The sequence below is a fragment of the Anser anser genome, assembly GCF_964211835.1.
Source record: "Anser anser genome assembly, chromosome: 3".
NCBI lineage: Eukaryota > Metazoa > Chordata > Aves > Anseriformes > Anatidae > Anser > Anser anser.
This window is the reverse complement of record NC_139722.1, coordinates 65,047,863-65,286,773: the sequence shown is the minus strand read 5'-3', so window position 1 is coordinate 65,286,773 and position 238,911 is coordinate 65,047,863. Positions and strand designations below refer to the sequence as shown.

Sequence of the window (238,911 nt, the reverse complement as noted above, 5' to 3'; positions counted from 1 at the left end):
ATGCGTCTGATTATTTTTGGTGACCGTGTATTTTATTAAAAAATAAAATGCTCTTTATTTTGGTCATTAACATTCAGGTTTCATCTCTGAAGCAGGACCGAAGGCTTGTTGTGACTGTGGCTGCTGACTTTTGTTTTACGCAAAGAAAAAAGTGTCACCTATAGAAAATTCTTCTATCCCATAGCTGAGCCATTAAGGCTGTCACATGCAGATAATAGGAGAGCTAGTCTGAATTTAGTCTCTGCCTCATTCATGCATACCCATGACTTTTTAGCCTTGTTATTTGTATTACTCTCCCAGCAAAGTACAGAACTTGTGTTGCTCATATCTTGGGTAAGAATTTTAACCCCTAAGTTATTAACTAAAAAAGAGGGAGAAAAGATGCAGGGAAAAACAGGGGATTCTTTTTGCATCTCTGTGAATACAATCCTCCCCACCTCCCAAAAGCACCCTTCAGTCAAAGGGATCCAAGCATTTCAACAGATATTTGCAAATAATTTCAAGACTATTAAAAATGCATTTTCCCTGAATCCATTATTCCTTTCTTACTTGTTTAATTCTACGTAGACACAGCTATCTGATTTTCTCCTTGGATGGGCATGTGTGACTTTCCTAAGCATGTGAAAGATGGTTATCAGAGAAAACATCCTTTGAAAAATATCTCTACAGAGAGCTCGTTTGTGTCTTAGTATATCAGAGCCAAGAGTAGTGCAGAATGGCCAGAGATTTCAGGAGGTCTCCAGCACTTACAGCCGTAGCCCAATTTTCACAGGAGCTAAGTCTGTAAACCAGTCAGGTTAGTGTAAATATATAACAGAAATATAGGGATCTGATGTGATCCATCTTTTGAGTTCCACTTACTCTGAGACAGTTCTTCCAGATTCAATTCCTCACAGGGAAAGTTGCCACTATAAGGTATTTATTCAGGAAGAAGAATTACATCTTCCCATGTCCATTTGTCTTTGCTATAGTCAAAATGGAAAATTAAATTTTTTGAAAGGCTTTTAGTCGGAGAGCTGATTCTTTCTTCTTTTCGCCAGCACTTGCATCTTGCAGAACTACTAATATAAGAATATTAGAAATTAAAACTGAAGTTCATGAGGAAGATTTCAAAGTGATATCACTGGAACCAAACCAAATATTGGGATGAATATTGTTATTGAAAATTAGACAATTATTGCTTGCCAGGAGACCATTATTCACCAGCAGTACCAGAATATTCCCAAAGTTTATGGCTAAAGCTTGATAGGCAGGGCTTAAACAAAAAGTTCAATAAGAAATGAAAAAACATCGTAATGCCACAGAGCTGCCTTTTCCTACCTACGTTTAATGTTTGTTGTAGTTGTTTGTCTAATGCAAAACACGTACTGCCTTGGTTGAAGATATAGCTCACGTTAGTCACTAGCATAAAGCCACGTAAGTAAGGATCTGGGTTCCCATTAATAATAATGTCCTGCTTTCGTTAAGAGGAGTCCCCAGATATGAGTCCCCAGATATGGCCGTGGCACTGATACTTGATGCTGTCTCTTCCCTTGGTATCAAGAACCTCCTTGCCAGAGAAAGAGTTTCCCTCCTCATGAAAACAGCTGGCCTGCCTGGAAAGTACACCGCGGTGGGGCTCTTCACAGCACCAGCCCCAAAATCTCTCCCTGTTAGATAAGCCAGAAGGTCCCTGCCCCATCTTTATCTCACCTGATGGTTGCTTCTTAGAGAGGCTGAACTTCATCTTGGGTACCATGAAGTCCTCCTGCAGAAGAGATTTCCTCTTTCACTGGCCCTGGCGAGGTCTGCACCAGCTCCGGCCCTGGGAGCTGCGTGTGCCGGAGCGTGACCGACGGGCTGGCTCTACAGAGGCACGAACGGATTCGACCGTAGTGAAACAATAGCAGGAAAGGTCAGATGCAAGTGTATTCAGTTTAATCAACAACAACTATTTCCTCAAAGGACTGTTGGAAAAAAAAAAGATTCGCTTTTATTCAATCTGCTCATTTTGTGGGAGAAAGCTACTTCTCTTATCCTCAAATTAAATTTATTTATCCAAGCGTGAGGGAGGAAAAGTGAGACTGAGTGATGCCCTGAGATTTAAAATTCAGTATATTTTGCTTCTGGCTCCATTAGGTCCTTTCTTTCTTGAATTTCAAAGACTTTTAAGCAACTGAGTCATGCTACGTAGGAAAATTACACAAAGCAATCTGACTTTCAAAAGAATGATTATTATGGCTGAACCTTGGAAAAATCAGTAAGAGGCCAGCATAAAGCACTGGGCACATCTTAATGTCAGTCTTGCATCACTGAGCGATGTTCAGCTGTGATAGTGTACTTTTCTCAGTATGTTTTCATATTGCACTCAGGAAAGCAAAGTTATTTCAGGATGAACAACAGCAACAACTACTCCTGTCCTTTACACAACACATCCCGTGTATATTTACTGTAACTAATCTGACTCGTGTATTTAATTCATGGCTTCTTAATTCAAAGGAAAATCACAACAGCCTTAAAAAACTTGCGCTGAGTACCAAGAAAAGGTTGGTACCAGAAAAATGAGGACAATTGGAAAATGAAAGCACCGCAGTCTGTCTCTTCTTTCCCGTGCCAGCCCATGAGTGTTGCTACTTAATGTATCCTAGCGGGTTCCTGATCTCCTGGGGCTTTGGGTGTTTGCTCTGGCTCCTTGCCTGTGACCCCATCCATGGAGCAAGACATCAGACTGAGACCGGGGGCCAGTTATACCAGGTGCTGATTCTGCCACATTCTTCCCCAGTGCCTTGAGGAAAGTCCAGGGCAGTGACAGAAATCTCCCCGCTCTGGGAACTGAGCAGCATATCCCAGCAGCATACCTTTGCTCCTGTAGCAGCCTAGCTGTACTGCCCTAGGAAGAGCACTGAGAAGGGATTATATATATATCTGTAGATACATGCCTTCCCCTTTTATGAGATGCGAACGCTGACAATGACAGATTGCTTGCTTTTGACGTCTGACTCCTGATAGATAGAATTGAGCCCTTGATTCCACTTGCCATTCTATATACAAAACCCATCAAAGCTTGTGTGGTGGAAATGCACCAAAAGGAAAGAAATTGCAACCACTCTATATGAAAGTCACAGAAAGAACCAGGGGGGTCTGCTCCTCCTCGTTTTCTTGCCTGCCAGCACACAGTGAAGTCATAATCTTTTAGCTGCAGCTTCCCATCTGTAGAAAAGGACTATATTCCTCCTCTTCCAGAAGGCCTGGGAGAATAAAAAATGAATCTTTTTAGAAACAGCCACACACTACAGCAACAGTAGCCACAATAAAGAGACAGCCTCCACTGGTGAAACCTTCAGGGGAGCCAGGAGCTGACTTCCAGCTGAATCCTACACTTTAGCATGCATTACGTATACGTATGTGTATATACGTATATGTATCACTACTTGGCACATGTAGCACTACTGAGAAATAGCAGGCTTTTGAAATATTCAAGTCAGTCGGAATGATACTCATATCTGTGTCCTTAAAAAGATAAAAATAGATGTTTAGGTTACATAGTTAATAAAAACGACCTTTCTTTTTAAAATCTTCCCCAGCATGTCTTCGACTTTATTCCCTTTAGTCCCTTTAGAAGGGACTTTAGTCCCTTCTAAATATCTGTCGCCTCTCTGCGTTGCAGCCTGGATCTCCGCCTGTCCCAGCAGAGCAGCCCATGAACGCTCAGTTGGCTCTAGCAGTGCTCTGACTCAGTGGCAGCAGGGACAACCTGGTAGGCTTGTCATCTGGAACATCCACTCAGCATCCCAACTCCTACTTTTTCAAATAATGTATGTTTGGCCTTCATCGCTGTTTTCTTTAACCTAAGCCCAGTAAAATCTGAAGGGAAAAAATATTTTTCGTGGTGATCGAGGATTATCTGACTGATAAAGTTTTGATATGTTAGAAAACATCTTGTAGCCCCTAAAGAGAAAAGAAAAAAATATCCATCACAGAACCTATAAAAATACTCTAAATATTCTTTCATAAATTGTTTATCTGTTTTGCATGTTATGAAAGTCAATTTGTCAGAGTTATAAATAACAGCACAGTAAAAGTCAGATTAATGTATAGCAATACCAAATGTATTCCATCAAGCAGTACAGCCATTCATGTAGATAGCTTTAGTCGGTATATTACTAAACTGATTGGATACTCAGCATACTTATAATGGATTTAATTTAGTAATAATAAAGTATTGCTTATGCTAACTGTGCTATCCAGATTAATAGGTTTTAAATGGTTAGTGCAATTTTATTGTCTCTCCCTGAGTAATGAACTATGTCTATATATGCACTGTACATTGAAAGATGGAGACCAATAATTCAAATAGTATCATTACAGTGGTATCAGTATGGGACAGCTGAGAGGTCTTTTTCTTATGTGTTAAAGGGACAAGTTGAAGTTTATGGGGGGAAAAATGCTCTCAGTGTTTAATGCGTGCAACAGAAACTGTAAATAGCTGACAGAACACTAGGAAATTGGTAGTGTCTGAATGCCTCACCACTACTCACTCAAACCATCTGTCACATACTTCTTCAGGAAAAAAAAATCAGAAATGTTTGTTCTGAAAATGCAAATTATTGTTTTTTATTTATTCCCAGTCACGTAGCTGGGTCTGTTTCTTACACCACGTCTGCATGGAGATATGGTGCTTATTTAACTGCTTCAGAAAAACATTGTGAAGGCTTGGAAATTTGCAGTCCCCATCCAAGATAAGCTTGAAATCTCTGTTTAGCATTGCTAAAGGAAAAGAGGAGTGGATGAGGACACACAGAGCGCAGTTTAACAAGTGCCTAAAGGTCATGTCCTGCCCCTGTTGCTGGATATGTTGCTGGATATGTTGCTGGCATGTTAATGGCACTGGAAAAAAATAATGTTTTGCCCTCTTTTCTCCTGCTTACATTCTCCAGACCCCATTGCCATTGCTGGCACCAGCTGCATGAGTGAGCGCAGCTTGCGCAAGTACTAATGCCAGCAGAGGAGAGGTGGTGGAACAACAGGGCGAGGGGCAGCGGGATGAGGAACACCACCTCTCAGTGGCACCATGGACTTGCACCACCCCAAGCAGCTTGTGAGACTGCTGCAGAGCCCCAGCTCAGCAAGTTGCTCAAATATATGCCTAGCTGGAGTCGCACATAACATTGGTATGAAAGCAATGAATCATATGCTTTAACTTAAAATACATTATTAAGAGCTTCCTGAATTGAGATGACTTCCTTCTCAGTACTTCTCTTCCCATCCAGCATAATTTTATTTTTTCACTCCCTGCCAACATGTGCTTCATTTCCCTCCTTGGATATTGGCAGCTATCCCTTTACTTTCCGGCTGCCCACCGTTCCATTCTCTCGGACAAGCTCTGTCTGGCCATGCAGAGCAGGGCCAGGGCACGGTGCTAGCCCTCTGCTTGCAGTCACGTCTGTGTTCAGCAGTTCCCAAGTTTGCTGGTGTGGTTTGGGCTTGTGGCAAGCAGCCATCCACCAGGCACACCAGGGCACAGCCTGGGGAAGAGCATAGGCTCAGGGCTGTCCCTGTGCATGGTGCTGCTCTAGTTTGGGGAAAGCATTCAAGATGTAAGGGATTAAAGTTGTACGTCCCCCAGGGACAAAGAATGGGCCCTCGCCTGTTTTGCTGAGTAGTACAGCTACGGCTTTGTTGTCTTCTCTGTTGTATGAGTCTAGTTCAAAAATAATAACCAAATAAGAAAGTTCAAATGCCTTTAAGTGAGTTTGGATTCAGACTTCCATAGCAGCCTGCTCTGGGATCAGGACCTATGTTATGGAAGGAAGGCCTATTTCTGCACCACTTCCAGCTCCTGCTCTGTCTCTTGTGGCCTTGAGGAGGCAGATTGGGGAAATAAAAAGCTTTTAAGTCCTGCGCTGTAGGGGAGCTAGGCAGTGCCAGACAGTGCAATTAGAGGTCCCAAGCTGTAGACAAGTTTAGGTCACAGCTACCCGATTTGTGGGCTGAACTATTTCAGTATCAGAAGGTTTTGTCCTTGATTGCACTGACAGCACTTCACTGAAGCCAGACTTGAAACCTCGTTTTCTCAGGACTTAGGTCTTTGTTACAGTTGGTCCACAGAAATTCTTCTTCAGTTGTGGTAGCTTGAACGATGCAGCGTATGCAGGCAACAACTTGCTCTACTCAACTAAATGGGTAATGCCTATAGGGCTTCTGAGGCCTTGTTGGGATGATACTGGAGGACTAGCACTGAAGAGGACTCGCAAATCTGGCAGCCTGGTTTACCATTAAAACAGCCACCTATTTTGATCTCTGTGTTATCTTCTCTGATACAGTATTCTACTTTTACTTCCTTTAATCAGTCTGAATTTGTATATGACCTGAAGGAATCAGTGATTTTTTTTTTCTCCCCACAATGCCTTCACCTTCTTGCTATATCTGTTTTATCTGTCTGCTGGAATATATATATATACTTTTTAACCAAAATCCAAGTTAATTTACACTTCAGGAACATCTTTTGTCTACAGTCATAAACTCTTTAGCCATCTATTTATTTATTTATTTATTTTTCTGTCAGACCAAAGATGAAATTTTGATATTTTGGAAGAAAAGCATTTCACCTAAACTGTTTAACAGACCTTTATACCTACCTAGGGCAGAGAATATAAGACAAAAAGGTGGCCTTTAAGTTATTACATGTGCGTGAATGAGGCTTCTATGCCCACTGCTCACAGCACACAGGGATAGCTGCTGCTAGTTTCTCTGTAGTATTAAACATTTATGGAATGTTGAGAAATAAGTGTAATTACAGTTCAAACAAAGACATCACAGAACTTTTAATTTGCTCTTTTAGTAATCTCTACATTCCAGGGACCTTGAGACAGGAACATTTGTGGTGATGCTGTTGGGCCAGGAGCAAATTTCTGTTTCTATGTGTTGGTATCCACCAACTGACTTTCCCCAGCTGACTTTCCCCCTCTGTTCCATAACAAAATATTGTTATTACACGGGCAATGACAATTTTTAGCTTTAGGGTAAAAATATCTTTTTTTTTTCTTTTTTTTTTTTTCTGTCATTGTCCTTATTGACCCAAAAGACAATGTGTCTCCTTTTTTTCTTTTCCCACCTCCAGCAATTCTTTGCAATTATACTGAGACCACAATTATAATGGTAACTCATCAACATCGAATGCAACCTTTTTGAATTTAGCAGTGACGACCCACATGAAAAAGTCGGTGATTCTCAAATAGTAGGAAAACCATGTACATGCACACTAGCAGTCTCTGAAGAAGGGAAACTGTTTCATTAAGTGTACTGATTTAGGCTAAATTGTACTTCTAGAGGTGTGTAAGAAATGTTCCCATCTATGAGAAAGGATAGAGGGCACAGGACTGTGAAGTCTAGAACACTTAAGCATTTGTTTAAACTTAAGCCCAGGAGAGCATCACCAAACTCACTGGGTTTGTTCCTGCACTTAGCAATAAGAGTACCTTTACTCAGCGGCTTAACTTCAGACTTTACTGTACTATACCAACTGCACAATTTTACCCAGCTCCCATTGATGTAAGAATCGTTATGCAGTCTTTAGGGGGTCATAAGTGAGATTAAATATTCTATTACAGAAATGTTGTTTCCATTACAGTTTACAACAATTTTAACATTTAAAGACTATCATTAAAATATGTAGCCTTATAACATACTTTATTCGTATATGTAGCAGATTGCTACTTACTGGCAACTGGTCATGTATTTTTTTCAGAAACATGTTTCCTGAATATGACTAATGACTCATATCCCTTCCATATCTCTTTATTAATGATGAGTTCTATATGGATTCTAAAATGCAAAACACATGCTGACCATCTAATTGGAGTGATACAGTCTGAGAAAATATTAGAAGTTCAAAATATACAAATTTAATACAAAGTTTCCTGTTTTGGTACTTTACATTGAATACTTGCGGCATTTAGAAATAGAATTTATGTTGATCTTTTCAGTACTAGGATTGGTTAAATCATGACAAATCAATATCTTGCTGGAGATCTTTTGATACGTTTGTGTTTTTAAAGCAGAAAATATAAAATGTGCTTTGCAATTTCTCTTTCACCATGTAGAAAAATGGTTCAAGGATGAACCAACATTTTTTTTTGAATGCTTCTGCATATAAGCTTTGAAACTGAAAATTATGAAAAAGCCGAAAAGTATGTTTACAGAAAGAGATGCTAATGGTGACTGAAAAAAAAAAATAATCCAGAAATAGGTAGGAAGAAAAGGGCTGCCACTATTGCAACCAGATGGAAGCTCTGTGTAATTTATTGTCCACAAAGTGTGGCCAGTTACAGTGCTGAGGGAAGGAATTCCCACTTTTTGTCTCCTATATCTTTTCTTTGTTACAGCCTCTTCTGCCAGACCGCGAGGGGACTGGGTACGGACCCCCTGAGCATCCATGTGTGCACGGGTGTTGTTCTAACCACTGATAACAGGCTACCTCACGGCTAACAGGGCTCACCTCTTTGTGAAGATGTTCATACTTGGGCAGCCCAGGGATTTCTTCTGCCCCAGGTTCACATTTTCATGGTGTGCGGTGCGAAGAAGTGGCTCTTTTCACTTGTTCTAAATCTGCGACCTGGTACTTCTCTTGGAGGGAAGCAGGACACCCTGATATCTTTTAGGTTTTGAGAGTGTCAGTGAGTATTCAGTTCCAGCTCACGCTCTCCTTGTGACTAATGTAATAGGTCATTGTAATGTAATGTAAAAGGATGTCCACCCGCTGTAATCCACAAAAACCTCCCTGTGCCTGAGAGCCACGCCTCGGGAGCTGATGACAGTGCTGGAGAGCTAGAGGTGGGCTTAGGTGCGACATACCTGCTGCACCGCATCCAGCATCTCCTTTCCAGGCTGAACACATTTTGTCTGGTTTGTTTAGTCCCATTTGGAAGCTGCTCAAGGTTGTCCTTGTCAACCTGCTCTAACTCCATCCCAGCCTTTTCTTGTAGAAAAGGACCAGAACTGCACTCGGTATGCACCATCCTGGATTTATACAGAGCTGCAGCTTTTTTATCCCTCTCTTTTCTGACTCCTAATAACTGTCTTCTTGGCCACCGCTGAACACCATGCTGATGCCCTTGCAGAGCTGCACAGAGTGGCTTCTAGACCTTTTTTTTGATCGCTGATAGTAGAGATGCCATGAATCATATGGCATACTTAGAGTTGGATTTCTCCCTTGGTTTGTGGTTGCTGACAATGAATTTTATTTCCCTTGTATCTCCCACATATGTGAAACCTTGAACAGCGCAGTTTCAGGCACTACAGAGGTTTTAATGTACCTCATGAAACGTCAGTTAAAACTGCACGTGACAAAGCCAGTAGAAACACTTCAAACTGTTATAATACACATTTCAGACCGAGAATACATTAAGATACTTACTTTAAAACATTTTATTTCATTTTTTACTTTCCAATGGAAACAGAACAAGATTTCTCAGGAATAAATATGCCCAATAGAGAAGTGTGATAAGCTTCAGAGACACATATTATCTGTTAGTTTCAGTGAATCAGAATTTTAGTTTTTTTGAGCATCTACTGTAATATACGTGAGAAGAATTTAAATCAGACTCTGATATGAAAGGCTCTCATAACCAGTTTTTCAGTTGCCTGTCCCAAAGATTTTAATAAAAGCCATTGTCTTGTTAAAACATTTATTTATTATTTCAACATGGATTTCTAGTTGAAACAACGCTGGCCAGTGTTTCAACTTTGTTGATATTTCAGTTATACTCCAAAAGTGATGCATTCCCCTGTAGGAAGAACTTCATAATATGAGACGTGGATAACCGAAGGACACCGTCTAGGTGTGTCAGACAAGTTATGGCAACGACTCTCTGAAGCTTCTTTTGAGCTTGTTCAACCGAATTATTAACTCAAGAGAGTGCGCTATCAAAGGGAACTACTGTCTGACAATGAAGGAAGTTGTTCGCTCATTTGTTAAAAAAAACACAACACCTTGCTGCTATATAAACAGCAAATACCATGATATCAGTGTAACCAACACATCCATTGGTTGTACAGATTACCCCTAAAATCTAAGCTTTCTTGAAGTTATAGCCTCGATTCTTGATATTCATCCCACTTTTGGCAAAAGTGGCAGTGTAGGGGTAACACAGTTGCTTTCAGACAGAGGATTTATTTTGATCTCAAATTACACTGCTTACGCATGGATTAGATGGAACTAGCCTGGATCGCATTTCCTCACGTTCACCTTCATGACCTTCCAATTGCTGAGTTTTCTAACTTTCATAAGCCTAACTCCTAAGAACTAATTCCTAATTAAAAACCGTGCTGTGAAGACCTGGAAAGTTGAGGAAAGAAACTAAAGCAAGTCCAAGGCATATAGAAAGTGGCCGAGGTCCTTCAGTAGGTGGCACACTTCCCTCTGAATCAGTTGTGAGCAAAGGTTACTGCAGGGTGCTCGGGGCCGGCCTCTGGGAAGCCTCCTGAGATGCAAAACCAAGAGGGCTACCAGTGTGGTTGGGAAGGCTCCCAGGGCAGGTGCTGGAAGAGTAAAGGAGATGGGTTAATGCAGCCAAATTCTAGGCGGCTCCAATTTAATGTAATTTTTCTTACTCAAAGTGTCCTCTGCCACTTTGAGGAGGCAAGACGTTCTCCCTTTCCCCCGTTTTCAAGCTGTCACTGCACACCACCAGGGTGGTGTGCCCCCCTCTCTCTCCCCAGCCCATATGGGAAATTCTCTATACACGAAAGCACCTGAGCTTTCTTTGAACTGGAAGATGACAGAAAACTGAGAGTCACCTACCTGAGAAGAATGCTGAACGAAAGGCTATCAGGTCTAATGGGAATACAAATAGGTAAGCTTTTTAGAAAATAAAGTCACTTAATTATTCAGGCTATATATAACTCAAAAGTTGCTAAATCATGCTGTGCCTTTGGCAGGCTCTTACTTCAGCTGTTCCTAGAAAAAGTGGGGCAGCAGGAAGGGTGGGGTGTACACACGACTGAGAGCAATACACCAAATAAGTAGGAGCTATTACATCTCCTTTAAAGAGAAATAACTGGTAATAAAGTGCAAAGATGGCCTGCTTGTTAGCAAGGCAAAATATTTTCCCCAAACGCCTAAAAGTAAGGGTCTTTCAAAACCTTGCCTGGGTTGTGATAGTAACAAAAATGGTCAAAGGGAATCTCGCTGCAGCACTCACAGGGCTCATTTATCTCGTATTAGAAGCGCACGATGGGTCACTTGGCTGAGTTTCTGGTCAGCATTGTATATTTTCTTATTCAGCTTGCTAAGTGGCTCTGAAATATGGAAGTGGGTAAAGATAATCAAATTTTATTTAAAAATCCTTTCCCAGAATTCACGGGCTTTAAAAAATATTCCTGCAAAGGGGCATCATTTCAGAAAATTTTGTCTTTTTCATTTTTCCCCCTCTTTCAAGGTCAAGTGACGACGCGTTATCATCATCAAGCTGTTGATAATCACACACAGCATGCTAGTTCTGCATCTGGAAATACTTTATGTGGAGAAAACCACTTTTTTGGGGGGTCGTGGGGGATGGAGGGAGGTAAGGGTGAGCTCAATATAGCAGAAAAGTGTTTTACCTTCAGGAAATAGATGTATTTGCTCATTACCAGGCAAATAATGCTCTCCTTCCTTTTGGCCCGCATCCAGAGTTATTTGCACAGTGACTTATTCAAGCGAACCACCTCGGCTTTGGGCTCCCTCCCACCATTTGGTGCTGCGGAAGCTTGAAGCTGCTGCGGATAAAGAAATGCTTCACTGGGACGTCTTTGTGCTCTGTGGAGGAGTCACGGGCACACTCCCCTATGAGGAAAGGCCGCTTCTTGTTTACGCAGGAGGGCAGACCAACGAGGTGCAGCAGCCCTGCACCATGTAACGCCTGTGGAGGTGTCGGGAGGGCGGCCCGGCAGCCTCCTTTCCTCTTTTCTCACAGGGCAAGGCGGCACTTGAGCAACATGAAAGCGGTGTGTGCAAGTGGGAAGGCGGAACGCTGTGGCTGGAAATACGCTTTATGGTATTGAATGACTGATATGTGAAACTCATAGCTGCTGGTTATCTCTGAGGGCAGGAACTCGAGAGGGTCAGGAGAGGGTAAATATCTCTGGAAACAAAAGTCCCCTCAGTTATCGGAAGTAATGCTGCTGTACAAGCTGATTTTTCATGCGCTCGGCATCCAAAGCAAAGCAGGAGACAGACACAACCCTTTGAGGGCTCTCTCCCAGCCTCCTGATCCAGCCAGTTCTTGCTTTTTGTCTCCCCTCAGCTCTTGGGGAGTCCCCATGGGGGGCTGCTGGCAGAGCCCCTGCATGGCTCTGGGGCATCCCAGCCCCAGCTCGGGGCCCTTCTCTCCCCCACAGGGGACGAGGATCAGACCCTGCGAGCAGCCCTTCCCCACGGGCTCCTGAGGGACAGGATCGATCCCGTGGTGGGAAGGCAGCGTCTCCTCTGGCGGGGCTGCATCCGTGACAGCTTTGTGAAGAAACGGTGAAGAGCCTTGCGGGTACGGGCTTGGGGAGCAGAGTAATTTTTCCCAAGGAAAGGCAGGATGAATCCCTGCGAAATTGTCAGCTATTTTAGGAACGGCAATTTAGCGTTTCGACTCAACTGTATCATTACAGGAAAAGTTATGTAACATATTCCCCATTACCCGGCTGGGGAGCAGCACGGCTCACCCAACCTATGCATTCTGTATGTCCTGAGCAAAAAAACAACAAAGACACAGGTTTTTAGAACAATTTATGGTGTTTAATAAACTGTGAGCATCGCTGCTGAAGTATAATGGATCTGTGTTGTCACCGGCAGCGGCCGTGACGGCCGAGGCGACACTCGCGCGGGTCGTCACACGCCGTTATTAACGCCGCCGTGCCACAGGAGGCAGCGCCCGCCGCCGTGCCCCGTCAGGGTGAGAGGCGCGGCCCGGCCCCGCCCCGCCCCGCCGCGGGGGATTCCCCTCACGGCCGCTCTGCCCCCGGCTGCGGCGGGAGCGCGGCCCCGGCCCGACCCGGCCCGGCCCCGCCCCTCCCCGCACGACGTCGCGGCCGCTCATTGGCTGCGGGCGGCCCCGTGGGCGCGAGCCCCGGCGGCCGTTAACCGGCCCCGGGGGTCCGCGCGCGTGTGTGTGTGTGCGGGGGGGGGGGGCGGCCGTTAAAATAACGGCCCTGTAACGGCTGAGGGGGTGTGAGGGGGGCAGGCGGGGGAGGCGAGCGGCGCCCCTGAGGGCCGCGGGGAGGATGCCCGCTGCCCAGCGGGACCCGCACGGCCGCGCGGGGCCGGCTCCCCGGGGAGTTCCCTGCGCGGGGAGGGGCCGGGGGGAGCGGAGATGTCCCCCGGCGGGGCGAGGCCGAGGCCCTGCCCCCTCCCCTTCGCCCCGCCTCTCCCCGCCGCACCTCTCCGCTGCGCTCCGCGCCCCGCTCCCTCGCACAGCCGCGCGGGCAGCGCCCATCACCCCGCGGCCGGGCGCGCCCCGCTCGCTCCGTCCCTCCCCTCCCTCCCTCCCTCACACGCCGCCGCCGCCGCGCTGGGGGACCCGGTGACGTCACGGGCGGCGCGCTCCCGGCGCTGGCTCGGCGCTCGCCGCCCCGTAACTTGTGCCGTGGGAAGCGGCGCCAGGAACAGCCCGGCCGGGCTGCGAGCTGCGAGCCCTGCCTCGCCTCCCTCCCCTCCTCTCCCCTCCTCTCCTTCCCGACCGCGGCCGCCGGCCTCCGCCTCGCCCCCGTCAGTGCCGCGGTGATGCTGGTGCGTTCCCGGCGGAGGGGCAGCGATGAGCTACCTTAAGATAAATACGCGAGACAGACGCCCCTTGGCCGCTGGAATATCTCTGCCTGGCCTTATATAAAGAAACGCCGCCGGCCGCCGAGCTCCGGGCAAACGGAGCGCCCGGCGGGAGCACCAGCACCGCCGCCAGCAGCAGCAGCGGCGGCAGCGGCAGCAGCAGCGGCAGCAAGGGCACCGGGAGGGCTCCGCTCCCTCCTCCTCCGCCGCCGCTTCCCAGGTGAGCGGCTGACAGCCGCCCCGCGGGGCCGGGGGGGCACCGGGGCTGCGGGGAGGGGGCGCTTGACAGGCGGCGGGGGGGGGGGGGGGGGGGGAGGGCGCCGGCCCGGCGGTGCCCCGGGGCAGCGCGGCCGGCGGGGCTGGCCCCGGCGCCGGAGGGGCCCGTGGGTGCCGGGGCCGGGCCTGTGCGGGTGACACGGCGCCGGGGAACGCGGGGAATACCCAGCCTGCGAGCGCACGCAGCCGGGGAGCGGGCTGCCTTGCGCAACCCCCTGCCGCGGCGGGGAGGGGGGAGGGGGGTGCGCGGGGGCGCCCCGGGCGCGCTCTGCCCGCGGCCTCGGGGGGGTGAGGGGGGGGGGGGGGCGCCCGGGGCCACCCGGCGCGGCGGCGGCGGCGGCCGGAACGCCCCCGCGGGGCGGGCAGGGGAGGGGGGCGCTGCGGGGGGACGCCCGCTGCCGGCCGCGAGTGTGCGTGTGAGCGGGCATATGTGAGCGTGAGCGGGTGTGTGTGTGTGTGCGTGTGTGTGTGAGCGGGTGCGCGGCGCGGCGGCCGTTCCCTGAAGTGGGTGGGCCGCGGGCCCGTTCCGGGAATGTTCCATGACGTGTGAGCGCCGCGGGAAGGGGGTTCGCGAGGGGCTCGGCCGCCGGCGGCGGCGGTGGTGGCGGTGGTGGTGGCAGCGGCGCGGGGTCTGCCGGGGGCACGGCCCCTTATGTAAGGCGCGCGGCCCGCCGCCGTTATGTAAGCGGCAGCCCCGGGAGGCAGCGCCGGGCCGGGCCGCGCCGAGCCGAGCCGAGCCGGGGCGGGCGGCGAGGGGAGGGGAGGGCAGAGGAGGGGAGGGGCGGGGCGGGGAAGCCCGGCCGGGGCTGGCGGGCAGGCGCCGCCCGCTCCTGCGCCGGGGGAGCCCGCAGCGGACGGGGGGCGGGCGGCGGCGTCCCGGCCTCGGGGCTGCCCCCGGCGGGGTCCCGGCGCCTCCCCTCGCCTTGTCGCCGCGGGCAGGCGGCCGGGGCGAGCCCCGGGGCCGCGATAAAAGCGCTCCGGGAGGAATTCCCGGAAAAAGGGCTCGCCGGTTTTCGCGTTACTTGGCAGCGCCGGTCAAGCGCTGCCTCGAGGTGTTTTGTTTTCTTAATATGGTAATTGCAGGAATTAAACTTCTCCTCAGACGTTAAAGATCTTTTATTCCAATAACTCTGAAGTACCCTCTTACGTTAAGCTCACAGAAATGTTCCTGAATTTCGGTAGAAACGTTCAGCTCGCTAATTTTCCCTTCTCTCATCCTGCGAGGAAGTAAACTTCGGTATAAAACCCGACTCCTATTTTTTTTTTTGTACGCTATTAAATACGGAAACACATGCCTGCTTAGCCGAGGGTGTCGCTTTCATTTCTTTATTAATCTCCCACTTGCGCTGCGTCTTGCCCGGGGATTGCTCGGCGGGGAGCAGGAGCGGTGCGGGCGGCAGAGCCCGAGCCCGGGCGGGCCGTGCTGCTGCAGCTCCCGGCGCAAGGGGGCTCCGGTCATCGCCCGAGCGCGGGGACGCCGGCTAATTACGGTAATTACTGCGCCCAGGGAGCCGCCGCACCGACGAGGAACAAGCGCGGTGGGCCCGGCTTTTAAATTCTCTTGTTGCAGGTTACCGCTGGCTGCCGGAGGAGGTTGATCCTCGGGCCGTGAGGACACGGTGCGGAATCCTCGGTGTTTTGATAGTGAAGATGATAGGCAGGCGTGCTCCGAAACTGCAGCTGGTTTTAAAGATAGGAGGCTCTCTGCCTGGTCGGCTTGCAGCGTGCGGATGTGCTTGGTTAGGTGCACGGTAACCAGGAGATTATATTTATTTACAGCTAGATGTTAAATCTTTCCTTATCCTTCCAGGCAGCAGATACTTCTGAAAGTTTAGATATGGACTACCCGAAACTTTCTACATGATTCTTTTTTGCCTTTCTCGTTTTACAGAAGGAAAAAAAAAAAAAGGCAGCATTGCAGATTAGGCTGGGAGGCTTTTTCCACTGAAGTTTTTCAAAGTTACTACCATCTTCGGTAAATAAATTTAAGGCTCCTGTGGTTTTCAGCGGTGCAAAGGACAGCCGTGGTGTGGTACAAAGCCAGGGTGTCGTTGCTTTTGTTGATGGAACAACCCAAATTCTTCAGGTTTTATAGGATGCAACATTGCTGGTATTTTCCAGTGGCTACTGGGCAAAGCAGGTATACACCGCGGCTGTGGTGGTGTGCCACAGCATCGCTGCTGTGCTAAGAACAAAAGTGAGCAGCACTTGTCCCGAGGCACAAACGCAGAGGACTTTTAATTGTGTATCCAAGTCCGGTGGTGTGGCAACAGCGCAGAACGCCTCTTTGGAGAGACAGATTTTTAGATTCTCAAGTGACTAGATTGCCTCATATGTGAGATCTGTTTACAAACCTTCTTGTTACTATGAAGACAAAACAGAGAGCCATATGCATTCATGTGGTCCTTGCTGAATAATGGTACATGTGTCTGCTTGAGTGTTTGGCAGTATATCATGTTTAGTTTATGTGGTGGCACCCTGCAAGGCCATTCTTTTCTGGCTTTTAACTGTTTCTCATACCCTTGGCTGGGCTCAGTTATGCGAATAAACTTAGGACGCTAGTCCGCATGTTTGTGACCAAGCTGAAAGTTTTTAAAGCGTGAAATTTATTGTTGAGCGTTTTGCCAAACTTTCTGGTTTATTCGTTTGTCGAGGTGCTTCTTTTCAAAAGAATTAAAGGGAATTGGATTTAAACAAAAATGAAAGTAATGAGTACTGTTTTGCACATCTCTCTTCTCATTGCTTTCAAGTCATCAGCAGGGGCAGTTACTGCTTTTGACGTTTAACCATGCCGGGTGAGGTAACGGGAATGCAGGAGCTGTGTGTCCGGCAGAAGCGCTCGGCTTGGCTAAATACTGCGATACTTACCCATCCAGAGAGAAATGCTTGCTATTTAAGAGTGTTACTGTAGGTGGGAAGATCAGTTATGTGGCTTGTAGCGTGTTATGAAATGAGGCAAGCTATCTTTCAAATTTCAGTATGGTGTGGTTTTGTAACACGCTGTGGTTGGCTGTATTGATAGCTCTGCAGGTGAAGCTCAGCGAACGCCACTGCCACGGCATCCGCGCTTGGTTCCGCCCGTAGAGATTCCAGGTGAAACCCTCAGAGCTCAGCACCAGCTTTCTCCAGCTGTCCTGGCTCCTGGTGCAAGTCAGGTCCAACAAAAGCTGGTTCTTATGTCAGTGGCCTTCACAGGGTGAGGAGGGGAGAATCTTTCATCCGCCTTACCTCGATCATGGGGAAGAGATACTCGAACCTGAGAGTGCTGGGTTATAAGCCATTGGTCCTTCCCGCAGGAGGACCGCAAAATCATGAGCGGGTCTGGTGGGTTCAAGTCTTCAGCAAGAGTTAATTGCTAATGCTCTTGGGATCTCCACAGAAGTGTTGTATGCAGCCTCTGCATACCTTTGCTACTTGAAAAGTTTGATAAGTTATGAGGAAACTGCTTTAAAAATCTTTGGAGAGGCAGGTTATTTTTTCTTAACAGATTTCTGAAGCTGCGTCTCTGAAGTGGTGTTATGGATTAAAATAACTATTTTTAAATTTACTTGGGTTTCTAGTGAAATGTAACGTTTTTTATTATTATTTTTTAAGTAGAAGGAACTGTCTAGCAGTTCCTGAAGAAGTAAAGAAACTGCAAAGGGAGACGTACGCTAGACAGAAAATAGAGAATAGCATATTTCACTGGTGTGTTTCAATCAGTAAGTTTGGATGCTGCATTCAATTAAAGTAGCACGGAATTATCACATAAGAGTGACAAGTTTCAAGCTGTCTGTGACATTTTATTAGGAAATAGCAGCTTTCTACAGCTTTGTTGCTCTTTGTAGAGCTTACATGGTTTTTATAAGACTTTGCAACAACTGTTATATTATGGCAGGAAATATTAAAAAGCAATTCATTGAGGCTGTATTTTTCTTTCTCAAGTGAAATTAGGACTTTTAAAAGTGCTTGTCTGACAGCCTGAGAGCAAAAATCCATTGCAAGTCGAAGTATTAGAAGTTTTTCCATCATAACCAACTGGCGAGCTGCTACTCGGACCTTAAGAAATCATCGGTGAATTGAAAGGATACGTTAATCTGTGGAAGCAATCAATCTTTGCATTTTTTTAAACTGAAATTGGCAAATGAGAGGCACCGCATACTTCTGGTCTTAGAATAATGAACTTTTGTTCATAAATTAAACAGTTGACTTGAACTAATGACTCATTTGTAGTGGGTTGCCCTCAGTAAGATTCGTCCCCAGGAATTTCTCTCACAGCGTTGTGGACGTGGAAAAGGGGTGAGAGGGTATGGGTTGGAGAAGCAATCTGATGCGCTGTTTCCAAATCCCTGATGTGAAATAATCAGAGGACACACAAGTATCTTTGCCTGTCAAATTAAAAGTCTCTTAGCCTTTTTTTTATTATTTTGTGATGGATTTCTCACCATCATTCCTACTGTCTAAATGTAAGAGTTTCCTCTTGCTGTGGGGAAGCTTTGTGGATTCTGGGTGCCTATTTTCATTTGTCTTTCAGGCACGTTTTGTACATCTGCAAAACGGTTGCTCTCCGCTCTCTGTATGCCAGCAGAGTGTGGACCACGACTGTTTATGCTCACGGCATTGCTCGTATTTCTGCATTTGCTCCTCCTGCCCTGGGCATGCCTCTTTTACTGTTTCTTGAAATTGGATGTTGCCTCTTACTTTGTCAGTGAAGATCTTTGTATGAGTAAGCAAAAACCTATCTGTGTTTTTTTTCCTCTGCTTTCCCTAGATGGGGATCTCAGGGCTCGTGCTCCAGAAAACGCACCACTTACATGATACTATTCTTCAAGTTCTACAGCGTACCAATGTGGATGTAATTATCTGATACAAATTCCCCCAGCATGTGGTTATGTTGGCATGACTAGTTTGGATAGTGATTATATCCATTTTTTCTGAGTGTGTTTATGCACGTTCTGCCTCTGTCAGAGTAGGCTAGGACTCAATGGGAAAATTCTTTCTAAAACTGATGTAGAAACTGTAAATAAGGTAGTAAAGTAGTTGGTAATGTGTTTGTGGTCACTTCGTGCACACGTGGGTTTGTTTTGTTGCACCTCAGTTTGTGTAGCAAAAAAAAAAGTTCTATTGGCTTATTTTATTTCACTTTTACTTGCAATTGACCGTGCTGTCCTAATACACCTACCAAGTCTGAAGAATGCCACTCTAATATGAAAGAAATTTCAACTTGTAGGAAAAAGATTATAGAGAATATCTGTATGTAATTTTAATTCATTGCAATTTAGTAAGTTGTAATAAGCTGCTGCAACTCTGGCTGAAATCTCTGATTTGTGTAAGCTGCCAAAGGGTAAAAAAGGATTTACAGTTTTCTTTTCAAGTCACGCTCTAATCCCTGTTGTGTTATCCAAGAGGATCTGCAGGTTTGATTGATACAGAAAGTTTATTTTTTAAATGGCGGTATATCGTAAATTCCATTCAGAGGAAAACAGTTTAGATAATTTGCATGAGTAGTTCAATTTAGCAGAAAAGTAAAAACTAGAGGAGCTAAAGGGAATTGAAATTACAGAGCCAGGTGACGTTTTAAAACTAGTGAATAAAGTCAAAAGACCCTTCCCAAGCCCTGGTGGTGCTCCTGGAACGTCGCCGCGCTGGGCTCGCTGCTGGGCTGCCAAGGCTCGAGTGCCCGCTCCTTATCCTGTGATTTGTGCGTCAGCAGTAGTACTGGACCTGTGCTAATAAGCAGTGTAAAAAGCTGAAAGAAATATTCAATTACATGTCGTAGGATGTGATATCACCTCAGAGAATGTAGTAGAGCAGAATGTTTAATTTTGGTGAAGTAAGATTATTTGATGAGCGGTTTTCCCATAAAGCAGTATCCGTGCTTAGGCAGAAAGGAGCTTTATGTTTAAAACAAGCTAACAGGACCAGATTGGGATTATTAGCATTAGTTTTATTAGGCAGTGAGGTTTTCTTGTGTATTGTTTTTTTCTGCTCCATAAGAGAAATGGCTCATTCTCTTTTTTTTTATGTATTCTGTGTTTGTGGTTTGCATTAAAACAAAACACGTGTAGCGTGTCAAGAAAGAATAGTATGAAGTAATTACTGGGGTTACCCGTCCTTGACAACAAGGCATGACACTGTTTAGTTTAGAGCAAAAAGTATTTAGTTTAGAGCAAAAAACTATTTAGTTTAGACCAAAGTCAGTATTCAACAGAGACTGAGCTGCTGGCACGTGCTAACAGTGTTCATAGTTCAGTGCATGGCGCTGGAGCGCAGTCTGTTCAGAAGGGTCCTCCAGGTGTGTGCAGTTTTGTATTCCTTGTCTTTCAGAGACAGCTCAAATAGTTAATTACCTGGAAAACGTATCATTATTTGCTCTAACTGCTGTCAGCTTATGTGGCGTTTGAGAGCGATTTTCTTTCTTTCCTTCCATACAAGCATCGGTGGTGGTAAAGAAATGCTCTAGGGAGTGGTGCCGGCCCCTCTGTAGCTGCCGTCTGCATGCTGACAGCGCTACCTGCATCCGCTGTGACACCTCCGAGCGCTGCTTCCCCGGGGAATCAGAATTTCTAAAACTGTTCTGCTGACGTTGTAGAAGAGAGAGCCCACTTCGCCATCTTCTGTAACAACAGAGAGAGACTGGTTTTTGACTTTTTCCTAGTTAAAATCAGCTATGTTTGGGAAGACAGTTTTGGAAGCTCTTTATGAAGTAGTGTTTCTTCCTACGTTTGTCGAGACAAAATAGTTATTTAGTGAGGAAGTTATATATCATTGGCTAGACATTCGTAGATTCTTAAAATCAAATCCCAATCCTCTTGAAAAGTTTGTACGCTGCGGTAAAGGTGGGATGTAACTATGAGCTTTCAGACCCTAGTGTCAGATGTTGGGATGCTGTGTGATGTGATAGTCTATGTGATCGCCAGGAGAGGCCATAAAACTAGGCTCTTAGAGAAAAGTGACTTTGCCTTAACGTCTCTGCAAAACTATGTGAATATAATTGCTTTCAAAATTCTGAGTGAAATTATGTCAAACAGAACTTGAAGCCCATTCCATTATTTTTTGCTTGGTCCTACAGTAATAGCAAAATTCTTCCAGAAGTGAGTGACTAAACTCTCTGTCTCCTTAAAGCTTAAATAAGGGGTAGGCTACGTGTATTTAATTGGGAAGTACAGCTGAATTTTGGTATGAGTTTGCTAAGATGTTGCTAATTCACTGAAAAAAATTGTGATGAGTGTAAGGACAGGAGTCATTTACAATACACTTGATGTTAGCGGAATAAAAACTCACAGGAAGGTTTTTGTTTCAGAGTTTGCGTGGTGCCAAATACGGTGTTGCTGCCTCTCCAGCAGTTTGGTATGGTGGCAATGAAGTTGGGACGGAGAGGGAGTACAGTTTGTCAGATAAGTTATCTGTCATGTTTGATCCATATTAGTTCCATATTGTTCATGTCATTTTTATTTTTTTAGATCTCTGATTTACTTAATTACTAATTAAAAAAAATACACAAATCTGTACTCATCTTTGACCTAATTTATCAGAGTGGGTAATGTTAATTATTGGTAGAAAACTTCAGAGTCAGCCATGCATTAGTAAAACTACTACATAGTGTGGTGTAATTAATCGCGCGTGTTTGAGACGGCTACATATTTGTGAAGGAGTGAGGCTGTGAGTTGGAACTGGTACTGACTGGTATGCACGTTCCCTTAGCACCTTTCTTTGGTTTGGTTTGTTGTTGCCAGGACGTTTGTCCGCAAATGTCAGGAGACAAAGGGAGGATATAGAACTTTGATTTTTCTCTGCCTTTTTTTAATCTGCTCACTAATAGCTGAAAACTGTTACTGTATAGCTGTTCAGTGATGCCATTAAATCAATTAGTGATCTAATCCACACTCTGAATTCCACACTCTGTGTGGTGCTGTTATGAACGCGTTTTGTAGAGAGGTAAGAAAGTAATAGGCAAGGAAATGAGCATGTATTAGATCCTCCAAAACCTCTCTTTTGGAGCAAGGACAGGGTATGTTTATACAGCACCATGGTAATGCGTGTTTTGCTTTTGGGTTGTACAGATTTCAATTTCCAGAGCTGATAAGCCCAAACCTTCCTTGATGGCAAGTTAACCCAGACATATTCACTTGCAGAAGACATGTATAAAGAAAAGAACTTCTCCTTTTGTTTTGGTCTGTCCCCTCTATGTGATACTTTATGGTGGTCTTTCTGGGGTCTTTTCTTGTTCTTCTGTAGCACTGGTGCCGTAGCCTTCTGCAGGTACACCCTGGTTTTCCTTCCCTTGCTCCCCAGATCACCCTCTGCATGGCAGGAAAGAGAAGGATGTGTGGGACAATGCAGTTCCTTTATGCATGCCTCTCTGAAGCTTCAGTGCAGCATATTTTCCACAAAAGGAGTGACTATGAGAGAAACCTTCTAAATTACTTCTTCTCTCTCACACAGCCATAGTAATTAAAGAAAAAAAAAAAAGAGGAGGTTACTAAATAGACCTTTTTGGATGTACGTTGAATGAGGCCTAGAGGGGAAGTTTAATAAGATGGGGAAGGAGGTTTGGATGTGGCTGGCAATGGATTATAATTGTCTACAAGAAGTTATTTGTATCAGATCAAGTCTCCCTCTAATGTTAAGTCCTCAATCTAAAGAATATTAGTAGTGTGGCTTTTAAAACCCCTGTCAAATTGTGGGGTGTTCAGTCTTGACAAGTAACTAAGATCCAATAGAAGTCACTGAATTCAGTGGTAGCATTTCTATTTCCATTGTTTGACTTCTCCACAAATAATTTACCTTCAGAATACATTGAAGTACACCTTCTTATCTTGCTCAGTGCTTGCAGGTATTCTTTACATTTGCTTCTGTGCTGTGTTGATTTAGTTTAGTTGCAGTATCATTTGATCCTGCTCAATAGTTCAACACGCTTAACTAGCAAGCAAGGGAATAAATTTAACCAATTTTGGGCAGACTCCTTCTCTGTCAAGTGGGTTGTCTGGCAAGCCAGGAGTGTAATAAATAGATTTTGTGGCTATTTACAGACTTGTGCACTAGAAAACAGACAGCCATGCTTCCCAGCCTCATTGCGTAATTCAAGTGGTGTCACATCCAGATGATGGGATTATACCTGTGTTTCTCTCAGCCAAAAAAAGAAAAGAGCATTTTTTTGCTCCTGAATTAGTGTTTTCAGATAAGTTTTCTAGTGTGATCTGTTTATTTTTGAGAGCTTTGCTACGTTGCACAAAGAAATATTTAAGTGTGCATGTACAAGTGCATGTGTATACACCTACATCGCCTTATGTGATCATAGCTTTTGCCTCCAGTCATGTTCTGTCTCCTCTGCAGTACGGAATACCAGGCAGGAGAAACTTCATGAGAGCCTCTGGTTGCAGGTCTGCCTTATTTGTCACCGAGAGGAAGATTTGACCTGCTGCTAACATAGATTCAACTTGTGCTATTTTTTAAATTTAAAAGAAAATACTTAAGCAAGCTTAGTTTTGTTATTTATGTGTGAATATTAGCAGTCGTTGCACAAATCTGCATATAGATGCCTATCCACAGCCACATTTTGTTAAACAAGTAAACAGTCGTATTCATTCTCCGTACCCTACTGTGCACTCCCTGCGGGGCGGCGGGCTCTGCAGCCTGCCCAGGTGACCTTTCTGAAGTGTTGTTCAGCGTTGGCGGTGCCACCAGGGTCAATATTCACCCGGTAACTGGGCACGGCTCTTCTTACTGCCTGTGACTGATCAACCAAGAACGTGTCTTGTGAGCCCCTGAAGATACTTGCCTTCTAAGTTGAGGCACTTTGAATTCCTTTTATATCCTTTTGTTTCTGAGGGCCATAGCCATTTTACTCAGTTTAGTCAGGAGGTTAAAGGATTATTTCTGAGGCCCCGTCATTGGTGGTTCATGGCAGTCAACTCGTGCATGGTGCCCATTAACCCTCACACCGCTGGCAAGATCATTCAGCTCCATGGCTGAACTAGCGGTGCCAGGTCTTTATGGCTGGAGCAGTGGGACTAGAAAGTCAATTTGTGAACAGACTGCCTGTGTAAATGGATTATGTGAATGAAAATACCATTGAAAAACATTTGATAATGCCAACTCCCGTCATCTTGCTGCTTGACCTTCGTTTTCTCTATCAGGTGCAAAAACGTCTTACCCTCATCCCCAAGTTTTCTGACCAGTGCCTCACAGCTGAGGTGGCACCAAACTGTGCTCAGCACATCTTTTTTTCCTTGTCAACTGCACCATCTCTGTGAATAAAATAAAAACGACATCCTTTTGCATCAAATCCTGACTCCGACAAAAGTGCAGAATGGCAAGTTTTTATTAATTTGCGTGGGACCAGGATTTAACCATCAGTTATAGGTAGGAGTTTTATCGCTGAAATAGCACTCCTCGTGGCTGTCTGGGTGTGTCAGTGGAAACCTTCACGATACGAGGTTTATTCTTCAGAGGATATAGGAACACTAGATGAGAATATTGGAAAAACTGTCTACATGGAAACAGCCTCTGGATACTTGAGGCAGAGAAGATAAAAAACAAAAGGCACTCTCAACAGAAATGATTGTTACGTTGCCAGATGGTATAAGGTAATTTGGAAAGAAAGAGTAAAGATATATTACCTACCCCAAGGTGCTTCCATTGTGATTTGAATATAAAATGTGTAAAGTCTTAGGTACAAGTGTTGGAACTGACAGTGGCTTAGAGCTGTTGTTTCAGCTTTATTTTATTTATTTTTTAACTCGTCTGACAAAGAAACTCACTGGGTTCCTGAAGGCACCATAGCTCCAACAGTTAGTGAGCTTGGATACTGGACTGTACTTTACCTATTCTCTATGCTTGTTTCACCAATTACATCTGATAACCTGGTTCTGGAACTGCTTGTGAAGAAGATGTGAGAAACTTGTGTTTCGTTTCAGTTTGTGTGCGCTGTCATTTTGGTATTTTTTTTTTTAATGAGGTCTCATACCTTCTAGTTTGGCATTATTGCCAAGTTGTTTTTGTTTTGCCTCTTGTACTGTCCAGCGTTAAATAAAGGCATAAGAAATCATTGTTTACAACAGGATTGCAAGGTTCTAGTATGTTGTTGCATTGTAGTGTAATCTATGTGTACTGTGTAGTTTGTGCTTCACCTGAAACCCAGTGGCACCAGCTGTGTTTGTTTATCACTGATCACTGGGTTTCTCTTTGCACTTTCACATTTTTAAATCTAATTTTAAAGGAATCTTGTACGTGTTGGTTGATTAGAGGGAGGTGGACTGTTTTCTTTTTTTTATGTGCTACAAAGAAAATAATAAATGGGGGGAAAAAACCTAGATCAACCAAGGTTTATGACATGATTTTAAAATGTGTTACCTTGGGCAAAAGGGGCCAGTTATTGGAGTAGTTCTTGAGTAACCTAATTGTTTGATAAGGATCCTTGCCTGTTTAAGTTGTTGTTGGTTGTTGGAAACATTCCATTTCTAAATTTGTGCCTTACTGCATACCCTGAGGTATGTGCACAACCCACTGTAATTGCACAGTTTATTATTTTATTAATGAGAGCTATGATAATGTGTTGGCTCTTGAGTTCTCTCCAGTCCAGGTTTGGTCTCCTAATTGCCCAGGGTTCTGCGATTCCATCGTTTGTTCCGGGCATGGTGATGGGGAGCGAAGGCATGGTTTGAGGAAATCCAACCTTGCCCTGCAGCCTGTAGTTGGTGTGCTGCTGCAGCCAATGGCTGGAAAGGCAGGGGATGTTTTTAGCACACCCCTGATGAATAATAATAGGAGGCAGAAGTAAATTCTTACTACCTAATCCCAAGTACCTGAGACTTTGCCAGCTGGAAGGAAAGGGACGCACACCTTAATTGGCCCTCCTAACCATAACAGAGCACCCCTTTCTGCTGCTTTGATCTAGGTCTCTCCTGACTGCTGCTTTGCCCGAGTGGCTGGAAGACTCATACATGGTTTGCTGTAAGGCACACCACGGCATGCAAGCACCTGGCGTGCAATAGCAGCTCTTATTTTTAACGAGCCTTAGGGGCAGCAGGCGTATGAGGGTGCCTGCTCCCATGTTCCATAAACTACGTCTCTGTCAAGGCACCAGACTTGGTAGTAAAAGAGCAGGAAGCAGCATCAGCAGAGGTGTGGTCTGCAGAGGAGTTGGGGAAATCCAGCGTGCTATGCCGTAGCTCTGGAGACAAACCCAACCTTCCTGTGGAAGAGAGGCAGCGAAGCCCCACCACCTGAAGCACCGAGCGCCCGCTGCTTGGTGCCACCAGCCCTGGGCTCTGGGGACATGGGTGCAGCTGGGTGCCCTCAGCCCGCGGGATGGGACGACGACTTCCCAGCGAGAGCTGTGCATGCTGCCTCCGTACCGCGCCGGGTGGGATGGTTTTCCACAGCTTCTCAAACTGCTCATTGCAGCGTTTGGCTCCTCTACAAGGGCTTTTCATAGCTGTAGCCCCTGTGGCTTGCTGCAGCATGGTTTTCTTGCGGAACAGATGGTGTATTGCGTAGAAAGTTACTGTATTTTTGTATCACTCATTTTTATTTTTTAATTTCACTGTCTCCCCCTCCCTCCCCCCTCCTTTATTTTCAAGGGGGTCTTATAGCGTAATTGCAGAATTTGGAATCGCTGTCTGATTTATATTTGTTATATTGATTTTTACGTCTGTGTGTGTGCGCAGTATTTTGCAGAGCAGCGCCTGCTTTCTGAAGTGTTAACGCATTTCTATCAATTTGAAATTAGCTCAAAATACTTTAAGGGAAAATAACCCATGAAAGAAGATCTTTGAAAGCAAAAGTAAATGTCTTAACCAAGCATTGTACTTACCGGAGTACAGTTTCAATTTTAAGTCAGAAGATGGACTTTCTGTATCTAATCTTTGTGTTGTTGTTGTTTTTTTAATTGATATCATCTGGTCAATTTGAGGGGAAAATGCTATTCCCATAAGAAAAATATTTATTCTAAATATTATTGTTGCCTAGGATCTTGTTGAATTCATGAGATACAGCAGCAGTCAAGTTGATTTAATATTTTTAACATTTTTATAGTGTTTTCTCATTGTTTCCATGAAAGCAATTTCAATAAATATTTTTGCAATTGCTTTTGGTTTCTTGAAATTAGGTTACCTATTGTTGAAAACTGCATGTTCTCAAACATGGGTTTCAGATCTGCTTTGTCATGATTAGGCATTTGAAATAAAATATAAATATTTGAGTAAGCCCCAAAATGAGCGCTTGCCTTTTCCCCCTGAGCTCCCAGGACATAATTTGTTCTGCCCAGTAAATCTCCGTAAGCTGATACTTGAAAAAGATAGTTCCAGTCGTAGGGGTTTAGTTCCATTCAGCAAAATCACTTTCATATATTCAGTTGTATGCATGTGTGAATGCATATATGTATGTATACACGAGTGTATGTATCTGCACGTGTGTGCACACAACACACACACATTTACCCACTTACATGTCTATGGACACTCACACACACCTTAAATGTATGGGACCGTCCCATTTGTAAGGCAAGGGTCGTGTTTTCATCCTGTACCCAAGCCTTACTATACGCTCACTGCAGTATTTTTCCCTTTGCAACGCGTTGTTTTTCCAGTAGCTTCTGAACGTGAGGCCATGCATCCTCCTGTGTGGAAAGCTGCTGAGGTATGTGGGAGGAGACACCAGGGAAGACTTGAGCAATTCCTGGTGGGCCCCGCTTTACTCCTGGCTGGGTCATGTCCTTCCTCGGGGGGGGAGTCCCTCATGGTGCCTGCCACATTTAGGCCGGGTAGCAAGCACGGTGAAAAAGAAGCCCCCCGCTTCCGTTCTCTGCCACGCATGTTTTGAAGGTAAATGGTTCCCTGCTATCAGGTGTTGGACAGTTGGACCCTGTCATCTTTACTTGCCTTGTTTTCCTCATAAAAGCATCACAGGACATTGGAGTAATCTATTTATAGGATTACTTGAGAGAATTCCCTTAATGATGAGACAGTTCAACAAAAAATCTCAAGATAATGGCTTTTCCATTTGCACCTCTCAAACATTCTTTCAAATGGAAGTGAAAGAATTATAAAACCCTTGTAAGTAGTTTAAATTCCCTAGTGATACAATATAGTGGCTTTGTTCTAAGCATTACACAGATGGGTTGTAAAGGGTAAAAGTAAAATTGAGTTTGTGGGAATCTGTAAAGGTGTTAAATACTTTGTAGGTGGCCAACTCTAAGAGTCTTTTCCATACGTATTTGCACTTGCCACAACCAGTTTCTATTTTGGAGTGGAAAAGCAAATGTTTTCATCAGTGTGCTAAGGGCACTTAGCAGTGACACCAGTTCACGCTTTGCATCTGTCCAGTTGCTTCAAGCTTCGGAGTTCAAATGAACAACAATAGATACAGCTCTCTTAAAACAGTATGGTCATATTTGGATACAAATATACAAATTTGGATAGAGTGTATTGCAAAGATCAGATAGCATTTTCTCCTGGCAAACCATGGTAAAGATGGTTTAATACCATTCCTCAACTAATGGAGCAGTAAGATGTAATTACTTGAAGATCAGCTTTCAGGATGGGGATGAGTATCTCAAAGCGCTGCTCTTCCTTACTGTATTCTCTGTTCTTCAGCAGACAGTGTATGGCAGTAGATGCTCATATACGTATGAAAAGTACCTATTGCAATAGTGTGTGTCTGTGCCGGATGGCTGCGCAGCCTAGTGGCCCGCTGCTGTTGTGCCATGTGTGATCGTCTCGGTGCAGTCAAAAGTACCAATTGTGTGTGCATTTCTTTCATTCTCAGATATGGGGCTAAAAATACTTGATCAAGCTTATTGTGAGTGAGTATAGTACTCTACGAGCAGATATCGGAAAATCTAATGACCCTCTTATGTGCTTTTTAGGATGCTGTGCATAGTGGAAACATTCTCACAGTACTTGGAAGGTTTTGTCCCCTTTTCCCTCCTTTCAAGGGAACATGGCTTTGCACACCCGTTAATCTCTTGCCCAGGACTGGGTATGATATGGGCCAGGTTCAGATCTAGCACCCACAATTTATGGGCCAAATTCTGATCTCTTTACTTTGATTGAACTACTCCAGATTATCTTTGCTAAAGTTAATGCTTTTTTTGTTTGTTTGATGCAAAATTAAAATCAGCTCTGTTCCCTCAGATTGTGTATTATGTACTCCAAATGATCGCCAATACCAAAGATTCATTTCTCTGCATTCTTCTGTATTGAAAAGAGTCCTGATGATTAGTGCCACATTGACGACTTTCAGGATTAAGTCTTCAAGTTAACGTCAGAACAAGAAGCAGTAGAGGTTTATTCATGCCATCTGGGCAATGAATCTTCAAGATAAGTGGTCTTTGAACGACTTAACTCTGAAAAAAAAGGGTAGAAAATAAACCAGCTCATATCCTTGTAGAAGGATGTGTTTTTAAAAGCATTTCCAAAATGTTTAGTTAAAAAGTTTAATTGCAAAATTGTTGCTTTTGACCTTCTTTTAGTAAAATGAGCAGTTTGGGTAAGCCAATGGCATTGCATATGTCCAACAAAAGATGTGATTTATTATAACTCAGATACAGACGTGTGGTTCCCTGGTTTCAGCTCTAATGCTCTGTATTACCAGGGCTGAAAGGTTGGCTTCAGTTCCTGGTGTGACCACAGGGTGGTTATTGCAGAAAGACAGAAAAAAAAAATCCTTTTCAGCTAGTGATGGTAGCGTGAGGTGAAGGTTGGGACAAGCGCTTTCCAAACTCCTCTTAACTGTTATCATCACAATACTTTGAGTTAAGGGCTACTGTGTAAATATCGGCTTATATCAACCAGAGCATTGCTGCTTAGTCTGCCTCAGGGTCTAGAGGGAAAGTCTGGTGTCCTAGCCCCCAGCGGATGTTGCTGGGACGTGCTCATTGGGGAATAACTGTTTTTATCGCTGTGTTTGGACATGTTGTTCAGAGACTGATGCAAATGGCTCTAGAGCATGTGCCACGAGTGAGAGCGTACTGCTGGTGTGTCCATCGCCCTGCCGAAGGGAGGACCAGCGGTAACCACAGCGCTTCCCCCAGGTGGTTTTCGAGTGGCTGTCCAGTGGACATCCTGTGACCTCCCACGTGCCCTCGTTTGGGTCATTAGTGATGCTTTCCATCAACAAGTCTTTCCAGTGTTTGGCTTTAGGGCAGTAACTGTAAGTCGGACTGTGAGCCAGGCTCTCCCTACACTTGCTCGATAAGGGTACTAATGATTTACTTAGGGTCAGATGGTCAGCCTGCGAGAGAAGCAGTTCCCGTATGCTCAGCAACCACATGCCACAGCACAACCCCTGCGCCTCCACCTCTTTCCTTACGTTGGGCCCTTACTTGCTTCAGAAAGGCAGGAGGGAAATCGAAAAGAAGCATCTGTGTTCACTTTGCTGGGTTGTCAGCCATCTCCAGCAAGTGAATCCTGTAGTTTTACACTCCAGTTTTGCCCCAAATGCATACACAAAACATGTTTTACTCCACAGGATCCCAAAATATGTAAGGCTTCATCTCCAGATGCTTGCAGGAGTATGGGCTGTAGCGAGAGCTGAGTGCATCCCTATATTGTAGTAATATTCCTTACACAAGCTGAACAAGGAAAACCAGAGCAGCACGGCTCCTGAGCAAATATTGTTTCTAGTCACATACGATACTTTGCAGCTGAGCCTGGTAACACGCTGCTCAACTGTTTTGCTATGCAAGTGCAGAGAACGCTGTTAGCAATAAAGCCGCTGCTGGTTTCTCCCCCAAAACCTCCCTCCTCGCCGTGCGCTGGAAATGACTGAACTTTGGCCCTCAATCTGCTGACACCCTGAGGGAGTGTAAATGTAATGACGTCTTTGCTTGTTTCAGCTGCACAACAGGAAACGCTCATGGCCTCCCCGTCTTCCTGCTCTGAGAAAGCGCTGCCTTCTCTCCCTCCCTTCCCCTGCGGCGCAGCGGGCTGAGACCTACTTTCAGGTCCGCTCTCTGCAGCGAGCCGTGCTCGAGGTGCCCTGGCTGCTGCTGCCGCTGCTCCCCCTCGCCGGGGCCGCCAGCCGGCTCGCTGTCAGCGCGCCTTCGCCCCGATGCGAGGCGTGGGGTAGCTGGTTGGTTTATTTTTTTTTTTCCCCCGGAGAAGGGGCTGAGAAGAGAATCCAGTCACGTTGCAATGGCTTGCTTCACAGGGCACGTCACTGGATGCACCTCAGCTGAAAAGACCGGGATGGTCAGGTGATAATTTGCCGTGGGGAGACTACATCACTTGCATAATATAGAGGACACGCTGTCAGGTGGGCACGCAGGGATCCTGGAATACAGCCCAAATAGTGCTGAGTAATGCTGGGCACGAGGGGCCTGAAGAGATTTCTTTGCCGTGGTGGAGCGCGGAGGCTTGCTTCTTGCACAGCAGCGACAGGAAGCCTGTTTAACCCTCTCCAGCTGCAGCTTTCATACTTTGTAACCAAACCAGGGGTATGAGTAAGAACGGTTGTTGAGAAACACCAGCATTTTGCAGCTAGCTGAGGGCAGAGGATTTTGTCCCATCAAAGCCAGCCAAAACATTAAAGCGTTGCGGAGCTCTTGCAAGGGAAATTAATTGGTTCAATATTCAACTGTTATTCTCTAATGACTGGGGTGCATGGTGTGTGTGTGTCTGTTTCTGTGTATGTGTGTCACTCTTTTAAAAATAAGGTGCATACGCACCGGTGAGTTTGCATATTGTGGTGGGAGAACAGGCGCTGAATAGTCTAGAATACAGTGTCCTGAATTTGCAAGATTGAATTAACTTTGAATGTAGCTGATTCTGATGCAGTTGCTTATTTATTTGCTTAATGCTGCAGAGGCATTTTATTTGAGGAGCAGCGTTCATCTGGGCTCTGTAATAAGCAAGTGCTGAATTTACCTCATTAATCTATTGCACTACCTAGCAAAATAACTGTTGTTTTTAACAAGCTGGAGTTATGTAACATGAATCATGCAAGGCAAGATGCTTGCAGGCAGGGAAAATCAAGATGTGCAAAGAAATAATGGCATTCAGCCTTTTGCAGAATAGGATATGACTGGGTTTTGAAATTAAGTACTGTGTGTTGGTACTCTCAGCCGTACCGGCAAGTTCCAGCTATTCATTATGAGAGCATGTCTTGAAACAAAGTTTTGAGATGGGAATGTTTAACAGGCAGGAGAGTGAATTTGCTCAGCCATGTGCAGTCCTTGGAGGGTTTTGTATCCGTGCCTGCCAAATTCCGCCCCCCTCCCCGTTGTTTTTCCTCTGGAAAAGCACTGTAGAATTATACATGTGAAAAGCCTCTTAAATGGGACCGATTTCATGTGTGAAAGAAAATAACTTGATGAGCTGTGATTGCTCCCATAAATTGTTACATAAATCTCCTTTCTTCTTTTAAATATGCCCCTGTAGGGTCATTAGGTATGTATACACTACAGTAGTCCTCTGTCTCAAGAGATTTTACAGCTAGTTTATGGAAAAGGAGAAGCAAGTGGTTATGTGAATGCATTAGAATCAAAGAAATTGATTTTAAGTCATGTCTTTGACAATTTTGCCATGATAATTTTCTCTGCTGATACTCAGTTTTCATCTTCAAAGCCATACTGAGATGTTAAGCCTGGGATAACCTTTTGCTTTGGTGGCCTGGATACAAATATTGAATAATAATAACAATAGGAAATAAAGGAATGAGAGTAATAGCTCTTGAGGAAGGGAATGGGAATGATGACAGTTTGGGAAAGGAATGATTTAGTGCTCTTGAATTCCTTTTCAAACCGTCCTGCTCCCTCTCATGTTGACCAAGTAATTCTGTATTTTTCTTTCCTTTCCATCTGTCGATGAAATAGCTGTAAACTGTGGGGTAGGGCCATAAACTGCTGTATTTTGAGATTTTACTGTTCTTAGTAACAAATATGCAAAAATAAGTGCTGATAATTATGGTCTTTATTCATATGCTGTGTGCTTATGTATACTATGGTTGATTATGCATTAATACAGACAGCAGCTGAGATGTAATAAGGAGAAGTAGCTACATCTACAAGCTGCTTTTATAACTAGCACCGTTATAACTATTGCCATTGCTGGTAGCCTGAACCTGGAGAACAGGAAACGAACAAGTATGGATGAAAACATGTATTTTCTCACACAGAAGGCCACTCAGGTCATGGCCAAGCATGTCGAAAAGGCATTTTAAGGAAGCGGACCGTGTTGCTCTCAGTATGTCCTTATTTTCCAAACAAATGCAGGATTTCTCTTGGACTGTCAGTGTAACATCCTTCAGAAGGCACTTGCTGTGAAAACTTGAAAGAAAATTCAGCCTTCAGAAGAATTTTAATTTATCGTACTGAATTGACTTAGTTTTGTATAGTCATGCATTACCGTTACAGTGGGAGAAGCACAGAGCCAAGTGTAGAAGTAGTGCCTCGTAAGGGCATCAGCATCTGACGGGTGGAGAATGACCCTGTCCTGAATTTGCGTGATTATAAACGAATGCGGAGTTCACCAAATGTTCTTCAGTTGTTTTGGCTCCAATACTCTTTCCTTTTGACTCCGTGATATTTTTTGATTGACTAATAGTGGTGTCCTTTCTGCAACTGTGTGATTTTCTTAACGCAGATGAATATTATGTAGGGGCATCAAATGAAATTGTTGGCATTCTTTTGCACGTTGTCAGTACTAGGAAGGTCACGATTTTATGAGGTGGTTAATTAGGAGGGTTTAAGTGTCCTTTGCGTAAATTTCCCCTGCCCTTTTGGATGAGAAGTAAAGGCTGCTCTCCGGCTGCGGTGGGAGGTGTGGGCAGCGGAAAGGAGGCTGCCCTTGATTTCTGGTGGATTTTCTGTTGAGATCAGTGCAACCTGAGTGAGCAAAGCAGGGCAAGTAGGTGGCTGATGGATGAACGAAAATGCCGTGAGTGACGCTGCTGCCTATGAGGGTGGTGGTGGTGGCGTGTGTGTGTGCACGCACAGAGAGCGGCTCGCTGAGGAACAAACTCTCGCATCCTGCGGTCCTTGAAGAGATTGTCAGAGGTTAATAGCCCAGGTCACAACGCTCTGCAGAGAGAGAGATGTCTTGCCCTGTGAGTTGTTGTGTGCAATTGTCTCATTTTCCTTGCCTCTCTTAAAAGCCAGTCTTATCTCATCGGTTCAAACTCTCAAGTATCCCCAGATTAGCAAGTTGTTCCCATATTGCAGCAGAACTTGAAATAATTACCGACTCAGTTTCACTATTTTTGTGAGTTTAGAAGAAAAAAAAAAAGTGAAAAGTAATTTACACTAATTACTCAGTACTTGAGATGCTCAGCATGAAAGCGGCTATGTGCAAAATAAGATTAAATATGTATAGGAGAAAAATACATTGTGGAATTTTTTTCATATTTAATGCTCTATTTGTATGTCATTACCAGTCCATCTGCAAGAAGAATTCTCTTAGCAGATTGAAGAATTTCTTTTCTGAAAAAAATATTGTTGTACAGTTAGGCTGTCAAATTAAAAATGAAGTTTTAGTCTGAGCAGATTAAGATAGGAGAGATGTAATAAAATGCCATTATTGCAGGCTTACTTTCACTTACCTCTGTGTACTTTATAGGCCTTGGTATGATCTGAGGGGCCAAACAGTGGACGTGCTTTTTCCAGTTGTGTTGCTGAGTCACAAACATTTTGCCTCCCCGAAACTCGTGCACTTGTTAAATCAGTGTCTGGGTACTAGTGAAGGTTGTATAACATCACCTGAGCAGTACATGGGGTGGGCTCCTTGTCGCAGCAATGGGTTTTGGTACGGGTGTCACTGGAGAGCGTTTGTCTGGTTCCTGTAGCTGTTCTTGCTGCAGCCCTGCAGCTTGCCCCGTGCGAAGGTGCACCTGCAGTGGGACAGACAGGTCACAACTTACGATGCTTCTGCTGCTTTGGGGAATGAGGGGCAAACCCTTTTGTGCAGTCACAGACAAGACTGGCCTCAGGGGTGGGACAGAGGCACCATCAGTCTTACCAAAGTGCTGAACTGCTATTGCCAAAGTACACATTTCTTTGGAAGCACCAGTGCAACACACTTCTGTATGTCAGAGAGCTTGTGTCACCACCCAGAGATGCGCATGTTCTCTCTCTTTACCTCAGCTGACCCCGGCTTTGAACTTTCCAAACTTTGGAGATGTTTGTAGCTAGACTTTGCTTTGTGAATGGAATTTGTTTTTCTAAGTGCAGCATGAAAGGCTGGGTTTCTCTGCATGCAGCATGCTTGCTTGAGCAGTTGCTCTCCCCAGTGCAGCACTTGTAGACTAAAATCCTTTCTGTTGTGGTTGTGCCAATTCAATTCATTCTGCAGCAAGTCGGTTTTGCTAGCGTAGTGCAGCAAGGTACCTGGCTGCAGTAGTGAGGAAGGGAATTTTTCATTTCCGCTGATGTGTAATTCTTTTAGATTTGAAATGGCAGTGACAATTTTTTATGATCATTTTGAAAGGATTTTCTGAAAACTAGAATAACACTCCCTGCTTAGACGCATGTTTTGTTTCACCCGTAAAACTACTTTTAATTCTTGTGTTTGCACTTGAAATCCGAATGCTCTGCATTGACACTAGAAGTGGCAGTGTCACAAGCATAGAATATGCCTTTTAGTTTATTGTGGCAAATTTTACTATTTGTCATGTGTGATCGCAGAAGCTCAACAGTGTACTGCTCATGTGACACACTTACTGTAATGCTCTACCTAAGGAAATACGGTCTAGTGAGTAGCTGGTGAGGAGGGACTTAATACCCACAGGTTCAATGCCTGGTTCTGCTACACAGCTTACGAGTTTGGGGTAAGATCCACACCACCTTACAATGTTTTCCTGTGAATTAAATCCACAAGTATGAGTTACGCACAAAAACACCTTTGTGGTGCAATATTCTCTTTATGTCAGTTCCACTTCTTTACCTTACAGGGTTGTCATGTAGGCAGACGCTGCATCCTGCTATTGACCCATGGAAAGCCAGTAGTTTTGTGCTGAAACTGATTGTAGGATTTGAACCTTTTTTTTTTTTTTTTTTTGCCATTTTTAAGTGACCATTCTCTGAGCTATATACAATATACATAATCGCATGATTTACCATAAGCAGACCGCTATTAAAGACCATACAAGTCATCACAGAAGTGGGGCTATGCGCTGCTTCGGAGTCCAGTTCTGTCTCCTTTTCTTGGCTGAAAATGGCTGGGCTAAGGTAGGGTACGTTTTTCTCCCAAACAAACTGGTAAAATTTGAGGTGGGAATTTGTAATGTAAGACATTGTATTGTGGTGAGTGAACAGCAGCTTTGAAGAGTGGAGGGCAAAGATGTTTCTGCTGTTCAAAGGATGAACGTGGGCAGTGCAGAATGTGCCAGTTTCACCCTGGCTTTTTTCCATTTTGTGAAATACACATTTTGAAGTATGTAGGCAATTCAGAGGGTAGCTGACCTGAGCAAAGTGTGGTGTAAGGTAGCTGTTGGGAACCCCAGAAAATGCATCCTGAAGGAGGGAGCCCCCGGGGACTCTCCCAGGCCTCTCCTGAAGACTGTGCCGCATCTGCGTAGGTGTGCCTCATGGGCAACCCGAAAGCCATGCTGATCCACCCCAGATGATGGCATGGTCGTGGGCAACCATTGAAACGCAGGGGGCTGGACCAGGAGACCTCAGAGGTCCCTTCCAGCCTCGGCCACCCTGTGATCCTGTGCCTTGACCTGTCCCCTCTGTGCCGGGGGGCGGCGTAGTTACTGCAGCTTCTGTCCTGACATAGGATGTTGCAACCGAGCTCTATAAATACCAGTATGAGCGTCAGAGATGGCTGTGGTGAGGAGTGCTTAAAAGCTCACCTCTCTAAGTTCATCCGCCAGCAGCACACACTTCTCGCCGACAGGCGTTCCCGAGAAGCCGTGAATCGCCGCCGGTGCGCGCTCAGGCCTCGCAGCCTGGCCCTGTCCTGCCCCAGCCGCTGCGAGTGGGTGATGCCCGGGGCCCTGCAGGCAGCAGGGAGGGCTGTGCTGATCTGAGAAATTTAAGTAATTAAACTTGGGCTCTTGGTACTGCTTGCCTTGCTTTCCTCTCTTTTGCTGGTCTGGTGTATTCAGGAAAATGTCCTGCCCGATGGCAGTCCTTTCTGCTTATCGTGTCGCCTGCCTGGCAGCAGCTTGTGTTGCCGGGATGCCTCCTGCGTGCAGCTACACCCTTCTTTCTTTGCGAGTTTGCTGAGCACGCTGCTTAGCAGGTGAAGAAAATCCTGTGACAGGTGGAAAGCACTGCATACAGACCCAGAGAAAAGAGAAGCCCGTGTTGGGCCAAATATCTGCCAGATACATCTCGTGCTTGCTTAGCGAAACCCCTCAGTGAAACTTGAATTCCAGGCAGACTCCTAAGTTGTAGTGAAATCCCTGGGTCCTACACATGCTCTCGAAGTTAAGTATATGCTTATGCACTTCGTGAATAGAAATGGCTTATTGAACTCGAGCCAGGGTGGGGAATTTTGGGACTCCTGCTGTTCTGCTTACAGTATTTTGCAGCAGAGTTTAAGGCTGTAGAATGACACCAACTGGAGCCACGGAACAATCTGCTCCCGTTCCCGCGAATTCCAAATTATTTTCCTTCTCACATGCAAAGTTGTACCAAGAGCTGCATTTAAAAACCCATCTGTTGTCCATGTTATATCAATAGGAAGAAAAATTTTAGACTTCTAAAATATTCTGGTTACTCGCTCCATACTGCTGTCATCTGTCTTTCAACCACGAGCCATTTCTTATAGTTGCACTGACTTCTAGCCACCCAAAATTTTTCCTCCCGCCAACAGGTGAAACTCCTAGTTGCCTAAAGAGCACAAGTGGAAACAGGATGCTAGAAACAGGTTGTGGAAAGATTTGACTGCTTTTGAAATAAGACGTTTTGATAGCATAAAATAGGTAAATTGATGTAATAGCATTGCGGGTTTGTTTTCTTCATATAAAGTGTGAAAATAGTAATAAATCACTTTAAAAGTTGTTTCTTCATATTTTTCATTACACTGATAATATTTTTGAAGTCTTGTCAATGTCTATAAATATATTAATACAAATTGACACACAAATATATAATGCATAAAAGTAGAACAATTTTATATTGCTTATTAATTTTTACAGCAAAGTTAAGTTTATGATTCCAGTGCTGCTGATTATAATTAACCTGCGGCTGACCCCAGCTTTCTGTGTTGCAGTGGCAGTAACACACACTTCACGCATTTCATGACAGATACCCTGCTTTTGCACAGGGCAGCAGTTGAATTCCTCTATCTAATTTTAATTTGTTGTTACATCTGTAACAGCGAGTTGTTGTAGAACTAGAGAGGTGATACTGTATCATTTCAGATTGCAGGGCTTTCTTTGCAACTGTAATGAGTACTCAGGTATTTCTGTATATATGTATGTATTTGTTACAGCTTTGTGGCTTTTCTCCCGCCATTTGTGAAGCAGTAACTTCTCTCTGAGGGCTTTATGGTTTTTCAAATGCTGCACTGCATTCTGCATGGGAGATGTTCACGAGATGAGAGCTCTACAGCCTTTTCCTGTACTGACTGTGAAGAGGATATGGATCACAAGCTGTCCATCTCATGACAGGCTTATGTTCACGAGAAGTTCAGTGTCAGTGCCCGTATTACTTGTCAGTTCCCTGCCAAGATTTGTGCTTGATAATAGAGCAGCCCTTATGTTAGCCTGTGACCAGACGTGTCTGGTTCTTCCCCAGTATGAAGAACACAAAACACGTGTGGTTAAGTACCTGCTAACCAGCTGATTTTGCCTGGATTGGTATTTCCATTACCTAAAACCTAGACTCTTATCCCAGTCTCTCTTTGCTAGTTTAGTATTTCCGAAGACTAACTTGAGCGATTTCTCTCAAAGCCATCATCCTCTTGAGAACTGAAGCTCCCTGGTGCGGGAGCATTTGGCAGGAGCTGGTCCTCATCAGGTCAGCTTATGGCCCAGGACGATCCCCATCAATGTCGGTTTGCAGGTGCCCAGTCTTACTGAGGTCTCTTTCAGGGGTAGGGTGGTGGAGGTGAATCACACAGAAGAAAGTCGATGTGGAAGGTTTCTGGCCACTGAGAAAGATTTTGAGGACAAGATTTGGGCCAGGGATGATCCCACAGAGTGAATGGCAGATTTCAGACATCAGCTAGTGAATGGCCACCTCCTGAATTTAAATGGTTGGGTCAAAGGGCAGCGCGGTTTCCCCCTGTTTATCAGGACATTAAAGAGAAGTATCCATTTTTAGACAAGCATTTGGTAAGACCTCTGTTGTGATGCTGCTGGGATACGGGTGGAAGGTATAGGAATAAAACACTGGTGGAAATAGCAGATGAAAAAGATGTGGCGGACCTCTAAGGGCAAGATATAATTAACGCAGTCATGGTCCAGTAGCATATTGTCTAAAATGTTTACCCGATGCTTTCAAAGAAGCCTGGAGGTGTGATGGACCTTTCTGCCACTGAATTTCAGTCCTGAATATCTGTGGCTAGAGAGCTGTAAAGCAGTCAGCGTTTTCACAGTTCTTTCTGGGTGAAATGCATTTGTATAAAATAAGCTGTATGTGTTGTTTATTGACTTGTCCCTTGAATGTAAAGGCTTTAAACTTTAGAAGCATGCATGGGTTACTGTCATTAAAAGTGTGATAAGCACTGGGTATAGGCTGTTTGTAGGAAACAAACTGACGTCTGCAGTAGCAGATTTTTGTGGCCGTGCTGCAATAATGTCAGATTCAGGGGATATTTTTGGGCAGTGCCCCACTTGCAGGGACCCGGGGGGAGGTGGGGGCCTGGGCGCTGACCTGCTGTGGTTATGAAGGGGCTGCGTGCGGGGTGGGGAAGCTGGACTTCAGAAACGGCCCCGGCAGGGGCATAGCACAGTCGGTGCCTTTAAGCTTCTTGGCTTAGTGGCATTGACATCCAAATTCAGGTCAAAGATGAAAGAACAGTGGGACAGAAGGTCAGCAGGGCATAGCTGTGCGGCAGTGGTACGTGTTTCATATTTGTCAGCCTTCCCACTCCCCTGATTTTCTGCTCTTTCAGTTCTGCAGCCACCAGATGCTCTAGAAAACACCTCAGATTTTTCAGTATGCAGCAGAAATCATGAACCCTGGTTTCCTATAAGTATCTGTCTTTTGATGCAGTTTCCAACTGTGTTTGCGCTGCTGTAGAGAAGGAGGTGAAGGTCTGGTCCTTGACGTGAAAGCCAGCTTGTACCAGTGCTGCTGCGGCCAGAAACAAGGCTATAAAAGAGATTCGAGAGGGAAGACACAATTAGTTCCTTTGAGAATAGTTTCTGGATGGGAAGTTCTGTGAAAATGGTAAGATGTTGGAATTGTGAGATATAAGTGATTTATTATTATGATTACAATTTTTCCCGTGGTATTGTGTAAAGGCTTCTGTGGACAAGTAGGCTTCCCTGACTTCGCGTCTTCAGGCACACCCAATTTACAACCTAAGTATCTGATAAGGATGAAGAGGGGACAGAAAGGTTATCACGGGAATCACAGACAGACGGCTGGTGACATGCCCTCCGATGTCAGGTCTGACACCCGGGGACGCTGGGAGCTCCAGCGCTGTCAGTCGGTAGCGCTCCAGCACCGCGTGGTGCTCAGCAGCATGCAGGTCAGCCTTGTGACGCGGGGTGAGCCTCGGGCCCCGTGTTAAACCTTCAAACCTTCAGCAGACCTTTTTCCAGTGAAGCTTTTGACATATTTAAAGTTTATTACACGTACCTTTGTGTTGCGATTGAGACCCAAATTTGTTTTAATCTGAAGTTTAAAGGTCCCTTCTGACATAAAGCACATCGATTGTTGGAAGATTTATGGAATAATGTCAGATACTGCTGTTGTAAAAAGTGTTGTTGTCTTGCAAAAGTGAATTTCTTGTTTCTTTGTCTGGTGACATATTCAGAGCACTTGGAAGGAAGTTTTGGAGTAGGGAGATTTCTGCCCTGGGGAGGTAGTATCCTGTGCTTTACTTAGGTCATGTCAGGCCATTGTTTTCCTTTTCTTATCGTAAAGATCTTGTGTCTTTATTCGTGCTCAGCTGTGGACTTGCGTTTCCTGGAAGAGAGTGAAATAATTAAGAATTAATACTACAAAATCATATGTTCTGTGCCTGTAGCTAGGTTTGTTTAGTTGAAGGCAGTTGTTTAGTTATGTATAGTAATGGTGGTGTATATAAGTAGCAGGTAATACCTTGTATCTGTGGTTCTCAGTATAGCTGAAAAGCAACATGGTAATTCTCTTTAAATACAAGAAAACATAAAATGAGAGATTCAAGGTCACCCATCCAATGGCTAGTAAAACAAGGGTCTCTGACCCCTGCCAGTCTTCATCCCTAACTGTTAGCTGCTGTTCTCAGTGGCTTTGCCTCTGCTGGCAGATGTCGCAGAGACAGGGTATATGAAAGGGCACATTTAATTTGTTGGTCCAGATGTGGCTGAGGAGACAACAGCTGGGTACACAGGGGGTTTTATCAGTGTAAGAAGCCACTAAAGCAGAGTGATTCATGTGGTGCTGAAGAAGGACATGTGGTGTGTGATGCTTGCTCCTAAAAACCTGCAAATGGCTACTCAAGGTCACGCAGCCTGAATGCGGGTCTGGTGAGAGGGGCTGGGGGAGGAGGAAGGGCACTCCCAGCCTGAACTGGGAGCTTATATTGCTGTACAGTTGCAGCATGTGATGGAGCAGCAACTCCCTAATGATCGCTGCTAACGGGATGGCCAAAGTTTCTCTGTCTTGCCTGGTGAGTTTGGCTTGGTCCTGGTATCAGAGCTGAGGCATCAACCTGAGTGATGTGAGCAGTAGCTGCCATAGTCACAGCCTGGGACATGTGGGCCTGCTTTGCAAGTCTGCTGGATTTCCATCAGGGTTTCTAGCTCTGACAGTGAGACACTTTCCACCAGAACTCAGTTTGTCATTAAATAGAAGGAGGCACGCAAAGGGGATGCTGGTTCAGTTTCACAGGCATGCGGCTTCTGGAATTTGTTATTCCAGTTTTTCCAAGTCTTCCTCAGGGAAACACCTGATTTGGATTCCCTGTGGGTTTTACCCTTGATCCTTGAGTTGTCGCTCTCTACCCCCACATTACAGCCACAGCTTCTGCCAGCTTCATTCTCCCTGCCACCTTTGCTCCGTGGTGGCTCCCAGCAGATGCACTGTGTGGAGGAACAGCAGGGCGTCCCCGGGAGCCCAGCGGGGTGCCCCAGCTGACTCAGTACCACAACCGTGGGTGCGCAGCAGTCATCAGACCTGAGCTGTCCGACTGAGGCCCAGCATACTTGCACACAAGCAGAAATAAATTGTACCTGCTGTAGCATGCTTATGCCACAGGACAGGTCTGACTGACTGGGAGAACCCGGAGCAAACCTCCTGGCAGAGGTTATGCTGAGGCTGTTTCTTCACGTAAGTGGCGATATCAGAAAGAGATTAAGCTGCACAGCCATAAGAATAAACGCATAGAATCTAAAACTCGCAGTCCTGGCTCATCTGTCACACAGCATCCTTTTGCAGTGCGAGACGAAGTGTCCAGCTCCAGCTGTAAGCCGCCCTCGGCAGACACGCCGTTACCTTCTAAGTGCACGTCTGTAATCTCATCCTGAAAAATATGATTTTACCTTCCACTTACCCTTCTGGAGACAGCTTGTCAGAACAACATGGTACCGCAAACTTATCCTGCTTAATGTCAGCTAATTAAATTCATTTTTGAATATAGTACTAAACCAATTTAATTCTGTCTTTCAGAGCCTGCAGAGACAGTTGTGACTCTCAGATGGGTTTCTGTCTCTGATTAGTGATCAGATCTCTTTGTGCCGTTTCAGACTGACTCTGTCTTTCTTCTGAGTGTCTCTCACCTGTACTTGTGATGCTGGGGGACTGGCTGTTTCTTCCCCTGCTTTCATAGCCCCAACATGCACTGTCACATTTGACAGCATGCTCCGTTTAATGACTTTTGTTCTCTGATCTGAAAGTTCTCTTACTGTTGCTGGAAGAGAAATAGAAATTACTGTGAAATGCTCTCGATGCTAGATGTTGATTTAGGAGGTTGTTTTTCAGAAGTGTTGCTCTTCGGAGGGATGGCTATTTGAGTGACCTTCTCACTCCGCACTAGTGTACCAGCCTCCGGATGATCGTCTGCATCGCAGTCCAAGTGCGACAGCCTCCAGTAATGGTTACTGCCTGTCACTCTCAATATATTTTGTGATCACTAACATTCATGAAAATGAGGGGCAGAATTTAAAAAAAGAATTAGTCAAAAAAAAAGAGAAAGGTCAAAGCAAGTCGTGGTGGGAAAGAGAACAATACACTTATTTAATTAAGTAGTGCTGATGGAGTATATCTTGCCAGAGACAGTCTGGTAGATATTTTTTGATTTTAAATGCCCTCTGTGCAGGTTATCAAAGAAAGTCCAAGAAAAAAAAATGCTGCTTCTCTGGGGATTTTCATGCATTATTTTTCTGGCACATCCATCACTCCCATTGAGCAGCTTTGTGCTGGGGAGCATGTCTGATCTGTTTCGAACCGCCCAGTGCTGCCTGACGGAGGATACATGTAGATTGCAGCGGAGCTTTCTGGTGCAGTTCATCCTGTGTTCGTAGCTGTATTTGCTTTCTCTCCTCGCTTCCTCTCCTACACATTGATGCGGTTTGTTTGTGTTAGGACATTACAGGCACAGAACTGAATTGCTATTACCAGCCACATAATTCCCTGTTACTGAGAAACTCCTGCTCTTGTTCATTCCAGGATGTAACCAAGGAGTGTTTGGAAACACGGTTTGGGAAGCAGCTCGCGTTGCTGCTTCGCTGTGCTTGTTCTGCACAGAGAGGAGGTCTTTGGTGCGCGTGGATGTCAGTTTGGCATGTTTTACAGGCAGCTAATTCATCCATGTTTTATGTTGCCCAGTAAAGTACACAAGTGCTATTGTGTGTAATATAGCTTCGGATCTCAGAGAGAACTAAACGGGCTTTCTCACCTTAACTAACATAACGCTTAACTTCTGACACAGGCAGATGCCAGGAAAGTAGGACTCAGGACTGTAATTCCCTTCTTAATTCCTCAAATTTCTTGTGAGGAAAGGAGAGGAAAGTTTTGTTTTTCAGGCAAGTTAATGTGTTTTCAGATCATTAGTTACATTTTCCCTTTCATTTTAAAATATATTTTTCTGAAAGGTTATTCACAAATGTATTTTTTTTGTAATTAGTAGCTATAGTTTTTTTTAAGGATTCATAATAAAATGTATGTATTGGAGGAATTTTTGAGGCTTATTGCTTAGACCTGACTTTAAAAAACGATTTGTTGCCTGTACCTAGCCAATCTAACCATGTGGGTTTAAATACTTTGACCATTTTATAAGTCCTCGTTTGTTTTTCCAGCCAGCAACCAGTATTTGTTGAAGGTGGAGAAAGAATTGCTAAAATCTTGCTAAGCCCTAGAGCACAGCAGTGCTTTATAGGTGTGCTCTAAACACCTGTGTCTGTAAGATCTCTTCAGCTCTGTTGGTGTGAATGTACTGTGTGCATTAGTGTGGACATTTATGGTGCAAACGATTACATATTTTCTTCTTCAGTGCTGTAAGAAAAGTTCTTTGGGGCAAAAGAGTAACTTAGCTGTAGTTCATTATGTTTAAATACAGTTTTAAGATTGTTTTAAGACAAATAGACTCGGTTTTGAGAAGTAATTGTGCCTGATGTTTGCATTTCCTTAGAAGTATCCTAATGAAAATGAAGGTCTTAATTGTTGGCACTGGAGATTACTACCGTCTAACTATAGTAAATACACAGCTTGGACAAGAACGGTGTGTATTTTCTTACAGTTCTCTCTTTATGTAGAGACTATATTGATTTGTATCTTCAGTTCCCAATCTTTCCCCCCCCCCCAGATTAACTGCCGGCTCCCCAGTGTATTCCTGTCTTCACTAGCTATTTCCATAATTGCCAGAGCCGTCTACTATAAAATTTATGTTTTCAGATTTCACAAAGGCGTCCAGTTGTCTTCTTCACCTAGAAGGACTTCGCTTTAAAGAGGCTCTTCTAGGACTTGCAATTTCTGTCAAAGAGTATTTTCAGAACTTTGGTATTTCTTTCTCACCAAAGGAAAGACATTAGGAAGTCTCTGCCAGAAAAATATTTGTGAAAGATCTTGAAAGTTGTCAGATTCACGAATAGTTTGGGCTCCTCTTAGCAGCTGCTCCCTAGCATCTCCTGCTCCACCAGAAGTGGTTTGTTTTGAGGAATTTTGGCATTCTCATGTACGGTCCCTGAGATCCCTCCATCTCAACTGTGAGCAGAGAGGAAATAGGCATTGAATACAGTACGTGCCCTGTGGCCTTGAAAATCTTGACCATGGCCTTCCTTGCAAAGAAGAGGGTTAAGAATCCATTGAGGAATCTGAGCAAAAGGGTCAAAAGAGAGTTAAATAGAGAACTCCAAACTCAGTCCATAGATGACATTGACCGGCAGGAAGACAATGATGGCTTTTGACTGCTACCAGCCTGAACTGGTTTTCAACTAATTCGTTAGAGATGAAAGACTGCATTTCATTTGGTGCCTTGTGTTGTGATATATTTGTGTTCAAGATGTAGAAGATGTAGCTACTTTGTGGTGATTCTTTTCTACTCCTGTGGTGATCTCGGACTTTTGTTTCAGACTATTCATTTTCCAAGGGTACATTAACAGACAGCAACAACAAAACCAACAAAGTTTAAATGACTTATTCACCTGAAAAGTTCAAGCAATTTTTTGAAAAGGTAAATGAGGTAATGCGAGTTAAATGATTAGGCACAGTCATTAAGGAAAGATTGATTAAATGACTCCAAATAAATCTGCAAGCAGAAAAAGAATGAGTTGCATATCTTGCTGTGTTTTCCTGTTGAAAACAGCTGGCCATTTTTAGCAGCATCATTTTGTGGCAAAGATGCTACAAATGATTTCTCTGGGAGGGAAAGTTCTTTTTAAGTCTGCAATGGATGAGAAAGAATTGCTTGCATAGGTGAAACAGAGCTAATAGGGAAGCAAAATTTAAGCAGGTCAATAGAAGGGATCTGTCTAACACTCTGAAAAATGTCTGTTTTAGGGAAACTTCTTTATAGTATCAAGTCTGGATGTGAAGAGTTAGAATTTTTAAGGAATGTTTACCCCTAAGTGTATTTGGTAGTGCTTTCTTGTTCTTTTATATCTGTGTCTACCTAGGAATACAGATACCTGCTACTATTTTGGCATTTCTGGAAATGAGGGACTGGTGAGCCCTCTGTGTGTGCTTTTTGGCAAAATTCCCCAGGCAGATGAGTAGCTTTCACAAGCTCATGCTCTGAAGGCCATGTCTGTAAGGTGGGGAGTGCGGTCAGTTTTGCTGTGAGCGTTCTGTCCACACCAAAAGCGTTCGCCGGCGGTCGGCGTCATTCACTTGGTGTTCCCATCCATCCCCGCCAGGGTGAATTTACCTCACCCTCCGTGCCTCAGCCAGCGTTTGCACTTATTTGCCAGCAGTCCCCAGCTGAATTCACAGATATTCACAACGTTCCTGGTATCTTGCAATTGGGCAGTGTAGGCTTGGAGCTGGGGGAGCCAGCTGCCTGCCGGGCTGTCCCTGGACAAAGGGAGTCCTGCAGAAAGCCCAGGGCAGGGGCATGGTGGGGGGCTGCATCTGTAGCTTGCCCCAGGCACCCCAACAGTCTCTGCTCCACCAGTGGGCTCCTTACTCCTGCGTCCCGTGTTAGGCATCAGCACCTCACCTCCATCTTTGGCATTATGTATGGGTATGTTTCAACATGTGCCCTTGGCTCTCGGCTTATTCTGTTTGCCAACCCGTATTTATACTGTTCCTGAGTGGGCAAGCACTAGATATTACATACTAGCATTGTGCCAGGGGAAGTGTGCCCTTTGTGAGTATCTTTTTCTTGTTTCGGAGCATGGATGTGCTCTTCCTAGCTTAAGCTTGTTACTAAAGACCAAATGCAGAGACACTGACTTGCTTAGTTGGCAGAAAATGCAGAAGTATTTGGTGCTGGAGTGCTGTGTGACGTTGTGGCTGGCCGATGAAGCATAATAAACACAAGAGCCAAGCCACTTTGGAGGTATGAAGAGTCAAAGAAGCATTAGAGTAATTTAAAAAATGTAAACTGTGGGTAAAATCTGAAAACCTCATTTCTTTAAAATTCTTTGTTATTTACCAGACTTCCCTCCTGAAAACCTCCTACCCTAGGATGAGAAGCAGCTTGCAAAGCAGGAGGAAGATTGGTTTCTTTTGGGGGAGGTTTTATCTCTTCTGTGACTTCTGACCGCTGTGGGCGTGTCTGTACGTCTGTGTGTGTCTGGGTATATTTTTGGGTATCCTGTAAGTCATTTTATCCACATTTTCAAAATAAAAGAGAACCCAATTAATCTGCCTTTGATGTCAAAGCTGTGTTTTATAGCTTTATTCACATCCTCATGCATTGCAGAATAAGTCAATGAAATTTATGTGCAAGAGTTTCTTAACTCTTGTTTCAAACACTTACTTATGGGGATATACAGCCCAGGTGAGCTTTCGTTTATTTAGTGCTGTAGACTTTTAAGGTTGCCTGAGCCTATGTTTGTTTCCATCAGTTGTGATTTTGCCATTAGTTTTAGTAGGAAAAAGCTTTTTCAGCTCTTGGAAAATGTGTTTGTTTTCTGCCATGTATCTTTCCACTGGAGACAATGCTGCTAGTATAAACTGATTTTCTGTATCTCCATATATGAAAATATTTAACAACAGATTAATTATCAAGTGATTTTAGATGGTCAAATAATCATAAATAATATGATTGTAGTCATCAATAGGAAAGCAATGCTCTCTTAAGATCCCTTGATCTTCAGTGGTGCATCTTCTAAACTGGTGATGTTCAACTTTAAAAAAAAAAAAAAAAAAAAAAAAAAGAGCCACACTTATAATGCAGCGGTGAAAGGAATTACCTTTTTGTCAAGTCCCTGGCAGACGGGAAATCTTCATCTGTCCACCAAACAGTTACAGCTTATGTATTATCAATGGAAACTAGTTTTTGCTGCCTTGAGATCATGCCTGAAATCTGGCCTGGAGCAGTGGCCAAACAGTTTATGTGAACTTTTAGTTCACCAGTGAACTTTTCATCAGTGAACTTCTGCTTGTCATTGTGAACAGCACAGTGATTTCTGTGAGCCTGGGAAGAGCCCAGATACTGTTAATTTAGAGGGGAAATACGTGAAAATGCACAGATGTGTTAGTAAAGCTTGATGTAAACCTGTGATTACGGTGAACACTATATCTGGACTTGTTATGTTTTCAGGTGGGACCCTCTCCTGATATGTGATCTGCAGCAAGCAACCCTGAATCATACGATGACAATGTTATCACTGCCACATCTCTGGGAACCAGTTATTCATAAGTATACGGTATGTGAACTTCTGCATCTTACATTAACCACCACTTGTTGGAGCAGCACAGTAACAATAACACAAAGGTGCTAAAAGTCAATGAAGTAAATGTTAAGCCACATGTATAATCAATTATACTGAGCTGTTCCAACAGATGTTTATCTGCTAGGCCTGGTCCATATGCAGAACAGTGAACTGTTTTACCTATGAGTATGATCTTGAAAATGTATTCATTTACAGCTGTTGGTAGAAACCTTCTACCGATGTTTTCTTTGGGTGAAGTTATCCTGGTATAACGATGACATGTAGATATGCAGCCTACTACTCTCTTCCTCAAGGAGGAAGCGGTGGTGGCATTGGCGTTGAAGGGTTTTGTACCTTAACTGTATCAATGCATTTAAAGCAGTACTATTTTTGTGTTAGGAAAGGTCCTTAATTGCTTTTCTCCTTCATTCCATTTTCAGTTTCTGGCCAATCTAAATTCGATTAATTTCACACACCAGTGAATCCTTAAAGAAGTGCAAATTAACTCCATTTTACCAAATTCAGCCAGATGATGGCAGATATTCCCTTGATGTTTAGCTTTACATCACCCACTGCCTTTGAATAAGATTTTGATAGGAATTAAATCTGTATATTGAATCTTTTTTCCTCACCCTGTAAAAGGAAGTGGAGACTGAGCCACATGTTGTGAAAGGAGGCTATTTAATTTACGGTCTACAAGGCCAAAAATTTCAAGTCACTAATATCTGGCATGTTTTTATTTCCTACTGTTCTGACTCAGGTACTGTAAACCACGAGCAAACTGTTTTTATGAGAATGGGTATGTCATTGTTTTATGTACTGGAGCAGTTTATAGCACACCACGTAGCCGTTAGCATGGAGCATCTTCATCTGATTTATAGCTGCAATGCAACTCCCACTGAAGCTGATAGAAAAACGTTTCTTCACACTGATGAGAGTTGAATTGCACTGCACATAGCATCTGAGACTTTTGTTTAAGTAGTGTTCTCTGTGGGGGATTATTTTTTTTTACTGATTAGCCACTTTTTAAAGATTAAGTATTAAAGATACAGCATAAAACAAAATTACAAGGAAATGGATTGACGAAATAACATAGGAGAGGACTCAGTGAAAATCCATGTGTAGCTTCAAAAGTTATAAAATAATGAGGAGAGATGACTGTTTGCCCCAAAAGTATGCATCTGGATTAAACGCACTGTATTTCTGTGTATAGTTTTGAAGATGTTTGTCAGAAATGTGGCTGATTTACTGCTACGTCAGTGGTGTGAGACATGGAAAGCAATACAAAATCTCACAGGGATTGGGGAAAGGAAGCTCACACTTCATTAAACAATTTAGTTTGTTTTGGGAGAGCCGTTTGCAGCTGAGGTAACGTAGGTCCTGAATGGTGAAGAGGTGACCAAACGTGGCGGGGCTCTGGTTCTTCTATACGAGAAGCTCCTGGAGATGACGTCTCCCACTGATGTGAAAGAGCGTGGATCCCGTTGAAAGGGCTTCTCGTTTGTCTTTGTGGCCACCCTTGGTAATCTCTGAAGGAAAGTTAGTTGGAAGAAAATGAGTTTTGCATTCTGTAGGGGCAGAGGTCTGGAAAGGACCCAGTAGGCCAGCTAGGCTAGCTTCCTGCTGTCACAGGAATCCTTTCAAAGGAAGGATGGATGTGTTTTGATTGACATTTCCCTTTTCTTAGGTGGAAAGTGGCTTGTCACTGGGAGAGAAGATCTCTCAGAGAGCCAAGGGCTGGCTGGTGGGGAGAGATGGCTGCCAGGGTGGAGATTGCTTGCAGGTGTCTGTGTTTGCTGGGAAGAAAGAGGAAGCAGACACCTCGCAGCTCTGCTTTTGAGCTGTAGAACAAGGGTGCCGTGTCTCGCACCTTGGGAGAACTTCTGATAGGAGGTATTAACCTTCACAGGTTTGCCATCTTCCCAGATCAGAATGAAATTATGAAATTTCTTTTGACTGTTGAATGTAGGAGTCAGAAGGAAGTGAAGGCTTTCTTGGTTGCTTTTCCTTTTGGGTGTTATTTTGGTTTTCCTCTTTGGCCAGTTCTGATACAGCATTGCAAACATTTCAGGAAACTAATCTGCAGGAGCAAAGCTCATAAAAGATAGACCTTCCGAAGGACTGCACTCTGCTTATTGCAGAAAGGCTTCCGAGACAGGCACAGTGTAAAAGATTGCAGACTTCCACAGGAAATTAAATTGGATGTAATATAGCAAAAGAGTGAGAAAATGGAAAGGGCATATGTAACACATTTAAGATTATTAAGTGGTAGGAAAACGAAAATGTGTTATCCAGTAAAGTGTATGTGTAATTTAGGTATTGATACACAATTACCAATATTTTAAAGAATTTGGCCCTCCTCTTCTATTCGCCCTCTCTCAATCTCATTATCTCAGCGTGGAAAATCATTAACATCTTATAAAATTATGTTGACTTTATATTGGATTATGAAGTGTTTTAAAAGCCTCAGAGCAAACCTGTGGAGTGCAGTTCCATCGCATCCTCCAGCGAAATGTGCACGTGTACAAACAAGCTGGGAATGAAGGGTGAGAGCCTCCCTCTTCGTGCGGTAGCTCTTCCATGTGGAAGCATGGTGCTGGTGGAGAGAAAAGTTTCCCCGTCTTTGTCTCCTTCTTGGTGTCAGCTCAGCCCTGGTGGTGAGCCGGGCTCTGTCCTGGCCAGGTGCCTGCGGTCAGAGTACAGGTTTCCCTATCAGGGAACCCTTCAAAGGGGGCAGTAGTAACTTCCAACATTTTAATAACTTTTCCTATAAGATCTGGTTACCTGGAATTGCAAAGGATAAGCAGAACTCTGAGAGATTTAACTTTATTAACCGTCATAAATCCTTTCCCTTTTGACTCTAATCAGTCCCCAGGGTCTTTTTAATGCTCTTGACATTGCGCCGGCCTTTCATCGTCACACAATATACATTTTCCTGTAACAAGAAAATCAACGGTGAGAGCCTGACTTAAACCAGAGGTGAGGGCGGGGGTGGTAGGGACATAGTGCGAGCAGAAATTCATTGCCAGCGAAGGGAAAGAGGGGGCTGCACTTTGACAGCGCTGTTCAGCGTGGTTTTTCCATCAGTGGAGGGGAGCAGAGGGGACCTGAGGGTGCTGGAGAAGGCTCTCCCTGCAGTTTGTGAAAGCGCATACAGACAGCAGCGCTTTTGTGCCTTGTGCCGGCACCGGGGGCAAAACGTGCCTCAGAAAGCCTCCTTATGAGCAGGCACAACCTCACGTCCCCGGGGGCAGGTTGCTGCAGGAAACGCTGCTCGCTGCGTGCCGGCCGGTTCAGCCCCAGGAGCTGCGAACAAGAAAGAGGTGGCTTGTGGCAGCGGGATGTGGGGAACCTGCTGGGCGGAGGCGTGGGGTGAATGGGGCCCTTCTTTGCCGGGGAAGGAGTGTTACCAGGTGGTCGAGGGATGAGGAGTGAGCACAAATGCCTTCTTCATAAAGTAGCTACCTGGGTTACTGCTTTTCTATCCGAGCCGCACACAAAATCCTCCGGAAAACGAAGGGGGAATTCCCAGGCTGGTAGTCTGTCTGTCCTTGTGCTGTCCAGGAATCCGTGTGATGGGGAAGGCATCCAAAGAATCTGCCCCCGTGTGTAGGGAAGCTAAATTCCCTCTTGTTTTTCCCTATATGCGAGTCAGCAAGTTTCTTCAGCAAATGCTTTAATTTTAAGCTTAATGCTATGCAAATATTTAACTTTGGAGGTAAAAGCCTCAGGCTGGCTTCAGATCATGGACAGGCTTCCAGCTGTTTCAGCAGGTACAGATCCAACGTTTATATATGTGAATGGCTATATGGTAACCTTTTTATAATAAACTTGGATATTTGCATACCGTGTTTTTGCTTTGAACATAAAAATTGATTTATCTGCAATGTGAGTAAAGCCATTTTTAGAAGCTTTGGCAAAAACCTCAGATCTGCTGAAGATAATCGTTGTAGGCTAAATCTTTAGATAGCACAGAGCTGTACTGACTTACTTTTCCTGTAACTGAAGTGGCTGGAGCTCTGCTCACCACTGAAAGCCCACCAACCTCAGTTACGAAACAGAGGTGTAGAAAGACCTGATGCCTGCTGCAGGAGCTTTATCCTGTAATTTGGCTGTCTGGACAAAAGAACATTGAGCGTCGAGAGCGTTAGCTATAAATATGCTTGACTAGGTTTCCAAAATCTACGAAAATGCTGCCTTGACATATAACACATTGTTGTATCCACGTGTATTGCATATACTTATGCTTTCTCCAGCCCTCGTCTCAGCTGCTGCATGCCTGCAAACAGCCTCTTATTAAAAAGGGAAAGTCCGTCGTCTTGTGGACCTTCTGCAGCGTGCTCAGCGTGTGAGCTATTGACTTCATAAAGACAAGAATAGCTATGTCAAATGTGTTTCATTTGCATGTGGCAAGATAGAAAAAGCAAACTCTGTGTGAAGAAGAACAGACAAGAAAGACACTGAATGCCTTAAATACTAAGGGAGTTAATGCTATGCAGTGATTTTTGCTTCTGTTATAGGAAGTGTAAGAACAGTATGCTTCCTGGCGTACATCACCATCCAAACTGCAAAGGTTTCAGTTCCATGGCAACACGAAGAGCCCGATCGTGCTTAAGGTGTATGTATTAATGCATTCAGAGCGAGGGGCTGGGAGTGAGATGGAAAAAAAGAAAACATGCCGAACGTCTCCCGTTTACTTATTTATATATAATGTAAAGGCTTTGTTCTTAGAAAATCAGAACTGACATGATTGCACCCTCCCCCCCCCCCCCAGATTCTCTCAAATTCTTTTTGTGTGTGTTTTTCTCAGGCAAGAAGCAAAAGAAGAGGTTGTTTTTTTAGTGTTTTTTTTATAAGACTGTAAGTGCAGCAGCACTTGAATGTTGCAAGAAAATGCTATTAATTCCTGAGACTGTTGTGTATCCCTGGAGAGAAAGACTTGGTTGCGGGGAGATTATTTTTTTCCAAGATGTACTGCTTTACAGACTAGAGTGAAGCAGTGTTGTCTTCTTTTTATTATTATTATTTTCCTTGATCTTTTTGATCTGCCCTCTTTCTGCCTTTCTCTACATCCACCTCCAGTTTCCCCCACCTTCCCTGGCAGAGGAGCAGGAAACAAGCCTGAGCTCTGTTTCCTGACATCCAAAGAACTATAAAAGTAGAAGGAAACAGGCTGGTTTTTTCTGCCAGCCTGCTTGGGTTTGCAGCCTTGCCCCAGTAATGCACCTGCTCATGGGCAGGGTCGGGAGTCACCCTCTGGAGCAAGCGAACAAGTGGCCGGGGACTAACCGGGAGTTGATCATTAAGTGGATTCCCTTTGATCTGCTCAGCTGGCTGCGTGCACATGGGAAAGGGGAGTGTGACAAATGCTCTCTGCCCAGGGAGAAGAAATGCCTGAGGCCGTCCTGCTCCTTGCGCTAGCGGCCAGCGGGTGGAAGAAGGATCAGCCTCCAGGGCCTGGAGTCGGGCTGGGAGCAACCTCCGGCTGCTGGGATTTCTGAGGCTAGCAGCAGTGCTAAGCTGGCACGGTAAGGCTGACAGAAACTGGCAAGTTAAACTGGATTTACAGCTGCTTTGCATTGCTAAAACAGGCAAAGCAGCCAGAACCTATGAGTGGATCTGGCCTATAGGTTTCAGCGAGGTTTCTCAGTGTGACTGCAGAGAGAACAGAGCCCTGCCATTGGAGGCTGGTTGGCTGTTTCCTGTTGCTGTGCCAGGAGGAATAAAATTCATCGCTCTTATCTGTATCTTTTCTTTTTTTTTTTTTTTTTTTTGACTCACAACAGGAAAAAAGTATTAAAAACAAGACATTTTTTCACTGAGGTGAGAAGGCTGTCTTTGAGGTTCCAGCTGGGGGGAAGTTGTCCCTGCTCAGGACAGCAGTGTGACACAAGTAAATCTTTTCTAAGGGCATAAATAGGATTGAAATGATTAAATAACTTTGCACTGGCACTCAGCAAAGGGTGAATTTCACCCTCGGGGTGGCAGACCTGGGCAGGAAGGAAGGGTCACTTTGAAGCAGTCACTCTGTAGAGGAGAGCAGTGCTGGGAGCACGAGCCACGTGCTACTGCTGTGTTTGACAGTCCCCCAGATTTGTTGTCGTGCTTTCTGCGCAGTCCCCTGGAATGAAAACCAGGCGTAGCTCATTGAAAACATGGATGTAAAATTAGCACATGCTCCTCAAATTACAGGGCACCTTCATTTTCCTGACTTTTCACAAAGGGCTGTACGCAGGACCCTGGGTGAAGAGCGGGATTAATTGCAGCAAGCAGCGCAGTGGGCGAGGCGACGGGCGCCTGCGTAGGTGTCTGAGCCAGCACAGCCCTCTGAACAGGCCAGCTGCTTCTGGTGAGCATCTCCCAGTGGAGTACCTCACTCAGTTTGTCAGGAAGGATGAAGAGAAAGCACCAGGAAACATCAAAGGAGAAAGAAAGGAGGAGAGAAATCAAGGACAGGAAGAGAGAAGAGTGAGGAAACAGAGCAAAGACAGAAGGGCCAGCCCAGAACAACAGGGGGCTGGGAAGAGCACAAAGCAGGAAAGAGAGGATGCTCTGGTGTGCATGAGGGAAAAGTTGTTTTCAGATGTAATGCAGACAAAACAGAGCGAGAAAATTGTAATACATGAAGGGGGAGAGGATGTCAGAGGTGCAAAGGAGGAAAATTCAGACTGAGGTGAACAGAAAAGCTACAGAAACCATTTGGATTACTTTGACACACCAGTCCAGCCAATTTCAAATAGCAGCTGCTAAGTTCATAGCATCAGGGGGTCGTGCCATTCTTCACAAGGAGGCTTTGGGGGCCTATGGGAGCAGCGGGGCCATGCTGGGAGGCTGCTGCAGGCACTGTGGTCGGTGGCTGGAGGCAGATCTCTCCAGCCGCTCTCCACAGGTGGGAAGCCTAGCGCCAGTGTGAATATCCCTGAGACTTGTACCGTGCCTGAACGCTGGTGGCAATAAACACCACAACGATTTTCAATGTTTTCTTTCTGCCATCTCTCTCTGCAGAGCTTGAGACACCGCCCCCTCTGTCCTGGGAGAGCAGTGCAGCGGGGGCACCTGCCTCCCCGGGAGGAACGCCCCACCGCTGTCCAGTTTTCCAAACAGGAAAACTACATTTAGAGACCGGTAGTCAGAAAAATGTGTCTGGTTGTCTTCTAAGTTATCTGAGGAAGAACAGTTGTCAGGCAGGCAGGGATAAGGGCTCCCTCTAGATCCCTCTTCTTTCACTTGTTCAAGCTATCTAGGCTACCAGAAATAAACAGCTGAATGGAAATTTTAGTTCTGACTGTGAAAAGCAGCTTTTGAATGAAATCTACATCAAATAACAAATGTCTTCTTTCCTCCTCCTCCTCTCCACCTACCTTGTTCCTAAACATTAACTTTTCATGTCACTTGAGCTAAGTTCAGTGTCAGACTCACCAGATCTTACTGAAAAATACATCCCTCTTTTGTGGCAAGCTGGAGAAGATGAGAGGCTTGTGGTGTTTTTCCTTCTCAATCTCTGCTCCACTGGGAAAAGAAGCTAAGGCTGCGTGAAGCTGCCTCCTTCCCACTCTGCTCAGCTTCGCTCCCAAAAATGCTTCTCCCTCAGCTGCTTTGCAGCTTCTCTTAAGGAGGCATGGGTTGGCCCACTTGGTGCCATCGTTTGCCAGGGGATGTTTTCTCAGCCTGCGGTGACTTCCATCATGGTAGAAGGCTGAAGAAGATTGCTGTGGAGCAAGTCATCGACACTGCTAGCTGTGCCATTTGAAAATCATTGCCTAAGCGTGAAAGAGAAATAAAATACGAAGAATTATGAAATTTAAACCCAGCCCAAAGCCCCAAACCTCCAAATCATTTCTGCCGTTTCTGCTTCCTGTTTTCTGAAGTCTTGGGCTGTACTCGCAATCATGCTTTTAAACTTTGCTCCAGAGCCACAAAGGTGAGAAATAACCCTTTCTCTGACAGGAGCTGTTTTGTGAGCAGAGATACTGCGAGCTGTCCTCCTGCAAAGGAGAAGGTTGTGGATGTGAAGGCTGGAGAGAGATGTTGTTTCTGAGAGTGTTTTTTTTTTTTTTCTGCACAAAAGGGAATGGCTCTTGCTGGACAGCGGTGCCTGAAATATTCTGCAGTATGCAGTAGTACTTATGATAAAGGTGGATGCATTTATGGTAAAAGAGTGGGGACCTGAACTTACTCGGGGACCTTACCGGTATATCCTAATATCGAGACGGCAAGTAGTGGAAAGGCCCAAGAGGAACATGTGTCTGTTGGTAAAAACAGACCTTGTGACACTGACCAGAGTCTTGCTGTCTTCGGTGGAGTGGGCACGACTATGCCTGTATCGCACCACAGTTAAGCAGAGATGTGCTCGTAGTTACTTACTTTGATCAGTGCTGAAAATCAGAAGCAAAAAAATTGAATGTGGACCTGGGGTGCCGTCATACAATGTTGAATCAGCTGAAATCAAAGCCAGGTCAAAGTGTAAGTGCGATGGCTGATGTTCATGGAAAAACAAAATCTCTCAACCAGTGGCTGAATTTACTTCTCACCTGTTAGAGGAAATTCACCCCTCTCACAGATGCCCTGCAAGCAAGGCAGCTGCAGCTGCATGACACAAGGATCTCTTTCCTCTTCCCTCACCTTGACCATCAGTCCAGCAATGAGGAATCAGATTTAACCCTCAGTGCATTTTGCAGGCACTGTGAATCTTTAATTCTTTTCCAGCAGCAAAGCAATTATTTTTGATAGACACACTAGTTGTTTGTTAATTTGTTTGTAATCAGTTTTCCGGGAGGTTGCTTTAATGTGGGAGGAACTGAGTTCTTTGGGTGCAAATGCTCGCTGCTGACTCTCTTCTTAGTCATTAAGAGATGTTTTTCACATTAAGGCGCCTTTACTTTTAAGGGAAAATGTCAAGTGTCTTCTGATGCTAGGCATATGAAGTGACGGAAGCCGTTTGCTGGGCTGTACCATGCGAGGGCAGGCATGGCCAAGGCATCATCCCTCCAGTGCAGACCTCTCAGGCAGGCTGAAGAGCCCCCATCCCCTTGCAGTGTGTCTCTGCTGTGCCTCCTGCACCAGCCCCCGGGACCTGACATCCTGCTTCCAGGTACCGACCTACATCCATGCTGATTTGCCACCAGGCTGAAGGATGTCACTGTTCTTTTCCAAAAGGAACGTGTCTTTTTATTCAATTCCCTTGCCACCTTTTTGTATTTTTGAACTGCAGCTCTTTTCAGGCTCCCTGCCTCTGCAGTTCTTGCCTTTGTTTGGGTTATTTTTGGAAACTGGGGAACAAGGAGGAGGGATGAAATTTAGGGAAGTTGACTGCGCTGTGAGTCTAAAGCTCTTTCTCTCCATGTACTCTTCCCTCTTTCTTCTGGCACCCCCCCGTGTCAGAGCGGGCTCCAGGGCACGCCAGAGCGAGCTGTTTGTGCTCTGCAGGCCACGTCCTCGTGTGCAGAGCAGGGTCGGTGCACGTGCTGCTCTCCCCCCTTCCTTTCTGCAGCAGCTGTCATTGCTCTTCTGCTTGTCTGGGTCAGCCCAACTGGCCAAAAAGTGGTAGGTGGTCAAACAGGGTTTTGAGAGCTGTGAAATACCCGCGTCACTTGGGAGCTCGTGTACCTTAAGGTGAATGGTGTGCAGAGAGGAGTGCGCATCCAGCTCTTTGGAAGCCTGGGGAACAGTGGCTGAAGCCGGAGGTGGCCAGAGCCTGGGAGCTCCTCTTCAGCCCCAGCCTCTGCTGGCCATCCAAAGCCTCCGAGCTCCTCTGCATGGCGGGAAGCACCTCACCTCTCACATTCCGAGTGCAAAAATGTAAGGAGAGATTTTCTACACAGGAGCACCCAAGAGCTTCCCTGTTTCTGCGTAGGTTTTCTAAGACCATTAGTGCATAGGAAGACGTTGACCGCCCAGTAGGTCAGGCTGTCCTTCTGATAGCTGAGGCAGTGCTCAGGTAATTGAGATGCCTCTGATTGCCCATGAAAATTTGCTGATGTTTACGCTGCTGTCAGGTACTGAAGTCACTCCATAACATTGATTGTGGGATCTTGCAATGGATTTAAAAATTGATCAATATCTCAGCACAAAGTGGGAATTTTCCACTTTTTTTTCCCCTGCGGTTATGAAAATGCCTAAATAGCTGTATAGTACAGTAAATGTTAAACATTAAAGAATGGCTTTGTGTGTACTGATAAGAGAAGATTGGTGGAGAAGGAAGTAACTTGAGTTTGGCTGGTATAGCTGATAAGGTTATGGTGGAAATCAAAGTGGGGGATGATCATAGTCTTAAAGCCGTCTTTGAAGGATGGGTTTGGGTCAACAAGAAGAGATAATGAGGAGGACTTCTCCCTAAATTAAAAAAGACGGGTAGATGATTCTACGCAAAAAGCTGCACAACTGATGCAAAAAGTCAGCCAAATAGAGAGAGAAGGAAATCAACAGAACATGAAGTACTCTCTGAAAACACATAGAAATGGAGAGGTTTTTACTACTGTGCTGTAGCAGAGATCAATTAAACTGTGGCAAATGGTTATGCAAAATGTTTGCTGAAGGGAAATCATCGTTCTCTTTGGATTCCATGAAGGAGCACTGGCGCTCTGCCTGTGGTGATTTGTTGTCACCCAGCCCTGGTGCTCATGGCTGGCACTCAGTGAGGTTGTCTAGGGCAGATTATTTATTTAATTAGGAATGGCCACAGTTGCACCGAGAGACTGGCAGCTCCGCAGCAGGAAGTCTGTTAGAGGATAAGTCCAGTTGCTCGCAGATAGGCTGCTTTGTTCATGCTATAAATAATTAAAATCACAAATAAGTGTATCTTGGCATTTTTGTATAAGCTTATTAACAGCAGCTAATAATATCAAATGTGGTTTATGTACTACCATGCACCATAGTCCTCTAATTTCTTGATTAACTAGCCCAGAGACCTGCTTGGCAAGCTAAGAAATTGGGTTGTTGCTAACTGAACTTTTGAACTGTTCTTAACAAAAGGACACGTCAGTGAGGGAAGAGTCAAATTTATGAGTGTGTGAGCATGAGCAACCCAGAAAATTTTGTTCCAATAAGAGCAAAGAGAAATCCCCCTCTTTTTAGGCCAAATAGGCAAGGTCATGCTGCTCCTTAGTTTAACATATTCCAAAGGTGACAATGAGCGCTGGTGGTTCGAGGGAGTCCCAGGAAGAAAGGAGTTTGAATGTGACTTATGAGAGGCACCATCATTTGAGGCAAAATCTCTGGAAAGTCTCTTCAAGATTTTATGTCATCTGCTCTGGTGGTTTTTTTTCTTTTTTGTTTTTTTTTTCTTTTTTTAAAGAAGAAGGCAAAGCCATGTGATTTAGCGGTCATGTTTTAACCAATAAATTTGACTTTTTTAAATAATGCATTCTGGGTTTGATCCATGTCTTCTTTCCCTAATTATCGAGTAATAAGAAAAATTATTGCAAGAGGAAAAGAAGTAAGCTCTTTTAGAGGAAAACATTCATGATTTTCAGTTAGGGGGTTGGTACTAGATGGTTTTAAGGTCCCTTCCAACCCAAACACCTGTGATTCTACAATAAGCCGAGCTTTGGCTCACTCCTTCACATGCAGTGGTTGGGATGTTCCCCTCACCTCCCCCGACCTTCTGCAGGCACCAGGTGCCAGGCTGAAGCTGTCATGTACAGCGTCCAAAGCACTCCATGGCTCCTTGGAGTGCACCCTGGGGTCATCATGGTGAAGGACAAGGGTAACTCCTCTGCTGCCCTTTTCCACTCCCCGCTTTCTGTAGCCCAGGCCAGTCTCTGTGTTTCCCATTCCAGATGGAGTTACAAGCGGTATCCACTCGGAATTGGGTTTTTATTGTCAGCACCTGTGAACAATCAAAGCTGGTTTGTGCATATTTGAAATGAAACTTCAGTCTGAAATGGATGTGATTTCAGAACAGTTTTTTTGCAGTCATTGTCATTATTTTTCACCAAGAAATAAAAGGCTTTACGGTAACTCCTAGATGTGACTCTAGTAACTGTGCACAAGAATAAACCCATCGTGTTTTGACAGTTAAAGTTATTTAGTCCCTTAAAGCCTAGTGGCATACATACGGTGTGCGTAGACTCCTGAGACTCCTGCAGTTGTATTATTTTTCGTCACCGTATTCTAAAAATTCATTTTAAGAATTTTGGTGAAGAACGGATCTCAAGAGTATTTTTAGTTAATATCTTGGAATAGAAAAGTACGTTTTCCTCAGCTTACGGTCACTCAGCTGTGAATGAGCTAGTTATTGAACAGACCAACTGAATATGGAGAAATGAAGAACCCTCCGATCCTTTTGTTGCAGCCCCAGAAAACACTTGCTATCAAGTGCTAGTTTCAAAATCCAGGTTCCAGATGTGTAGGAAACAACTTCCTTAGTCTGATGGTTTGATGTGCTTTGCAACTTTGGCATAAAAACTGTTATTTACTGCTAATGATGCTACCAAATGGAACCAGCTTAGACTGCTACATAGGAGGTGATAACTTGAAATTTAATTGTAAATATACTTACTTCCCCAAAATAGAAATGTTGATTTTCATATTAAATATCTCAAACTCACCTCCCTCCACCACCTCTCTACCCATTATTACCTGTCTTAGATTTCTTCGGGGGTGTTTGCATGCGAAGGAAATACCAGATTCATACTTTCAAGCAGAAAAAAATATCTATCTGGAACCTCAGAAGTCTCTACTTCCATAATATTTTAACTTTTCAATTATAATCAATATTACCTGTTTTGCCAATGCTAGCATTAGGGGAAAAGCCTTAAGAGTTTGATGTGCAGGTAAAATGAGAGTAGCATAACTATTTTTATGTTTCTGACATCAGTGTCCCGGTTTGTCTAATGTTGTGTGCCACAGTGAGTAAACGCTCCATGCTGTGCTGTCCTCAGTGAACCAAACATCTATTCCAGGACTGCCCCTTGCTTCAAAACTTGTAGAAACTTTATAAAAACAATTTGCTTATTTGGGGCGTTGTCTTACTGCCTCCTTGGAAATCTGCTAGTCTCTCTATTTTTAATAAACGAGATGCCTACGCCCCATGAATGCGTGCTCCTAATAGAATGCGCTGGAGTCAGTAAGAGGATTCATCTGCCTGCTGCTTCAAATACTTCAAAAAACCATCAGGCAGCATTGCTACACCAGGGAACCTCTGTGTTTGCTTATGTAGTCGGGCACATTCAGTTATCATCACGCTTCCTCTTCTGTCCTTTACCTTTCTTCTTTTCTGTTTCCCTGCACTGACAAGCAATGCATTTTCACCGCTGGGAACACTGAGAGCTGTTCCTGCCAGACCCTCACTGTTCTGCATCTCCTTCTACCCCCCCGGCAGCACCTTCACCGCCTGTCTGTCATGTCCCCACGCTCATACCTATTCTGCACGAGGTTTGCTGGGTGCCTTTGTGTTGCAGGAAAACAGGCTTTTGAAAACTCGGTTGGCTTCCAGAGGCAGTTGCACAAACCAGCCTTGTGCTAGGTCTACTGTACAGGAACTGACAGAACTGACAGCTGTTGGGGAGGAAAAAAAAAAGTAAACCATGCCAAAAATTCCACTTTCCAAAGGGAGTAGGATGCCTGTTGTACAAGAACAAAGGGGTTTACCATTCCTTGCTCACACAGCCCCTTGGAGGTTGGGGCTGTGTCCACTCAATGAGTGCTGAGCCGTCCCGCGGTATCCTCTGGGGCACAGCCCATCTGTGGGGCAGCCGCCAGAAGCGCCTGGGGGCTCCCCGGCTGTTTGGGGCAGGGAGCAGGGAGGGAGCCGCAAGCTGTGGCTTTGGTTTTCTCCACGGGGCTGCGGGCAGCCGCCGTGTGGGTGCCGGTCCCGCGGCTCAGACCCCAGCCCCCAGGCACTTGGGCAGCATGGGCTGCCAGCGAGCGTCTGCGTGGGAGAAACGTGAGGGCTCTCTGCAAGGCGGTTGGGCTAAAAATAATGCTCAGTGTTATTTTTAATAACGTTGTCGTGGATGAAGACAGCAAGGTGGGAGTTAGTAGCCTGGGACATTTCTTCCTCCCGCTTTACAGGATAAACACTGTAAATCCTGGAGTGTTTGTTTGGCTAGGTAATGCTTTCCAAAAGTATGTCAATGAAGCAGGCATCAGAGTCATAAAATACTTTCCTATATTTAGCTTATAAATATGCAATAGAAAGTCATTAACTTTCAGACTCCCAAGCACCAAAAGCGCTTCTGAAAAGGGACTTGGATGTTGGCATGAGGCGATTTAAAAATACGGATTTTAATACTGCCAGGATTGCACGGTCAGTGCTGTGCTGTCGGTGGCGTTCAGGAGGCTCAGCCCCATCCGAGGTCAGTTTGGTTACTGCGAGGGCATGATCCTGAAACTGTCGAAGGGGGCAGGATTACTGTGGGATTAGCACTTGATTGGTTAATTTGGAGGATTATGCTTTTAACGAGATACCGATACCAAAAACCCTGTTAGAGAGACCTGTGGAATAATTTAGGCTAGAAGGGGCCCTGGGGGGGGATATCTTTCTGGCCCCTGCCCACGGCAGGTGCGTGGTTTTGCATGTTGTTAACTCACCTGTACGTGATTGTGACTTATGCGATGAAAGGTGAATTATTCAGATGAATTATTCTGATCTTTTCCGAATAGAAGAGGCAAGTGAAACCCGCAGTATTTCACAAAGGCAGAGATGAAGCTCGTGCTCGAGTGCCGCCAGGCATCGCCTGTATGGGCGCCTTCGTTGAAAGCAAGCGTGGCTGGGGGGTAGCGCAAGGGGCTGAGCACTCGCGAATTCGTTTATGCCGCCGTGTTCCTGGCGGGGTGATGCCCCGAGGGGGTCGGTAAGCGCGCGGAAGGAGTTGGTGAGCGGCGAAGGCAGAGGCTGCCCGGCGCTTTATAGGCAGTGGTTCTGTTTAGGCTTAATCCCCGTAATGCCGTGTTAAAATTTACAAAACAGCTTGTAATTGCGGGAGCTGATTTAAACCAGCTATTTGTGGTTACGTCTGCCGAGGAAACTTAAACTTCAGCGTTCCCCAGCCATCTAATGGCAGCGAGTCGACTGCGGGTCTCTTGCAAGAATATCTAAATGTAGGCTGTTGAATAATCCCTTTGGGGGCCCTGTAACTATTTTTGTGCCTGGATATGCGTCATCAGTGGGTATTTTCTCTGGTGACTAGCTTACATCAGTAGGTCTCCTACCATCCGCTCCATCAGCGAGTGCCTGATGATTGATGGGAGTCGCGGCCGCCGCCGGGCTTTTAGCCGTGACCTGGCGCCGCGGACAGCGGGGATCTCGGGGAGGCCCGGGCAGCGCAGGTACCGCCGGGGCCGGGGCCGGGGCCGAAACGGAGCCGCGGGGACGGCGGCGGCGGTGCGGGGCCGCCGGGGATGCTCCCGCCGGGGGCGCGCGTCCCGGCGGGGGGAGCGCGGGCGCGACGCCGGGGACGCGCCCGGCTCGGCTCGGCCCGGCCCCCGGGGCGGCAGGACGCGGGGCATCCCCTTCTCCTCCTCCGGCCCGCGGTCTGGGGAGGGGAAGGGGGCCGAGGGACCGGCGCCGGGTGGCTGGGAGAGGTCCCCCCGTGAGGTGCCGGGCGCCCCGCGGCAGCCCCGGGGCCGGGCACCGTGTCATTTCGTCTTCTTTTTCTCCTGTTCTTCCAGTCTCTTCCGGGCTTAGTGCTTTTGGTACAGCTGTGATGGGAAGGACAAGGTCAGCTCTTTGTGAACTCTAGCTCAGAAGTCTCTCCGCTCCTTCTCCTGGCAACCGGGGAACGAAATGACAGACGTGGATGCTCCCGGTGTGGCCGATGGTTAAAAAAGTCCTTACTGCTGTTTGTCGCACGGCAGTGTTTGGCTGAGGGAGGATAGTGGCCGGATCAGAATTCCTCCTCACCGCTTCTTCCTGTTGGCAGGTGGCCCTCTCCACAGAGCCCGCGGTTTCAAAGCCTCGCGCTTACGCGCCGTACGCGTTTCGGTGCCCACCGCTGTTTTTCACCCAGGGGGTGACGCGGTGCGTCTTGTGCGGGATGATGAGACTTGAAAACTTTCGGAGGGAAGAGGGGAGCTTCATTTTAACTCGCCTGCCTGCCTCCTCCTCCCCGTGCACTACCCCAGCGGTCGCAGTTAATGAATGAAACCAGACTTCCTGTACGAGCTACTTAACCAAAGTCTGCGTGTTTGTTGACACAGTGCTTATGTAAAGCTGCCTTCAAGAGCGATGTATGTGCTGCTGTGGCACGGATGCCCTCGCTCCGTGGGATGCAGGTTACCTACATACCTTTCCATACCCTGCAGACAGATGCCCGATGCAACATAAGAGCTGGGTCTGAATCAAATTCCCTGATCTGCTCTCCAGCTAGTCGAGCGTTGGTTAAGGGCTGTGTCCAACAGAAGTTGTAGAAGGAGAAGTGGCGACTAAAAAGGGGCTTGGAAAATCAAGGGAGAGGAGGGAATTAAGAGGTTTTTGTTGAATTGCCGTTTACGGGTATACCCTTCCTTTGTTTCTATATAATATTGTTTACCGTCACTTCAGTAAAACTTCGTTATTTGTGACAAACTGGTTCAAAATCTGTAAAAGCTTCAGTGCAAAAAGCTTGATGAGTCTGGACTCATTTGCACTGCAATTCGTTGACTTTTCCTGAGGTACTGTGCTTAGAAAAAGTAAAGCCTGAGAACCAGTTGATGTTGCTGTGTGTATGATTTGCCACAGCTTCCTATTCTATTTCTATTCTATTCACATCATTATGGCCAGCTACACATCAGCATCGTTTGGCTAATATTGACTACCTTTCCACCCCTTTTACGGGGATTATATGTTAAGTAATGATAATATTTTTGGGTAGCTTTTGTTTACAGTGTTTGTGCAACAGCTCAGCATCACCAAGTTTCTAGATAGACTCCGCAGGCCTTCAGACTAGTTCAGACCGAGTGATAGTTTGCTGGGAAAAAGCGTTTGCAGGTTGCCCATTGGTTCCTGGTGCTTGGCACTGGGGCTGCGTGCACGGCTGAGGGCTGAAGTCCAAGTGGACGTGTGCCAGCGTTTGTTGGTGCCTCCCTGTGTGCCGGGACGGGGATGTCACGCTGGGGACAAACAGCAATTGAGGTGCTCACCCGGTGGTGAGCTCATGCCAGGTGGATGCCCAGGTCCACACGCCCACGCCCTGTTGACTTAGGTGAGTAAATGCAGGCACGGAGTTCTGCTTGCACAGCCTTAATTGGGGAGTGATGACTGCGGTGGCAAAAGCCTTGTTTTTCCGGAAGAGCCTTCGTCTGCTCAGTAGCTGCCTTTCAGATCTTGTTGGTCACCCTGGACAATGGCTAGCCAGATATTTCATCTGGGGTGTTAAAATAACTAGGTGTCATGAGCAGGGAGCAGCGCAGGTTCAGTGGAAGTCCAGACATCCACTGCTGGATCTCCCAGTAACTCTGTAGTAGGCCTCTCTCTTCCCTGGTGAAGCGTGTTGAGGTTTCAGCATGCATACAGTTCCCAACGGGCACGGGGTTGCAATTACCTTACTTTGGAGGTGAAAATGGCAACTGAACCCAATGAGGTAATATCAGGGGCTCCATGCTAAAATTTTCTGAATGCACCAGCCAAAGTAAAAGATGCAGTGCAACACATTTCTCTCCTGCCAGCGACATCCGTGACTGCATGCTCCGTACTGCTGCTGTGCTGTCTGATATTTGGGGAGGGTCATACCACACCAGCAGTGAATCAATATTTTTATCGTCTTGTGTTCTTTGGACTCTTAGTGCCTAAATGCTCTTGACAGCAAAGGCGCACCCTGGGATGGGAAGAACCGCAAAGCTAATAGGAAGCTCCCTTGTGACAGCAGTATTTTGTGTGAGGAATGACTGTACGGAGCAGGCGGTGCTGCACGGGCATTAGCAAAAACATTGCCGCTTGAGAGATGTTGCTGCAGTGAGCTGGCTGTAAGTTGTAAAAATACTCTGAAATACGAGGCAAGTTAGTGATTTCACTGCTTCGGGGAACATAGTGTCTTTGCATTCTGTTAGGTCAAATCATCTTGTTATGGTCATAAATACTTGGCCTCTCAAGAGGGTCTTTCTGTTTCCATAAAGCCCCATTGACATCATTGGGCCAGTTCCTAGATAGGAGGAAACTCCAGTTTTGGTCCACTTCTGTGGGGAGGGGCTTGGATAGTTTCATTGGTTTGTCTGGGTTTTGTTTCTTGATTTTTCAGGTGTCATGGAGGAAGTATGGGTTAGCCATTGTCTCATTTAGACATTATTCTGACTGCAGGGAAAAATAAGGGGTTACTCATAACCATTGTTGTTTGTAGTAAGCGGAGTAATAAAGAGCCAAGAGGAAGAAAAGAAGTGCAGTGAAATTGTACAAAGAAAATCCTGCATAAAGAAAAGTTGGAAGAGTGAAAAAAGAAATAACTGGTATTTCATTTTTGTGGTATTTCATTTTTTAAAATCCGATTGATAAGGTTAATGAAGAGCTTTCCTTTTTTTTTTTTTTTTTTTTTTAAATGATACGGTCTGTACAAAACCATGAATGAACGGAATGAAAGGACTCAGATAACACTTCAGTGCTTCCTGCGCACTTGGTCCACGAGGGCACTGGTCCTGAAACCTCTGCCCATCTGCTTTGTCCTTCCTCCTGCAAGCGGCCAGTGACTTTCATAAGACTGTTTGGGATCCAGGACCAGGCTGTCAGTAGCTTAACAGCTTGGTGAATGTTGCCCTGGAATATGATTAGTTTGGAAGAAATACAACCATTGGTTTGGACGTGGGGAAGAGGAAGGAATGAAGATGTTGCAAGTGAAGTCTGCGTGCTGTGGCGGGCGGAAAGGCACCTCCTTCATGTTGGCAGCCTGGCAGCAACTCCTGTGAACTGTGGCGAAGTCTTTTCTTTGTCTCCTGCTCTGCTTCCCGTGTACACACAGCGCAGTAACTCCTGCATGGATTTTTGCTCTTGGCAGTATTTCTCTTCAGTGCCACAAAGTGAGCATTTTTCATGCAGGACCTCACATAGCTCTGCAAGTTGTGTGCTGCCAGTGACTCAGCCCATCTGGTAGCAGCCTGCACAGCTCCTACCAGGCGCCGCTCCTCAGATGCAAAGCCACACGTGAAGCCTGAGATAGCAGCGGGCTAGGGACAGGGTTACTGCGGGTAAAGAGGTCCTGTTCCCAAAGGGGTGGTGAGGGAAGAAGCTCCCTCCCTCCCAGCCCTGGTTGAAGTCTTCCCCAGATGCATCCTGGCCCTCCACAGGGAGATCAGGTTGGCTTGGAAATGAGGTGTAAAAACGGAGAGAAAGAAATGCCCCACACTGACATCCTCTGGAGCCTTGATAAAGACAGGACACCTGTCAGCACAGGAGTACTTAAAAAATATCATTGATGGGAGGGACTTACATGGTACTGCAAGTCAGTAATATAACATGAGTGTGGCACAGGCACTAATTCAGGAGTTTACCAAGTGTCTGGAGTTTCATGTCTTGACTTTGTCCCTTTGCAGACTGACCGTTAGCATTCAGGAGTTTTCCGGAAACTTGTCTCGCCTTTCTTCTTAAACACAACTGCCAATTGCTACCCTGCAGGTTAGAAATAATAGCGACCAAGTTAAAAAATGAAATTCCTTCTCAGGTAGTCATTTTGTTTTCACATACTTACTCCATCGTCCTCAAAGTTGGTCTCTGCGCAGTTTTCCTTTTTCTATACTTATTTATACTTTTAGCTGGTGAAGTTAATGTACATGTCTGAAGAGATGTTGTTGCTCTATGTGCTGCTTTGTGACTGTGTTTGTTGAAGGACAGGGGAGACAGAAATCAGCCTGTGAGGTCCCGACACTTGCTGTCCCTTTCCTGGGAGGTACGATGTCAACCTGCAGCATGAAAACCCCTTGCCCCCTCCAGGGACTTCAGTATCCATATACAAAGGCCAGGCAGAAATCCTTAGGTGGAAGTCTGTAACTTGGGAATGAAAAAGAAATGGGGTTATGGCAACGTGGAGACACATGAGCAATGTGCAGGGAGAAGTAAGAGTAACCAAATTATTTTAGTGTAACCAAATCATAGAACATTGCATAAAGGGTTGAAGATCTCCATTCTTCATAAAGCTCAGGTCATGTGCTGATGAAATGCACCCTTTCTTTCAATGGGGACACTTGTTTTTTTCATAGTCTTGATTCTTGACCAAGAACTAACTTCTCGTTCCACTGGAAATTTGCTTCTGTTTACTGAGGGAGCTGGGATGCTAAATCAGAAGATCAGTTGCTCGTTTTAGTTTAACGTTTTCTACCTTGATTGATTGCTATTGAATTAGATACAATGTTAAAGGCATGACCACCTAAAAGAGTATAACAGTCTCAAAGAGGTATAAAGGAGTGAAACGGTGCGAACAAGCAAAAGGAGTATTAGCTCAAATACTGGGAAAAAAATCATTATGTTGAAGGCCAGTTCTCCTGACGGAAACCAGAAGAGCTGATGAGCTGGAGTAACTCAAAAGTGACCTGGACAAAACACTGTAAAATATGCCACATAGATTTTTCTTATTTGGGTATGAGATGATCTAATAGACTTTGTACATTTCCTTTGTGATCTAATTTCTGGGGTTCTATGATCACTTTTTAAAAAGGTCATTCTATTGCCTGTCTCATTGCAAACCTTCTTCCTGAAATTTTTTGGCACTTTTCACCAAAAAGGAAGACATTTACAGGAATGCAACATAGTAGTATTTTGAAGAACCCAAACAGATTTTTCCTGGCCCTTTCTTGCTGTTGTTCCAGGGTAAAATTCCCATAATTCTTGATGGGAGTTTTGCATTAAAATTTTATGGCTGCGTCTACTCACTAGCTACTCTTCCAAGGCCTGAGAGATATCCATGCTCTACTCCCACAGTTGCCCTTTTCCAGTTCTTTAAAGCTACAGTTGGGCTTTACAGGAAATAATAATCATGCCTACCATACTGTAACTAAGTATTCAGACACATGAATCTTTTTCTTGACTTCCTATAAAACTGTCATTTGTAGCTTTATTTTGTTCTGGTTTGACCATAATATAAACAAGAGTTTATTAAAGCGTTAGTTTTAAGTTGCTGTTCTTTCTTGAGAATGCAAGGTCTCACAAAAATAGTATTGAAACTGCAGGTCAAAAACATGTATTAACAGAAAAATGAATAATGAGTCTGTTTTCATATGGATTTTTTAAAAAGTACAGATTGTAGTTGAACTAAATGTACCATTTCTTCCACTGCAGCCAGGAAGCCCTCATAGACTTTTGACAGCGTCGCCAAAAAATTAATGCTTCAGCTGTTTAAAAGATATCAAAAGCTTGTTTGACAATTGTAATCTTTTCCAGGAATTTCCTTTCCCATTTTCCCTCCCTATAAAAATTGATAACAAGATGCTTGTATGGTAGAAATGGAAAGTCCGAGGTATGCCATGAAGCATTTTGCATTGCTTCCAGCCTTGCTGGATGAGGCACAAGATCTCCAGGGCTGGTAGGAAGACGTGGGCACTCCATTGTTTGAGTAGAATTTGCTCCCAGGATTATCTGCGTGCCAAGACGGTGCAGATATTTTAGTGTTTTCTAAGCCATTTCTGAGTTTTTATGTAACGTGGCAATAAACAGCAGAGCTGTTGGGGGTGGCTGGGTAGGAGCTCAAAGCGGTGACAGAGAAAAGGCGAGGATGAAGGAAGTGAAGAAATCACCGCATGTGTCAACGTCAGTTGACATGGCAGGACCGACGGCAAGGGAGAGCAGCCCCAGCCCAGCTTCTCCTGAATTCCTGTCCTCTGTTTCACACGCAGCAAGGTGTGACAAACCGAAATGAGGCACAGCTTGAACTTTTGTTCTGAAGCGTATCAGAAAGGCACTGAAACGCAGAGTCAAAGGTCAGAACTGTTCCCTTTTCTCTAGCAAATTCCCAAGGCAGCTGTTGATACTACTCTGTCTTTTAAGGCTAACCTTGAATAGTATTTGTTGGCACACAACATGAAATAAATAGTATTACCATGACTGTTCTTCTCTGATGATGGAAGGGAGATTCCACGTGGAGAAGAGTAAGGCAGTTGGGGAGGTTGCCAATAAAAAAGCCACTGTGTTTGCAGAGGGTGCCTGTGCATTCAGCAAATGCCAATGAGAGAAATGTCACTTTATGGGTATGACGGGTTATTACTGCACAAACATGTACAATTACACAGTGGGTCAAAAGGGCAGCTAACCTCGCCTCACAGCTATTATTTTAAAGCAAACACAACTATCAGGCACACAAATATCAGGGATTGCAGAAGGGGAGCAGTAAAGTAATGAGTGTTTGGAACTGCATGCTAACGAGAAAAAAAGGGCATGTAACAAGCCCTGGTGCTGTGGGAGGTATTTTTCTCCGTGTCTGCAGTACATGGATTGAAATGTCACCCTTACATACTGGAGAAGCAAGCGCTTCCTTCTGTCACTTAAATAAAGTCAATATAGTGTTGTGTTGTTCTAGAACTTGGAAATGGGAAGAGAGTATCTATACATTTTTTCAATTACCTGCTTTTATACCAAACTGTTTGTGTTCTGTGTGCCTTTGTAAACTAGTGTGTGTTTTTCCTTCTGTTGTGTTACAAACATCTTCATGGATATCCCCTTCTCTCAGCTGTGATGTAGCGCTCCAGTTGACTTCAATAAAGGGCAGTCCTGCAAGTAATGCAGTGCAAGACAGGGCCATGAGTGCTCCTTACTTGCACTCTAGGTCTCTAGGTATTTTACTTTTTTTTTTTTTTCCTTCATTTTGTGTGTTTTGCCTGATGCTTCATAGAGTCGAGTCTAAAGAGGCGGAAGGCTCTGTGGATGCTGTGGCTAACCTGGGTGTGTGTAGGATGGCCGTGCTATATGTGGATTTCTGAATTTTGCTCTAAGGCTATCAGGATTGTCTTCCCTTTTAATATGGTCTCAATCAGTGCTTTCACTGGCTTCTCTCTGGGTCACAAGAAGGAGCACACTTCAGCTGGAATTGCATTATAGCCGCTGGCCTGAATCTTTGCTCTCACTTGACCTCATACTTCTAGGAAGCTCGGCTGGCAAATGCAGCCCAGACCGTCGTGGTAACACCCTCTGTGGTGTGTGGGCTGCTGGTTAGGTTGTCCTGCTTCCATATATGCCGAGGTATTTTCACTGACACGCTCTTTTCACAGGTTTGAAGTCACTCTGGCTTTCAAGGAGCGGCCTTCCCTAAAGTGGAAATGCGGCCTTAGCCCAAGGACCAGCTAAAACCTAGAATTTGCCAAGGCAGAACGGGGTGGCAGAAGTTAAATGGAGAGCTTTAGGTCAAAAAATTTTATGAGATCACCATCCTTTTAAATTGGTTTACACAGATGGCTGTCTGGTTTGTTGCTTTGTCCTTGCTTAATAGTAACTGTTTATGGAAAAACGAATTGCTTTGCAGAAGGAGGTCCAAAAGCTCATGCTGTTGTTTCCCTCACTGGAGATCTTCATGTTATTATGGGCATACAAGGATTTGCCCTGAAACGGAGATTAATTACGAAGCGCGCAGTGAATAATTAACCATTTGACTTGTTCCTCTGTAGTCACCGGGTTAGAAATGATTTCTCAAACTGCGGGAGATAAGAGAAGGTTATTCCTGGTTTCACAATGTCCTTATTGTTACGGCTTTGTGCTGTGTGTATTCTGACATCAGCTGATACCTACGCAAGTCGGGTCCAGCTTCTCATTCAAACCACTTCCTGGGGTTTTCTCGGGTAATGGCAGTGATTCAGAAGACACCACCATGCCTCAGAAAGCCGCCTCTGACATGTCGCACCAGGACTGCGGGACGGGGAGCATGTGAGATTCTTAGGAAGGAGTTTTGATCTTAAAAATACCCACGTTTTTGTTTGTTCAGCATTCAAATTTAGATGCGCATTGCTTGGCTTGTGTTCTAGTGACCTATTCATAGACCAGTGGTATGTATTGTGGGGTACTAGTGATATATATGTACATGTGTGCGTGAGGCAGGAGCCTTAGACTAGCCTCCAGGCAGACGTGCTGATTTTACATCCACAATTGTTCCTACCTGGTAAAAAAACAAGAAATAGAAATGACTAAAACTTTTTAAAGGAAATCAAACCCAAATAATAATACTCTGTACTTTTGCAGGATTGTCTACTTAAGAAGCTGAGAGTGAGCTAGAAACATTGATGAAGCCTCTATGCTGTGAGGTGGGTATGCATTTTTATTACTATTTTGCAAAAGCATAGAAAATTCAAACCATTTGCCCAAGTCCAGCCAGTGCTATTTAAGAGCTCTGAACAGAGTCCAGAAGTTTTCTACCCCAGCACATGTTCTGACTGATCAATAGCTTATGAGTAAGGTCTTCAAGTGCCCTCCCGTTGAAGGAAGTGATGAGGTTTTGCATTCTGTTATCGTTTGAAGCGCTTCTTTTAATTTTTGATTTCTGACTAATGGAATAAGTGACTCTCACAGATAGTGCTCCACTGTCTTCCTGCCCCTGGTGTGCAGTGCATTAACATCACGTTTTTGGGAGAAGGCAATTTATGATAGGGGAGTCAGTGGAAAACAAACATGTCCACTGGATCCAGGCCAAACATAATCTGGGGTTCAGAAATGTTTAGTGTGTTTCATTACTTTTTTACTTATTTATTTATTTTAGCCTTTTGTTACGGTCAAATGCACCAGCAGCCTTTTAATAAATCCCCGTGTGTGTGAGACTTGCAACTCAGGTTTGCAGACCTACGAGGGCTGGATAATTTGAATAACTGTGAGAAGTGAAACCGAGCATTCGTAGGTCCATCAGCTACAAGCTGCAAAAACAGTGTGTTGTTGTAATTTTGATAGTCTTTGTCATTATGGGATGCTGCATGCAAAACTGTCAGCTCTGCTTGCCCTGTGCAAGAGCGGCTCGGATGTGGAGCCTCTGTGTTTCCGCGCACCGTGCTTGTCACCCACCCCAGCTTGAGGGGCCCCACTTGCAGGGGACCTGTTTTAGGCAGCAGCCTGTAGAAACTCTCTCTTAGGCTCTTCACTTAATTACAGTGGTTTCCCTTTTGGCTTTGTGAGAGAAACCCAGTGAGGGTGCTTCTGTCTTCTGCTGCATTCCACTGGGAGCCTGGATCTGCTGTGACAAGGAATAAGTCAGGACTGGAATTTGTCTCTTTAAGGATTTTGGTTTTTCTTTAAACTGGTGTTTGCCTTTGAAAGCCTTTTTTGAATAAATTACTCTGACAGTAAGTACCAGAATATATATTGATAAAACATGAATTTATGCCTGCCAGCATTTATCTGTTTTGTGCCTATTCACAAATACAGATAAATTTCCCCAGCTGCCAGTTTCTGCTTACCTGCATGAACAAAAGGGGACAGAGTGCTGGGGCACAAGCTGAAGGTGGGTATAGCTGAAAAGCTATATTCAAAATCTTTTTCTCTGTGACATCATTGTGGCTCCTCAAGTACCTCTCAGTTTATATGTAAAATGCATTAAAAATATGACACAGTTTGATGCTAATGTTAGCTTCACACTCTTCTCAAGAAGGAATGAAAATGCTCAGAGGACAAGTTGCCTGTGTGCAGATTTGGTTTCTGTGTAATATGAGTGGTGCAAAAGCTTTTATTACCTTAGAAACTTTTTAGTACACAGTACAGTTGTTAATTAACATCACTTTTATTTTAAATCTGAATTTTGGACTTCGTTGAATTGGAGACGACGGGCCTACTTGTAATCTGCTCGATAGGGCTGTAACAAGTTGAGATACCTCCAGCCTGAGACTTTCCGTTTTCCCAACATAAGCACCATTTATTTTGCTCAGTTCTAAAGCGTTTGAGCTCAAAATCTATGGTGAAATTTGTAATACATCATTTGACTGAAATTATGCAAATCCATTGCCGTAGCGTAATATGCTGTAAGACCTCTGGAAGGGAAACCACCCGCTTGTTCTGCCGCGGGGTACCCACAAGTGATGCGTGGATGCACATCCCCGTGTGACGATGTTGCCTGATGCTTTGCTACCTGCCTTGTGTTGCCCCAAAATCCAAGCCAGTGGCTTCACCCCTTTGATTTGAACAGACTCTTCAGTGTCCAAAACTGAACAGTCACGATCTACTGCTAGCTGCTATAGTCATTAATCAATGATTTCGTTATTGGTTATCATTATTTTGGCTTCTGCAGCCCTCTGCGTGGGCAGCTAGATGGTTTTCCTGTGTTGCTAGAGCTCCAGTCAGCTGAGGAGGGAGCTGAAATCATCACAGCCAATTTGGAGATTTCTTTGGAGATTTTTGAGTGCCTGTGCCTTTAGAAACAAAATCCAAGGCCTCAACTTTCTATCCTTGTTGTGGCATTAGGGCATGCTGTCAACTTCAGAGCAGCTAGATCAGCTTTTAAAAACATCGAGGTGGTTAAACAGAGAGAGAACCAGCTGAGGAGGAACAGAAAGCAAAAGCTGACTGGAAGAAAATTTAAAACTGCAGAAGATTCTGGAATACTTCACCTGTGCTCTGAGCTGGAACAAAACCACGAGACTTCTTACACAGTAAGACATCTTATTCCAGAACGCTCTAAAGGTTGCTTCAGTTTTATTTGCTGAAAAACACTGTGATGGCATGCTAGTATTCCAGCTCATCTCTTAGTCTCGTTAAGGTAGTATGAACTACTGTTAAAATGTTAGTACTGAAGTAACGTGTTATTTCATGAAGGTATATATTTCCTAAATCTTCATTTAAACCAGGGACAAAATCTATATTTTTGTGGAACTTTTCAGTTCTACCAAAGCAGTATGTTTTATTCAGGAAACCCTTTCAGCGTGAAAAATTTTGATCATTTACACAGCTTTACAAATTTTCTTGATTCTTACTGTATAGCTTCCGTTTTTAAAGAGAAGTGAGTTATCTTCTTTTACTGTCCTGTAGAGGCTGTGAATCCCTAGAGTTACGTGTTTATGACCACATACGCTTTCAGCCCGGACACGGCTGACTCCCCATTTCGGTGAGAATGTTTACAGGCAAACAGTCTCACGACTAAAAGTGCAGCTTTTTACGTGTGCATTTTGCGAGTATAGGACTTGCGCACGCTCTGCGCCGAGAACCAAAAGCTTCGAATTCAGCCTGCAGAGAGGAAGGAATTCGTCTGCGCTACAGTGAAAGGAAGTATTTGCTGTGTTATTGTAGCGCATGGCCTTTTGCCATCTTTGATAAAGTATTTAAGGGTTGTGCACCCAAAGTCTGCTGCCCTCCTGACCCACCATCAATCACCGGCTGTACGCGAGGGTGGATGAAACGCCGGCCCCGTAGGAGATCCATTGTTTCAGCCCTGCGCCGCTGCTCTGAAAGCGGAAGCCGCGGACAAAGCGTCTCCTCGTGATTCCCCCACTGCGCAGCACCGCGGGGGCTTCTCCTCCATGCACACCTTTCTCTGGCCCCGGTGGTACCGGCTGAGGGGTACAGGTACATGTGGAAGCTGTGGGAGCGGATGAGATGAGCCTCTGGGATGGCTTTTTCCACGTGAAAAAAGGAAAACCAGAAACAATTGTCATAACGCTGAGCCTTGGCTATATATTTACATTTATTTCCCCTTTGACTATTTAGCACTGCCTAGAGATGAGGTTTAAAACAGTGAATGGCCCATCATTTTCCTAGCATGCTGCGAATTGCCCAGCCTCTTTGCTTTTTTTTTTTTTTTTTTTCTCTCTTCAAGCAGTTCTGGTTACAGAGATGCCAGCATCCCCAGTAAGTATGCCAAGAATGTACAGTTGTACTTTATACTGCTAAATTAACAGACAGGAATAGTCACACCAAACCAGATTCAGCTCCCAAATGGGAAAGCATCTCCTCTAGCCCAAATTTTAATGACATTTTTACATGAGAAAGTTTCACCAATAGAACATACAGTGAGATTTAAAACAAGTGCTGTTGTTTTTCTATGGTGAGGACAGGTAACTTCCAGAGAACAGCGGTGATTTTGGTTTTGATGACCGACTGGGGGTTAGAAAAGCCTGGACATTCAGATAGGTAAACTCTTCTCTTAGTACTTTAAAGTATTTAAAATTTAAAAAGTTAGTTTTTAGTTTACCGTTTTTACATTTCTGAGGACTAGTTTGATGTGAAAAATAGGACCTGGTTCATACTTGATTTGTTACGTATTTCTGTGTGTGTAGTTCTGTTAGCTTTGTGAATTCATTTCCAATTACATTCATGTAAGTGACAGGGGAATAGAGTCCTAAGTCGCATAACAGCAATATCAGAAGAGCTGACTCTGATTGTTGCAGAATGTGGTGCTGATGATATGAAATATTTTCACACACACATTTCTGTCTCCCAACCAGGAAGGGTCTCCTCCTGGCATTATGAAATCTGCAGTCTTTATCAATTTCTCTGTGACAGCTGAAATATCGTGGGAGATCTCAGCCTCCTGCAAATTTTAACAACTATGTTGTGATGAAGCGAGAATGAAGTTTTATGATTTATTTAAAACAAGGGGAAAGGGTCTTTCATTTTTGCAAACACCATACTTAAGGTACACTGAAGTCCATTGCCTGACTTCTCCTTGGAACTATTTTTGGTTCCTTCCATGAAACTGAGTGGGTTTCCCAGGCACCAGAAGAAAAAGTTGAGAGGAGTGTGCACAGGTGTTCAGGTGAGAAGTGGAAAATTGTCCACGGCTGTCTGGTGTCTGTCCACCGCAGACACCAGAGCTTTCAGCCATTGCAGGTGCTCAGATGTGTGCTCAGAGAGGTGCTTCAGACTGGATTACTTTGTGCTGTGCTCAAGTTCACGGTATTTCTAGTTTTCAGTGCACTGTACTGCTCTATTCCTGTTTATAAATCTTTTAAGTGTGCACATTAAAAAAGTAATTAAATTGTCATTATAATTTATAGTATGCCTGAAGTCAATCACCTAATTAAACGGAAAGAGCAGAGAGGTAGTAGGTTCATAAGCATTTATTAAGTACTGTGGTATTAATTATGCAGGACTTTTGAACCAAGCAAAAGAGGAAAGAATGGAAACACCAATCTAAAAGGGCCTTCCATTGCTGCCCTTCTCAATTTAATAATATGAGACCTCCCCCCCAGTTAGTAAGACAACACTAATGCTTTCTTTTTGTTAATTTTTAATGAAATTTTGATGGATTTTTTTTTATGATGATCACTTGCAGCATTTTCCTGTAATATTTTTTAAAGAATAATCTCCCTGCATGGGGCCTATAAATATGTGAGTAGAATTGGAAGATACATTTAGAGCTATGGTTTGGGCCAGATTGTGCAGGAACAGGCTCTCTTGATCATCACTTCACAGAGTGCCAGAAGGGGAGTGGAGTGTGCACCAGTCGCACAGGCGGCTCCCCAAAAAAGAGCTTGGGGACGGTGAAGGTGGGGGCTGATCCTAAGAGAGGGTGCTCAGCCAGAAGAGCAGAGGGGACAGGCAGGGACACTGTGGTTATGAGGACATTTGCTCTTTCATTGCAGCCTTTCTCCCATCTCTAGCTGTGAACCCGTGTCACTTGGTGAAAGGTGGGGGCACGAGCTGCTGGCCAGCACCGGGCTGTACATTGGGGCGCAGGGAATGGATGTACGATACGTTACTGAGCTTGGCGAACAGGCCTACCTGACCAGGCTTTATTTGTGTTTTGCTATCTGTGGGGAAGGAACACTATTGCTTTTTTCCTACAGGAACTTATGGCAAAAAAAGGTCTCTCTCCCAGCTCACCAGTAGTGACGCCCTTAACAGACCTTTAAATCTTTTAAAAAAATCGCCAAAAAACCTTCCATATAAGTGGACAGGTGTTAGAGACTTACTTACTACTGTCATTATCAATTTGGTGTAACATATTTGGAGCCTAATTACATGGGCATCACTTTACCTTGGAATACATTAAATAGCAATTCTTTGGCAATGCATAAGCACAACCTATAGGCAACATCTAGAAGTTGGGCCTGACTTATTTGAAAACTGTAGACCCAGTTCAATAGTCTGTTTTTTTCTGGAAGAATTTGCGATTGTGTGATCGGAATGTAAATCCATGTTGAAGGCCATTTCTTTTCACAGTCTTTAATAGGCTGCACTTAATTGACAGAAAAAAAAAGGAAAAAGGAAAACTAGACTGAACAATCAAGAAAATTTACTGTGCATAGATTTTTCTTCTATACAGAAAACATTGAATCTATTTGACCATGAGTGCTGCAGATGTGTACTGTACTAAGTTGTTTTGCTAAAGGATGCAGAGGATTGTATGCCAAGGCCTGATGCAGCCATGGTGCAGGCAGCAGTTTAATTTGCAGCGCCACCTCCTTGTCCCAGGCACCTGCTGAAGCACGGGCTCACATACGTGGCTAGAGGGAGATTACAACTCTCAATCCAATGAAATCAGTAAGTTTTGCTGCTGTTTCAAAAGATGCAATTGGCATTCCCTTTATAGCAAAGATAAATTTTTACCTTATATGGAGCAAATCAAATTATTGACAGCTCTTGATCTCAGTACTCGTAATTACCCTATAATGAGCACATTCATTACACTTCAGGTTAGCAACGCAGCAGCATTATATAAGGAATGTAACTTGACAGTTGTCTGGAAAAAAAACCCACATAGATGTAAGTGGTAGTGGCCTAACCCAGTCTCAGATGATATGATACAAGTTGGGTTATATAATTCATTTATGGTCAATAAGCCGGTCTTCTCGGCTGCATATTGGAGAGTTAACGCTTGTCTGTTCGTATCAGATCTTACAGCTATTTCTTCAATGCATAATTCGCTTGTGCCACGCTATTGTTAAGCATGTTTTCAGCTTTGTGTGTTAGCAGCAGGCAGAGGTTATCCTGGCAGTGATGTCCTCTGTTTGTTGAAATGGTGAAAAATAAGAAAAAACAAACCTTATTGATTCTGAAAACAGGTTGGATGGGTAATGTATTGCAGATATTTGAAATGACTGTGGAGTAAGCCATTGGGATGCCCTCTGCCAATTTAATTGTCAAGACAGAGAAAAAAGTTTTCAAGTATCAGAGCCTCTTCTTTACCACCTTCTTTAGGCATATATTTTCATTCGAAACATCGATTTGTTTTATGTTATGGGCAAGTAATTGATTTAAAGTCCCAAATTCTACTTAAATGCATGTGCATTATGATACAACGATACACCAAATGAACAGAGTGTCCAAGTGTGTGGTAGCATTGCCATGTCTGGAGCCTGACTAGTCATATCAGAAACAGCTTGGAAGCAGGTAAATTGGATCCTGCTACTGGAGCTTAGTGTGTACTCATCAGCCTTCAGATATTCTGTGTAAATGCTCGGATAATCTTGGTGCTGATACAGCTTCACTCCTAGCAGTGCCTAATCTCTAATTGGAAGTGTATGTTTATGTAAGGAGGTAAAACTCCTTGGTCAAGTTTGGGTGGAAGCTCCCTGGAATTACGGAGCTCATCCTGAAGAACAGCAGTATTAAGTTCCAACTATCTCATTACTGTGCCTATTGGTTTTGTATGCATGATTTGCTCAAGGTGTTTCTTGGGAGTACAATATTAAATTTGAAAGAACAAATGCCACTATAAAGCACGGAGATGTGTAATGACACATTTGTAACTTCAAGCTTCATAAAATAAATTCCTAACTAGACTTGGTGCAAACATTTCAAATCCTCTTCAGTCCATAACATCAAGAGCCAAAAGGTAACCTCAATTCACAGAACTCCTCAGCAAGATGGAGAAGCCCAAAGTCAAGATAAAAGAGTATTTGAGACAAGAAGTGTAGGTATGTTGAGTCTGGAGAAGGTGTAATTCAGAACTGTAACTATACATATACATCCAAAATAGTTGGAAAGAATGGGGCAAGGTATCCTCACGTGTTGTTGAAGAGAAAAGGGGGAACAATGCTGTTATTAAGCTGCAGCAGGGAGTGTTTTGCTAGACGGTTCGATATTGGAAAAGGGTTACTACTGTGCAACATTTAGGTCAGTGGAGCAAACTGCCATGGGAGGATATGGAGTCTGTCATGGCTAGACTAGATACGTGTCTATGATAGATGATCTAGGACGACCCATTTAGAGGTTGCTTCCAGCCTCAATGTTTTATGTGATTTTTGTTCTCTTCAGGTACAACTCTTGACAGATTGGCTTGTTCTTCCAGTCAGAATGTGAATTATTACAGCCCTACTGACAAAACAGCCCTCTGTGCTAAGAACAGCATATAAGCTAGAAATATTACGAATATTACTTTGCATGTTGTAACAGATACAACATGCCAAGTAATTATTACATAAACTCAGTGGTGTGGTACTGCTTATGAATAACCTTTTGTATCTGTATTAAGTATTTAGACTATTTTTTAAAAAACATTTTTTTTCTTCTTTCTTAGATTTTTTTTTTTCTTCACAGAAATGTATTGCTATTTTAAGGTTGGGAAATGTATAAAATTTTAGAGAATAATATTATGCAGAAGGTGAGAAACGCTGTATCCCTATGACCATACAAGTTAATCTTTCCTCCCACAAACATTCATCGTAGTCATAGCTCCCAGGGAAGGGTTTATGGGACCTACAGATCAGTAGGTCAATGCACATGTGTGTTTTGTGTGTGTGCACATAGTATACACAGTGTATGTAATAGTGGGGTAGTGTTACTCAACTGTTACTGTAGTCATTGGGATTTTTGATTGATTCCAGGACACAAAAGACATGTTTTTTCTATTTCAGGTTATGGTTTCTTTCATGACAGTTTATTGTTCAAAAGCAGGTTGTATTGTTGAGTAATTAAAATTAGTGCATAGAGGAAGACTCACTTTTATCAATAGAAGAAACATAATGTACAGCTAACCACCCATAGCAGGAAAAAATATTTCTCTTTGGGTTCAGTCCAAGTTCCATTGACTTTTACGATATTTGGACGTAGCTTTCTAATCATGTTGCTGTAATGATCTGCAAACCCACTGGGGACTTTACTGCTCCTTGCCAGGACTAGTCGTTATGAAATGATATGAAAAACATTGGCACGTAGGTGCAGAAACACAGCTCTGCAGTTCAAGTTAAGGATTTCTTTCATTTGTCAGAATGAAAGAGAAGGAGAAGCCCCAACATGAATAATAATGACTGTGTTTACTTAACCCCTTTAAAACCCATTTGAAAGTAATGGGGGATCGGAGTATTAGTGAGCAATACTTAGAGGAGCAGTGAGAGATGCTTTAACCTATCCCGAGGACATGCAGCTGGGAAGATGAAGTGTGCTGTGCTGGCCTCTAGCCTTCCCCTGGGGTCTGTTGACTCTGCTCATCTCCCATCAAGTAGTCTTGATAGAATAATAGCTGATTTTCTCTGAATGCTTGCTTTAAAAAAAAATATAATAATTTAAGCTATTTTTGGTGTTCACAAAGGTTCTGGAGTGACATGGTAACTGTTTGGGATATAATTGACTGAATTTTAATATATCTATTTGCACTTCCTGAATCAGAATCTGTGGTGTTCATCTCTGGAAACACTGAAGTGGGAATTTGAATAACTCTTTGGAGATGTAGAATTCAGTGGGGGCCTTTTCTGCCCTTTTTTGATCTAACCTATCTTCTTCCTTAGTTTTTAATTGTGTCTGAGTTTCTGAATGATCACTGTTGTTTGTTCTGCCTTTTGTTTTCCTCGTGAGAAGCCTTTAACTTGTTTTTTTATGTTTCTTAGCATTGGCAGTATGTTTTCCTGGCAGAAACACTTTTGCTGTTTAGCATGTTGACAGTGCTGTCTGAAAGTGTTTGAGGTCCCATGCTTGCTCTTGGCTCCTTTCCTAGGGCAGTTTTTCCTCAGTTGGACTTTCCACAGTCAGTGTGGCCTCTTACCATTTTCCTGTTTTCTATTAATTTTTGAGCAGAAGCCCTAATGTAGAGTGAAGCCTTGAGGTTTTAAGGGGACAAGTCCTGGTGGAATTGCCACCTTCCAGTCTTTACTCTTTTGCCTGCAGCTGCACTAAACCGCTGCTGAACACAGTAGAGAGAGCAAAGACAGCTTGAAACCAGGTTTTCAATGGGGTATCAGTGTGAGCTGGCACCAGACTCTTGGACAGAGACATGAATAAATTCAGAGGAGGCTCTGCTCACACACATTGCCGTTTGTATTTCAAAGGTAAATAATTTTCTTCTCTATAATGTACTGTTTTAGTGACCTTTTGGGGGATGTTAAAGGTAGCTTAAGAGAGGGATCATTTTAGTACGCTGTTTAGGAGTCTTTATTTTGTTATGGCCCTGTTGTCTGAGCCATCACAAAAGGATACCAGGGTGGTACTTTGACCACAACAATGCTTTCAAGTCTTGAAAATTCAGGATAAAACCTGTCTATCTGCCCTAAAGTAATGAGTCTACTGTCAAGTACAAAATCATGGTTAATTGTTATTTATGGCTCTTAAGTTCAGTAGGGTTCCTGGTAAGTTTATTTCTTCAGCTAGCACAGTAATGATACAGAATTTCAAATTTTCCTTCATGCCTTTTCTATCACTCTTCATCTATGCTGCAGATCTCAGATGTTGGACAAGTATTGCCTTTGCATGGGGCTGCAAAGGTCGAAGATGACACTCTGCCCATGGATCATCATTGCTAATTAGCTGAAAATTACTACTCTACCACTCTACTTGTTGAAAGAGTCGCACAAGGGCTCTGTTTCTTACTGCAGGCAAAGCCACCTGGATTGGCTTCAGTGGCTACTGAAGGTCAGTGGAGTGCTCAGACTGACTGAAATAGGAAGATGAGCCTCTGGCCAGCAAGAGGTGACAGTGGAGACAGGAGCACCTTCAAATGGGGACAAGAGCTAGAGGAAGAAGAGGACTTCTGTCATGGGTCCTAGCCAGCAGTAGTTTTCCTTTAAATGAGGCATGCTGGGGTAGATCAGATAGCTCAATATTGTGTATTTTCCTCCATGATGCTGTGCAGAATTGGTTGAAATCCATAAGCAAAAGCATACCAGAACCTGTCACGTAACTGTATTTGCAGGAGCTTTCCACCATCCTTCAAAACCTAGCCTTTTCTCTGAGATGATTCTCCAGGCTGTTGACTACATTTTTGAGAGCCGCAGTGTCCTCGGCAATGATTGCGTCAGGACCATCAGTTGTTATTTCTAGGTCCTCAATTTTCTTTTCAGCCTCCTGCTGTTTTAATCCCAAACCTTCAAGCTTCCTGTCCATGGAAACCATAGTAGCCTGGATTATGTCCAACCTTCCAGAAATACGTACTGCATGCCTTGTAAAGAAATTAAATAATACTGGGTGGGCAAGGACCACAGCTCTAGACATGCCAAAGCGAAGGCAGGTAAGCCCTTTTACCAGGCTGCAAGCTGTGTATGTATAGGCTGCCAGATCCCTCACGGATCATAATTTCCTCAAGGGCATGTTAAAGTCACTGCCCCTTCTCTTACAAAAATCATAGATGACAGTGTTAAAATCTTAAATCACTTGGGTGATTGTGAACAGTAGGACGTAGCACACCTGGAAAATATCTTTTCAGACAGCTCCTGAAAACAGATCCACGTGATAATTTCTTGAAAACACATCTTAAGTCAGCTGTATTTTTCATCATTGTAGTGAACGCGGTTGTTTTTTTAAAGCCGTCCCTGTAGTCCCAGGCACTTGGTTTGGTGCAGTTTGTCCCATCTCACTGTACACTGTGCAGATGGGAAGAGAGGGCTTGGGTGGTCCTCCCTTCCCGGCACAGGAGAAGGCTGCAGAAGGCAGCAGCACCCAGCCTGCCGCCCGCTTCCCCCTCCTCGCGGCCCCAGGGAAGGGCGCTCAGCCTGGGCTGTGCCTGCTGCCATGGGCAGGGCTGGGGGGAGCTTTCCCTTCCCAAACGTGGTGGAATAGCAGCTAGGGTCAGTCGCAGGCATGCTAGGGACTGTTTTTGTTGTGGAAATAGTGTAACCTTTCTGATCCGGGCACCTCTGCATTTCTGCAAAACGCGAATGAGAATGTAAGATTTCCTGCTAGTGGCAGAGGCCAGTATTGAAATCTTTACGTAGGGCTTTTCACTCCAGTCACAGGAATAACACACCTGTTTTACAGATTTTTGCTGTCGTAACTATCTCAGCCAAAGGTGTAATGAGGCTTGATCCTTGATGTGATCCCTGACTGACGCAAAGCTCTCACTGTTCATACACTTATGACAAACCTCTATTTTTACAGAAACATTTTTGGCTTACTGTATGAGGGAAGAGGGACCTTAGGAAAAAGCTGTGCCAGCAACTAATATGATTTTGCTGGTACGAATGAAGCCTGCGCTGGGAACGCACTGTCAGTACAGTTTGCTAGGACAGCTGCACCAGCCGAGCTATCCTATTCTGGATACAGCCTTGTCTTCTGTTCCAGTTTGTCATGCATGATTTATCTTTCTGTCACCTCTTCAGGTCCCTAGGCACCTCTCAGCGTAAAAAGAAATTAAAACACAATACATACGAGTCTGCTCTGTATTGGAGTCTTGACCTTTAATATATCACATTTTCATATTACAGCTTTGCCAGCAAATAGGCTGTCCTACTAGAATCACTACTGCTGTAGTGATCTGTAGAGGTCCTACCTCAGCCATGCTTCAGCTTTATTTGCTTCCACCTACAAACTCTCAAGCTGCTTGAAATGCCTTTGAGAGGAGATAAGGTTTTCAGATTGCCTGGGAGATCATAACCCAGAACTCCAGTAGTCCAGTGAGGAGAAAAACCTGTCATCAAAAATCTGAGAAAACACTCTGACAACCCAAGCTTCAAAAGGATTGCTTAATGTTTTGTCCTGTTATGAGAGTTTAATTTTTATCATTTTATTAATTTTTGGTGTTTTTCTCCACCCCCACTTTGGTTCTCTCATTACATTTTCCTTCCTCTTCTAAAGAAACTGCTGGCGTCTTGCTCTGTGATTTTGTGGCTGCATTCCTCCTGAGCAGACCGGTGTGTCGCTCTGACAGCAGGTTCACAGTTAGGCTCCGTAGATCAATAAACCATCTCGGTTAGTTGCTGAGCATATCAGATTTGAATTTTAAAAATCCACAGTCGCACTTAGAATACCACAGAGGCCAAAACCTGATGTAATTTTTAAGAGGCACCTGAAGAATTGCTCTATATTTCAGTCTGCCAGCATTATCTTCTGACCAGTTCACTGTTTGATTGGGTTTTAGTCTCCTGTTTTTCTCTGCAGCTATTGAAGGTATTTTTTTCTTTCTTTCTTTCTTTTTTTTTTTTTTTTCTCCTCCAAGAGACAGACAACTGTGTCTTTAAAGAAACAAAACAACTGTGTCAACAGATGGGAAAGAAAATGCTGTGTCTGAAATAGTGCTAGGAATAAACCGTGTTAAAAATAGGTAGTCTTGCCACAACTGTTTCTTGGGCCAATGTGGAAATCCTCCCTTCCCATACTAGCGTGCTATCAAAACTACTAAAACCGTGCTAGAAAAACTGCCAAATTAGTCTATAAAATGTTGCTGGAATAATAACGACCCTTTTCCTGTCTGATTGTAACAGCCAGGCTAGTAAAGGGGAGAGGCTAAGAGAGCTGTGCTGCCAAGGGAGAGCTTGTAACAATTCCTTGCATTGACCCCTGGCCAGCAGCAACTAAAACACAGCTCTTGGAGCTGTGGACATAGATTTTAATGAGGCGGCCCCCTTTGCCCCCCAGCTGTGCTAGGACAACTGTGTAACGAGGAACTAGAGGGTGTCAGAGGCTTGCCCCTTAGATACATAATTTTGCTACTAGGTATGGAAGAAAATAATTTGCCTGACCCACAACTATCTGGGGAGAGCCCATGGCAGTTTTGGTAGCAAGTTGTGTTTGTTCTTTTTTTTTGTAAAAAAGAAAAAAAAAACAAAAAAACTCCTGCCCTCCCCAAAATAGGAAAGCAAGCCAAACTGTGCTTAAACGTGGTTGCTACTAGCAGAATTACAGCTGCAGTTTAGACATTGCATTTCTGCTTTCCATCTGTTGTCTCACTTATTTTTTCAGTCTGTCTCCTTGCTTTCAATTGTCTCTTCTGTGTCTCAGTTTATCCAATTTTCAGGGCTGGCCAGCCATTTCAGCATTATCGCTGTCCTAATGGCTGTAAGAAGAGCAGAGAAGCTCTTCACTAAATGATTTCTTTTTTTTCCACAATGCCTCTCTGCTTTGTTTGTTTGGGTTTTGTTTGTGCTTGGTGCTCTATGTTGTGTCATCTCGAAAGAGAGGAGATGTTTGCATAATGTGTGTTTTGCTATAGTTGTTTAATTCCTGCAAACATTTATACTATACGGCTCATGGTGCCTTTGGGGCAGGGACAGGCTGTAACCGCAGGGAGTGAATCAGGTCTTTGACCGTGCTCCTCACCCCTCCGGCAGCCTGGAGGGGCTGGAGGACAGGTAGAGCCTGGGCTTCTGCCCAGGGAGACCCGCTGTGGAGGAAGCAGCCTTGGGCAGCTAAGCATGATTTCGGGCAACCCCAAGGCATTTGTTATTTATTCGTGACCTCTGAGATAGGGCAAAACATGAAGGTAGGTAAGGCCCTTCCATCTGGGGAGAAGGGCAGCAGTAGGCGAGCGGTACAGCCTGCGGCCGAGTGCAAATTCCTCGTGACCTGGTGCAGCCGTGCTGTTTGCAATAGGCTTTTCCTTTCCCTCATCTGCGGTCGAGGAATGCTTCTGGGGATCCATGCTTGCCTGGAAGTTGTCTCTGTTAGATTAATGTTTCTTGCTGAGACTAAAGGAAGTCTAAAGGAAAAGAAAAGACTTTAGAGACTGCCCAGTTTACTTCTGCGCGTCTAGGAAAGAGACACATTCCTTATCAAATCTTGTGTTCATTTTTTTTTTCTACTCTTTCCTCATTCTCATGTGAGGGAAATGGAAATGGAGGAGTTTATATGCCCATGATTTTTCCTTTTTCTTCTGGTAGATAAGGAATCATCATCTCACCCTGCCTCTGAGGTTCCCTGCAATTTGTGGGAAGTGTGCATGTTTGTCTGTGTCCAAATATATGTCTCACTTTTTGTTTTGGTTTTGCTTAATCAATCTATGGATGAATTAAAAAGACTAGTATGTGTGTAAGTGACAGTTTGATTAACAGCTGAATTTGACCTTCTTCCAGTACGATGAGCTCAGAAGAAAATTTTTGGTATTACATCCAGAGTCTGTGAAAAAAACATATTCAGAAGGATGCGTGCCATCTATTTACTTTTGACTCGAGCACACACTTTGCTTTGCTGAGTTGGCTCTAATGATTAGAGATGGAATTAAGCATAAGCTTAAATGACTTGCTCAGCTGTGACTGAGGTTGCATAATTTGTCTGCTCATTTTCCTCGAGCTTTCCTATTGAATTCAGTGAGAGTAGAATCAGGCCATGGTGATGGAGAGGTGATGCGGGTGTAATTGGAAGGATATGCCAATTAAAACTTACTCCTTTTGTATTGTAAAATGAAGTTTTGCTTTCTTGTTATGGCCAATTTCAAATTATGCTCTCGAATTCTGGTCAGATCAGTGTTGTTTCATGGGAAAAGTATAGCAAAACGTTCTTGCTTTAGCTGTAGGAATATATAAATTGGATCCCTCAAAGTTCTCCTACAGCTGTAACCAGGCTAGCTGCTGTTGGACTGCCTCATTTTTCAGACCATTTCATTCTTGGGCTGGACACCAAAATCATTAGAAAACATTTACTGGCAGTATTTAATAGCATATTAAAAACAAACAAACAACAACAACCAAAAAAAAAAAACACCAGACATTTGTGATGCACCACTAATCTATTGGTAATTTGTTTAACTCCACTTATCCACACTTACAGGGGAATAAAATAAAGTGATTAAAATAAAAGTGATTTAAAAAAATGTCTTCATATTTATGGCTTTTTTTTTCCTATTTCTGAGAGTCCATGGTGATAGCAGGAGGTGAAAAATTGCAAACAAAATTAAGAAGTTCAAGTTAGCTGTGGAGCCAGAAGTGTGATTCAGGAGCTGAAAATATCTCTGCGCTTCATGCATCAAACTCAAACACTGTGCTTTGGCAACGCCCCCTGGATCAGAAACAGAGTTTGAGGTCATTCCTCCTCCAGCCTGCCATGTATGGATAGGGCCCACGCTCATGACAAATTACCGACTTAGTGAGCGAGCACCAAGAGCACAGTGACATCAGCGCAGAGGGATCTTGCCTCACAGCGGAGGACGGAGGACGCCACGGCCTTCTTTCTCCTGTCTTTCTTTAGACCTGGAGGGGCAGTGTGGAGGCACTGGGAATGAGGACACTTTAAACATTCCCTTTCTAGATGTGGAAGTGACAAGAGACAGAGAAGGAAAGCACCCACCTCCTTGTAAAGAAGTTGTGCAGCATCCTGTAGAAATGCTAACAAAGTTTCCGGTCAGAGGTGTATTAGTGTCCCATTCAAATTTCTAGGACAAATCACAGAATGGTTTGGGTTGGCAGGGACCTTAAAGCCCACCCAGTTCCAACCCCCTACCATGGGCAGGGACACCTCCCACCAGACCAGGTTGCCCAAAGCCCCATCCAGCCTGGCCTTGAGCACCTCCAGGGATGGGGCATCCACAGCTTCTCTGGGCAGCCTGTGCCAGGGCCTCACCACCCTCTGAGTAAAGAACTTTATCCCAACACCTCATCAGAATCTCCCCTTTTAGTTTAAAACCATTCCCCCTTGTCCTATCATCTGCCTCAGTAAAAAGTTGCTCTCCATCTTTTTTGTATGACCCCTTTAGGTACTGAAAGGCCTCAATGATGTCTCCCCAGAGCTTTCTCTTCTCCAGGTGAACATCCCCAGCTCTCTCAGCCTGTCTTCATAGGAGAGATGCTCCAGCTCTCTTATCAATCTTGTGGCTCTAAACATACGACATAGTTGCTCGTGGTGGTGCTTCACTGTGGACGCAGACCTGAAAAGACAATAGTTCATGCTGCGCTGTACAGGTCTTTGCAACCAGGAGCACAGGGTCAGAGATTGATCTCAGAGTGCCTTAAATGAAGTCTGTGCTTTGACTTAGCACTGCTGAGTTTGACTTAATACTTGCTGAGGTTTTAATTTTATTTTATAGACAGTAATGACTAGATTTTGCAGGTAACTGCAACCAAAACTCTGTAAACGTACCCCAAGTCCTTAGAGTCCTCTGCTGACAAATTTCTGTTGTTCCCAGTCATTTCAATTCCCTGGTGTCCTGCATGTCTGCCTAGTTGTCAACTTCTCAGGGGCAAGTGAGCTCTCATCCTGCTGAGCTTGTCCCGTGCTGCTGCCGGTGCTCTGCCATGGCATTAAACAAGGTGCCTGTGGGGATGGTCTTTCCAGTGAGATTGTTCTGGCAGCTTAAGTGATTGTCATGGGTTTGTGGGTCACCTGCTGCATTACAGCCCACCTGCTTGGCAGCTACCAGTGGCTCTGCTTTGGTTTCTTCATGGCGTGTGGGGCTGTACTTTTTTTTTCATTATTATTTTATTTTTTTTCCCCATGGTACGGGTGTCATAGCAGGGTAGTCACAGAATCACGTAATGACTGAGGTTGTAAGGGACCTCTGGAGGAGGCCAGCTCGTCCCACCCTCCTGCTCAGGAAGGGCCACCTAGAGCAGGTTGCCCAGTTGTTCAAAGAGGGAAGAACAAAAAAGGCACTGGTGCAGGAGGTTCCTCAGGGTGGTTTTGCTGAAGCTTGTTTGAATCGCTTAGAGCATGAGCTTTACCAGGAATCCTATCCTGGGCTCAGCTGAGACCTGCTGTTCTTGCCTCTGCCCCCTCCCAGATGATCGCGAAAGGTACTCACGTCTTTGTGCCAGCTGCCTGCCCAAACAGCCCGATCCTCTTGGCAACAGCAGACTAGACAAATGGGTTGAGCAACATGTGTATGTAGACACAGTGTCAATTGTCAGCCTGACCATTGTCTAAAAGCATCAGGCCTGGTTAGCTGAGGGCACTGATCTCAGCTGGCAGTGTCTAAACTGCTATTTGCAGTGAGGTTATGGACCTATACTTAGGGGGATGTGCTCTTGCTAATTTAGCTCCTGGCTGAAGTGGAAAAAAAAAGTAACCCAAAATCATAGTTCCAGCGCTAGCAGCAAAACAGGATCCTGCACATTGTAGATTTTGGCAATAAAAGAAATAACCTAGAGAGGATCCAGTACTCCATATAATGCTGTCAAAGAAATCAGGTGTTTGATTTTCATAAAGTGGATCACTTATGTGTGAAGTAAACAAACAAAGTTCATAGGTGATGTTCCAAAAGTCACTTGGCATGATATATCTTTTAGGTAAATTTTGTTCTTACTGCTAACTTTCTGGAGAGCCTGAGAGGTAACAGAAACAGCTTCACAACCATAGACATGCGTTAGTATGTATGGCTATTTTTAGTTGCATAATATATATACATATGCATATATACATATACACATACATGCAAGTATGTGCACATATCTGCATGCATGTGAATTTGTAAATGAATGCATTTCAACAAATGAAAAATGTTGCAAAGTTTTCTTGGTGCTCTTTGCATTCAGATCTGCAGCACGGTGCTAGCATGCAGGAACAAAAATACCGAAATGAAGAAAAGCTGTGAATAAACAAAATTTTAATGGGCTGTCACACTCCTATTGAGAAAAATGTGGAAAACAAAGAAAGCATAAATACAGAAAAATATATTAGGCTTCAATTTTATGTTTTGGTAATGAAGATGAAAATGTTTACAACATAGAGATATAAGATTAAAAAAATATATATACCTTTAAATTTGGAGGTAGTTCAAGATTTGATCCATTAATTTCAGCAAACTGCTTGTAGGAAAGCATATTTCTGCAGCATCAAGGGCTTCCAGAGTGACCTGGAATTAGGAGGGTAAAGGTAGAGACACTATAAGTATTTTAATTCATCTATTCACAAATGATTTGTGTGAACACATTAAGTGAGAACACCAGTACAGTAATGGGAGTAATTTTCTTTCACTTCTTCCAAATTCAATTGCATACAGTATGATTGCATTTGATCAGGACGGGAACATCATTTCTCAGATGATTGTGTTCTGCCATTGATCATATGAAGCCAATTTAAAGCATGACATTGCTTTTACCTTCCTCAAGTAGGGAGGCACTTTTACTTCTAGTCTTAGCTGCTGTAGATATCAATTTGTGTATATAATAAATTGTGCTTTGTTTAGAGAGCGATAACTGTAAAATATAGCCCATTCAGGGAGTAAGTACTGAGATTGAGATTGATGTCTGGAGCTTAATGCATCATAGCGTCAATCAACCAAGTTCTAGACTTCTTACTCCTCCCAGTGCGGACTGTTATTCTTGTAATTCTCTGGACTTTGTGTTTGAAAAGGAGAAAGAGAGCAAAGAGAAAAGTCTGCATGGGCTGTTTCACATATATAAAGGAGGGGTTTGAACCGATGGAAAAGAAGTGGGAGATTTGTGTGTTGCCTCAGTGCTTTGAGTTACCAGCCATGAATTTGAGCCCTGGGGTGGCAAGCTGCAGAAGTGTGCGACTTTTTCTACCTGTGTTGTGTGGATCATCTTTGGTAGCAAACTTATAGACCTGGTCAATCTGAGTCCTTAAGTGAATTCCCTTCCCATGGTAAGGTACAGTCTGTGCTGGAATGATACCTGCTGCAAGCCAGTTAAGGAATAACAGAGGCAAGGCTTTATTTGCCCTTTGTACTCTTGAGGCAATTTCACCCATTTATTGTGCTATTTCAAAACTTTAGAATAATTAGCAGTAAAATAAATATTTGCCAGTTGTTTTCCTTAACCTTTAGTTTTTCATTAAAATACACATGAGATTTCTGATTTCTTTTTTTTTACCTTGTAAAGTGCACAGGAATCTTCCTCTCATACCTCCTCAATTAACTGAACAGTGACAGTGTAACAGAAATATAAGAAGTAACACAAAACAAAGTTCTTGTTGATCCATGAAATGAATTAATCTTTGTGGTCAGATGCTGCCAATGCCTGCTGCTACATTTTTGTTTCACTACTGAAGGTGTAGTTATACAATCAGAGTGATTAGTGGAGCTGCCAGGGGAGAGTCTAGCACTTTTTTCAAAAGCAGATGGTAAGAGTCATCATCAGAGTACCTCTGCCTTTGTGTTTCCAAGTCCCATGTAAAAGGCTAATCCCTGAGTGTATGAGCTACAAAGTTCAAATTGAAAAAAGTCTTCCCAGCAGTGCCATGCCATGCTTCTCATACTCTCATTCCCCTTCTGATGTGCTTGTTTAATCTTAGTCTCCATGGCTGGCAAACAACAGCAGTATATTAAAACAGTCTTGACCAGATATGACCAAATGCTAGGAAATGATCTGCAATGGCTGTTGCATTGTTGCCTTTCTTTGCTGGGCTGTTGTTAAAGGAACTCGTCTTCTTTTGCTTCCAAACAACCAAGGATTGCACAAGTTTTTATGAATGCAGTGATAACAACAAATTAAAAGTTCCTGGTTTTAGTATCACAACAAAGCCTTTGGGAGCTTTAATTGGGCAGTAAAATTCTGTTTGATGACACGTGCATCATCTGGAGTTGTTAAAGGCTCTGTCGGTTGTCTGTTCCCTCAGACCACGTACTGTTTGTTAGCTCGAACATTTCTGTAAGGTTGTTAAGTTAGTAAGGAAAGGCATTAGTACTGCCTAGACAAAATCATACTGTCCTTAACCAGAACTTTGACTAATATTTTACCTAATTATAAGTAAAGACTAAGCTTTTTAAATACTCAGAAACTGACCCAACTTTCATGGAAGTCAGGTGGAGTCTTTCACACTTGGATCAGACCCTAATGTGTCCATTGAGGAACACCGCTGAAGACAGTGAAGTCTACCGCATGAGTGAATATGCTGACTTGCACCAGTTAAAAGCTAAAAGAGAAATTGGTGAAAACAGGATATAGCATTCCTCATGGATTTCAGTTCAAAGACTTTTTTGAAGCTGGAACAGCAGTATGATTTTGTGTCATAAATGATATATTTCACTTATGATTTTGTTGTCTTTTAATGGAAGTCCCCTCTGCTCCTCCCAGCTTGCTATCGAGAGGATTTAGTCTAAATGAGCCCCTTGTCTTTGGGTTGGGGGCAAGATAAACAGATTTGCAATTCACATTCATTAAAAAGAACTTTATGCAAGTGTAGCCAGCATCATTAAAGCCAGCTAGGCCTGTCTGAAAGCATAAAGCACGGGGCCCAGGGCTAGAGGGTATCCATATACCAACAGGGAAAGCAAGCTGCAATTTGGTGCACCCCTAGGTTTTAGTGAAGGGTGGACTAATAAAGATTCGTGACTTCTTTATTGCTTTGCTTTGTTTTTTTGACTGGAACTTTTCTCAGGCTAGTTGTAAAAATCGAGAGTGAAATACCGGCCCTGCTAAAAACAGGATTTTGCCCTTGAGTGCAGCCTTGCCAAAGTTTCACCCATAGATTAAAAACGTATTGGGCTTTGTCTGCTCAGAGATTGAAAAGTGGTTCCTGGCTCCGCATCCAGATTCATTTCCTAGAAAGCTGTATATTGATGTGATAAAATGTCAGTGTCTGGAGCCAGAGCATATGTTCTTTTATATACTCAGATGCCTGTATAGACCACTGTTGACATCGCTGGTTAGTAACACATTATCATTTGCTATTTGTTTTTGTTGCTGATAGCAAACAGTACAGCATAAAGCATAAGCACATGCCTTCTTCTACTAGTTCCAGGCCTGCTTCACCCTTCACGTGTTGGCACCCTGTTTCCCTCAGCTCGCATTTGCGCTCTGCTGATGGTGGAAGCATGGGGCTTTGCCCACCCACCTGGTGGGCAGGCTTTGCCTGGGGTACGGGGCAGTGTGAGGAGCCCTTGCGCTCATGAGAAGCCCAGGGAGGTTTTCTGTGTACTCCTGTGGGAGCTTGGTTAGGCCATGGCCACCGATCTGCGAGTCCAGTGTGCCAAGTTTGGCACTTTCCTGTCAGAGGCCTCCGCCATGCTCCTCTGCCACAGTGCCTGTCAGTCCTTGAGGAGCAGGCACCTTTCCTGCTGTGGTGACCCAGCTGCTCCACGAGGGCGGCCAGCCAGGGCCCAGCGTCACAGCCATGCACCACAGGGCACGGCAGGGCGAAGAGCAGAGGGGACGTACAGGGCCTCCTGCTGGGACCTTGCGCTGTCAGGTGGATCCCCGGCAGCTGCCCTGGGGTGCAGCCCTCTCCAGGAGCACAGCCACCCCGGGATGCCCTCCTCATTGCCCATCCCTGGCAAGCAGCCTGCGGTGGCAACTCACATGCAGGCGTTCAAGAGCACAGGGAAGCCTGAAAGGAAGAACGCTGGGCAAAATGCAAGCTGTGGTTATCTGTGCTTCACAGCATATATAACATAGGTTATAAAATCAAGGCTGACTTGACAAAAATCCTTAAAAATCCTTCATATTTATTTTTCTAAATAGGTGGAGGAGAGTGTGAACAGCCATATTCGCTGGAGTGCTGAACCGAATTGCCTTGACTGGAACCATTATTCACTTGCACCTTTGACGGCAGCAGCCAGGTAGGAAAGCAAGGAAAGAATGTGTTCAAATGAACTGGGGGAGCAGGCCTGGGTGGATATTTTTTTGTTCTCAGAAAGCTTTAACTGGAAGTAACTCACATTTAAATAGTAACTGATTACTTGTCCTTTTGTTGCAAGTGAACTCACCTCTTGCTGAAACCAGAAGCATTTCTCTTTCTGGACAGGTTATGTTTTTGGTAATTCAGAAGTGGTGTCTTTGCTTTGACCGTATATTTGGTTTCCCGCTTTCTCTTCTTCGTGTAGTTCTTGCATCAAGAATCCAGGGAGCACACTTTCTGAAAAAAATAAGCAGAAAAATTTACTTGTAAAAAGTACAAGAAAAAAAAAAGTGGATGGGGTTTTGATATCTAAAAGAGCTGTTTTTATTACTGTTATTATTTTTTAATTGTCCTAAAGAGTAAGTTGGTGGTTTCTGTTTGGCCGTCTTGCCATTTCAAGTGCACCATTGATGATACTGTTTAAGATCAAGGTTTATTTTTTCCTCTGGGCCTTGAACACATGGGCACATGCAAACTGCAGTTATGAAAATAATGACACTGTAGTATCCTGATACCCAAGCTAGCTTAAAGTTAGTGGATTCCCAGTAGCAGTTTAGCTATGGCAACACAGTTCAGAAGCCAGTTTATCTTGTCAGGAAAAGGTCTGTTTTCAGCTACTTGTTGCAGCTCCATGTTTGTTTGGGGTGCTAGTCACAGGTTGGACAGATTTCACACTGACTTTGTCTCAGAGACTGTGCCTTCGTGTAGTAGACAGAGTTAGTTTTGTTGCAGCACTGAGGAGCTCCTCTTCGCTAATATTCTGTGTACTGGTTAGCCTTCCGAATGTAATAAGACTGACTTAAAATAGTGAAAAATTAAGGAAATGTTTCATCCTTGTCATTGGCTTTTTTTTTTGTTATTATTATTTAGTATTTATCTGCAACCATAAGAATGGTTGCAGGCATATAAAGAAGACACAAGAGTTTCTCATGCCTTACCCTGATCCCAGGAGGTGTTCAAAGAAAACACACAATGTATTTTGAGATAAAACTGCCATTTTTTTCAGAACTGTAAATGGGATTAGACCTCTGTTTCATTCTATATATGAATTGAAGGAAGGAATGGCGGGGGTTAAATTGAAATGGGCTGTCCCTTGAACCTTTGCTCAAACCTGGAACTGATCCCAAATATTCTGCAGTCCATGGTGCTGCTATATGGGATATCTCTTCTTGTGGATCCTTTTGCAAGTCCCTTCAATTGAAGTCGTGTCTATGAGCGTTGCACTATTTCCCCCGTGCAGTCTGAGACCTGAGATCTTCCCATGCAGCCTGGGATCAGAGCTAGGTGAGAGGGGTGCAAATTAATGCCTGTCAGCAGGGGTGTTAACAGGGAACATGCTCGCAAAAAACTACGCATCATACTTGCCATAGGTCCTGTGGAATTTATGGTGAAAGTTCAGCAGGGAAACAAACTGTCCTCATGCACCCCTGAGCTCTGCTCCCTGTTTGGGAAGCATTAACAGTGTGTGAAATTTATAAGCAGGAGTAATGGAGTACCGAAACCTAGCCATGTCCTGACTCACCAGGAAGGATTTAAGGGGAAAACTGAGAACTTTGGTACACAAGAGTGTGGCAGCCATCCTCCGAAATGGGTTTTTAGCATAAATTTTTCAGGTTTCATTAGTGTGTAACTTAATGGTACTTCTGTGCATTGGACCCTTGCTGCTGTGGCTCTCTTAGATGCTGAGAACTCCCCTTATAATTTGTCAGCCTAGTAATGGTGTACTTTACTTTTCGGTTTGGAACAGCTGAACTTTAGAATAGATGCTCTCAATTAATGTAGTTCAGAGTAGTGTTATTGTAACTATGACAATATGTATTGCAGCCTTCTGTGCTAAGGATATTAAAGCAAGCGCTTAATACTGGTAGGGTAGTAAATATGCCATGTGAGCTAATAAAAGGCTCCCATTAAGAAACTGAACCCTATATTGCCTACTTTACAGGTGAAAACTTGCAGTTTGATTCCACAGCTAGATATGGGGCGATAGCAAGGCACATTTTCCCTGAAGACAGGAGCATGCAATGCTGCCAAACCAGCAGTCCCAGGCGCCCTGCAGGGGATGATTCTTGCAGCAGAGAGAGATTGCACAAGCTGTGGTGTGGAGGACTAGCTGCTTTATTTTGGCTGAGTATACTCTGAAAATACTGGTCCTGATTCCCTACTGTCTGAAACCTTTTGCTATTTATACCTGGGTAAAATGAATGCCAGGCGAGCATAAAATGCCACTACCCTAGTGCTAAAGGAGCTGTTATCCACTTTGCCCAAATATAAATGACCATGCAAAGGGTAAAGCAAGTTCAAGGTCTCTCTTTTTGTTACGGCATTGCCCTGAGATCCTGCAGCTTGTTGATGAGTGTGTGTGAGCACGAAAAGGCTGTGCTTCAGTGGTGGTGGTTTGAGCTCTAGATGTGCAAGTGCAAGGAGAATCGAGAACACTAATTTCTTGTTCCACTACTAGTCAGAGAGAGAAAAACATGTTTCTTCCTCTACTTCCAGGAGGTGGCTGAGCAGGATAGTAGCATAACAAATTTATTTGCTAGTTTTCTGACAGTCTGGGGTAGGAAGAAAGATGCTCGAAAACAGCTGGAGGAGGCAGAAATGGACATTGTGACTTGAAGTCTCCCTGCCCCTGGGCATTCAATAGCAAGCAGTGCATTAACATGCCATATATTGGAAGGACACAGTCCTTGAAATCCTCTGGCACTGTAAGCTACTGCTTTTAAACTAGAACAGAGACAGATAAGGATAATGTGAAGGAGAAATTCAGCATTGCCTATTATAAAATTGAATCCTTAAAAAAACTGGTCACTTCTGGCGGAATTTCATATACTGTAAATAGAATCCGTATATATTCATGCTTATTTTAAGCAGAATATAATGCACTGCAATTTCTGCTATCTACGCAAATATCTTGGTAGAGTAATTTAAAACAGATCTGTTTTGTAGCCAGCACTGCACCAATTTAATAGAAAAGGTTCTGAGACCTAGCATGGGATGAGGGTGTCAGTGTCCAGCTCTTTGAGAGCAGAGCTGCTTGTGAATCCTGTGCTACAATGCCCACTGCTGTGGAAAGGACCGATTTAAAAAGCAAGAAATGCAAATCATTTTGAATTACAGGCAGCAAGAAGGATCCTTCCATAATACCTAGATAAACCTCCATTTATATACTATATTTCAACAAATAGCCTTTTTTTTTTTAGGGATGGGGTGTGGTAAGATTATTAACACTGAACCACACCCAGTGCAATTCATTTTATGTAACTTCTAATACATGCATTTACCTATTCCCATACACTTTTCCCTCTTCTAAATATATCCTAAGGTTACACATGCAAGGCTCACAGCTTCAATGCAGACATAGAATGAACAATTGTGGTTTTGAATTTGCTGGTGACAAATACCCAGAATTATTTTAACATGTCATGCTGTAGTAATGCTAAATTAAATATTTCAAAACATAAACAAGAAACTTGTATTATGTAGATCTTTAAAAATAATCCTGTGAACCTTCCTTCTTGTCGCTGTATTCTTATGAGAAATTTGAAGAATTTACATTTTTGAAAAAATACATAATACCCGTTGCAATTGTGCAAATCCATGTTAGAGGATTCTTTTGCTCACAGATGCTTTGCTAATAAGTTCTGAGCCTGAAAAGTTTTGGTTAGTTGGGAATCTCAGATCCGTGCTAGCAGTTATCTCCAGATGGCTGCAATCTATTTTGTACCAAGCCTTCAGCATCTCAGCGGTTGCATGTTTGGAATTATGAAACACACTGTTCCACTTGTTTTTGCCAGTAAATATACCATGCATTGTATGTTAAGTTTTGATGGGTGGTATAGCTCGAAGAAGACGTAAGAGAGAAAATGTGGGGAGAGAAAAGGAGAAAGGAAAAGGGTAGGACAGGAGAGGAAAGAAAACGCAGCAAGAAAAGTTCGTCTGTGTAATGAATTCAGTCTGACTGGCAAACACAATCTGACTTCAAGTTGTGAATTTCATTGAATTTGATCCAAGAAAGACACAGCTGAGCAATCTGCAGGAAGCAATCTTTTCCTAGAAGTATGCAGCTCCAAACTGTACAAATTCTTCCACTGATCGTAAAATTTCTGTGCACCACTAAACCTGTGTAATTGGATACTTTTGAAAAGAAAGTAGTGTATTGAGATATTCAACTAAAGAATAACAAAAACATCATTGAATGTAGAATTTTGAAAGAAGAAAAACTATATAATTTGAAGTTGGCCAATGAAACCCTAGTGATAAGGACAGTTAATCATTTCTGGTGCAGCTGTTTCCTGACATTTCTGCAAAATGTTGTGGAAAAATTAATGAAGGTTCGTTCAGTAATGGTTTCAAGCTTGGCTAGTGGAAAATATGACAGTATTTCCATCGTCAATTAAGAACAAGCAAGGCCTTTTTTTTTTTTTTTCTGTAGGGGAAGTGGTATGCAGTTTGTACTGCACAGGAAATTGTAGACTTGAGAGCAGCTGTGTGATAGCAACAGGTATGCAGAGAATATGAAAAAGAGCCTGGGCCCTTATCACACGTGTTTCAGTGCAGCAGAACTCTGCGACATGCTGGAAGAGGCAACTTGCTGCATGGCATGACGATACCTATCTAGCATGTGGGGTATTCCTTCGAGTGTCCGACTGACAATAAACGCCCTTCTTGCCACCTCAATAAAAAAGGATGTATCAAGTGAGATTTTCATTGTAACTGTGTTTTATTACTGCAGTGTCCCAAAAGCATAACTCCTTTTGGTGGAGAGACACAAGATATTTTTTTAATTGATCTCTGTAATTCTTGTTGCTTGCAATTTGACCTCAGGATACATGATTTTTACAGCCACACAGCACGCCTTAGTGAGCACGTGTGGTTGCTGCATTCCCCCAGTGCAGAGCATCCCCTGCTATAATGGGCTGGCCATTTTGTGTCTGGGGGCGGTGAGAAACCTGTGGGCCTCATGCGCAGTATGGACATGGGGTTATATATGTGAACCCAATACCATGTATGTGTACGTAGCATTGCATATAGCTAAGAAAGCATGCGGTTTAGAAACAAGAGCGTGGCCCAGGAGTGTATTCACATCGCAGATCAGCATAGCTGAAGGTCACCGTAGCAGCTGAGCAGTGGCCTCTGTCCACTCCTTCACCTCATGGCAGCGGGCAGGGAGCCAGCTGCCGGCAGCCTCCTCAGCGGCACCTTGGGGCTGGCGCTCCTGCCCCAGCTCTGCAGTGCCCAAACTCCTCCAGCTCAGCTTGGTTTTGGGGATGCTGGATTGTTCTGCTGTTGGATAGCCTGCATGGGCCAGCATTCAGTCAGCACAGAAACAAGGTGCACTGCTGGGAGTAAGTTGTGAAGATCAGTCCCAGATTGCCAGTAGAATTAACTGTTTTTCCCCAAAGGGATCTACATTTTATTTTTGGTTAAAAATACATTAGTGTGAAATTACAAGGCTTATACAGAACTACTGTAAATCACTGCAAAAGTTTAGGTGAATGATTTAAGGACTCGGTACTTCTTTCTGGACTGTGAGGGGTTTTACAAACCTGCCTACTCTAACAGATTTTTTCTTCCTCTTAACATGCTGAGATAGTTTGAGCCCTGCCATAAATATGATTTCTAGCCTGTTTACACAGTATGGTGATTCATGCTAGCATGGTTGATAGAAAGAAAATACATTATAATAAATGGTTTATGCTTTTCTAATATCACTCTGTAAAGGAGACGCTTACTCAGTGCTCCTGCTGCAAATTTAGTAGACCCTCAGCAAGCTCGCTAAAAATGTTTGTCTTACTTCCTGTAATGTTAGCTATGGAGTGTGTAGTTCTTACTGGTATAAGCCAGTGTAAAACAATTAATAGCGATAAAGTCCCATCCATGATTTAGCTCCATTCACATAATCATGCAAAAGTCAGGCCCAGGTCCCCTGTCTGTGGTGCAGTCAACTCTAAGGAGCTTTGTTTAAGACTCTCCCAAGCCTGCAATCCCTTGTGTTGGTCAAAACTTTGCTGAAGTCAGTGGCAGGTTTATCAGGGACAGCTTATGTATAAGAACCTGTAATTAATCTTGATTTGGGACACTAAAAGATCAGTTCTTAAAGTGTCCCCCCACATGCTTGAGTAACCAGGTGAGTACTGTGGCTGCAATCAATATGCTGTTGTACTCGTGGTGGGACTACATGTGTGCTTCAGGGAGTGCACAGGCAAAAGGGAAAGATGAGGGCTCTTGTCCCTCATTTTATCTGACGAGGACAGCAGGTCAAATATGAGCTGCTTTTAAACTTCTCAGCATGAGGTCTATGCCTACAGCTACGGAGGAACTTCCCATAAACACCATTTGTCAATTGAAAGAGGACTTTCCACAAGAACAAGTTTTCCACTGGAAAATTTCTGTATTGCCTATTTTTATTTTTTGCTTTTGTTTTTCCATGGAAATCTCTGAACGAAGTACTTCCCTTTAAGTCACCTTAATTCACGAAGAAGATATTTGATGAGCTGAACTGAGCTAGCATAGTTTCAGTTGTCGTTAAGTTACTTCTGTCTATTACTCCCTCTCATGTCATGGCAAATGGCAATACAAAAACTTCATGCTTGAAAAGTTCCTGTGGGCAGGTCACCTTGTCAGGCCTACATGTCCCATGGTGTATGGGAGTCACCGTGGTGAAAACATCTACTGACTAGTAACAAAACAATGTCTTGGTGAACCAGATTCAAAAACAGAGGCCACAGTCCCTGGGAAACCAGAGGAGCCGTTGTGTGAGCTTCTATCTTTGCTGTTCAAACTCAGTCTCCCAGATTTTCGTGTATTTTTTACCAGTTATTTAAAACTTCTACAGCAGTTGTAAAACTCTTGGATCCGTTTGAGCTTAATGATGAATGAAAAGTAAGTACATTTAAGTGATTGTAAAATTGGCTAAGGTCATACAATCAAAGTGCTTGAAGGACGCCTACATGTTTCTTGCTTTGTTGCCTTAGCTTTCCCTACAGAAGGCAGCTGGATAATAGCTGGGACATTACTGGAGATGACTGGACACCTGGTGTGGAGCATGTGGGAAGGGAGAGGAATGCTGCTGACACCAAAGTGTTCATTGAATCACACAGTGACCTCTTATGGATGAACGTTAAAAATGAATGAATGCTCGTATCACAAATGCTACTTTTACTTTTTCAAGTAACAGTCTGAATAGTTCAGCAAGGTTTGTAGTAAATGTAGTGTTCTCCTTACAGTACTGTGTCTCCTGACTTTCATTAATCTTTTGCTTTTTCTTGTCCCTCATGGGGGGAGGTGGGGAGCACGGGGATGGGGACACACATCCTACTTTTATGTAGGCATGTTGCCAATTATACTGAATGCACCAAACCTTTGGTGATATTGAATAGTGACCATCTCTCAGGTTTGATGATCGTGGCTGGTGGCATGCACAGATCACTGGCCCCTGCCATCCCTGAAGGAAACTTGTCCCCCAGAGGGAAATGGGCTGTACCAGCGACCATGCTGCTGCACGGGAGGAAGCTCTCTGTCTACATGAGACTGGAGGCTGGTGGAGATTTCTCCACCACGTGTACACAGGAAACAGCATGTCAGATGTCTGACTTTCCTTCGGGCGGTCTCCCCGGTGCTTCTCAGAAGGGCACGGGAGTTGTGGTTAAATATTACAGTCTAACCTTTTACTTGCTCAGAGACCAAACAGGAGCTAAGTAACTTTAAACCATTAGCTCCATTTTAAGTATCTCTTCCGTGGGACGAAGGGCAGTTGATTCTCTATCATGTTATATTTTCCAGATGAATGACTCAGAACAGAAGTGCCAGGCTACCCACAGCAGAGTATGCCAGTGCAGCTAATGAAACAGAGAAGAGCAAGGGTCCTCCTTCGTCCCTCATTCTGCTTCTTTCACAGGATTCTCTCCATTTCCTTTTCCCTCTTACTCTGTTGGTGTTTTATTTTTGCCATCGTAGTTTTAACTGAGTGGCCTGAATCAGATTTCTGAACGTTGTCCACCAGCAGCCCTATTCTCACCTGAGGGTGCTGGGGAGCAGCCGTGGCCCCAAGCCCTTCTGCTTCCCTACTGCTCAGCTGCCCCGGGCTGCTGGGGACAAAGGGAACAGACCTGAATTGAAAGAAGTGACGCATACAGACCAGCCATTTAATTAAATAAGTCAAAAAATGCCTTTGACAGATACCAGCTCTTTGGCATTCAAGGGAAAGCCAAATACACTTTCCATGCTAACAGCTAAGACTTAACTTTAGCTGAAACGCCGAACACAGTTTCAGAAGTAACATAATGTGACAACACCATTTCTACCAACGTACTGTCCTTTGGGGGAAAAAAACAAAACCAAAAACTTGTCTTACTTTTAATCTGCTATATTAGATAAGGTGTTTTTTGGTGATAACTGAAACCAGAGTTTTCATTCACTTATTAGAATTTAAAGACTATGTGAAGGAGGGATCATAGAAGTTATTCAGATCATTTGATTATAAGAAAATAAATCGTTTAGCAAAACTCACATTGGTGACAATCAGTCGTATTTCACAGTTACATTGCGAAAGCTACGAACAGCCTCAGTTCTAAATTTAAGATAGTCAGAAATTGTTCTGTTTAGCATGTCCTAAAATTATCCAGCACAGAAATACTTAGGGGAAGTGTTAAAATTAATTCTCAAATTTTAAAAAGGCAGCTTAAAGGGGAAGGAATGCAGATGTGGAAGTATTAAATAAGTGCCATCTCAGTAACAATTTTACCAAACGCAGGGAAGAGCCATACACTTTATGTCCTTGTTATAAGATTCTTGAAGAAAATACTCCCACTCGGATAGAAATTCACTGTAAACAGCCCTCTTGCTGTTGTCATTGGTGTACTTCTGAGGATGCAGTAGCTCTTAGAAGGAGCTGGGTTGGTTGTGCAATACTGTGACCTTATGGTGCATAGACACTTCCAGTTTTGGAATGTGAAATGTCTGAAACTGGGAGTGGGCGGACAAGAGGTGGAGCTAGCGGGGAGCCCGGGTGGCTGTGTTTCTGAGAAACTCTCTATTGCTGGTGAGCACTGCTGATCTGTCAAGTGTATGGCCAAAGCCCTGGATATTGCTAAGTTGAGCCACTAAACAAGATCGAGTTGCAAACGGACACGGATCTATGGGGTGGTATTTTGGAAGTTGAGCTTTTAAAACTTAGTCGAAAACAAGGCTGAATTCTTTCAGACCTGAAACCACAGCCTCCCAAAATGCGTCAGAGACTCTTGATGCTGCAGCGAGGTCAGCTTCCCTCCCCCCCACACCTGTGAGTCAGGACAACTCTATTAAAGGAAGCTTTTATTGGAAGCTGTCAATAGAGAGGTAGACAACATGCAGATGTTGAGGACACGGTGGGAAAGGGTTTGGATCCTGTGCCTACATAGATGGTCACCAACAGGAAGAAGAGTATTTTGGTGGAAAACAGAGGGACGCGGAGGAAAGACTAGTATTTAAGCAAGAGGTAGGTACATCTGATTTCACCTTCTGTCAAATTAAAGCTAGGATTCAGAGTCCACTCAAGCTGGCATTGTATCCATTTCTCAAGGGGGACAAAGGCTAAATATTTTGTGGGCTACATGCCCTCAGTGCTTGTCCACTGTGCCTTCTGTACCTACTTTTGCTGAAAGTTGCAGAAAAATAATCTTAGAGCAGCTCAGTTGAATGCAGAGGGAAAAAGAAAACCAAAGATGAAACAAAGTATTGGACTGGTGGGAATTTCAGCAATGTGATCTTGATTTCCAGGTAGTGCAGACACTTCTTGAAATTGAAACTTCCTATAGCGCAGTCATGGACTTACTGTTTCCTTTGCTATAAATTCAGACCTGCTCATGGGTGAATTGACAGTAATGGGGCTTAAAAATGTCAGTGAACAATGCTGTCCCACTTATACTGATTCTCCTTTAACTTTTTCCATGTTGTTTGTTATTACTACTATGACCTGGACTGCTCTAGCAGAGTGTTAGCATAGATGAAGTTCCCGTAACAAGCAGCATTGCAATAACTGGGAGCTGTGGTTTTAGATGTGATCTTCCCTTAATACTGGTAGGTGCTCTGTGCTTACTGAATTTACCTCTACCAGAGAAGAAATATCATGCAATAACTTTGTGACTGAAAAAATACCTCTAGAACTAATTTATAGTGCCAGTAATTTTATTGTTTCTATGTGAGATTGCTAGCAGAGGGAAAGAGATCCTGGAAACCAGCTGCAGCTATTTAATTCATGACCTGTCAGGAAAATAGGTTTTGGTTTCCAATCCTGATGAGCATCTTGGGTGAAAGGCAGAGTATGGTCCTGGCTGTGCAAAGAGCTGACCTTCCTGAACCCTCATCACATTTGGTAGCACTGTATTTGAGCGGTTTTCCTGAGAACATCCCATGTGGAGTTTTCCTCTGCTTTGAAGGCTTACATTATACTGTTTTGATCCACTTTCCATTTCACTGGTGGACTATTACTATTAACTTTCTCACAAGGTGAATCAAGCTGCATTTAAAAAAAAGGAAAAAAACTTACTCTTCTTTGCACCTTTGATTTTTCCTTTTGTTTTTTGAATCCATGTGTGTTACATTTTATGAGCAGTCCCAGCGATGCCTTGTATCTAGAAATGTAAATAACCTTTTATTTGAAAAATAAAAACCAGCTGGGTGCACTTGTGGCGTCCCTGACTGCCAAACATTCATTGGCAAACACTCTACTGCAGGTACGGCTGAGCCCATATGTGGATGCACTCACATGTGGAATATGAGTTTGAGAGAATTAGCTGCTTTTGGTAGACTTACTGAGGCAGGTGTCTGCCTCAATTTACATTTATATTTTCTGTTCAGAATACATTCAGTCTGAAGATGGTGGTGAAGGAAAAGAAACAGAAATATGTGTTCCTAAAGTGTAAAGCAATGGCTTATCAGATCTGCATGATGAGGGGAGAAGTGGTTGGAAAGAGAAACCCAAGCACAACAGCATGGAGGCATAGAGCTGTACCTGGGGGCAACTGCAACATGCAAAGGGAGCTCCTGGACATAGTGGTGGGACTAGCTGGTCCCCATTAGTGTGATTCAGCAAATTTTTACCCTGTTGGACAAGACAAAATTGTATCTCCCATGCCATCTGCCTGGTCTCCTCCCATACAAACCTGCTCTGACCAGCCAACAGGAACTGTGGCTGCCTTTGGCCTTTCCATGGCCTTCCTCTGCTAGCCTTTTTCTGGCCTTCCTCTGCCCTTTGCACTTTCTGGCAAAGTTCTGGTGCAATCAGGCTGCAGGATAGCAACGTAACTGTCAGCATCTTCCAGATGTCATGTGAAACAAAGTAATGCATTTTATACCAGTCATGTCCTTGCTATGTCTTTTGCTAAGCAGGTTTACACAGAATATAGAAGTCCGAATCCTACCTTGAAATTAGATTTGACATCCTTGAATGGATTAAGGTGAAAAATAAATTGTTATACTGAAGAAAGCTATAAAGAAAAAATCAGACTGACAGCATCTTTTTTTAAGTTTTGCTGATCAGAAATCAGAGGCTGAATTTTGGCTCAAACGTCTATAAGCAGTCTTGCAATCAAATACTCCCAGTTTGCGAGGATACAAACAGCAGCTCCTCTAGCTTGCTCTAATGAACCAGCAGCTCTTTGTTGGTGCGAGCAGAGCAATTAGGCTCCCTGCTAGAAAAGCGATGTTTGTTATGCAGTTTCATCCAAGTGATTGGGGTTATTTTATTCAAGCAGACCTCACTAATCCGCAATTAAAATGGCATTTTCATCTCACACTTAGAAGTTGAGAAAAAGCTTTGGAAGATTTTAGTAGCTCTGATGATGAGCTTGGTAGAGGAACAAAATCAAACAAGGACCTTTTGTTGCAGTGGTTGGGTCACGACTGAGAGAGTTGGCTACTTCACTACAGCAAACACGTAGGTGGCTCTTCTTGTGTTTTTATATCCAAGAGGGGAGCAGTGACTTTCCTGACACCTCTTGGGGGAGAAAAGGCTGGGCTGTGTCAGCTGTGCCATGTGCAGCACCTGCTGACAGTCAGCCCTTTTCCTCTCCGCCGCTTTGAAGTAATAGGCCACGTTTTTCTGGCAGAATCAGGCCCAAGTGGTGAGGTTGCACTGGGTTCAGGCAATTTAAAATCTGTCTGCAATTTTTTGCACCTGTTTCATTGTGGTATTTATGGTTTATTTTTACCTGTGCTTTCCGTTCCGTGTACTGTTACCAGCAGCCTTCCTAGCTGGTATTGGTGCAGCTCTGAGGGAAGTGAAGAGAAGAGCGCTGAGTGCAATTTGGAGGATGATCAGGGTGAGATCAGTTCTTGAAACCCGAGACAAGTTAATGATGAAACCTGAGTTTTGTTAATAATACATTGTGATTATTACTGCAGGCAGGGTAGATATCTCCTATTTCTTATCTTTTAACTTGCGGATCCCAGTTGAAGCGACCCGACTCCTCAGCCACCCCACCCGGGGAGGTGGCCTGTCCCCACAGCTGGGCTGGCGGGACAGCTTCCCCCGGCAGAGCAGAGCCTGCAGGTGTCGGCAAGTCACGCAGGCCGGGAGGAGGGTGTGTGATCAGCAGATGTAGCAGCAGAAAGTTAATGACACAAGGCACCTAATCGGAGTTGCCCTTACCTCAGCGCTCAGCACCAGCCAGGCCGGTGGCAACGCGCTCCCACGTCCTAGGGTCTTCATAAGGGAAAAACTGCATTATGAGCCAAGCCTCTTGCCTGCAGTAATTGCCAATAAAACATTAATCCTAACCTTTGGTAGACCGCATCTATCTCTGTCAGCGGGGAGATCCCAGGCCCCACTGGGGAGGTGTCACAAACCAGGGTGCACGTTCAGGGCCGGTCGGTGGCAGGGGAGCGGCGCTGGTGAAAGTGCTGCCGCCACGCAGGGGCGGCCAGAGGCGGCTGCGGCAGGAAGAGCACCCACGGCAGGATGCAGGCAGATACGAGATAGCGTGGCCCCTCCTCACCTACCGGCCTTGTTTCTTGCCGCCTCCCTATGGCTCCTGTCACCTCCTGCCCTGTTCTCCTTCTCTGGAGCACGTGGCGCCAGCAGCCTCCATTTGGCCTCGGTGGCCTTTGCCTGCCCTCCGTGCAAAATCGAGAGTGCTGCCGCTGTTTTGTGGAGATCCTGGCTGTGTGACCCGAGGTGCTGGGAGCTGCTGTGCCACGTGCTTGCGTAGACCACAGTTAGGGACTTAGACGCAGGCCAACAACTTTCCAACACCCACAGTTCAAACATTGGCTGACGAAGAAAGCCTACAGCAGGAACTTATCGAAAGGAAAAGATAACACCTTGTCTTGCTTTACTTCTGCTCATTACCTCACCTGTATCGTGACTGTTGCATGTTATGCTGAAAGCAGAAAATATTCATGACTTTGAACACCCCATGGGTAGGCTCTGTAACAGTCCAGCAGACCCTCAGCCTGATTTGGGCAGCAGAGCAGGCAAGAAGAAGGTGAGCCGGTGGCCCTGGAGCTGTGGGATGGAGGTGGCATTCGGCAGGATGTGGCCCCGCTGCCCCACCAGCTCCGTGCTAAATCTGCAGCCCCTTGCCCTGCTCCTCCCCGACCCAGGGCTGCCACCACATCCCCTCCCCGGCATGCAGGGACTGATCCGACTGAGAACATAGCACTTCTTTCCCCCAGATTATTTCTGAGTTAGCCCATTTCTTGGTTTTAGATTGAATCAGGCATTTTGTCTTCTTCTTTGTACAATTTTTTCTTCTTTGGCTTTAAATTGGTAAAGATTGGTGATAGGTGTCATATTGCTCTTACTTAAACACAAATTTTTTTCCAAATTTGGAGGTAGGGGATAGTATTAGGTTCTGATCATTCTGCTTTTAGCATTATAATTTAAGAGCCCCACGGTGGTTTTGGGTATATGGTCCCATGTCTTATTAACTTTACATAAATGTACTGCCAGTGTATGGTCTTCAGTATTTAAACCTACTAATAATTATTTTTACATTCATATTTCATGTAGTAGAATAACATTTGCTCTTAATTTCAGATTAAAATTAAATTGTCTGAAGAATAATAGCATCAGCTGATTTGTCTTGCACTTCAATGTTTATCTATTCTGGTAAAAAAATCAGTGACTATTAAATTTACTGCTAAGACATAAGATAAAAAGGCAATGCTATGATGCTGAACAAAGGATGATTGTATCAATGGGAATTAATCACAGCATATAAAGAAACGAGCAGGCTCGCAATTTCCCATTGGACTTCATGTTAAAAATATAATCTTATTAACTTCAATTACAGTGTTGTTCTTTTTTTTTTTTAGTTTTAAAATAAGAACAAAATAAAAATTGTAATGCCAGAGTAATCATTTTTATCGACTCTTGCATGTGAAGTTGGCAGTGTCTTACAGTGGGCTTTTTTTCCTGATGTAAATGAGAAGAAAGGTCTGGTATAAACCTGTGCATTTTTGTTTAACCCCAGCCCCAGAGTGATTGATGTGAGGTCTTTGGAGCCACACAGGAAGAATGGATAATAATGAAACAAAACCCTCATGTAAGCATCAGCCAAAGGAGTCACAACATTAAATAGAAAAACCATAATTGTAGAAAAGACCATTTCCTTGTACAGCTCAAATGGAGCACTAGAAAGTTGGCACGTGTATGACTTCCAGTAGTAATGTTGCAGTAATGTAGTTTAAACAGTTGCAGAAACTCTTCAGAGAGTCCTTGGGGCCTGGCTTGTTTTCCCTTTGTGTTAAACTCAATGTCGTGCAGAAGCGTGAAGTCGCCCTGGAAAGGGAGGTTGCAGAATATTGCTACTGCCTAGCTGTTGGTCATCCTGTAGCTATACGCCGTCAGGTATGGCATCGTGAGCAAGTGCCTGGGCTGGGGCTGTTCCTGGGTGCACGGACCAGATGCTGCTGGGAGAGTTTGAGCTCCCATCTCTACTCCTCCGCGTGTGCCCACTGCTGCCCCAGTGACAAATATACCAACACTGGAGAGGTACAGTCGTTAATTCCTGTAAATACAGGTCTCAGGGAATAAGAAATTCATCTGTGTGGTTGGCAGTTCTTCTCGATATTCCTCGTAAGATGCTAAACTGTATCACTTGGCCAGATGGTCATTTATACTTGTGCCACTTTATTAAGCACTGTAGGAGTGCTTTAAATGGCAGTAAGTTATATTTACACCCTTTCTAACAGCTCCTTTGTGCTGATAAAAGGGATGTAAACTGGCCTCAGAGTAGGCAAGACTTGCAGAATAGGACTGTAAAAGTGCAACACCCTCTCGTTCGCATGCAGGCCTATGTGTCTGCTTCTAGTGGGGCACAGCCTTCTGTCCAGGGCAGTGCTGACTTAGGTAATGGCTCTGACATGACAAGTTCCCACCTTCCTTTAGATCCCAGAGCCTCATTTCTGGTTCCTCGAGAAGCTTTCTGTGTGCTGGTGCAGAGGAACTGTGTTGTAAACCTGATCATTGAAATGCTCCAGATTAGAAGAAAAAACAAACAACAACAACAACAAAAAAACATTCCCTCCTTTAATTTTAAAAGACAACTTTTCTCCCAGATCCTTCTAGTGTTCCAGCTTGCAGCAGGGTCCCACAAACGTTGTAGCATGGCTGCAGGTGGCTGAGCCATCATGGAGGGGACGGTGCAGGTTGGGCTGAAGAACAGTAGCTGCCTAACGCAGTGCTTCTGCCAGGTCTTGGCCCATTTGAAACTCTGCCCACCCCATCAATGCTGTTTTGAAGACTTGCAAGTACTTGAAAACATGTTTGTTTCTGAATCTACTTCCTAGTCCTGTCGGCTGAAGGAGGATGCCTTAATTAACAAGCTCTTGTCCCTTCATTATGTGATGTTGGAATGCAGACACCAGGTAGAAGTTCTACCCAGTCTTTTTGTATTTTATCTGTTGGTAATCTCAGTGAAAAAGGGACAGTTCCAAATCTGAGTTTTTTCCCCTCATCTTCTCGTTTCTCAAGTTATGTTTAGAAACAGGAAACTGTTTTGCATAAAGGTAAGATTGTGTTTTTAACAAGTAAAGTTGGTGTTAGACTAGCTAAATATACCTACACAGTCATACTCAGTGGGTAGTCCTGGCTATTTTTAGGCTTTATTTTTGCCTCTCTTTATTTATTTTTTTTAGTGACACCTCCACTGTACCTTCAGCTTCTTGTGAGGCACAGCTTCCTGAGCCTCTGTGAAACTTGCAATTACAGGAGGAGTCAATCTTGTCAGGTGTCATTTATCATACTTTGCAGAGGGCTGATTCCAGAGAAGGATGAACAAAGCTTAATAAAAAGAGAGAGAGAAGCATTCTCTTAATAATTTGCCCTTTGCAACGGCAGACCCTTATCTGATCACCCACGCTCATCTGGCTGCTGACGCTGTACTTGCTTCATTAGTACGAGCTATTTTTACACCTTTTGTGTCTTTTGAGGAACCGTGTGGGCCTTCTGGCTTGAAATGATTCACCATCTCCAAGCGAACAGGGTGTCCTCAAATCCTGCAAGTGGGGTAGGGAGAAAGAAGTGGGGGAAAGAGTTCAATTGAATAAGCAAATGTTGATTGTCTTAGGTGGTCTGAATGCCAAAACATTGCAGTTTAGTCTAGTGAAAATAACTTACGTGCTTTTGGTTTGCAGTGGAGGTTTTCAGACTAAGAGCTATCTCAAGGAGCATTTACTGATTAATCAGTCTTACTGTAACTTAGCAAACATGAAGCCCTATATGCTTGTGCATCTACTCTTTGTCTTTGTGTCGACGGTACTTTCTTTTATTCATAGTGTACAAGTGCCATTGGTGTATCACAAACACCCAGGAGACTTTTGGGTCAAAGCTGATTTCACTTCCACTTCTGACACTGGAAAAAAACTAATTCTGGTGGAATGGGCCAAGCATGATGTAGGAGGAGAACCCTGTACAGAGTTGTCTGGGGGTTTCTGGAGCTGAGCAGTGGTTGCTTTCCCTTTCAGTGCACCATTAGCAATCAAAATGTCCTCTTAGACCCTGCTGAGCTCTCGCTTGGTGGCTGATATTAACGTTTTTGCTGTCCTTAGACTTTTCCTATGTAGGAGAGATTTGGTATCCAGTTGTGCCACTTTTGAAGTACAGGATAATGGTTTCATATTGCAGGCTTCCTTGGAGTCATTTCAAAAGTTACTGTGATAAGGGATACATATAGGAAACTCTTAAGGAGCTGTTTGCACTAGGAAGGCCCTGAATAATTCTCCCTTGTCTAACCTTGACTGATAGCAAGTCCTCGTGAAACCTGAACAATGCCTTTCCCAAGAGAAGTTTTGTTTTTTTAGTGTATCTCTCTTGTTGAGACTGTAACTGAGCTGTCAGCTTGGACTCCCCTCTCAAGTATCAACCTGTGGAGTAACAGAGGCATGCCGTATAGATTCAGGCATTTTTGCTAAACTTCATCTTCTCAGTAGTATTCGCTCAGGTGAGTGGTCATCACATTAATAAGCAGAGTTGATTTGTGTCTTGTAGAAAGAAACAACTGCACACAATGAAATATCTCATATACCTACAAAACACAGCAAGAAAGCATATGCATATTTTATTGAATGTTTTAAGAGGTGTTCTGATGCAATTGGATATTGTGCATACTGGCTTCCAATACTTCATGCAATAAAAAGAAGGAAGTACTATAAAAAATAGCTAGGGTAATTTAAAAGAGCTTTTTTTTTTTTTTTTTTTTTCCCCTTTTTTCCTCCTGTTAAACATCCTGAGGGCTATAAACAAAACATCATCCTTAAATGTGCAGTCTAATTAGTGTATCTTATATGACCACTGCAGTGGTCATTAGTCTTTAGGCAATGCTAAGTGACCAGATTTGCTACTGTAAAATGCCTGTGTTCAGTCACTAATCAAAACCAAACATTAGGGCTGCAGGGTAGTGACTGTTGTGACACCTGCGTGATGTATAGAGCTTTGGGCTTAATATCTGATCTCAGATGAATTTTAACAAAGGCTTCAGAATTGATTGAAACAGAACTGTCACGAAACCCCACTCTACTTTGGGTTCAAATAATGGAAAAAATTGGTAGGAACATGCTACTGATGCTTTGTATACATCTGTTTTTGTTTTGACATGTGGTGACCACAGAGTTTAGTAAATAACAGAAGGTTTTAAAATAAGCTTGTAATAATAAGCTTAGTGTGAGTAAAACACAAAAGCAAGATCAGATACTTATAAATGTCTTCATATGTAATTCTTTCTGGGGTGAGTGCATTGAGTTGGTGCCTTTGCCCATTCAAGAAAATATTTGAAAGACACTGATACTTCCATATGAAGTGCAGGTGACTTCTTCTGACACACTATGAAAGGAAGCATAGCTGTCTGCAAATCTTGCAGTGATTGCATAATTAGTATTGCATAACTTTTAACTGAAAAAAAAATCACTTCCCAGAAAATTCGGTGGTGTTTTCCCTCTGTGATGGAAATGTTAGGCCTCTGCCTGATATTTTTCTAATATTCCATTTGGCAACAGAATAACAATCATTTTGTCCCTAAAAATGATGTAATGTTTACAAAAGAAAAGATTTTTTTTCCTGGGAAAACTTGGGGAAATCCTTCATAACACCTTAGCAGGATCTTACTAACACTGGGCTGTTCTTCCCAGCTGCTGCCCAACTCTGCAGTTCTTGTGTGAACATGAAGAAACAATTTCAGAAATGGCATGTATTTTCAGTTAGGAAAATTATTATATCTGACAACCTTATCAGTCTGAACTGTCTGGTGTCACTGCTTTTAACTTTCTTACACCCTTTTGGTGTTTTTAAATCTAGAAACGACTACATAGCACACACACACTGGAATCTTGCCCTTTGCGTATACTTTATCATTCATACAGTGTTGCTAACTTCATAGTTTGGTTAATCTGTCTCTTATTAAATATGAAATTCCCCTTTCTGATTAACACATTTCTTTGTGTTGAATTAAGAATAAGGTCTTCAGTCTCACTAGTTTTCACCAGCTCTTGCAAATGCAAAAGCTTCATTGCAGTCCCTATAAAGTCTTGCTTTTCCAGTTTAGTATGGTACCCTGATTGTTCAATTGCTGTGGCTTAGAAGAAAGTGAGATAGAGCCGAGTTTCTGCTGATTAAGAGAGCAGCCCAAGAATTAAGAGCCCGTTTGTATCTCAGCACCCTCTCAGATACTGTTATACATCTTTTCTGCACATTTAGTAAATACTGTTTACTTACTACTTATCTAACCCTTGAGTGAAATTCATTCTTCTACAGATTGGGACCAACAAGATCATGCATCATACCAACTTAACTTTAGCAATCGTAATAGTGTTTAAAGAGGGCCTCGGTGTGCATCAGTTTCTGACTGTTCTCTGCATGGGAGCTACTCTTGTATATCACTGCATACTCTGATTCAAAGACAAATGGGGGAAAAGAGCAAAATGACAGTGGTATTTTTTGTTGCCTTCCAAATTTTTAATAATACTGGAAGTATGGGCTGTCAGATCTGCCATTGCTGTGCCATCACATTTTAAGGTCCATGTGGGTTCAATTTTGTTTATTAATGTGTTCTCCAAGGAAATAAGTAGCAGTGTGAGGAGACTAACAGTTTACATACTTCTCTTGCTTAGTTTTATATCTGAACTATCCCAATCCTTTGCTTTGGTGTCACAATAGGTTTAATCTGTCCGTGCTTGAACACGGTCAGCCAGAACAGGTAGGTTTTGTGTTACCTGACATGTAGAAGCACCTCCAACAAAATCCTATGTGCACAGCAAGGTTAGGCATCCAGAAACAAAATATTTACCTGATCTGTTAAAAGCAGTGAGATCAGAGAGATCAATTAGCTACTAATTTACTGACAAGATTGTTTGTCCTGTAGGCTGTTTTGGCATCTCTTTGATAGCAGTTATTTGTTCAATTCAAGAGCTGTGGTTAGTTTCAGAACTTTTACCTATAAAGGAAGTGTTTAAGATGAATTTGGCTCCTGTGTAGCTTTTTTTTTTTCCTCTCTCTCTCTCATTTTTTATTTTATTTTATAGTCATCCTGTGGAAATAAGTCTGTGTTCAGTTGGACTTTGGCAACGTGAAAGATTTTTTTATACATTTTTTCCATCCGGTAGTAATGTGTACATTATGTATGATGCTGAAACAGGAAATAGTGATGTTCTTTAAGTGAGCAATCCGTGTCATTGCAGTGAAAAGGTCAACGTTAAGGCATTTCTGCTGTAGGCTTCTTCTGTGACTTCTTAAAATATACACTCAACTTGAATTTAAGTTTTTGGGGGATGCTATTTTTCTATAGAGAGTGGCAATTTAAGATTATATTTGAGATACTTAACATAGCAAAAACAGTGTGCAGCTGTGCTCGAAGCATTTAGGCTGCAAGCCAACATCTCTTAAAGAAAATCATCCGTGTTTTCTTAATACCATGTAATTGAAAATTTATTGCAATACATATTATGAATTTCTCTGTGGACATCTGAGAGGTGTTGGATTAGTTTATTTTCTGTTTGTATTAAATAACCTCAGATATTTAGTATATAGGATGATGAAGTCTAAACCTAAGTAACGTCCGATTCTGCGAGAATTTGCTCTTACTTTGACCTGCTGTTGAAATAATTTGTCTCCTTTTACTCACTCAGAGGCATACCTCATATCTGATCAAAGCTCCTGAAGTGAAATGGGAGACTCCTGTTTCATGCCTGAATTTTCTGTAAGGTCACCACAGAAGGGATATAGGTTTTCTACCTTGCCATACCAGTGTGCCTGACCTCTGGCTTGGTAGGGTCACATTCAGAGCAGGGAAGGACAGTCCTGTTCTTCACAGCGTGTACCCATTGACTTTTGGACGCAATGCCTAAGACAGGTTACTACAGTTAAGGTTACAAGAGTAAAACAGATTCCTTTCTTTGTTTTCATCATAGAATCATAGAATCACAGAATGGTTTGGGCTGGAAGGGACCTTAAAGGACATCTAATTCCACCCCCCTGCCATGGGCAGGTACACCTCTCACTAGACCAGGTTGCTTTCAAGCAGACTGATTCATTTACTTTCTTCAGCATGCTCAGGTAATGGTCTCAGAATAGTTTTAATTAGCTGAATTAGCCAGTTTAAAGTGAGCTTGGTAAAGCCTTCATATGAATGAAATAATCAGTGCTACTACAATTAACTAAAATGTGCCATTGTGTGCCATCTCTCAACTGCTGGAATTCTAGAACATTTCTCAAAATCTGGGCCAGATTTAGTGTGATAACTGAAATAATAGTCACAGAAATCAGGATGCCAGATTTCATACGACTTCTAGTTTTCTGTGCACAGATGCTGTCTCTGGGAACCAGTAGGTACCATGGACACCAAAGTATGTTCTTAGAAACCTGAGAGTAAAAGCCTAAAATCATATTCAGTTGTGGAGAGCTTGCAGTCGCAAAGAGCCAGAATATTCTGCTCTTGATGCTTCTGTAACTTCATCTTCTCAGTCAGTCTCTTCGGTTCCTGACTTCTTGGGGAACCCCTGTGAGAAGTGTTTACCCAACAAATAAATGAGTAATAGATAATCTGAGGAACAGATCCTGCCTTGTAGCCTCTCCTTAAGCAAGTTTAGTACAGTTTGTTTGATTATTTAATAGTAAATTCACAGCATACTGTATGTGCTTGCTGAGCAGTATTTGTTTTTATATTTTCTAGTACTTTTAAATAATGTCTAAAAAAATATTGTAAAGATTAGTTCAGCTGCCCAAATTTAAAAATCTATGTTATTCTAAATATTTTAGGGTATTTTCAAAACTGTGACTTTCTGGCTAGCTTTGAAAAATGGCAATGCATTCAATAAAACACTGAAATCCAGAGGGCAGGCAGAACATCTGGGGTGGAATTAAATGATCAAGTCAGAGTAGCGTCTTCAAGTATGAAGAGGTAACAACAGTATTTACAGTACAGAAAGTAGCAGATTAAAATAAATACACCTAACCTGTCTTAAAGTGGCTGCCTTCTTGAAATTGCATCCGTAAAAGGATGCCTCACAGCTCCTGCCGAACTGCAGCAAAAGCACGGGCATCTTTGTGTTCCCAGTAAAGCAAGATTTTGCCAAGTGTCAGTGGTTGACAAAGGAATTTACAGTCATTCCTAGAGGTGTTCAAACAGACAGGTAGAAGGCCAGCTACAAAACCACAGTCAGAAGGGACCCCTAGCCAAGGACTGCTGAAAATATGAAGAGAATCTCTCTGGTCAGGAGTGGGTAGCCTTTTTTACAAAACTGGGAAAATTAAGAAGTGTTTCATTTTCCTTATCTTTTTAGTAACTATAGGTCAAAAAGTGAAGAAAGGGAGTTTGCTTCCTGGTGGCATTATCAAGTGTGGTATCAAGTAGTATGAAAAGACTGAATTTGCTCATGTTGTGTTTGTTTGGTTTTGTTGTTGTTTGTTTGTTTTGGTTGGTTTGGTTTGGTTTGGTTTTTCGTTTGTGCAAAATGACAAAGCAGCATACCCCAAAGACTACATTCCTTTTATTACCTTGCTACAGTGCACAAGCAAACTCAGCCCACAAATGAATATGTAACCCTACACAGAAGGATGGACAAATGCTTGTCTCCTCTCCTCTCCTCTCCTCTCCTCTCCTCTCCTCTCCTCTCCTCTCCTCTCCTCTCCTCTCCTCTCCTCTCCTCTCCTCTCCTCTCCTCTCCTCTCCTCTCCTCTCCTCTCCTCTCCTCTCCTCTCCTCTCCTCTCCTCTCCTCTCCTCTCCTCTCCTCTCCTCTCCTCTCCTCTCCTCTCCTCTCCTCTCCTCTCCTCTCCTCTCCTCTCCTCTCCTCTCCTCTCCTCTCCTCTCCTCTCCTCTCCTCTCCTCTCCTCTCCTCTCCCTCTCCTCTCCCTCTCCCTCTCCCTCTCCTCTTCTCTCTTCTCCTCTCCTTTTTCTTTTCCCCCCACTGGCATGTCAACACCAAACAGCTCTTTGGGGAATATCATTGGTGGGACAGAGGGAAATAAGGGGTAGGATGGCAAGCCAAAGGTGTGCTCCCCCTCTTCCTGAAAGGCCAAGTCAGTTTTATTCTCAGCTGCAGGTGGGGAAGTGCTCAGAGGTGGCCTCCCTTCCCCGTAAGGCTGGCTGGCTGCTGGGCTTGTCCCAGACATAAACTAGACTTGGCTAATAAGGGTCTTGGCAGAGGTCTGTGAGCGAGCATTGGGATTTTATAGGAGCCACTGCAGCTTGTCTATACTAATGATTGCCCTATAGAATAAGAATCCCTTAGGGGCCAGTTACGGTGGTTTTAGGCCGGTTTTGTGCTGGCAGTGCTGGACAGAAAAGATTTAAAGCACGGCTGGATCTGACCGTTAGTCCTTACTCTAGAGTCAATATTTATTCTGTATGGTGCACTCAGGATTTAGCCGGGAAGACATAAGCTTCCAATTTGTTCACTTGCAAGAGCTGTAATACGAGCTACAAATTGAGAAGTAGTAAAAGTTGTATTTTGCCAAATTTTATTTTAAAGCTGTTGAGTGTAACCATTTTAATGGTCTCAAAAATAAAATAAAATAAAATAAATTAAAAAAAAAGGAAAGAAAAGAAAGGAAGGAAGAATCTTGGAGCTCTGTAGCCACCCAGATCTATGTCTCTTGCACGCAGCTCGCAGAGGCACCGCAGGAACGGGAGTGACAGAATAATGCTCCTTTTCTAGAAAGTTTTAAAGGTCTTGATTTAGTAGGTGCATCTGACATAAATACAGTTCCCGGTCTCCCAGTAATCTTCTCATGTTCAAAGCCCGCAGAGAAGTGAAATGCCCTGGTTTGAAGCAGGCAGATAGCGCGGTTGGCGTGGCGGGGCGGGGGTTCCGGCTGCCAGGCCGCAATCCGACGGGAACCTGGCCCGGCCGCTTCCAGGGAGGCCTCCGCAGCTGGTGGCGAGCAAGGTGCTCAGCCCGGCTCGGTGCGCTGCCTGGTCCGCCTAGGTGGGCTCCTCCAAGCCGCTCCGGAGGAGCCGAACGGTGCCAGGGGTATTAAAGGGAATGCACATTTTTATCATCCGTAGTTCCCTGCTTTGAAATATGAAGTATATGAAATATCGGGAGTTTCTGTCTATTGAAGAGTTTCTTTTTGATGAAGAGCAATACTGGCAAGTATATTGACAGTGTTTTCTAAAGGAGATACATTAATCCGTTGAAATTTGGAAGTCTCTTGTTGGCTTAAGCTAGTCCATGGATGCAGGAAGATTAGATAAAAGCTTGACTGGAAAGAACGGACAGAATGCAAACTACCTTTTTGGTGCGCTGGATTTCTCCATTTAGGCCAGTAAAACTTAGCATTAGGGAAAAAAAACAAAAGGAAAGAAAGACTATTAAAACAATCTTTGACACAGGATGGATGGGAGTTCAAACCAAACCAGAAATGGCTATGTTGATTCTGGAAAGGGATTTATTTTCCCCAGGAGAGTGACGTTGACCAAACTTAAGCCATCAATAATCCCTGTAATTAGTCTATACCTGTTTCATAGTGTAGGTTGAAAAATTATATAGAGCGTTCTGAAAATAGCAGGACCACAGAATGACTTGAACTCTGTAGCAGACGTCTCAGTCCAGAACTAGAAACTGATGGAAGTGCATTAGCATCATCTTTTGCTCAAATAAAACCACTGCTGTCACATTTCTGTGACTGGCACATTTCTGCCCTGAAGATGTTCTTGGCAGAGGAAATATGGAACAGAAAGGATGCTTCCATCCTCTAGAAATTTCTGCTTCACCGTTTGCAAAATTGTCTAATATGGAAAAAAGTATTTTTCTTTGAAGATGGCTAATAACTTTATGCTCTTTCACTTAGGAACATTGCCGCTGGTCCCTGTTTCTGCTCCTCAGATGCTGTATTTCCCTTTACTTCTGTGCTTGTATGTTAGCACCATTGCTGACATGAGACTCGGCTTAGCTCAGTTGCCAAAAATGGTTAGCCCTTTGCCTGCCATTTGCTAATAAGGAACTGCAGATCTGCTCCACCGTAACCAATTCTCATATATTGTGAATAGTGCATTTTTTTTTTTTACATTTGTAGTGACACTTTTAATATGAAGAAGCAAATCAGGAAAATTTAAAAAGTTTTACTTGGATTACATTTTGTCTTTTTCCTTTTGGAGGATCAGACAAGAGAACTATTTAAAAATCCATTAGCACATCAAAGCTGAATGACTTCATGACCTAAAATATTATGGTTTCTGTCTAATAGATTGCTATTATTTTGTACTATATGGGAATCCTCTATAGTTACATTTTTAGCTCTATTTGTGCTATAAAATAAATAATTGATAACTGGTGGCACAGTAGTAATTCTATTAACATCAAATCATCAGGCTTTACTAATGTCCATTCTTTCTTTGAAAGTGTTATTAAATAAGTGTATTTTTAGCACTTATTCTAAGTGATTACGGAGAGCTAAATTTTTTTGACTTTTAGATATATTTTTTCTTTTATACACTTTGCTATTTCATCATCTGTTGGTTTTATTCAGTGGAGAAAATGTAAGTTTACTAGCAGTTGTTCTGACAATTTCTAATTGGGTGTTATTATATTAAACCATATCCCATCCTCTGCAGCTAATACTTAAGGTATTTCTAAGGATTTTGTATAAACGTAAATGGAAGTGCTCTGGGGTTTGTCCTCCTGGATTTTTGTCTTCTAAAGAAATGTTGCTTTTGTTATCAAAATCAAACAAATCTCCTTTTTAACAAAACAAAACAAAATACATTTTCAAGATTGGATTTATCAAAAACCGCAGGGGAGAATCCTCCTTTTACTGCAGCTAGAGAGATACTGCTCAGTTTTCCTTTTTCAGATGCATTCCCTGTGCTGGTCATTTCTGTAATGCAAAGAGTAGCTTGCAGTAGCAAATTATGGCAGGTACATAAGACTTTTAGATATGTATTTTGTCTGTAGGTTTCTCTTTTGAGGAGGCAGACGCATATTCTTGAGCACTGTCCCACTGGTGTTAACTGGTCTGGAAGCATACTTGTTTTCACTACTTTTTTTATGTACCTTAGTGGTGACATCCTGGCCACAATTTCATTCTGGTCCCTGAAACATTTAATGAGAAGCCTAGAAGGCCTAAAAGTATTAGCTGGAGTGAGGTATTGAAAGGGGATTTGCCAATGGGATTCAGGAATAATCCAGGTTTAGCAAAGGTGTAGGAATGAAGAGCGACATTGGGCAGCTCTCTTTTTACTGATTCAGGAAGGTGGGACTGCACTAGTTTAGATTTGCAGTTATCCTTAAAAGACCTTTAAAAAGCTTCACACATACTCTTCAAAATGTGCTTGCTCAGATCTCTTGAGATGCGCCGTGACATTTTTCCAATGGGTGGATAAATGAAATTTTCAGGCCTCTACTGTAAATAATAGAAAATTTTCTTCAGCATCTATACTTAATATCAGTAACTTCTTACGACTGTATTTTTTTTTCTACAGAAAACCTGAAGACAGTCATGCCTATTAGATGTCTAGAAGATGCAGGTAATTGTTTTATGCCAAAAAAGGCATATATTCTCATTCCCTTGTTGTTTTCTTGTACTTCTCTAATGTTTCTTCAAGCCCAATTCAGTTTTTATACTGTAGGAATTAAAAATATTCAAGTATCTTTAATACTGCTTTTTTTAATAACCTTTTTTTCTCTCTACTGTAAAATAGTGACTTTATAATTTGCACTGTTTCATCCAGAAAATATCCTCTGTTTGGATAATATGGAAGCAGGAAGCCTACAGTGTTCTTCTAATTCAAATGCTGTACTTGCCTGTGAATGTCATACCTCCAAGTTTTCTTCTTTGTAAAAGAACTTTGGAATCCTGTTGCGTTTAAGCATAAAAACTGCATGTATTAGCTGGATGGAAATGTTTCAACATTGAAATCTAAAATGCTTAAGTCACATAAAACAGTCAGAGCAAATTTCTCTAATATGTGTTTTACCTCTAGCAAGACATTCTCACTAAAATTTAATATGGTGTTTGGAAGATGGAGATGTGGAAAGGTATTAATACTGTTGTGTTCAGAAGGCTTAGCTGATGTCTTTTTTGACTGTATAAAAGTAGTGTAAAAAGGTGATCAAGACTTCCTTGTAAAAAAAAATTAGATTATATAAGGTAAGAAGTACCTCACTTTAGCCATCTTAAAACTTGGAATATTATCCAAGGTAGTCATCTAGGATTTCTGCCTAGCCAACAGTGAGAAACAGGCATCTCCAGAGCGGAGGGCCATATGCATAGACATCACATACGTCTGAAGCACACACTATGATATGGAAAGATTTCTCCTCTGGAAGTACTGATCACCATCCTCTGACTTAAGAGGAAAGCCAGGTGACTAAAGTGCATGTCTGAACTGCAGGTGAGTAATACTGGATAAGGTAGTTCCTGCCGATGGGGTTAGGACTGTATTTTCAGCAGTGATTTGCTGAAAGGTCTTTGAAAGTAGATGTCAGACTTTCTGAGAATCAAACCCCTTTAAACTCTCCTGAGAAAGCCTTCAAAAATTACTGTTCAAGTTGGAAAGTGTAGATCCCTGTTTTCTATTCTCAGGGCTTTTATTGAGTAGTGATTACACTCGTGTGAAATCTCTGGAACCATTCTTTACTGTGTCTCCTCACAAAATGGGATTTGGTGAAATGCAGTTACCTTTTCTTAAGTTTCTTAGTATTTTTAATGAAAGGCTCAATAAAAATACAACCAACTGTAGTGATGTTGTTTTGCCCAGCTATATTAATTGGTGCTTGGGTTTTCTTTGTTTTTGCTTTTTCCTTACAGATACTTGTGTCACCATGGAGGAGATGAAGAGAACCTTGCTCTAGTAAATCATAAATATCTCTGTGTCATTCTGCATCTCAGTGTTTAATAACAATGGAAAATGTCCAAATGCTATAACAAGTCTTTGCAAATGTATAATAAACTGTTTAGGAAAGTTCATGCCATGAAAAGGACTGTATAATAATCACATTAGTGTACAGACACAAATCTAATGCCTATAGACTACTGCGTGGAAAGTTCCAAAGAGAAAGAAAAGTCTGTGAACTTGCAACAGCCCTGGAAAAATGGGAGCAACAAAACTTTAAAAAGCACAGCTTTGGACACACTCCATGAGTCTGCACAGCTTTCAAGTGAACTAGCACTTAAGACCTTGTGTAACAAAATGGACTCTGGGGACACAGCTATAGGGCAAAAAGCTACCTCAAGGTCTGGAGAAACTGCTAAAGTACCAACTAGATGGAGGCAAGAACATTCAGCTGTTATTAAGATGAGCACTTTTGGCAATCAAGAAGTACAGAGGCAACCACAAATAGATCACGAGCAAATTGGAAACACAGCATCAGCACAACTTTTTAGTTCTGGGAAACTGGTATCATCGAATGAGGCTGCACAGCAAGTCACAGAGAAGCAATATCCACAGCATCGTCCAACTCCTTACTCATGTCAACATTCACTTTCTTTCCCACAGCATTCATTGCCACAAGGCTTCTTGCACAACATAAAGCCACATCAGAGCTTGGAAGGCCCTCCTTGGCAGTTTCCTAGCCACTTGCAATCAGTTGCCTCAGAGGACTTGTTTCCTTTTCATATGCATAGCCATAGTGGAGGTTTCTCCAGGAAGAAGATTTCAAGTTTGAATCCTGCGTACAGCCAATATTCACAGAAATCTTTAGAACAATCAGAAGATGCTCACAAAAAGGAGCACAAACCCAAAAAGCCTGGCAAATACATTTGTCCTTACTGTAATCGGGCTTGTGCCAAACCTAGTGTACTTAAAAAGCATATTAGGTCTCATACTGGGGAGCGACCGTACCCTTGTGTTCCTTGTGGTTTCTCCTTCAAGACAAAAAGCAACCTCTACAAGCACAGGAAGTCACATGCCCATGCAATTAAAGCAGGACTGGTACCTTTTACAGAGTCAGCAGTCTCCAAATTGGACCTAGATGCCAGTTACATTGATGTGGAAGCTGAAATACATTCAGATGGTGAGCAGAGCACAGACACTGATGAGGAGAGCTCACTGCTTGTGGAGGGGTCTGACAAAATGAGCCCTGTTCCGCAGCTCCCCCTGGACATTGCTAGCAGAGGCAATTTTCACTCCTCCATGGAAGAGTCCTTGGTGGGGCCAATGAAGGTGCCCATTTTGATTATCCCTAAAAGTGGAATTCAGTTACCCAGTGAGAGTTCACCCTATATTGGCTCTGATATGTTGCAAAACCCATCCTTAAGTACTAAGTCTGATGACTCTCACACAGTTAAACAGCGACTTGCACTAAGACTCTCAGAGAAAAAAGGGCAAGATTCTGAGCAGTCATTAAACCTCCTGAGCCCACACAGTAAAGGAAGCACTGACTCTGGTTACTTTTCCCGCTCAGAAAGTGCTGAGCAGCAAATAAGCCCACCAAATACTAATGCAAAGTCTTATGAAGAGATCATCTTTGGGAAGTTTTATAGGATTAATCAAAGGACAGCACTAACAGTAGCCACAACAAATCAGGAACACAGTTTAATGGGTAGAAAGGGCAAAGCGGAGCCATTACCTCTCTTAAATAACAGATTGGATATCAAGATGCTTGAGGAACATATTTCCCAGCTTACTCCAGGTAAAGAAGAACTTATTGACTCCAGTAATTTGAGCACTATTAAATCTACACAAGTTTATCCAGGCAGCAGTACAGAATCTAGACAATCCCAGAGCGCATCATCCATCAAAAGTGAATCCAACTTGTATCAAGCCAGTCAGCAGGGTGAAGTGCCTGTCCTTCTAGAGCCCCCAGTAGATTCTTCTCCTCTTATTAGAAGTAACTCCATGCCAACCTCTTCTGCAAACAGCCTAAGTATTCCCCCATCTCTGAGAGGAAGCCACTCATTTGATGAGAAGATGACTGGCTCAGATGATGTATTTTACCCTGGCACAGTGGGAATATCCCACCAAAGGATGCTGAGAAGGCAGGCTGCCTTTGAACTGCCCTCTGTGCAGGAGGGGCACTCAGATTCAGACTATCATGGAAGACCAGGGAAAAATATCATTATTGCTTCCAACAGACAACCAGCAGGTGACAAAGGACCATCATCAAAAGAGAAGAAAGCAGGGGACAAGACCTTTTATGACTATGATGCCAGTGGAAAGCACTACAGAAAATGGGAAGAATTTGAAGCTCAGAAGCAAAACTACAGGGACTCGCCATCCTTAGGTGGAACAAACAAGGGGGGAGAGTACTTCATTGATCCACTTGGACAGTCTCAGGCAGTGCCATCCATGCTTGGAACAACTTTTGAAAACAGAAAGCGCAGGAAAGAGGAGAGTGTTGGAGATGAGGAGGACAGTCCCATGCTTTGCAGCAGTACAACTGGCACCACTGGAGGAGTTCAGCCTTTGGACTTTGATCCCAAATCCCAAATTCAGGACGTGCCAAGGAGTGGATTTTCCCTTCAAGGTCTGGACAATTCTGCCCATTGCCATGCAGAGCGTTTTGAAATGTGCAGGCCTTACTTGCAGTCTGGAAGTCCTGCAGCTTCTCTGGAAGACTCATCCTTAATTGCAGAGCAAGAAAAGACTGCAGAATCACTAACTAGAAAGCCCCCTGGAAATGTCATCTCTGTCATTCAGCACACAAATTCATTGAGCAGGCCAAACTCATTTGAAAGGTCTGAATCTACAGAACATGTTGTATGCCAGCAGGATAAGATCTATTCACCATCTGAAACATGTGAGAGTGAGATTTCTGAGTCCCCGATGAGCCCAGACCGAGCTCCACAAACAGAAAATGCTGACACCAGTAAGCCATCTCCATCCCAGCAACCTCAGCCATATCATATGCAGCCCAGATTGGTTCGCCAGCACAACATACAGGTACCTGAAATTCGTGTCACAGAGGAGCCAGATAAGCCTGAAAAAGAAAAAGAAGTGCAGAACAAAGAGCAGGAGAGACCCACAGAAGAATTCCAGTGGCCCCAGAGAAGTGAAACCCTTTCTCAACTTCCAGCCGAAAAGCTACCACCCAAAAAGAAGCGTTTACGACTGGCTGACATGGAGCACTCCTCTGGAGAGTCTAGCTTTGAGTCCACAGGTACAAGCCTCTCTCGCAGCCCTAGCCAAGAAAGTAATTTGTCCCACAGTTCAAGTTTTTCAATGTCCTTTGAAAGAGAAGAAACAATGAAGTTCATCACACCTCCCAAACAAGATGAGTTTGGAAAACAGTCCGAGTTTTTAACAGTTCCAGCTGGTGCTTACTCACTTTCCGTCCCTGGGCATCACCATCAGAGGGAAATGAGACGCTGCTCATCTGAACAGATGCCCTGTCCTCACGCTGCTGAAATCCCAGAGATCCGAAGTAAATCCTTTGATTATGGGAACCTGTCTCATGCTTCTTCAGCTGGGACACCTACTACTGCACTATCTCCATCACGAGAAAGGAAGAAATGCTTCTTGGTTCGCCAAGCTTCCTTTAGTGGTTTTCCAGAGATTTCCCAGACTGATCAGAGCACAGAACAAAGTATAAAGCAGGAACAGATGGAACACGCGCAGGCTGGTCTCCGCTCCTCCCAGCTTGCCTGGCATCACTCTCCTTCCTCTGTACTTCAGCCCATTCAGGTAGATGACTCTGGAAAACAGGCTGTTGGTTCTTGTGCTCAGCTTAGTAATAGCTCATCCCACCTTGCCCAGCAACAGGCTCTTCTTGCAGATAGTCCAGAAATATTAAGGACTCCCTTGATCCAACAAGCACCTTATATTTCCAACAAACATCCATCAGAGCAGCAGCAGCTATTTGCACATCAGGATAAGGTCCCATTTCCCCCTATTCATAACACCTTATTTCAGTTCCCATATCCAACTGTCTGCATGGTTCACTTACCACCATCTCAGCAGCCAGTCCTGTGGCAGTCATGCACAGAACCTCTACACTTCCAGCATCATTTTGTACAACAGCTGCAGAAATCTTATGTCAAGCCACCTTTCCAAACAGACGTTCCTCCAAGTTATCACCTGGAACATAATTCAGAGTTTATTGGAAAGAAACCAGCTGATTATGTACATGCTAAAGAGCAAGCATACCAGCATTACTCAGGAACATCTGGGCAGTATTCAAAAAATACTCTTGCGAAGTACCAGTCAGACCATAGCATTAAACTGACAGATACCTCCTCTGAGCAGCATCTTCAGACAGAGTTTGACTCCCCATCTGACGGATCTGTACAGTCCTTGCCAGGAACAGTTGTTCCCGTCAGGATTCAAACCCATGTGCCATCATATGGTAGTGTCATGTATACAAGCATTTCCCAGATCCTTGGACAAAGCAACAGTCCCGCAATTGTAATTTGTAAAGTTGATGAAACTGTTTCTCAACGAACATTGGCAACTAATGCAACAATGCATGGAATTGGATTTAATATAGCTCAGATGTTAGGTCAGCATGGAGGGCTAGAAAAATATCCTTTGTGGAAAGTGCCGCAGACACTATCACTTGGACTGGAGCCCTCAATTCCCCTCTGTTTGACTTCCAGTTCTGACATGGCTTCTACCTTGGGAGGAGGCAAACGAATGCTTTCACCTGCCAGTAGCTTGGAGCTCTTCATGGAGACCAAGCAACAGAAACGAGTCAAAGAAGAAAAAATGTATGGGCAGATAGTTGAGGAGCTAAGTGCCGTTGAGTTAACTAACTCAGATATAAAGAAAGATTTTCCAAGAATGCAGAAGCCTCAACTGGTAAGGCAGAGCTGTACTACTGAGCCAAAAGAAAGTCTGCCGTCCGTGTCATCCTCTTCACCACTGTCATCCTCATCATCTCAAGATTACCCACCTGTCAGCATGCCGACAGCTGATGCTTTCCCACCAAGCAGGGAGAAACTTTCAAGTTTTGATTCCACATCACCAGGGCAAAAGTCCAGTGGCCCTTCTGAAGGAAGAGACTCGCCAGAAGAACTGGATGTGGATGAAACAGCCTCAGATATGAGCATGAGTCCACAGAGGTCTTCATTGCCACCAGGAGAAATTCAGCCAGAAGACCAACTGAAACATCAGAAAATGCCTCTTGGGATGCTAGTCCAGATGGCATCCAATAACAGTGGGAAAGTCACAGGTTCTACCATTCTCCTGACAGACGTAGCAGATTTTCAGCAGATCCTTCAGTTCCCAAGTCTTCGCACTACTACAACTGTGAGCTGGTGTTTCTTAAACTATACAAAACCCAATTACATTCAGCAACCAACCCTCAAATCTTCTGTTTACGCTTCATGGTGTATAAGTTCTTGTAACCCAAACCCATCTGGGCTAAGTACAAAGACCACTTTAGCACTTCTAAGGTCCAAGCAAAAGAACACCACGGAAATCTACACTCTGGCTGCTATGCATAGACCTGGAGCTGGTAAACTGACATCATCAAGTGCATGGAAGCAATTTTCTCAGGTAAATAAGAGGTTTTAATAAAATTAAATCCATATATCTTTATTTGAGAAAATACTAGTAATCTATGAAATGTAAGGTCCTTCTCTCCTCCCCCCACCCCAAAATATATATCCCCATTGAGAAATCAGGCTTTAACATCTTCCCATGACAACTTATGAGCCTCGATTTACCCCTCTGCAAACTCTGATACTTCTGCTTCCTCTGTCGCCATTTTGAGAATCAGTTGTGAAAAGTGAGGCTTTTAAAGCCCTCTCTTCACATGTGCCAGAACCCGATACATTATCTCCTTTTATTTTTCCTACCTTTTTGCCATGTCCTGATTCAAACAGTAGACACAAACATCCGTGCAAGTTCATAAGTAAAGATTAAGTTAAAATTGAATAAGGATTTTCAGGTCATTTTAATGTCTTTTACATATTGACTCTTCCTCATGAACTAAGCATTAGATAATGGTGCCAGGGAAAATTCTGTAATAGCAATAAATTACCTTCTGAGGCTTTTCCATCTCTATTTTCCATGATTTTTTTTTTTTTCCCCTGGGGAAAGATATGGTGCTGTCTTTTCTGTCAAGACTCTCATAAAAATTTGTCCATGCTGCCCCCTCTCTTATTCTCCATCAAACTGAATGGGACAAATTAATTCATCGTATAGAGTTGCACCAAAATGAGAGTTTGGCTTTGACCTGGAATGTTAAAAGTACTTGAAATGAAGTGTGCATTTATTGTGTGTTCCAGCAGTAACACCATTCCTTGACTTTGTTCTACAGATGAAACACGAGCCATTCTTCTTGTTTGGCAGCAAGCTTGAAAAGAAAGTAGTGGGGAATATTATAAAAGAAAGAGTAAAAGGAGACATTCATGGAGATAAAGACATTACATCCAAACAAACTGAGCCGATACGAATTAAAATCTTTGAAGGAGGGTAAGAAAATGCAACTGGAAATTTCAAGCTCAGCCTGTCGTTTTAAAAAGATTTGAAAATGAACATGAATGAACTGGGATGTAAACAGTCTCCTGTATTTCTGCCATGTATTTTAGCTCCCGAGCTTCTTTTTGTTTTGTGTATATGTCAGTCTTAAAACAAACTACAGGATACCTGTATAGTTAGTTACTCTTGGATCAACCTTTGCTATTAAGACATTTACATTTTGTTATATCTGTGTGCGAGCACTCACTCTAAATTGTCACTTTTGTTCTTTAGGTCAAAAATAAATGGATAGACAGTTAACATTTTGTCATTTTCTATACATTTTTTTTTTGGTATCTAACGGCTTCCGTGAGGACATCATTCATTTTTAGACTATGTGTGCCTCCACTTACTTGAATGGGTTAGCTAGGTATGCTTACTCTTAATCTTGTAATACTACATTATTGGATTTTGGATTTTGGAGATAAAATGTAAGATGTAAATGTAAGATAGCAATGAAATCTATGGTATCTAAGCCTAATCCATAGATCTGTCACGTAAGGTTGATAAAATCATGCTTAATTTTACTACAGCCATCTATTACTCATGTGATAATAGAAGCAACTACAAAGAGAGGGAGAAAGGAGACCTGAAAGCCCATTAGCAATGTTTTGAAGCTTATGAAGCTTGTTATACAAAACAAATGAAATGGACAGTTGTTTGCCTCTCTTGGAGTATACTCTAAAATGTAAGATATTGTTTTATTTGTTTTAAAGAATTCTGACAAGATGCAATTAATTTGACAGAGGTTAGTAGTGAATAGTCAGGTGGCTGAACAAGCTGGTTTTTTTAGTCCTACCACACCCAAATGGTCTCATAGCGATGTGTTATTGGGATAACTAAATAGGTCAGGATGGAGATGTGATAAATTTGTACATGCCTTTCATTCCCCCATCATTTGGTACTCTAAAATCTCAGGTGTCCTTCATTCCCATCATGTGTTTTGAATCCCCTTGGATAGTCTCCATGAAATGAACATTGACATTTCTTTCTAGTCTGCAACAATGAAAGGGTATAGCCTACATCTTGCTTGAAAGACTGAAAATGTTATTTTGGAGATTATTATAGGTATGCTGACCCAGACACCCTGATCGTGGCTGTTCTCTGTAGCTTTACAGAGAACTTAATACCCCAGTCAGTAAAGCGACTACATGAGAGTGACCCAAATTCAGGGGTGAGCCTAAGTTTATAACAAATTTAAAGAGCTGTTGCTTAGATTCACGCCCACTTTGAAGAATAAAATTTGCCTGCTTCCCACTACGTATCATTTCTGAATTTGGATCAGTCAGTTGAAGATAGTCTGCACTGATGTAAGGCTCATGATGAGAGTTCAGAAGAGTAAAAGTTTGTTAAGAAAAGCAACTTTTAGAAGGATTCAGATTAGTATGTGCTGTAACAGATCACTCTACCATCTAACATTTTTTTAAAGAAACTTTGTACATTACTCACACCATCTTAAGTTTCCTTGTACACCAATAAGGTTTATGTAACTATTTGTGTAAAGGCATATAATTCACGTCAGCCAGACATACATCCTAGTAATACATGGCTATGTTTACTCTACTTCATTAGAGTGGAACAAAAAGAGAGAAACCTTGATATACACATTAATTTCTGGAGTTGGAGGAGGGGAGGGGAAAAAATAATCTGTGCAATATACTTCCCTAATAGGCTCATATAACCTGCAAAGCTTCAGTGAATGAGGCGATAAAGTGTTAATCAGTCCACCCTTTCCTTATAGATCATCATTTTAATGTACGTTTTATAGGAATTGTTTGTGGAAGGGTAGATTTTTTCTTTTTATTAGTTTGGTTGCTGTTGTTTTTTTAATGGATCAAATATTCTTTACTTGTTATAACCATGTCTTTCATTATTTTCTGTCCTGACTGATGAGTTTGTCCTCCTCTTCAGGTTTTTGTTTGTGACCTCTGAAAGCTAGGTTTTTAACATGGGTGGGTTTTCATGCTTGCTTGCTCTTGTCTGTAGAGCTGTTCTGTTCTACTCTGTTCTCTTCTGCTTTCATCAAGCTCATCTTTGCATCACCTGAGCACACACAAGCAGTGCACTGAACTATGCAGTAGATCTCTGTTGTGTTTGTTTCATGTTTCCCCCCTAGACAGACAAGCATGCATGGCGATATCTTGTTTCAGCAAGGTATTTTCCTCTAGTTTTTGTTTGTCTTAAGGAGTGGATTTACTTATGGTTCTTGATTATTTTTGTTCTGTATATGTGGAGAAGGCAATTCAGAATTCACAGTTGAGAAAGACCTGCAACCATCACAGTTTTCAGTTCCTGGGAAAGTCTATCCACTACACAGGGAAGTGTAGTCATGCAGATGCTCTATGCCAGGGGAGTGGAGCGCTTGTACAACAGGTACAAGTAGGTTTAAAAAGCCAAATAGACAGGGCTGGGGACTGGGGATCCATGAGAAGGTAAGGTAACAGAATGAATGGAGTTCAGCAGAAAAGTAGGTGTCATGGCACATCAACACATCACTTGCTGCACCAAAGTCAGTCAAGAGCTGTTTATAAGCATCACAGCAGAGGGGATTTTGAAGGAGGAAGCTAACAACCATATTATTACCTCTGGCAGGTGGCTTGATTCAAATGAAATTATTTGAATCACAAAATCTGCTTTCCACCAGCTGTGACTACCAAACCTCAGTGCAATATGAAGCAATATTCCTCAGTGAAAATCAGCAACTTGAAGTTCGGTAGTAGTTCAGTACAGTTAGATACTCGCAGTGTGAAGTTGAAAGAAAGGAGGGGTAGAGAATGCTCCCGCTCATCTGACTTCTTGCTTAATGACTTTACCAGCTTACAGCAAGATTGCACAGGTTTTTTTATGTTTGCTCTTGTATATCTATCAGTAATAGATTCTAATTCAAAATCCCCAATAAAATAGCATTTCGGTTAGAAATTGCATGACTCTCAGGTTTATGAATGCTTTTTAGCTCTAGAGGCCCTTTGACATCAAGCTCAGAGTACCACTGACCATAGTCACATGAAAGTTGTGCAGTGGGAAAGGGGAAATCACTGAAAGATTTGAGAGAAGCACAAGTTAGTAGTAAGCTCTAATATTCCTGAGGGCTAGGAAAGGTGTTCACCATAGACTCAAGACTTCTTGTGCTTCAGTGTTTGGACCAGACTATATTTAAATGTCAAATTTGTGTGTGTCATTTCTCTTGCAGTTGTTGTGCTGGTGGGGCATACTTAGAGAGTCAAGGTCAATTGTGGTCAAGAACTGTGCGTATGAGTGACAAAGAAATGACTCTTGTCTAATTGACTTTGTGCCCAGTGGGATCTGAGAGGTGACAGAAGATGGTGGAATGAGGATGTCATAACACAACATTTTTCTTAGCAGTATCAAGCAGGCATGGTTTGGTAGACTCCATCCCAGCAAAATCAGACTATGAGGAGAGATGAAGAGAAGATGGCAGTCTCAAGCAAAAATGAATATTTTTTGTGTCTGTGAAAGAAGGCCTGGAGGTGGCTGATGAAGCAATAGATGTGAAGATGAAAGAGAACCTGGGAACTGGGGCACACAGAAAAGCAGAATCCCAGAAATGTACAACCAAAACTGCCAGAGAGATGGCTCTTAAACATCGTTAAACTATGTCAGTTTTGCCTGTGGTGCCAGGGACAATGAAGGAAAAGGGAGACGGCCAACTTTATTAGAAAGGAGATGAGAAAAACTGAATTTAGGCACCCACATTTGAAAGACAAGCTGATGTTTTTCATAGATAATGAGATGGATGTGAGAACAGGACAGTGTTTTATGTATTTGTAAGATATTAGTTTCAGTATTTATATTGTCAGTGGCATTATTGAACATATGGAAGGAGTGTTCATCTAAGAAAAGCAGGCTTGAAAAATGTTTCAGCTCTGTAACCCCCAAATTGCCACTTGCTTCTTGTGGAGTTATCACATTAACAGAACCTTTCACACAAACCCTTATTTATTTAAAGTGCTGGCTATCAGTACCAGTGATAGTTTGTGGGCTCTGCATCCATAGTATGACTGAGAGTACTTTGTACTGCTTAGGGAGAGGACAACAGAGAGAAAAGCGTAGAAAAATTATTATTTCTCAGTTCTTGCAATTTCTGGATTTTACTTCAGGTGAATGAGGATGAGGTTCTCCCTCTAGGGAATGCCCAGCAACTTCAAACCTCAGAATAGCTGGAGCAGATCTCTTCAACCCTTTTAGATTTCAGTCTTACCATTTTATCATCATTGTAAAGGAAATGTACAGCTTTACATAGATTTGCATATCTTATTTATTATCTAACTACAGATAATGTAATCAGCAAAAATAGCATGGAATGCTTACGCCTGTGCTAAGAAAAATTCCTTTAACGGTGTTCTGCTAAGTAAGCAGGTTGGAAGTTTCCAATTTTGTTTGTAGAGCAGCAAGTACCTGCATGAGCTCAACATGGTGTCCCTTAAGGAGGGTTCCATCTTCGTGAAGTTCAGACATCTGTAGTGTAAATACGTACATACTTGCTAGTCATCTGCATTCCCTTTATGCTTAGTGGAGAGAAACAGGATGTGATTTATCTGATCCCAAGGGATAAATATACTAAAATAGGTCAAATGAATCATGCCACAAAAGGGCTCTGTCTTCAGTGGTGGTAGATGCCTGTGTGATACAAGAGTACAGATGAATCCAACACACACATCCATATTTGAGGTTGTGCTTTGTCTATAGGAATAGTGTTCCCTTGCAACGTGTTTTCACTATACCCATACTATAGCCCTTTGGTCTCATACTAAAAATAACTAAGATACACAAACACAATGGGACCAGTGCGTTCCCTGAGAGGGAAATACTTTGTGAGCTCCAGCATGAAAAGTTTGTGCAGAATTCTGTGGAAGTTTTGTGTTGAGATACATACAAGATCAGATCAGATACACAGAGGTAATGTTTGTGCATGTATGTTACCTAGAGGCTGCATGATTTAAATGCTCATTCTCTTCCAACAGGTATAAATCAAATGAGGATTATGTCTATGTCAGAGGTCGTGGCCGAGGAAAGTACATTTGTGAAGAATGTGGAATTCGCTGCAAAAAGCCAAGCATGCTCAAAAAACATATCCGCACTCATACTGATGTCCGGCCTTATGTATGCAAGTTGTGCAATTTTGCCTTCAAAACTAAAGGTACTTGACCCTTTTTGCTGAACTTTTGCCACTTCCCAAACAAATCCTGAGCTATTTTGCCATCTGGAATCCAAGCACCCTTTTCACTCAAGGGAAGAATTTTCTTCAAAATAAAATGGCTGTATTTATGGGTACAGGACTCCATGAGAGAGATTGTTCTCTCCTGTTGAATTTGCCCAGGAATTTTTTGAGACTCAGAGACTCCTTGGATAGTTTCATTAAGAGCTATTGGCTCTTGGCTGGTCCATCTGTCTGCAGAAAAAATGTAGTAGCATAAGAACTGCCCTTACAAATAATACTTTCTGCCAAAATTGTTATGTGGTACAAATTTTAATTGCAACAACACTCAAATGCTACCGGGAGAGTACACTTATTATGACATAATGTAGAAGCAGAGCATCAGCTGCTGAGGAAAACATGCCTTCGCAGGCTTTACAGTGGGTCAGTTTCGAGTTTATAAATAATGTATGTCTCCCAGATGGGCCACTCCATCCACTGTGGCATTAATTATGAATAGAGATCTGATAGCCTGTGTTCACATGTATTTATCAGCACAGAAAAAAGCTTCCATTTGTCACCCTGAGGCCACAGATAATGATATTCTTTGGAATTTGGATTTGTCATGCAACTGTCTCCTTAAAAGAAAAAAATCCTTTTCTTTGATAGCATTTCTTTGTAGCACAGCCCAAATGAGCCTTACATTCTCAGTTTCTTAGCTCCCCTTTGACAGGCAAGGGAAGTGGATTCTGGTCCCACTGCACTGAATTTACTTTAAGGGGGAGAGAGGAAGCTGAAAGAAATTTCTCTTGAGATCCCAGCGCAGCTTCATGGCTGTTTTGAGGATTGAGGATTGTAATAGTTTCCATGACTCCAGCACTTCTTCCTCTGCCAAAGATGGGAATAGCTGATGGATGGTAGTAGATCCATCAACCTAATTTAAGATGAGAACTTTCATTGGGGTGTAGAGACAAAGAGAAGGAGCTGCTCATGGTAGTCCCAACAGGCCATCTGCGGAGCTGTTCTCAGATCACTGTTTACATTTGACATTGCAGGAGAAATGGGTCTTGAGGAGAGACTTGAAGAAGGATTGTGGTTTTGCAGCTGTGTTCAGAGAGGACATTCCAGGCAGAAGAGATGGCATGGAAATAAATGTGAAATTGCTTGCTGAGGCTGGCATTTCTGGCAGAGAAGAAGAAACAGGGAGGAGGTGGCGTGCTATTGCACAAGAGGGGGATGAGTAGGAAGAGACTAAGTCTTCAAAGTGCAAGAAGTGTCTAACTGTTGTGTTACTGCTCATGGGCAGTTGTCAGCCTCATAACTATTGTTGCTATTTTGCTGAGGACAGTAAGGGACAGATCTTCAAAGATACTTAGGTTTTCAGAGTACACCCTGAGCGTTTAGCCACCTAGAGTCATCAGAAGCTGTGTTAGACTTTTCGTGCAGTGCACAGACACCATAAGAAACTTACTGGGAAGAGAATTACATAAACTAGCCAGGACTGAGAATCAGAGAAGAAGCTTGTGTGCTTCTAAGCACTCCTCCACTATCCAAGAGAGTGGTGCAGTATTCCCCCCACCATGTTGCATGTGCTACCCATACCATCTGGTCAGGGTCCCAAAAGTAGCGTAGGTACATTCACAGAGTGCTTTCCTTGAGGTAAGAAGTGTCATGTCTGGGTTGGCACTTCCCCTGTTGGATGTTACAGATATGACTGAAGTGGATAATGGATTAGAGTGATATTCGTGTTTTTCTGGCTTGTTCTCTTTGCGCTCAGGGTTCTTTGCCATGAAATGTCTCTTGGGGCCAGTCTCAACCCAGTTCTCTTATCTGTGAAAAAACAGACCAAGACAGACACTCCAGAAAGTCAATAGTCTAGTGTTAGATTGCTCCCTCAGGGGAACGAGAGATCTGATTTCAAATCCCTGCTGTGTCTGGTTCAAATCCGTACTCCATAGAAGGGAACTGAACCTGGGTTTACCACATCCCAGGTGAGTACTCTAAGTACAGCTCCTCTCAGTTCAGAGATTGCAGCCAGACAGTAAACTTGCACTGAGAAATCACCCACAAATGTCTTTTTTGTTGCTTCAAAATGCTTCAAGCACAACGATTGTTTGGAACCCACATGTGATGTAAACGGGAGAGTCCTTAGCTTGAGGTGCCACTGTGAAACTCTGGCTGAACCCTGAACAACTAGTGTGCATTGGTGTTACGTCAATGTCCAGGCAATCTGTACATATCACAAACACTAAGCTCAGGGATAGATAACATAGAAAAGTGAGTTTTTGAGTTTGCTGGGGCACCTGAATGTAATGTGGGAAATTGGAGAGATGCCTGCATACCTCTCAGGCCCTGAGTTTAAGTATATTTGAACATTATTATTTTTTTGAAGATATAAAAACCCACTCTCTGTGTTTTTTAATGAACAGGCTCTAAGGGCAATAGGCTGGATGAATCAGCCCCATCTGTGTTTTTTTGTTTGTTTGTTTGCTTGCTTGCTTGATTTTTGTTTGTTTTTAAACTAAAAACCCTATCTGCAGAATAATGGAGTTAAGATACACCAAAACCTGACTTGGAAAGTGATCTTTGCTTTTGTCAGTTAATTAGATTCATCTCTGATCCATAGGAAATCTGACAAAACATATGAAGTCTAAAGCACACATGAAAAAATGCCTGGAGCTTGGAGTATCAATGACATCTGTAGATGATGCTGAAACTGAAGAAGCAGGTATGTCAGAATGATTTAATTTAGTTGGAATGGCCTCTGGAGTATGCAAATGACTCATTGCACTTTAGCACAGTGGCTGGCATGGGAAAATATATTAAGAGTATTTTGGGCATTTTTTTAATTAAGAGATATCTTTCTAACAAACAGGAAATATAAAAACTAAATCTGATCCATTTGTCTGAGTTATGTTTTTTATTATGATACGTGAGGAGAAGCTAGAAATAAAAGTATGACCTATTATTTGTCATGCATCTCATACAAAGTACCAAGTATTTTCAATTTAGATGTGAGAGATGGCAACATTCAGTGAAGTTACAAGGTGAATGATGAAGTTGCTTTGTATGCTTTCCTGTTCACATGATGAATTTGAGTGTAGAGTTTTAAGGTATTATTATAGTGTGTATATATATGAAAATATTTTTGAGACCATTAAGAGTGGCTTTATTTAGCCATCCCAGATGAAGAGCATCCAGCAATGGCAGCAGGTGTTCTGGGTGTGGAGTGAATGTGGCAGAAAGAGTAAGAAATGTTGAATGTGCTCACCGTTTTGACTTGTCGTGGCTGTTTCAGAAAACATGGAGGACATGCAGCAGGAGGCAGAGAAGAGTAGCAACTTGGCAGGCCTGTCAGCAGAGCATCAGTTTTCTGATGCAGAGGAGTCAGATGGTGAGGATGGTGATGACAACGATGAAGATGATGAAGATGAGGATGACTTTGATGATACTCAGGGAGACTCAACACCAAAAACCAGATCAAGAAGCACCAGCCCACAGCCCCCTCGGTTCTCCTCCCTGTCGGTGAACTCGGCTGGGGCATCACAGGGGGCTTCCCCTGAGGGCTCTCTTTCCATGGGACACTCCTCCCTCATCAGTTATTTGGTCACCTTACCTAGCATTCAGGTTACTCAGCTTATAACACCAAGCGACTCCTGTGAAGACTCACAGATGACAGAATATCAGAGGTTTTTCCAGAGTAAGAGCACTGATTCAGAGCCCGACAAAGACAGGTTAGACATACCTAGCTGCATGGATGAGGATTATGTGCTTTCGTTAGACCCTGGTTCATCTCCGAGGGACCTCTCACCTTCCAGTCGGCAGTCATCCCCTGGCTATGATTCTTCACCGTATAGAGATAACTCACCAAAAAGGTATTTAATGCCAAAAGGGGATTTATCACCCAGAAGGCATCTGTCACCCCGGAGAGATATTTCACCCATGAGGCACCTTTCCCCGCGGAAGGAGGCTGTGCTGAGGAGAGAGTTATCACCGAGACGGGACGTTTCACCGAGACGTCACCTATCACCACGGAGACCAATGTCACCAGGGAAAGATGCGTCTGTTAGAAGAGATTTGTCTCCTAGGCGAGAGAGGAGATACATGGCCTCGGTTAGAGCGGCATCTCCCAGGAGGGGCTTATACCATAATCCAGCGTTGTCCATGGGTCAATATTTACAGTCTGAATCTATTCCAGTGGGGCATTCAGTAAGTATGAAATAGTATTTTTACTCCTGTTGTCAAAACCAGTGCTCTTGCCTAACATGCATATAGTATTTTGGAAAACTTGGCAGCTTTGTAAAAAAAGAAAGCATAAGCTTTGAACTTGAGTGGGAAATCCAGGAATGAATGCAAGAAATTTGGAATAGACAGGGACCAAGTCAGGATGCTGATTCATTTAGATGCAATACAGTCAGCCTAAGGGTCAAATCTTCACTTGGTACACATCAGAGTAGTTCCATTAGCTTCAATGAAATTAGGCTGGCTTGCATTAACTGCCCCTGTCTTTATTTTAAAATGTCCCAGGAAGCTTACATGGTGTGTGGGGCTTGTTACAGCACTGTAAAACCTTTTACCTCCCAGACTGTCAGATGGGATCAAGCCCAGATCAGGGCTCAAGGCCCTGATACTGCAGTATGGTGCCCATCCCTGAAGTATTGTTTAATGCAATAAAAACACTAAAATAAATGGAACCCCTTTGAAAAGCAGGGTGCCCATCTAAATCAGGATCTGTGGCTGAAGTTTAAAGGATATTACTGTGTGACAGGAGCAGACAGCTGTCTGCCCTGCAGAAAGCACCATCACAACTGGCTGTTTCGGCAGGGACACAACTGTCTGAGTGGAAATGGAAATATGCAAAACTTGCACAGCTGCTGTCTGTGCTGTTCCTGTTCAGTAAATAAGCTCTCAGAAACTGCCGACTTGGCTCTTTTGACAGGCCCTAGCATTCACAAAGCACTCTGTCTACAAGTGAATTTGGATTTTGGAGTTAGGAAATGGCCTTACTGTGTATACGTTTATTTATATATGTAGTATGCTTCCCTTGCCATGTTTGATGCTGCTGCTGCCCTCCCACTGCCTGCCTCACTAACCGGTGTGCGGAACCAACACGGGGAAGCTGTGACAGGCTGCCACCACGTCAGCCCCTAACAGGGCTGCCCTCCTCTCCTCGCTGTCATCAGTCTTCTTTATTTGTTGTGTAATCATGGCTCTTCTCTGTAGAGGAGAAAATCTGAATTAGCATTTCCAGAGCTCTAGCTTGAATTTCTCTACAGAGATAGGCTGGGGAAGGTGGGCTTGGGCAGATTTAGTACCTGCACCTGGGAGTGGAGTGAGGAACACAGCTGGGCCGAGGTGGCTGGAGCAGGGATGGATCAAGCAGTGCTGAGGAGTGCCAGCTGGGCAGATCCAAAAGTGGCTTTCTGGCTTTTCAGGAGGATTAGGGAAGTTGCAATATGAGTGGCTAGGCATGTAAGAGAGAGCAACACAGGTCCCTACAATCCTGTGCAGAGCTTGTTCTGCCCTTGGCCAGAGCCTGCTTCAGGCCTCTGTCACCAAGCTCCATCCTTGCCGCAGCCACCTCCTCTTGGCCTCACATCTGTTCCCTCTGCCTCATCTTAGATGTGGTATCATGGTCTGGTAAGTTGTTGGGGAGAGAAGCAGAGAGGGGTGGCTTCCTAAGCCGTCCGTGGGGAAGGGCACATTGAAACCCTGCTGTGCTCTCCCAGGCACAATTGCTGTGTAGCTGAGAGGGGATACAAATGCAGCCATCAGCCATATCGACAAAGTAAGGAAGTACCAAAAAAAGGATAAACAGCCACCAGTTTAAGAGTCATAGTGCCTCAGTATTGAGTGGAAGGGATTATATGAGATGCTACAGCTGACATTGTATAGAAAGTTTAAGTCCCTAATGTCCTGCATCAGACACTTCCACTGTCATCCTGTAGTAGAGATTTTGGATGTGTGGTGATGTTGGCAAAAGGGTATGTAAGTCACCCTTGGCGATGTGACAGTTCTTGCTGCAATATTTGCCTTGTTATGCACACCTTCCAGCAAGGCGTTTAGCACATTGCAAAGACTCTTTTAGCACCCTTAGCTCCTTCTTTTGGAAATTGCTCTTCACCATGCCAGATGGGCTCTTAACACTTACTTTATTTTTGAGGTACAATCAGGCATTTGTCCTACAGAAAGCATTGGCAACTCAATGGCACGTTGAGTGTTTTGAGAGAAGCCTAGACCTCAGTACAGTCACTGGACCCTGAACACTGGTGTCACTAGAAGTGGAGCCTGGGCAAATTTAAATGAGGGAATTAGAGTTGAAGATGACTGCCCATCTCAACGAACACAGTGAGGAAGAAAAGATGGATTCCTCGCCTCTCGAAGCCTTTCCAGAAGATATACTTGAGCCAAACAGAAGTTGAGTTTAGGTGAAATACACATTAATGCACTCAGTGTGTGGGAAGACAGATAGCACCTGAGCTTGCTATAAATGAACCTGTTAGAAAAGAGAAAGGAATAAAGGGTGTTTTTCGCTTTCAGAGAAGTGAAATCCAGCAAATCAGAACACAATTAACAACTGTATCAGTGATGCAGATGCCAACTAGAAATCCTGCTTCCTGTTTCAGAGCTGCATTGGGTTCCCAGTCCTTGCAGGAATTAGAGTATTTTTGTGCTTCTGGTGCCTGAAGTTACCAGAAGAAGCCAGTTTTATTTCTTCTCCATTGAAATTGATGTATTTACTCTAGTCTCTTTGGCCAGTGCTTATCTGGTTCCCCTTCATGTTTCTTCACCTTGAATGTTCATGCTGTTTGGTGGTCTTGTGCAACGAGCTTTGACATTGAAATCACCATATAGAAAGCAGTTGAAATTATTTCTTTAGGAAGTGGAAAAGAGCATGGGAAAGTAACTATTTTTGTAGACTATAGACAAAAATACAGAAAAATATTGTTTTTCCTTTGGCAGTTAATAACAAGATGCACTCTTGCAATAGGATACTCTTTCCAAAGTAGCCTAAGGCTCTTGTCAATGCGGGTGCATGTTTGGCTTTGGCAAGTTAAATTGCTGTCTTTAAATTTAAAGGCACATCACCATTTCTCTCTAAATACATTCGGAATCTTCTATTCTGTCAATGGCAGAGGTTTCTTTTCTTTCTGAGGAGGCTGGTGCCAGTATTGCAGGGCTCTGATTCTTCTCTCTAGTAGTTATTTTATACCAGTCGTGAGAGAAAAAGGAGAAAAGGGAACGCTGCTTTTATTCAGCTTGAGTGCATCTCTGTTAGCATTTTAGTTTGGATAGGAATGTGCTTTGGAAGTGAATGTCTCTATTGTCATATTTATTGTGCTTTGACTCACATTGTAGAGCATTCTTGGAATAAGTGAGCTGGATAATTTTCAGATGACATTAAGCTGGAGAATGTGCTCGAGGAGTGCACCAGGTGCACTTAAACTGTGAGTGGGCATTCAAGTGAGTGAGAAGGGACTATAGGGTGAGTCCAAACCAACCTTCCTCTCCAACTCCACAATACATATATTGTGAACATTAGGTGCAGCATCAATCATTTCACTCTCCTCCCGCTTTTCCCCACTCCTGGTACACCCCATTACCTCTTCATGTGGACAAAAGCTTTTTCCTTTTCTTCCAGTCCCAGGACTAGCCACAGCAAGACTGTGAATATACTTTGCTGTAAGCAGTACATACTTGTCACTAGCAACTTCTTTAGCTTCTAGGAGGTAGTGGATTTTTTGCCTCCTTTGCCAGTTTTCACAAGCAGTTGCTGAGTAGGAAGTTAATGCAGTTTGCTTTATTGATGTAAGTTTATCTAGAGTCTGCTTGTGTTCCTATTCTGTTGCACCTTTCTTTCATTTTGAAGCCTGATGCCTGTCTCAATGTATTCAGAAGGGCTGAAGGGAATTAGGCACCTCTATATACACTTGAAAGGCACTAGGACTAAGGTCCTTTGATCATCCCACACATAGGGATATTAGATCCTTTCCCAAACACTGAATACTTTATCATCTTGAGTGAAGTGCATTCCTGTACAGAAAGCCAGCACAGAAGTCTGAAAGTCCAGGTGAACTGTAAATAGGTCCACTGATCTATGTGGTCTGCTATAGTGCATTCTTAATAGCACTGCAAATCAAGTTGATCCTGAAACTGACGTCCACATAGATTTACAGTCACTTTATTGAGCATCATGTCTTTTAGAAAGCACATTGGTAATGATGTTCTCTGTTACCAAATTTCCACATCAAGTTCAATGTTTTCTGGTTTTTAACTTTAAAAAGCCTCAAGTATGTTAAGATATGGTAATCAAAGTGATTTTTTTTCATGCACCATCTTTTTGCAAGTTGTAGTCTAAGGGGATCTGGGGCTGCCAAGAGGATATCTGTGAAGGGCATTTGTCTGAGAAATATGATCTTCCTCTTAATTCCCCATAGCCTGTTTTGGGTGATGTGCCAGTCATCAGGTGATGTCCTGGTCTTTTCCCTTGAGGCGCTCTGGGAGACATGTGAAGTTGGATATGGCTTTGCTCAGGGGTGTGGTGTGGAAGTCTATCTTTATGATCAGGTTAGAGAGTTTAGTGAAAAGCTCCTACAGAATATTGTTGTTTGGAAAATTATGTCACCTGGAGTTGGAGGGAAATACACTAAACTGCAACAAATGAGAATTAATAGAATATTAAACGGATTCCTCTTGCCTGACAAAGAGAGGGACTCATCTCACTGCGCTGATAGCAATCCATTCTGACTGTACAGCAAAAAGATACTATGACTTTCCTTACTGTAGTCAGTGTTGAGATCTAACACTGCCAAGAGAATAAGGTCTTTAGATTTTCAGAGTGTTCGTTAAAAGATCATCTAACATTCAGTCTCTTCCCCATGAATGTGTGTATGTCACAGAATCACAGAATCATCTAGGTTGGAAGAGACCTCCAAGATCACTGAGTCCAACCTCTGACCTAACACTAACAAGTCCTCCACTAAACCATATCGCTAAGCTCTACATCTAAACATCTTAAAGACCTCTGGGGATGGTAACTCAACCACTTCCCTGGGCAGCCCATTCCAATGCCTAACAACCCTTTCAGTAAAGAAGTTCTTCCTGATATCCAACCTAAACCTCCCCTGTCGCAACTTTCGCCCATTCCCCCTCGTCCTGTCACCAGGCACGTGGGAGAATAGACCAACCCCACCTCTCTACAGCCTCCTTTAAGGTACCTGTAGAGTGCAATAAGGTCACCCCTGAGCCTCCTCTTCTCCAGGCAAAACAACCCCATGTGCGTCTGTAAGTATGAAAATATTTGTAAAGGATATAGAATCATAGAATATCCTGAGTTGGAAGTGACCTACAAGGATCACCGGGTCCAACTCTTGGGTCTGCACAGGACCACCCAAAAATCAGACCATATGTCTGAGAGTGTTGTCAGAATGCTTCCTGAACTCTGGCAGGCTTGGTGCCATGACCCCTGCCCTGGGGAGCCTGTCCCAGTGCCCCAGCACCCTCTGGGCGCAGAACCTTTCCCTAACCCCCAGCCTGACCCTCCCCTGTCCCAGCCCCATGCCGTTCCCTCGGGTCCTGTCGCTGTCCCCAGAGAGCAGAGCTCAGCGCCTGCCCCTCCGCTCCCCTCGTGAGGGAGCTGCAGGCCGCCATGAGGCCTCCCCTCAGCCTGCTCTGCTCTGGGCTGAGCAAACCGAGGGACCTCAGCTGCTCCTTGTACGTCTTCCCCTCTAGACCCTTCACCATCTTTGTAGCCCTCCTTTGGACAACCTCTAACAGTTTTATGTCCTTCTTGTATTGTGGTGCCCAAAACTGCACGCAGCACTCGAGGTGAGGCCACACCAGCGCAGAGCAGAGAAGGACAGTCCCTTCCCTCAACCAGCCAGCCATGCTGTGCCCAAAGCACCCAAGGACATGGCTGGCCCTTTTGGCTGCCCGGGCACACTTCTGGGTCGTGTTCAACTTGATGTCAACCAGAACCCCCAGATCCTTTTCTGTGGGGCTGCTCTCCAGCCTCCTGTCCCCTAGTCTGTACATATATCCATGGTTGTCCTGTCTCAGGTGCAGAGTCCAGCACTTGCTCTTGTTAAACTTGGTGTGGTTGGTGATTGCCCAGCCCTCTCATTTGTCAAGATTGCACACCAAGGACTCTCTACCCTCAAGGGAATCAACAGCTCCTGCAAACGTACTTAGTATACCTTTGAGTCCTGCATCTAAGTCATTTATGAAAATATTGAAGAGAACTGGCCCCAAAATGGGGAACCCCCACCGTGGAACCCCACTGGTGACTGGCCACCAGCCTAATGTAACCCCATTAACTACAAGCCTTTGAGCCAGACACATCAGCCAATTGTACACCCATCACATTATGTTTTTGCCTAGCTGTATGATGGACATTTGTCCAGAAGGATACTGTGAGAAACAGTATTGAAAATTTTGCTGAAATCCCAAAAGATTACATCAGCTGGCTTCCCTTGGTCAACTAGGTGGGTAACCTTATCATAAAAGGGAATTAAGTTAATTAAACTAGACTTTCCCCTCATGAACCCGTGTCGGCTGTGACTGTTTTAAAAATAGCATGAAAGGTGTGAATACTTATTAATGCCTATAACCATTTATGATGGCCCTTTGAAAACTCATCTGCCAGAGCTAGAGAAAGATAATCTGATACATGCTTAGGCAGGCTTGGAAGGCATCCAGTGGACGTGCACACACTGTCATTGTCTCTGTAAAAATTAGGCATGAGACATACATTGGATGATACTGCTGATCTTGGAGCATGTAGCAGTTTCTATCATGTTAACCACCTCTGTCTGGCAAGGACAGAGTGATGTCTTACTCCCTTTTGAAGCTGTGGCAGGGTACAACATGAAGACAGTGTCTTTCTCAATTAGAGATATGAGTGTGACTAGATTTGCTCTTCAATGAGTTTTACTCCTTTTGTTTTGGTTGCTTTTGCTCTATTTCCCTTGGCCCAAGTTCACATCAGATGCAATAGTGATAAATGTCATGGCTTAGGAAACAGCCAAGAGGACAACATGACTGAGAAACGGGTTGACAGAACAAAGATGGAAAAAAAAGGGTGGCAAGTAACTGTGCAGAGGTGAGGTTAGTGATAGGAAGGGGTGACAGGGTAAATGAACTATGTCTTGTGGCTTGGCAATTCTAGTTTATTCTGTAAATGTTTCCCCTTTCAGCAGTATAACGTGCTGTCACTGTACTTTCTTATGACAGTTTCTCTTTTATGAGACTCAAGTGTCTCGCTTTCTGAATAGGAAAATTCCCAGAATTAGATTATTCTCAGAATAATAGCATCTTTTAAGTTCAAGTCTGATGATTATGGGTCACCCTTCCTGTCTCAGCGTTGATTTATATTCAACAGGACAAAGCATCTGAGCACAGTGAGATTCAGCCACTGGGTAACACAGAAACTGAATCTTTAATTGCCCCCTAAACCCATTCCCCAGGATGGGATCAAGAGGTTGCTTAATGCCTTGAGAGCTAGGATTTCCCAGCAGTGGAGTGCTGCCACTGCAGTGCATTGGCATTTAGCAGCGCAGTCCTCAGGCTGCCACACTAGGACTGGGGCTCTGGGCAACTGATAGGTGTTCGGTCAATTTGCAGAGCACAGATGGGTATTTGTGTTCATTTAATTTCCTATGGGCATCCCCGAGAGTTGTGTGGCCAAATCCCACATACAATTATGCAAATGTCATCCTGCACTTCTGTCATCGTTATTTCTCTGTTCAACAATAAATGATACTTAATCATCAGATAGAAAACAAACTTTAAAAGTTAAGAACGAAAAAAAGAGAAATCCAAAAGCCCAAGGCATATTTAATGCTGAGTGGAGATGAAGCTATTCATTCTTCCAAGGCAGGAACTAATGGGAAGACACTGAAAAAGTCAGTACAGTGAGATTGTTTTTTATTAGCCATTACAAAATCCTTCATTCTTCTCAGTCCCATTATGAGCGGGTGAGTGTCCCCACTGCAGAATCATCACTTTCACTCACAGTTAATGCCTGTGCTTTTGTTATTATTTATTGTTTACACTACAGATAGGCCAGAATGGTGCTCCATTGTGTTAATGACTATAAAAACTTCTTTGCACAGAGATATTTGAACTTCCCTGGAAATACTTGTCCCCTTTTGTCAAGGAGGTGGATGGGTAAAGCTTAACAGTGGCGGGGAGGAGGACAAAGTCCCTTCCCTGGGGCTTCAGAGCAGGACCTTTCAACAGACAGAACTTGGGTACATGCAGTCAGATTTTTCCCGTACTGGTGGCAAACAGGGAGCATTCAGATGTGCATTTCTCTGCAGCAAAGACTCGATACCCAATGCAGGCTGCCAGTACCAGCACAGTTTGCACAATTTACCAAACCAGAGGATAAGATGGATGTCCTGGCCAAATTTCTCTTGGGGAATGAAACTCTATCTACCCCAAATTCTCTCTGCAGTTTCAGTTGAATATAATACTCTTCACTTCCTGACATAAATTGCTGCATTGTATTGCTGAACACTTAACTAGCTGCTGCATTTCACCTCAGAGGCAAGAGCCCTGCAGGGCTGAGCTAAGCAAAACCTCCTATGTTGTTTGGATAAGCAATTAGTGGAGTTTTCCAGACGCTTTGGGATCCATCTGGATGAAAGGTGCTGTGTGAACAGGAGGCTGTGTTGCACAGGAAAGCAGATAGGTGGTTTGGCAGCGTGACAAGAATTTTGCTAGTGGCAGCGCTGACGTTTCTTTTGTTTTTCTGGTTACAGAGGAGGGGATTGTCTCAGGGGCCTTACTTCAGCGTATATGGAGAAAAAGGAGCTATGGAGCACCACGGGTCTAGCCCATTCCCTGAAGGTCCGAATGACTACGTCTTCAGTCACCTTCCACTACACTCCCAGCAACAAATCCGAGCACCCATCCCCATGATGCCTATTGGGGGTATTCAGATGGTCCATTCAGTACCTGTGGCCCTTTCAGGTTTACATCCTCCGTCCACTCTTGCCCTGCAGAGGGAGGGCTCTGGGGAGAAGCAAAGAGGACCTGCAGAAATCCTCACGAAAGAGTCGTACGGTGTTTCTAAGCACCACGAGAAGCGTACCTCTCTGCACAGCTTGCACCCGACCGCGCCCTCCAGTGCACCCTCCTCTCCGTTGCTGTTGCTGACACAGAGCACTTCAGAGGACAGTGTAATAGCGACAGAGGGGGAGCAGGAGGAGAACATACAGACTTGTACGAAAGCCATAGCCTCTCTGCGAATCGCCACAGAAGAAGCTGCTCTGCATGGGGCGGAGCAGCCACAGAGGCCTTCTGAGCCTCACCAGAAACCCTCAGAAAGTGCACATTTTAGCATTAAACACTTTAGTGGATCTGAGCCGGGCCAGACCTGTGCCTCAGCCACCCATCCTGACTTGCACGGTGGTGAACAGGACAGTTTTGGTACATCACAGACTGCGCTAGCCCATCCCACCTTTTACAACAAGAGCTTTGTGGACGTCCGACAGATGGGCTTTCACAGCAGGAATGAGCCCCCATCAAGCACACAGGAAAGAAAAGATCCGTCGTCTGAGAAGAGCAAGCCACATTGATCTGAGATGCATGGAGACTTTCACCCATACATTTACCCCACTTTTTTTTCTAGAGATAGAAGAAGTATCCAACTTTACAGCATGCCTGTTCTAAGTTACAGTAGTTTGCTATTATATATACTTTTGTTATATCAAAAGAATTAGATAAAATAACAAGTCATCATGAGCCTGACCAAAATTAAATTTGAAATTCTTATTGGGTCTGGTACTTTTAAATTGTACAGATGTTTGTGCCTTTTCTTTACTTTGCTTATATTCTTATAAGCATTTTTTTAGCAGTAATTTGTACATATTTTAGAATTTGTGTATCTGCTTTGTAATAAATGTAATTTCTTTCCTTTTTTGGACACTTGGATCTAAATGATGTAAAGCAAAACAGCATCAATATATGTGAGGTTGCACTAAAACATATTTTTATATGATTAAAACTGAACAGCTTTTATGTACAGCTCTGATTCTGTAATACTAATATTTATTTACTTTGTTTCATAAATTGTAAATTTTTTTCTTAATGTTGTGGATTGCTTTTCTATGTGAAGCATGGGATTTACTGTTGCGTAATTAGAACAAAATGTATATTGTAAAACAAGATATTTAAACTAGAGTATCTTATCTTATTCTGCACTTATGCATTAGTTAAAAAAAAAGATAAAGGATGTATCAGTCAGTTCTTAACTCTTGTAATTTTTTTTTGTCTCTTGTTTGCTGGATTGACTATAACTTAAGTGCTGATTGTGATTTTAAACTGATAGTACCGTAAAGCATTAAAGTAAAACAATGTGCTATTGTGAGTTTTTTCAAAGCTTTATAAAACAGTTATAAATATATTAAAAGTATTTGGTCTTATGTGAACATGTTGATCTAGATACTCCTTTAAAAAGCTATGGGAAAACATTCCACCCCATGTAGGTATGTACAAGTGCATCACTGGTGCCGGCTGCGTAACTCACCTGCACACGCCAGGTCGGCCGTGCCATGCAGGCGCTGAGTGGGGGCACCACTGGCTCCAAGGCAGGCAGGCCATCAGGCCACGGCTTCACCTGCTCCTCCCTCTCCAGAAACAGGGTGGCAAGGCCCCTATGGCCGCATGGGGCTTGGTGAGGAGCTGGACAAGCGGCACCACACTGAGCCCCAGCAGTCCCCAGCTTGCGAGCATCCGCGGCGCCTCTGCCCAAGCTGAGCGTGGAGCTTAGGTGTCACGCAGAGGTGCCCCGGAGTGTGAGCAAGGGACTTGGAGGGGGAAAAATGACATTTCCTCACACCTGAACACCAGCAGCTGGTCACTCCCCACTGCGACACCTGAGTCAGCTGTAGGGGAGGCTCCCCGTCCTGCAGATGGAGGAGCACGATGGCCCTTCCAGCTAAGCAGAGAGCACCACCACCCTGGCATCTTCAAGGAGCAGGATTCATGGGCAAGAAAGTCACAGTCTTCCAGAGCAGGGTCTCCATCTGTGTGAGGTTTGATCCAGAAGAAAGTCAGTAGGAGCCCGGGCTTGTGTTTGAACATCTGTGGTGGGTTACCACTACCACCAGCAGCATGCGTGCGTGTGCGCACACACTCTCTCACACACACACACACACACACACACTCTCTCTCACACACAGACATACACATGAAAGAAACCAACAACCTGGATTATATTTTGTGCTATTTAGTGGATTATAATTCTGTGAAACCAAGTTTGTATATTGACTTACAATACATTTAAGGAGTGTTCTTTAAAAAGAAATAAATATACAGTTACATGCATGAGGTGTCTAGTTTTCATGTGTTCTTTGCATTTTCCAAGTTTATTGGCGTTCCAGTACATTGTCAGAAGCTTTTGTTCACAAGTGCTGCTTTCCTGCACAAGGAGCACCCTTAAGAGTGTGAGTAGCAGCTAAATTTGTGGATCGCATTTTGGCCTCATGAGATATTATCAGACTAAACCAGTTTATTTCTTCAATAATACCCAGTGGGGACAGAACCACAGAACTGGTATGTTGTCATAATTCTGACACTACGGCATATGACTAGCCTAACACCATAATGGACTGTGACCAGCTATAACCATTAAAGATTAGTTTCTTATCTCCATTGGGGTGTTCTTACCTTTATTCCAGATCATTATGGTAACCCTGCGAAGATAAGTGCATGCAAGAAAGCTGGTTCATCTCAGGCTGGAGAGAGAAGCAGTGTATGTAGTTGGAGGCAAGCAGCTTGTTGGATCGTGCTTCCATTAAAAAAAAAAAAAAAAGGCAATTATACATTTTAAATAAACAAGTCTTATCTGATAAAAACCTCTCTTCTCCATGGCTTCATGGCTGTATTAAGAACAGAATGCTCTGCACAGTGATCAGCTAATCAGGTAATCACAGATATTTTATTAAAAAGGAACCAAGCTAACCCCCTGATGGTAAATGTTCTATTAACATTGCCTTTATAAGCAACCCCCTTACTGTGGCAGTTACTGCTGGCTTGTCTGATTATTTTAATTAATTTGCAGCTGCAATTTACCATCCACCTTTTCAGCCTTGGGACATTTTTTTTTTATAATCATTGAGCAAATATCACTGAAATTACATGTGATATTTTGGGGTTAGAATGGAGCAACCCTAAAGAGGTTTCAGGTATTTATAATCTTAATTGTATTTTCTTAATGAGTTAATGTTTATACAATGCTTTGAAAAAAAACATTCTCATGCAAGTCCTCGGCATTGATTATGACTACTTTTCACGCGTTAGAAGGGATGTGGAGGAGGAAGGCAAACAAGTCCGACAAAGATTTCAGAGGCACAAGCAGCTTTCAGAACCGCCAAAGCCAGTACAGTAATTGATAGTTTTGTGAGTGCTTTGCCTGCTCTGAGCCATCAGCGGTAACAAAGATGTGGGGCTGCATTTGTGTGCTGCTGTGCTGAGCTAACGCACCTTTCCTCGGGCCTGGAGACTCCGGCTCAGTGCTGCGGTAACACGACTGCATGGCCTCCTGCTGGGGTTGCCTGTGCTGGTAGCTCTTCCCAGGGTGCTGGGGTGGGGGTTCCTCAAAAGTACTTGCTACAGCGGGGGCGCATAGGCCTGGTGAGAGTTTCATGAGTGTTGTGATTATCTGGCTCTTAGTTCCCCAAGGCCCAGTTCCCAGGCATGGTTGGTACCACTGCAGCTGGCAGTGACCTGTTGGCTGTTTCATACAACAGCCTCTTCTCATCCTCAGCAGCCGGTTAATTTTTCACAGCTAGCCTCTGTACTTAACAGGGAGATGGGACCAAGAAGAATAACTCTGAGATCTCTGCTGTAGAAGTTCCGTGTTTTTAAATGGGATGAACACAAGAGGTTTAACAGGGCACATTAGAAAACTGCAGAACCTAATGAGGATTTTTTATATGCATATGCTATGGAATTTCTAAGTTGGGAATATAATTACCTATTACATTGTTCAAGGAGGTTATAATTTTCTGTGAAGATCCATATGTCTCTTCTGTAAAGCACAAGGGAGATACAGATGCTCTGGCAAGCACTCTTTATTCCATTCCCTCAGAATACTGTCACCAGAGTCACTTCAGGATTTATTTGCGTCAGCAAAACAGAGAGCATATCGGTCTCACATAGCTGCCTGCACAACGCTCTTATGAAACTTTAGATTCCAACTATGGGTAGCTACTCTATCGCATGTTAAATGCCATTGTGTGAACTTACCCGTTGTCGGACACATTGCCAGCTGTGGGTAAGAATTAGTACCAATAAAGGACAGTTAGCTGAAGCAGGCCCAAAGTGGATTCACGCTGTTTAGTTACACAAATTTCAGTCCAAGAATGCTGGAGTCGGCTCCCATTTAACTCCAGTGGCACCTAACCTTAGGAGGTGGCACCTTGCTTGAGGCTGGTTCCTTCAGTTGTACTTTTGGGCATGAGCTGAACTTCTCTCCTCAGAACTGCTTGAGTCCTGTTCTTCTCTCAGTCTGACCTGGACACCAGAAACTACACATTTCTTGGCCTAGATCCTCCAAGGGACCTGCCCTGCTGAAGTGGGTCTTTGGAAATACCTCACATATGATGAAATGAGTCTCCCTGTTGAATTACACTTATGACAAGTGCAGTCACCACCTCTTATAGATTAGCCTAATGACTTAGTCCCCTTTCCTGGGTATCTAAAAATACATTTCTGTCTATAAACCTCTCCCTTGGTAGTCTATCAGTTCAGTCTCCTGGGAGAGAGCCCTAAGTACCCCCACAAGGAGTAGAAGAGTCTTTGCTTTCCTGTTGAAATTCTGCTACTGTGAAGCAAGAAATTCAGGATTCATTGGCTCAGCAAGATTGTAGTGTATGCTCCCCAAGATGAAAAGCTGTTTGGAGAAGTGTATGTAAATATGTGGCCTGCTCAGTGGGGAAGGAGTTATCTGGAAGGCCAGTGACTACAGCGGTGTGGCAGAGGCTTTGAAGGACAGGGACTGGAGCTCATGCATTTTCTTGCCCGTGGCTACCTGAACAGCTTCTAAAGTGTGATTTCAAACATGCTTCTTGCTTAGCACGCAGCTGCTCTCTGAGGTGGCTGATTCTCCCATGTCCAATGGAGGCCAGATGACAGGCTTACAGCTCTGGGCTTCGGAGTGAGAACCAAGCCCCCAAAAGTTAGGTGCTGCAGTGCTTGACTCCTTTATTGATTTTTGCCCTAAATAGCTCAGAGAGAACAAGCCTTATTGATTTAGTACCTTGCACAGTGGAACAAGTCAATGGGATTTATCCTTTTAAGTCATTTAGCCACCTCTGAAAATCCCAATCGATATTCTCTAAAGAATGTCCCTAAAGTAAATTCAGGATATTCAATGCAAACCTACACAGCACATTATATATTTTAGTCTAGCCACTTTTTTTTTTTGAGTTAAATTGCCTGCATGAAAAAAAATCAGCAGTCTGTATACTAATTAAGTTTGTTACCGTGATGATGTCCCTGTGCCCTTTTCTCAATACAGATCACATATGCTAACATGGACTCTGAACACATGCTTACTGTAGACTCAATTTAAGATGAAAATTCTGGATAGTTTGACTTGTTCTGCAACTATTCTTGGGGTCTTTACATATGCTATGTCTGTCACTTGTGTTTCTGCAATCTTTAATATACCTGCTTTTAACTGGATTAGGCACCCCGAATACCACCAGGAATGCTGGAAACAGCTTTCCCTGTGAAACACTCAGCTTTTGACTTTCTGTGATGCTTACATGAGCTGTAAGAAGTTGATCTGTTGTGTGTACAGAAGTGTGGTGTGTGTTTTTTTTTAATTTTTTTTTTCAAATGATTGTGTTTGGGGAGAAAAACTTCATTTAAGAGTTTCATTTGTGAGTATAGAGGTGTCCTGTACATATGGTTCACATGTGTGGGGTTTTATAGGCATACACTACACATGATTGAATTTAAACAAGAGATAATGTCTCTGTCTTCTTTATACAAGATGATCTTGAGCTGGACCCCTGAGGAGGCTGGGATGGATTAAACCCCTTGCTGGGATCAGACCCCTGCAGTGACCACGAACCACTGAAATCCCCATAAAGGATGAAATGGCATTCAGGGACTGCTGGTTCTCCGTGCTGGCACCTAGCTGCACATCATGCCTTGGTGTCATTTTCCCTGCAGCTTAAAGAAACAAGAATGACCTCCTGTTGTGTCGTGCATTGCTGTAGGTTGTATAATCCTCTCCACTCACATCAAAGCTAGAGGCAAGCTCCTCAGCCAAGGCTCATCAACCTAGCTCCAGTGCTACCAGTGCACCTCTGCTGCAGAGCAGCCAAAGGACTTAGCACACCTAACACCTCTGAGGCCCAGTCAAACATTTAAATAACCTGCACAAGCTTGACTGTTTGCAAGTTTGTGAAAGAAAACAACAACAAAAAAATACCAAAGTGCTTTTGAAAAGCAGTAAAAATTTCTGCTCTAGTGCGTTTCCCTGTTTTTCTGCATTGTATGAATATTCATTCCAAAGCTGACAGGAGGAGGGGAGCTTGATCAGCAGCAGGCCTGATCAAAAACAAAAACAGTATTACCACATAAACTGCCTTTTCGCATTCTTTCCCGATGAGTGACATCTCATAACTGACAGGAGTATTGCTAAGCAAGCAGTCAGTATGAATATGTATGGCGGCACACACAGCCCCACGAACACCCAGCAAGGTGGAGAAAGCCAGTGGAGGCAGCTCCGGCTCTGTGCTAGAGAACAGCGTTTCCTTCCCCTCTTCCCTGCCAGAATATAAGAAGAGGCTGACACCATGCCATAGAAACTAATGGAGTTTCCACATTCATTTTAACAGCAGGAGATTCAGTCTCTGAAGGCTTGTTTCCATGAGGTGATGAGAAATCTTGCTGCTAAAGTTGCAGGGATGTCAGAGCATTTGGCGCTTTGCCGGCTCAACTTCTTTCGCTCCCATCTGCTCCCGGAGAAACGAAGGTCTTTGCCTGCCTCAGCTGCACTCTGCCAGGGCAAGGGGCTGGGGGTGCAGCTCCAGGCTGTGGAGGGAGCTGGTCCCTCCATACCCCAGGTGCTGGTGTCCTGAATCCTCCAGGTGTATTAGCATTGGCCCTCTGAGCAGAGAGATTTTCTAGTCTGCAAGGCTTAGGGGACGACTTGCGTGCTTATTCTTCCTAAAGAGATATACACTCATATTCTCCAATGGGTTATTTTGAAAGGGTAAATATTTCACAAGCCAGGTTTGCTGAAGAGCTGGGGTGTTTCATGGAGGCACTCACATGAAGTGGTCAGATTTTTCAAAAGTGCTGAGCACTTGTTCTCGGCAGAAACTGCTGGATTCTGGGCACGACGGAAAATCTGGCCCTTAGAAACTTCTTAATGACTAACTTAATGACGTCTGGCACTTCACTTCCATTTGTTATTTCTCATAATCTTCCTTCCCTCCACAACATCCATATTTAGCCAGAAAGAAAGAAAGAAAGAAAGAAAGAAAGAAAGAAAAAAAAATGAATGAAATAACAAGCAAATTTTCATGGCTCAAATAGCCTGCTCCATTTTGCTGCCAGGAAAAATGAAAATGATAAAGTGGAGACTTTGACCAGTTTTGTGACAAAGTTTTTCCTCTCCATTTCATATTTCATTATTACATTTTAACAGTTAAATGTGGGACTGGTGCAGAGAGACATCTTGGACTCATCTTAAATCTTTCAGAAGTTTGTTTGGACAGTCAGTAGAGAGAGGATTTTAACCAAAAAAGAAAAAAAAAAAGAAGAGAGGCAAAAGCATGGTGTGCTGAGGGGATCTGTCTTTCTCTGGCAGAAGATGAGCTAAATAGGCTAATAGTTTTTTCCATCTGTATTTCCTATCGTCCTACTGTGAGCAGAAGGGATTCGGATCCAACTGATCTCTCAGGGTGGGGGGGCAGAGAGGGCTGGCGGATGCTGTAAGCAGAGCCCGGCTGCCTGCTCCATCACTTAACACAGGCAGCAGTGGGAAGCTGGGGGGAATAACACCCCCGCCGTGTTGCCCCCGCTCCACGGGATCCCACCAAACATTTTTGCCGTCTCTCTGCAGTGCTGGATTGCAGCCAGGCTGTAAGAGTGAAGGATCAGCCACCGTCTAGAGCACTGCCCTGTGCTAACCCGCTGGATTTCCATGTCGAAGTCCAAGGGAGAGTTAATACTGCTTTGAGCAGCCTAAGCTTTGGCTGGGCTTGCTCTCTAGCTGCTACCGCGCAGCTGTGCGCTGGCTCCGACGGTGCCAGGAGAGCCACTGGTGGGGTACCACTGGCTGGGGCAGCCCCGTGGGTCAGGGCATTGTGAGGAGGGAGCTGGGGGGGTGGCTCCGGGGCGGCCGCTCCTGGGGGACACGCTGCTCAGGCTCTGCTGGCAGGTTGGTGTCCCACGAGGAGAACTTGGAAATGCTGTGTCCTGGAGCTTGCAAAGTTTCCTGGCTCCCGCAGTCTGATTTTCCAGGAAAGGGGACAATCTAAACCCTCCGATGATTTGGTTTGCTGTTTTTCTTAAAATTAAGGTATTTGAAATAATGCCAACAGTGCCAAACATTACCCATTCTCTGGGGGAACATGGGGCAGGAACCAAAAATACGTTGTCACAATGCAGACTACCTGAGAATTTCACTAAATTAAAAAGGGCACTGAAGAAGTGAGTCTCTAACCATTTTTAAAGGGTAGGATAGATCTCCCCCTCTCCCTCCCCCCCACCCCCCCCCCCCCCCACCCCCGCTTTGGCCTGTTAGTTTCAGAAACATCAGCAGTGACGATGATTTAGTCATCTGTATTCTGCTTTAATGGAATGCCAGCTCCTGATTTTATACACAAGTTTCTTGATAGACTGCCTATTTCAGCAGAAATTACTGTTGTCAGCTTGGTGTTCGGGGTGTTAAAATCATCAATGTCACAATGTTCTAAATAGGTGATGCAAAATGTGACATCCAAAGAGAAGAACTCAGAGGGTGTGACATTTTCCAAAAATTCACCATATTTCAAACGCTACCGAGTCTGCAGCGAAAGGAATAGGGGGAAGGGAGAGGAGGCCTTTCTGTGCTATAACGCCTGAAATGCTACAATGGAGTTTGAAGGTGCAAATCAGGCTATAACAAAACATGAGTGTGCATGCTTTCAACACCAAAATGACTTACTGGCTGCTAATTAAATCTCGCTGCAAATGGGATTTCATTTTTATTTTTGATGGAAAAAGTGGTTTTATTACATTTACTTGGCTGACAGCCAGGAGTACAGCTCAATATGAATCGAGCAAAGTTAAAGGCCTTCTGCAGCAACATATGGCTTGTTTGGGAAGTATGAGTCATAAATGGAACCAGATGCAAAAAAATATAGTTATAAGAAGGTAGCAACTGTCCTCAGGCAGATGCCGATATTGTTATTTCTGATGTTTCCACCTCGTTGTGAAAAATTTACATGTGCATATTAGTGAACAGTTTTTTCCAGCACAGACTGTCTGTTTCAAAGCCTTTAAATGGCATAGGTCCACTCACTCTGCTCCTGTTGCTGGTTAATACCTTACACAAGTTATTTTCTCCTTGTGACTTATTAAAACAGGACTTCCAGAGATGTTTCTAGGTTTGATTATATGTGTCTTAAGGTGGGCCTACGTGAGCATTGACTCCTGTCTCCTTGAAGACCCCAGGTGGCCTTCAGGGCTGCTTCTGACACACAGGGCTGGCCTTCACTTTGCTCCCCGCTCCCTGTGGAAATGCAGGCTGGCAGGAACGTGTCCTTGCACGGGGAGAAACCCCGTGGACGCCTCGCCACCACACCCTGCGCCTATCTGCGAAGATGGCCTGCGTGTGTGTGCCTGCAGACGCACAAGCCGGCTGGGGTGCCAGGAGAACGACAATCCCCACGGGTGGAGGAGCTGCCAGGGGCCACCTTCTGCTAAGAGCTCCGGCAGCCTGTAGCGAGGCAGCGGGTCAACAGGGGGGGACGGGAGCGGAGAATGGCAGAGGGTGTGGGCAGGCTGGGGGCATTTCTGCACCATGAGTAGTGCCGCCAGCTCTTTGCCCACAGGCTGCTGGAGTGGCTGCTGGTAAAGGGCCCTCTGCAACCACAGAAAAAGCCGCATGTATGTACACTCATTGCTGCCTTTTAGCACAGAGGCCCACATGTTCCTAAGAGTTTGGCTCTTGGGCCATAGGTACCATTTTCTTTCCACCAGAGCCCCGTGTCCATGATTTACCCTGTTCCTGTTGTCTGTCTCTTCTAAATCCTCCAGCCGTTCACTCCCTGTTTCCAAGGACAGATGTCAAGAACTTTGGCAGAGATTAAGTCAGCAAGATCCTCTTCCTTCCCACATAAAATCCCCTCTTACAGAGGTAAGACAGATGCGCTGGAGCTCTCTACAGGGCAAAGCCTAGGTATCCCTGGTTGCAAAGGAAACAACGTCTTACACTGTAGAGGGAAATGGTCATGTACTCTTGAACAGTGACACAAAGTACCCCATGCAAGCAGTGTAAGTGCAAGCATTAGGCTGTAGGCTAGGCTATAAATCAGTCCTACCCAGTGGTGGACACCAGAGCAAGAGCACAGAGTGAATGAACCCTGCTGCAGGCATCCTCCTCGCCCCGGCTCTCCCTGAATCCTTTGCCAAGAGTCCTCTGCTGCGGGCGGGTTTGCACAGGTCAGGGCTCTCACATGGCTCAGCCCTGCTGCATCTCCTCACACGAGATGGGCGGTGGGCAAGGTCCTTGGAGATCTTGTGAGACAGCCTCTTTGCGCAGTGGCCTTTTCCAGCAGGAAGTACAAGAGCTGCCTGGGGCTTTGCTCACGTCCTTCACCTGGGAAGCTCAGCACTTGAAGCACAGCTTGAACCACTGCCCTTTTCGTGACAGGCTTTTTGTATACTTAGAAAAAGACTACTGTATTAATTAAGTGATTATCAGATCTCACAGCGTCTGATGTCGTTTGGTCTACAAAGCTTAACATGTCATCTCTCTCTCTCAGCAGAAATGCCTTTGCATTCCATGGCCATAGCCCACCCAAAATGTCCAGCCACGCAGTCACACCAGCTCCAGTCTCTCCTTTTGTTGTTTAAGCTCCTGCCCAGTTACTCTGACATATGAGCAGCCTGGCTCAGCTGAAGAGGGGAAACCAGCTCAGCTCATAACTTGGAGGTATGCTTCCTCCCTCCTTATCTGCGCGAAAAGTCGAACTACAGGCAAACACTACCTCCCAGGGCTTGCATTACACCATACATGCAACCCTTTGCATTTTAGGAATTCAGATTGCATATCTGAGTTGGAATGTTATTTCCTTCTTTTGCACCTGGTTTATGCTGATGTCTGGGATTCTATTGATAGAGGAGACTTGGCTGTCAGTAATTTTGAAGGTGATACCAGGGACTGAGGATAAGGGGAGAGTTGCTACTAAGGCTGTTGCTTTGCATGCGCAGAAGTCCTCTGGGAAGGTGAAGGAAAGCTCAGGAGACTGTATGGCCTCTGGGGTGAACTCGAATCTGTCACCTTGGTGGGGAATCAAGAGATCAGTTGGATGACTAGACAGGTTGTGCCATCTTGATGGATAACGTTTATGCCTGTGGAAAAAAAAAAAAAAAAAGAAGAAGAAAAAAAAAGCTCTCCCCTATAGCACACAGTGCTACTTAAAGGCAGCTAGATTTTGCAATTCTTGCTCATGCTGATGACATCAATGGGATTACTTAAGTGAGCGGGTGTTTATTAACATGAATAAGGGCTGTGCTATGTAGCATTAAATGCACCCCGGTTGGGCTGGGGGTTGGGAAGTTCATTCTTGTGACTAATGCATGGAGCTTGCTAAGAGCTGGGAGTGCCAGAAAAGGAGCTCCCAGCTCCTGGGGGAAAGGGTTTACTTTCTGTGCATTAATTGTACTTGCTTTGAACGTTGTGAAGTAAAAAACAAGCTCTGCAGCATGCCCTCCAAAGGCTTCCTACCTCAGGAAGAGCTGTGGGAGGTTTTGTGTGCGAATGCTCCATAAGAAGAAAAGGCTGAGAGGACGGAAAAAATGTGTCTCTGTACCAAACTCCCACAGAGAGAAATTTCAGGGGGGTTGGTCCTACAAAGCTGGAGGTATGTGCTTAACTTTACACACCCAGAGAGGCCCCATCGACTAAACTTATTTAAAATCATTGTATGGTCTATGCCTTAACTTGTATGCTCTTTCAGTCAAAGATTTTGTCTGCCTCTTTGGCCAAGATTTTGTTTCAGACAGTGCATCCTTCCAAGCACAACATTTGTGGCAGTGGAACGGGTAACCCTATTTCTATAGCGCAGGAAACCTGGTGGTTGTTTCCATGCTCTGGGGTTAGATAACCCTCCACCATATGCTGGAGGCCAAATTTCCTTGTTGAGCATGCTTCCTGGCTCTGCAGGAGACGTGAGCCAGTGGAGGGCTTGGGAGCACTTAACTCCTGTGCAGCTTTCCAGAGTGCCTCGTATATGCTGGTGGAAATCTTGTAACAGAACTATCTTGTTGTAATTCAGAGTATTTGGCTCCTAATTGTGCATGATTTTGATGAGCAGCTGGTGAAAAAAGCTTCCTTGAACTGAGTTTTGCTTTGACTTTCTGAGGTTCTCAGGTGTGTACAAAACTTATTAATGGCAACCAAAACCAGATCTGTACTTTTGTGGAGCAAATATATCTCTCCTTATGCTACACATGGCTTCAGCTAACTCTGTACAGTTTTATTCTCATGACTTTCCTTGTCAGAAATTCACTTAAAATCTATTTGTTTCCGTCTCACCAAATATAATATTGTGATAACGGCTGCTATCATAACTCTCAGTGTTGCAAACTCAGTGTCACAGAAAGCTTAAATTTTCTAATGATTGTAGAGCAGCCTGAAGCATTAGGATGAGAAATGATACAAAAATAATCCCACAAAAATATCCGCTATGTTACACAGACTAGACACAGAAAAATTCAGCACCCACACTGAGAAGCAAGCTACTTGCTGACAGACGCAGGTGAGAGGGAACATACAATTGCACAGGCTTATAGAGCTCTGGCAGTCTGACTGGGCAAATTGGATTTTATTGTTTGAATGAAAAAAAACCATTTTCTCTCAGTTACCTTGGGCTGCTGAGCTGAAAGCTGGGTTTGTTAAAGTCAATGGAGGGAAAATCATGAAGCACTTTCCTGTTGCTTCACAGGTGCAATTTTTCATCGTTGTCCTTTGGCTCAAGCTTAGTGATGGTTTGCTGGCAGCTGGCAATAAGGTGCAGGAAAAAATGCAGGCTTTGGAGTGTTTGTTCACATCAGCATACAAATCTGGAGGCCATTCAGGGAAGCCTGGAGGGGGTCAGCTCCAGGCTACAAACACCCAGGCCAGAGGAAGGATCAGAACAAAGGGCAAAGCTCAGTTTCTCAAATGTCAGGGACAGGACAGTGGTCTTTTTAAAGTGCAAGCTGATCACTGCAAGAGGGGGGAATGATAATAAACACAACAATAACAAAAACTAGAAATGCTAGAAGGATCTCTTTTATACAAGGTTATATTCCTATTACATTATTTTTTATGATGTCCCTGTTCAGATATCAGTCCCGTTCAGAAACAATGAAATTGTAGCAGGTCCTAAGCACCCAAACTTGCAAAGAAGAATTCTAGGAAAGAGCTGCATGTAGATGGCTGGTTGCTTCTGAGAATGTGTACAGGTACAAGGTTTGAAACCAACCTCTAATTTGGGTCGAGGTGCTTTTTGGAAGCTTTAGGTGTATTCAGAGTTCCTGACAGAGAAATTAACTGTTGAAAAGGAAGTAAACATCCAAGCCTTTCTTTAGAATATTTCACTTGATTTGTGGTACATTAATATCTGCTGCACTATAGTGAGACAAGTGAGATAAATTAGTCAGGACATACAAGATAATAAATACTGTAATATTTTGTTATGCTGGAGGGAGATGGTGTTCATGGTAGACATGGTGATTTGGGGAAACTGTCTAAGAACAGTTAATGGGCTATAGATCCAGTTCACTTGTATGATACAGAAAACTCCATTTTATCAGAAGGCTGATCTTTGTGTTCTCCCTCTGGCTTGGACTAACGTTCCTAGGAGGACCTGGCATAGAGCTTGCAACAATAACTAGTGATACTATTGCAATCCCATCAAGTCAAACTGGTTCATCAGTGCATAACTTAGTTTGGCAATGCTGTCACCAGGCAAGGGTACTGTCGTCATCAGATAGGGTGAATCAGATCTGATCTGACAGAGGACAGAGAATGTACCCTCTTGAACAATTTTAAACCTCTGTCAGTTTATACTGCTGAGGAACAGCCTGCAGGAGGAAATCCTTCAGACAGGAAACTCCCAGCACTGTTGAATGCACATGAATTACCAAGGATGTCCAAGAGGGTGGATGAACCAAGGGGCAAGGGACAAAAGCTGGTCCAGATCCATTAAGATGTTTGTCTTTGGAATTTAAATAAATTTGGGAGAAACAACAACAACAACAAAACCCACCATCACCACCACCACCACAAAAACAAAAAACAAAACAAAACAACAACAACAAAAACCACAAAACCACCAACAAACAAGAAAAAATATGTTCATGCATCTCCTCATTTTTTTGCACACATGGGGTAACATATTATCAGTGTTCTTGGTGACTTAATACATAAACCACCAGGTTTGCTTCTCTCCTAAAACTCTGGAAAAAGTGAAACTCTAGGAACTCTGTTTGAACCCCAGGAATAGGTAGTTTTTTTTTTTCTGTGGGTCTTACCCTTGAGGAAACAGTGCTAGGGGGAGGATCTAATTCTTTGCTAACCCCTGAGACAGGTAAAGTGTCTGGACTCTTGCTTACCCCCCAAAGGCTGAAGACACGCAAGGGTTCTGTACTGCAGCTGATTTGATCTCTCGTGTGGCTGACAAGGTGCACTGTGCCAGATGTTGCAACAGCAGCTCCAGACATGATGAGACCGATGTGCACACTAGATACACTCGACTTAAAACAATTATATGTAGCTGCTGATCTCCTCCGGGGAGTGAGATACTTGTCATCACAGGAAAACCTCTCCCAAGGGGCTAGGTCTCCACTAATGCTTGCAGCCTTTGGAGAGAATGAGGGAGTGCATGCATGTGCGCAAGAAAGAGATCATGCTTGTTTTAGCAAGGGTTTCCAGGATAAATAGCCTCTGGATAGCTAGTAAGTATTGAGCTAGATTTTGCCTTTCAGAGCAGAGGGTGTGAGAAGAAGGTGAGAGAGGCTCCGTAGTGTAGGCAATGCATTGATGAATCCCTGTAGTCGCTCAGTGGAAGTGAAAGGAGCCCCTGCTCAGACAGCAGCCCGTCGTCACAAGCTTGACAAGTGCAACTTTCTGTTGAATAAACATGAGGGAAAGGAGGATGTAAAACTGGACTGTGATATTTTTAAAGACTTTCAGAAAGCACTATATTTGCTTGGTAAACTCATGGAAATTGGTAATTATACAGAAACTCAAGGCAAATGGTTCAATTAGGTGTAGTAAAAACAAAAAGGACATAATAGGACTTATGTGGGGCTGAAGCTGTTTGAACACCCAAGAGCTTAGTGGGGGGGCCACTCAGCCACTTTAGGGAACCGTACCCCAGTACAATGGGCAAACATGGGACACATGAGGTATACTAAAATGAGAATGAGAATTTGAGAATTGAGATACAGTAACATCTGGGAATTGTACAGGAATGAGGGTGCTGGCTCAAATGTGACATGACTGCAGTGAGATGGGTCATGCAGAGCAGTGCTAGAGAATACAGGAACCAAAAGAAGCCTCCAATTAGTCTCAGGTACAGAATATGATGTGGAGTCATGCAACTGTTCAAATCTGGGGAAATTATGGAAACTTGGAAAATGGACTGCTGAAGTTTGAGCAATAATCTCTGGATAGCTAGGGCAGCGGATGATCTAGGAGCTGTCTGGATTTCTTTGCTGTTGTGTCATAAATGTCAGGAAAGAGCACTTTTATGTGAACAGATTGAGCAAATAGTTTGTAGGCAAACAGTTTGCTGTGGTAAAGTGGCCCTGCAGAACTGGAAGCAGAGCACATAATAAATTGTATATTGCAATAGTGTTTTAGCAAAGGGTGGAAAAAAGAAAAAGCAGCCACCAGCTGAGTCTGGTTTTAAAGTCCAGGTTTAGAGATGAATTTTAGATTTCAGCTACCAAAGCTCTCACAAATTATGGATTCTTACTTGTTTGTGCAATAATTTTGATCCATACCAACATTTTACTTCTGTTGTAAAAGAGAACTATGACACTCCCAAAAAGAAAAAGTGAGCCAGAAGATTTTGTAACTGATCATCTACAAGGAAACTGCAAAGTTCAAACAGATGAAAATGTCTCCCTTCAAAGTAGGAAGTGGCCTTGTCCTTCAGCCTCCCTCATCATCCTGGTTTAAAAAAACCTCAGTGACAGCAAATTTGATGCAGTTACTTAGTTATTTCTCTTCACATAAATGACTGCCTAAGATGCAGGCAGGGTAAAGATCATTGACAAAGGAGAGGTAATATTTGCTGCAGGAAAGGATCTGTGTAAGGCAAGAGAAGCCCGTGTGCAGCCATATCTCATGGGATCATCAATGGATCATGGTTTTGTTCTGTTTTGTTGTGTTTTGATGTGTGTAAGCCTTTGCTTGAGGCAGAGGCATGCAATCAATATTTGCTGTCAGCAGCCAACTACTTTACAAAATGGCTGGAAATTTGTCCAGGAAGGAGACAAGAAGCTATGACAGTAATAAAATTCTTGACCAGTTCTGGTAAAATCACGTAAAGAGATGATTTTGAACCTTAAATTATGCAGTGAGTTTATGAGAACCGAGGGATCAGCCTACTCCAGTCACCCTGGCATTCCACAAGATAAGGGTCAAGTATTGCACCTCTCGGACTGGGCATATCCGTTTCTTCTCATGGGTTACGTGGCTCTCCTGATAATTTCTTCTTTCCTTGTAAGTGAAGCAGGGCTTTGCGCCCTCTTTGTAAATAAATCAGTCAACGCCCAACAAGCACAACTTGTGCCAGCCTGCTGTCCCCATGGAAGCAATCTGCAAGGCCCAAACTGCTAACAGCTCAGGCCAAAATAGAGCCTGGGATGGTGGCAGGCAGGTTGACGTGCTAGATCCTGATAAATAAGAAATAATGCCTTTCCTTGAGTGTACTCCCCAAGGTCCCTTCCCCTAGATGGAAAAGATTTTCCCCAGCCAAATAAATACCCCCTGAAATAAAAGCATATGGTGTTCCCTGATCAACACTGCAGCCTACTGGCCATTTCCCTCTAATAAACTCATTGAGTCTGAAGCAAAATCCACTGTCTTCAGCAGGAACCGGATCAGGTCCTTGCAGACATGCTTGGATTATATACAACGTGTCTTTACCAGCAGAGTCATAATACCCGCTGAGGGTGGCTTAAATATGTTTGACTTGTTGTGGCAGATCCAATATATCTTCATGGAGAATTTGCAGTTACTATAGCAAAATAAGTCATTTAAGCTGCCTTAGTTATATCTTGGAATTTCCTTTGATTTATTCATGGTTGGAGGATTTGCAATTCAGAGTTTTGGCAGCTTGTCAACAGTTGTGTTTTTGAAGGAAAAGATGCATTCCACAACCTTTAAATAGTCTGAGAGCGTCTTGTCGGATGTGTTTGTAACATCTGACCAAATTCCTTATGCTTATAGTTAACTTAACAACATTTTCTTGCCATTATTTCCACTTTCTAGACTCTACTCTTATTATTATTTTTTTTTAATTTTCTCTTACAGCTTGGATTAAAAAAAAAAAAGACATTTGTAAACTATGAGTACAAGACTATATGTGACAAGTTGTTGAAAAAATAATGATTTTTAGAATACAACCTCTAAGATAAACTACTCTCTAACATAATCATTCATTATCACTAATTTTGTTTTAGACTCAGCACAGCTTCTTCAGGTAAAATATTGCCTTTCTTGTAATCCATTGGTGGTGTATTCATCAAATACTTGCATAAACATAAAAAATTAATGTGGAGCACAACGTTATTTTCAATGGAAATGATTGCATTCCTGAAATTTGTCCCAGGTTAAACATAGATGTTCTTCCTGACCAGAAAACATACATCAAAATTGTTTCAGCAGTGATTAAATTTGTATCTCCCCCCACCCCTCCAAATCCCCCCAGAATTAATTTAGGATTGCTGTCTTGATTTTATTATATTACTTATCATTAATTGATGTGCAAATTCAGAATTTAAATATGCTTCAGTTCCTTTGCTTGCTTCTTGAAATGTAACTTCACCTTGATTTATTTTTGGAAAAAGGAAAAAAAAAAAAAGAACCTAATAACAATATTTTGAAGGGTCTGGAGATTCTAGCTCTGTGCTAGGGAATTGTGAAGGAACTCGGTCAGAACAGCATCCTAAATCTCTGAAACACCACTTTGGAAAGCATGTTTTTCCAAAGTAGGACTGCCCTGATCCCGCCAAGCACTTAACTGCGCATTTAACTTTAAGCACCTGCCCAAGTGCCTCACAAAGCCAGCTTCTGTGTCAGCTGAAGGGTGCAGGAAGGAGATGCGGGACTATCTGGCATTATTTCTGAGTGAAGGTTTCATGCACGGTGGTGGTGGAGGAGAGCTGTGGGAGGAATCTGAACTGATTTCAACCTCCCAGCCTGACAATAATGAGGAATGTGATCTGAAGTTGCGCTGCTCCTTTCCCTCCTAAGGAAAGAGAGAGCAGCTGGTTGCTCATGTGCTCGCCTCACTGGCCAGCCACCAGCTCTGCTCCAGCCCCAGCAAGGCCTTGCTCCCCTTCTCCTGCATCAAGCACAACTATAGGTGCTCCACTTCATTTATTCATTACATATTTTCTTTCCAGTAATTCAACCGTTTATTGATTTATTTATTTTTTCGGTACAGACAACAAAAGCATTGTAATAGGGAGGCAACCTTTGGCCTTGAAAACACAGAGAGGCAAAATAGGCAGTTGGTATCACTGGAAATCACCCTGTAATTACAATCCAAGACACTTGTTATGATTGGGTTTTGGCTTGCAGGAGCTAGCATAACCCCCCCAGGCTAAAAGATAAAGGTCTGCTGACGTTAAATTAGGGTTGTGAATTAATGCAATGAATGACTTTTAATAATACCCTTTCAGAGGTGGCTCGGTGTTGTTAGCAGTAAGTTCTGACTGGATTTGCTGTGTGGGCCTGAGGGACTGGGGCATGCACCGTCAGGGAAAGTAAATGGCAGTGGGGGTGCCCTTGGTTTTCTAGAAAATCCCCATGTCCTGTGTGTGGCTCCTGTCAGTTCCTTCATTGCTTATAACACCAAAAGGTCTGAACCCACCAATTTTATTTCCAGAGATGTGAGCAGAGCAACTTCAGGTGGTGTTACATTCTTAGGTCGGGCCTTAGTACGACATATTTCTGAATCCTGAGGGTGTTCCTATCTCATCTCTTCAACAACCAGGGATGAAACCGTGATGGTCAGCAGCTGTGAAGATGTTTCTGGGCCAAATGCAGCAGCCATATTTTCTCTAAGAGTCTTCTTCAGAAATGGCACTTACTTCTGCTCAAACCCCAAAGGGCTGCAAGGGCAAAATTATGGTGGAAAGCAAAGAAAGCAGAAACAAAGAACAGTAAAGAGGGAAGGGTACGGTAAAGCAGAATATAGCCTCTTCTGGGTGTACTCTGGGCCACTTTTAATTGTTTGGCACTTGGCTTAAACTTACATATTCCCCAGGCGGTCAGCACAAGAAGTGGCTGGATGCCTTCCTTTACAAAGTGAGCACAGCCTTTGTGGCTGCAGTAGTGGAGGAAGGAAAAGTATAGCCCAGACTGAAGTAGTGGATGGAAAAACCCTCAGACATCCTCATTGTACTGATTAGTATCTTGAGTCATTGCCTTTGGGGGAGGTGAGAGTTTCCTCAGTACAGCTGAGTTAGACGAGTTCCTTTAATGAGGTTAGATACAAGAGGCATTGCGCAGTATGATGGAGTTCCCTGGGAAAAAAAAAAAAAAAAAAAGAAAAAAAAAAGAAATAAAGATGTCTTCTTTTTAATGCCGAGGGTCAAGGTCTAACTGGGCATCATCAGCATCAAAACAATAGGCTTTGTGAGCTGCCAAAGCTGCCCTAGATACCCAACTGAAGGCAGCTGGAAGTGATGGACGGAGCGGTGATGCCGCGCGGCTGCTCCATGCCCCAAAGATCTGCCTCGGGCTGAGGGTCTGTCACCACAGAGTGGTCCCCATCCTGCCCGTCGGAGGCTGTCCCTGCCCCAGCTGCCAGGCAGCCGGCGGCGGTGGCACAGCAAAGGCCAACGCACGGGCGGTAACGCTAATGCAATGTGAAACCTCCCCCAGACAGCCAGGCGGGAGGGCGGAGGGGAATGAGGACACGGGCGAAAAAGGGAAAGAAATCGGGCTGTCTCTTTATCTCCTTTCAACAGACCTTTGTTACACAATGTGCATATTTGTGCTGCTTTATATAGCACGCGTTAGGTTTTCCTGCTTCCTGCATGCACTGTCAGGACATGGCATGAAGACAAAGTGTGAGTCTGCTGCGCTTGAGGAGTTAAACTTGCTGAAGGGAAAGGGAAGGTCTGACCTGCATGAACCTCGTGACTGCTAATCTCTGTCCTGTGGCTAGCGTGAACTCCCCCAAATCTGGCCGTTCCTGTTTGGAAGCAGCTGGTGCCCTGCTTCGGTCCCACTGGGCTTTGCGAGTTTCAACACACAAGAGGTTGCGGTTTGCTCTGAATAACACTATCTGAGCTCGGAAAGCAAAGCTGTCGCCTTTGCAGTTAGACCTGCTGAGCACCTTCAGCTACCAACTGGGCAAGCAGGTTGTCACACACTTCACGTGGCCCATGCGGAGGGCTGACCTCTCACTGAAATGCCGCTTGTCAGTCTGCTGCTCTGGAAATCTGTTACCATTTCTTAAATGCTCAGCAAAACCTGTGGAGCAGGGAAAGATCAGAGAACTCACTTTGCATAGAGTGACCTGGTAGTACTGAAGCTGTTTTTTGTTTGTCTGTTTTTCCATTTATTTCTTTCGTTCTCCTCCAAGAATCATAGCTCAATCTCAATCATTTTTTTCTAATAGTTTGGAGTAAGTTTAGGAACTTGAGATTCCCTTCATTACCACCTTTTCCTTCTTGAAAGTGCCAGACTGGATTTTGCACAAAAGGCATATTAATGGACAGAGAGCTGTTGTAGCTATAACAGCAGCAAAAGCTGCAGCCAGCACCCTTCCGCAGGGAAGCAGTGAACCCAGTCACCAGTGTCTGTCTAACCCAAACCAAGGGGCTCTCAGGAGCCCTGCTCCTGCTCCTGCTCCTGCGCCTGCTCCTGCGCCTGCTCCAGCCTGCAAGAGAGCTTCAGCTGGCAGTGATGTCTTGGTGGTAACAGGCCTAGATGAAGTTGCCAAGGGCCTTAGCTAAAGAGCTGAGACCCAAATTTAGTTTTGGATCTTTTGGGAACAAAGGGTAAAGTGTCTGGATTTGGGGTTCTTGATAGATGTAAGACACAGATGAAGTTCAAGGTTATAATAAAATTTTTGACAGCGTGTGGGGAAGTTGGTCCTGGGATACCAAGTATGGATGAACTTCAGCTTCCTGTAAAAACACCGCTAAGCTATGTTAGTTTTTTCTTGGTGAAATGAACATTTCTCTGGTCCCTTTAATGCATTTATCGCCCATACTACCTTTCAAGATAATAGCTATGAATGCCTCCTTTGTTATAAGACGCGCATTGCCCTGTGTGCGTGGGAGGTGGGTGTTACACTAGGCATCATACAGCAGTATTCTGGTATTTTAATAAATGAGCTTCTACTGGAGGTGACATTACTTGAGTGTAAAACCAGGCATATCTGTCTCCTTAGCAAGATACAGGGTATTTTGTGGGGGTGTGAAGTAATTTTCTTTGAATAATTGAATTAAGTAATTATGCGTTATATAAATGTATAAGGCTCCAATTGCCCATAGTATCTGTGTACCATTCACAGAACTCAACGCAATATTTTCTTCTGATTACATGAACACTCTATTCTGAATACGCCAAACAACCTTCCTTTCTGTTTTTTTATAGCTCCCTGACAACTACTTCTGCAACACCCATGAGATGTGAAGAACAACCAGTGACCTCCTACAGTGAACAATCTGCCACCAGAAGAGCTGTGCATTTAAGGGATTTTTTTGGCTCTGTTGCCAACTCATGCCCTCATTCTAAGACACACACACAAAAAAACCATCATAAAATAAAATATTTTTTAAAAGTGTTTCTTGGTGAAGCAAAATCTCAGAACTTTTAACGTGTTCAAAAGATCTTCATTTGGGTACTTGTAGATGAAATAAAGGCTATAGTCACAAAAGCTGCTGTGGGAGGATATATTACCAAGTATCCTGGCGCATGCATAGGGACAAGAAAGCTAGTTAAGTTTCCATCTCTGAAGAAATCTGAGGGTATGTGCCACACAGGACAATGTTCTCACTAGTCCCTTGCAAGCTGGTTGTGTTTATGCAAGGTTTGGAGCATTGCTCCTTGATCTCTTCTGATGAGACAACCACTTTGTGTGCAGCATTTTGCATTCACTGCAACACACTCTAGAAACTAAACTTCCACTTCCCAGCCACATGAGTCATTTTCACACTTGTGTTCTGCTTCAGCAAATGGTAAGGGCATTTTATTTCAAGTAGACTGGCTTCAGTTGGAGTATCTAAGGTGACTCACCTGACTTCAGAGTGCCCTGACAGTGCTTTGTAGGACATTCATCTCTAAGATGGAAGAGCTAGGCTCAGATCTTCCCCTAAAAGAAGCATCAGAGCTTTGAGGCCCCCAGTGCTCCCCAGCAGTATCTGAGCCTCTAGGCACCTGTGCATCTTAGGTGGCTCCTTTCAAGCCTTTCCTTTATTGCAGCTGCTCCTTGTCGGTGCAGAGAGCAAGACTGTGAACAATTCCCAGGGGATGGGAACACTCACCTGAGAAGTGCAGGGGCACAATTCTGTGTGAAGGGCTTAAGCATAACACAGTCATACTCTCCAAGGTTTCAGTCACCAGAATAACTGTGGGGTATGAATTTGTCATGGATCACCTGGACAACACTGTCCATGGTGGTGGACATATGTGGCTGAGGTGGCAGCTGGGGTGCTACTCTATCTTTCTAATTCCCGCTTTCTTACTACAGGATAGTATTTGGGTTAAGCAAAGCTGGCTAGTTTTGTTTGAGGACTCTTCAGATAAACTCTGGGAAACCAGGCAAGAACAGTGTTTGAGGTTATTGAGAAAGATGAAAAATTGTCTGATATCAGCATGTTGATGATGGGAAGCCCCATACTTTTCTTTTCTTCGCCTCCTTCTTATGTGGAACAAGAGCAATAAGCATGAAATACAAGTTTCCTATACCAACCTATATATTCACCAATATTTACTGCTCTCTGGACTAAAGAAATAGTAAAGGTTTAGCACTGAATACACCATCTTGTTTCATCCTCAACTTCTCTTTTTTACATTCTTTTTATTTTGGTGTTCTTCATCTAAAAGCACTGAATTCTTCCAAGATCCTCTGCAGATTTCCAAGATGTAGAGTTTTGCCTTGGGCTTCAGTGATCCCACTTGTGCCAACATTTAGATTTTTATCTCAGTTGCAGCTCTGAGTCACAGAACTGTGTTTCTTCATTCCTTTTCCCCCCCTTTTCTCCTTTTTAGAAACATCAGAAAAATGTTTCAGTTCCCTCTCTCTAAAAATGTTTTGGCAATCTTAATAACTGGCAATTAATGGAGCTGTTTCAGTGTCTCTAACGGGAAGCTAACATTCATCAGTTTTGTTTATGATTTTGAAGTAAGTAGGTTCTGATTTGCAATGCCGTTTGCTCCTGGCTTTGTCTTTTGGCAAGATATTTGAAAATCATAATGTCCCTGGTGCTGACCATCCAAGAACAGTGCATTTTCATCCCTTCAGGTGGCTCTGCTGAAACCAAATGTCACCAGGCTGCCTTATAAAGTCTGTGAAATGTGGAATAAACCAGTCAGTAGCCTGGGGAAGTACCCCTTTCTGGGTGGCTTTGTGTTCCTTGGCAATTTTATATGCCTGCATACATTATCCTTGTAAGTGTGATCTGATGTGTAGGTGGTCCCTATTTCTGACACATTACATTTATCTGCATCTCTGGAACAGATTAAAAAGTCAAGCCTTTTTTACAGTCAGAATATTGCTGCAAATGTGATGTATTCTGGAGACTGCATTCTGCATCTTGAGCATTCAGTTAATCAGAGCTGTAACTCCAGCTGGCTGCATTTTGCCAGTGAAACAAAATGGAACTATATAGGGAGAACACGTGAAGGCATGCAGTAAATTTTTATGATCCCAAGGATGGAATGACCACATTGCTAAAGACTCATGAGCAGAGAGTTATGAATGGCTTAACCACATAAGCAGCAATTAAAACTTTACAGCATTTCACATTGTCATGTTTGTTTGTGCCCTATGTGTAATTTTTAGCTCTTATTTACACCGGCACTGGTGGAACTGAGGATAACACCTGTCCCCAGTTGGTCACCCCAGTACCATAATTTCATTTTGTTGTTTCATTTTTTTTTTGTTCCTACATCTTTCTTGAAGTTTCTCAGAGTTTTTCCCCCCCTTTTTGAACCACGAGGTAGTACACAGCCAGGAGGGTGCTGTGAGGTAACATTGCCTTCTCCCCTTCATGCAACATGGTGGGTTTGCCTGTGCCAAGTGGTGACAGTGCCATAATATATAGCTTCTCGTAGGAACTCTTTTCCTCCAGAAAGTATATTTCTGTGGATACCATGGAAACGGAAATGTGCTAGTGGTGCTTGTCATTGTATAACGAGTGATGAAATACAGGCATTTTTAATGGCCACGGAGTATATTCACTAGATGTCTCCTTGAACCAAAACTGGGGAAAAATGTTCTTATGAGCTTTGTGCCTGGCTCTAGCCTCCCTTGGCTTCAGCCTCCTTCCAAGTGTTTTTTACAGTTTTTTTTCCTACTCCTGGTACAGGTGGTCTGTCTGCTTCTCTTTGTGTCCTGGCAAGGGCCATGGAGGTTTGGGCCAGGCGGAGAGGAAGGGAGAAGGTGTCAGCTCAGTGCAGCAGGGAGAAAGGGAAGGAAAAACACCTCAGTGAGGACAAGAGGGCAGAAAGTAGGGCAAGACAAAGTTAAATAGCTGGGACTGCATGATCAGGTTAAAAAATACAGTGAACGGTCTTGGGACATCTCTTCTCCCGAACCTCCAGCTGACAAAACCTGAATGACTCAGTCCCATTCACATGATGAGAAAATCTTCCACTTTGAAAAGTCAGGCCTCTGACATTAACGCTAAATACCTCCCTCCCTGTTCCTGGCATTAACACACTCACCAGTATAACCCTGGAGTCCTGCAAGATGTTGCCTCAGAGATAAGCCTCTCCTCAGGGAATAATAGAAGACAGGGACGGAAAGCACCTCAAGAGGTAATCTAACCCCCGCTGTTCCCCAAGGCAGAGGAAGGCAGATTGCATATACGGGCTGGGTGGGGGTTGCATGGGCAGGGTTTGTTTGCTGGAAGGCTGGTAAGTAGCATGTTGGGAGAACGGTGAAGTAATGGGAATGGCTTTGCCTGCACACAGGATTGGAAACCCTCTGGTAGAAATGAGGTATTTTGTGGTGACAGTGGAGAAGGAATAATACAAGGTAATGACTGTGCTCTAAGTTTTCCTCATCCAAATGATTTAGGGCCAGATGGACATTTTGGCCTGACAGAGAAGATCTCTGTTATGCATCTGTGTCTGCCATGGGATAGGGGTAAGGACTAGGAGGGCTGCAGCAGGGCTGTGGCAGGGCTCATGCTGTACTTGAACTGCAATCTCAATATTGAGCAATGTTGCCCTTCCCAGTCATAGCACTGATGGATCTAGCCTGGTTGCTTTATAGGGTCAATAATTTGCAGTAATCAGATTAGTAGTTGAGCAAGGTAAGAGGCAAATTGACCTCTTCAAGAAGCCTGACTATTTCGGACATCTAAAGTGCTGTGATTCAGAGGAGTTAAAAGTATTTTCAGACGCAGGCTTCCAAGTTCCTCCTCTGTGAATTGTAAAAGTTCAAAGATGTCAGTGCTGTTTCTTGGCATATATAAATGTAGAGTAATGGGGAAATGGGGACGACTAATGGGAAATCTGAGACTCGACTGGGTAAGGTACAGAGTTAGAATATATAATATCTGGCTGCTGAAAGTCAAATGATATTGGAAAGTTAAGAGGGAAAGTCACAAAAGGCATCGAAGAGCCCAGCTCTCAGATGGAATGGAGAGGTCACAAGGGAACCCCTCGAAGAAGAGCTTCAGCATTTAGCCTGATAAAATTCTGTCAAGTGATTAAATTAAGAAATAAACATTTCTGCAGAACACAAGTGCAGACTCGGTGCAGCAGCATCGTGTACCGTCGGACGGTGGTGGGGGTGGAGAAACCTGGTCCTTCCATGCCACCTAGTGTAGGAAGCTAAGCAGCAATCCTGTGCCTGATGGCAACACCGAGACCTGGGCAGCCAGCGGGGTTTCAGAGAGGACAGACTGCGTGGCCTATGCTTATATATCAGATGGAAAAAGATCAAAGTTACCTAACTTGCAGCTCTCAGCAGGCTGGAAAAAAAAATAGCATGGGATGTTTGCATTATGATGCTCAGTAGCATGATTTGAAACTCTTCACTTCTGGGAATTAAAACTGGACTGTGGCTAAATGGATGCAGTGTATGGTTGGTTGGTTGGTTTACTGTTTCTTATTTATTTATTTATTTAGTCAGAATAAGAGAAGTTTTTAGTTTGTGGTTGATTCCTGTGAAAAAATAAGGTGTGATTTGTGTGGAGAAATAAGCTATGGTTATATTAGCAATTGGTCTACAACACAGCAATGAATAAAAAGGGCCCAAAGTTGTGGTGTGCAGTTTAATTGCTAAACATCCATATGCTTCAGCTGAGCAGTTAGGAATAATTCTCTAGGAGCAGTTAGCTCTGTAACCAGCTAAATCAAGGACACTTGACCTTTCTTTGAAGCCTTTGGTGCTAGTTTCTCTATGATACAGAAGAGTAGATGAGGTGGGAATGAATTCTGATAGCCATTCTTGCTCTGGGAAAATCTATACCATGTCATTAGACTCTTTCAAAACTGCTTCTTAACAGATTGCAATGTCAATCCAGGATGTCACCAATCCCAGAATAACCAGATAGCTATATATATTTCACCCAGAACATCTCTGGACAAGGGCACCTGCGTGCTGTCAGATTGTTATATGCATAAGATATGAACTGTGTTTATAAGCAACTTCTGAGGGTTGTACCACACAAGTCATGATTGTTAGCCTTAGTAAAAGGAGGAAAAAAGGCAGAGTTACCCTGAATATTATGTTGAAAAACATGCATCAAACATAGGAAGAAGTAATTCATATTTAGTATCTGACATACTAAATATCTCTTTTTTTTTTTTTTAATTTCTTCTGCTTTCTAAATTTTCCTCTTCCGTTTAGTTTATTCCCACTAGTAGTCTTGTGCTTCAGGTGCCCAGCCACTGTCCTGCTGAGGCTGATACAAAGCATTACCTCCAGACAGAAATGATCCATCCTTGCATCAGGATTAAAAACAGATTTTGCCCTTCCTCCTTCCTGCCTACTGACAGACGCCTCACCTGTGTACAGGCTTCCATGCTCCCACACGCCTTCACCATGGTGCAAATAAGTCTTTAGGCGGTGTGTAAACAAGGAAATCCCTAGAAGCAAAAGAGCACTTCAGAAGTTTGGCTTGCATGATGGCAAAATGATGACATGTAACTGCAGCACTAATAAAGGCCGTATGTCTGCGTTGTGTGTTGAGAAATGGGTGAAACATAGCACAAGGGAGGAAGAGATGGAATGTCATCATATGCTTTCCATTTGCACCCACGTAAAAAAAAGATAATATTTCTACTCTTTCCAAGGCAATGTGATGTATGTGTCTGGTTTCATTATTAAAAAGAGATTAAAATGATTTAAAATATGTTTTAGTATTAAAAAAATATGAAGTGGATGTTGGCCATTTTGAGTCATCAGCCAAACTCTTGGCCTTTCTGTTTTTTCCTTTTCTTGGAACTCCCACATATCTCTAGTTAGCAGAACCCCCAAAGACGACTGATGTTTAAATATTTAAACTACCTCTTTTTTGACATTTTTCTAGCCTAATTATTGATCCCACAATGTTTAGTATCCAGGAAGCAATCCCAAGTTCCTGAAATGAAAACCACCTTCCAAAAGCTAGGCTTTTAAAAGATGAGTCATTGGCTGGCACTTGAACATTTTTTGGCACTTAGCTTTGAAGTAAGGAGTTTTGAGGATAATTTCTGTGTGTGAGAAAGTAAAAAAAAAATAAAAATAAAAATTAAAAGTGCTCGGCCTGTAGACTTTCAAAGAAGAGTGTAATAAAATCATAGTGTCCTGGGTGAAACTAGAGGCACCCTTGTGTTTGCTGTTTAACTCCTTCCTGAACAGTTTGCAATTTCTGAAAGTCCTTCCTGTATTTCTATAAGGCCAGAAAGGCATGACTGGAACAAAACAGCCCAAAGGGCCATGTTTCTCCCTCTTTGGGAATGCATCTTTTCCCTGCTGGAGCTGTCAGGGTCTGCCAGGTCTTTGGTTTCCTCTGGGGCTGCAGAGACCAAGGTCTCTGGTTCCTCACCAGCTCGTGCTCCTTCTTCCCCACTCCCACAGGATTATCCTCCCTCCCTAGGATGCCAGCTTGCTGGAAGATATCTCATAACTGATTCATTTGGGACTTGTCTTGACTCTTTGTCCCCTTACGCAAGACCTGGAGCAGGGAAGCAGGGGGAAGGCACCTGACCAAGTCAGCTGAAGCGCACTTAACATCTGGCAGTAGATTAAAGCCTTTTTCTTACAGTTTTACAGATTCACAGATTCACAGATTTCTCTAGGTTGGAAGAGACCTCAAGATCATCGAGTCCAACCTCCGACCTAACACTAAGTACTCCACTAAACCATATCCCTAAGCTCTACATCTAAACGTCTTTTAAAGACCTCCAGGGATGGTGACTCCACCACCTCCCTGGGCAGCCCGTTCCAATGCTTAATAACCCTTTCGGTAAAGAAGTACTTCCTAACATCCAACCTAAAACTCCCCTGTCGCAACTTTAGCCCATTCCCCCTCGTCCTGTCACTAGGCACGTGGGAGAATAGACCAACCCCCACCTCTCTACAGCCTCCTTTCAGGTAACTGTAGAGAGCGATGAGGTCGCCCCTGAGCCTCCTCTTCTCCAGGCTGAACAAGCCCAGCTCCCTCAGCCGCTCCTCGTAAGACTTGTTCTCCAGACCCCTCACAAGCTTGGTCGCCCTTCTCTGGACTCGCTCGAGCACGTCCATGTCCTTCCTGTAGCGAGGGGCCCAAAACTGAACACAGTACTTGAGGTGCGGCCTCACCAGAGCCGAGTACAGGGGCACAATCACTTCCCTCGACCTGCTGGCCACACTGCTTCTTATACAGGCCAGGATGCCGTTGGCCTTCTTGGCCACCTGAGCACACTGCTGGCTCATATTCAGCCGACTATCCACTAATACTCCCAGGTCCTTCTCGGCCAGGCAGCTTTCCAGCCACTCATCTCCCAGCCTGTAGCTCTGCTTGGGGTTGTTGCGCCCCAGGTGCAGGACCCGGCACTTGGCCTTGTTGAACTTCATGCAGTTGACCTCAGCCCATCGCTCCAGCCTATCCAGATCCTCCTGCAGAGCCTTCCTGCCCTCGAGCAGATCGACACACGCACTTAGCTTGGTGTCATCTGCAAACTTACTGAGGGTGCACTGGACGCCCTCATCCAGATCATCAATAAAGATATTAAAGAGGACCGGCCCCAGTACCGAGCCCTGGGGGACTCCACTAGTGACCGGCCTCCAACCAGATTTGACTCCATTCACCACAACTCTCTGGGCCCGGCCATCCAGCCAGTTTCTAACCCAGCGAAGCGTACGCCAGTCCAAGCCCCGAGCAGCCAGTTTCTCGAGGAGAATGTTGTGGGGAACGGTGTCAAAAGCCTTACTGAGGTCAAGGTAGACCACGTCCACAGCCTTTCCCTCATCCACCAAGCGCGTCACTTGGTCATAGAAGGAGATCAGGTTCGTCAAGCAGGACCTGCCTTTCATAAACCCATGCTGACTGGGCCTGATCGCCTGCTTGCCCTGCAAGTGCCGCGTGATGACCCTCAGGATAATCTGCTCCATGAGCTTCCCCGGCACTGAGGTCAAACTGACAGGCCTATAGTTCCCCGGGTCTGCCCTCCGGCCCTTCTTATAGATGGGCGTCACATTGGCTAGCCGCCAGTCAACCGGGACCTCCCCCGATAGCCAGGACTGCTGATAAATGATGGAAAGCGGCTCGGCCAGCTCCTCCGCCAGTTCTCTCAGTACCCTTGGGTGGATCCCATCCGGCCCCATCGACTTGCGCACGTCCAAGCTCCGTAGCAGGTCGCCAACCATTTCCTCATGGATAGCGAAGGCCACATCCTGCTCCCCATCCCCTTCCACCAGCTCAGGGCACTGGGTGTCCGGAGAACAACCGGCATTGCCGCTAAAGACTGAGGCAAAGGCGGCATTAAGCACCTCAGCCTTTTCCTCATCCTTAGTAACTAGGTTTCCCCTCGCATCCAGTAAAGGATGGAGATTCTCCCTAGTCCTCCGTTTCGCGTTGATGTATTTGTAAAAGGATTTTTTGTTGTCTTTAACGGCAGTAGCCAGATTGAGCTCCAGATGAGCTTTGGCCTTTCTAATTTTCTCCCTGCACAGCCTCGCTACATCCTTGTAGTCCTCCTCAGTGGCCCGCCCTTTTTTCCAAAGATTATAAACCCTCTTTTTTCTGCTAAGCTCCAGCCGCAACTCTCTGTTGAGCCAGGCCGGTCTTCTTCCACGCCGGCTCATCTTTGGGCATGTGGGGACGGACCGCTCCTGTGCCATCACGATTTCCTTCTTGAGGAGCGCCCAGCCTTCCTGGATTCCTCTGCCCTTCAGAACCGCCTCCCAAGGGACTCGGCCAACCAGCGTCCTGAGCAGCTCAAAGTCAGCCCTCCGGAAGTCCAAGACAGCAGTTTTACTGGTCCCCTTCCTGGCCTCGCCAAGAATAGAGAACTCTACCATTTCGTGGTCACTCTGCCCCAGACAGCTTCCGACCACCACATCTCCCACCAGTCCTTCTCTGTTTGTGAAGAGAAGGTCTAGCGGGGCACCACCCCTGGTAGGTTCACTGACCAGCTGCGTCAGGAAGCTATCTCCCACGCTCTCCAGAAACCTCCTAGACTGCTTTCTCTGTGCCGTGTTGTGTTTCCAGGATATGTCTGGGAAGTTGAAGTCCCCCACGAGGACAAGCGCCGACGATTTTGCAACTTCTGTCAGTTGCCTATAAAACTCCTCATCCGTCTCCTCATCCTGGTTCGGCGGTCTATAACAGACCCCCACCAGGATGCTAGCCTTGCCGGCCTTCCCGCGGATCCTAACCCACAGGGATTCAACCTTATCATTCCCAGCCTGGAGTTCCACAACATCAAAAGATTCTCTAATGTAGAGAGCCACGCCACCACCCCTTCTGTGCTGCCTGTCCCTCCTGAAGAGCCGATAGCCAGGCATTGCAGCACTCCAGTCGTGGGAGCGGTCCCACCACGTTTCCGTGATGGCAACCAAGTCGTAGCCTGCCTGCTGCACAATGGCTTCCAGCTCCTCCTGTTTGTTACCCATGCTGCGTGCATTAGTGTAGATGCACTTCAGCTGGGCCATCGCCTTCTTCCCCGGCCTAGCCATTGTTTCCCCCGGCACAGCTCCAACAAGCCTTGTTTGAGCCCCGTCCCCCTTCTTACCTAGTTTAAAGCTCTCTCTATGAGCCCCGCCAGCTCCTGGCCTAGGATCCGTTTTCCCCTTGGAGATAGAGACCCATCTGGGGCCATCAGGCCGGGTGCCGAGTAAAGCTCCCCATGGTGAAAAAACCCAAAATTTCTATGCTGGCACCAGCCTCTGAGCCACCTATTAACCACATGAGCTTTCCGTGTCCTCTCCGTGCCTCTCCCTTCCCCCGTAGGGATAGACGAAAAGACCACCTGCACTCCCGCTCCCTCCACCAATCGTCCCAGCCCCCTATAGTCCTGTTTGATGGCCCTGAGGCTTCTCTTGTCAACATCATCGCTGCCAGCCTGGACTATCAAAAGCGGGTAATAGTCAGAGGGGCGAACCAGGTTTGGAAGCTTCCTGGTAACGTCTCTGACCCTGGCCCCAGGGAGGCAGCAGACTTCCCTATGTGTGGGGTCAGGCCGACAAATAGGGCCCTCCGTTCCCCTGAGGAGGGAGCCGCCCACAACAATCACCCTTCTTTCTTTCTTGGTGGAGGCAGTCCTGAGGCGTGGAGTCAACTTCCTCACCTCAGGCATCCTCCTGGGTAGGCTTCCTACCTCATCCTCACCCACGGGTCTCTCAAGCTCCAGGGCCTCAAACCTATTGTTCAAGGGCACCTGGGAAGGCGGCGCCGGCAGGGGAGGGCATCTCCTGCGAGGTCGAGCAGGGACCTGTCTCCATTCCTCCTCAACTCGCAGGTCCCCTCCCTCTGCCCGATGGCAACAGGGCAGGGGGTCCACCCCCCTTTGGGGCGTCTCACCCTGGTCCCTCTCCCTCCAGTCCTGCAGGGAGTCGCTCCACCAGTCTATCTCCCGCTCGCACTCCCTGATATCCCTCAGCCTCTGCACCTCCTCCTTGAGCTCCGCCACCATGCGGACCAGGTCGTCCACCTGCTCGCACCTCACGCAAGCAGTCTCTCTGCCTCCCGCCGATGGCAGCAAGAGGCTCAGACACTCCCCGCATCCGGAGACCTGAACTGCCGCATGTTTGGGCGGGCAGTCGGTCTGGGTGTGTACTGACTTCCTAGAGAAGGCACCGTGCCTGGTGGAGACCATTGTAGCCCAGCTGACAGGAGAGTGCCGTTGGAGGAGTTGTCCCTATGGGCGGGTGTGAGCGCTCCGCCCGCCCTGCCCGCACTAACTGCCTCGCTAACTGCCGCGTCACTCCCACCGCGTCACTCCCTGTTTGCTGGCCCTGGTCGCCGCGCTCCTGGTCGCTCGCGCTCCCTAAGGGCTGCCTTTGAACGGCCGGGGGGAGGAGCTGTCGCTGACGCTGCTGGCTCCGCCTACGCCTCGTCAGCCTCCCTCACGAGGGCTGCCGGTGCCTGGCGGCTCCCTCACGTAGGCTCGATGCCCGAAAAATAGCCCTGCCTGTCCCGATCCCGCGCTCCGCTGCAGCACGCGTCTGCCCCGGAGCCGGTCGCCTCGGTTTACCCATCTTCCTTCTGAAAGCTCCAGTCCAGCTTCTTCCAGTCCACCAGAGGAAGCTCTGCTGGTTCAGGTCAGCAAAGCTTAATATAAAACAGAGGGGCACAAACAGGCAGGAGCTGGCATGCATACCTCCCTGTACCGAACAATCCCAACAAAAACAAGCATGCTATCAGTTGGATGCATGGTCTCTGTTAGGCCTGAGAAAGGGAAGACTGATCATGTGCACATGGTGCCCGTAGCAGAAATGGCAGTGCTGCAGATTCCTGTCTCAGCTGCAGGCCTATAACACTCTTGCGTGTTCCAGTTTGCCTTGTTTAGACTCCAACCAGGAGTAAATTGGGAGTCATGCCAGGGAACTGAGAGAAAACAAAGACCCAAATTCTGCAAGACTGCAGAATCAGTCTTTAATATTAGTAGTGTTATAGCTTCATTTTGTACATGAGGCATGGTCTTATGAACCACGTTTGTGTATTTCAGGCAGAACATTGAGTGTATCTGGTTTTGTGTTCTCTGGAAATTAAGAAAGGGTGAGCGGGTTGATCTAAAACATTTTTTGGTAACATTTTCAACAAATAGAAAGTAAAAGAACTCAAAGCAAAAGATATTTCAGTTCAAACATTTTTAAATAATAAACATATAAATTAAAAGTCAGTCCAAATAAAAAGCCCAAACAATTTAGAAGTTGTTCACTGAGTCAATTTAAGTTTTATTCTTCTGATACAATTTAGAAAAACATAACTCAGCTTTAGAAAAGATTCAATGATGTGGAATCTGTTCTTTTTTCCAGGAGAAAAACAAGTGGATGCATTTTTGTCTAGTGTGAGCCAAAATGCTCCGTGAGATCCTGTGTCACAGCTATAGGTCTTTATTTAGTGTCACTGTCTCGTTTTAAGGTGTGATACACTGCTTGGCTAAGACGGTCTTTTGTTTTGAAAAGTACATTCAAAATATCAGCTTCAAAAACACAGAGGAAGAAATAAACTGAAGAGTGAACTCCAGCAGGGCTTGGCTGACAGGAGTGTGCCCTGTGCTTGCTGTGCTGGTAAAGCCACTGCTGCTAATGGAGCCTCACTGGGAAAAGTTGGATGGCTCTGAACTGCCTCGCAAAGCTCTCAGTAGCACATGGCCCACAGCTAACAGTGATTATAAGGAGGGTGACACCTCAAACTTGTGCTACAGAGCTCCTGGGGAAAGCTTTGGTCCTTATCTCCCTCTCAAGACAAGGACAGGCAAAAGGGGAGTTCTGCGAATGAGGTTTTTTGGAAAGGATAGGGTACTTATTTGTAGCAAAAGCATGTATCTGCAGCCTGAATTAATTGACTGCCTTACATCCTATCAATCTTTGCTATCTGAGAGATTACCATCCCTTTGCTGCTAACTCAGATAAATGCCCCAAACATCCTTCTAGCAATACAAAAACTGCAAATTAATCTTCATATGGGACAGTCATAATCAATTTCAACATCTACAAACTGAAATCCAGCATTTTGCTTCTTTACAGAAGAATGTATGTAGAACTTCAGTACACATAGGCATGCATCAGAAAAGCTTTCTGAATCCAAACCCCAGGAGAAAAATGAAAAGTTCTGTGGGGTTGGACAGTTCAGAATCAGGGTGGTGTTTTTGTTGTTGTTGTTGTTGTTGTTGTTTTGTTTTGTTTATTTGTTTGTTTGTTTTTACACTTTTCCTCATGGACCCCAGAAACTTGCAGCTTCCCATCTTCAGGTAGTCATGCCTTTCCCCCAGAGTAGCCTGTAGTGGCTGAGCATTATTTGTTTTGCTTCAGACTTTGTAATTAAAACATGAAGCCTTGTCACAGTGTTTATGGAAGGCAATGAGGATCCTCCTACAATTTCCATTCTGGATATCTCCTTGATATACTACAAGCTGGTGAGGACTGGGGCTATGTACATGCTTGGACATCGGCCACGTGAAGCTATGCAGCAGCAGACAAATTGGTAGAGTTCCCTGGACTCAAGCAACATTTTTCAAGCACATAGGGTATAACCAGCCAAACCGGAATGGCTGTGCATTATCTGTAGCATCACCTACAAGACTCTCTAGTCAGTAGCTATTAGCCCACCACAGTAACAGCTGGGGAGAAGTTTTCCATGCCAAGTGCTGCTAGAAATCTGAAGGCAAATTTCTATGTACTTGGGGTGTTCCTGGAAACAAGAAATAAAACCTCTTTTGTTAAAAAGTAATTGTCTCCTTTAGATATTTTTGGTGCATTTTTAGCAAGCTGAAATTTGGCATAGGACTAACCTTTCATGTCTGGAACATGCCCATTCCGAATGCCAAGTAAAACACCCATGAAAATCAATGAAGTTGCAAGATATGGGGGAAGAAATAATCCCCTGTGCCTGTTCATAAAGACTTCAAAAATTCCAGCAAGTGCTTTGAATGCTGCAGCTGCCCCGAGTGGGTCTGAGCCTCTCAGAGCCAGCGGCTGGTGCACAGTGACTGCGCAGAGCAGCCCAGCCTGCCTCCCAGCCGAGGAGCTGGGCTTTCCTTGTGAAGGCGGCTTCCCACTGCACAGCGCCAAGGAGGGCGGGACGCGAAGCCCCGAGCATTTGGCCTTTGCCCCCGTATTCCCCTGCCACGGTCAGCCTGGGGCAGCAGGAGGGCTGGGTGCTGTGCAGTTCAGGTGGAGAGGAAAGGAGCAGATAAGGACAGGGAGAGTAATGAAACAAGTAGCTGGAGTCCAGGGAAGTGGGAAGTTGACCTAAGGAGGGAGGAATGTCATTGGGAACATCGGGGTGGGGACTTATGAGCTTGGCAAAGAGACCGGGATGGGAAGCCAGGAAGGGAGGGTGTGGAGAAGCTGAGATTAGATGAGGACCAGAGAGAAAGTCCGGGGCTGGGCTCATCTTTGGTTTGGGAAGAGGACTTGGTCCAGAAACCCAGAGAGTGGACCATGCACTGGTCAGGCAGGGATGAATGAGGGGCCTGAGTCAGGAGGTGCAGGAGGAAAAAGTTGAAGAACGTTGGGCTGGAGGGGTTGTGCTGGCAAGGAAGAGACAGAAAAGCTTGCACCCGCCCTCACGTGCTCCAGCCTCCAGAGCTGGACTGGGACCCGAGAGGACTGTGTGCTCTGAATACTGTCTGCAAACATTTTTGAGACTTGTTCTTTAAGACAAGCTGTGACACCATGCTTTCAGCTTCTTTCATGCTTGAGAATTTGGCTGAACTGGAATAGCATAACTTTTTTAGGTAAAGTAAAAGGCAGGAAGGTGAGATGTAATATATATGCCTGAACAAAATAGTCCTTCATAAAGTAGTCCCTCTTACCCCCCCCCCCCTTTTTTTTTCTGCTTTGTCATGATGTATTTTTAAATAAAGAAACACACATTTTATGGCCAGAGAATTTGTTGTCAGTTCCTTGCTTTGCCATGTAATTAATGTATTAGGTCATAAATTTTATCCAATACTGGAGCAGACTAATTTTAGAATGTTGTCAGAAAAAAATAACACATCATAAAAGAAATAAAAACATGTTCTCTTGCTTTATCTTCTCAATTTTTACCATCCTTAAAGAATTTTAAAATTGTAGCAGACATTTTTCCATTAATGTAATTTATAACAGCTGTTACATATGAACAGAATCAATCAAGACATATTTCAATATTTCCCTGCATTTCGGGCTGACAAAATGTAGTAGCTCCTGTGATTCTTAATAGTTTCGGCAGAAAAAGTGAGGAAAGGTGATTAAAACCTGTCTTATCATTAATGTATTTAGCTGCACAATATAGAATTTGAGCTCAGTAGTCAGGTGGAAGCAAATATATCTTTTTGCTAGTTAACTTGCAGAAAGAAGAAAGTTTAGGTAAGAGAATGGTATATGGCACTGATATTTTTGCAAATACTCCTAATGCATTTTCAGTGCCATTAAAAAATAATCATGGACCAGTGAATTTTTTCCTTTCTGTTTTATTTCAGAAGTGTAATTAAGTGCAGGCTTTGGGTGAGATAAGTGGGGTAATCCTTTTTTTTTTTTTCCATTTGGTGTTACTGTAAATTCTGCAGTGGAAGAAAGTTTGACCAAAATTTCTCGGTGTTCCCTTTCTGAGGCTGGATCAGTACATTCAGCCTTTCTTGCAATTACATGGCAAATAAAAGAAGAAGGAAAAAAAAAGGGGCATCTCTAAAAACAGGATAGATGATCACTCAGCTTCTGTCACTTATGGTGAGGCCCTGCAGTCCATTCCCTTCCCTAATGGGAAGAGGAAGATACATCTGTCCCACACGAGTCAGCACTTAGCAGAGAAAGCTGCAATACTTCAGCCGTCTTTTAAACTGGAAGCAATGTAGATGTGTCTGCACTGGGGTTAACACAACTATATTGGCTGGTAGGACACAAGTGACATCTTTGGTACTGCGCTTTGCTGTGCTCATCTACTGACTTGCCTGGAAGTTACCTCCATATTTGTAACATTGCACACTACAGAGAAATGGAAAATATGATGGGATTTACTAATTGAGACTACATCAAAATGCAAGCATGTGAGAGGGCTCGGCATGATAAACACTTGATGAGAGAGAAGCATTCAAGAGAGAGAGCACAGGATACTGATATGCTTGCTGCTTTCTGGTAGTCCATTACTGATAGACTTTATAAAAAAGCTTTGATTTTTTTTTTAAATTATTATTATTTTTTTAATACAATGTGATGTTGCTAAAAGCTATTTAATGAAAATAAAATATTTTTCCAGAACAGGTACCGCATGAACAGTCCAGCTTTCCTTTCTACTCTTCATGTTTTTACCACATGTATTAGCAGTGCAGTTTTTAAGGCTCTCATCCAGCAAAGTACTTGAGCAGGTGCTTAATCTTAAGCATATGCTTAAATGTTTTTCTGTCTTAAACCCTTATTCTTGGCTTCCACTAAGATTGCTGAAAAGAGTGATAAATGTATGGAAGTTTCTGTGATGTAGAAAGCTGTCTATTAGTAACTCCAGAGAAACCACCAAGTGATTCCACATGGACCACCAAACTGTCTTTAGAGTCTAATGATTTTCATTTGCACTGTCAGTCTGGGGTAGACTTAAGATGAAAAGTTATGTAATCTTTTTCCAACTCCCCGAGCTATTCAATCCTCCTTCCATCATTTGTTTAATACATTCCTCATATGTTGCTCTGGTCTCCTGACACCCAGGCTGTTCCTGGGAACAGCTGAATTCCCATATGTGGGGAAACACATTTCCATATGTTTTTTAGTATTTCAAAAGTGTTATTTTATTTAATAGATTTAAAATATTTAAACCCCCACCCTTCCACCCCCCTTGGCATGCTTTCAGTGGGTGTCTCAAGAGACTATAGAGCAGAAATGAGAGAAACTACAATAGTACAGAAAAGCTTTTCATAGGAGTTCAGGGTGACATATAATCAAGAAATACATGAGCAAATGATTGCTTTGTATGAACTGAACTCAGTCTCCTCTCAGTTTTATTCAGACCTCTTCACCTCTCTGTCTCTTTTCAAAACTACTTTTACTGTTTTAGTTTTAAGAGCTAATAAAATATACAGAACACTTGCATCAATTTTAGATTGTTAATGTCAGGGTTACATTACTCCATTAGCTACATGACTCCATTAAAATGTCGGCACTCCATCAAGAAGGAGAACCAGGTCCACATTATCTGAAAATTCTCTCACTAGTATTTTGGGGCTTCTTTCAACTTGCAGATTACAGATATCTTTAATATGGAAGTATTAGTCTGGTGTGAAGTGGATGTGGGAACAGAAAATGGACTAAATTCTTTAATTGCATGGAGAAAATATGAAAAGAAAAGAAACTCCCAAAGGCAGAGTATGTTCTTAGTGAGGCCCATCTGCCTTGCCAAAGGGTCCGAAACCATGGAGGACAAAGAAGATGTGGAGCTCTAAAAAATAAAATTTGCAGAGTGAAATACTGCTGGAGCTAAAGACAACGAGTTTCCTTCTAGTCTTTTATGTGAGAAGATTTTACATGCAGTATAGATGCACTGATCATATCTCCTTTCAAAATGAATGTTCTTGTACACTCCAGTGAGGTGAAGTCATTACGGACCAGCAGATAGCTAGGAGATCCCTAGAAGAGCAGAGTTTCTCAGCAGCTGCAAAGCTCCATAACTATGAAGCTTCACTGTATAGAAGACAGCAAAATAATCCAAGATGCAACATGGAGAAAAAAAGTAACACATGCCACTGAAATAAATTATTATTATTATTATTTTTTTAATAGGAACAATGTGAAATAACATGCTGTTCACTAACTTTTGCTCTTTGGGATCTCAGTGTTCTGCCTATCCAGGGAATACAATGTGGTCACCCTAGGCATGTATAGTTTCCGAAAAGAGTGGATAACTTACCAAATTAGAGAAAATGCAACAGAGCCAGAATGCTGCCTTGCATCTTTCTCCCCTTTCTCCTCCTATCTATGTCACTAAGCATTTTCCATTAATGCTTCTCCATTATCCCACATGGTGCCAGAACCTGAATGAGTCAATGTTAGAGAAGGACTTGGATGGCAAAGGCAAAGAGGCAGCATTACTAACGGTTTCGAAACAATAGAGAACACATGAATGTCCAAAAAAGGAAGCACTAAACTTTTGCTGTACTAGACTGTCACTGGCTTATTGTCAACTCATTAGGCAGCATCCCGAGCAATGACAGAGGAATGTATTTGAAAATACATTTGGGACTGGCTTGCAAACAGAAGAATGTTTACACTCATTTTGAGATTTCCCCTACTTTGTATTGGATTATTGTGTTAAGGGTATTTGTAGTTAGGATTGTTGATTAGTCCTGGCCAGAAAACAGCAATTTCTTTTGGTGACTATTTCTGAGGTTTTGAAATTTGGTTTTGGTCCACATGTGGTGGAATGAAAATGTGAAATTTAGTGTCGTTTAGCAAAAAGAAGCAGAGAAGAATCAGGAGAGAGAAAGCAATTGCCAATAATTTGGTTTAAAGATGAGCCTGGCATTAAGGTGTCATATGGGAAAAAAAGAGCTGCTCCTGGTATGGTCAGGACCTCATAAATAACATCTTGGGCTGTTCTGCATTCTTCCGTTATAGGCTGTAGGAAATCTTTTTGATTAACAAAACATTCTAGATTTTGAAGAATGGGGATTCTGGAAATAGAAAATATCACTGAAAATATTTTCATTAGCTTTACTTAGAACCCAAGAGCCAACTGCACCTTGGGAGATTAGACCTAGAGGCATGGAAAATGAAGAGATCTACAAATCCTAATCTTGTATTCCCTTTACAGGAAGCTGCCCCTAAATTACATTAATTTAAAAATATACCATTTCATGAGAAAGCATTAGTGGCACCTACATTTTACTCTCAGAAACACAAAGAACATCTCAAGAGTAATGTCTGCAAAGACAAATGTGAGGCTGGTGTCTGCATAAATTCTGTTGTTACCAAGTTGGTATTTTTTTCCCCTGAACAATGATGTGTTTTCAAAAAAAAACACCACCACCACCACCACCAAAACACCTTGGGCTCATCATAGCCAATAGCTATTGCAAAAAAAGTTTCATATATTGGAAAAAAAAAAAAGGGAAGGAGGTCAAACTGAAGAACATACTTTAAAGGTAGATAGTTTGGTTTCAGTTCCTGCTTTTCCTTTTCAGGTAAGACTTCCACTACTGTGACCACACCTCAAATTTATAAATTGCTCTGAAAAGTTGAAAATGCTATAATTCAAAAATATATTTGGAATAAATTACCAATAAAGGAAATCAAAATGAGGAGCATAAATAAGCTTAAAAGTCATCTAGGTTTATTTCTGGAAAAGCAATGAAGTAAGAGAGAAAGTAAAAAGCAAGAAATTGTAATAGAAATTTAAGTGAATGAAAGGTAGGCATAACAAGATAGCTGGCCTTTTCCATGTTTTTAAGCTATTTTGTGTTTTAATCATAGGCCTCGCCTAATGGCATAAATGCATTCCCATATCCTCTAATTGCAAGCAGACAGAATATCAACACCAGGTAAGCAAGATATCACATCTGGAGAAAAAAACCCTATATATTCTGGAATTTTAGGAAACTCTGCAGGTACAGTGACCCAAAAGTGGCCCAAAAGGTGGACTTGATCCTGCCTCCTTTGCACCCTGTGCATCCTGATCCTGGCCCGAAGTGGTAGGGCCAGTGCTGGTTTGGGTCTGGGAGCTGCTGTGCTAGTGCAGCACAGTGTTTTTCAGCGGGGATCGGTACGAACACCCTCCTCCACTTCAGTTGTGGACCCAGTTGGCATCATTTCAGGGCTGTGTATGCTGCGTATTACTGTGCTGTGTGGACTTGAATAGTCATATGGGACTTTGCCTGCTGTTTTAATGTAAAGCGAAACTTGGATTGCCACTGCATCCCAGAGGTGCAACACTTAGTGTCTTCTGGCATTTACTTCTGGTCTTGGAAGACAAAAATGTTTCTGGCTTCAGTTACAGAGAACAGTATTAAAAATTGGCTCTACTGCCTGCAAGGAGACTTAGATGTTGAAACAGGCTTTTGGAAAAGCCTCTACTGTGCTTGTGTATAAGTGTAGGGTTTCCAGGGCAGGAAAGGGCCAGAAGAGTACTCCTGTGGCTCTCATCTACAGGCTTCTTGTGTCTGAAGCACGTAAGAAGGAGGCGGTGGCTGTCACCACGGCTCTGTGGTGCTCAGGACGGAGAGGCTGTTACAGATGGGGCTGTGCCTTGCTGACAGCAGCAGCTGAGCCCCTTCCTTTTCCCAAGCTGGCTGCTCATCTGGAGAGGTCTAACAGTGGCATAAAGATAATTCCTCCTTCCTTCTCCCAGTCTCTGAGAGACACTCAAAGAAGCGTATCACATCACCTCTGGTTTAGAGCATTTTATAGGCTTGTTATCATTCATTACTTGTATTTTTTCCCAGAGCTTCAAAGGTCATAATAACTGTCAGAGGGTTTGTTGTCTTCACCACAGGATTATTTGCCGTTATAACCTGAGTGTTTCTACCATCACAAATACCTTCCACATGCAAGCCCCTTATTTTGAGCAGGGTGGCATTTTTAACTCAAATTAGTGGGCTCACAGGGGAACATTAGCTACAGTTTATTAGCTCAGCTCCCCAGCTGCTAATCCAATCTCTCTGCAAAGAAAGCCAACCACCGTGTGTACTACAGGTGTTACTTCACAAAGCGCTCTCACACAAGCAAGGCTAGCCCAGAAGGCATTAACTTCAAGGCAAATGGTTCATCTCTGCAGTGAAGATATGGCCAGTATTCCCTCACTTTGAGAAAGAAGCCATAAGCAATTACACAACAATCCTATGACCTGCCACAGCAAGAGATACATTTCCTTTTCCCATACTAGCAGAGCGTCTGGGCTCACACTTCAGCCAGCGATTTTTATCTATGGTTAAAAATGCATTGATTTTGCCTGTCAATGAGCATGATTTATGGTAGGGGGCTAGCCATATTTGCTGCCATGCAGCCTAGGACACTGAGTGTAAGGTATATGAAGAGTACCTCTATAACTAGAAAAACCTACCCATCAGTAAACTATGACTCTGAACCATCATGGTGAATGCAAGAAAGTTCCTGCTGTGGTTGTTTTAAAAGCTGTCTAGCTTGAGCAGCACCACAGAGCCCCACTGAGGCCATCCATCAGCCACAGGCTGCAGGAGCACACATACTTTGTGCTTGTAAAGCTCCCAGTGGAGCTGCAGCATAGGATTGCCGGAGCTGGCCACATGCCCTCTCCTTCAGGTGGGGACCATCCAGGCAGAAAGAAGACCCTGCTGGGGCCAGACCCATCTGCTTGCTGGTTCTTCTGCACAGGCAGAGAGCAAATGTGAAGTTTCCTTTCTTTAAATGACTCTTTAATGTACCGCAAAGTAAATGAAAATGTTATTAAGTCTTTTGTTGCATTAATGGATATCCTGGACACTTGTTTTGAAGACTTGGCTTAATAAAAGGCCTCATCATACCCAAGAGCACAACAGATGACTGAAAGTGGCTGAGTTACTGCAGACCTGAGCTTTTAGACATATGGTCTGAAGACATACATTTTACTCTTTTGGTCTCTCTCACATCCCTGTAATGAAGGGAAAAAAAAAATAAAAATCTGTGTACATCTAATCTTGATAACAAGTTGGAAAGAAAGATGGACATGTTGCAGTAATGTAATGTGTTATAGCTTGTGAGTCCTTTAGCACAGAAAGATGATGTGCTATGGACTTTATGGATAGCAGAGGTTTCACTGGCTCCAACTTTCAAAGGCTAAGAGCTTGTCTGTGTCACAAAATTCAGATGAGCAAGCCAAGCTGTGAATTTGCTAGAGTCTAGGCCTCCCTTGTTTACTCCATGTGAGAGTAAAGTAGGAAACTTCTAGCTTTATGCTACTAAGGGCCAAATTTAGATATCCTAAAATCCACCAGCAGGCTTGTCTGGTATTTCCTATTGACTGCTCATAGGCAGCTCCCTTTATGGTGCTTGTGCAATCTCTTGGACACCTACCTTTGTGGTTATTGGCCTATTCCACAGCCTGAAAAGGTGCAGTTAGGTGGTGTTTAAGTCACCCTAAAACAGGTTTGAGAATGGTCACACTGGGCACGAGTACAGTCCCTTTACTGTAGTGTAAATTCTTCTTAGTTCACTCTCTTGGTTTTAGGAATCATTTTCTACCCTGAAATTTAAGGGTTCAATCCTGAAAATTAGGATAAAAATCCCCAGTAGAGAGCAGAAAGACTTGCTGACTGGTGGCTCTGTGGAGGCTGAAATAGTAGGTAACATTCTGGCCTCCCTGACACAGTGTAAGTTTTTGCTTAGGTTGCAGGACCAGGATTTCACCTGTCCTCTGAAAGTTGCTTGTGGTAAATGTAATGGTTCCAACTGAAGTTCTGTTCTGGGGAAATGAACAATATAATGGTTTATGTGTGGAAAATCAAATGGCTTGATGACCATAACCTAATGAGTTCCCCATATTTTTCATCAATAAAGTTTTTTCCCAGTTGCATGCTTTAAATAAACGTCATAAAAATACTTGGCACAGAGTACCATTTCAATATAGGTAGGTATGCAAAGATTAAGTAAAACTAGCTTTTCAAGAGAATATGCAAAGTAGTACAGAGAAGAGTGTTGCTGGATCAGAGGGTCATCATCTGACGCTAGCAAGATGTGAGCTGTTAAACTGGACAAGTCCTATGTCTGCCTACTCCAACGTCCTGGCTTTAATAATAAGATGGGAGCCCAGCACAAAAAAAAACTGATAGAGGATATTTGCATATAACTGGGAGAGGAACCTTTCTTTCCAAATCTATCAACAGGTGATTCATATCCCAAAGGACGAGAGAATGTCAGCTCACATTTTTACTTTCTAGGTATATATGAAAAGAAAAGAGAAGCATATGGACGTTATAGAGTTCCAAAGTATTTAATTTTCAGTCTAAGTAATTACATAATGAGAAATGCAGGATGTGTTATTTTCCTTTGGTCAACATCTTGCCATCACATTCTTGTGTTTCTGGGCATATCTCACTGAAGATGAGCTCTATTCAGAATGCTACCCAGACTGGGTTAAAAGAGCCTCAAGATGAGTACCTAGAAGCAGACTCATGGAATTCAGTCCCAGAGAACATTTCAGAAATGCCAAGATGTTTAACAGATGTATCATCTTTCAGTTAAACTCTTCTGAGCTGCAGACTAATACTAATGTATCAGAGGTTGATAGCTGGCTTCTGTCACTGCAGTCTTCTGGCTCAAATGCATTTCATTGGAAAGAGTTTAGAAAATTAAGTACTTGGTCACTGGTTACTTCATCTGATAGGCAAAAGCATCATCCCCATGCTCACTGAAAAGTAGATATCAGAGTCCATTTCTAGAGGCACTTGGATGCCAAGTGGGGTTTTCTGAAAGATCTTTTGATCTGTAAATGTAGCTTAGAAGCTTGATCCCCTGTGAACTATATGATTATATTAGAGAATGTAAATTTGGCATTTGAATGACCTGAATTAGATTTTTTAAACACATACTTCCCTTCTAGATGAGTTTTCCATGTTGAACTTTATTTCAGATAATTGCAGGTGTAGACAGAAATGTTGGAGTTGCTCCTAAGAAGAAAGAAAAGATGCTGAGTATGGGAAAGTATTTCAGACTGTAAGGGCCTTAATAGGATTTCGAAGGTCTTTGGAGCCAGTCCTGGGTCAGGATTTTTATTTCTCTGAGTAGATTTTAAAGGACATGTGAATCTTCATGCAAGAGAACTCTGTAACAAACCTTTTTAAAGAGAGAAGATTTTTTTTTAGTTGATCACTACTTTTGACTTCATTTTCCAGGTACTGCAGCCATGCTACATATCTGGAAGCAATTGCTAGAAAGGCACAGAAGATAAATCTGTCAAGTTTTCTCTACATATATCAGAAATGTTCTTACGTTAATCATCTAAACAGAGACTGGGAGTTCTGTGTCTTTTGGAAACCTTGTTTTGGTGTTTTTTTTCCACCCAAGTGGAAAGCAAGGTCAGAAAAGAGCAACTGTTTCTTTTCCTTGTCTTGCACTAATTTTCTGCACTGATTTTGGAGTTTGAGCACTGTTCCCTGGCTGCATTTGTAAATCCATCCTGAAGTAAAGCATTCACATTTGAGTTTTTGCCCAATGAATCATTTCACTAGCCCTCCTCAAAATCCTGAACTAGCTCTGTGCAAGAAGGGCTTGAAAGTATTTGCACTGGTGAGGGCAGCAGGGAGAAGGGCTGAAAATGTGCTTTATGGGCTTGCTCAAAAGATGTGAAAGCAAGCCACTGTGTTAGTAAATTCACCTAAGCTTCTTCCAAAAATTTGCTGGATAATGGATATCAGTCCTAAGTCCTTATGCTAGAAGAGCTTAGTAGTGGTGGTATTCAACTGTTTGAACTCAACATGAGTACGGTTTTCTGCTTTAAGATTTATCTCTGTGTTGCTGTGAAGCTGATTTAAGGGAATAAGAAGTGAAGAAATGTGGGAACTGCTGATTTGGGCTCATTAAGGTATGCAGGAACTCTTGTATCTTACTTGAACTATCCTGAGTGAATTACCTGTTTCCATAGAGCCACAATATAAATCAAATGCACATGAAAAAAAGTTGCCAGCTTTCAGATGACAAATAACATTGAAAACAAAAACACTATGAAATGCTGAGTGATCCCGGTACTAACAAGCGTAATGAAACGGGAAGGAAAAATTGTTGATATGACTTGTAAGGGTCTGAATGAGATTTTTCTGCAGTCAAGTTTTGACCTTGGAAGGAGACAGAATACCTTGCTCTTTGCTGGCTGCTCACTACCACAGAGACTGTGAAAGTGCTTTTTCTCTCTAGGCCCACCTGCAGCTCTGTGTGGAGGCCACTTAAAACCACTGCCTGTACTCTGACACCTGTGTGGGTTTTGGGGCCAGCACTCTCCCACAACAAGCTACAAAGTGTAGCAGGTCCCCATGCAGATCCTGCGGTTTCAAGATCTCCTCCACGCCTTCTGGACCTTTTTGCCTGTCGTGAACTGATGGAGAAGAGATTTCCATGGCAGGACCTGGGCTTCTGACAGGGCAGAGTTAGATCATCCCCATTCTATGCTCCACCACCCCTAGCAGAAGCACTGCTCCAGTTTCACTGCTAGTGGTGCCCCCATGGTCCCCAAATTTGCCTGAGTTCCTCAGCACTGGGATAGTTCTGATTCCCTGTGTAAAAAGTGCTTTTTTAAGCATTTCTCCAGTTGGTGAAGACAGATCACTCTGTAGTGTCTGTTTCCGCTCCCTATACAGATCTCCTGTAGATATAACATATGCTCACAAAACCAGCTGGAAGTGGGACACGTAAACAGCAGTCACTCAGCAGTGGCTTCTCATGCCAGCTTCAGTGGAACAGAGTGTGAGGATTAAATTTATATTCTCCTGCTTCCCTACAGATAATAACTCTTTCTCTTGGCACTAGCTCCTTAGCTTGTGTAAAAAGTCAGAGAAGCCATGCCAGTTTGCACAAGCTGATGGTCTTCATCCACCTCTGAATGTTTAAAAATCTCTCCTTCCTGTGGAGAAGGAGATGGGGGGGAAAGAGAAAGTCCTTGGCTATACCAAGCAAGAGCCTGTTTTGGGCTGGTGAGATTGCCAAGGCACAGTGTTAGCGGTTATGTTACTTTTCCTACCACAGGTGTTAATCTTGGCATGTGAGAGAGCTAGCAGAGCAGAATGAGCACTGGGTTCCTGCGATGCAATGACGTTTCTTTAAACGGTCTGTTTACTCAGGTTGACAAATGGCAAACTGGCAAAATTGGAAACAGGTTTTCCATTGATCCACAAAACAGGTACAGTAAGGAAGGAGGAAGAGCCGACTTCACTAATTCCCTTTCCCCATTTCCCTCCAGCCAACCACTCACCTCTTAAAGGATTTCTTCTGTGTGTCATAAAACTGGCTTTTTAACTGACAATGCCCCTCTCACTGCAATTGACTACATTGTGTCCACAGTAATGAATTGTGTTGCTTGTAAAACTCTCTCAAAAGCCACCAAGAATGTGCCACTTGGTCCATCACTACTAACCAGGCTTGGATGGGACACTGATTTCAGAATGATTTTTTTTTTCCACCTTCATCTTTATTTAGTGAAAAAAATACCGTGAAAATATCTTGTTGTAGCACAGACACATCAAGTTGTCTTTTAGGTCCAGTTACTCCTAGCACAGGTACAAGAAAGCTTTCCCTCACCATCCTGAACTTACCTGCAAACAAACAGAAAAGGCAAAAAGTGACCTTCTTTTGGAAACATGGATAGTTTAGGAATTACACAATATGTAACTTGGTCTGTTTTGTTGTACAAATTGGCCCTATGGAGGAGAACACCACTTTGAATCAGCTTCACAGAGACTTCTGTAATAAGAATGCAAATGAGCTCATTTACATGTTTGTCACCTTTGGGCAGTTTTCTGGCAATTTCCGAAAGTGCTGAGGTGAATGGCACACCTTTAATGTAGGCATGACATTTCTAACTGCTGAGATTGAAAACACTTAGCATCAAGGACTAGGGATTCATCACCTTTGAGTAGTGCACACAGCATGTTGTGATGGTGAAGAATAAAGAGACATCTGAATTCTAGCACATTTATTGTTAGTATGTTATTTCTGAGTATGATGATACAACTATGCATATAAGGCTCTGTAGGGCCAGTTGTATGTGTTGTGCTTTAGCTTTTAGTCTAGGTTAGGCTTGTATTCTGATCTGTCCTTTTACAAAGTCAGATGTAAAAATTGCTGAAATCTGTGGCTTTGGGCTAGGCTCACAGATATTAGCTGTGACGTCTGGACTCATCTACCGGTTACTTTTAAGTTCCTGCAATACTTTTTAAGGCATGAAAAACATTTGGAGAAAATTAAATTTCTAATGGAAACATGAAATCCCTTTAAATATTTTGATTGTAAAGAAAAAAAAGCTTTGTGTGCATTTTAACTCAACAATAATTAATTAATTAATTATTATTGTTAATAATAATAATAGATTTTAACTCTGCTCGAGGTAGCATTGGTTTCAGATCAAGAGCTGAGCTGCAACAATTCAGGTCAGAAATATCAAAACAGAGACTTCAGACCTGCAAACTATAATTAATTTTGAGCAAGGTTTTTTCCTTCCTTTGCCTTCAACAAAACCTACTCTTTTCATCTATTCTTCATCTTCAGCTAGTTCAATTAATGTGTAGAATATAAAGAAATGCTACATTTTATTTCATTGTCAAGATTTCCTGCAGGCTTGTCACATCTTCCATAATGTTTTCAGTCTTAGTGACAGAGGAGAGGAAAGATGTTCTGCGGATTGTTTTTCTTTTCTTCTCTTGGAAGTATTGGTAGAGGAAGACAGTGTGATATTTTATATATGTTAACCAATTTCTTTGCTTTTTGTTGTAGTTAGTTCACTGACACCAGGACCGAGGTGATAGCTTTATACTTGAAAGCTTTGTTGGTAATGTGAATATAGTTGTTAGCTCTGCAGCAATCATCATGTGTCCATAAACTGCACAGCTTTTGTGGATACACTATAACTGACATTTTATTGATTTACTTTTTCCTTCCTCTCTTTGTGGTTCCCATTCACTCTCAAGATATTCTTGCTTCCAGAAACACAAATTTATTCTCCTTCACCAGCACTGAAAGCACCTCATCTGCTTTATTTAACACATCTTTTCAGAGATGGTTCTGTAGACTATTACTGTGACCGAGGGTGTTATCTAGTGCATCTGTGAAACTTTCAGCAAATCAATAAATTAAAAAGTTTTAATCAGTGCAAGGAAGATGTCTAAACAGATCTTCTCTTTGGTCAGCTGTCTTTGAGCAAAATGATTTTTTTGTTTGTTTCAGAAAATACAAAGTCCAGTCTCCGAAAAGGCTACCCAGTTTGTTCTGCCTGTTAAAAAAAGAGCAGACTAGTCTTAGAGTGGACTCGATGATTGTTTTGTATGTCTTGTATTATATGATAGGGGATGGATTACAGGGAAGTGGGTGTCAGAATCATGTGATTTTCATGTGCCCTTGCAGTTCAATGGTGGCTGTGTCTGCTTATATGGGGGTAAAACTGGAAACAAGGCCTTTAAAATGAATAACTGCCCCAATATGTCATAAAATGGATGCAACATAGATTGTTTACAGATAACCTGTCCTGCAGAATTTAAACACAGACATCAAAGTCCAGTTTATTAGCCAGTAACCCCACTCCATTGTAGATCCGAATACATAAAGTAGTGAAAATATTTTTTTATAAAGGGATAATCATTTACAGGAAGGCCAAATCATACCATCAAATTTTTAGCAGACATTCATGTTGTAATCAAAGAATTGTGCTTCCCAGAACATGAATGGCAAACTGTATTTCATGGGGAAGTGTTCCAGGGACTGGGGTAGGCATAAAAATGTGCTTCTCCCCAAGCTTGATGGAAAAATTGGCATAAAGCTTTCTGCCCCTTCCACCTCTTCCACCCACCCTGCATTTATTATCTTTGCCAGAAGATGTAAGTTGTTCTTCTTTAGCTGATTCACTCTCATTTATGATCTAAAAACACTCTTCCAGCCCAGAGCAGATGTGGAAACTTAGAACAGCAGATGTGGGATTTTGTGCTTCAGAAGGAATTGGCATTGGAGCAACAACCATATTTGACACTTGCTTGTCCCTTGTAAATCACCTAGCCTTTTTATTTAAATGAAACCATGCCATCCTGGGGAACTGTGAAGTGAACATTTTGAAGGCAGTTTTCTATTCAGCATCTTATAGGAAAATATGGAAGAACTGAACGGGAGAGAATCAAAAGCTAGAGTGATGAGGGGCAGACCCCTGTGTCAAATGACCAGACGTACATTCAATGGGTAGGTCTGCTTTGCTAAAATATATCTTGTTCTCAAAAGATCTAAAATGCTCTGTGAATAGCCTGTTAGGAGTTTCTGTTACAATAACAATGTTGGTCCTGGTCTGCCTGTCCTCCAGAAACTTGTGTTGCCTGTACCTTACCGCGTGAATTCTTTGCACCTATGCTTGGATAGTCATTTCTCTCACCTGGGATACACTTACAAACTTTGGTTTCACAGCTGAATATCTCCCACTATTTAGATCTCTAAAGTTCATATCTGGGTATTTATTGAGCAGTCTGCTAGCTTATTCCACAGCTCCTTAGAAAGGAAAGCACCACACAAGGGCTATTTTTATACAGGTAAGTGGATACATAACAAGCTGCTCAAAATCACACTTCAGGTTGATGTGTCCCCTCCCAGAAGAGAGCACAGCTTACCTCCCCATGAAGGGGGATGATGAAGATTTAGCTCAATCTTAGATGAATGTGAAAGGAAACTATCATGCCATCACTGCACAGGGTGGTACACAGAGCTTTTGATGTCCCACCCACTGCAAGTAAACCCAGTTTTACAGCTAATTCCACTTACTGCTTTGTTTATCATCACGTTTGCTCTTTGAGTTTTTTCTTCATCATCTTACATGGGCATGAATTAACATTTTCAGCTCTCTCTTCAAGCAGGTCTTTTGAATGCATGCTGCCAACTTTCCCCTAGTGCCCAGTGTATTTCTGAAATGTGTTAGAAGACAAGTCCAGCAAAGGAAAGGAATGAGACACTGCAAATTAAATGATAAAAGGATGCTGCCAAACTTGGTTTTGAATACAGCCCAAGGCACAATATGCATAAGAATTAGTTTAGGTACCAGCAGTCCAGCCTGAAATGTTTTGTGTGGGCTGGCTTTTGGACTACGTTACTATTGTAACAAATTAGGGAACCATTTTCTGCCAGAAAAGTGTGAAGTCTAAAGACTTTTATTGACTTCTTCACACATAAACTTTCTTTTTGGTATGTCTTTCTGTACTTTTCTGTGTGTGTATGTATGTGTACAGGCTCAGGTACTCTGTGAATTTAATGTTAGGCTTTGAGGGAAAAACATATGTTTAAGTTGATAGGTGGGAGGGACTGTGGGACTGGAGAACTTAAATAGAGAAGATGGGAGTAAAAAAGTAGGAAGTGCAATGGACTGCAAGTACAAGGCTGGGAACTCAATGAATTAAAATATGAGAAGGGAGGAGGAATTAAAGGGGGTCAGTAAGTAGTAGGATGATAAGTATTATTCTTTTTGTTTTTTTTTCTATTCACAATATGTGTACATGAAACACAACCGGCACACAAAAAAAAAAAAATCTGCAGGAAGAGCACATGAAGCTCCTTGCACTATTCAAGAAGCAAGGCATAGCTCTGAGCAACAGCTGCAGGCACCTGTGTCTGTCACACTGCAGGTGGCTTGCTTGCTCTTCCCTTGCATGGGGAAGTTGCTCAGGGTCAAGAAATGGTGTCCAAGTCCTTGTACCCAGTTCTCTTGAATTGTCCAAGTAGGCCTAATGGGACATGAAGCAAAATGCAAAATGATTTTTGATGTGCTGAGCATCAACCACTCAGTGTGCCTCTTGCTTTATACATTTTGAATCTGGAGATGCTCAGGACTGGAACATGTGACTGTGGAGCTTCTTTGTGGGGCAGTGTTAAAGACCACTCTTCTGAAAAGAAATGAGACCTGATTGCCATCTGATAGCCTTCAGGAGAGCTGGCACTTTAAATGATTTTATTCATAGTTAAACATTTCACAGCAGTCACTCAAGAGAACATGTTTGTTAGAGGCAGGTGGTGACTAATCATCCCTTAGCCCACCTTCACCACATTCAAGAATTGTCAGAAAGCTGACAAGTAGAAAAAACTCTTAGTAACTAACTCTTCACTATAACAAATTGACATAGGAGGCATCGACCCCCGCTGCTATTGGATCAAGATGGGAAAAATAGGGCTTCCAAGTTTCTTTTTCTTATCCTTGAGCTTCATTACTTAGGTAATGGCAAAAATATGTTCCTCACATGGTGAAACTAATACATGTGTAATCCTCTTTCCCCACACAGAAATTAATCATGACTTCCAAATTCAGAACTTACATTTTTATATTTTTTTAAATGCCTTTTTTTTTTTTTCTTTTTTTTTTTTCTGGAGCAGCTGAGGTTAGAGATTTAAATGGTCCTCCTTCACAGTCCCATGATGTTCCTTATGAAGTGCCTGTCAGTGACACATGTAAGCCATACTCTGGTATTGCAGGTCAGCTTGCAATTCTCCAAGCAGAGATGGATGGCTAAGTGTCAGCATATTCTTGAGCCTGGGACAGATGTTGAAGTGCCTTATATTCCATAGCTACCAAACAACACTGTAGACCAGCTCTGAGCCTGATAGGATATTTTTTGAAGGTTGACACAGCTATTTTTTTAGTCCCAGAGCTGAGAAGAGGCAAAAGGCAGAGTGAAGCTGCTTTTATATGCATTATGCTGGGAGTGGAGCTAAAGGTAGCTCAAGTGAGCAAAGAGAACCAATTTAAAATGCAGCAGATGCTGCTCTTAGGCTTAGTTTATAAAAGGATAAAAGGTGTTTCTTTTATTAAAAAAAAAAGAGAAAAAAATTAGCAGTGTAATGGGGAAGAATATACTTCAGCTGGAATACAGAACACTGTAGGGATGAAAGGAAGGTATCCTTTGAGATGGCAGATGTACTACCAAATATTTATTTCTTTTAAATATTTTCTTAAGTCTTTAAAGTAAAGTAGTAGCTTCTATTGTTTCTTTTGGCAGCTTATCTAGCCATGAGTTTCTCTGTGTAATGAAATTCCACCTACAGTAAATCTTCTGAGTTCCTGAAGTTTAACTCTACCAGTTCTGGCTCAGCTCAGCTGCCTCCCCCACATCAAGTTAATTCCAACACATTATGAGCTTGTTATCAACAGTTTTGTCCTGAATGTCCTGGGCATTCAGTTGGATGAATTAGGTCAGCTCTATTCTCTATGGTTCTCTTATTACTCCACCTAATCTGATCACTGGAAATCTCAGTCTTTGTTCCTGCCTTAGACTCACTATTTAGATTTGGAGACTCAGTCTCTGAAAATTCAATGTATTTATTTGTCACTGGGCCATTGAAGCTGGGGAAGACACCAGCCACACCAGCTGGTGTGGTCAATGATCTACAGGCCCACTGTCCTGGTCAATGATCTACAGGCTGGGTTGGGCTGGGCTGTCCCTGTGCCTTCATGTAATGAGAGTACAGCCTGTATGTACGGAGATCTTTTATTATGATTGGTAAAAGATGGAATGGGCCAGAGCAAGCTGCTGTCCTTTCCAGGGTGGCTCCTCTGATTTTCCTGCCATTACAGGCCAAGTGATTTATTCTACAGGTAAGCCACAAATTCTGAGTGGCTGTGCCCCATTTCATGTTGATTGTAGGTCTGGAGCTGTATCTGTAATAACCCCAGATGTCTCTATCTCTTCCTGCTCGACTGCACCAAACTAGACACTGTCAGCAAGAAGCAACTCCTTGACCTGGTGAGTCCACCCAAGCAACACAGAGTCAAACATCAGCAGAGAGATGTTGAATCCAGAAAAAACATGTGAGACTGATGCATGCAGGAAGCCCACAGACCCCCCTGTTGCCTTGGTCAAATAACAACTGGACAGCCTCAGCTCAGCCTCCTAGCTTCTTCTGGAGATTCTTGGCTGCTAGCCTTGTGGGAAGCAGGGGAGTTTCCTATGCATCTTGAAGTCCTTTCCATGTGGAAAGGCCTTTTCTGACTTAAGAACATTTGTCAGCTATTTGGGAACTTTATGTTATTTCTGGAAATAAAGACAAAAATGCTAATTTATTGAGCAAAGAATGGCACAGGGTATCCTTCATAAACTCTCCAGCCTCAAACTGGTGCCACTGTACTTGAAGTGCCAGCATTTTTTTTGTGGAAAACTTGATCCATGTCTGCTCCAAGCAGAAATTGCCCAGAAAATTAAAATAATGACACTGAAGTCACCAGCTGTAATCATCTGAATCCCTTATGCCTGTAAATCATGCAGACATTTTACCTTCATGAAATCAAACATAATTCCAAGCAGACAAATTTAGTTTAAATAGTTGGCTTGTCTGAGTAAAGCCTTTGAGAACGTACCAAAGAATTTCTAATTTTGTACCTAAGATGTTGGAGTACTTTTGATTATCTAGTGCTGCTTTCCTTCCCCTTAAAGGACTATGCTTTAATGGTCAGTTTTACCGTATTCTGAATGTGACTTCAGTAGCCTAAGCAATTGGTTGAGTGCCTTCTGTTTTTCTCTGTCTTAAGAAAAAAAAAAAAAAAAAGGTTTTTCAGGAACATTTGTTACTCTATGTTTCAGAACTTTTCCTCTCTTTATGTACAGAATAGTTGATTACTTCTCACTATTTGATGGTAAATACTATCTTTATTTTCTATTTAGCAGTGTGACTCTTCAGCCAAGAAACAAACCTGAGGAGAGAGATGAAATCCACACTGAATAAACAAAAAGGTGGAGGGGGAAATTAGCGCAGAACTGAAGTGACTCATTCAATGTCCAGGCTGGAGTCAGAAAGTCAGAAATAGAAACCAAATTGAAGATGAAGGAGATCATTTTATCATTTAGGGAAACCATTTTTGGTGGCATAATGTTTCCAACTATTCGTTCTTAACTTGTTTTTCTCCAGCAGGAACTGCTGAGCTTATATAAACTGACATCCTTCTTTGATTCATTCAAACTACCCTTCAGAATTCCTTCGCTCTATTGCAATTGACTAGAACATTAAAAAGAGAGCTACTTTGAAGGACCAAAAGGGTGTGTGTGTGGATTCTGGTACATGTGCCAAAACTTTGGTCTGTATCTGTAAATAGTGGAAGACACTTCTTTCACTGGGAGCAGATGCTTAAACGCTGTTGAGAAACAGAGCTTTACTGGGAAATTATGTAAACTTACTTTTTTTTTAATCCTTTCTTTTTATGATCCATTTAATTCAGACTGTAAACATTTTGTGGAAGGAAGTAACCTTTACTGTTTAAGCATGCTGGCTGCTTAATACATGAACTATTGCCATAAATAAATAATCAGTCCAGGTCACTGTGCATGGTACTGCCTCTTTTGCTGACTGGCTGAAAAGGGGAAGGCTAGAAATGACAGAGAAGAGGCTGTGTGCATATTTTTTCTTTCCTACCACAGACTAGGAAACAGACATCAACCCATTTATACTGACAAAATCTGAATATTGGCTTGTTTTGTGTGTACAAGAACTTCCCCTTCTGTGTGATATCCTAGTCTTTCCCTTAGGATCTAAGAACATTACCTAACTATCAAACAAGAATCTGTGCACTGTGTTAAATTTCTGAAACTTGCAAGAAGGAATGTGTCATCTGTCAGAGAGATGATGTCAGACAGGTCTGATGTCAGTTAGTTTAGCTGGTTGCTTTGAAATAGTCTCTAGCACCCTTTGCGCATATTCTCTGTGAAATGGTTTAATAGGATGAAGTGATTTCTTTCAGTTGACAAAGCTTCCAGAGTAAATGAAAAATAACTAATCTCTCCTGTAGATTTATTAAGACACTATTAAATTACAGCTATTCAAATGAGATCAGAGTTATACGTACCTGGTGTATGTAATTAACCCTGTGTACCCAGGTACCAAATGTATCATAGCTACTTTAGCTATGGAATGATAAGGGTTTACCCTACTGCAGGGTAAATCAGTTCTAAAGGGCTTCAGCTGGTATGCTTATCACACAATTTTTTTTGTGTCGGAGCAATGCACTCTCAGTAGTGAATATAATTGTTCTACTACCTCTTCCCCTCTTCCCTTTTAATTTATATGATTGTTATTGAGGTTCTGAATTACTAATGCTCCGTACCATATCTTACCTTTGTAGACCATGATTGGTTAGAAAAATTCTTTCTCTGTTTTGTAGGCAGAAAAATGAAGCACAGAATAGGGTGAACACGTTCCAGATTCTGGACGTGTTTGTACTTCTCCATCCTGTTCTTGAATTCATCCCATCACCGAGATGAAGCCACATTTATTTGTATGGAAACTGGTAAAGGAGTAGTATCATGACAAAGTGTTGAGCAGTTTCAGAATACTATTGACATGAAAAGCTGATCTGAGCTTGGGAGATTGGAAGAATTTCCTTTGAAAATCAGTGTTACAATTAACTGTAAGTGTCATACAAACAGCATCTTTCAAACAAAACATTAAGGGTTAAAAGTATGTAGAGCAAAAGTTGATAGTAATATGTACAACTCTGTATCTTTTCGCTTATCTAACCTTAATCTTTTGTTGTAAACATTTCTGGATGTACATCTGTCCTGCTCCCAGTGGGTGATCTGTCACTTTGCACTCCTGTCAGCGCTGTTTCAGATGCTTGGTCAGTGGCTAGTCTTAAAAGTAGCCTGAGAGAAGCATCATTATGTGGGGCTCTCTGGTGATTTCTGGCCAATGACATGCTATATGGAGATTATTGTATTCAGTTCAAGATGTTCACAATTGAAAAATGTTGTAGAGGCAGTATGCAGTGCTGGAAGACCGTGCCTGGATTCCAGTATTAAAGGAACCCACCTGGAATTGCTGTTGATCTTGCTGGTACATCTAGATCTCTGAATACAGTCCCCATAGAAATAACTTACTGGATGCTGTCTTCTGGACTAATGAGCTGACGTGCAGAGATATGGCTAGATTTCAGTGAGCTTGTGCTGTTATCTTCCTCAAGTAAATAGTGATAAATTCACTACCCGTTATAATCATCTTCAAAATAAAATAAGATTTTTTTTTTAAAGGCAGCCCAGTCTAGCAGTGGGAAAACATTTAATAAGCTGGAAATGCTGGGGTTAGATGATCATCATAGTAGGACCTATTAGTTGTTTCTAGATTGAAGAAGACCCTAGAAAATTAACCTGGTGGAGTTCAATTAACTTATTGATTGTCTCTGAATTTCATAACCCATTAAGTACACATTGGCAAGACTTGCCCTGGGCTTATGGATTGCCAGTAATTGAAAATGAGCAAGCTCAGCATATGTACATATACATGTATGTTTATACCCAAAATTGTTTATTACATATTTTAAAAAGGAGCTAATCTCATCTGCTTATCTTATATGAAGAGATACTGAAGTACCAGACACACAAATCTTCATAACTGGTATTTGTATGGTAAATCTTAAAAGCAGACATATAAAGTGCAAAACACATAAATCATTTCTGACAAGTCCACAGAAAGACTTTGCTAAAAAAAAATAAATAATTCTTTACAAGCTCAAAGGTCATCTAAAGGTTACATTAAGCCAGTGCTTAATGTAAGTGCTCAAGGATCATGGGAATCTCATTCATAAATTAATGTGACCCAGAAAAATCATTTGATCAAATAAACATGTCAGTTAAAATAAATGCATACGTATTCTTGTTTAATGCAATATGAACTAAAGAAGAAATATTTTATCTGTGTCTTTTTTGACCTAAAGCTATGAATCAGTAAACTCTGTAAGCTTTGGGTAAATCAGTGTTTACTGTGTATGAAACAGGTTATGTTTTAATGCAAGTGGTTCAATGCCACCTCTTATAAACTGTTACCAAATGAAGTAGGTGCTTGGGAAAAGCCAATGTGGATTTTCCAAAGACAAATCACACCTGTCTAACCAGACTACCTGCAACAGGAAAGTAACACTTTCTGCCCACATGGGGAGAGCAATGTATATTGTTTACTTGGATGTCAGCAAAGCATTTGACACTGTTTTCCACAGCCTCCTCCTAGACAAACTGACAAGATAAAAACTGGATTGGTGGTCTTCAAAAGGAAAGGAAATTGTCTAAGGGGCCACACCCAGGGGGTGGTGGTTAATGTTTTTTACTCAGGCGTCAAAAGTAGGGTCCCCCAAGGGTCAATACTTGGCCCCACGCTGTTCAATGTCTCCATATATGACCTGGATAATGTGATTGAAAGTCCCCCTACCAAGTTTGCTGATGACACTAGAATGGGTGGTGAGGACACATCAGAAGGGGCCATCTTACAGAGAAACCGTCTTACCGAGAAAACTGTAAAGGCTAGAAGAGCGGCTACAAAAGAACTGCATGAATTTTAACAAAGACAAGTCCTACACCTGGGACAACACAACCAGAGAGCACAGCACTGGCTAGGATCGGTATGGCTGGGTAGCAGCCCTGCTGAAAGGGACCTGAGTGCTGGTGGAGAGCAAGTTCTCTTCCAGTCTGGACCGTCTGATGATTTTACAATTGATTCTAATAAACAGTTTCCTTAGTAATCCTTCTAACACTGCTGTTGGTTTTATTTTCCAACCACATTTACTTAGTACCTTTTTTTTTTTCCTGTCTATATTTACTGCAGTTTGCTCAGTAACAAAGTTCCTGACCATATTCATACCAGAAAATGTGGTTAGCTGTTTGAAAACAGAAGTTCTGAATTTAGTGGGTTTTTTTTGTTTGTTTGTTTTTTCCATGAGCAGGGAAGACCCAGTAGTCAAGTCACTGAATCAAATACTATTGGCCATTGCCGTATGGACTTTGTTGTCCTTATGCATTATGTAAACATCCTTTCACTGCGCTGACTTCAGTGAATCTTACTGCTGTACAAGAATCACCAGAAAAATTTGAGGTACACAGAACAGTAAGTGCCTTGAGCCCTTCACTGTTGCAACTGACATTTGTTTGACCTTAATATGTCTTATTTCCTGTAGAATTGAAAGAATTGCAACTTTAAAAATCCTTTCAAAAATCAGCAAGACATTTCTGTACTATTCTTTGTCTGGATTTGTAATCAAGGCATCGCCAAGAATATACTCATAAGAAAAGTCAAAAAAATCCTAAATCTAAGATTGTTCCTTTCAAAAAATGAGGAAACTGCTAGAGGCACAATAGCTGATGTTTTAAAATTCTCTCTAGACTACAACATCCATTTCACTGAATCACACGCAGACAGTCCAATGAAAAAAGTCTGTGTTTATGCTGGCAGTAATCCTGGTCACTGTCAAGGGAAACACTGCCTTCCAAAAAAGTGATGTTTTAGATGAGAATTCAAAGACTGCTTCTTGTTCTTGACATCACTATGGGTTCAGAAAAGAAATCATTACAAAAACTAAGTCAGTACACAAATGTAATGCCAGATATTTTAGTAATCCATAAGGATTCTTTCCCTGTGCTGAGATGTACTGCAGCTTTTTTGTTCAGGGATGAGAGTGGTGTATCCTGAACAGTGGAAGGACACTTGATCTTATGAGAAGGTGTACAGCATAGAGCAACAGTGGAGGAGGTGCCGGTATCCATTGTTTCATGTGATTTTGCAGGAACACTCTGGAGGGCTACATTTTTAATGACCTATAAGGTGTTCCAGGGCAGCTCAGGTGAAATATTGCTTATAGATAGGCAACCGATCATTTTTTCCTTCCCAGTCCTGGAAATTTAAAAAAGGATACTACACAATGAATAACAAATGAAAGGGCTGGAGATAGGCAATAGAAGGTCTGGACAGGAAGAAGGGAGATTGGCAGGGTACTTGAATGTCAGCATGATGACATCCAAAGGCCCATCTGGTACCTAGGCAGAGCATGGAAAGGGGATGCCTGGTAGTCAGGTTTTGAGGTATACTCAGGGAGAAGGAAGGAGGATCTTAGTAGGGATCGAGAACACAGAAGAATAATTTATGGGTGGGGAAGAGTGGTGGCCAGGGACTTGTTTATCAGGAAAAGGTTTAGATTCATAGTCTCTTTGTTGTGAGAGAAGAGGAGGAAGAAAACACCCCCCAAAATCCCCCAAAGTAGGATCTCCACACTCCTTTTCTCCTGTCACTGGTAGCCCAGTGACCCAGTTCAACCTGCACCCCTTGCTCTGACCTCTCCAAAGCTTGGCCAGCTCTTCCCAGGGAAACCTTAGGTAAGTGATTCCAGATATTATCAAGATACTAGATTCTCCCTTAAGGATGCAGTATTTATCTAATATAGCCCTCATTCCTTTTGTGTACCCAAAGCTGAAGTAGAGATAAACCACAGCTGAATGTACTCTCTACTTTAGGTGGTAACAAAAAGGATTTAACACAGGGTAAAGTCTCTAGTATGCAGAGGATCTTTTAGGTATTGCAGTGCCCTAGCAGCAAAATGTATTGATATTCCTTGTATTGTCCATCCTGAGCAACAAAGCAAGACTGAGGGATGTCTGATCTCATAAATATGGGGCTGATCCTTAATCCTTATTCAGGCTGTAGTACATCTCACTTCACTGGTGGCATCTTCCCATCACCAGGGCATGACACAGCTCAGCACAGATAGATATTTGCTCTGTGGACTGGTGCAGTGTACTGATACCACAGATTCCTTCAGCCAAGTATTGCAGAATTTATTTCCAGAACTTCTAAAGATATATTTTGACACCAGCCTCTCTAACTCATCACCATATCTCTCCCTTTGGGCAGAATGTTAAAACTAGAGAAGTACGCGTATTCAAAATATAGCAAGAAAGCAATATGCTAGGGATTTCTCATGAAAAATGACCCGGTCTGTTATGAAACTGAACTGCAATAGGTTAGCCACTAAATAGGCTAAAGTGGCTAAATAGGTAAGCCACTAAATCCAAGTAAAAATGGTTGTCATGACTTGACTTGGACTTAATCAATGAATAAGCTAATTTTCTGGTGGCTTGCATTGGTACTTTACCATTCAAATAATTTTTAAGGCTTGATGAAGTTCCAGTTTGGAAAGCTAAGGGGAAAAAAAAATGTATTCATGACAATTAATAAGAGACTAAACTTTTCTTGTCTGTATTTTGTCTTCTTTAACATGAGGAAAGGTGGAAAATATTCTCTGTGGGAAAAATGGAATCCCACAGCTTCTAGGTCTTGGGACTTTCTCCTTCCCCCTTTCCTCTCTTATAAGGTGTTCAGCTCATTTCTTGGGAGCAGTAGGATGATCCCACATGTACAGGAACATGTATACCCGTGCTCCTATTGCACAGAAAGGGCAGATCTGTTTGAGAGCTAACAATTGTTTGAAATAGGTTCTTTTTTTATTTCTTTTTGAAACCCTGTTTCTTGCTCTCTTCAGGTCTTTTCTTGATTCCAGCTTGCATCACCTCTGAAAATGGACTGCTACTATGCAATGCCACAGCTTTGTACTGCTTGCTTTCCAGACATGCTGACAACACCTAACAAGATGGTATTTTATTTGATGGAGGAATAGTAAGAAAATGGAGTTGCTGAAGGAATTAGTGTTTGGAAATGCTTTCTTCTTTGTGTTTCCACTTTACTAATCTCCTCTGTATTTTATGCCCATATCATCTTTCTCCTTAATTTGACCATTTCACATTTTCTGATCTGTTTTGTGCATTACTGTACCAATCAGTTTTGCTCCATGTTAGACAGTGGAACATAGCTGTATTTCATTTATATAAAATTCAATGGGTTGTACCTTGTCTTGGGGACTTTTTCACTAGCTTCAGGCCACTTGCAGGAGAACAGCTGAAGCTGAAGTCTGATACTCAGACTGAAGTGAGGCCTTTACTAAAATACAAATCTGAATAATCAGACTCTTTTTATGAGTGAGTTCATAACAGATCCAATTTTATATCATGTGGCCATAGTGCTTTTGATCTGGTATTAGAGCCCATTTAATGGGTCCCCTTTATGATTGAACTATATCTACTGTGGATTTTTTTTTCTGCTTTCTAAATGTTTTTTTTTTTTTTCTTTCCTCATTTTCAGATATATAGGATATAAATTTTTCAGATGATTTTGTTCACATCTACTTGTGTCTTTAACAATAAAAATGGGCTCATTCACTTGAGTTAATTATGGAAAAAAATAAAGAACTTTACCTTTGAAGAAACAAGTTTTTGTATTTTTCTAAAATATTTGACATGGATTTCTTTCCTTCTATTTTTCCATTTGAGTGCAGAATCAGAAATAGCAATGATCTCAGAGAAGGTCTGTCTACATGAAATTTCCAAGGGCCTTTTCTCTTTTTTTCAAGAAATGAAAGATGTAGAAAGATTGAATAAGCTTTCAGACTTCTGGGTGATTGCTTGAATCAAATCCAACCCCCAAACCTTTCAAGGCTTCTTTGCTGCAAATGTTTATTGACTAACAGACAGTCAAATGCCGCAGAAATAGTCTCTGGTTACTGATGTTATTGAATGATGCTACCAGAAGAGCGCTGAAAAGGAGGGCAAACATAATTATTATATTCAGATTGAAATTTATAATCTGTTTTGTAATCAAAATTACTCTCCATTACAAGCAAAGCCTACTCCTTCATTCTGATGTCAATCCCCACCAGTATAAAACTTCTACTGTTCCATATTTTATAAAAAAGTCCTTTCCATAAGAGTTCAAAGTTTAAGAGTTCTTTCTTCCATTCTGTTGCTTATTAATATCTTCAAAACCTTTTCTTCTTGCTTAACCCAATTGTTCTACATTTCTTTTCCACTGACCTATATGTATTCCTTTGTCTTCTTCAGGCTCTCTCCTGAAAAAGCTGAGTGTTATGGCTTAAGTGCAATTCTTGGGCACCTTCTACCCTGCATGTTCTCCTTTCTCCAGTTCGAGAGTAGGCATTGCTCCGACTGGTCATGGTACCTTTCAATTTATTCTTAGACACAAACTTTGTGAATGATAGTCAGATTTGTGGACTCAGATTCCACTTTAATCATACAACTTGTTCATAAGTTTAGACTTGTCTGGCTAGTTGAGTAATCTGTTTTGAAGATGGGATAATCAGAAATGGAAACAGGAAGAAAGTTTAAGAAAGTGCATTACTTTTATATCAACGAATCCCATGTCATTAAATACTCACCCATGGAACATGACAAGAGGATATCTTGTTCCTTCTTTTCACCCAGTCTGCTCATAACATATTTTAAGAGAGACCAGCAAAGAAAATATTAGAGCTTCAAATCCCAACAGGTGCAAGCACATATATTTTGGACGTGAAATTGTTCTTTATTGGCTGATTTTTCCCAAACTGGCCTCTGCCATTCCTAGAAAATGAGAAGTGTTGCATCCTCAATTCCAAAAAAATCTATTGTTCTCCTTGAGATAAAAATGGAAGATTTTATCTAAGACTGAATTTTGTCAAAAGAGATGCTTATTCTGCCGTTTCCTATCCAGACGTGTAATTGTATGTGTATTTGTGAGGTACTGGAACAGACTGTCCAGAGAAGCTGTGGATACCCCATCCCTGGAAGTTCAAGGCCAGGCTGGATGGGGCTTTGGGCAACCTGGTCTGGTGGGAGGTGTCCCTGTCCATGGCAGGGGGTGTGGAACTAAATGATCTTTAAGGTCCCTTATAACCCAAACCATTCTGTGATTCTATGATTTAGGGAACTCTCTACAAGTGAATCTCCCAGTTTATGTGTCAAATATGACTGGAAGTGGAGGAGAAAACTGTTCATCACACACTGAAGAGCTCATGTGAAGAAAATGTAGTATATTCCTTATTGCACAAAATATCCTCAAAAATTCATATTGTTATGGTGGTCAGAGTAGTAAAATGAGATGAGGTATCTTCTCTACATCCTCTGAATAAACCAGTTTTCTGAATTTTTTTTATTTTTTTTTTTAAGAATATTCTTATGACATTTTCTGGGTAAGGGTAAAATCAGAACTAAAGTTCAAATGAACTACTCAAATTCATGCTGCAGTTAAGTTCACAAGACTAGTTTCCTGACTCTTTGTCCTGAAAACCACCAGCTCATTAAAGGACTCATCTTCTCCAGGTACATTCCTATGACATACATGCCTGATTTTATTTTATTTTTTTTCTCTCCCATCTTTTTCAAGAAAGCAATGGAGAAGGCATTTTGATAACTGGCAGTTATGAGTAAAATTAAATAAACTTATGAAATACCAAAAGGTTTTTGTGCTTGCAATAAGGCACAATTCTTGAAGTGAAAAAGCTCTAAAGCTACACACCAAGAAATCAATATATTTTTTCAATTTGTTGAAAAATCTTCTTGCAAAGGGGTCTTCATTTTTCAAATTCCATGACCACAGCTGAAGCAAATAAACTGAAAAGAAGTGCTATAAAGACATACATCTTCATAGAAATCACATATTTGTCATATTATTATTTCTGTTCCTTGGCAAACCATGCAGTCATTTTCCATTCATTTAGAATTCAGTCAAGTAAGATCAATTCAGGCTTTGCTTGTCTATATCCTGTGATGTAATGTCATCTAATGAAGCTGAGAAGTATAAAATCTGACTTCAGCCAGCCAGACCATTATCATGCTCTTCCTTCTGTTTTGACCTTTAAATAAAAGTGTAACACACGAGACAATGAGTGCTGCCTGTAGCTAGCACTTGTGGCAACATGTTGAATACAAATACAAATGATGGGTCTGTTGCAATGAATAACTTACATAATGTTATCTAAGCAAATAATTTATTTCAAATGAGAAAATTTCGTTAAATAAATGGTAAGACTGCAAATCTCAAAATATAGGAAATGGTTGACCTGAGACAGGCCTTCCAGCTTTAGTTCAACTGCCTTTATATCTGCCATATCATGGTTACATTAGAATGTAATCATGTGCTCAGATATTATTTTTCTGTGGATGTGTTCAGCTGTGGTTCTGCCTCTGTTGTAGTGAGTGTGTAGCTCATGAAATCACAATCTGAATGTAAAACTATACATTTCCTGGTAGGTCTTCTTTTGCTAGGCTTGTGTAAGAAAATGAGACCTTCAGAAAGACAGATCCATCCTGTTTCTCTCCGTATGCATGCACAATCACACATGCACACACATAAGTGTACTAATCAGATTTCTATAAGGCATGTTGTTGTCATTGCAGTTTTATGAGGCCTATATAAGATAGAAACAACAATCTCCTTGTGTAGTCTCCATCGCAGTCTCCTACCAAAAAAGTTGGGATACCCTGGGAGAAGGGGCCAGTTCCCTCCATGCATCTTTGGAGTGCAGCATGCTCAGTCCCCTCCAAGCTGTCTCCCAGACAGTGCAGCTGTGACACGGGGGCTGTCATTATGACCAAATCTGGGCACATTTCCAGAGGACTGTCTGAGGTCTTCTTCTCATATTCAGTGCTATGGCAAGAAGGTGCTCAAAAATTCTGGACTACACAGTGTGGCTGAGAGCAAGCTTCATTAAAAATAAAAAGCATAAATAAAACAAGTGAATACACCTCTGAAGTGTTGTACAAGGATTAAGTGTTCCTTGTGACAACTGGGGGAATGGTATAGGTAGAAACTGTTACCTCTGCATTGCAGACGGAGAAATCAAGACCTGGGCTAAAGAAATCTCCAAAAGCGACATGAAAATCCAAGAACAAATGGGAATTAGAGGTCGTTGTTTTTTAATCTCCCATTTCTGTGCTCATTCTTTTCAAATATGCTACTCTTCAGTACCCACATACTGCACTGTATTTTTCAGCACTGGTACTCAGCCTTGATGGGGAGCTTGACTGCACTTTGCAGTCAGCTGCAATCAGCCAAGCACAAATAATTGCCATGTGAGCTCATGGCATCTTCTCATCCCATTCAGTTCAGTGCTGTAAGTCAGAGCCTCTGCACAGTGACCAGCTGTGTGTATTGAGGTTAAAATGCTACATGGCCATTGTTTGTAGTACTCTGCAACTCTGTTTACAAGTGGACTTTATCAAATGGGTATGCAAAGAAATTAAAAAATACTTCAGAAAGCAATGCTTCAGGATGCACTTTCAATAAAAGTCCAAGAAATAATTTTTTCATATATTTTCCCTTGACATCAGTAAGATGTATAACCCACTTCAGATCAATCCAAGACCACAAGTTTCAGCAGTAATCCAAACATCATTTTCAGGGAAATTCTTGATTACTTTGAAGTTAAGGCCATAACTTTCATTGCATTTAATAAACAGTATTCTACCAAGAGTATCTACATTTATGCAAGGAGTCTGCTGGAAAGCTCACTTGGGGCAGGGGAAAAGGGATGGGAAATTGTGTCAGGTGGACAAGAGAACGTACTTGAAAACAGTTAGTTTTGTTCCAGATCAAAACTCATTATTCACCACAGGGACTCTTCAAGATCTGCTTTAACTGCCCTTTGCATAAATTCTGGTCATGCTGAGTTATTTGATGATCTAGCCTGGCAGTCTAACATATTACAGATGAGGCAATAGAAAATAATTTTCTGTTTTCCTTTCTCTGATTCAGCACTGCACATACACATTTCCAGCAATGTTGAAGAATCAGCTGTGACTTACATTTCACTTGCTTTTGACAGCTCTTTTGACCCAGACTTATTTTCAAAGCAGCATTCTTGGGCCTGCATTATGTTTTCTCAGGGCAATTTCCACTTCTTTTTTTTTTTTTTTTTTTTTTCAGTGCTCAGTGAGAAACATCCATCAACAATGCCATGGAAATGACTCAGGAGGTTAGGTTGCTAAGCAAATTTTCATACACCTTATTCTCCTGGCATAAATATCTTAAAACACAAAATTATCATTCTGGAACACTGAACCACTAGATGGCTTCTCCCAGCATTTATATTTTTTAAAATCTACAGTAACTCCAACGAGTTCAGAAGAGTTACTTTGCAGTGAGAATATAAATAATCCTATCCAATAAATGCAAGGCTAATACACTGAAGATTTAGACCAACATAGCAATCCAACTACAAGATATGATCTCTTTTGTTCTCTCTCTCTCTTTTTTTTTTTTTGGGGGGGGGGGGTGGGAGGGAGGTGAGGAGGGTTTAGATTATATGGGCTGTTGTTTATTGAGAAGAGCCTTTTCAGAATGTTTTGCATTAGACACCAAGGAGGCCCCTCAGTTCTCCTTAAAACGTTCACTACTAGCAGGTCTTACCTGAAAATGCAAGCTGGGAATTTCTTATCTGGGAATTTGCACTCCAGTGTTACACAACGAGTTCTGTTAGCCAGAGTTACACTTTGATGGAGTACATACAAAGAAGTGCAGCAAGGGGAAGATCCCAGCAGCCAGATTTCCATTGACAAGGACAGTGTATTTTGGGAAGCCCAGGCCCCTTTCTTTTACATTCTCTTCCAATGAACCAGCTAAACCAGAAAGTGTTTTGGAGGAAAATTACAGAGGCATTTGGTTGTTATGTATTACTACATCACTCTTTTATGTCCCATACAGCTTCTGTAACTGCATCATTTCATTCTGCTATTGCTGGCTAACCTATAATTTCGGTATCCCTCCTTCCCAGTATCTCAGTGTCTCCAAAGATAAGAGAGAGATGGGGATTCATTATCTCAGAAGCAGTAGAACTTTCCTAATGAAAATTCAAATCAATTCCTCCAATACATGTTGATATCTTTTCAAAGGCAATCACTGCAAAGAAAAAAAATCTCTACTGAATCACATGCCATTACTTATCAAACCCATTTTCACCAAACCCAGATGATGATGTACCAGACCAAGTGAATGGGTAGGTGAAGGTCTACTGTTCTACTTTTTAAGTAAATTTGAATGGATTGATCAAGAGTGTTTTTCTTTGTCTTTAGACCTGTTTCTGCTGAACCTTCATTTCTTTAGCAGAAGACAGAGCTTACTCTTGTAGTCAGCTTTTTTTTTTTTTTTTTTTTTTTTTTAAATAATTGGCCAAAAATAGAGGTTTGTTTTTCCGAAAACTGGATTTTCTGGCTAGCAGGAAAGTCTGTGGGCTCCCAGACACCTGTCTCCATGGCAAAGCACCTGGGGACCCCTTGCAGAGTTGGCCATCCTGAAGCTGCATATCCTAGAAATTCAGTTTCAGAAATTATTAGAAAAAAACACTGGTTCCTCTTGTAGAGCACCTGAATAATATAGATGGCCTTTTTTAGTGTCTTGCTAGGGGAAGATAGTAGTGAGGCTAAATAAATGCTCAGTGCAAAAAAACAATGCACAACTGTTTTTTGGTACTGGTAAATTGATCCTTGTAGTAAAAAGACTTTTAAAAGTGATGATAACTAAAATTGTTCCAAACAGATAAAAATCAATTTGCATTATGTGTGAGCTTACCAAACAGAATAGATCCAGGACTTCATTATTTGCTAACTTTTGATCCCATTTTTCAAACTACATACCGCCTTTTTTAGCAGTGTGCATTTTTCTTTTTCTTTTCCTATTTATTTATTTATGCTTATGTAACTGTAAAACCCAAACCATTCAAAAATACATTGTCGACAAAACATGTTAGGCAGCAGTACAAGAACTTGGAATTAGTGACAAAAATTAGTTACAAATCTATCTTCCCCATTTTTGCAATTAATTTGCAAATCAGATATTTGGCTTAGATTCAGATAAAGAGATTCTGTATTGTTCATTCTATTAAATTTAATTACTGTTTTTCAAGCTTTTCCCATTTAAATTATTCAAAAAAAATGTAGAATCATACTAGTGCTGACTCCTAGTTTCTCAGTCTGTCATTTGTCTACTGAAAGAAATCTTACTTGTGATAACCCTTACACCACTTGTAAAAGCTGATCCCAATTCCTCTGCAGTTCGTGGAAGGAGTTCAAATGCTTTCACTGACTCTGGATCAATTTATGAAAGCTTTAACTTGGAAAAATATTAAATGCTGAATTCTTTATCTTGGACCTTGGACCTTCTTTGTCAGTAAGGCATTTTCAGAATAAATTTTTCTAACTTCTCCACAGGGTATGAAATTCATCATGGAACCTACTATAAAGCAGTACCTCTGGTAGTATTGAACTAATTGGAAATAATATTGAACTAATTGGAAGCTCAAATGATTAACCAGAAAAATTCTGTATCTTCCTTGACTTTAATTTAGGGATTCATTCAGTGTTGATTTATGGAATTCTATGGCAAATATAATATATAGAAATAAAGCCCCTTTATTTTTATTATGAAATTAATGTTATATAATTTAATGGATATGTGAAGGTAAAATTTCATCCATAAGTCACTGGACAGTTTTATGTATGGTGGTAGTGCATCTGATTACTAATGACTTAAAGAGACAATATCCTTAAAATTGAAGGTTTTCTCATCAAGGATGGCACAAAGATGTATGTTTATTGATTTTTTTTTTTTTGAGATTCATATTGGAGAGAAAATGTTATCCTAAAATGAGTCAAGTTACCAGGTGATATTTTGTGACATTGTGATACCTCACAATCAGATAAGATTGTGACTCATAAACTACTATTTCAGTGAAATCAAAGTATGGCATCCAGGAATTTCAGAGCTGTGTGAAGTATTCATACATGGGAATTTCACAGGCAGATTCCTTTCATTTAGAATTTAGAATTCCTTTCATTTAGAATTACTTTTTAATGCAGTGACAAGGACTGATGGCCCACTCTATAGATCAGAGATATTTTCAACCCATACACATTCTAGAATAGAAGTTCAAGGATTGTCTCCTAAATAAAAGGTAATTTCACCATTTAAAATATATACCATTACTTAAAACATGAAAATATTCCTTTTCATAAAAGCATTATCAAATAAAATAAACTTCAAGTTGTTCTTAGAAACAATTTTGGTTGCTGGTTTCTCATTACGTACTGTTTAGAATGTTACTTCTTAAAGTAGCCCAGGTTCTCTGGGCCAAAATAATATCTAAACAATTTAAACATCAACCTCAGAGGAAAGAACACAGAACAAAACCACTGTTCTCACAGGAGCTGTGACACTGAAATCTGAGCTCGGCTTCCTGAGCTGGCAGAAGTACAAAAGGCAAAGGGCAACAGAGAAGCACCAACATTGATGGTGACTTCATTACACCCTAAGACATTGGAACTAAAGGTCATCCTATTTTAGGAACACCATGGGTTATTTGTAGACGTGTTAGAAAACTACTGAAAGTTTTGTTTCAGTCCCACTGGAACAAGCATGCCACATGCTATGAGTGCTCTAGGTAAATAAATGTGTCCTTCATCCTAGCCCATTTTCAGCTTTGAATGCCATGGTGTCAAGCCCACACTGTTCCCTCTTGTGTTTTGTATTCTGCTGGGGCAAAGGACTATTTCTTTCTATAGCTAAGTTAATATTTTTAGACTTTTTTTTTCACTTTTATTTTTGCTTTCATTCCCCCCAAGAGGGGAAAAATTACTCTTGATTAGATGTATGCTAAACCTAACAATAAAAAATATACACCAGCATTTCTATCAAGTGCTTATCATTATAATGATTATTAGAGTGGTAGAGTGAAGCATCTTCAGTGTCAAGTATTTCTGTGGCTTTCAGGGACTTGTTCCTCATGCTCTGCAGTTTTCTACCATGTGCTTGTGCACAGTGCTTAATGGCATTTGGAACAAAGAAGAATAGTGCAATGCAATAATAACGATAAGTCCTCTCACAGAGAAACCTCACATTAATTTTAAAAGAAACTTTAGTCATTTAGGGACTGCAAGATTAGGCTAACATTTAATGAGCTTTGTTCTAAAGTCTATCCTGATAACATCAGCAATTCTGGTTCACAGATGGGGAAGCAAATAAATAGAAGGAAAATATTCTTCCAAAGATATTTAAAATCATATTCAAGAGAAAAAATATACAGGTGGGGGTAGGGGGTGGGGTGGTGGAGTGATTATTTACCAAAGAATATATTTTAACCTATTTTCCCTGCAAAAAATGAAGAAGTCCAACCATCAACCTGACCTACTGAGTCCCACCTCTAAACCATGTCCATTTAGTGCCATGTCCACGTCTCTCAAATACTTCCAGAGATGAGGATTTTCTGGGCAGCCTGTTCCAATGCCTAACTGCCTTCTCCATGATGAAATTCTTCCTAACATCCTATCTAAACCTCCCCTGGAGCAACTTGAGGCCATTTCCTTTCATCCTATCTCTTGTCACCTGAGAAAAAAGACTGACAGCCTCCACACTGCAACCTCCTTTCAGGTGGTTGTAGAGGAATGAGGTCTCGCCTCATCCTCCTCTTCTCCAGATTAAACAACCCCGGTTCCCTCAGTTGCCCCTTGTAAGTCTTGACCCTTCACCAGCTTTGTTGCTCTTCTCTGAACATGCTCAAGCTACTCAACATCCTTCTTGTAGTGAAAGGTCCCAAACTGAACACAGAACTTGAGGTGTGGTCTCACCAGAGCTGAGTACAGGAGGACAATCACCTCCCTGGTCCTGCTGGCCACATTATTTCTGATGCAGGCCAGGATTCTTCTGGCCTTCTTGGCCTCCTGGGCACGACCCTGGCTTACGTTCAGCTAGCTGTCAACCAGCACCCCCAGGTCCTCTTCTGCTGGGCAGCTTTCCAGCCATCTTGCTCCAAGCCTATACTTCTGCATGGGGTCATTGTGACCCAAGTGCAGCACCTGGCATTTAGCCTTGTTGAATATCTCTTTGAAATCTGTTTCACTTTATTTCAGTGATAGGTTGTTTACCAATTATTGTCCTCATCTTAACACAGTCTTAAAAAGACTAGTTTGTTGCTATTCATTGTAAAGGTGACATCTTTGCTTAGTATTAAAAGTATACTGTAAGTGCTTTCAGGTCATTGAAATATGAGTGTTACCAAAGATATTCTAGGATAATAGAAATATTATATTAAGAACATAAAATTACTATCCTATAACTCGGTGGACATTTTGAGGGGTGGGTTGGGGAATTACATTTCATTTATAGATGCAGAAACAAACTATGTGCAAGAAATTGAAATTGTGTTCTTGTAATACAAGTGACCCTGACATTTTTGTGCAGGATGCAGAAGGAGTTCATTGAATTTTACAACCCAGTATGTGATTGCTGGATAAATACTTGCTGTGGAATCAGTAGTATAACATCATTACTAGTGACAGCTTGCGTCATGGAAACCAAAATCTGAATAGGAACAGTAATTTCTCTTCTTACTTTCAGATGGCATCAAAGGTCTATGGGAAATTTGTTTTAATTAATGCATTTTTCATTGATGGCATCAAGAAAAGCATTTTTAGTCTGGAAAAAACAAATCAACCTTTTTTTTTTTTTAAGTGGTGAATATGCATAAGTTTTTTAATTTAAAACTTCAACATATGCTTTATATTCTGATTTAGGAGAGACTTCAAAATAATTACATCAGATTTTTATTTTGTTTTATTATTATTTTTTTTTGTTACAGTGTTGTAACACAGCTCTCTCTCCCAGTTCCTTTAGAAGCTGTTTCTGGTACCAAACTGCAACCGAGGCCTCAGCTGCAACACCAAGCAAAAGTCAAAGGTCTAACTTGGACTCTTAGTAACCCTCATAGTCTATGAAAGACTATCACAATATTTTCTTGTGTCCTATATGCAGGAAATAACTCATGTAAAACAGAATCCCAGAATGGCTGAAGTGGGAAGGGACCTCTGGAAATCAACTAGTCCAATCCACAACTCAGAGCAGGGTCAGCTGGAGCAGAGAGGTCAGGGCCATGCCCAGACAGATTTTGAATATCTGTAGGGATGGAGATTCAACAGCCTCTCTTGGCAAAATCTTCCAGTGATCTAGGTTCTGGTCAACCTTATATTAAAAAACTCTCTCTCTCTCTTTTTTTTTTTTTTTAATGTTTATGTGGAATACCCTGTATTTCAACTTGTGCCTGAAAAAGGTCACTTGATGATAGTATTTGCAGGTAGAGGTCTTCCAAATTGCTTGACTGAATCAAACAAAGCCACTACACATCCTAGGAGATTAGGAAAGGTACTACCTAAGGAAATGAATGTGCAGGCAAGTACCCTTACTGTCAAATTTTGGAGTGAGAGAGACATCATGCTAAAGAGCAAACTTGGCTTAAAGCACAGTGAGAAAGGCAACTAATTTTTACCTGTTCCTCATCATAAAGGAGAAAACTTCAACTCAACCAACTCAGGCAGAGTAATATGCTTCACAGAGAGCTCATCAGACCTTTACTCATGCAGAATTAATGATCAGGGTATGAAACTACATGGTGGAATGGTTTTTGGAGTACTGACACACTTGCACTTTTGCCTTGATGGCTTGGCCAAAGAGTGGTCTGGATGTGTTTCCTGACAGGGATATCAGCTGTGGTGAGTGCCCTAGAGAGACAGGCACAGAAATTTTCAAATGCCAGAGCAGTTCTGAAATGCAGAATATGAATGCCTGCAGGTTTCCTTTAGCTATCTATGATCACTGTGTCAATCTCCTCTTGGTGAAATCACATGAGAAGTGACAGTATTCCATGTGTAACAAATGCATATAGCCTTGAAAAGTAAAATATTAAAGGAGATGTTTAGCTACAGGTAGGACAGTAGGGGCAGAAATCCCTTTTGTCCACCACTATGGATCTGTCTTCAGCAAGGCTAACATCCTTTGGTCAAAAGACAGCCACAGTGTGTATCCACATGTCCTGGAGGCATGGGGTGGCCCTTTTTTGATAGCAAAGGGAAAAGGGAACATGTTCTCCAAAGACTTGAACCTAGCAATGATGAGTATTTTATCAAGAAATGTTGAAATGTGAAGGGGAATTCCTCAATGAGTTTATCAGTGGATAGAGATTTATTTGTTTTCAGACTTTTGGCCAGAAAGAATCAAGCCCTGGCTGATGCTGGTTGCTCTCACTGAACTCAACAAGCAGACATCTCTGAATCCTCTGTACATTAGCCTTTATCAGGTCCACAGAGAAATTATTTAAGTATAAAATGTTAATGGGGAACTCAGTTTGAGAAACTGGAAGTTATCCTAACTCCCTGACAGTTGTTCAGTTGAGATGGATTTTTGAGGTAAGACCAGGAGGTATGGTGGTGGTACTGGAGAGACAGAGAAAGAGGAAAGTATAGATCAGGCTGCTGACAGCAGCAGTAGAAAACATCTCCATCCCTTGTCATCCCCCTCCACCCACAGCTTGGAGTACCGAAGATAAAGCCATTTTTGTGGGTGGAGTATGCAACCAATGGAAATAGCCATAAGACTGAGAAAAGGCAAACAGAAAGCTGAAATAGATTAAAGGTAAGAAAATGGAGGGAGGTAATAGGATGTGAACCACTTTGATGGGTTGAATGGGGAAGGTCCAGGATGAGATACAGAATCCTCAAATTTCCTAACCTGGGGTAACATAGTACTGGGAAGACATGGACTGAAGTGAAACGGTCTTCATGTTGTGCAAGCCAAGAGGACTTTGAAGCATGATCTCACATTTTCCATGTCCTTTTATTGCCAGAGTGAGTCAAAGCCTGCGAGGAGCCCTTCATGTTTCCCTGCAGACATACCTAGTGGGGGCCACGCTGCACTCCACACAGCATAGAGTGCTGCCTCACCTGTCTGTGGACCCCAGTGGGCCTGGGAATGAGGTCTGTGCTGGTAAACTCAGTCTGATGAAGGCTTGGGGAGACTTGGATTGCCCAGGGGTAGACATTTAGAGGCCCTGGTGGTAACTGACAAAAGCTAAAGAAATGTAAAATGACGTGCAGACTCCTCTATGTCTCTGATCTGTGCTCAGCATTGCCTGTAGCCATTTCTTCTCTTTACTCAAAAGAAGCAACAGAAAAAGATTTTTAGTTGTCTCTAGTGTTTTCCTGCACAAAGATAGAGGCATTATGTTTCTGATTCATCTTTGTCTGAATTTTTTAGATTTTTTTTTTTGTTAACTCCAGAAAATCATTTGGGATCCTAGGTCCCATATCACGATTTGATCCTTCAAGTGAGATGGATACTATGTCCTATCTTAAGCCTTCTTTCCCATCCCCAGTTGAGTTTACTTCCCTTCCAAGTGCAAAGGATAACCAGAATGAAACAAATACGTGTCCTTCTTGTGTATTTTGCACATTTTCTTCAAATTAAGTCCCTACATGTTTTCGAGTTCTTTTAAGGGATGGAGATTATTATTATTATTATTATTATTATTATTATTATTATTATTATTGACGTGTTGAATATGTAATGTATTTTTAGTCTTAGTCTGAATTGTTAGGCGATAAGGAGAAATAATTACTACTGAGAGACTTGAAGTTTTAATTATTGCCATTTTGGAGAAAGAGGAGGGGTTATACTTAAATTTATATTATAATATTTATATTTAAATTGATCAAGCAATTACTTTATGCTAAATATTTTTCCATTCCTATTCCCCTTTCACAAATATCTGTTGGAAACCAGTAGTTTCATTCCAGTCCAATAAGAACCAGATTCCTCTGGGGAGATGTTTGGCTCTAGGCAGATGCTCTGTTTAGCCAACTTCTTTTCTTTAGAGGGAAAAGAAAAAAGATGTCAACACATACACAAGTCTGTGATTGATGAGATGTTTTAGGGCAGCAGGGAATATTTCCAATTTTAATTTGCTATGCCCTTAATGATGAAGAAACTAAGGAGCTTGAAAGCTTATTTAACCTAAACTTACTTATTTGTTGGCATCCTAAAAGCTAGACTTTTGCCAAGAATTAAATAAAATAGAAAAAAAACCTTTTTATTCTGTTGAGTGAGGGATTTTTTTATTATTATTATTTTAACTTAATTTTTGAAAGGCATTATTTGCATTGGTACACAGCTGTGCCAGCATGGCATTATGAATATGATTAAGTGTGTGGTAATGAGTCCTTGAAAATAATGTATTTTTATTATTTGATCAGTCAGTCTAGCACAAAACTAACAATTCCTGTGGGCTTTGTCAGCTGTGAGACCAAGAACTCACTAGTGCCAGCGACCAACATCTGGTCTATTTTCTTAGAAAATCAAGATTGATTTTCTAAGAATAACTGAGTACTGTAACCAATGGATGTTGATTATTTCAGGGAAAGGCTCTCTTATTAGACTTGTTTCCTCATTATTAGTAAGAAGACACTTATTAGGAAAAGAGATTTGAGTCTTGAAAAAACTCACAGGAAGGGACCCCTGTTTCTCACTCACGTCAGTTTAAGTTTATGTAGATGACTTTATAACACTCAGTATTGTATGAAACAAACTTTATTTTAGAGCTTACATGGAAACAGGGAAAAAAGCAAGACTGTTTCATGTCATCACAATATTATTCTTTCTCATCTAGATAAATTAGTGAAGTCTTCATAAGAATCATAAGAAGGCCTTCCCAATTCTGAATAAACCGTCTCCTGTTCCAAATATTAGTCTGATTTACTTGGTCCCACCGTAGGAACATATTTTTTGGAGCTTTGCCCAGTTGGTTTGCTAAACAAACACAACCATAAAACTGATACTTTTTGCCTACTCTTGTGTGTTTAAGACCCTATTCAAAAGGTAAACTTTTCAAAGGATCAAAAAAATTGATCTATTGTATTTTCTGTCTGGGTTTTGATTTTCTCTGTTACCTTTTTAATGTTAATTCTTATGATACAATAGCTATTTTTCATTCAAAAGATGGAAAAAATGTTTTCTTTGCTCTGCATGTTTAGTAGATGCTCTTGCTTTTAATTTGCTCACTTTTAACTTATTTATAGACCTGTAAGGTCTCTTCTGCTTCATGGCAGGAGACAGTGACATAAGATGGCATATAAAGGATATTGCTTTGGCTCATAGCATACACAAGGAGCAGGAACACCAAGGGACCGTGTTACCAGGCAGAACCTGTGACAGATAAAGTTCTTAGTATCTGTTGTAGCACTGCTAACACTGTGGCTAAGTGTCTTTCAGTCACTGAACCCATTCTACAAACATGACTTCCCTGAAAATGAGCTAGTTTCAATGCAAAGCAAAACAGCCCCAAAAGAATGAGTATTCTGAGTATAAGAATAATCAATGTGTGAGACATGACAGGTCACAGTCTACTTCTAGTCAAGTTTTGGATCATTGCATTTAATTTCAAGCTTGTTACCCAAAGTCTGTATGACTAAGAGGTGAATAACTTCCTCATCACCACAAGTGATATGATTGGCAATTCATTTTACTGTTCCACCAACATCACCTCGCAATCCCAAGTTAGAAAGTATTTGTTTATATTTAAGTATCTTTCATAACATAGAGTTCCATCTTTATTTGACGGAGAGGTGTTCAGCAAGTGTGTCAGCAAATTGAAAGAGTGCTGTCTGTAGGCATGGTTTCAGTAAGCCCCCTTGTTAAATATGGAACTCTCCCTAGACACTTCTTTGCAGCCAAAGATTTAAATATTCAAATAAACATTTAATGACTCGATGGTTTTCTTCTTCACTGGTGTGAATTTTCCTTTCCACGCCAGAGACCTAACAAAGGAGCCAAGTGGCTTGAATCATGATAACCATATTGCCAGTAAATGGTAAGATGCATGTTTTGGTTGGCAAAGACACTAAGGAACATACCAGCCATGAATTATTTCTTCTCCCTGAGCAAGAGAGTTTGCAGGACAATTAAAAATAAACCCAGAAAATTTTGGATTACGAATGACATGGAAATTGGGGAGAGCACGTGCACACACACACACAGACACACAAAAAGCTGAGATAAGTACAGAATGATCTCCCCTATGTTGTTTGAAACTATGCATAGTTAGCATCTACAGTCATGCTACAGACTGCTGTTCATTCCTTTGAGGGAGAGGGATCACATGAACCTGAATGAGACCAAAGACTCAGGAAAACCCCTTATATATATTCTTCTCCTGACATAGCCAATATTAGATTTGCTAAAGAAGAGAGCGTAGGTGGGGGATTGTTGTGAATTAGCACTTTTAATAAACTACGGAAAATCTTAGCTAAGAGGTGGAACTCAGGGACAGAAAGATCTTGTTAGTCCATCTAATTCACAGAGCTATCACTGCAGAAGGGTTCCCTCATGATAGTTTCTAATGACTCATCCAGCCTTGCTTAAATCCATATCTATGAGCTTATTAGACTTTCTCTTGCTTTTTAGGAGTCATTATCATGGAAAGTGGGAATCCAGATTAACTATTAAGAAGTTGAATTTTCTTGCATCAGAATGTGGTGCTATGCTGCAGCAGAAAGCTCCATTATCCTTTCTCATTAAAACTGAGTGCTTTTTTTTTTTTTTCACCTGCTCCTCAAATGTTGTCATCCTGTATGTCTTGTTCCCTCAATTACATACCCCATAGAGAATGTTTAAATTATGTATAAAGATAGATATTTCTGATTAGCTGTTAGGGAATACGATTCCGTCAGTACCCCATTAGCTGCAGAATACTTACAGGACAGGGCCAGTTTCAGAACTTGACAGACACAGACTTTATTGATGTTACAGTTAATGCTGTGGCTGAACTGTATAGATCTATATAGATTTTTAGGTGTAATGTTAAATGACTGTCACTGTCCCATGTAGTTCAAAGCCCAAACAGAAAGCATTCAGATGAGTAGAGAAGGCCATTAAACTATCCCTACACTGAGGCACTAGCCACTGAAAGAAGGCTGGATAGACAGAGTGAGGAGTCCAGAATTGAACTGCCCCTCTGCACCATTTTTGGCCAGCTGCTGGCCAGGTGATGCCATCCACCCATCTGTGTATTAAAGCACAGAGTAAAGAAAGGGGGGATCCTAAAAGAAGGTAGAATGCATTTTCCTTTTGCTGGCAAGACAACATACTGCCTTGCACATAAACCATGAGAAAGACTTTTAAAAAAAAAAAAAAAAAGAAAAACCAAAACAAAAACACATTGGGAACCTCAGTAAATGGGCTCAAAATCAGCTTCCAGCAACAAATTCAGAAGTAGCTTGTTTTTTGTACTCTTTCCCCAAGCATCTGCAGATGGCATCCATTGGGCAGCCAAAATACTAAGCTGAATGGACCTTAAGTCTGAACCCATTTGGCATTTTGTTGTGATTAAAAATTTTGAATGAAAAATGGAGAAGAGATGCAGAGTTCATGAGCATGCCTTAAATGTTTTCTGCTCTCCTACACTCTCTGAAATGACCAATTTTAGATAAATATGTTTGAACCATTAGTATTGTAATATTGACAGAAGGCAGACTTGCACAATATACAGATTGTGTTATTCTCACCATGCAGTCAAAAAAGCAGAGGACAGTAGCATGATGTTGCAAAGGTAATAGGACTCATGAATATAAGTATATGTAAATACTAGAATGTTTCTGCTTTAGGAAAGACATTAAAAAATCATATTTTGACTCTGTTTTCTAACAGAGGAGGTTCTCTCTGAACATCAGGAATCACTTTACTGTGCAGTTGGCTGAGCACTGGCAGAGGTTGCCCAGGGAGGCTGGGGAGTCTCCTACCTTGGAGACCTTCAAAAGCCATCTGGATACAGGGACAGTGTCCTGGCTCAGCACTGTCCTCAAGAGATGGAGTATCTCTCCCTTTCCCTTTGCTGTAGCCCATGTGCAGTGTAGGGATAAAAAGAGATGAAAAGGTGGGATCAGAGACAGAATATTTTTTTTTTCCCTAAAAATTTTTCCCCGTTTTTTTTTTTTGACTGTTTACTGTGCTCTGCCCTCTTGGCCAGGCAAAGCCATCAAGTGAGGGTCATATTTTCTCCTGTTTCTTAATTTTCATTGCTTCTTCTTGCTCTTCCCCTAGACTCTCTAATCAGTTCTACACTGGAATGTGCTGCACATGTCTGAAAGACATTATCTTGTGAAAATCATAAGCTCAAGGGTTGACAGTGTTTTGCGACCCTTGTGTGGCAGTGAGCGTAGCCTGGTCTATTGCTGAAACAGAATCTCTGGAAAGGGAAGAATAATAAATCAGAAAATTGTTTCTGTCTGGCAAAGTAGAAAAAAAATCTATGGAAAGAATTCCCCTTCATAAGCTGTAGATTGCACTTGTAGTTTATTGAGCCCAGAACAAAGATTTGGTATCTATTTCCTTTCTATTACAACTCATGAACTCACAACTGGAATTTGCTTCTTCTAAAAGGAAAAAAGAAGAGAAAGAAAAAAAAAGAAAAAGAAAAAAAAGATACAGTAAGCCAGACCATAAAACAGTATTGGACTCTTAAAAATTACGTTACAATTGGAATTTTTAAAACTATGTAGAAATTATTATTGAGCTGTAATAAATGAAATAGGATATTTTCAGCACTAAATTTAAACAAAAATAAACACCAGTAGTATGGTGTAGGAAATTACAAATTGAAGCACTCAGTTTTAAAGGGATTAAGGGTAAAGTAAAATTGACCTTTCACTTAATACTGCTCTGCTGCTTTGGCAACTATGCACCAAGAGACAGTTAAACAATTACATTATTTCTGGCTATAAAATACTACCAAAAAAATCATGTTTCAGAATAAATAAGCAAAAAAAATTAATTTATGGACTAGCAGGCCCATACAAATGGACACCAAATGTACTGCAGCTTTCCCAGGACAGTGCTCAGTGTCATTTTTCCCTCACCCTGCCCTTCCAAGTGACCCACAGAAGTGAGAGGAGTGAAATATCCAAAAGGAAGGTAGGTTTAGCAGAGAGGAAGAAATTGAAGTGAATGAGAATGAGAAAATGTATGGTAAAAACCTGTGATTATTAACTGGAACGATTCATCATAGATTATAATCCCACTGGTGTGACTATGCCAGAGCTGAGGTTTGTTTTCTAGTCTTCATTGCTTTTAAAATGTAAAGTATTCATTTCCAATCCTCATTTTTCTAGATAAGTGATTGAGACATAAATACATCTAACTGTTCAAAGAAACAGAACACAAGTATGAGAGAACTTAATGGCATTATTATTTAATCTTGTGGTATTTAAAAAAAAATAAATTTCAATCTATTTTGAGAATTTGATGGGCGATTGATATGATATCAATGTGTTTTTGTGTATCTTTCAAGTAAATGCCAAAAGACAGTAAAAATTACCTGAAGTAAGAAAGATTTAACATAAAAATTAGAAAGTTTGATGGTAGCAGATGTAGGGATGTAGTACCTAACTACATCTCACTTGTTTGGAGAAATTGATTGATTGCATCCTGTAAAAAGATGCCCAGATTTTTTTAAATCTAGAATTTAGAAATACCTCTCTCCAGAATCTCCCAACAAAATAGTTGAAACCTCCTTCAACTGAATGAATAGAAAGAAAGGTATTGAAATCCAGGGCCACACTGAAATTAATTACAAACTTCTTATTCATTTCAGAAGGATTTTTCTGATGAATTTAGAATTTGCATAGCATTCTGGCTTGATCATACCAGAGAATTAATTCTCTGTCCACCAGCCAGATACAGAGCATAGCAGCAGCACACAACCTATCAAAACCTTCTCTTACTTTTATGGCTTGCCTTTAGTGGTGATCTGCTGATGCCACTGAGCTATGGTTTTATTGCTGACTCAGCCTATAGGGAAAACCTGCTTGTTAGAGACTTTTTTTTTTTTTCTCCTGGGTTCTAGAAGCAGAAGAGGCAATTACTTTCTCATAATTTTCAGAGTGCAAATGTGAGAGAGAGTGAGCTCAATGGCTAAAGGCAACGTAGAGCTCAAAAGAGAGGTGGGGAGCATGACAGCATTGTGCTGAACACCTGTGTGACCATGCCATGGGTTTGTATGTTCTTGTGGTCACTACTGAGGGAGAGAAAAGACTAAACCTTTCTACTTGGTATGCTAAAAGCATCAGACACCACATAAATGTAAAGAAATTCTTGCTGATGTGACATGGAGTGCATGTAGTACATGAACATCACAAAGATCTAAATCTTCTTCTCTGCCCAGTATTCTTAAAGGACATCAAAAATCACGGCATTGGGGTCTTTCTATTCACAGCCAGGTGCACCAGAGCTGGAGGACTTTGCAGCTAGAACTGATCAGGCATTTCTGTTGCAGGTGTTCTTCATTCACACTATCCACATGTCATCATTTGAGGATTTTTTTTTTCTTTTTCTTTTTCTTGAGAAGGTTGTAATTTTGCTAAGCCCAACAGTTATTCAACAGCAGGTAGCAGCCAGGGGACTAACTTGCTCCCCCAGCACCAAGGAGAAGTGCCTCAAAGAATGTTCTGCAATTCAAAGGGTATTTGGGGGGTGGAAAGTTTGAAGAGTGTCTTGGTACTGTGCTACCATGGCAGCCAGGTGATCCCACCAGCACCCCAGCCCTATGGGGAAACTGTATGCAGGCAGATGTTTTGCAGGAGTGTTGGGAGTTAAACTCTGCATGTGCAGTGTAACTTAGTTATTTGGTAGAAAGTAGGTGAAATAAAGTCCATGCATGCATGGAGACATCTGAAACCATGCAAACTAGATAAGCTCATTCAGGGAGCTGCCTGAGGGGTTGGTAGAAGGTAGAGAAAGCTCTTAGATTGACTAGCAACCTTACTTGCCCACTCAAAGGACAGTGAAACTATTTTCAGTTCAGTCATACACTGTGACCTCAGTCCTACAATGTCCTCAGTTATCGGACTGCTGCACTGGATGAGTTAAGAAGGGAGTTATACTGGTGCCTTGAGTTGTTAGATCTTCTGCTGGGTATTCTTATTTCAGGGGACTTTCCCTCTATTAAGCAGGAAATATCCCATAAGTTATGTGGAATAGGAAAAAGAAGTGTTGTCCTCAGGTCTGCTTGCAGCCAGGTAGCACTGTTCAGGCATAGAATGGAATCCACTGAAACATAGGCTTGAAACCAATGTGGGGCTGAAATATGGTTTCTGACAAAAAATAAAATTTGATTTTGACCACTATTTCCAGTATTGTTTTTCTCCTTGAAAACATAAATACATAAAACCCAAAATATTTGGCAGTGTTTGCAGTTTTTTTTCCTATTTATTGTTTTTAGTTTTTAAATGGAAAAAGATGCCAAAGAATTAAAGATATATAATCTGTAAACATTTCACATTTCAATATATGTAGCCTTTCCAACACTTTCTCTTGCATCCAAATACCTTTGTTCATGACCGTGTGGTTCTTAAGTGTCACTGGTGAATCTCAGTGACATTTGCTTTTCAACTGCTTTCTTTCTATTGTGCTTTTTAATGAAGTGGTCCATACAGAAGTTGGACTGGGCTACCATGCAGCCACGGTGTATAAAGCCAAATCTACAGCAGCACTTTCCACAGGGAGGAAACAGCTCAAAGAAAGATAAAACCTCTGCTTTTGTATTTCTGGTGCTACTATGATTAGAGGAACACAACGAGCACCAGCACAGCTAGAGTTACAAACAGCAGTATGGTCTTTGGTGGTAAAGGTTTCCATGTGGCTTATCACAACTTGCTCCATGGCTGCTTAGCACTGCTTATTCCTCTAGATTTCCAAACAGGATTTTCTGTAATTGCTCAGCACTGTGGTCCCAATTTAGCTTGTTTTTAATCACCCACATATCCCTGAGTGCCCCCCGCTTGTTTGAGCCCCCAGGGCTGCAGAGCGGGATGGTGTCACTGTGGATCACATCGATCTGTGACTTCCCACATGCAGTTGTGTGCCCACGGCTGCACCTGCCGCCTTGCCACCTGCTAAGAATAGCATCCCGTTATCAAGATTCATCTCTAAATTACAGATGAAGGAACACAGATAGCAAAAAAAATGAATACTGCTGAGGGTCACAGAGAAAGCATGAGGCTCTTACACTGCCGGCTGGGTGCTTTGAAAGCACTATCTTCTTTCTTCCCATGTGCCTACCTCTGAGCTTTGGTGTGCTCCAAGTGCTGGAGTACCCACCAGAGTAATCACCAGGAGTCTGAGGACAAGCCGACATTAAGGAACTTGCAGAAATCGAGCTTTGAAAATTTACTGTCAGGACGGAGGTCTGGTTTCAATAGCATAGTGACTGCAAGATGAAAAGGGCCAGGAATGAGAAGGAAAGGTGAGATGGAGTCTTGCTCTGTAGTGCAGCTTCCTGGTGGGGGAAATGCTTCTCATCCTGTGGAGAGACTCCCACTGAGCAGAGTGTTTTGCGTTCACAGGACTAGGGATCTGTTAGTGCTCTGTTGCCCTATCAGTGCTTTGGTGCCGGTCTCTTGTGATGGGCTCCCCTTGGTCTTGGCACAGAATGCAGGAACGCTCCCAGATCCTCAGTAAGGATCCTCAGCGTCCACATATTGGACTGAGGGCTCAACCCCATTCTCATCCCTTGTCCCCTGTTTTTTGGAAAAAGAGCAGCTCAGATGGGTGCTTCAGCAGGTCAGGCCAGGTGCAAAGCCCTGTGCTGAGCTGGAAATAAAAATTCTCTTACCAGAACCACACTCAAGCCTGGATGTCTTGTTATAAGTCTGGTGCTCTTCCAGCAGAGTGACCCAGAGGCCCATTCACCTGGTGCACGATGATCCAGGAGTCACCCGCCACCCACCTGAGGGACAGTCTCATGGGCCAGACTTGGGGTGGCTTTTACTCCAGAGCTTCATGACTGCAGGAGATTGGTGACACAATTTGGGTCTACCCTTTGTCTTAATTTTTAGCTTTGACTCATTCCTGAGTCTTAACTATAAATTTACTTTTAGTTTAAACTCTCTGACACTTTCTTGCAATTGATAGATTTATCAGGACAAGTGGAGACAGTAAATTTACATTTCAGTAAGTGTGCTTGCAAATATTTTTTTGTCCTCCCAGATCGGGAAGTGTGAGATGGGCTGTTGATTCACTCTGATGCAGTGACTGACCAGCTGGGACTCTCTTTTACTTGCTCAGGATTTTGAAATCTCTTTCTATATAAAAATCCATAAGCTTGTAAGCAGCATTCCTTCTACTGAAAAAATACTGAAAAGCCACTGTGATAGAGAATTCCTTTTCTTTCCTTTTTTTTTTTCACGTCACAATTTATGCTACTAAAAAAATACAGATATTTTTAAACACTAAGCATTATCCAATGGTCTTGTAAGTTGATGTTACTACTTCTTTTTAAGAAAATTATTTTGTTTACATATAGAAATCATTGAGCTATAAAGGCTACAAATAGAATTGCCTCATTCAACCTCTCTGAAATAATTTATTCTTAAGACCAAAATCCTCACAAAGACAAGCAGCAGTTTATCATTTTTATATGGCTGGTTACACCCTGGTTCATAGGCAAAACAAAAAGCTATTAGTAACACATCACACTCAATAAATCAGTACATTCAGGTGCAGACACATAATTCTGTTCTGACAATTCAGCATCCATTGGCTGAGCAGGGACACAGCTAGCTCAACTCTGAACTTGTGGCAAGTGTGAGGTAAAACATGTTATAGTGAAAAAGAAGTGGTAGAAGAAAGTTCACCTTGGCAGTCCTGATGACTCAGGAAGATTGGGCTAACTTTCTGAATGGCAATAGCTTGATTTTTTTTTTTTTTTTTTTTTTTGAGTCCATGATTTATAGAAAGGGCAAGCTGAGTGCTGGAGAAAAGGTGCCAAGCTCTGTGGATGTGAGAGGCCAGCCAAGGAGATCGCATATGGCCAAGTATCAGCCCTGTGGCTTTAAACTTCTGCTACCTCGACAGAGAGAATATGACACATAACTACCTGAATTTAAAAGCCATTCCTGTACAGCTAACTGACAACCTGATAAAATAGAAAGGCAAAAAACCCATAGGGGTTATCATGTGCATTTTTGCTTCACTATGTGAGCAAGGCCTCGAGAACCACTGCTGCACTGAAAGGATATCCATGTTAGACAACAATGATACAGGGAGGTTATTCAGGTTTCATCTGGGAAGAGAAAGAAAGAGGGCTGCATTCAGCCTGATTGAGGCTGATGCTCCTCATCCTCCTTCCAAACAGGGTGGTTTAATAAATAAATCACAAGTGTGTGGCAAAAGAGCTAAAGCAAACTAGTCATTTTAGCTGATATAAAGAAAATTATTTCTGAAAGAGTTGCCTGCCTTATGTATGGGTGTTGGTTCAGTAGACCCTATCCATCCCAAACTGGAGAAAAAAAGTTGTGCAAGACAAACCAAACCTTTGTTTTCTGAACTCAGGCACTTAGTCATCAGTAATTATTTAGGTTGGGTAAATGAGCCAAAACACTTCATAAAGCAATATTTCTTATTTTTTTTTTTGTTCCTCAGCTATTGCATCTGCTGTTTTTCCAGAACCACCTCAATATTAAAATGCTTCTGTTGGCATTGTGCCAGCCATGGGAGAAACAAGCTGGCTGAAAGTAGCCATATGCCAATCACAATCATAGGACTGCTCTACACACAGCAAAATGTCTCCTTTACGGGAATAAGCCACTGCAGCTCCTATCATCAGGCAGCCAAAACTTTGTGATTTGTATGCACCAAGACAATTTAAGGTTTGTGCACATGGAAACTCTGTTAGGCAGAGATTGAGATCTAAGGAGGAAGAACTGTCTGCCAAAGGGAGAACTCTTTTTCCTGTGGTATGAAAAATAACAAAAACTGAGCCATTTAATTCAATGCCTAAATGTGGAACTGGGTTGATCTGTTTAATTGCAAATATCCTGGAAAACTATCTGTTAGTTTCAGCATCCTGGATGTCGGAACAATATTAGCTAGTGCTTTGCTTTTACACTGGATTGTCTGTGCAGTTTGAAAAAAGAAAAGAAACATATGGCTTGTTTTTCAGACCTGGCTGGGAAGTGTGTTTGTGTGTTGGGATATTCCTTATTCACATGTAGTACATGTAATATGCATTGTTACTAAAAATCCTTCCTATCCCACTGACTCCTACCTGCTGAAATGGCTGCTCAAACTGGGAGCACCACAGAAACCTCTGTGACTGCACTCCCAAGCATTACCAGAGCTAATCCTAACCATCCCTGGCAAATGTCAACACTCTGAGTCAATCTTCTTCACATTAACTTTATCCCTGAAGCTCCTTTCTCACCTTTTTTCAGCCTCACTGAAAGAAAGCACTGAAATGTCTTTTGCAGCATCCTCAGTAATGGATGGATTTCCTTTAAGTGGGAGATAAAGGGCCTGTCACTTTTCACTGGCAGATTCAGTAAAGTAGCAGGCCAGCATGCTCACAGTAGCAGCTCACACAACTGCATGAACTTAGAACAAAAGCTAAGGAGCAAAAAAAAATACATGAACCTCCAGCACAGTTTTGACCTAGCGCTTAAAGTTGCTGGTCACAAACCCTGGTGTCCAGCATACACAGCCCTCACGAGACTACTGGAGATGGTAACATTCTTAGAAATGTGTTAATCTGAGTAGAATAATAGTAAAAAATGAAAATGGAACCAGAAGTGTTCTCAGGAAGTCATCTAATTGTCTTCCCCAATTTTAGTCAAACTTACCAGTATCAAAATCACCCCTGTGATATGCATGTCTAACACAGATGCTTGGAGTTCACCAGGACTGAAAGGTGATGGTGGCAATGGCATCTGTGACTGACTCCTCCAGCCCTAGGAGGGGCTTTAAATCCCATCTCTGCATTAAATCAACAGCAGAGGCTTAGATAAGTTAAATGATGGGGGCTGTTGCCTCTGGAGGGAAGGCTGGTGGCTGGGGTGATCAATGGTGGCATGCAAGATTCTGAGTGTGGGGTTCTGGCTTGGGAGGGTGAAGCTATTCTGTGGATAAGGCAGTTGTGGGCAAAGGGTTTGCAGCTGAGAGATTAGGAAGGAGAAGAAGATAAGCTGTGGAGATAGGGCACCGATATTAATTTGTTGTAGGAACACCTTCCTCCTCATGTTGTGTAGTGTGTTAGCAAAAATAGTTACATGAAATTAAAGAGGATCACAGAGCAGGAGACTGTGTTACCTGATACTGCTGTCTGAGCTGCTGATGGCATCTACATGAGTGGGTTTAGAAAGCCCATGTTCAACCTGTTCTGAGACCCTTCCAGTGATGTCTGTCCTGGAAGCCCTCTGCTCCTTTACTAGGACCTTTTTGTAACTCTCTTGTCAATGCCCATTTTGATTGTAATCAGAGGATCTCTTTGCTTGAATGGAGAAAACATTATATACAGTACCTGGTAGGATAAAATAGTCAAAGGATTGTTTATTTGGTGAACCATAGTACATCAGTCTGGGTGAAAACAACAAGCGAAGTGAGAAAGACCCATCTTTAGGAGGCATTAAAAATAAACAAGAGGAATAAAAGAATGGGATGAGTTAAAGTTATCCATCTGTTACCCAGCAACAGTATCCGACAGTCATACTCACAGGGACAGGTTTCTTCTGCCTGTGCTAATCTGTTTTGGGTTGATCTTTTCTGCAATGAAATATGTATTCAGCTGTTCTCTCCCTTCTGCTCAGCCACCTCAGAAGCACCACAACAGAGATTCACTTCACCATGCCTTTATCTGAGGCTGGTTGGTGCAAAGACCTTGAGGTACATGGTATGGGGTTTTCACAGACTCACCTTTTATTTGAAAATGCAGTGAAGTTCCTCCAGAAGGTAGTCCTTAGAGTCACCTACTGGGAACTGGCAGCCTTGACCCCAGCCCCTCTTCAGTGTAATGTAGCTAAAATTAGTGTAAGTTCCTCTTCTTCATCAAGAGCCGCCACCTAACCAGAGCAGGGTGTGGGGTCTGGTTTGGATCACTATTTTGAGGTCTAGCCTGCCTAAATCCTATTTTAGTTCTGGCTCCATACATCCCATCAGCTTGCAAGAGATGTTGGCCTGACTGCTTCAATTCTTGCCTCACATTTACCACCATCTCTAGGTTACACCAAAGAAACAGCAAAGAAGCCATACATGGGTCAAAGTCCAGCTAGGCTGCTGGAGCTGCATCACCCCTGAGCTGCAATCCCTGGAGAGCTCAACCTATTTCTGTCCTATACTGAGTTGTGCAAACTTGCACAAAAGTCCCTTGAGCGCTCCTTTAGTTGGTGACTCTGAATGTGTGCAACACTGACAAAACATGTTTTGAAGCAGTGATGGTGTCACAACATCCATCATACTAGTCTTATGGCCCTCTCTTTACAAGTCCTGGTTGTTCCTGGATCTCCATTGCCACCATTCCTTCTTCCAGCAATCAAGGCTGCCATCTCTATGGGGTTTCTCTGAAAATTAGGAGAGGCTATAACCGGGCATGTCCTCGTCCTGCTGTACATCCCCCAGACCAGCCCCCTTCCCTTAGCTGGGTGGCAGAGAAGAGCTGGTGCACGTGTGGGGAGAGGGATGTGCCAGTCCAGAGGGACTCCTGGGACAAGCATGGATGGGGTGATTCAAACTGTTTCATATTTTTTTCCCTTGAAGTTCTTGCCAGAATTGCTGATGAGACACTTTAATTTCAACATGGTGCCATTTGCCAATGAAGCAGCTTTCTGGTCAATCCTGCCCCAGGACAGAGCAGTCCTGGGGGCAGCGATATAGCTGCACTCACTTGAGCTGACCTGCTCACATGTGACACAGGGAAAAAGTACATGGAGCAGAGGGACCAGCTGGGTGCAGCTCTGTCTTGATGTTGAGGGGAAAATGTGGCAGGGAGGTATGGGTATGTATGCCACCATCAACAGAGCTCTGCTGTTTTTTTTTCCTCCCTAGACAATTATACATACAGTGAATTTCTGAGTCACAGGATGCCAGCCCAGCAGATCAAATCACTTGCCCAGTGCTGGAACAAGCTAATATGCAAGTCTGAAATGGAGAGCTGACTGTTTGCTCAGCTGACAGCAGTGCAGTATTTGCTAATTCCATTACATCTTCTCAGAGCAAAAAAGGAGAAAATGTAGCAACCAGCAAGAGAAAATACAGAGACACTCTGTATGACTCTTTCCACTAAATATGCCCAAATGCAGGCAGACAGCTTTCTCCCCTCACTTCCCTGAGTTGTGGAGTGTTTGCTCTATCCGCTGATGTAACAGATTACTAAATAATAGACAAACCTGATATGAACTCTCCTACTTATCTCTGTGCTGGTGCTTACATATGGAAGAATCTTGCTGCATTTTTCACTTGATTTTAACAGCTTTATGTCTACTAATATGCCACTGCCCTCTGCTGGAAAATCACAAGCAATTGTGCCAGGCAAGTGGAAAGGAAAACTGGATTGGAATTTTGAAAATGTTATAACATTGCCTAAATGCTATAATATTTCATTGCATCTGAAATACAGCATGACAGGGACAACAAGAGCCCTCTGCCCATAGTGCAGAGCACGATTCACTGCTCTGCCATAGCCCTTTTCTTCCCCTGTTTCTATGGGCTCCCAAAAGGGAAAAGACCTGGCAGTGGAAGGAAACATCTGAACAGAGTTATCGGCACTTGCTCTTTTTCCTACACTTCACATATGGAACAAAGTCAGGATTTTTCAGAAGTCTTTTCTATCTAAATCTATGTATTTGAGAACTCTTACTAGCATAGGCTGGGTGCAAAGTGCCCAGATTTATAGAGCAGCCTGGAGTCCTTGGCTGGCTGGTCCATGCTGAAGATTTGAGATGGCATTTATTTTGTAGGGTAGGTCCTCCTTCTCTCCTCATGAAAACCATATCGTTAAAATTGCTCCCAGGTGATGCTGGTTATGCAGCCTTTATGGACATCACCACAAAGTGCATCTCTCTTGAGTACCAAATCTGAGATTAATGATAGCAGTGGATTTGAGCAGGCAGATGTGTCTGAGAAAGAGCTATCTTTTCAGAAAAGGCCTCTGAGAGATTTATTTAACTATTTCTGGTATGGTGCTTGAAGCTTGTCAGGACGATTTCTCATCATGGGTGGCATAAGTATCTTCCTGAACTACTGATCTTTGTTGGGTCACCCTCCAAGCATGGAACTACTGGAGCTGCTGCCTTGAAGAACCATGGTAGATCTTCAGCTTAAATCTGGAGCGTAAAAAAATATTAGTTTTCATTGATAGGTGCACATATAGCCATCGTAGTATGTTCTGCCTACTCCAGTGGCCTGCCTCCATCACTGGTCAGGCTACATATCCTGGTATCCTGGAGAAAGGACAAGAAATCACGTGGAAAGTGTAAGAAGATGCAGAGCAGGCCTTGACAACATCTCTTTTTTCCTTTTCCTTTTCCTTTTCCTTTTCCTTTTCCTTTTCCTTTTCCTTTTCCTTTTCCTTTTCCTTTTCCTTTTCCTTTTCCTTTTCCTTTTCCTTTTCCTTTTCCTTTTCCTTTTCCTTTTCCTTTTCCTTTCCCTTTCCCTTTCCCTTTCCCTTTTCATTTCCCTCTCCCTCTCCCTTTCGTTTTCCCTTTCCCTTTCCCTTTTCTAGCACTGCAGGAAATAATTTTCCTGAGGATGGGAGTTTGAAGTTGAGGCCAGGAACACTCCAAATTACATGGATCAAGTAGCCAAAGACCAACTGAAAGGAGGACAAAGGGGAAAGTTTCCTTAGCATAGCAGTAGCTGTAGCACTGGGAATGAAATGGCTGTTCCACAGACTGGTTTACCTGACCTTAACTTCTAAGTCCTTTGCCTATTTGCTGAGCCGTATTGGTTAGATATCTCTATATACAGTAAACATATAAAAAAATCTTTGTAATGG

At 42.9% G+C, this 238,911-nt stretch overlaps 1 protein-coding gene across 7 annotated transcripts; it reads left to right on the top strand.

Moving 5' to 3' along the window:
• The first annotated feature begins 13,193 nt into the window (after positions 1–13,193).
• HIVEP2 (HIVEP zinc finger 2) lies at positions 13,194–149,568 on the top strand. 7 transcript variants are annotated; one of them, XM_083831604.1, is made up of 12 exons: positions 13,194–13,991; positions 48,277–48,382; positions 72,447–72,508; positions 74,646–74,833; positions 94,613–94,710; positions 121,161–121,205; positions 122,489–128,114; positions 128,881–129,035; positions 134,063–134,238; positions 136,862–136,963; positions 137,534–138,444; positions 147,000–149,568. In XM_083831604.1, exons 7-12 carry the CDS (start codon positions 122,700–122,702, stop codon positions 147,816–147,818), a joined length of 7,578 nt encoding a protein of 2,525 aa, XP_083687730.1. In that variant the 5' UTR covers positions 13,194–13,991; positions 48,277–48,382; positions 72,447–72,508; positions 74,646–74,833; positions 94,613–94,710; positions 121,161–121,205; positions 122,489–122,699; the 3' UTR covers positions 147,819–149,568. The 7 variants fall into 7 exon arrangements, with proteins under 7 accessions (XP_083687730.1, XP_083687729.1, XP_083687727.1 ...); XM_083831603.1 differs by lacking the exon at positions 74,646–74,833 and adding an exon at positions 25,926–31,226; XM_083831601.1 differs by lacking the exon at positions 74,646–74,833 and adding an exon at positions 25,926–31,285.
• Positions 149,569–238,911: the final 89,343 nt, after the last annotated feature.

Coding starts and splice junctions, on each gene's coding strand:
- HIVEP2 (XM_083831600.1), top strand. CDS start 122,700: ATGCCTATAGACTACTGCGTGGAAAGTTCCAAAGAGAAAGAAAAGTCT. Junction 136,964..137,533: donor TGCTGAAACTGAAGAAGCAG/GTATGTCAGAAT, acceptor TGGCTGTTTCAG/AAAACATGGAGGACATGCAG. Junction 138,445..146,999: donor CTATTCCAGTGGGGCATTCA/GTAAGTATGAAA, acceptor TTCTGGTTACAG/AGGAGGGGATTGTCTCAGGG.